Here is a 281567-nt window from a genome sequence, read left to right as displayed (position 1 = left end):
AACTCATTTACCTACAGGAGCCCCTCCCTGTCCTCCTTGTTTCCTCTGTATTCTCACCTGCCCTCTCCTGGCCTGCAAAGGATAATTTCAAAATGCAAGTACAACTCCAGCCCCCACTCCTCTTCCTGCTTTGGACGCATGCAGAGCTCCAAATGTCAAAGCCCAGATCCTTGACAAAGGGTCCCTCTCCCAGCACTCAAGGAGTGCCAGGCTCCTTTAACACGGCATTTGCATAGGCTGGGCCATGAAGCGCCACCTCCTCTCCCCTGGGTCTTACTGCTAACCTCATCCGCTGGAGGCCATGTGCCAGCCCAGGCGACAAGCTTTCTGAGCCCCATGGACCTTGCCTTAAGCACTGGGTGAGGTGGCTGTGGCCAAGACTGTGCCAAGGCAGGGACCAGGTCGACTTCTGTGCAGGTGTGTTTGTACTGTATCACTAGAGACTCAAGCGTGTCAGCACACAGTGGACACACAGAACATTTGTTATGAATGAACAGGGGACTGACCATCTAAGGACAGGGCTACCAGCTAGAGGAGGCGAGGCTTCAGGGCAGGGCTGCCAAACTCACTGTGCCAGGGATGCCCTTAGTATCTGCAGAAGACGAAGGACTCAGAACCATGTTTTGAAATGCATTGCTTTACCAAAAAAATTTTAACTGAAACGCAAATGTCAAAATACAAAAATATGTTTGTGATATATAAATATCTGTGATTCTTTATTAACATAAAATTATAAGATCTAAAGGGAGAACTAATAAGTACCAGAAATACAAAGTGACTACTGTGGATATAACCACTGTTTTGAAGTGTCTGCAACAGCTGTAGAGCAATACATGACAGTCGCTGTGATGTGTCACCGCAGTCACTGGGACTTGTTAATTCTGCGGGACTTTGCTGTTCCACTCACAGAAGTTTCAGCTAGACTGGTGAAAATAAGGATGGGTTGTTCTCACCTCAGCTCCTGGACTGCCCCAATTCCGGGTCCCTGGACCACAGGTTAAGGAAGATAGAAGGAGTGGCCCCTCCACAGCTATCTCAGGAAATCTCCAGGAAGACAAAGTGGGCAGGGAGCTGGCAGGCAATCCCAACACCAAAGGGCATTTCTCTGTGTGGGAAGCAGAAAGGGCAAAGAAGGAAAGGCCCACAGGCTGGAGTTTCCAGAGAAAGCCTGTGTGCCTGTTTGGCTGCAGGCAGGAGTCGGTGTCCTGAGGCATAGGCTTGCCCCCACTCCTAGCACAGGTGACAGGCATTGCTTACCTGGAAGTGCAGGGATTTTAGGTTGCAGGCAGGCCCAGATGGATTAATTACTGCAGAAGAAAACAACTGCTATCTCACTTTCAAAGGGAGATGGTTGGGAATGAATGGGCTAGAGTGAGGGTCAGGGTAAATGACCCGCCACACTGGGACATCAGTCTCCCCCCACCACTCATCCTGGCTCCCCCTGCCCCAAAGCCACTGAGTGTGGGGGGAGGGGACTCAGAAGAGCTTCCCGAACTCCATCACTGACAGAACATCTCCTTCATTTTTACTGGTTTAATAATTTTAATATTTTTCCTTAAATAAACTCACTTCTAAAGTTAAATACTTATTGCAAACAATTTTCAAGACCCTTTATATCACAATCCAAATGAAAACCATTATCCTTGCCAGGCGCAGTGGCTCACGCCTGTAATCCTAGCACTCTGGGATGCGGAGCAGGAGGATCACTTGAGCACAGGAGTTCGAAACCAGCCTGAGCAAGAGCAAGACCCCTCTCTACTAAAAATAGAAATTAGCTGGACAACTAAAAAGATATAGAAAAAATCAGCCGGGCATGGTGGCGCATGCCTGTAGTCCCAAGCTACACAGGAGACTAAGGCAGGAGGATCACTTGAGCCCAGGAGTTTGAGGTTGCTGTGAGCTAGGCTGACGCCACGGCACTCACTCTAGCCTGGGCAACAGAGCGAGACTCTGTCTCAAAAAAAATAAAATAATAATAGAAAAAAGAAAACCATTATCGTTTGCCACAAATAGAAGACATCTGTGAAAACACAGGAACACAAAACACTACAGTTTCCTCCAGAAGGCTCCAACAAGCCGGGGCTCCAGCTCAGAAAGCCGCTCCGCAGGCTCGCAGGCGGCACGCAGCACCGAGGGCGCGGCGTCTCCGCGGGCGGGCGGCGGCGAGGCCCGAGGCGGAGCCGGGCCGGTCCCTCGGTCCCTCGCAGGTCCCCGGGGGCCGGGCCGCTCCGCACGACGCGCCGGCCCTCCCTCCCCGCCGCGGAGCGGGCCCGAGCCAGGGGAGCGCCGGCCCGGGCCACGCCAGCGCCTGCCCGCTCTGCCCTCCCGCCTGCCGGGCGCCCGCGGGCTGGGGAAGCGCACGCGGTCCCCAGGAGCCGTTGCCGGCTCTGCGTGGTCACGGGAGGGCGCCGCGGAGCAGGGCGCGGGCGCCCGCGGGCTGGGGAAGGGCACGCGGTCCCCAGGAGCCGTTGCCGGCTCTGCGTGGTCTCGGGAGGGCGCCGCGGAGCAGGGCGCGGGCGCCCGCGGGCTGGGGAAGCGCACGCGGTCCCCAGGAGCCGTTGCCGGCTCTGCGTGGTCTCGGGAGGGCGCCGCGGAGCAGGGCGCGGGCGCCCGCGGGCTGGGGAAGGGCACGCGGTCCCCAGGAGCCGTTGCCGGCTCTGCGTGGTCTCGGGAGGGCGCCGCGGAGCAGGGCGCGGGCGCCCGCGGGCTGGGGAAGGGCACGCGGTCCCCAGGAGCCGTTGCCGGCTCTGCGTGGTCTCGGGAGGGCGCCGCGGAGCAGGGCGCGGGCGCCCGCACTCGCGATGGGCCCAGCCTCGACCTGCCGGAGGCCGGCCCCGGGGCGGCCGCAGCCGGGGGCGCACGAGCCCACGCGGGGGCCGCCGTCCGGGGTCGCGGGCGGCCCCCTGCCCCGCCCCGCCCCTCGTGGAGACGGCGGCGGCGGGTGCTGCGGCCCCTTTAAATGCGGGCCGCCCCGCCCTGCGCCGTCGACTCGGCGGCGGCCCCGGATCCAGGCCCGGCCACGGCTCCCGCCGCCCCGCCCAGCTCCCCCGGCCCGGCCGCCAGCGCCCCGCGCCCCGGAGGAGCAGCCTGCGCGGCCCCGCCGCGGTCCCCCGCCCGGCCCGGCCGCATCCCCGCCCGGCCCCGGGACCCCAGCCCCTCCAAGCCCCGGGGCCGGGGCCCCCGTCGCCTCCTGGCCCCCGCGCCCGGGCCCCGGTCCCCCGGGCCATGCGGCCTCGGCCCCGCCGGCGCCCGCCGCGCACCGGAGGAGATGAGGCTCCGCAATGGCACCTTCCTGACGCTGCTGCTCTTCTGCCTGTGCGCCTTCCTCTCGCTCTCCTGGTACGCAGCTCTCAGCGGCCCGAAAGGTGAGCCCCATCGCCCGCCGCCGGCCCGCGCCCGCACCTGGGCGCACCTGGGCGGCGGCCGCGGGAGGCGGCCGGAAGCCGACGCTGCGCCCCCTCCCCGCCCGGGCGGCAGGGAGGACGCCCCTCCCACCCTCGCCCCCACTTGTTTGCTGCCGGAACAGCGAAAGTCTCCTCCGGCCCGGCTGGGCCAACCGGCCAAGCGGCGGCCGGCCCCCGTGGGGTGCTTGGGACCAGCCTCCGTGGGCACCGTTATCCCGAGGCTGGGGTGGTGGCTGCCACTGGCGAGCTGAGGACTCACGGAGTTTTCCGAGAGGGGCAAGACACAAGGTCACAGAGGTAGCTGTGACCAGGTAGTCCCAGGGCGCCAGCTCCAGTTACCTGGGCAGGAGCAGGTACAGTGTTACAGTTACACAGGTGTGAGCGGACAGCCAGACGTTCAGGCACTACCCTCCATACAGGCACTCCTCTTGTCCACCCCAGCCCGAGTCCACTGTGGTGCTCTTCCTGCCTGTGGTGCTCCTGGGAGCGCCCTGCAGCCCCCTCCATGACTCCTCGGCAGGTGCCTATGGCTTTTGGCCTGTGGGAATGAGTGAAGGCCTCGTGAGCAGCCAGCCCAGCCCCTGCCCCCATAAATTACTTTTGTGGGCTCACTGGGCCACCCCCAACCCCTACCATCCCCACCCCTGAAGCTTGCTCAGGCCCGCCAGGCCCTCTGGGGCTGGCTGGCATGCTTTCGGGTGGCGGGGGCCAGCAGACCCAGCACTGGCTGGAGTCCCTTGTTGGTGGTAGGGGTGGTTTGGGCGGAGTGGGGCCTGAGGCTCTTGTCCAGCCTGAGGCACAGGAGGTGCAGGGAAGAGCTTCCTTCCTGCCTCTCTGCCTTCCTGCTTGAGGCCTAAACAGGATCAGGCTGCGCCAGCTGCCCCTCTGCCCCTCTCCTGCCACTGCTTCCCTGTTCCCCGACAGCACACTCAGTGTGGCTGTGGGAGGACCTGGAGTTTTCCTGGCCCCCCAAGCCCTGCTATACCCCCACTGGGCTCCTGTTAGACCAGCCCAATCTGCTGCACTTGTCCTTGGGGTAGAATCCTGGGCTGGCCTTGGGCCTCCAGGACCAGAATCACAACCCAGGGACTCAGGGAAACTGCTAGGGCCTGGTACAGGGAAGGGCATGGCTGGGGCAGAGTTCTTTGCAGGTAGGGCGTGTCGCCTGCGGGAGGGCATTCCAGCACTTGGGAGAGTGGCCATGGAAGCAGACTGGCACGAAGCCCCAGCGGGCAAGTCCCTTCGTGTGGGTGGGTGGTGAGCCCTTGCACGCGGTTCCACAGCTCCTGTGCCTCCTGCAACAGCCGCGCGCCCTCAGGCTGGCATCAGGGTCCCCACAGTATGCCCCTGGAAGCCCAGATGGCCATAGGGAGCCAGTCTCGGGGAGCAGCAGAGTGAGGGTTTACATGTGGCCCCCATCTAGGGCCTACTGTGCCTGGGGGAGGCATCAGGAGGCTGGCATCTGAGGGCCTGGGGAGCAGGAGGGCACCCCCCCGCCAGAGAAGGGTAGGGGTTTAGGTGCAAGGGTCCTTCCCCTAGGGGACGGAAGCCCACAGGCCAGAGGGGCATGGAGAAGGGGTGATCTGGGCCTCCTTTTTGAAAGACTGTCGCTCTTCCTGTGGGGACCAGTAGGGGCACGTCTTTGGAGGCCTCGAGAGAAGTCTTAAGCTTGGGCTATTATGTGAACCTGTCTCATTCTTACATGTACATAACTGTATCAAGTCCCGGCAGAGCCAGACTAAGCCAGTCTGAAGCTAGATGGGGGGGTCCTGGCCTCTAGATTGCCTAGGGTAGAGGTCTCAGGGTAGGCCCAGTACTTATTAGAAAGGCAAAGAAACCAGAATTTTCAGCAAAGGGAGGAGGTGGGCAGGAGGCAGAGAGGAAGGTTCAGCAGGAGCAGGTGACATCCTGGAAGCCTATTGTCAAGCCCAGGAAGGATTCTTAGACCTTGGCAAGATGGGCCTTGGAGGAAGGTTTTGGGCCCAATTTCATACCCTGCCTTGCTTGGCTAAGTTTGTGAAGCAGCTCTGCCAGTGTAGGCCTGGTCCAAGCACCGGCCAGCGACCACTCCCAGGGAGGCAGACTCTTAGGTGGTGACCCTGGGCCTCAGCCACACAGCCCTCCCCAGTATCCAGGCTGTCCCCCTCCCTGGGCCCGCACCTCAGCAATGATAGACAGCCCCTTGTGACCCCCAGGAGCGTGCAAGGCGAGGAGAAGAGGGAAACACCTGCCACCCACCTGCAGGTGAAGGGCAGGCTGTTGGCTGGGCCAGGCACCTGCCTGTGCTCCTTGGAGTCTGTTCCCTTTCCCTCAGAACGGGGTGCAAGGGTTGTGTCCCCACTTGGTCTTTGATCTCTCCCCCACGAAGAGGGAACCAGTGGGGAACATTGTGGTTTTGGGGCCGGGGGTATCACGATTACCCTGCCCTGGGCAGGAGGGTGAGAAAGGCCCCAGTCCTCACTGGTGCGGGGTGTCTCTCAGTAGCTGGCCACAGCTGCAGCCCTTCCCAGGGCCAGCCCGCCACTCCTCCCTGGCGTAGGGAGGTGTGGATGGAAGGAGAAGCCAAAGTCCCTTCAGCCCCAGCTTCCAGGAACTGCTGCCACAGCCTGCCTGCCCAGAGGGCCAGGGGCTCCCCAGCTGCCCCTCTCAATATTTATGCTCCTCGCCTGTAATCCTAGCACTCTGGGAGGCTAAGGCGGGCAGATTGCTTGAGGTCAGGAGTTCGAAACCAGCCTGAGCAAGAGCGAGACCCCTGTCTCTACTATAAATAGAAAGAAATTAATTGGCCAACTAATATATATAGAAAAAATTAGCCAGGCATGGAGCGCATGCCTGTAGTCCCAGCTACTTGGGAGGCTGAGGCAGGAGGATCGCTTGAGCCAAGGAGTTTGAGGTTGCTGTGAGCTAGGCTGACGCCATGGCACTCACTCTAGACTGGGCAACAGAGTGAGACTCTGTCTCAAAAAAAAAAATACTTGCACTCCTTCCAGGCCCATGAAGGGTATGGGGTATCGGCGTGGCCTGGTAGAGTCTGGCATGAGGCCCAGCCCATGGGGAAGCAGTCACAGAGCTTGAGTTTCTGGCTTTGACAGGCAAGGTCAGAGTGGACCCACAATCAGAGAAGCCGGGATCAAGGTCAAGCTGGGGGCCTTGCAGGGACAGGGCCTTCAATATTCAGGGAAATGACAGAAGGGCTGGTGTGGACGGGAGCCCATGGGGCTGGTCCCCTCCTGATAAACAAAAGACCTAGACAGGAAGGGAGGCGCCCAGGGGGAGGGAAGCCATAGTGGGGAGCAGTCTGCCCGGGCCTAGGTGCCCACTGGCCTGTCCACCTGGATGAGCTGGTGTTGAGCAGGCTCGTCCTGCGTAAGGCACAGGGAAGGCCAGGGTCAGGGAGCCCTCTGCCCTCCCCGTCATTTCACAGAGTGGCCCCACCACAGGGGCTGCTCTGGACAAGCCCGTGGCATAATCCACAAACCACAGTCCTTAGGGGACTCAGTGGCTCCACTGTGTGGGGGTGGGTGGCAAAGCCATAGGTGGGTGGGTGGGTGGGGACTCGCTGTCCAGGCAAGTCCTGAGCTCTGAGCTCCCTCCTGAGGGCTTCAGGGCCTGACACCTCCAGGACTGCTGGTTGTGTCAGCAGTGTCCATGTGGGCTATTGCTGAAAGGAGGACTGGTGAGGGTTGGGGTCAGGTTTCCAGGGTAACTCAGCCTGGAGCCCGGCTTCAGCCTCACAGAGCACAGCTCTGGCAACCCAACTCTCCTTCTGTCCCCCAGGGGCTGCCTGAAGCTCTGCCTTGGCCTTTAGGGTGTGGCTAGGGATGATCTGCCTGGCTCCCCTCCCCCCAATCCCTCCCGCCTCTGGGCTGCCCCTTCTTCTTCCCCTGGGACTCAGCACTTAGACCTCTGCCCCAGCTGCTGAAGGGGGTGTGTCCTGAAGTGACCAAACTTTGCCTTGATTGTGACTTTTGGTGCACAGAGCTTGGGGCCCAACACCACCTGGGGGCACATGGGGCTGCGAACCCAGGGAGGTTAAGGACCTGAAGAGCTGCCTGGGGGTAGGGTGGTTCTGGAAGGCTTCCTAGACTTCACAACTTGGAAACAGGCCTTAGACCCTGCACAGTTTTCATTAGGTCCTGAAGACAAAAGGGGATTCTGGCCGAAGCCACAGCGCCTTTGCAGGACATTAGACATGGGAAAGGAGGCGGATGTCATGGCAGAGGAGGGCAAAGGCTAGCCCAGAAGGCCCAGTGCACAGCCACAGTGGCTGCTGGCTCCCAGCCACAGGGAGGTTGTTTGCCTCACCCTCCTCACGGGGCCCTGCCAGACAGTGCGGCCAATCGCTTGGCACCAGGGATTCCTCCTCACAGCTGGCAGCACCAGGCGGGGCCTGGCGGGACATGGGTTGGCACCTTTTCTGAGGTGGCCCAGACTTGTCACAGGTCTCCAGAGACGCAGGCGCCAGGGCATTCAGAGCTTGTCCCTTCTCTGCTGTTGGCTTTCCTTGAGCAACCTCTGGGCTAGTTCTCAACTTGGTCTGCTCCTCAGAGCAAAGGGGTGGGGGGCTCCGCAGCTGCAGCCGCCACCCCGGAGCTAGTGAGGCTGAGAACCCATGCAGAGTGAGAACCAGCGATGGCCATGAGGACAGTGACCCTGTGCCCAGGCTCAGTCTATTTGGAGGGTGGGAGGAGGAGTCTAGGGAGGGTGGCTGTCCCCAGAAAGCCATAGGATGGTGCGGCCTTAAGGTGGGGAGGCACCCGGAGCCCAAGGTGTGGGCTGGAGATAGAATTCTCACACCAGGAGCAGAATAGTTTTAGGAAAGAAAGTTTGTTTTACTTCTCAAAGGCAGGAAGGGCACAACAGGAAAGTGGGGAGGGTAGGAGGTTTCAGGTTATTTGGGAACAAAGAAAAAGAAGAAAGTAATTGTAGCCAACTGATAGCAAAAACAGCTGAGAAACTGTGTTTTTTAATTTTTTTCCCTTCTCTGTGAGGCTGTTTATCAAAGTCCTTGAAATGTAGTCCTGACGGGAACTGAGGCTGGAGGGGCTCACAGCCCTGCTGGCTTCTTGGGGCTCTTCCGGACACTAGGGAAACTCTTGGAGACAACGGCTGAGGTCTCAAGTGTTTAGTCAAACAAAATAAAGGGGTGTTTGTGCAGTGAGTTTGTCTTTAGAGGGGCAATGATATGCTGAGAGTTATTTCTCTTTCTGTTTGATGGTTTATTTTCCTCTGTTAGCTACTTAATTAACAAGGCCACCTTTCACTGTGACATCATCCTGGGAGGTAGGGGCTGAAGGGAGGGCGGGGCAGGGGGTCTTGAGGAAGGGGCATCCTCATGCCTTGGGTGGGGCCTTGGGCATCCCTCCCCCACTCTGCGAAGGAGCATGTGCTGTGAAAAGCAAGAGGGGTTACAAGCCGTGGGCAGAGGGCTCAGTCTGGGCTGTTCCGGCCCCTGCTAGGCTGTCCTGCCTAGGGCTGGAGAGGGCACCTAGAGAGCGCTAATCCCCTGCTGGGCGCTTTTCCCCGCAGCATGTGTTAGGGTGACTTTAGAGTGGCCATATGTGACTCCAGATGTTCTGTGTAGATGGGACAGATGTACCCACACACACTCAAGGGGCGGGAGGTCAGCTCTAGGCCGCCCCCTGGTGATGGCGTGCGTGCCGCCTGCAGGCGACGTGGTGGACATTTATCAGCGGGAGTTCCTGGCACTGCGGGACCGCTTGCACGCGGCTGAGCAGGAGAGCCTCAAGCGCTCCAAGGAGCTCAATCTGGTGCTGGACGAGATCAAGAGGGCCGTGTCAGAGAGGCAGGCTCTGCGAGACGGAGACGGAGACAGCAATCGCACCTGGGGCCGCCTAACAGGTGAGCTCCGGGGCAGGACCAGGTGGCGGGGCCAGGCTGGCTGCGTTGTCTTCATCGGTGCTGTCCCTTTTTGATCACCCAGAGGACCCCCGACTGAAGCCGTGGAACGTCTCGCACAGGCACGTGCTGCACCTGCCCACTGTCTTCCACCACCTGCCGCACCTGCTGGCCAAGGAGAGCAGTCTGCAGCCCGCGGTGCGCGTGGGCCAGGGCCGCACTGGAGGTAGGGGCGTGGCCAGGGAGGGGTGCCAGGGAGGTGCTGGGCGGTCCCCTGCGCTGCCCTGCGTCACGCCTCCGTGCCCCGCAGTGTCGGTGGTGATGGGCATCCCGAGCGTGCGGCGCGAGGTGCACTCGTACCTGACGGACACGCTGCACTCGCTCATCTCCGAGCTGAGCCCGCAGGAGAAGGAGGACTCGGTCATCGTGGTGCTGATCGCCGAGGCGAGTGCGCGGGGTCTAGGGGCCATTCAGAGAAACTCCCATGGCGCAAAGTAACCAGAAGGAGAAATTAAAACAGGACATCATTCCAGAGGAAAAAGCTTTCAGAAGTCCAATTGTCAGTTTCATCACAATTTATCAAGACAAAGTTAAAAAGAAAGGAACGTTTTAGCGCCCCCTGGTGGGGACGCCGGTTACCCGCTGCCCCGCCCACGGGCCTGCCGCCCTTAAAGGGCTTTCTCTGAGGCCAGCCCTACTGGGTCCTGGGCACCAGGGCTCGCTCCCTCCGCAGGCCGGGGCGGCTGGAGCCTGTGCCCCTCCCCGTCCCCCTGGCCATGTGGGGCGGCCGCCGAGCTAAAGGAGGGTGTTTGGTCTCCCCACAGACTGACCCACAGTACACTTCAGCAGTGACGGAGAACATCAAGGCCTTGTGAGTACTGGCCGCCCAGAGAGCTGGTGCCGGCAGGGTCTTTGTGGGGGTTGGGCAGGCAGGTGTTGCTTCCCCTACAGCTAGTGCCTTCCCTCTGTGGGGCAGGGGGCTTGTGTCTGCCTGGTGAGCCTCGAGAAGGGGACAGGGTTTGGTGGGCTCGAGACCCTCAGCCCCTGGAGGCGCACACCCACTGGGCCTTGCCGTCCCTCAGGTTTGCCACAGAGATCCATTCTGGACTCCTAGAGGTCATCTCCCCTTCCCCCCACTTCTACCCTGATTTCTCCCGCCTCCGCGAGTCCTTTGGGGACCCCAAGGAGAGAGTCAGGTATTAGCATTCCCCCAGGCCCTGGCAGCCTGCCGCCTGTGCTGAGAGCCATGTGTTGGCGCTTGCCCACAGCGCTCCCGAGTCTCTGGGAGGACCCTTGCATGAGGGCGGGAGGACAGGCCTGCCCACTCGGTGGCCTCTCTGGTGGCCACCCTGGAGGTGTAGGGTCTGAGCTCCTGAGGCCCTGGCCCTGGCCCGCAGGTGGAGGACCAAACAGAACCTGGATTACTGCTTCCTCATGATGTACGCGCAGTCCAAGGGCGCTTACTACGTGCAGGTCAGCCCTGGCCCCACCCGCCCGATCGGCCCTGGCGCTAAGCCCTGTCCCGGAGCGCAACTGGCCAGCTCTGGTCAGATCTGGGGGATGGCCTGTCCCTGCCCCCACGCCCATCCTGAGTCCTGGCCCCTGCCTGCCCGTGCAGCTGGAGGATGACATCGTGGCCAAACCTCACTACCTGAGCACCATGAAGAACTTCGCACTCCAGCAGCCCTCGGAGGACTGGATGATCCTGGAGTTCTCCCAGCTGGGCTTTATTGGTGTGCCCCCCTCACGCCCTCGGTGCGGCCTCTGCGCCGTCCTCCGGTCCTGCTGCTGTGCTGCGTCATGCTGTGCTAGCCTTCGCCCAGACTGGGCCCGGCCTGTCCTGTTCCCATTTGCACTCTGCATGGAGGGTGTCTCCCTTCATGGTCCCTGCCTGCCCCCTTGTGCCCACGCCCACCTGAAGCCCACCCACGGAGTTTGCTGTGGGAGTGGGACCCTCCCAATGGCTCCACAGGGATTAAGAGGAAGTGGGCAGTGCAGCGCTGCTCACCCAGCACCCTTGTCCCCATCCCACCCCCAGGGAAGATGTTCAAGTCTCTGGACCTGAGCCTGATCGTGGAGTTCATCCTCATGTTCTACCGGGACAAGCCCATCGACTGGCTCCTGGACCACATTCTGTGGGTGAAAGTCTGCAACCCCGAGAAGGACGCGGTAAGCGGGATCTGCACGCAGGGCAGCGGCTTAGCGGCCGGCGGGGACTGGTTCCCGGCTCTGACAAGGAGGGACCGCAGGCTACAGGAGGGCCCTGGTGGCCTGTGGGCAAGCACAAGTTGTGGGAGGCCAGGCTGAACTGAGCCCCTAGGGTGTCACCTCCCTCCGCAGAAGCACTGTGACCGGCAGAAGGCCAACCTGCGGATCCGCTTCAAGCCATCCCTCTTCCAGCACGTGGGCACGCACTCCTCGCTGGCAGGCAAGATCCAGAAACTGAAGGTGGGCCCACCCCCATGCTCACCCTGGGCAGAGCTGGCTGGGCTGGGGTGGGGTGGGGTGGGGCCTGAGCCATCCCTGCCATCCCTTTGTGGCTGCAGGACAAGGATTTTGGGAAGCAGGCCTTGCGGAAGGAGCACGTGAACCCGCCAGCGGAGGTGAGCACGAGCCTCAAGACATACCAGCACTTCACCCTGGAGAAAGCCTACCTGCGGGAGGACTTCTTCTGGGCCTTCACCCCCGCTGCAGGGGACTTCATCCGCTTCCGCTTCTTCCAGCCGCTGCGCCTGGAGCGGTCAGTGCCGGCACCCAGAGGCCTGCTTTGGGGTCGGGGCTGGGTGGCCACCAGGTATAGGCCTCACAACAAATTCCTGGGTCTTTAGGTGACTCCCAGCAAATATTTATCCTCATCATGCTTCAGTTTACTTACCTGAAATCTGGGGCTCCTAAGGGTAGCTACCTTGTAAATAACAAGTCAGACAATGCCATTGCCTGTCACCATGGTCCCAGAGAAAGGCTCTGGTTGCCTTGCACAGCCTGATGGCTGCCCTGGCATGCTTCTGGCCTGGGCCTGGCCTTGCTGCGCTGAGGCCTGGGCGGTGTGCAGTGCCACCCCTGCAGCAGCTCACAGGCCTGCCTGGCCGTAGGTTCTTCTTCCGCAGTGGGAACATTGAGCACCCAGAGGACAAGCTCTTCAACACTTCTGTGGAGGTGCTGCCCTTTGATGTGAGTGTGGAAGGGTGTGGGTGTGCACCGAGGTCTGGCCCTCCCATGGCCATCTGCATGGCCCATGGCCTCCCATGGCCCCTTTTGTCCCCAGAACCCCCAGTCGGACAAGGAAGCCCTGCAGGAGGGCCGCTCAGCCACTCTCCGGTACCCTCGGAGCCCTGACGGCTACCTCCAGATCGGTGAGTGGGAACGGGGAGAGCAGATGCTGGGCTGAGCAGGCAGGCCCTGTTTGGGCTGGGGTTTGGGGACACCCTCTCAGCACTGCCCTCCCCCAGGCTCCTTCTACAAGGGTGTGGCAGAGGGTGAGGTGGACCCTGCCTTTGGTCCCCTGGAAGCCCTGCGCCTCTCCATCCAGACTGACTCGCCGGTGTGGGTCATTTTGAGCGAGGTGAGGCGGGGCTGGGCTGGGGACACATGAGACAAGCCCCAGAGCCCTGGCAGAGCTCTCGGGCCCACTGACCCTTAGTCTGGCTCTTCTAGATTTTCCTGAAAAAGGCTGACTAAGGGAGGTCTTCTGAGGGTGCACTGAGGATCGATCAGCCTGGAGCCCACATTTCCAGGGATGCCGTCGCCGCTGCCCCCGAGGGCCAGGCACACCGCCCAGGCCGCAGGACTGTGCCTGGAGTGGGCTTGGGCCAGCCTGGGGTCCTGCTGGCCCGGAGGCCCCAGGAGCTGGTGCTGCCCAGCCCGCCAGGCCGAGGGAGGAGGCAGGCAGCCCCCACACTGTGCCTGAGGCCGGCCCATGCCACCCGGAGCCATTCACACCTGGCTGGCTCCCGTCAGGCCGTTTTAGAAGAGCTTTTTCTTGGGCGCCCACTGTCTCCGCGGAAACACTGGAATGCATATACTACTTTATGTGCTGTGTTTTTTATTCTTGGATACATTTGATTTTTTCACGTAAGTCCACATATACTTCTTAAGAGCGTGACTTGTAATAAAGGGTTAATGAAGTGTGTGCCTCGAACACGAGTGCTCTGGACAACTCCACCTCTGCCTTTGTGCCTTGCTTTGCTTCACTTCAAGTGTCTGGCCTGTGCCTGGTAGTCTTGCTGGGCCACCTCACCCGTAGCAGCTGCAACTTCTGGTGGCATGTCGCAGCGCTCCCAGCAAGCATCTCTATTGATCTCACCCCTGTTTCACAGGAGGGTCTGAGCCAGCTGGTCAGTGACTCATAGGTAGAGCCCACCCAGAATCCAGGTCCAGGCACCCAAAGCCACCCCTGCCCTGTCAGGAACCCTTACTATTCTCTCCCATGTCATCATTGGTGCTCTGAGTATCTGGCTCCAGCTGGTTCCAGCTGCTTGAGACAAGGCCTTCCCTTTGCTCCTCAAGCCAAAGGCATTTCTGAATCTCCTTGTTACCCTGCTTCGTGGGTTTCAGCTCTGTCCTCATCCTGGGTCCCCAAGACTCTACTCCTCTTTGGTCCCTCGTCTTTGACACCTTTAGGGTCTCCTGCCCACCCCAGGCCTTTGCACACACTGTTGCCCTTGCTTGGAAAGCTGTTCCTCTGCAGCCTTGCTGAAAGTCACTTCTTTACATTGATTGAGACAGTCTCACTCTGTCACCTGGGCTAGAGAGCAGTGGCATCATCATAGCTCACAGCAACCTCAAACTCCTGGGCTCAAGCAATCCTCCTGCCTCAGTATCCCAAGTAGCTGGGACTACAGGCATGCGCCACTACCATGCCTGGCTAATTTTTTCTATTTTTTGTATAATAGATACAGGGTCTCACTCTTGCTCAGGCTGGTCTCAAACTCCTGACCTGAAGCAATCCTCCAGTCTTGGCCTCCCAAAGTGCTAGGATTACAGGTGTAAGTCACTGCACCTGGCCTGAAAGTCACTTCTTTAGAGATGCTTTGGCCAGGTCTTCACAGTGTCTGGTCCCCCAACGCACCTGGCCATTCTCTTGAGGACACCTGTCACTGACTACATTCCTATCATGCTGTCTGCTCGGTGGTCTTGGAGCGCTGTCCTGGACTCCTATACCGTTCTAGATGCTGGGAACCAGTGCTGACAAAAAAGGTCCCTGCTCTCACCTGGGGAGAGACCTACAGGCTCCTGTGTCCACGGTTCAGTGGAGGGGAAGGCCAGAGAGAGGGTGAGGAGACAAGGAGAGGAGAGAGCCCGGGCGAGCGTGGGGAGGAGGAGCCGTGGGGTGAACCCCGAAGGAGACAGGCGCCCTGGGCAGAAGCACCCCGGGAGTGTTGCGGAGGAGGCTGAGTGTAGGGCAGGAGAGGACTGGACGGAGCCCGGTCCCCTGGGAGGCCCTTTCCTTCGCGACCCCACCCATGTCCCCTCCGGCATGCCACGGACTGCCATGGCCCGGCGCTGGCCCTCCAGGCTCCGCAGCCCTCAGCGCGACCCCGACCCAGAGAACGCAGCTGGGGCCAGTCACGACAACTTTAATTAGAGGGCAGGCGGGGGCGAGCAGCCCTCCTCGGGCTCCGGCTTTTCTTCCCGGGCTCCGGCTTTTCTTCCCGGTCCGCCGACTGGGCGGCCTGCTTCTTAGGCCCCGGGCAGCAGCGTCCGAAGCCGTCGGAGGAGCGCGGCGCCGGCGGGGAGGAAGTGCGCGAGCAGGCCGAGCGCCGCCAGCGCCACCAGCAGCCAGAGCGCGCGCGCGCTCGCGTACAGCGGGCCCAGCCTGCGGGCGGCGGTCAGCGGGCTCGGCCCGGGACCCCACGGCCGCGCGGACCCCACGGCCGCGCGGACCCCACGGCCGCGCGGACCCCACGGCCGCCCGGGACCCCACGGCCGCCCGGACCCCACGGCCGCCCGGACCCCACGGCCGCCCGGGACCCCACGGCCGCCCGGGACCCCACGGCCGCCCGGGACCCCACGGCCGCCCGGGACCCCACGGCCGCCCGGACCCCACGGCCGCCCGGGACCCCACGGCCGCCCGGGACCCCACGGCCGCCCGGACCCCACGGCCGCCCGGGACCCCACGGCCGCCCGGGACCCCACGGCCGCCCGGGACCCCACGGCCGCCCGGACCCCACGGCCGCCCGGGACCCCACGGCCGCCCGGGACCCCACGGCCGCCCGGGACCCCACGGCCGCCCGGACCCCACGGCCGCCCGGGACCCCACGGCCGCGCGGACCCCACGGCCGCCCGGGACCCCACGGCCGCCCGGACCCCACGGCCGCCCGGGACCCCACGGCCGCGCGGACCCCACGGCCGCCCGGGACCCCACGGCCGCCCGGGACCCCACGGCCGCCCGGACCCCACGGCCGCCCGGGACCCCACGGCCGCCCGGGACCCCACGGCCGCCCGGGACCCCACGGCCGCCCGGACCCCACGGCCGCCCGGACCCCACGGCCGCCCGGGACCCCACGGCCGCCCGGACCCCACGGCCGCCGCCAGGGCCCGCCCACCTGCTCCCGGCGGGGCCCCGCCCGCCCCGGTTCTCACCTGAGCTGCGCCGAGCGCGCGTAGCCCTGGAAGTAGCGGAGGCGCGCGAACAGGTAGGCCAGGCCGCACAGGGCCGCCGCCCCTGCGAGAGCAGCGCGTGAGCACGGCCTGGGGGCCTGGGGGCCTGGGGGGCCTGGGGGCTCCGGCGAGCGCGCCCTGCCCGCGCGCAGACCTTCGTGGAAGAAGACGCCGGCGACCCAGAGCGCGGCGAGGAACAACGGGAAGTACTCGCTGCAGTTCACCCTGCGGGGCGGGGCGGGGCGGGTGAGGACGCTGGTCCTGGGCCCTGACCGCCCGGGCTCGCTCGCTTCCCGCCGCGCCTTGCCGCCGCGTCTCACTGGGCTCGGTAGATGCGCTCGAACTCGGGTGGGCCGGTCGTGAGTGGCGGCGACACGCGGAAGGCCCTGCGCGCCGAGATCACCTGCAGGGAGAAGTAGGCTACGAGGAGGGAGTCAGGTCTGAACGCCTGGGGGCCGGAGGGCTTTTCGTCCTGGCCCTGCACTCTCCCTCCTCCTTGCTTGGCCCTCCAGCTCCCTGCGGAGGAGGTGCAGACCCCGTCGGCAGGCTGCGGGGGAGGGCAGGGCTGAGGCTTGGGTGCGCAGAGGCCCTGTCCCACCCTGTGAGTGTGTGGGGAGGGTTATACGGGCACAGGGACACCTGCCGCAGGAAGGGCCCCTTGAGCGCTTGACCCTGAATCATTTGACTTGAAAAACATAGGCAAATACCCGGCTCTTGCTATCTGGACACCAGGGCCTGAGGACAGACCTGGCTGCATGGCTCAAAGTGCAAGGAAACACACACTGCGTGGTCCCTGGTCACCCACCAGAAGGGACCCAGGCCAAAGTCACTCAGGCTTGGGTCTCTGTGCCTCCAAACTGTGACGTGGGGTCCTGCCTCAGTTTCTCTGTTTAGGCATTCTGGACCCAGGCCTAAATCTGACAGCCCCCCTCTCTCCTGCTCCCAGGTGGTTGCAGCTGGGACTCCCCAGCTTAACTCCAGGACCCCAGGGCTCTGCCACCTCCATTCCAACACGGGGAGGTGCAGGGACAGGCTGGGCCTCAAGGTTCTCTGTCAGCAAGGGCCCTTCTCTTGGCCCTGGGCCACACACACAGCCCAGTGCTAAGAGCCTGCCTATGTCCCAGTAAGTCCTGTGTCCCTGGTGCCTTTGGTGCCAGGCCCTCTACAGACATATCCTACTGCAAGTGCCAAGGGGTGGCCAGGTCAGCACAGTGCTGGTCGTCCCGTTGGCCTGTCTGTTCTGCCACTGCAGGGCCCCCACCTGGGGCTGTGCCTTATCCTAGCCCACACCTGGGGGGGCAGTGGTGTCCCTAAGCCACAGAGATATCTAGTCCAGGAATATGGCTTCTAGCCCAGTATGGGAAAGGCATAGAGCTGGCACCTTTTGTGGGGCTGGGAGAGTGGGTTCCAACCCTGTCCAGCTCCACATGGTCCCAGCATGGAGGGTGCCTTTGAAGGCAGGGCTGAGGGGTGGAGGCTGCTCGCTGGGACAGCCAGAGAGAGGACAGCTGGAAAGGGTAGGGATCAGCTGCCCCAAGCCCACAGCTGTCTGACCATTCTTCCTGGCACCCTCCTGCTCCCCACGTCCTGTAGCTCACACAGCTGCGTGCCCCACCTGGATCCCCGAAGGCCGCCGCCCTCCTCCAGGCTTCTTTGTGCTGGCCCAGCTCCGAGGGGCTTGGGCCTTGGCACTGGAGCCTGGGCTGGAGGCCCCTCCTCTGCCCGGACGGGGGCTGGCTAGCACCTCCCCAAGGACTGGTGGGCAGAAGGCAGGCGACGGGGTCTGAGACCCACCACCTCCCAGAGAAGAGCTAGCCCACCTTGCAACAGGACTCCCAGGAGGGTGACGGTGGCCAGGAGGGCCACATCGTCCTTCATGGTGCCGGTGGCTTTGACGGCCCAAGCTGGCGTGTGGAAGGGCCAGCTGGAGAGCTCTTATCTCCTGCTGCTCAGAGGTTGGCCCAAGAGAGGAAGAATGGCCTCAGCACTCTGCCCGCCCCCGTGGCTGTCTCTGTGGAGTGGTGGGGGCGGGGACCATGCCCACACGGAGCTGGGGAGCGGGCTAGGCCAGCAGGGCGGAAGCCAGGCCTGGGAGTGGGCCAGCAGCCAGCTGGGGTCAGCCTGGCCACTTCCTCCAGTTGTTCTTGTCCCCTCCATGCCTAGCCCTGTGCCGACAGAGCCCAGCCTATCCGCCCCTGGGTGTGACCAGCTGCAGCATCGCCCAGTGAGTCACAGGCTCTGCACCTTTGGCAGGTCTCAGATGGCTCTTCAGACCTCCCCTTCATCCTGGGGCCAGTCCCCAGCCTCAGGCTCACCAGCTCCCAGCCCTGCCTCACCACCCACCCCTGCACACAGACTTATCTGCATCCCCGCCCCCAACCAGGGCTGTTCTGTCACATGCAGCTCTGACTGCACCCTCCCCTGCCCAAAGCCTCCCTGTAGCCTCAGAATGGAGTCTAAGCCCGCCCCCTTCCCCTTGCCCCCCAGCCACAGTGGGCCCACCAAGTTCTCCCTCCTTCAGGGAAACCTGATACCTGCCAGTCTCACATTCACAGGGCTCCAGGGACAAGGGCCATCCTGCCATGGCAACAGCACCTGTCCCAAGGCCTCCCAGCTGGCAGAGTGGGTCAGCCCACTTGGGATGGCCAAACCCATCACTGTAATGGGCCTCTGACCCCAGAATCGTCACCTGCCATTTGTGCCTGCCTAGCATCCCTCAGGGTAAGCTCGACCCTCCCCCTGCCTACACCGAGGCCTGCGGGCTGGACGGAGCTGGCTCCTGCCTCTCCCGGGCCTGCGGGCTGGACGGAGCTGGCTCCTGCCTACACCGAGGCCTGCGGGCTGGACGGAGCTGGCTCCTGCCTACACCGAGGCCTGCGGGCTGGACGGAGCTGGCTCCTGCCTACACCGAGGCCTGCGGGCTGGACGGAGCTGGCTCCTGCCTCTCCCGGGCCTGCAGGCTGGACGGAGCTGGCTCCTGCCTCTCCCGGGCCTGCGGGCTGGACGGAGCTGGCTCCTGCCTACACCGAGGCCTGCGGGCTGGACGGAGCTGGCTCCTGCCTACACCGAGGCCTGCGGGCTGGACGGAGCTGGCTCCTGCCTCTCCCGGGCCTGCAGGCTGGACGGAGCTGGCTCCTGCCTCTCCCGGGCCTGCGGGCTGGACGGAGCTGGCTCCTGCCTACACCGAGGCCTGCGGGCTGGACGGAGCTGGCTCCTGCCTCTCCCGGGCCTGCGGGCTGGACGGAGCTGGCTCCTGCCTCTCCCGGGCCTGCGGGCTGGACGGAGCTGGCTCCTGCCTACACCGAGGCCTGCGGGCTGGACGGAGCTGGCTCCTGCCTACACCGAGGCCTGCGGGCTGGACGGAGCTGGCTCCTGCCTACACCGAGGCCTGCGGGCTGGACGGAGCTGGCTCCTGCCTCTCCCGGGCCTGCAGGCTGGACGGAGCTGGCTCCTGCCTCTCCCGGGCCTGCGGGCTGGACGGAGCTGGCTCCTGCCTACACCGAGGCCTGCGGGCTGGACGGAGCTGGCTCCTGCCTACACCGAGGCCTGCGGGCTGGACGGAGCTGGCTCCTGCCTACACCGAGGCCTGCGGGCTGGACGGAGCTGGCTCCTGCCTCTCCCGGGCCTGCGGGCTGGACGGAGCTGGCTCCTGCCTCTCCCGGGCCTGCAGGCTGGACGGAGCTGGCTCCTGCCTCTCCCGGGCCTGCGGGCTGGACGGAGCTGACTCCTGCCTCTTCCGGGCCTGCAGGATGGACACTTGAGCCAAGACTCCAGACAGTGAGGGGCAGTTCTGGAAACTCTGGGACAAGAAGCTCCAGGTGGGGAGGGAGATGACTGAGGGCTGCTGGCCACTGGCCACCCTGGGAGGATGGAGCCACACAGGGCTGGGCTGCGAGGAGAGGAGAGAGGCGGCCGAGGACTCGCATCATGGCCTCTGGGCGGCTCGGCCTTTACAGTTCCGTGAGGTGCCTGCTTCTGCTTTTGGCTTGAGTGGGCTTGAGGTGGGTTTTGGTCAGTGGTGGCAGAGTCCAGCCTGACAGAGCTGCGTGGGCAATAGCCGGGCGAGGCCAGGTGCTGGGTGCAGGGACGGGTCCTGGCCTCAGGGGCCTTGGGAGCTCTGCCCTTGCCACCCAGACTGAGGGTGGTGCCTGCTGGGCTCCCCCAACCCTCCCCCGCCATCACCTGGCCACTGCCCCCAGAAAGCCACATGCTCCCTGCTGGGGACCTTCCAAGCTCCTCGAGGGCAGGGGTTGTGCCCATGCCTGGCCCAACTTTAGACCAAGAGCTGAAGTAGCAAATGCCTCCTAGGAGCAGGGATGCAAAGACACAGTGCCAGGGAGCAGAGTGGTCCCCATCCTCCCGCCCTGCCTTTGCCCATGGAGTCACCTTCCTCACTGAACCTGCCCTGTTTGTGGCCCTGTGGCCCGGCCAGGCCTGCCTGAAGGCGGGGACACAGGCTGCCCCGGCATGGCGTCAGCATCAGGGCCCAGCGCACTGTGCGTGTCCATGTGCCCCTGTACCCACCAGCCCTGTCACACACCACGTGTGTCTCTCTGTGCTCCAGTGCCAGAGCTGGTCCACGGGCTGTGTGTCCGTGTGTCTTTGCTCGAGCCCAGGCTCTCCTCTCTGCCAAGCTCTCATTTTCTCTGAGGCCTGGACATCCTCCAGACCGAGCTCGTCCCCTCAGCCCTGGCAACAGGAAGCTGAGGGCTGACAGCAGCAGCTTCTGAGGAAGTCCCTGGGCAGATGTCCAGGACAGGGGAGTGGGTCCCGGACCCACAGCCTCCTCAGGCCCCCGGGTCCCCACCTCCCTCGCTCTGAGCTTGCTCAGCCTCTCAGGGCTTGGGCTTGAGCCAGCTCCTGCGGACAGAGGGCCAGGCAAGGCCCTCCAGGCTCTGGACACCCAGCCTCCATCCTCCTGGCCAGCTCTGGAGGCACCACCAATCGGGAAGGAAGTGAAAGCTTCTCCCAGCCCCTGCTGGTGCCCTTCACGACTGCAGCCCCCACAAGGCCCTGAGGAGCCGCCAGACACCCACTCACCAAGGACGCTGAAAGGTAGAAAGGTCAGCAGAGCTGTCACATAGAAAAGAGGTCGGAGCTTCTGAGCACTAGACCATCATAAGCAGTGCACACGGCTCAGAGCCTGAGCTTGAAAAAAAATTTTATTTTGAAATTATTTTAGACTTACAAAAACATTGCAAAACCAGTACATGCTCCCCATGTATAACCCTTCACCCACTTCCTTCAACGTCAAAATCTTATATAATGGCAACTCCACTATGTAAACCAAGAGAGGAACGTCCATACAATACCACCAAGCCTCTCTCCAGATCTTATTCGAGTCACCAGCTGACCCACCGAAACGGTACAGTCTCTAAGAACGTTATGCTGTGCCTGACACAAAAGTCCACATGTGGTATGATTCCATTTACTTGAAATGGCTAAAAAGGCAAATCTGTATATAGAGAAGACAGATCAGTGGCCACCTGGGGCTGGGAGCATAAGGCATCTTATTGGGGTTATGGAAATACCCTAAAACTGGCTTGTGGTGATGTTTGTTCAACTTAGTACATTTACTAAAAATTTTTTTTTTCTTTTTTTTAGCTAGCATAGATGCCATTACTAAAAATTTTGAATGTATGCTTGAAATGGGCAAATTTATCACATATAAATTAATTATACCTCAATAAAGGTGTTTTTAAAAATAGCACAAAGGATCCAGGTGCGGTGGCTCATACCTGTAATCCCAGCACTCTGGGAGGCCAAGGTGGGAGGATTGCTTGAGGCCAGAAGTTTGAGACTAGCCTGAGCAAGAGCGACCCTTCTCTACTAAAAATAGAAAAATTGGTGGTGGCACATGCCTGTAGTCCCAGCTACTCGGGAGACTGAGGCAGGAGGGTCCCTTGAGCCCAGGAGTTGAGGTTGCTGTGAGCTGTGATGATGCCACTGCTCTCTAGCTGGGGCGACAGAGTAAGACTCTCAAAAAATAAATAAAATAATTAATAAAATGTAATAGCTCAAAGAATGCTCGTATACCTTTCACCCAACTGCCTCAAATGTTCACATCTTATATAATGACAGTGCAATTTATCAAAATGAGGAAATCAACATGTATTATCTACAGACCTGTTCACATCTCAGTGATCCCGCCGTAGGGCCCTTTTCCTGGGCTAGGGCCTCACGTCGCATGCAGTGCCATTAGTTTCTCCAATCTGGGACACGCACACGCCCTCAGTTTGCGCCTCTGTGGTCTCCACGCCTGAAGAGCACCGTCGGTTCCTTCGTAGAGCAGCCTCAACCTGGCTGGTGTTTTGTGTTTTTCTTTCTGAGACAGAGTCTCGCTCTGTTGCCCGGGCTGGAGTGCCTTGGCGTCAGCCTCGCTCACAGCAACCTCCAACTCCTGGGCAAACACGATCCTCCTGCCTCGGCCTCCCAGAGTGCTACGGTTACAGGCATGCGCCACTGTGCCCAGCCTTCAATCTGGTTTTGTCTGATGTTTTCACATGACTAAACTGAGGTGATTTGTTTTTTGGCAGGAAGATCACAGAAGTGATGTGCCCTTCTCAGTGCTTCACGTCAGAAGGGACATTGAGGGCCGGGCGTGGTGGCTCACGCCTGTAATCCTACCACTCTGGGAGGCCAAGGCGGGAGGATCACTCAAGGTCAGGAGTTCAAAACCAGCCTGAGCAAGAGCGAGACCCCGTCTCTACTAAAATAGAAAGAAATTAATTGGCCAACTAAAAATGTATAGAGGCCGGGAGTGGTGGCTCACGCCTGTAATCCTAGCACTGGGAGGCTGAGGCGGGCAGATCACTCAAGGTCAGGAGTTCGAAACCAGCCTGAGAGAGACCCCGTCTCTACTAAAAATAGAAAGAAATTAATCGACCAACTAAAAATATATATACAGGCCGGGTGCGGTGGCTCACGCTTGTAATCCTAGCACTCTGGGAGGCCAAGGCGGGCGGATTGCTCAAGGTCAGGAGTTCAAAACCAGCCTGAGCGAGACCCCGTCTCTACTATAAAAATAGAAAGAAATTAATTGGCCAACTAATATATATATATATAAAAAATTAGCCGAGCATGGTGGCTCGTGCCTGTAGTCCCAGCTACTCGGGAGGCTGAGGCAGGAGGATCGCTTGAGCCCAGGAGTTTGAGGTTGCTGTGAGCTAGACTGACACCATGGCACTCACTCTAGCCTGGGCAACAAAGTGAGACTCTGTCCCAAAAAAAAAAAAAATGTACAGAAAAAAATTAGCCAGGCATGGTGACGCATGCCTGTAGTCCCAGCTACTCAGGAGGCTGAGGCAGGAGGATTGCTTGAGCCCAGGAATCTGAGGTTGCTGTGAGCTAGGCTGACGCCATGGCACTCTAGCCTGGACAACAGAGTGAGACTGTCTCAAAAAAAAAAGAAGGGACATTGATGTCCACTTGTTAACAGTTAATGTTTGTGTATGGTGTGAGGTGGGGCACAAGTTCTTTAGTTTGCATGTGAGTATCCATCTGCTGTGACAGCATTTGTTGAAAACAGTGTTTCCCCCAGTGAGTGGTCTTGATACCCTCGTCAGAAAGCAAGTCACCATCAATGGCAGGGTCCACTTGTGAACTTTAAATTCTATTCCATTGATCTATGTGTCTGTCCTGATGTTATAGCACACTGTCTTGGTTAGTGTAGCTTTTGTTGTCGTTCTTTGTTTTACAAACTTGATAATGTTTTTGTTATTTGTTTTATTTTTAAATAGACTTTGTTTTTAGAGCAGTTTTAGATTCACAGCAAAAGTGAACCGGTAGTACGGAGAGCTCCCGTGTGTTCTCCGTCCTCGCCCGGCCACGGCCTGCCCCACTCCCCGTGCCCCACAGCGGAGTGCTGCATTTGTTCGCATTAGGGGCTCATCCTTGGCGTTGTACATTCTATGAGCTTGGGCAAATTTATAGTGCCGGGCTCCTACAATTATAGTATCACATGGAGTAGTCTCGCTGCCCTGCGGCTCCTCTGCGCACGCCCGTTCTCTTTCCTTTCCGCTCCCCTAGCAACCCTTGGGTTCTGTGCTGTCTCCATAGTTTCATCTTTTCCAGAATGTCATCTAATTGGAATCATGCAATACGTAGCTTTTCAGACTGGTTTCTTTAACTTAGCAGTGTGCATTTTTGTTTCCTCTGTCTTTTCATAGCTTAATTGCTTATTTTTTTTTTAGTGCTGAATAATATTCCATTGTCTGGATACATCACAATTTATCCACTCACCTACTGACGGACATTTTGGCTGCTTGCAAGTTTTGGCAATTATGAATAAAACTGTCATAAACATCTGTGTGTAGGTTTTTGTGAGGATGCATGTTTTCAAACCATTTGAGTAAAAAAGAGCAGGAGTCCTGGATCTTATGGTAAACGTATAATTAATTTTGTAAGAAACTGCCAAACTCTCTTCCAAAGCAGCCGTACCATTTTGCATTCCCACCAGCAGTGACGGCGGCTCTTCTGCGCCACTTTCCCAGCGTTTGGTGTGGTCAGTTCCTGCGCTTTGGCCATTCCCATGTGTGTGCCGTGGCCTCTCCTCGCTGTTTTCATTTGCACCTTCTGGACCACGTGGGATGTGGAACGTCTCTTCAGGGGTGCGTTTGCTGTCTCAATGTCTTCTTTAGTGAAATGTGTTTCAGGTTTATTGCCCGTTTTTTAATCAGATTGTCTGTTTTCTCATTGTTGACTTCTAAAAGTCATTTGTATATTTTAGATAACAGTCCTTTATTGGATATGTCTTTTGCAATATTTTCTCCCAGTCTGTGACTTGTCTTCTCTTGGTAGTGTCTTTCATAGAGCAGAAGTTTTTAATGAAATTCAGCTTACCAATTTTTTCTTTCATGGATTGTACCTTTGGTGGTGTATCTAAAAGGTCATGGCCATATCTAAGGTCTCCTAGATTTTCTCCTGTGTTATGTTTTGGGAGTTTTATAGTTTGGATTTTTAAATTTAGGTCTGTGGTTTATTTTGAGTTAATTTGTGTGATGAGTGTAAGGTTTGTGTCTAGATTCTTTTTTGCATGTGGATATCTTGTGGTTCCAACACCATTTGTTGACAAGACTATCTTTTCTCCATCATATTGCCTTTGAAACTTTGTCAAAAATCAGTTAAATATAATTATGTGGATTGATTTCTGGGCTGTCTGTTGTGTTCCATTCATAGACAAATAGTCTATTCTTTCACCAATATCACAATGTCTTCATTACTGTAGCTTTGTAGTAGGTCTTGAAGTTGTAATGTCAACCCTCCAACTTTGTTCTTCTGCTTTAATACCAAGTTGGCTATTCTGGGTCTTTTGCTTCTCCATATATACTTTGTTTACTTATTTTTTATTTTTTAATTTTTTTTAAAGACAGAGTCCTGCTGTATCACCCAGGCTGGAGTGCAGTGGTGCAATCATAGCTCACTGCAGCCTGGAACTTCTGGGCTCAAGCGATTCTCCTGCTTTAGCCTTCCAAGTAGTTGGTACCACAGGCTTGCACCACCACACCTGGCTAATTTTTTTGTTTTTTTATTTTTTATAGAGGCGAGGTGTCACTATGTTGCCCAGGCTGGTCTTGAACTCCTGGCTTCAAGCAATCCTCCTGCCTAACCCTCCCAAGTGGCTGTGATTACAGGTGTCGATATCCACAAAATAACTTGCAGGGATTTTAATTGGGATTGCATTGATTCTAGAGATCAAAGTGGGAAGAACAAACATCTTGACAATACTTGGTCTTCCTTTCCAGTAACATAGACTAATTCTCCATTTATTTACTTCTTCCTTGATTTCTTTCATCAGAGTTTTGATTGTAGCTTTTTAGTAAGTTTTGAAATCAGGATGTATGGGTCCTCCAAGTTTGTTTTTCTTTCTGAAGATTGTTTTTGCTCTGTATTCCTTGAATTTGCAGATCACATTATCCATTTCTCTAAAGAAGCCAGCTTGGATTTTGATAGGGATTGTGTTAAATCTGTATGTTAATTTTGGGAGTATTGCCATCTTAACAATATTACGTCTGTGATTTGTGCACATGGGATGTCTTTCCACTTATTTAGATCATCTTTAATTTTTTTCAACAGTGTTTTGTAGTTTCAGAGTATAAGTTTTGTTACATTTCTTTCTTTCTTTTTTTTTTGGAGACAAGGTCTCACTCTGTCACCTGGACTAGAGTGCAGTGGCCTCATCACAGCTCACTGCAGCTTCGAACTCCTGGGGGCTCAAAGCGATCTTCCTGCCTAGGCCTCCTGAGTAGCTGGGACTGCAGGCCTGCGCTGCCACACCTGGCTAATTTTTTAGTAGAGACGGGGTCTCACTCTTGCTCAGACTGGCCTCTAACTTCTGACCTCAAGCCATCTTCCTGCCTCGGCCTCCCAGAGTGCTAGGATTACAGGCGTGGGCTACTGTGCCTGGCCTGTTATGTTTATTTTATTTTTTTGAGACAGAGTCTCGCCTTGTTGCCCAGGCTAGAGTGAGTGCCATGGCATCAGCCTAGCTCACAGCAACCTCAAACTCCTGGGCTCAAGCAATCCTCCTGCCTCAGCCTCCTGAGTAGCTGGGACTACAGGCATGCGCCACCATGCCCTGCTAATTTTTTCTATATATATTAGTTGGCCAATTAATTTCTTTCTATTTATAGTAGAGACAGGGTCTCACTCTTGCTCAGGCTGGTTTCGAACTCCTGACCTTGAGCGATCCTCTGGCCTCTGCCTCCCAGAGTGCTAGGATTACAGGCAGGAGCCACCGTGCCCGGCCCTATTATGTTTATTTTAAAATAATTCTATTCTTGTTGATGCTGTTGTAAATGGAATGCTTTTCTTAATTTAATTCTCAGATTATTCATTGAAAATGTGTAAAAATTTAACTGATTTTTGTGAGTTCATTTCGTATCCTTTAACTGACCTTGTTTATTAGTTCTAATAGTTTTTCAGTAGATTTCTTTTTATTTTCCATACACAAGACTGTGCCGTTTACCAATAGTTTTACCTCTTCCTTTCACATCTGTTCATTTTCCTGCCTGAGCGCCCTACCCCGAAGTGGCAGAAGTGATAGGCTTGTCTTGTTCCTCATTTGGGGGGAAAGCATTCAGTTTCTCACTGTTAAGTATGATGTTTGCTGTAGGTTTTTGTAGTTTTTGTAGATGTCCTTTATCTACAAAATGTTCTTTTGTAGAGCAAGTTCTTTCTAATCCTAGTTCATTGACTGTTTTTTTTTTTTTATCATAAAAGGGTGTTGGATTTTTTTTTAATTTTTATTTTTTTTTTTTTAATTTTTTTTTTTTTGAGACAGAGTCTCCCTTTGTTGTCCAGGCTAGAGTGAGTGCCGTGGCGTCAGGCTAGCTCACAGCAACCTCAAACTGCTGGGCTCGAGCGATCCTTCTGCCTCAGCCTCCCGAGTAGCTGGGACTACAGGCATGCGCCACCATGCCCGGCTAATTTTTTGTATATATATTTTTAGTTGGTCAATTAATTTCTTTCTATTTTTGGTAGAGACGGGGTCTCGCTCAGGCTGGTTTCGAACTCCTGACCTTGAGCAATCCGCCCGCCTCGGCCTCCCAGAGAGCTAGGATTACAGGCGTGAGCCACCGCGCCCGGCCTTTTTTTAATTTTTAGAAATAGGGTCCCACTCTGTCTCCCAGGCTGGGTGCACTGGTGTAATCATAGCTCACTGAAGCCTTGAACTCCTGAGCTCCAGTGATCCTCCCATCTCAGCCTTCCAAGACATGTGCCACCATGTGCTCTGGTGTTGGATATTTTGTTAAATGCTTTTGTTCAGATGATCATGTGGTTTTTATTCCTTTATTCTACTACTATGGTTTATTACATCGTTGATTTTTGAATGTTAAACCAACTTTGCATTCCTGGTGTCATTCCCAGCTGGGTTCAGTTTGCTAGTCTTTGTTGAGGACTATGAACATTTTTCTTTCAACCTTTAGAAGAAAGTCTATATCACCACCATTAAAATAAAATCAATATTATTTGTGATAAATAGAAAACAAAACAATGTAATTGAATTCTGGCTAGATATTCTTATTTGCCCTGGGCTTAAAGCCTATGGTTTTGTTGTTGTTGCTGTTAAAAATAGAGAATAGAAGGGATATTGTTTAGTGTGTCAATAAATAATAATGACTGTGATTTTTTTTTGAGACAGAGTCTCACTCTGTAACCTGGGCTAGAGTGCCGTGGCGTCAGCCTAGCTCACAGCAACCTCCAACTCCTGGGCTCAAGCAATCCTCCTGCCTCAGCCTCCCGAGTAGCTGGGACTACAGGCATGTGCCACCATGACCAGCTAATTTTTTTCTGTATATTTTTAGTTGGTAAATTAATTTCTTTCTATTTTTTGTAGAGATGGGGTCTTGCTCTTGCTCAGGCTGGTTTTGAACTCCTGACCTTGAGCATTCTGCCTGCCTCGGCCTCCCAGAGTGCAAGGATTACAGGCGTGAGCCACCACGCCCGGCCTAGTGACTGTGATTTATTGAAACATATTAAATATATAGACATTAATCAATTCATAATGGAACTTAAAAACCTCAATGAGCACCTTTGGAGGTTGCTAAAGGACTAACTCATCCTTCTGAAAGTTAACAAGTAAAGGGAAAGACAACTTTATCCTGCTATGTTCATTGGAACTGTATATCAGGTTAAATAAATAATAGATAAGGGAAAATGTTTTCTTCGTAGAATTCTAGATGATACATGAAGAAGGAATGAAGAATTAAAAAAACCCATTTCACAACCTGTGGTGACATCACAGGGCTAAACATTAATCATTAATAGCTTTAAAACTGGCAGGTGCAGGGTGAAAGGGCACTTTCTGAGGGAGGGGACAGGCTGTCACCACCTGATCCCTCATGAACCGGGAGTTTCTTGCCCCTGAAGGGATGCACAGAAAGTTATCGTCCTCGCCCTGAGGTCTTTTGGATGGAATGTTCTGTTTGCTGGAAGTTGGGTGGGACAGAGAACACCGTGAGAAAGCACAGCAAACCCGAATGTGCGTGGCTCCGTCACAGAGGAGGTCTGGAGACGATGATAACAAAGTCACCGTGCCCAGTGCTGCTGTGCCAACGGTGCTCCAGACACCGCCGCTTTCTGGCGCCTTGCTGAGCGCTCGCTGGGAACTCTGTTTTGCAGATGTAGCAGCTGAGGCTCAGAGGTGGGAACTTTGTGCCCAAGACCACAAGGACGGGGACCCAGGGCTAAGGGACTCCCACAAGCCTGGCAGCGCCGTAAGAGCTGGGCTCCATCTGTCGTGCTCGGCAGTGTGTTCTTGGAGCTCACCCCATGCCTGGTGGGTAAGTGCTGAACCAGCTGCGGTCCTCTCCCTCTGTCCTTCCCCTCCCGAGTCTCGAGTCTCCGCTGCGCCCTCTGCAGAGCAGGGCTCTCCTGCGGATCCAGCAGCCCAGCCGAATATGACATGGCATGTGACGCTCCCTCAGCACAGCGCCACTTAGCACAGGACTTAGTTACAGCTAAGGGAATCAAAACAGCATGGTATTGACAGAAAATTAGACAAACAGGGCCGGGCGCGGTGGCTCACACCTGTAATCCTAGCACTCTGGGAGGCCAAGGCGGGAGGATCGCTTGAGCTCAGGAGTTCGAGACCAGCCTGGGCAAGAGCGAGACCCTGTCTCTACTAAAAATAGAAAAATTAGCCAGGTGTGGTGGCACTGCCTGCAGTCCCAGCTACTGGATGGGGGGGGGGTGAGGCAGGAGGATCGCTTGAGCCCAGCAGTTTGAGGTTGCTGTGAGCTAGGCTGAAGCCATTGCACTCTAGCCAGGGCAACACAGTGAGATTCCATTTCAAAAAAAAAAAAAATAACTTTTAAAACTTGCTAGTAAGAAGGTGGGTCAGGCCAGTAGTCCCAACACTGTGGGAGGCCAAGGCAGGAGGATCATTTGAGGCCAGGAGTTTGAGACCAGCCTGGGCAACATAGGGAGACTCTGTCTCTACAAAAAATGTTTGAAAAGTTGGTTGGGCATGATGGCACACACCTGTAGTTCCAGCTACTCAGGAGGCTGAGGCAGAAGGATCACTTGAGAGTCCAGGAGTTGGAGGCTGCCGTGAGCTGTGACGAAGCCACTGCACTCTAGTCAGGGTGACAGAGCAACATCTTGTCTCAAAAAAAAAGTTGACGGTGAGAAAACAGTTAACTGAGTAAATGGGAGTAGATCCCTATAGTGCAGAATCAGGGGAAACACCTGCCATAGTCGGTCTGGAAACTGGGCAAGTCATCACGTGTTTCCCCTGGGGCAGATCACTGGGCCTCCTTGTCCATTCTTGCCTGGTCTCTAGGAATGGCAGTGCACCCTGGCAGCTGAGTCTTTCTGGTCCCAAGGAATACCACACACTCTGCAGGTCATCCCTGTAGAGCCTCCCATTCTGACCTTGCCAACCATCAGGGTCCTCATTGACACCTGGCCTCTGATAGTTCCGTGCTTGCCCCCAGCCTGTTATTTCTGGTTCTTGTCACCCCCCATTGTTTCAAGGGAGCCCAGTTCTGTGCTGTGTCTCCCACTGTGGATCCCCGACCACAGAGATGGCCACTGCGGGCTCTACCCATGCTCACCCATCTCCCCGGAGCATCCGTCATCATCTCTGTAAGTGGTGTGCACTAGGGAAAGCAGAATGCCCAGATATTTGATGAGTGTCACATACGGAGACCAAGTTGACGCTGACACTTAGGGACCCAAACCGCCATCACAGGCCCCTGCTGGTGCAGGGAGACTCAGGCGTCAGGGAACAAATCCAGTGCGTTCCAGCCTCCCAGACACAGTTCCAGCCCAGGCCTATCCCACAAGGAATCCATGGCTCCAAGACCCCTGGTGTCATTTTCCTGGTTCCTGGATGTGTCATTAAAATGGTCACACTTGGCAGGCAGGATGCAAAACGTAGCTGACACGTTGGGCTGAGACAGCTATCCTTGGAAAGGCCTGCCTGCCAGGATGGCCGCTGGCTGGCTCCAGGGGCTCAGGGTTCAGGACGGTCCCCACCACTAACCGGGGAGAATGCTTGCTGAGCCTGGACTGCTCAGGCCAACAGCGCGATTCGTGTTGAACATGTGCTTCCTTTCGGAGTCTGGAGTTTTCCTACATCCCAGGCAGAGGCGTCCACAGGAGCAGTAACACTCCTGGTTGGTGACATCCACACATGTTGTCCAGCGCATTGCTGGGGAATTAAGGGCGTCCTGTGTGACTCCACAGGGAAGGGCCTCTTGGAGACTCGAGTCTGGCTCCCTGGACTGTCCCCCTTTGCTGACTTTGCTCTGTCTCCTGCTGTATCACAAGTCGCCGCCAGGAGCGCGACGCTGCTGAGCCGGGCAAGCCCTCTGGCGGCCTGGCGCCTGCAGTGCTCCAGGGACCGGCTCGGTGGAGGCTCACCTGGGCTCCTTGACCTGCGCGTCAAGGGGTACCAGAGCAGGAACCGCCCAGCGGAAGCTCCTGAGACCATCACCCCTCACCGAGAGAGCATTCAAAAGCAGTATCGCAGCATCTGGGAGGAAAGACGGAGATGATCAGCGCCTTCCTGAAAGAGCGCAGCGTGGTGGTTCCCGTCACATCCCCATCCATTCGAAAGAGCGGCGGGTCCCAGCAGCGCCCGCGCCCAGCTGCTGTGCAGACCACGCGGGCGGGCGCGCAGGGTGTGCGGCCGCCAGACGCCCCTTCCGTCCTCATCTGAAAAGGGGATTAGAAGCAGCTCATGTTCACATGCGTGGATAGCCTTACAGTTTCACATTCTTGCCCCAGGGGGATCTAAATTCATCCCACTCCAGAGGGAACGGGACTCCCTGGAGATCCTATGACATCACACTGGGCTACTAGCTCAACCATGTCATGTTAACTTTAGTGCCAGGTACGCTGGGGGCGTTGGTCAGACCCGTGTGCTGCAGAGGGTGGGGCTCCACAGACACTCAGCGTCAGGGGCCTTGAGCCTCAGTGAGCTCCGCCAGCCAGCAGCAGCTCGGACACCCATCGGAAGGAAACTCGGGTGATGGCACTGTTGACCTCTTGTCACGGAAAAAGGAACATAAGACTTGGTAGGCTTCGTGGGGTTTTGGATGCAGCATAGCACACATTTGGGAATCCTGCTATGACCATGTCCCATTTATCAGGCGACAGGGAAGACTGTCAGCTGTGAGTGGGGCCCAGAGCAAGAAAGGGCTTTTCAGCAGGGCCAGGCTGCAAGGCTAGCAGCCCTCCTGTGTGGTTCCCAAGATCCAGCAGATCTCCTGGTGCTAGAAAGGGCCATGTAGTCTTAGTATTTCCAGGAAAAGCCCCAGTAAGAGAGTCATAGGATCCTGGAGCAAAGCTGTGCATTCCCCAGTGTACATCATTCCAAAACAAAACACAACAAACAAAACTCGACCTTGGGATATTGGGGCACCAAGTGATTATACGGCCAGAGCAGACTGCCACGCGAGCTGTTTCTGTTGGATCCGAGCAGTCACGGAGTGGGGTCTGCCTGGCAGCCGCCCGCCACACAGCAGAAGCGGTGCTCTGGCTGCAGCTGGGTGGCACACACGCTCCTGGGTTGTTAGTCCGAGGCTGTAACTCCAGTGCATTGACATTGGCCCTGACATTGAGCAAAACTGGACCCCAGGAGAGGGGCTCCCTTTGACCAATGGCTTGTGTTTCCAGATTCCTTATGGTGTCTTTTGATGCACAGAAGCCCTTAAGTTGACTGTAACAAGTTAATCAATGTTTTACTTTATGTTTAGCTCTTTCGTGTCTTTTCTAAGAGATATTGTCCTACACTCTTTTATAAAGCTTGGTAACTTTGCCTTTCACATTCAGATCTTTAATCTACTTGGAATTAATTTGCTTATGACATCAAATTGGGGTTGCATTTTTTTTGAAAAGTTTTTGAAACAATTTCATACTTAAAGAAAATTTTCAAGGACTTGGTGAGGGGGTAAAAAAAAAAGAAAATTTGCAAAAAAGAATTGCAATATACACTTCACCAAGGTTCCTATTGAAAAGTGGCCTTACTAACAACCTGACAGAGGAAAACTAACAGAAATTAAAAGAAACTCACAGCACATAATTACCCCCTTTTTTTTTTTTTTTTGAGACAGAGTCTCGCTTTGTTATCCAGGCTAGAGTGAGTGCCGTGGCGTCAGCCTGGCTCACAGCAACCTCAAACTCCTGGGCTCAAGCAATCCTCCTGCCTCAGCCTCCCACGTAGCTGGGACTACAGGCATGTGCCACCATGCCCGGCTAATTTTTTATATACATATCAGTTGGCCAATTAATTTCTTTCTATTTATAGTAGAGACGGGGTCTCGCTCTTGCTCAGGCTGGTTTTGAACTCCTGACCTTGAGCAATCCGCCCGCCTCGGCCTCCCAGAGAGCTAGGATTACAGGCGTGAGCCACCGCGCCCGGCCATACTCTTTGCTTAACCACTTCGGTACCAGCCTTCACTGTAGTCAACAGCTACAGATGAACGTGCACAGCCTAGGGTCGACTTTAGCCAACAGCCGTGATATGAGTTTTCTAATTTTTCATTTATCAAAATAAATTTTTCATTTATCAAAATAAACTTGTGAACATTTGAAAATACCATAATGAAAACATATATGTGTATGTTCCCTATTCTGACTGACATGACAAGTAAAGCTGCCTGTAAAGTGAAACAAGCGTTCAGTGCTCTCAAGCTTCCCTCAGCACACGAGAGCAGAACGGACCGCCCTGCGGACTGTGGTGCCGCTGCGGTGTCGTGGGCAAGTGGTTAAAAGCTTACAATTGCAAAGCCTTTGAGATGTATATGGATCCCCTATACCCAGGAGTGTCTTTCCAAGGACAAGCCCACTCCTTTGACTGTAACCCTTGAGAAAAGACAGGGCCTTTGTCTTTCAGTCTCCCTGGGAGGCAGGCACCTGGTCAGCCTGAGTAGGAGCCTGCCTGCGTCTTCCCATGCCCTCACTCTCCCTTGAAGGCCTCTGCAAACAGAATAGAGCTCAGCTCCTGCCCCTACTGCAGCCCTTACTGAGAACTCTGTTTCTACTGCCTTTAGCTGAGGTCAAGCTCCATCTTTGACAGTGTTATTTACTTATGCATATGGTAAGGTTCAGAACTGCTAACTCGCCTACAGCATTCGGTACAGTCACATGCTGTGCAGGTGTGTGCCCTAGGAGCAGCAGACTCACCACACAGCCTAGGTGCGTAGTAGGCTGTGCCATCTAGGTTTGTGTAAGCACACTCTGATGTTTGCACAAAGATGAAATTGCCTAATGATCGATTTCTCATAACATATCCCCATTGTTAAGCAGTGCATGACTGTATAATGTTCCAGAAAACCACAACTTAAAGAAAATGTTATCAAAGTCAAAAATATGTTTATCAATTGCTCATTCTTAACCACCTGGGCGCGGCGCCCCCGGCCGCGACGCCTGGCCCGCAGCCGCACCACGGTCGCACAGCGCGCGCTGCCATGGACGGCGCGGCCGTCTGCGCGTGTGCGTGGAAACCTCCAAGCCCTGAACGCTTGTCCTGCTTCACAGGCAGCTCTACCTGTCATGTAAATCAGAATAGGTAACGTGTACATATATGTTTTCATTATGTTATTTTTAAATGTTCACAATTTTATTTTGATAAATGAAAATTTAGAAAAGTCACATCACGGCTGCCAGCTGCAGCCGACGCAGGTCTGTGCGTGTTCATCTGTGGCTGTGGCTACAGCCAATGCTTGGCTGTGCACGCTCATCTGTGGCTATTGACTGTAGTCGACGCTGGTACCGGAGTGGTTAAAAGCAGATGGATTCTCGTGTGAAAGATGTCCCCCTTACACCCAAAGGAAAGTCACTCTTACCATCAACGAGAAGCTGGCACCAGGGAAATCTGCACAAACACACCCTGTTGAGCCAACCCTTTTCCTGGCCACTTCTCCACCAGCCACTTGCCCAATCCCAGCCCCATGGCCTCAGCACGTTCCACTACTGAGCTGTTCTTGCCAGTGCAGGACCTGAGTGGAGACTCGAACTGCTTCTTGGGGTCTTCATTTCCTTGCGAGGGCTCTTATGCCACATACAACTTAAATAAATTTATGTGCTTTTCTCCTGTTGATCTGTCTTATGTCACTTTAACTCCTGGGCCCAGCAGGCTCCCAGGAGGGTGGAGGTGGGGCTGTGCCTTCCCTGCACATTCTTCCTGCCACGCTCAGGGCCAGGCACGCTCGCCTTACTCTTGGTATGAGGAGCTCAGATGGACCAGGCAGCAGCTGTCCCTTAAAGTTTAGTGGGAGACTTACTTTGTCCCCTGGGGACACCTTCTCCACGAGACCCAGGACCTCTGCACCCACAGAGCCTGGAGTTGCAGGGTGAGAAGCTCGAGCTGCCCATGGGTCCAGGTGATGGCCAGCCCAGCCTGTTCTGCCTCCAGCCCCATGTTTCGTGCTCTTGCCTGCACCACCTAGACATGTGGGGCCGTGTGTGGCAGTGGATGTGGGCGTACACCACTTCCTGGAGGACGACACCTCATCCTCGCAGGGTCTCTTCACTAGACAGCCCCTGAGCTGTACTTTTTTTTTTTTTTTTTAGTCAGAGTCTCACTGTGTTTCCCGGGCTAGGGTGCCATGGCATCAGCCTCGCTCACAGCAACCTCACACTCCTGGGCTCAAGCGATCTTCCTGCCTCAGCCTCCCAAGTAGCTAGAACTACAGGCATGTGCCACCATGCCCGGCTAATTTTTTGTGTATATATATTTTTTTTAGTTGGTCAATTAATTTCTTTCTCTTTTTAGTATTGACGGGGTCTCACTCTCTCTCAGGCTGGTTTTTAACTCCTGATCTCTAGTGATCCGCCCCCTTCGGCCTCCCACAGTGCTAGGATTACAGGTGTGAGCCATCACGCCCAGCCAGAAAACTAAAAATTTAAGAAGGCTTAGATTCTAAGATTGTCTCAAGGAGTTATTCTAAAAGCAAAATAAATAGAAATAGAAGAGAAAAGATGAGAAAATTAGTAGAAGGTTAATCCTAGAAGCCCAATATAGGATGAATAGGAATCCCAGAAAGAGAACAGAAAACTGAAATGAGGAAATGAACAGGGAATGCAGGACAGATTTTTGGCATTGTCGATAATCTCAAGGTTGAAAGGGGCCCAGAATGCCTGGAACAATGATTGAGAAAGACCCCACAGCAAAGCTTATGGCTGTCAGACACCAGAGCCCGGCATGAGGAGGGCTCCTGGAACTCTCCCGGTCACTGTGATGTACGCAGGCACAAAGGGCAAGCATGGGACGCTAGCAGATAGTGGAACAACTGGTCACTTCAAAAGTCAGTCAAAAAGGTTTTTCTTTTTTCTTTTCTTTTTTTTTTTTTAAGACAGAGTCTCACTTTGTTGCCCAGGCTAGAGTGAGTGCCGTGGCGTCAGCCTAGCTCACAGCAACCTCAATCTCCTGGGCTAAAGCAATCCTCCTGCCTCAGCCTCTCAAGTAGCTGGGACTACAGGCATGCGCCACCATGCCCGGCTCATTTTTTCTATATACACTAGTTGGCCAATTAATTTCTTTCTATTTATAGTAGAGACGGGGTCTCGCTCTTGCTCAGGCTGGTTTCGAACTCCTGACCTCAAGCAATCCACCTGACTCAGCCTCCCAGAGTGCTAGGATTATAGGCGTGAGCCACCGTGCCCGGCTGTACTATACTTTTAAATGAATTCACTGAAGTATAATTTATATACCATAAAATAGTCCACATTAAGCATACAATTCAATGATTTTTAGTAAATGTACTGAGTTGTATAAACTTCACCGCAAGCCAACTTGAGGACACTTCCATCACCCCAATAACATGCCTTATGCTCCCAGCCCCAGGTGACCACTGATTTGTGTTCTCTCTCTATAGATTTTCCTTTTATGGACATTTCACATAAATGGAATTAGACAGTACATGTATTTTGTGTCTGGCATAACACAATGTTTTTGAGGTCATAGTACTAGTTTCACAACTTTTTTTGAAACCTGAAAATGAAATTATTTCAAAATGAAAAGCCACCAAAAAAAAACAACAAAAAAAAAAAAACGCCGAGTTGTTGCCCTTCCAGCATGGCAGGGGTTCAATTTGGACCAGGCGGCTGGTTGAGTCAGGGGTGGCTGACTCAGAGGCTCAGAGATGGCCTTCGTCACTGGCATGCTGGACATTCGGGTGACCGAGCTGGATTAGTCTTGGCAAGCCTGAGCCGCACTCTGGGAGCCTGGCGGCTCCACCCCTGCTGCTGCAGCTGACTGCACCCGGGCTGAGTACACGGGCCGGCTGACACCCACTGCAGCTGAACACGGGCCGAGCACCCGGGCCGGCTGACACCCACTGTGGCTGAACACGGGCCGAGCACCCGGGCCGGCTGACACCCACTGCGGCTGAACACGGGCCTTGCCCTGCTGAGTTTGCAGCAGTCAGCATGAGAAAGCCACATGCCGGGAAGAGGAGTACCTAGATTGTTTTCAGGGTTCTTGGACACAAGATGTGTGTTGACAGTGATACCTGGAGATGTCAAGGGCCACCAAGCATCCCTAAGTGGGACGGGGGAGGGAGGAGGGACGTATTTGCTTTCTGTTGGCACCAGACTGCTGGATTAAGTGGGCATGATGGGGCAGACCACCACCCCTGCCTCCTACCCACTGGGAGGCAACACGCCTTGTCACCTCCTCTCTTGGCTGGGTGGAGCAGTTTCTGCCTTCCCCACTGCGACAGCTGCCGTCTCCCAGGCCTCCGCCCCACGTGAGGGCTCTGCCAGCTGCCAAGTCTCCATTCTGCATTTACATCAGGGCTGCGGAAATGACCAGGCTGGGCTGTGCACCCAGTGGTCCTGCCATGAGGCGAGCCTAGGCCAGGATCCCATGTACCTCACGTCCCTCCTCCCTCCCCCGTCCCAACTAGGGATGGCTGGTGGCCCTTGACATCTCCAGGTATCACTGTCAACACACTCCTTGTGTCTAAGAACCCTGAAAACAATCTAGGCACTCCTCTTCCCCGGAGTGCGGCTGTCTCATGAAATGGCTGCAGGTCCCGGGGGCCCTGGGAAGGGCCCGCTGCCACATCCTGCGCCATGTGCACTCACATCGATGCGGGAGGCTCCCCGGGGCCCAGTCTCCCCGTAGCCGCAGGTCTGGGTCTGAGAGCCGCCTCAAGTCCAGAAACTGGGCAAGGTTTTGTACTTTCTCCTGAGGCATCTTCCTCGAGCCCCCGGAGGGCCAGTCAGCCCCTAGGCGGCTCACCCTGTGCACCCAGAGCTCTCCACTGACATCTCCCCAACTCTGTGCCCAGGACCAGCCAGCCACACCTCCCACCTGGCCCTCATATTGTAATTGCTCCCACCTGGCTTCTGGAAGGCCCTGCTGCCACCTGGCTCTGCTCCCGCTGGGCCTGGCGCCCTGGCATCAGGGAGCATGGTCCTGGGCGGCGCCTCCTGTCAGTCTGGGCCTGGGAGGAGCAGCCACAGCTTCCCCACAATGCCAGTGGCCCGCTCCAGTGTACGCTTTGTCTTTTGGGTGACTGAAATGTTCTCGGATCCTCCTGTGAACGTATTTGGCTGGTGGGCTTGAAGGTCCACCACAGAGTACCGCTGAACCTTGAACAACTTGGCGGTTAGGGGCACTGACTCCTGCACAGTTGAAAATCTTTAACTTTTGACTCCACCAAACTTACTCCTAACAGCCTACCGCAGATGGGAAGCCTTACGCTAAACAGCTGATTCACACATATTTAGCATGTTACGTGTGTCACAGACTATATTCTGCAGTAAGGCAAGCTAGAGAAAAGAAAATGTTACTAAGAAAATAAGGAAGAAAAAACACATTCACCATACTTTACTGCATTTATCAATACCATACATTTATGCCATCTGTTTACAAGATGAATGGTCTAAAGGAGCAGACAGCCTAGCTGCAGAACTCGATCGACGGCACATACCAACCCATTCAGCTTCTTGCAGCGTCATGACTTTTCTCTGCTGCCCGGGAGAGCATCCAGCATCGCCAGTGGCACTTCTTGTGGGTCCCACGTTGTTATTCAGGGTTTACAGTGTCGCACTAAATATGAAAAACAATCTTGACATTGGCATGGGGAAAACATTTTTTTAAAAAATTAGAAAAACACAAGAACCTTGACAGATCACTTTTTACTCTGAGATGCAATTTACTGCAGACAAACTGCTCCATAGAGGTGACCGTTACAAAGGGTGGTAAGCAGGGACTTTACTTGAGCTCGCTTCAGCAGCAATGCAAGCACACACACTAGGGACTACAGTTTATTTTATTTAGAGACTGGGTCTCTTTCTGTCACCCTCAACTGGAGTGCAGTGGTGTCATCATAGCTCACTGCAACCTCAAACTCCTGGGCTCAAGTGATCCTCCTGCCTCAGCCTCCTGAATAGCTGGGACTGCATGTGTGTGCACCACCATGCCTAGATAATTCAATTTTTTGTGGTGATGGAGTCTCAGTATGTTGCTCAGGCCAATGCAGTTATAATTTAATACAGCATTTTTATGTTTGTTTTTATATTCCTCTCAATCATGAATGGCACCATGTATGGTCTTCAAGTATATGAGTAAGTTTTGATAAATTTTAACTTTTTATAACTTTGTGTATATTTTATGGTAATAAATGATAAAATAGAAGAGTATCTATCAATATTTGATGTATTCGTGACATTTTTTTCAGTATTTCTTTCTTTCTTTCTTTTTTTTTTTTTTTGAGACAGGTTTTCTCTGTGTTGTCCAGGCTGGAGTACAGTGGTGTGTGGCATGATTGCAACTCACTGAAACCTCCAGCTCCTGGGCTCAAGGGATCCTCCTGGTTCAGCTTTCTGAGTATCTGGGACAATAGGTGTGTGCCACCACGCCCAGCTAATGTTTTAAATTTTTTATAGAGACAGTGTCTCAGTATGTTGCCCAGGCTGGTCTTGAACTCCTAGACTCAAGTGATCCTTCCACCTCAGCTTCCCAAAGTGCTGGGATTACAGGTGTGATCACCTGGCCACTATGCCTGGCCAATTTTTTCCATATTTCTAGGCAATGCGTTCATCTGCAAGTTTTTTCAAATTGTCACAAATCTCCAAAAAATTGGCTGGCCGCACATCCATCCACCGCAGCACTCCCACCTCTTGCAGCACTTGGGCTCACTCCTCCACTGCCGGCCCCGCTCACCCCTATGTCGCTGCCCCCCTCTGCGTGCGCCATGGCTCCCTGGGAGCTTCCAAGAGCCAAGCCAGCAGTGTGCCAGCACTGCTTCCTGGGCTCGACCAGGGCGGCACGTCCTGGTCACAGCAGAGTGTGCCTACCCGGCAAAGCCCTGGCTCCTGCCTCTTCTCCTGGCAGGCCCAGCACCCCCAGCCAGCCTATGTTCTTGGTCCAGGGGTTCCAGGGAGGGGAGGGGTGGGGCAGGTCCTAAGGGGACGGGGCAAAAGCCTGTGCACAATTTCCAAGCAAGAGTGAAGCACCAGCCACTAACAGGGAGGACCAGGGTCAGAGGTTTCAGGGGACCCTGGGGTGTCTAGGTTTTCTAGAGCATCTATCCAGATGTCCCACTCAGGATCAGGGTCCCACCTTCCTAACCTTGGTGTGGCAGACTTGGCAGGGTTTGAAGTTCAACCTTCTTGGAGCTTTGGGGCTCTTGGTAACAAGCCCGACTGACCCTTCAGCTTTGTCTGCCCTCCTGACTGGCTGTGAAGGAGGCTTCTGGTCTCACACTGGCCTTTAATCGGTGATTGATCCTGGTCATTGATTCATTGTCTTTTTCCAAAGCATCACCAGTAGCCCCAACAACAGCTCTCAAGGGCACCGTTCTTATAGCTACTCCTTCCCTAAACTTCCTGGAAGCCTAGGATTATTGCATTCTCTTCCCCAGTGTCCTATCCTAGTATCTCCATCGTGAAAGTTTTTTTTTTTTTTTTTCAGTTTCCAAAGGCTTTAATATGCTTTAGAAAAGAATGATCATCACCACTAGATATTATCACAAAAAAAAAAAAAAAAAAAAAAAAAAAAAAAAAAGAAAAGAATGATCAATCCTATTGTTTCCAAGTCAGTGGAATGAGGAGCTGAGTCCAGGGACACACTAAGTGGTGCTGAAAGGGACTGCAACTTTGTCCACCTCTTATTCATAGACCAGTCATGAGCACAAGACTTGTAGTCAACCAATTCTTCAGGCTTAAACCATAGGCTGGTTTCTTTTTCGGCACTTTTCACTGAGTCGCTGCCGTGAATGATGTTCCTGCCAACTTGAATGCAGAAGTCCCCACGAGTGGTGCCTGGCTAGAATCTGCTGGAGTGCTCTCCCCGAGCATCGCTCGGCCTGTCTTCACCCATTCAGCCCCTACCAGACCATGGCCACAACCCGGTCTGAGCTCATGTTCTTCACCAGCCCAGGGAAGAATGGGCGGTCTTTCAGGTCAACGTGGTGCTGCTTCAGATGTTCCTCAGAGGCCCGAAGGAACTTCATGGCCACGAGGCGGAACCCCTTCTGCTCGAAGTACTTGATGATCTCGCCCACCAGGCCTCGCTGCACGCCGTCCGGCTTGATGGCGACCAAGGTGCGCTCGAGGTTGGCCACGGTGCGGGAGGCTGGTGGGGCGGGCGGCGGTTGCGCTGAGCTGAGCTGCGGAGGCCCACCGTGGTGAAAGTTTCAGCACACACCCCTCACCTTGCACCAGCTCATCTGGCACCAAGGGTGGGGTCATCATGGCCAGCGGCCAGCAGTAAGCCAGCTCCCAACCCCCACTTTGGAGTCAGCTTTCTGAGCCCACTCCTGACACTGTCTTGGGTCAGTCTCCCCTGAAGCAGATTTTGATGGGCAAAAGCACCCCCATAAGGGAGCAGGGGTAGCTGGACTGGGCAGGGGAGACTGAACTGAGATGCAGCCATAACAGAAGCCTCAGCCAATCCTACAGGTGCAGTAGACCTGGGTGACCCTTTGTTGATGTCCCAAATTGAGGCAAAGGGGTCTGGGCCTTTGTACCACAAATTTTTTTAAGAGATAGGGTCTTGGCCAGGTACAGTGGCTCACGCCTGTAATCTTAGCACTCTGAGAAGCCAAGGTGGGAGGATCACTTCAGGTCAGGCGTTTAAGACCAGCCTGAGCAAAAGTGAGACCCTGTCTCTACCAGGAAAAAAATTTAGCTGGGTATGGTGCCATACGCCTGTAGTCCCAGCTACTCAGGAGGCTGAGGCAGGAGGATCGCTTGAGCTCAAGAGTTTGAGGTTGCAGTGAGCTACTGCACTCTACCCGGGGCAATAGAGCGAGACTCTATCTCAAAAAAAAAAAAAGGTCTTGTTCTGTTGTCTAGGCTGGAGTGTAGCGACATGTCATAGCTTGCTGTAGCCTGAAACTCCTAGGCTCAAGAGAATCTCCTGCCTCAGCCTCCAGAGTAGCTGGGACTACAGGTGTGCACCACACCTGGCAAGATTTAAATCTTTTACTATTTGAGGGCTAGGACCTCCTTAGGCCTCCAGCTGTAAGCACAACACAATGTAGTAGGTAGGATGCAAATATCTAGAGCTCTCAAACTTGAAGATTCTGCATGTGGTTGGGCTCTGTCTTATGTTAAATAAAAGAATCTGGATAGAGTCATCCTAGAACCTTAAAATTTATAAGGAATGGAGATGGTATCAGTAGTAGTATGTCCAAGCCATCATTTGTCTCTGCCACATAAAATGCTGTTAGATCTTCTCATAACTTCGTAAGAATATAAAATTCATTTTTCTTTCCTTGACCTGAAAAAGTTCTGATTTCCGGGTACAAAAAAACACAGATCCCTCTGCACTGATGCCACGTAGCACCCTGGCAGCCCTCTATGCCCTGCACTGGCCTGTCCTGCTTCTCGGGCAGCCTGTGTGACCAGGACTTGGCCCTGTTGCCTGCGGTGCTGAAATGCTTGGATGTGGTCGCCTGCTGCAACCCTGTCCCCCGATGGCAGCTGCTGAATTTATGGCTTTTGTTTTTGCAGCAGACAGCATCTTGTTTTCCCTAACGTAGGCTCCCCTTCCCAGAAGACGGCACTCCAGGAAATTGATATAATGGTGGATCTACGAATTCTGTCCTTGCAATGCTGGTTTCTGCTTTGGGCAGGAGTCTGAAGTCATCTTTCTCAACTTTCATGAAATGGTCTTCACACACTGAATAGACTGCAACTCAGCTTACTGCAGCCATTCAGGGACCAAATTACCCCTGAAGCATAACCACAGCCACACTGAAGAGTGGCTGGCACACTACCAGCTTCAAGACAGAAGGGGAAAGCCAGTCAGGCAAACTTACCCCACCCACCATTTCTGGTGCTGGCCAGGGGAGTGCCTGGACACTTCACTTCAGCTACTTCAGCCTTGGACGAAGCTTGCAGGCAGCCACCGTTTTGCCTTCCAGCAACTTTGCAGCCATACTGCCAGTTCCAGGCCTCATCAGCTGGGTGGCCTTAAGGCAGCCTTATTAACAACACTGCTAACATGGCATGGCAGTCTGACCCCAGGATGAACAAGAGACCCCTGAGCTTGCCCTCAACTTACCTTGGGCATCTCCTAGGGCTGGGCAGGCTGGTAGCCTTGTGTGGCCTGGCAGAGGTCCCACGACAGCACGGCGTGCACTGCGGCTCAAAAGTACCTGGAGGACAGGTGAAGGCCACTCCTCTACTAGATGCAATGGTACATCTTTTGCTTCTTAACACGTGGCAGGCATCTGTTAACTTTGCCTTTTCAGCCCCCCTTTCTTTGGAGGAGCTTCCTCTCCCATCCCATGTGGCTTCGGGGCCTTTGCCATGGCCAATTCCTCTTCCCCAAGGGCTTGGTTGGCTGGGTCCTTTCGAGCTCTTGGGCCTCAGTTAAATGTCACTTTCTTAGAGGCCAGCCCTGGCCTTCGTGTCTACAGCAGCCTGCAGTCCGCCCTCCATCTCATCACCCCACGCTGGCTTCTTCTCAACACTTACCTCTGGCGTTATGTCACTGACCTGCGCAGTGTGCACGTGGCAAGCTCAGGGAGCACAGCCCTGGCCTTCCCACGGTGACGCACTCCTGCCACGCCTGCCCCCCGGGGCTCTGGCCGCGCAGCAGGAGCCCAGACGGGCGAGGGTGGTGGTAGAGCTGCAGAGACATGGGACGGCCTGGCCCTTGGCAATCCTGAGGCCGGCTGTTCAATGCCCCCTTTGCTTCTGAAAGTTACCTGGGAACCTTAAGTGGGCTGTGGGGAGGGAATTTTTAGGGTTATATCAGCCAGACTTTTCTATTGGCTTGCAATGTAAGAGCCCCAACAAAACCATTATTCCAAATTACTTTGTTCAAAACCTTCATAAATATTTAAAATAATTACATCCTATCTCAAGTAGAAGCATCACAATTTATTTAACCAATCCCCTATGGCAGCTTAGTTTAGATTATCTTTTTTTCTGTAGTATGAACAGTACTACTATGAACATCACTGTGTTCTAACCTTTTTCTGTATCCAGAATTATTTTCAAGGACGGCTTCTCAGAATCCAAATTGTAGGGTCAGCCATGGCGTTAACACTTTTTTTTTTTTTTGAGACAGAGTCTCACTCTGTTGCCCAGGCTAGAGTGAGTGCTGTGGCGTCAGCCTAGCTCACAGCAACCTCAAACTCCTGGGCTCAAGCGATCCTCCTGCCTTAGTCTCCTGTGTAGCTGGGACTACAGGCATGCGCCACCATGCCCAGCTAATTTTTTCTCTATATATTAGTTGGCCAATTAATTTCTTTCTATTTGTAGTAGAGACGGGTCTCGCTCTTGCTCAGGCTGGTTTCGAACTCCCGACCTCGAGCAATCCGCCCGCCTCGGCTGCCCAGAGTGCTATATGGCGTTAACACTTTAAGGGGCTTGATGATAACTTTTGCAAACTTTCTTCCCTCAGAAATTGTCTAGCAGCCTGCTTACCACACTGCTGCCCACCCCAGCAGGACTCATCACTCATCGCTGGCCCTGACACGCAGAACACGCCACATTCCCCCACAACCGCAGATGCCATGTCAAGACTTCACAGGGAGTTTTTCCTTTACTGCACCTTGCATGGCAAGGCTGTGCACATTATTTCATATTTGTCACAGATTCTCCCCTTTTATTAGCTTATTATTTTAATTCTATCATGGGACGTGTTTCCTCACTCCTCCCCCCTTTTAAGGTGCTCTGGCTTCCCTGGGCCGACCTGCTTCCAGCTCGCAGGGCACCAGAGCAGGGAGCTTGGTGAGAGGGGCCCTCACCCCTGAAGTCCAGGCTCTACCACCTGGTTCCTCTTCAAAGGGAGACACTGACAGGAAGGAGGATGGACATGCCATTCTTACAACAGAAAAGGGAAAAACAAAACCCCACTCTGAAGAGAAACGAAATAGGACCTGGAGAAAAAAATGCTTTGAGGGTAAACCTAAGGGCTTTAAATAAAACATCAGAACCACTAAGGACCTAAGATACCACTGAGTTATCTAGTTCAACTTTTCTCAAATTAGACACAAAGACATGGGTGAGCCCCAAACACAGGAGGGAGACCGATTTCTCTGGTGACATTAGCTGTATTTAATATCTACCATCATATAACAGAAGTTAACCTGAGGTGCCAATCAAACCAACCCCTGTCCCCCCCAACAATGCACAATAAGCAGCTAAGGCACAAAAGAAAATTAACCCCCCAACTCTCCCTGCCAGCAGACCCCAGGTGAAGCCAAATACACAGGCAATTTCCATACTAGCAAAATACTTTTATTATTTTTATGATAAAACAAAGAAAAAAAATTTTTTTTGGTGTATACAGAGTTAAGGGTAGTAAAAGAATAAGGGAATTAATAGGATTTCTATGTACTTTTGATGACAATAAAAAGTTAACAATACCGTTTGCCATAAAACTTATCATAGCTCCCCCAAAACACATATATAAGATCATAGTTTAAAAATCTATAAAAGTAAAAAATATACAGTTGGAAGCTCTAACGCTTATTCTGTCTTTAATATAAAATTGTAAACATTTATTTACACAAAGCAAATGTGTGTAATAAAAGCCCGAGCGCCCTTTCTTCTGAGTCGTGGCTCCTGGAAGACGGGGCTGTGCACAGAAGCAGGGTCATCTCCTCCCAACTCCCCAAACCAGATTTATAAATAAAGCCATGGGCAGCTCCTGGGGGGACCCCAAGAATCACATTTTATTGCTATGACATTGCAGCAAGTGAGGAGCCCCAGGCTGTGTGGCCGGCCCAGGACTAAGGCAGAGTGCAGGGCCGCGAACACCCTGGGGACAGAGGCAGGAGCAGGCAGCAGCCGGAGGGAGAAAGGAGAGGAAAAGGATCCATAACCAGCTGTCAGCCCTATTTTTGGCAGAAAACCCGCTGAAGTTACCCCCTTCCCCTTCAGATTGGGGAACTCACTCAGAGGGTGGAATCTTCACTGGCTTTATGATTTGTTTCCTTCTTTCAGAGCTAAACTAAGCATTTGGGGAAGGCAGGGAGGGTGTTTTAAGGGGAAATGGCCCATACGCCACCAAGGGTGGCAAATGGCTATTAGAGAAGATCTGAGGGTCTAAGTAACCTCAGGGAGAAAGGCACTGCTGGTGCAAAATAATTACCAATGCATGTACAACCCTCACAGCCCCTCAAAGCGACTTAGGCTGGTCACGTGAGTGCTTTCCTTGGCTCAATTCTTTATGTGTGGTGCTCCTTGAATGATCCATTTTGAGACTGCATGAAATTGAAAACAAGGCTGTGGTTTCTCAGTGCCACTCTGCAAAGAAGCCACTCTTCGGCGTACTCCTTCTCTCCACCATTCTGTGGGAAGCGCTCGCCCTGCGCTCACCACTGTGCTTCCGTTGTGGGGAAGGGCCCTCTGCATCTTCCCTTCTCACCAACAGCCCACATACCACATGGTATCTTGTGGACTCTGTTCAGCCGAGTCCGCCTGAACCTTTAGGAAGGATGTGTTAGTGTTATAAAGCAATCTCTTTAAAAAGTGCAAGTCATCCAACATGGGAGTGGCGAGGTCTGTAAGAAAAGTGGAGCTCCTTCCTGTGGGCCAGCCTGCAGTCTCCTTCCCCAAAACCTGGCAATGCTAAGTTCCCCCAGAGATTCTAGTGACTCTTTCTTTCCCCCCCAATGAGTAAGTCATTGCTTTCCACTTTGGCTGGAAGAGAGGAAGAGGAGGCAGAGAGAAAGACCATGGGAACTGAGGACAGGTAAAGGAAAGACACCTGTGACACCCACATAGTCGCCATGCTCTCACCACATTCAACTGCGTGTTCAGAGGAACCTCAGAAGGTGGGGTGGTATGACAGAGGACACAGGAACCCCAACTCTCTACCTGCAGCGTTTACCTGGGCTCCTTCTGCCAGGACACGGCAGGAAGGGATTCCTGGGGGCCTGGGAAGGAAGAGGAGGTGCTAGGAAGACCCTATCTGTGTCACCAGGTCTGCCATCCCACGGCATCCTGTTCCTTCTTGGCATATGCAGTCACAGCCTGCACTTATGGAAATGATTTTCCAATGGCCTCCTTCTCCCTTGAGAGCTGACAAAGAGCAGAAACAAAAAAGGCTCTTAATTAAAAGGAAACCCTAGGTCTCCAATGCTACTTGATTGACTTACACCACCACCTATCCTAATCTGTTTAAAAACCTTCTAAAATTTTTTTAAAAATCTTTTCTATGCTACAAATTGCAAAAAATTCTGCTATATAAAGTTTCAACAAAAACTTGTCCCCAACACTGGGGAAAGTGGAGAAATCTTGGATAAAGTCAACATGACAGCACAAGTTTTTATAAGCCCGACACTGTGTTTTACTGTTGTTACTGTCGTTTTTTTGGTCATTTGGATACAAAACCACCTTTAGAATTCTATCCTGCTGTCCCGATACCAGATAATGATGCCAGCAGCTGGGCTGGGGCCAGCCCAGCAGACCACAACTGCTGGCTGGAGAGCCACACGCCCATGGACCCTGACCAGGCCAGGCCTCAGCCAGGGCTTGGGCTCTACCTGTCCAGTCCCCGGGCCATAGGCTTTTGGTCCAAAGTAGTTGCTCTTTCTTGAATCTGAGAACAAAAATATAGGATGTATGAATACTAAAACCACCACAAATCCCTCCACTACTGAGACCCTAAAAGGTCATCCAAATCATTCATCCACTCCTCTGAAGTCCTGTTCTTCAGCAGGGAGTCAATCAGGTCGCTGTGCCCAGCCGCACTGGACAGCCCGCTGCTGCCTGGCTGCCCGCTGTAGGCGAAGGGCAGTTCCTGGCCCGAGGTCCGCACGGGGTAGGCCTGGGCACAATGGAGCCCCACCCGGCCACCCATCTGTGAGGCTGGGCCCTGGCCGAAGGCCCCCAACTCAGGCCCCGCTGGGCTCAGGCCAGGCAAGCCCTGCTGTGTGGCCACCTGGGGAGGTGCCGGGGCAGGGCCACGGGTCCTCTGCTGCGCGCTCACCGGGGGCAGCAAGGGCCCGGCCGCAGCTGCTGAGCTCATGGGGGCTGTGGGCCTGCCGGGCATCGCCTGGGAGAACTGGGGGCTGGGCATTTTCAGGTGGGCCTGCTGTATGTGGAAACCGGAGGCTGCAGTGAAGGGGCTCACGCTGCTGCTCCCCGGGGGCTGGCCACTCAGGGCCGGCATTCCCTGATGCTGCCATGCAGAGTTCTGGCCTCCAATGGCTGCTGAAACCCTTGGGACCTGTGGCTTAGTTAAACCAGAGTTGAGGGTCCCCTTATTGTGCTGCTGGGAGAGGCCAGAGCTTCCTAGAGAGTTCTGCCCATAGGGAGCTGACACTGAGGTGTTCTGGCCCACGCTGGTCTGCCGTGGAACGTGGGCATGTCCGTTGGTAGCCTGTGGGGGGGGCTGGGCAGCGATCTGGGTCATGCCAGAGGACATGCCGTAGAGGCTGCTCTGAGGCACGCTCTGGGCGCCGGCAAACTGAGCCACAGCCCGCTCCTGCTGGCCAGAGTTTGAGGGGAGAGAGGGAACCGATGTGTGTCCAGGGCCCATTGGCATCAAGTTCCCAGCCTGAGGGAACACTCGAGGACAGCTGGGGTTGGGCGGACCCGAGTTGTTCATGCCAGGCAGAGCAGCAGAGGACCCTAGAAGACAGAGAAGATTTTGTCAGTCAAGCTGGCATTTCTTTTTTTGTTGTTGTTATTATATTTATATATTTTTCTCTTTTAGAGACAGGGTCTTGCTCTGTTGCCCACGCTGAAGTGTACTGGACCGATCATATTCACAGTAACCTCAAACTCCTGGGCTTGAGTAATCCTCCTGCCTCAGCTTCCAGAGTAGCTGGGACTACAGGTGTATGCCACCATGTCCGGCTAATATTAAGATTTTATTTGTAGAGATGAGATCTTGCTATGTTGCTCAGGCTGGCCTCAAATTCTAGGCCTCAAGTGATCCTCCCATCTTGGCCTCCCAAAGTGCTAGAATTACAGGGATAAGCCACCACACCCCGCCAAGCTGGTATTTCTTGACCTCCACTGTGGAGATACCTCTGAGACCCTAGTTACAGCCTATCCTACATGCAAAATTGTAACCCTAGACATCTCGTAGTCCACTAGTGGCACACTGTCAGGAAGAGAGCTCTAGGGGATAGAGGGATAGAAAATCTCCCCCAGGGTGGAATGGAGGCCAGGTCTAGAACAATGACAGGGTTCAGAAAGGCACAGTGGAGGGAAAGCCAGTGGACTGGTTCATTCAATTTTCAAACACACATAAAATTTCTGCCCTATGGGGGCCCTAAGCTAGGCCCTGGGGACTTCAAGATGTATCTAACCCAAGATCTGCCCTGAAGAGGCAAAGTCACACATGGTACAGTCATAGCCTGGACAGCAGGGTGTGGGAACACAGGGGCCTGAAGCCTCAGTGTCTGGGAAAGATGTGGTGAGGACTTCAGAGAGATGGTAACAGATATACTGGGTTTAAAAAGCACAGAATTTTAGCAATTTAACAGTTTAGATAAAAAGTATATTCTAGGCAGACAAAGAATGTGCAAAGGCAGAATCACGAAAGGCTGTCCGCGTAGAGAACTTTAAGAGGCTGGCCATGGCTGTGGTGTGGAGACAGGGGCCAGCTGTTCAGAGATAAAATGGAAAGGCTACACCAGGTGCGGTGGCTCACGTCTGTAATCCTAGCACTCTGGGAGGCCTAGGCAGGTGGATCGCTCGTGGTCAGGAGTTCGAAAACAGCCTGAGCAAGAGTAAGACTCCGTCTCTACTAAAAATAGAAAGAAATTAATTGGCTAACTAAAAATATATAGAAAAAATTAGCCAGGCATGGTGGCGCATGCCTGTAGTCCCAGCTACTCGGGAGGCTGAGCCAGGAGGATCGCTTGAGCCCAGGAGTTTGAGGTTGCTGTGAGCTAGGCTGAGGCTGCCTACTCTAGCCCACACAACAGAGCGAGACTCTGTCGAAAAGCTAGTCTGGGCCAGACAGGGAAGAGCTGTGTACAGCATGTGAGGAGCAGGGTTGTGAAGCCCACACTGACGGACTGGGACTGTAGCTCAGACCCTGCTAGGAGAGGCAGTTCTGATCTGACTGGATGAGGGGGTGGCACAGTGTGGCAAGGCGGGATGGAGGACCCAGACGTGTGGGGACATTTCTGAGAGTTATCCCAAAATGGCAAGATGGTCAAGAGAGGAAGGAGGCTGGCATGAGATCGCCACATCATTTCTGAGCACCTGCTGGGGAAACAGCAGGGAACAGAGAGAGGGCCTGTGCTCAGAGAACCTGCTACCCAGGGTTTCTGGTATAAACAATGGACACATGGCAAAACCTGTTAACTGAGACAGGTTTTTGTGGGTAGGAGTCTCCCTGGGCCATACAGAAGTGGCCTCTATAACTCTTAAGAAAGTTCTTTGCTTCTGCCTTTATGTGTCTTCAATAAATGACCTTGTCCTATTTTCCAGATAAAGAGGGATTATTCAGGGATTGGTCCTAACTTAGTACTTTGTTTTTCCTCTTTCTCTGTCCACTAGCACCTAAATAAAAATTGGGTTGAAGAAAAGAGTCTATCTCCCTCCCATTGACAGCCCACACATTAGAGGGGACTGAAGGCAGGAGAATGGCCAAGACCAGGCTTCTGAGATGCTTGAAGACTTCAACTCCACGTTCCCAGTTAGCACACACATGTAGCCCCCTCTACCCTCCTCCAGGACACATGGCTGTGGCCAGTCTCTCTGGGACACTTTATGGCGAATACGAAGTGAAGAAGAGAGGTTTCTGAGACACTCCAACAGGGGCAGGAAGGCAGGTGCAGGCCAGATCTTACTGTATCTACCCTGTGAAACTTCTACACATTTCTAGAGGGCCAGTCTAAGCAAGTTCCTCTGGCACATCTCAGAAGTGACAGCTGAGACCACAGTGTACTTCCTGCCCTTTTCTGGCCAACTGTCCACTGCTGACGCTGCCATCTGTGACACCAAAGTGAGTTGGCAGGAGGAGACAAAAGAAGCAAAAGGCCACAGAACCGCATAAAGTCTTTCTTTATCTGGAAAATAGGAGAGGGTCATTTTTTGAAAACACATAAAGGCAAAAGCAAAGAACTTTCTTAAGAATTACAGAAGCCACTTCCTGTATGGCTAGAGATCCAGCAGAAGCATTTTCAGTGGTCTACCTCTATGCCCTCTTCTCCTTAGGCAGGATAACTAGAAAGCCAGGCTCCGTAGGCAGACTGAAGTTGAGATGATAAAGTAAAGGCATCACCCCTCGGGTAAAGCCAGGCCGAGAGCAGGGCTCAACCAGCACTGCACAGTGACCAATACAAGCTGCGATGCTCCATGGGCAGCCCGCCATCTCCTCAGACACCCCTTACCTGGGAACTGTCCAACCTGCTGCGGAAAGGTGCTCTGTGTTGGGTCTTGGTACTGGGGTGGTGGGCGGGTCAAATGGCGCTGAAACTGCTGCTTCTCCTAGAAAACGCCAAGAACAACAAAATAGCGAAGCCCACATAAAACAAAACCAAACAGAGTTAGGCCAGAGAAAAGTAAATTGTCCCAGTGTGTCACTCTCAAATGGGCTCCTGTGGAAATAGTGCTAATGATTTTACTTTGGGGGTTTTAATAAATAGTATGAAACAGATCTAAGGAACAATGAATAAGAAAAAAGGTAGGCCTATCAGTTTGAAATAATGGAGGGCAGATAAGGCAAATGAAAACAAAGCCATGATGAGATCCCACTTCACACCTACCAGGATGGCTAGAATCAAAACTCAGCTGTTAACAAGCACTGGTGAGAATGTGGAGAGACCAGCACCCTCATACACTGCTGGTGGGAATGTAAAATGGTACAGCCACTACAGAGAACACTCTGGCAGTCCCTCCAAAGGTTAAACGTAAGAATTACCACATCATGGCCGGGCGCGGTGGCTCACGCCTGTAATCCTAGCACTCTGGGAGGCCGAGGTGGGAGGATCGCTCAAGGTCAGGAGTTCGAAACCAGCCTGAGCAAGAACGAGATCCTGTCTCTACTAAAAAAAAAAAAAAAAAAAAAATAGAAAGAAATTAATTGGCCAGCTAAAAATATATAGAAAAAAATTAGCCGGGCATGGTGGCACATGCCTGTAGTCCCAGCTACTCAGGAGGCTGAAGCAGTAGGATCTCGTGAGCCTAGGAGTTTGAGGTTGCTGTGAGCTAGGCTGATGCCACGGCACTCTAGCCTGGGAAACAGAGTGAAACTCTGTTTCAAAAAACAAAAAAATAAAAAAAAGAATTACCACGTGACCCAGCAACTGCACCCCTAGGTATATATCCAAGATAAATGAAAACATGTTCACATGAAAACTTGTATGTGAATTCTCACAGCAGCATTATTCATAACAACCAAAAAGTAGAAACAACCCAAATGTTCCTCAATAGATGAATGAATAAAATATAGCATATCCATACAATGGAATCCTATTCAGCTACAAAGACGAATGAAGTACTGATATGCAGCACATGGCTGTATCTTGAAAACAGTCATACGAAATGTCCCGAACAGGCAAGTCTGTAGAGACAGAAGGTAGGCTAGCTGTTGCCTAGGGCTGGGGAGGCTAGAGGGTGGGAGAATGGCTGCTCACAGGTATGGGGTTTGTTTGTGGGTGATGTAAAGATTAGACAATGGACTCTGGTGATGGCTGTACAACTCTGCAAACACACTAAAAACCACTGAATTGTTTGCTTAAAATGTTATGTGAATTATATCCCAATAAAGCTGTTATTTTTCTAAATGGCAAAACTAAGGCAGTGATCATCCTGAATCAACTTTACTCTCTGGAGCTAGTTCTTGTGTCTTAAGGTGCAATTTAAAATCCTGTGAACTCACACTTGTTACCCTTTGTGCCTGCACACTACACTTGGTGACTGAGTGAACTATGTGTCCTGATCCTAGAACCTCAAGGACATCTTCACTCTTCATGCTCTGGCTTATGACAAACTGTACTCACAGCAAAGCTGGGACCCACAGCAGATGGATGGACAAGTGAGCTCAGTGGTTTGGAAGCTGCCAACTAGCAACATGGGAAAATGCCCCTTATGTGAACACATTCTACCTTCATAAAACCCCACTAAGTAACACACAGCAGCTAATGACATAGGCCACCTCTGTCTGAGACATGCACACTCCTGGAAAGGAGTTTTTAAAGAGCAAAGTACTCTAACACCAGGCCTACAAAATCAGTGCAAATCTATATGCACGAGTGGAGCTTGTGACTAAAACAGTGACGCAGGAAGCAGGTGAAGGTAGGGAGTGGGACGGTTTTCTTTTTACCTGTTCTGCCAGAAGGTGCTGTTGCCTTTGAAGGAACTGCTGTTGCTGCAAATGCTTTTGCTGCTGCTCCCTCTGTTTCTGCTGGTCCAAAAGCATCTGATGCTGCTTCATCACAGCCGCCTGCTGCTGGCTGCTGAGATAGGGGGGGCTGTTGTGAGAGCTGGCCACGGACACAGCAGGCGGCTGGGTCCCAACACTGGCGGCCGGGGCTGGTACAGGGACACTGGAAGGGTTCTGCTCCTGTCAACACAGGGGAGCCAGTGAAGTCTCTACGCTCTGATCAGACCAGATATGCCCCACCCAGTGAAAGCCTCATTCAAGGCTCACTCTCTTGAAGCCAAGCCTCTGCTGACCCCAACCACCACCATCTCACAGGGTTAGGGCGCAGCCAGAGCAGTAACACCTGAGCACGCAGGCATTTAGCAATGAACAACCACTCCACACGTTAGCCTTGCTCAACTATGATTCATCAGCGGCAAAAATGTGATTTTACATTAAAAATATTTAAGCTCTCATACTTGCACAAGACAGTTCCAGTAAGCAACTGAGGCTTATCAGAATGTCTGAATGAGGAGGGGACCCACAGAAGAACACTCTGAAGAGGGCTTTAGTTGACAGAGACACACCATTCCATGTGTGTGAACTTTGGGTTTGGGGCTGTTCATGAACTGCCTGAAAATGGACGTCTGTCCGCTTGTGTACAAGCATTTCACCGGGAAGAGACTGCTTAGCTTTTGTCAGATACCCAAGCTCAAAAAATACAGAGTATCAATGAGAACTGAAGTGAAGAGTCATAGCCAAGGCTACCACAATATTATTCAACATCATAACTTACATTTAAAAGAAAACGGAGGCCGGGCGCTGTGGCTCACGCCTGTAATCCTAGCTCTTGGGAGGCCGAGGCGGGCGGATTGCTCAAGGTCAGGAGTTCAAAACCAGCCTGAGCAAGAGCGAGACCCCGTCTCTACTATAAACAGAAAGAAATTAATTGGCCAACTGATATATATATAAAAAAAAATTAGCCGGGCATAGTGGCGCATGCCTGTAGTCCCAGCTACTCGGGAGGCTGAGACAGCAGGATTGCTTGAACCCAGGAGTTTGAGGTTGCTGTGAGCTAGGCTGACGCCACGGCACTCTAGCCTGGACAACAAAGTGAGACTCTGTCTCAAAAAAAAAAAATAAATAAATAAAAGAAAACAGGAAAACCAAGCACAGGAAGAAGGCAAAAAGCAATTATTATTTAAACAAGTTCAAATTTTTCAGTTTCTTTCCAGTTCATATTCGTTTGTATATTTAATCTTCTCAAGATTCTAATCTTAGATTCTGTGGTGTGATTTTATTCCAGTCACCAGAAGCTTAAGGACTACTGAGAGTACAGCGCAAAGCACTACTCAAACAACATTTATCACTGCGGTGCTTTGCCTTTGCTAAGGTTGTGTTTCATGGCTGTGTAACATTTTAATGGCTGAAATAAGTGGAAGTATCAATATTTATACATGGATTCTCCTATTGGGAGATGCTTAAACTGCTTCCAGGTTTTGGCTATTAGAAATAATCATGCAATGAATATCTCATATATAACTTTTTTGCTCTGGATTATTTCTTTAGACCAACTTGCAGGGGGTAGAATATGTCAATATTTATGGACATTTTTGTGGCTTATGAAGAACACATAATGCCAATTACTTCCCAAAAGCAGTGTGCCCAGTTCTATATGCTCACCAATATAGGAGTGTGTCGATTTCCTCAAGATACTACCATCATTGGACTGTAAAATTTTTGATTTTTAAAATTTTAGAGTTTACTACAAATACAAAAGATACATACACAAAGGTATCCACTGCAGGCCTACATACAGTAGTGAGAAATGGGAGGCAGCCCACAGGGCTATTTCTCCCCTGCAGAGCCATGTGATTCTGCTCAGCTTGAGCATCATGACTAAATAACTACAGGGTTTAGATGTGCTGGGAAGCAGCACAAACCTAAAATGTAATAAGCATACAAAAAACTAAGGGATTTTGAACATAGAGATCTGAAAGGTGGCAAAAAACCAAAACCTCTAAGAAGCACACTGAATGTGATCTTTACCTGTAAAAGTACAGCTACAAATGACTTAATTTAAATCCTATGGAATGAAAGAGACACTGGAACTAAATGCAGGTGATTTTTCAGATGTTTATGCATTTAAAATCCAATTACACTAGGGAATTTTACTCTATTTTTGTTTCTTAAGAATCAACCCGGGTTTATTTTATAAATTTTCACTCCCAGAGGAGTCACAGGACAGCAGCTGCTCCTCCTCTCTCTGTTCCCATGACTACTTTGGACAATTTACATCCAACTTAGCGAGTAACCTCACTAAAGTATCTGCAGCAGTGACAGAAAAGGAAGCCACATACTTACCTGGCCAGGCGGAACTAGTGATCGGAAGGGCATACTTCCTGGCTTTGGTTTCATCAGAAACAAGGGGCTTTGCTCACTGCTCAGATGGGACAGCTGCTGGGGAAGATAAGCCGCCAGGGCTGGCTTGCTCGGGCCAGACCCGGGGCTGCCTTGCCCACAGTCTGCTTTGTAATGAGAAAGGGGTTTTGTATTGCCATAGTCCAGCACTGACCCTGGGTTATTCACAGAGTTCTGATTCAAGCTACTTGGTGGCTGGTGACTCAGCAGGTTCACATGGCTGGGCTGGAGGTAGGGTCCTCCAGGCCGAGGGGAACTCTTGTTCACACTAGACATCATGAGCAATTTGGAGTTAGTGAAGTCTTGCTTATAGCCAGGAGGGCTGGCAGGGTTCTCCATGGGGTAAGGGACATCTAAGGGACTATGGGAGGGCCCCGTCTGCTGCCATGTGGACATCTGGCTGGGGGCTGGTGCTGGGGCAGCCTGCTGTGGGTTCTGGAGCATTTGCTCACGCTTCTGCTTGGCAGCGATCTGCTGGAGCTGGTGGGCGGAAGACAGCTCCGAGGCCCCTCCTGGACTCTGGGTAGGCAACACTACACTCGCGAGGGCTCTTTGTGTATTCTGGGCTTGGGCTGATGCCGGCATCAGGTTTGGACTGGTATTGTCTGCCCCAGGCTGACCAGAGGTGTGGAACAGGGTCTGAGAGCCTCCCAGGCTGGGAGAATCTGTGTTCACAGGGGCAGATGGAGGCCCCATAAAGGTCTGTCCTGCAGACCCAGCCCTCACTTGTGGAGAGCCTAACTGTTCTTGCTCAAAGGCTGCTGGAGAGAATTCCGTCTTAATATTAATGTCCTGTGCCAAGGGGGTTTGTGTGGCAGAACCAGAAGACTCTGGGTCCTTCTTCTCCTCAAAGTCCTCATTAAATAGGTCCTTCATGTCTTCATCAGGCACTGACCTGTTCAGCTCCTCGATGAGCTCCTTCCACTCCTGCTCGTTCAGGTTGAGGTCAGGCATGAGGTTGCTTTGCGATATGGAGCCTCCAGCCCCAGCAATCATGCAAGGCAGGTCATCGACAGGTTCCTGCTTCAGTTCTTTACTCAGGCTCAGAGCAAATGACTCACTTGGGTTATTCCCACCATTCGAGTGGAGGTTTGAGTCAGCCAGACATGTTTTGTTGACAGAGTCCAGCCCCAGAGAGTGCTTCCCGCTGGACTGCAAGGCCTCTCCTCCAGGAGGCTTGCCAGGCTGCCCACACGGGGAGGCTGGAGGCAGTCCATTGGAAGTGATGGCTCCTGCCAGAGGGGCCTCCCGGCGGGTCTTCTTATGCCCAGGGAAGAGTTCTCCATAGCCATTCTGTTGATCGCCATTCTGAGGGGAGGCAGCGCTGTCAAGATTCCTCTTCACCGTATCAGGAAGATGCTGAAGAACAATGAAAAAGAGACATGTAGGTACACCCCACGCGTGAGGCCTCCCTGCCTGTAGCAGTGACGAAAGCCGGGGGCCTGTGCCCTGCAGTGCTCCTGGGGGCTGCCAGCTCAAGGCTCACCCCCTCTTCTGGGAAGACACCTCTGTACCCGACAACGCTGCCTCTCACCAGCTCTGCACTGGGCAGAACTGATGTCTAGGTCAGCCCTGGGGAACTGAGGTGTCAGTCCCTGGACCTCTGCAGTCCTCTCTTTCTGCAGGATATAAGCCTGATGCTGCCCACAGTCACCTCGTCTGAGGGTTTGCCTGGGGATGGAACCAATGAAAAAGGGCCAAAGGATACACATACATTTTTGAGTATGTCATTGAGCCCTGGATCTAGGTGTACCTGAGACCGGCTACCCCCTAGACTTTCTACTTATGTCAATTAATAAATTCCTTCCTGTGTTAAGCCAGTTTAACTTGAATTTCTGTTGCTGTCAACTGAAGGAGCCCTGACGAGTAAGGTTTCTCCCTCAGGTCTTGGTGGGGGCTGACCATAGCACCATGCATCCATATAGCCACACAGGCTGGTGTTCACGCCCTTCTCGGGCCCAGCTCTTCTCTCCAGGCTGGGCTGCTCCCTCACATGTCATGCAGGCGACTGCCCCTCAGCTCTTGTCCCACTTTCCTCCCCATCAATCCACTCCCCTGCTCCCAACCACCACCCTTGTAGACCTGGCCACTTCTTACCAAAACCGTGCATGTGAACACAATGTTTAGTCTGGCACCATGATTCTCTGCTTTCCATTTTCTCCCCAACTAGATGCCTTCGGCTAACCTTATTAAGAGTCCACCTTGTGCCAGAGACAAGTGCTGTGGGGCACGTAAAGAGGAATAAGGTGGTTCCTGCTCTCATGGGCTCCCAGTCTTCTAGGACAAGGGGCGTGACTACAGAACAAGAACAGTATATTAATGAGTACCCTCAGAGTTCTGGGGCAGATATTTCATGATGAGAACACGACAGAGGTAGGAGGGGGAGGAGAGAGATGGTATCTTTCTGCTATTTCCCCAGCCTCGTGTTCAGTTGTCAGGATTTGACTCCTCCACTGCCCAAAAGAGGTGCCTTTGCTCGGCCCTATAAACATGTACTGTTCCTTTCCTATGTTTTACCTGTATTACATTCTTGCATTTCATTCCCCATCCCCAATATCATCCTCCCTCCTAACACTAAACATCTCTAGTGTGTTATTTAAAAATGTCCCAAATAACAGCTTTAATTATTATCTTTAAGAGATTTCTGAGGAGTCAGCACTCTGTGCTGTTACTCCTGTTGCAGAGAAGGGCCATCCCGACCACCACGCCCAACCTAGCAGCAGAGTGCAGAGGTGCTCTAGCCTGGGCGTCCTGCCCAAGGCGACTCCGTGGGCACCAGCTCTCAGCAGCAAACTACCCACTGGACACCAAAGAGGACCATTTTCTCAACCTCAAAGTCCCAATTCCAATGCTCCCATTTGTTTTTCCCCCTTAACTGTTAAAGCTGACTGACCAGTGCTCCACAAATCCTAGCTGAGTCAGTATTTCTTTAAATCCATATATGGGTGTCTAAGTTGGTTTGAAAAAAACCTTAGGAATGCCTGACAAATGTAACTGTAGGGCAGAGGTAGGTATCTCAATCCTAGGCCCCAATTCAAAACAGGACTTTACTTTCATGTAGATTATTTTGCTTCCTACTGCCACCTAGAGGGAAAGGGGACTTGAACAATACTCCTAAAATGAACCCTTTATAAAAGCCATTGTTTGAAAAGTTTTCCTTTGGGGAAGGTAAAATCATACCTATTTAAGGTCAGAAAAAATAAAAATAAGCTAACATTTCTTGGATTTTTGTTTTTTCTATTATTTCCTTTTGCTCCACAGTGCCAGGTCTGGGCTGTCTGCAAACCTGGGAGCTCAGTTTTCCATTTTCCTAAGGGGAAAGATGGAACCTAAGGGGTCAAGGTACTTGATGAGTCAGCTGGTCATCCCAGATTAGAAACAGAATCCTCTGCCCTAACAATTATAAAAGCTACCACTCACTCTTTCATTATCCACATGCAAACAGCTGCAGACAAGTTCCAGAGTAAGAACTCAATTTTGCAATACCAATTGCTTTTAGCCAAAGGAAACACTGAGCCGTTTTCTCAACTCCTCACAAAATTTAACTAGAATGACATAGGCAGGAATGGGGGTTGTGGAATATGGTGGTCCTGGAAAGATTGTTTAGCCTTGAGCATTTGCAGAGTGCCTGATATGTGCAGGGCACTGCAGAGGAAGGCAAAACTGAGTAAGCCTTTGAGCCTAAGCTCCAATAGAGGTGGGAAAACAGTCTGAATAGATTAAAAGTTATGTAAAAACAAACACACAAGATGCTATAAAGCAATATAAGACTGGCTGCCATAAATAAATACATGAAAAAATAAAAATAATAAACACACGAGCCTGTTCTCATCCTATCTGGTACTTCTGGGCACTAAGCCCAGAGGCTCCTGCTGCAGATACAGAATGCTCTCCGTGCACGGGGCTCCAGGAGACCTAGTCCTGGGAGAGAGTGCAATCAGATGTTCGCGGTCTGCTGGAGAACGGTGTGTGCTCACTGAGTTCGCCTTCCACCAAGGACACTGTAGCCTGACTCCCACTGGCCAGTGCCTGCTCCCTCCTGGGAGGCCTCCGCCTCCAGGTGCCACCCCCATCTTCTGCTCTGGGAAAGGCTCCAGGATGTTGACACTGCTCTGAATCAAACTGGAGCTAGTCACACCTTGTGGAACGCACTAGCCTGACAGGAGGGTCCTTCGCCCAGTCTCCACTTCCTCTTTCTTCAACCACCCACCACTGCAATCCCAGGGTGCTCTGTGGTCAAACTCACCTAAGAATGACAGCACCTACACTCTTCCACTCTGAGTTAGCAGATGTGGCTGTCGGAGACAGGTGTGACTCTCTCATCAGTGCTTCTTATGCACAGGTAGTAAACTGGGGCAGCTACCGCTGCTTCCTGCCCTTCCTCACTGGGAAACTTGCTTCTCCTTCCCATTCTTCTTTGCTTCTTCTGTCACCCTCCTTATTAGCCAGGTACCACATCTCACCACCCCTGCAAGCCAGCGCCTTGGTCTACTGCAATGTGGGTCACCTCGCTCACCAATCTGGGAAGGAGAGAGATGCTGAGGAGGGCTACATTCTCTGAAGGTCAGCAATGTTCTTCATGCTATCACATGCAGGTCACGTGTTCAGTCCTTCCTTTCCCACTCTCCCTCTCCCTCCACCATCTGGCACTTAATTAATTTCTTCCATCTTTAACGCTCTCTTTCCTCACATTTCTCTAAAACATTCTCTTGCTTTCTCTTTTACTTTTCTGGTTGTTTCTTCTCAGTTTCCTTTGAGAAGTCTCCTGTACTCTTGCCCTTCGATTAAATATCGAAGTCTTCTCCCCTTTTCACTCTATGCTCTCTCCCTGAGATTTTCCACCCATTCCCATGTCTTCAAACTCCTACGAGTGAACAGCTCAGAATAAACCCAGCTGCCCCCGGGACCAAATATTGATTCCCACCCAGTCCAAGCTCCTTTCACCACTCTCCACACTGTATTCCATGCTGGCCACACGGCCCCTTAGAGCACCTGCTCATTCCTGTGCTCCTTTGCCCAGAAAGCTGCTTTCCCCTCTGACCCTTCCTGGATGGCGACGCATCGCACAACTCAGGTGGCTGATCCCCTCAGTCACTCACCATCACCTACTCGTGCCCACAGACTTCCTTGTTGGTTTCCCCATAGAAGAGACTAAGTTGAATGAGCCCAGCTCCCCAATTAGGATGAAGAGCAGAGAACCCAGCACTTCGGACAGTGCCTGGCACTCAGCGAGTGTTTCTGTATCTAACCCACCCACCTCTGCAGAGCTCCTGACTCATGCCTGTCCAAAGACTTACCTAGCACGCCTCTGCTTGAGTAGATACAGATATTTCAGATGAAATCTGTCCAAAGTTCATGCCAGCTTCTCCCTAGTCCTATCTTCTTTTCCCCTGTTCCTATCTCAGAGAATGACTCTACTAGCCACCCAGCCACATAAAGCAGAAACCAGACAGCTACCCCTCCTTCACTCCCCACATCCAATCAGTATCCAAGTCCTACAGAGTCCAGCATTTCTTGAACCCACCCACTTCTCTCCATCCACCAACACCAATTTCTGTCACTTGAATCATTTAATTTAATTTAATTTTTTAGAGACGAGTCTCACTCTGTCACCTAGGCTGCAGTGCAGTGGTGTGATCAGAGCTTACTGCAGCCTAGGACTCCTGGGCTCAGGCTCAAGTGATCCTCCCACCTCAGCCTCCTGAGTAGCTGTGACTAAAGTTGTGTACCACTGCTCGAGGTCAGGAGTTCGAAACCAGCCTGAGCAAGAGCGAGACCCCGTCTCCACTATAAATAGAAAGAAATTAATTGGCCAACTAATATATATATAGAAAAAATTAGCTGGACCTGGCAGCACATGCCTGTAGTCCCAGCTACTCGGGAGGCTGAGGCAGGAGGATTGCTTGAGCTCAGGAGTTTGAGGTTGCTGTGAGCTAGCCTGATGCCACGGCACTCACTCTAGCTGGGGCAACAGAGTGAGACACTGTCTCAAAAAAAAAAGAAACAGTCCCAGCTAATTTTTCTTGTTTTTCTTTTCTTTCAGAAATGAGGTCTTACTATGTTGCCCAAGATGGTCTTCAATTCTTGGCCTCAAATGATCCTCCCACCTGAGCCTCCCAAAACACTGGGATTACAGGCATGAGCCACCATGCCTGACCTCACTTGAATTAACACATTGACTACCATACCAGAAAAAAAAATTTTTTTCCTTGAGGCCACGTGTTTGATTATAACAACAGAATAAAAACTTCAAAAACAAAATGATCCTTTCTAATTTAATGAAAATTTGATTTTTTATTGTTGTGTGTGCATGAGTTACATGCAACTAAACTGTCAATATTAATTGTAACAATAAGAACACCAAGTAAGATTTTCACAAACCAACTGTAGTTACATATGCTTCACAAGGCCCTGGGCTCAAAACTAGTGTAAGTTAAACACAACTCACCCGGCAGCTATGTGTTAACAAAGTATTATAGGAAGCCTCCTGTCGAGATTCCATGCCATGGTCACAAGGATGGTGCTGAAGGACAAATCTGATTGGGTCATTCTTTTCCTTAAAGCCCTTCAATGGCTGCTGGTTGCCCTCAGGTCTTCACAACCCTGAGCTTGGCTCCTTCCTCTCTCAGGCTTTGGCATGGGATTAACTGCCCACCATCTCCCCAACCATGCCCAGGCTGCACTCCATGGTGCTGTTTACTGGTACTTAGCAGAAGTTCAAACCTATAACACTGGAAGTTTCTAAGGTAACAATTACTAAATACTGGCAAATTTCAACTTAATACCATGCTGTTTGGCCAGGCAGTGGCTCATGCCTGTAATCCTAGCACTCTGGGAGGCCAAGGTGGGTGGACTGCTCGAGGTCAGGAGTTCGAAACCAGCCTGAGCAAGAGCGAGACCCCGTCTCTACTATAAATAGAAAGAAATTAATTGGCCAACTAATATATATATAGAAAAAATTAGCCGGACCTGGTGGCATATGCCTGTAGTCCCAGCTACTCGGGAGGCTGAGGCAGGAGGATTGCTTGAGCCCAGGAGTTTGAGGTTGCTGTGAGCTAGGCTGACGCCACGACACTCACTCTAGCTGGGGCAACAGAGTGAGACTCTGTCTCAAAAAAAAGAAAAAAAAAAAAAATACCATGCTGTTTTCTTTTTCCCATGAACTTTTCCAGTACCCTGCATATATACTCAGAGGACCCTCAGAAACCCTGACTTTTGTTGGAAAAGACCCTCTCTTCAGGTAAAGTAGATCCATTTTCATGCAATGTTCAAGGTTTTAATAATTTGAGGACAGGAAAGCCATGTCAAGTAGCAACCTGTTACTTTGAAAAGGCACAAATTTGAAGTACTATAGGGATAAGTCATTAGTTACCTAGTGTGCCTCACCAAACACTCATTTCCAGTAATTTCTTCTTATTTTTATTCATTTATTTATTTATTTTGAGATAGGGTCTCACTCTGTCACCTGGGCTATGCTGCAGTGGCGTCATCACAGCTCACTGTAACTTCAAACTCCTGGGCTCAAGCAATCCTCCTGCCTCAGCCTCCTGAGTAGCTGGGACTACAAGCACCACCACCACACCCAGCTTACTTCTTATGATTTCTTCCCATTATTATTATTAACTTATAATTCTCAGTTAATTCAAGATTTCACTTAACTTTCAAAACTTAACGTTCGGAACAACCCTGGAGGATACGTATCACTGTTCTTGTTTACAGCCAACGAAATTCAGAAAATTACGAGAGGTTTCCTGAGATTTGAACATTCAGATGTCTTGGGAAGGATCTCTTGTGAATGTTGGGTCTGCTGCCAATACCCATAGCCCAGTCACCCGCATCAGAATGAGAACTGGGCCCAAATTAGTCCCATTTCCAGGAGTGATGCTGAAGGAGCAGCGTGTGTATGAATCACCAGCAGCCGAAGGGAGTGAGTCAGAGTTTCAAAGTGTGAAACAAAGAGCACCCTCCCTAGGCAAAGCATGAAGAGCCCTAGCCAGGTGTCATTACCAGAAAAACAGGCTACGCTACGATGAAATCCCACACACCATGCCCACAGACAATTCTTTGTGAAATACTTAAAAAAAAAAAAATCAACAGAACCATCTACCTGCTACTAAAAACTACCATGTTGAAGACATTATTTGTCTTAATAGTTTGGAATAGTCATTGATTTAGAATGCAAACGACCCAGCATGGTCAGTACTACAGATCTCTGTAAGCTCCACTCTTGTCACTGAATCTACTTGTCAAGGACATACAGAAGATGGTAAGTTCCAGAACAATTTCTTTTCCACAAAACTTTATAGTTTGGTGCCTAAACATTTATACCATCACCTTACTAAAAAATCCTTTTATTCTGAAATAATTATAGATTCGCAGGAAAGTGCAAGGTAGTGCAGAGAGGTTGTGTGTACCCTTCACCCAGCTTCCCCCAGTGGTTGTATGTTACAAAATAATAGCATGATACCAAAACCAGGCATTTGAGACAGGTATAATGTGAGAATATAATTTGAAGGAGCTCACAAAATTTCACTCCAAAATATGACTCCTTGATATAAAGAGTGTTTTAAACTAAAGGCCCTTAAAGATCAACAAACAGGGCCCAGTGTGGTGGCTCACACCTGTAATCCTAGCCCTCTGGGAGGCCAAGGTGAGAGGATCGTTTGAGCTAAGGAGTTCAAGATCAACCTGAGCAAGAGTGAGACCCCATCTCTATTAAAAATAGAAAGAAATTAATTGGCCAACTAAAAATATATAGAAAAAATTAGCCAGGCATGGTGGTGCATGCCTATAGTGCCAGCTACTTAGGAGGCTGAGGCAGGAGGATTGCTTGAGCCTAGGAGCTTGAGGTTGCTGTGAGCTAGGCTGACACCACGGCACTCTAGCCAGAGCAACAAGTGTGAGACTCTGTCTCAAAAAAAAAAAAAAAAAAATCAACAGATATGGGAAGGGGGCTTCCCTCTTTCTTCACAAAAAAAAAAATCAGACCCATCAAAAAGAACTGACTTCCCTTCCCCTCCTTTTTATCTCAATATGTTGCAGAAAAGATCAAGAATGCAACCAGACCTGGTCCAAATCATTTGTAATATAATACCTATCTCTCAGGTTAATTTAACTTCCAAAGAGAATCATTTATAAGTCAATCTATTCCCCCTACCCCATTCATTTATTCTCCCAAGTTATCTTTTCACCCTTGCTAGTAACCACTTACTGCCACTCAACAGAATTACTTATATTCCTCATCTCCCCTCTCCTCTAAAATGAGGGTACTTCAACTTCTGGCTCCCACTGGGATATTGGGTAATCACTCTGTGATTCTCCCCAAGCACACAGCAAGTTAATCTCTTCCTCTTACCAATCTGCCTTGTTGTGAGTTTAACGTATTGTAAGTTTCCTCACACTCCTATCCTACATGTTCTATGTCATCTTAGCACAGGACCACCACCTCTTTTTTGACAGAAAGCTTTTAAATAGGCCAGACATGTTGGCTAATGTTCATAATCCCAACACTTTGGAAGACTGAGGTGGGAGGATTGCTTGAGCCCAGGAGTTTGAGATTGTAGTGAGCTATGATAACGCTACTAAACCATAGCCTGAGTGACAGACTGAGACTTTGTCTCAAAAAACAAAACAAAACAAAAAACAAAACAAAGCTTTTTTTAAAAAGCTATTTAAGAAAGCAAGGCTATGTAAGTATTTAACACAATATAATCTCTTTCTGCAGGATTATATAATAAAACGGAAAATTAGAATTCATTGAGAAACAAAATTGTTAAATAGATTGATTCTTGTGCTTGGCAGGCAGGCAGGCAGTGTGTTCTCACTATAGAAAAACTAATTTGGGAACCAAATGAGGCTCAGAAGGTTTCTTGGTGAACATGAAGTACAAAGCAGGCCACTGCCAACTGGCTGTGTGACTTTAAGACATAATCCATTTAGAATCTGCTTTCTTGGCCTATAAAATGAAGTTGCCTGGGTCTATAATGCTATACTTTTTTTTTTTTTGAGACAGAGTCTCACTTTGTTGCCCAGGCTAGAGTGAGTGCCATGGTGTCAGCCTAGCTCACAGCAACCTCAAACTCCTGGGCTCAAGCAATCCTCCTGCCTAAGCCTCCCAAATTGCTGGGACTACAGATATGTGCCACCATGCCCAGCTAATTTTTTCTATATATATATTAGTTGGCCAATTAATATATTTCTATTTATAGTAGAGACGGGGTCTCGCTCTTGCTCAGGCTGGTCTTGAACTCCTGACTTCGAGCAATCCGCCTGCCTCGGCCTCCCAGAGTGCTAGGATTACAGGCGTGAGCCACCGCGCCCGGCCTATAATGCTATACTTCTAATATTAATTATGACCCTGTACAGGGAGACACTTGGGGGTTCATGCAGGACTCATTCACCAAGGCCTACTATGTACCAGACATTGCTCAATACAGGCTGTGCATAGAATAATGATACAGTACAACTCATCATTGAAAATTCACTAGGTTTTTTTCTTTTTTTTTCTTTACTATATTCTAGGCAGAGCAATAGGCACAAGGGGATAAAAAGATTAATAAGACATAAAGATCTATCCCTCCCCTGGATGTGATGGGGAAGCTATGGAGATGGAGGCAGGCCAGAGTATTATGTGGGAAGGAGAAGGGAGGGTGGGACAGCGTGAGGAAGGCAGGGAAGACTTTCTGGAAAAGGGGGCACCAGAGTTAGGGATTAAAGGAGCGGAGAAGTGATCCAGCAGAGGGAGAGCATTCCAGGCTTAGAGGCAAAGGCAAGCACACAAACGAGCAGAGAATGGGAGTGGACAGAAGTGGCACACAGAAAAGAATCAGGAGTAGTTTAACGCTGCTGATGAGTAAAGGGCACAACAGGGAGTTTTAAAAGAGAGATGCTGGGAATGGATCAGGATGGCCCCAAAATATCACTTATGGGAAAATTTCAAAATACACAAAATTAGAGAGAACAGTATGATGAACCCCCCCATATAACCATCACCCAACTTGGACAATATCAGTATTTAGCCAATTTTGTTTCATTTCTACCTCCCTCCCTCTGCCAACTGGATTATTTAAAAAACAAATCCTTAGGCATTGTATCATTAATCCACAAATACTTCTCAGTGTATATCTCCAAAAAGTAAGAACTCTTAAAAATATGTGTGTATATATCATCATAATAGCATCATTATACCTAAAACATTAATAATTCTTTATTAACTACCTCATTCTCATTAGGGTTGGCTATGATAAAAAACAAACAAACAAAAATCCAAACCAGAAAATAAGCACTATCAAGGATGTTGAGAAACTGGAACTTTGGTGCACTATTAGCAAGAATGTAAAGTGATGTAGCTGCTGTGGAAAACAGTGTGGCCGTTCCTCACAAAACAAAAAACAGAATTACCATATATGATCCAGTAATTCTACTTCTGAGTACATAGTCAAAAGAATTGATAGGAAGGACTCAGAGATATTTGTACACCTGTGTTCACAGCATTATTCACAATAGTCAAAAAGTGGAAGAAATCCACGTACCCATTTAGAGCTGAACAGATAAACAAAATGTGGCATATACATACAATAGAATGTTATTCAGCCTTTAAAAGAAAGGAAATTCTGACACATCTGTATAACATGGATGAACCTTTAGGACATTGACATCAAGTAAAATAAGCTGGTGATAAAAGGACAAAGAGTATACTGAGTCCACTTAAATGCGGTACCTAGAGTAATCAAATTGATAGAAAGTAGATGGTGATTGCCAGGGGATGGGGGAATGGACAGTTATTGTTTAATGGATATAGTTTTATTTATTTATTTATTTATTTTGAGACAGAGTCTCACTTTGTAGCCCAGGCTAGAGTGAGTGCTTGGCATCAGCCTAGCTCACAGCAACCTCAGACTCCTGGGCTCAAGCAATCCTGCTGCCGCAGCCTCCCAAGTAGCTGGGACTACAGGCACGCGCCACCATGCCCAGCTAATTTTTTCTATATATATTAGTTGGCCAATTAATTTCTTTCTACTTATAGTAGAGACGGGGTCTTGCTCTTGCTCAGGTTGGTTTCGAACTCCTGAGGATATAGTTTTAGTTTTGCAAGATGAAAAGAGTTCTGGAGATGGATGGTGGTGGTGGTGGTTGCAAAACAATGTGAATGCACTTAATGTCATTGTACTGTACATTTAAATATAGTTAAGATGGTAAATTTTACATTATGTAAATTTTACCACAATAAAACGTTTGTGTTTTTTTTGTTTGTTTGTTTGTTTGTTTTTTGAGACAGAGTCTCACTTTGTTGCCCAGTCTAGAGTGAGTGCCATGGCGTCAGCCTAGCTCACAGCAACCTGAAACTCCTGGGCTCAAGCGATCCTCCTGCCTCAGCCTCCCTAGTAGCTGGGACTACAGGCATGCGCCACCATGCCCGGCTAATTTTTTCTATATATGTTACTTGGCCAATTAATTTCTTTCTATTTATAGTAGAGACGAGGTCTCGCTCTTGCTCAGGCTGGTTTCGAACTCCTGACCTCGAGCGATCTGCCCGCCTCGGCCTCCCAGAGAGCTAGGATTACAGGCGTGAGCCACCGCGCCCGGCCAATAAAACGTTTTTAAAATAATTACTTTTAAATTTTTTATAGAAACGGTCTTGCTATGTTGCCCAGGCTGGTATCAAACTCCTGGCCTCAAGTGATCCTTCTGTCTCAGTCTCTCAAAGTGCTAATTACAGGTATGAGCCATTATGACCAGCCTAAAAATAATTCTGTATCATCCCATATCCCATCAGTGTTCAAAATTTCCCTGTCTCATCAATATCTTTTTATTATTATATTTTTTTTTATTTTTGAGGTGGGGTCTTGCTCTGTTGCCCAGGCTGGAGAGCACTGGCATGATCATAGCTCACTGCAGCCTCCAACTCCTAGGCTCAAGCAATCCTCCTGTCTTAGTCTCCTGTGTAGCTGGGACTACAGATGTGCAACACCACACACAGCTGATTTTTTTTTTTTTTTTTTGAGACAGAGTCTTGCTTTGTTGCCCAGGCTAGAGTGAGTGCCGTGGCGTCAGCCTAGCTCACAGCAACCTCAAACTCCTGGGCTCAAGCAATCCTGCTGCCTCAGCCTCCTGAGTAGCTGGGACTACAGGCATGCAACACCATGCCCGGCTAATTTTTTCTATATATTTTTAGTTGGCCAATTACTTTCTTTCTATTTTTAGTAGAGATGGGGTCTCACTCTTGCTCAGGCTGGTTTGGAACTCCTGACCTCAAGCAATCCGCCCGCCTCAGCCTTCCAGAGTACTAGGATTACAGGTGTGAGCCACCATGCCCGGCCTGATTTTTAATTTTGATTGTAGAGACAGGGTATCACTATGTTGTCCAAATTAGTCTCAAACTCCTGGTCTCAAGTGATCCTCCTGCCTTGGCCCCTCAAGCACTGAGATTACAAGTATGAGCTATTGTGCCTAGCCTCAATAATATCTTTTAAAGAAAAACAAAATAACCCCTTTATTATATGGAAGATTTCAAACATACACCAAAAGTAGAATGGTATAATGGACCACAGCCCAACTGAAACACATGGCCAACCTTTTTTTTTTTTTGAGACAGAGTCTTGCATTGTTGCCCAGGCTAGAGTGAGTGCCATGGCTTCAGCCTAGCTCACAGCAACCTCAAACTCCTGGGCTCAAGCAATCCTGCTGCCGCAGCCTCCCAAGTAACTGGGACTACAGGCATGCACCACCATGCCCGGCTAATTTTTTCTATATATATTAGTTGACCAATTAATTTCTTTCTATTTATAGTAGAGACGGGGTCTCGCTCTTGCTCAGGATGGTTTTGAACTGCGGACCTCGAGTAATCCGCCGCCTCAGCCTCCCAGAGTGCTAGGATTACAGGTGTGAGCCACCATGCCCGGCCCACATGGCCAATCTTGTCTCATTTATACAAAACCCACACCCTGGGTTAACCTGGGAATTGTATCATTTCTCCTTAAATACATATCTCTAAAATATAAACGCTCTTTAAAAAATAACCCCATCATTATTGACTGTCCAAAAAAATCAAATTGTTTTTACAGTTGGTTTATTCAAATCAGGATCAAATACACTATATTTGGTTGGCATGCCCTTAAGACTCTTTCAATATGTAACAGTGCTCTCTCCCTTTTTTCCCCTTTCCTATTTACTTGTTTAAGAACCTTAGTCACCTGTGCTATAGAATTTCCCACTTCCATAGCCGGCTGATGAATACCCAAAGTGTTCTTCACAAGTTCTTCTATCCCCTGTACTTCCTGTAAACTAGCAGTCAGAGGCTTGATAGGATTCAGACTTGGGCGCAGGCATAAATACTTGCAGGCAGTGTAGTCATTTTAACAGGACCTTAGCAGGTGAGGTCAGATTTGCATATTTATAGGCTATCTATAATTACTGTGCAGTGAATGAATTTCAGGGAGGCTACAGCCAGAGTGACTAAGTAGGAAACTGTTGAAATAGTCCATGAAAGAGGAGGAGGACCTGACTGTGGGTATGAGCAAGGAGAAGCAAGATATTTAAAATAAGGGTGGAAGAAAATTCAGCAGGTATGGGAATTTGAAGGAGAAAGGTGTTTCTATCCAATTTGGGTGCATGGTAAGAAAGAGAACAAAGGAAAAACAAGGTTTTCCTTAGCAGGAAGAATTGAGTTCTGTTTTAGCCATGAAGAAATGACATCCAGGTAATATCCAAGGGGCAGTGAATGACACTAACTATGAGTTCTGTGGAAAGACAGTCATCCTCAGGGCATGCAGCTGAAACTGTAAGTGAATCCAATTCCTCAGAAAGAGTGAGAAGCCAGCCAAGGGGCAGTTACAGAGCCCACAGGGAGACAGAGCACAAAGGAGAGAGACAGGTTAAATACATCAGAAAGGAACGGAAAGGTCAATGCTGAACGTGTCCTTTTGGTCTGACAGTAAAGGGGTGACTGATGCTGCTGTCCTGAGCAGTTTCAGAAAGGTGACAGAGTAAAAATCCTTAACTTGAGAAATAACTGGGAGGTAAATATGAATAGAAACAGTATGTACAGTTCTTTCCCAAGTTGTTTTAAAAGGAAGATAAAGAGACAAAAGTACATTAGTGGTTGTCTAGCACTGGAGGGCAGTGGGGAGGACTGATTGGGTGATACAAATATTCTAAGACTGTTGCATTCACTTTAGCCTGGGTAACAAAGCGAGACTCTGTCTCAAAAATAAAATAAAATAAAATAAAACGGTTGCACAACTCTTGTAAACACACTAAAGATCACTGAAGTGTACACTTTAAATGAGTGAACTGTATGCCAAGTGAATTATATATCTCAATAAAGTTGTTATTTTTTAAAAAGTGGGAGCCTGGGCATGGTGGCTCAGGCCTGTAATCCCAGCACTTTGGGAGGTTGAGGTAGGAGGATGGTTTGAACCCAGGAGTTTGAGGCTACAGTGAACTATGGTCACACCACTGCACATCAGCCTGACCAAAAGAGACAGACCCTGTCTCTCAAAAAAAAAAAAAAAAGTGTGGGGGAGGGGAGAGACTGATTGGTGGACAGAGAGGATCAAAGGAGGGTTATTTTGGAGTAATAGACTTGGGCTCACTTAAAGAACAGCACATAATTACTTGTTTTGTTTTTTCTTTGAGACAGAGTCTTGCTTTGTTGCCCAGGCTAGAGTGAGTGCCGTGGCGTCAGCCCAGCTCACAGCAACCTCAATCTCCTGGGCTCAAGCAATCCTACTGCCTCAGCCTCCCGAGTAACTGGGACTACAGGCATGTGCCACCATGCCCAGCTAATTTTTTCTATATATATTAGTTGGCCAATTAATTTCTTTCTATTTATAGTAGAGACGGGGTCTCGCTCTTGCTCAGGCTGGTTTCGAACTCCTGACCTCAAGCAATCCGCCTGCCTTGGCCTGCCAGAGTGCTAGGATTACAGGTGTGAGCCACCGCCCCCGGCCATAATTACTTGTTGATTAAAGCAGATCTCTCTAAAATCCTCAGGAACTCTGTTATTCTATGAATGTAATCAGGCTCTTCCATATGAAAAATATGTATCATGACAACTCCTAAAAGCATAAACATCAAGATCTTCCCATTTATGGGGAAATTATGACTTAAGTGAGGGGTTCTGTGCATGCAAGAGTGATGTCCTTCCTTTCCAAAGCCAAGCTCTCCACTGGGCTCTCCTGCCATCCTCAGCCAAGCTCTTCCAGGCCTTCCTTCATTCACTCCATGCTTTTCTCTGTTTTCCATTCTTCCTCTTTGCTGGTTCTTTTCTCCCCTAACAATGACCAATGCTCACAGTACCTCCCATCTTTTAACGAGGTCCTATTCCATGAACCATTTAGCTGTGTTTAGCTACTTTAACACTATGTTAAGAGCACAGCAAGACTTGCTTTGAATCCCCTTAGGATGCTTGGCTGCAGTGTGCTCCCTTCACTGGGTTCCTTATCATAAAAAGATAGGGGAGAAGGGTGTCTTAGGCACTTCCTGGGGCAGCTGTGAGACATTTCACTACTACTTACTGAGCACCTAGTAATGCTTTTCCTGTCCAGCTAATCCTCCTCCTTTCCTTCATAGCTTCTTCAAAGTCTGGTCTCTACTTTGAAGGTGACCTCCAGATTCTTAAATCCAAGAACCCTTTTCAGTGTATATCTCCTTGACTTCTCTGAGGCACCAGGCACTGATGACTACTACTCTCTTCTCTAAACGTCTTCCTCCCTTGATGCACACGCTCCTGCCTCCAAAGCTACTCGTTGCAGTCTGCTCCTTCTCACACCTGCAAGGCCTGCATCTCTTTTCACTAATGTCCTCTCCCCAAGCAACTCCATCCACACTCAGGGTTTCAACTACGGCCTGACAACCTGGCCCAGAGCAAGCACTGGCATTTCCCAATCTTCATCTTTCCCTCTATCCTGTAAGCTAAAATAAAATCTTAAGCCCCCCAGCTGACTGCATGGGGCCCTTTTGGCTAAGCAGACCCCAGAAGTACCCCACAGATGAATTCCTAGCTGAGAAGGAAAGTATGACAGGCCTCGTCATGCCCCCTTCCCTTTTTGGAGATATCCTTTGTAACTCATTAACTGGACTAAGACTATATAAGACAAGGCTTCAACCATACCTGCAGGTAATCAATTTATTTAGGTTACTAAGCATGAAATATCCGATTTCCTTAAGTACTAAGTTTAATAGTTGATATCTCTGACATTTCCTGTTTTATTTTTATTGTGAAGGTACATCCTTAGTCTTGCAAACACACATTTTGGCTTGTAATTATCTGTCAAATTTTTTAGAGCAATTTTTGTGAAACCATGGACAAATTAAAAAATCTGGGCCGGGCGCGGTGGCTCACGCCTGTAATCCTAGCACTCTGGGAGGCCGAGGCGGGCGGATTGCTCAAGGTCAGGAGTTCAAAACCAGCCTGAGCGAGACCCCGTCTCTACCATAAAAATAGAAAGAATTTAATTGGCCAACTAATATATATAATATAAAAATCAGCCGGGCATGGTGGCTCGTGCCTGTAGTCCCAGCTACTCGGGAGGCTGAGGCAGGAGGATCGCTTGAGCCCAGGAGTTTGGGGTTGCTGTGAGCTAGGCTGACGCCACGGCACTCACTCTAGCCTAGGCAAGAAAGCGAGACTCTGTCTCAAAAAAAAAAAAAATAAAAAAAAAAATAAATAAATAAAAAATCTGTGTTATTTTCAAACATGAGTTACATTGTGGAACCAATGCAGCACAGACAGTTGGAGATATCAGCAAAGTGTTTGGGAAGGATGTGGCTAATGAATGGCAGTACATTGATGGTTTGAGAAGTTCCATTCTGGTGATTTTAATCTTGAATGTGAGCCACATGGGCGACCTGAGACCAAGGTGAACAATGACAAGCTAAAAGCTGTAGTGGAAGTGAATCCCTCTCAATCTACGCTTGAATTAGCAGCAAGGTCTGACAGTAGTATTCCAACATTGGACCATTTGAAACAAATCGGCAAGGTAAAGAAGCTGGATAGATGGGTTCTGCACGAATTAAACGAGCGTCCAAAGAGAAATCTTCTCGAAGACTGCCTTTCTTTGCTGTCGCGACATAAAGGCGAACATTTCTACACTGTATTGTTACATGTGATGAAAAATGGGTTCTTTTTGACAATCACAAGTGTTCAGCACAATGGCTAGATAAAGATAAGCACTGAAATACCGTCCAAAACCAAATATTCATCAAAGAAAGCTAACGGTGTCTGTTTGGTGGTCCAGGACTGGTGTTATCCACTGCAGCTTCATGACACCTGGTTAATCGGATTACAGGGGATGTCCACTGCAATCAACTGGATGCAATGATGACGATGTCTGCGATTAAGTAGCTGAAATTGGTTAACAGAGACAGGCCAGTCCTCTTGCAATGCAATGTTCCACCACATGTCGCACAAACAATGCTGGTCAAATTACAGAAGCTGGACCTGGAAACTCTCTGTCATCCACTGTATTCACTAGACCTTGCACAACTGACTACCACCGTGGCCCACGGGAAAAAAATTTCTTTTCTAGTTGTGGCAGTCATTGTGTCTACCTGGCATATAGGGTTTGTCTGACCTGATCCCAATTAACTTCTCTGTTTAATCCCCTGCCAGCCTCTTGAGGCCCAAATTTAAAATGAACCTCTTTCAGGACTTAAAATATACCTCCAGCCTGGTGACTTCCAACTAATCTTTTAAGATTTACCTCAAACATCAACTCTGTAGTATTTTTTCCCTGATCACTTACCCCACAGCTGGTCAAGTTCCTTATTCTATCCCTAGTGCTCTAACAATACTCTGTACATAATATTTATGTTCCACTTTCATGGAAAGCATTTCTGTCATACTGTAAATGTTCACTGTTTCTCTGCATCTCCCTGCATCCCTGGAGGGCAAGAACCTTGACCATTTCCTCCCCAGCACCTGGTCCAATGCTCAGCAAGTTAGGAGTCCCACCGCTCCCTTCACAGTCACTTAGTTCTTTGTCATTGTGTCTCACAGGCTCACTCTCTCTGCCCAATAAACAGGAGGCAGTACTAGCTCACTTAATCTTCAGAACAACCTGCAGGGCCAGTTTTGTACTAGTATTCCTAAGTTCAAGATAAAAGCACTAAGTTAGAACTCAGGAAAATCAGCAAGAAAAAAAAATCAAACAACCCTATCAAAAAATGGGCAAAGGACATGAATAGAACTTTTCAAAAGAAGACAGAATAATGGCCAACAAATATATGAAAAAATGTTCAACATCTCTAATCATCAGGGAAATGCAAATCAAAACTGCAATGAGATATCACTTATCTCCAGTGAGAATGGCCTTTATCAAAAAGTCCCCAAACAATAAATATGCGGAGAGACAGGAACACTCCTACACTGCTGGTGGGACTGCAAACTAGTGCAACCTCTGTGGAAAGTAATATGGAGATACCTTAAAGAGATGCAAGTAGATCTACCATTTGATCCAGCAATCCCATTACTGGGCATCTACCCAAAAGAACAAAAGACATTCTATAGGCCGGGCAAGGTGGCTCACGCCTGTAATCCTAGCACTCTGGGAGGCAGAGGAGGGGGGAGGACTGCTCAAGGTTGGGAGTTGGAAACCAGCCTGAGCAAGACCCCGTCTCTACTAAAAATAGAAAGAAATTAATTGACCAACTAAAAATAGATATATAGGCGGGGAGTGGTGGCTCATGCCTATAATCCTAGCTCTCTGGGAGGCCAAGGCGGGGCGGATTGCTCAAGGTCAGGAGTTCAAAACCAGCCTGAGCCAGACCCCGTCTCTACTATAAAAAAATAGAAAGAAATTAATTGGCCAACTAATATATATAGAAAAAATTAGCCGGGCATGGTGGCACATGCCTGTAGTGCCAGCTACTCGGGAGGGTGAGGCAGAAGGGTTGCTTGAGCTCAGGAGTTTGAGGTTGCTGTGAGCTAGGCTGACACCACAGCACTCACTCTAGCCTGGGCAACAAAGCGAGACTCTGTCTCAAAAAAAAAAAAAAAAAATATATATATATAATAAATTAGCCGGGCATGGTGGTGCATGCCTGTAGTCCCAGCTACTCGGGAGGCTGAGGCAGGAGGATTGCTTGAGCCCAGGAGTCTGAGGTTGCTGTGAGCTAGGCTGATGCACAGCACTCACGCTAGCCTGGGCAACAAAGTGAGACTCTGTCTCAAAAAAAAAAAAAAAAAAGAAAGACATTCTATAAAAAAGACACCTGCACTCAAATGTTTATAGCAGCACAATTCACAATCGCAAAGGTGTGGAAACAACCCAAGTGCCCATCGATACATGAGTGGATTAATAAAATGCGGTATATGTATACCATGGAGTACTATTCAGCTATAAGAAACAATGGTGATCTAGCACCTCTTGTATATTCCTGGATACAGCTGGAACCCAATCTACTAAGTGAAGTATCCCAATAATGGAAAAATAAGCACCATATGTACTCACCAGCAAATTGATTTCACTGATTAACATCTAAGTGGACACATAGGAATAACATTTATCAGGTGTCGGGCAGAGGGGAGAGAGGAGGAGGGGATGGTATATACATACATAATGAGTACGATGTGCACCATCTGGGGGATGGACAGGCTTGAAACTCTGACTCGGGGGAGTGGGAAGGCAACACATGTAACCTAAACATTTGTACCCTAACCTAAACATTGTACATATTAAGCATAATATGCTTAAATTAAAAAAAAAAAGATAAAGGCACTAAGGCTTAGAGAAGTTAAACAACTTGGAATGTGAGAGCTGAACCAGGATATGAACACAGATCTACATGATTTAACACTGCTTCCCAAAGTCCAAGTTATGTGATTCCTTTTATTCAGGATTCTATCTCAAATATATATTACTCCTTTAAATGTGCCCTTGGCACCTCAAAACTTTCCAGTATCTTAACTCTTTTCTTTCCCTCTTCTTTGAGATAAAAACTTCACTCCTTGCAAAGATTAACTCCTTTCAGCTACACCTCCTTATGGCCTCTGGACCATGCCTCATCTGAGACTTTTCCCCTTCAAATTCTTCCCCTCTCATCTCTAGAGCTGTGGTTATCAATGTGTCCCAGACCAGTGGCATCAGAATCTATTAGAAACGCAAATTCTCAGGCTCTGCCAAGACCCACCAAGTCAAAAATTCTGGAGGTGAGGCTCAGAAAGCAGGTTTAAAAAGCCCTCCAGGGCCTGCACAGTGGCTCATGCCTGGAATCCTAGCATTCTGGGAGGCCCAAGGTGGGAGTATAGCTAGAGGTCAGAAGTTTGAGGTTGCTGTGGGCTAGGCTGACAGCACTGCACTGTAGTCCAGGCAACAGAGGGAGAAGGTCTCAAAAACAAAAAAACCCTCCAGGTGATTTTGATGAATGCTAAATTAGACAACCACTGCTGCAGTGGCTTCTTTGAAACTTAAATTCCACTTCACATTTTAAAACCACCCAAAAATGCTTCCCTATCCTGCCATCTCACCCCTTGCCACTAGCTTTCTTAAGAGCATCAATCACTAAGTACTTTTAAGTCCAGAACATTCACTTACTCCTCAAACCCCTCTCTGATCAGCTGGGCACCCTTATGCCCCTTACAAATATGAAAACTGAAACTCTTGAGAGTTTTAATTACTTATCCAAATAAATCTGGAAATACAGCAATTCTTCTCTTCATAAGTAGACAAATTTCAAATATCAAATGTAGAACAGAGCATAAAAAAATAAAGATGTCAAGATAGACTGGTTTTATAGAGTAGTCAATATAGAAAGCAGACTGCCAGAGACCAGAGAGAGAGTGAAGTCAGGACCCCTCACCCCAACACAGGCACAGACACTCTCCCTGGAATTAAAAACTCAGGATTTAGGTGAGCAAAGTACAATTATTTTTTTTTTTTTTTTTTTTTTTTTGACAGAGTCTCGCTTTGTTGCCCAGGCTAGATTGAGTGCCGTGGCGTCAGCCTAGCTCACAGCAACCTCAAACTCCTGGGCTCGAGTGATCCTTCTGCCTCAGCCTCCCGGGTAGCTGGGACTACAGGCATGCGCCACCATGCCCGGCTAATTTTTTATATATATATCAGTTGGCCAATTAATTTCTTTCTATTTATAGTAGAGACGGGGTCTCACTCTTGCTCAGGCTAGTTTTGAACTCCTGACCTTGAGCAATCCGCCCGCCTCGGCCTCCCAAGAGCTAGGATTACAGGCGTGAGCCACAGCGCCCGGCCTACAATTATTATTTGTCTTTTCTGTTCTTGTGATTGTGAAGCAACAGTGAGATAAGAGATCCATGGATGAAATAGGGCATTAAAGAGTATCTTATAACGTGTTAACTCAATACAGTAAAAACCTGCTTGTTACTGAACAGCACTTATAGAAATGTCAGCCACAAATATGAGCAAAATATGCAGCTTTAAATGTCTAGTCCTCACATTAAAAAGAAACAGAAAGAGGGCCGGGCGCGGTGGCTCATGCCTATAATCCTAGCACTCTGGGAGGTTGGGGGGGGGGGATTGCTTGAGGTCAGGAGTTCGAAACCAGCCTGAGCAAGAGCGAGACCCCATCTCTACTATAAATAGAAAGAAATTAATTGACCAACTAGTATATATAAAAAAAAATTAGCCGGGCATGGTAGCACATGCCTGTATTCCCAGCTACTCGGGAGGCTGAGGCCGAAGGATTGCTTGAGCCAGGAGTTTGAGGTTGCTGTGAGCTAGGCTAACGCCATGACACTCACTCTAGCCTGGGCAACAAAGCAAGACTCAGTCTCAAAAACAAAAAAAAGAAAGAAACAGAAAGTGAATTTTTATATTATATTTTATTTAACTCAATATGTTATTTTAACACGTAGTATTTTTTAAGTTGAGATTTTTTTTGGCACTAAGTTTTCAAAATCCAGTATGTATTTTAAACTTTTAGCACAACTAAATTTGGAGTAGGCAAATTTCAAGCGCTTAAGAGCCCTACCTGGCTGGTGGCCACCTTAATGGACAGTGTAGCCCTAGAGATAAGCCTTGGGTGTAAATTTTCAGGACAGCAATGAAGACAAAAGTGTGTGCTTGGGAACTTGCTGCCTGGTTTTGGCAGCAGGCTCCTTACTGCACATGGGGCTCAACATACCAGGCACCTTTGTGCCAGCTGCTTCCTCACCTGAAATACTCAACTTTGCCCTTCTTTTCTTTTTCTAGCAAACTCCTCCTCATTATCCCATTCAACTTATACAATAAGAATCTACTGAGAACTGAGTGAGCCAGCCACTGTCTGGGCCCTGAGGATACAGTGGACAAAACAACAGACAAAACCCCTTGCTCTCTGGCAGCCTACATTTTAGTGGGGAACACTCACCAGAAAATAAAGCATAGAAAGAGAGGGAGTCTGTGGGGCTCATGATCCTAAATACGGTGCTCAGGAAAGGGCTCATAGTACAGCATGTGAAGTCTGAGCGAGAGCCTGCAAGAGATGAGAGAGTGAACCACGCCAACACCTATGAAAAAAGATCCAGGCCAAGGGATGAACAGTGCAAAGGCTGAGGTGGGAACATGCCTGATGTTTGCATATCAGTAAGGAGGCCAGTGTGGCTGACATGGAGTGTACAGCACAGGGTGGGGGGACGGGAAGGATAGGTGCACCAGACTGCACAGTGCCATGTAACCCTGGCTAAGGGTTGGCTTTTCCCTCAGGTGATGGAAGACCTGTGGAGAGGTCTGAGCACAGGAATAAGATCATTTTGAGGGGAAAGCAGACTGCAGAAGGGCAACAGCAAACAGGGAGATCAACTAGGAGGCAATAATGCAGGTAAAAGAAATGATGGCTCAGACTAGAGTGGTAGTGGCAGAGGTGGGGAGCAGCGGCCATATTCTGGATGTGTGTTGAAGGTGGAGCTGATGTATGGGCCATGGGGCTGGCCTAAGGGTCTCTGGAGAAGAGTGTCCCTGGCAGGTTCAAGTGTGGCTAGAATACAGGGAGAGGTGGCAGAAGAGAAGTCGGGCTGATCTGCGTTGTCTTGACAAGTCTGTGGAGCTATGGGTGGAAGTGGGCAGAGAAGTGGCTTTGCCAGGAGCACAGGGGGTTCTGGGGATACCCTTCAGCACTTGCTGGGAAAGAGCAAGCAGTGCCCACCTTGAAGTCTTCCTCAATTTCCCAGGTGACTGCAGAGCTTGCCACTGGCTCTCCCAAGTAGCCAAAGCTTTTTGGACCACCCTCTAATGTGGTACATAAAATCTGGAACATGAATGGCCAGCCTCTCCATCTGTCTCCACTAGCTCCAAGCACTGGGGTTCTTCCTCATTCACCTCGATCTTTTTTTTTTTTTTTTTTTTTTTTTTTTTAACAAAGGCTTGGATGCAGATTCACCTCGATCTTTCCAGCACTCATCATGGCACTTAATTCATCATTTTGTTCAATAAACAGACCCAAAATACTGTCTTTTGGTTGGGACTGGCCAGTTTACCAAACCAGAAAGAACTCCATGGTTGTCTAGGTCTTGTGGAAAAAGCCATACTTGATTAACAGAGGTAATCAGGACATTAAAAACAAAATAAAGGCCGGGCACGGTGGCTCACGCCTGTCATCCTAGCACTCTGGGAGGGCGAGGTGGGAGAATTGCTCAAGGTCAGGAGTTCAAAACCAGCCTGAGCAAGAGTGAGACCCCATCTCTACTATAAATAGAAAGAAATTATCTGGACAACTAAAAATATATAGAAAAAATTAGCCAGGCATGGTGGCGCATGCCTGTAGTCCCAGCTACTTGGGAGGCTGAGGCAGGATGATCGCTTGAGCCCAGGAGTTTGAGGTTGCTGTGAGCTAGGCTGACACCATGGTACTCTAGCCCCAGCAACAGAGTGAGACTCTGTCTCCAAAAAAAAAAAAAATTTTAAAAAGAAATCCCTGGCCAGTCTTGGTGGCTCATGCCTGTAAACCCAACACTTTGGGAGGCTGAGGTGGGAGGATCACTTGAGGCCAGGAGTTTGAGGTTGCAGTGAGCTATAACTGGGCCACTGCACTCTATCCCAGGCAGCAGAGCAACACCCTGTCTCAAAGCCCCTGCATTCTCTCTCTTCACCTTTCTCAAAGACAACCACTATTCTGATTTTGTGTTAATTGCTTTTCTTCATAGTTCTACCACCCTCATGTTATCCCCAAACAATATACAGGTGACTCTTGAGCAATAGGAGTTTGAACTGTGAGGTCCACTTATATGTGGATTATCTTCTGCCTTTGCCACCCCTGAGACAATAAGACCAACTCTTCCCCCCCCTCAGCCTACACAACATGAAGATGATGAGGATGAAAATCTTTATGATGATCCACTTCCACTTAATGAATAGTAAACATATTTTCTCTTCCTATTATTTTCTTAACATTTTCTTTTCTCTAGCTTACTTTATTGTAAGAATACAGTATATAACACATATAACATATAAAAGATTTGTTTATCAACTGTTTATGTTATCAGTAAGGCTTTCAGTCAACAGGAGTCTATTAGGAGTTAAGTGTCTGGGAGTCAAAAGTTATATGTGGATTTTTGACTGTGTGGGGGTTGTGGAGGAATTGGCGCCACTAACCCACAAGTTAGTTCAAGGGTCAATTGTACTGCCTACTTTTGAAAGCAGAGGGCAAGCACGCACTAGCCATAAGGAGAGGGCGGCACTGCCCCTGCTGGGTCGAGGCTCCAGGAGGAGGTTAATGTATCAGCTTCCAGCTCATGATCTAACTTCTGCTTCTCTGGGCATTGATAAGGCCCCTTCTGGGCAAGTCATGAGCAGTCATAAGGAAGTCTTGGGAAACACAGGGCTCAGCACCTGTGTTTGGGCACCTGGCAGGGCTGAGGTGTGGGCCACATACTGGACATGCAGCAGAAATATGGTCAGGGCAAGAGCTGTCCTGTACCTTCTGCTCCTAAGTTTGCCATGGCCTCCCTCCAGCTCTCAGGAGAAAGCTGGAAACTTCTTTGAGTGATGTGCGTGTCCTCAGCAGAGCAGGAAGAGAGAGACCCTCATCAGCACGTGGTCAGGAGGAGCCACGTTCTGCTGAGAACCTGGGCCAAGCCCTCCTGGGCATTCTGTCCTCAGGTTAAAAAGATGGCCTGTCCTCAACCAGCCTGAGCAACATAGCAAGACCTTGTCTCTACAAAAAACAGGAAAATTAGCTAGGAGTGGTGGCACATGCCTGTAATTCCAGCTACTCAAGAAGCTAAGACAGAAGTATCTCTTAAACCCAGGAGTTTGAGGTGGCAGTGAGGTATTATCATGCCACGAGCAACACAGTGAGACCCTGTCTCAACAGCAATGACAAAAAGAGGGCCTGATGGAAGTAGGGGTCTTGGTGATGACAGTCTACCTCCTGGGTCACACTGCTGCAGTAGAGCTCAGTTGCCATCCACATCTGGTGCAGAACTGTCATCCCGGGATTACTTTTCACCTTTTTTTGAGACAAAGTCTCACTCTGTTGCCCCAGTTAGAGTGCCTTGGCGTCAGCCTAACTCACAGCAACCTCAGATTCCTGGGCTCAAGCAATCCTTCTGCCTCAACCTCTTGAGTAGCTGGGACTACAGGCATGTGCCATCATGCCTGGCTAATTTTTTCTATTTTGGTAGAGATAGGGTCTCGTTCTTGCTCAGGCTGATCTTGAACTCCTGAGCTCAAATGATCCGCCCGCCTCAGCCTCCCAGAGTGCTAGATTACAGGCGTGAGTCACTGTACCCGACCCTCCCTTGCCATGTTTTCTGAGTTGGGTCTCCTGTTTCCTGAATCTTGTGTCTTACTCTTTTTTTATTTAGTATTTCAGTTTGGTGGAGTACATCTTCCAATAGCTTCTTAAGAAGGGGTATATGGGCCGGGCGTGGTGGCTCACGCCTGTAATCCTAGCACTCTGGGAGGCCGAGGTGGGCGGATTGCTCGAGGTCAGAAGTTCGAAACCAGCCTGAGCAAGAGCGAGACCCCATCTCTACTATAAATAGAAAGAAATTCATTGGCAAAGTAATATATATATATATATATATATATATATACAAAAAAAAAAAAATTAGCCGGGCATGGTGGCGCATGCCTGCAGTCCCAGCTACTTGGGAGGCTGAGGCAGCAGGATCGCTTGAGCCCAGGAGTTTGAGGTTGCTGTGAGCTAGGCTGACGCCACGGCACTCACTCTAGCCAGGGCAACAAAGCGAGTCTCTGTCTCCAAAAAAAAAAAAAAAAAAAAAAAGAAGGGGTATATGATAGTTAAACTTTTTAAACCTTTTATCTCTTAAAATGATGTTATTCTACACTCAATCTTGTTGTATAGTTTGGCCAGGTATAGAATTCTAGGTTTGGTAGTCACTTTCCTTCAGAATTTTGAAGGCATTGTTCCAACTGTCTTCTTGCTTCCTATGTTGCTGCCATAAAGCCCAAAGACATTCTGATTCTTAGTATGTGTCCTAGTACATTGCCATCCAGAAGCTTGTAAATCTTTTCTTTAAACCCAATGTTCAGAAATTTCATGACTGGTGTGGGTCTCTTTTCTTCCCTAGTGCTGGGCACAAGCATACCCTTTTAATCTGGCAATCATGCCTTCAGTCCTTGAATTTTCTGTTTTCTGTTTGTTTTGTCTTTTTTCCTTTTGGGGGAATTGCTAATTTTTTATATGCATGTTGCCCACATATAGTTCATATTTTTAAAAATTTTCTGAGATTTTGTTTCCTGAATTTTAAAAATTCTTGTTCTATAGATACAATATATTCTCCTATCTCGCTCATTACCATCTCATTGGCCAAGCAAGTCATATGGCAAGGTCCAAATTCAAAAGATGGGAATTATACTCTGCCTACTATGAAGCCATGGCAAGGGTGTGGATATATAAAATGACCTAGAATGAAGAATTGAGACCATTTAATCTATCCTCACACAACCAAGGGCTATGCCATTCCCATGAATAATAGCAACTCATTTGAACAGCAATAGGGATAAAAGTCAGGGGAGAATTGGAGGAGGGAAGACATCAGCAGGCAAGTAGATGTACAGTTAAAAAGTGTTCGAGGTAATTCTGACATATATGCCACAGAGAATGTTTTTGGGCTGAGTGTGGTGGCTCACGCCTATAATCCTAGCACTCTGGGAGGCCAAGGCGGGCGGATCGTTTGAGCTCAGGAGTTTAAGACCAGCCTGAGCAAGCGAGAGACCCCATCTCTACCAAAACCAGAAAATATTAGCCGGGCATGGTGGCGCATGCCTGTAGTCCCAGCTACTGGGGAGGCTGAGGCAGGAGGATTGCTTGAGCCCAGGAGTTGATGTAAGCTGGGCTGATGCCACGGCACTCACTCTAGCCTGGGCAACAAAGCGAGACTCTGTCTCAAAACAAACAAACAAAAAAATCCTGACATCATTAGCCCATCAGCAACACTTAGAGACTTTGCCTTCCCAATAAGGAAAGAGATGGCTCATGGTCTTCTGGCCTTTAAAAGACTCACCCTATTTTTCCTCCCCTGAGCCACATCCCTCAGAGGCTAGACTATGTTGGAATGGTTTCCTTGCTTGAAGGTAACATTTTTCTACTTAGCTTTTTGAATCTTTGCTCTCTTAGAAATTTTTTTTTCCTTTAACATCTTTTAAAAATGAGAAAATTGGGGCAGAGAGATCCTTTTCCATGCCTAAAGTCATACAATTACTTTAGGCCAAAACTGTCACTGCATTCAGGTTTTTTGACTCCTGCCCTATAATTTACTTCATCCTGTTTGTACACAAATGTATTATCTTCCTTCTGCTCATTAGCTGCACCACCCTTCCCTGAGACACAGGGCCTACTATCTTGCTTTGTTTCTATTAACAGACTTTGTTCTTTTTTTTTTTTTTTTTTTTTGAGACAGAGTCTCGCTTTGTTGTCCAGGCTAGAGTGAGTGCCGTGGCATCAACCTAGCTCACAGCAACCTCAATCTCCTGGGCTCAAGCAATCCTCATGCCTCAGCCTCCCAAATTGCTGGGACTACAGGCATGTGCCACCATGCCTGGCTAATTTTTTCTACCTATATTAGTTGGCCAATTATTAATTTCTTTCTACTTATAGTAGAGACGGGGGTCTCGCTCTTGCTCAGGCTGGTTTCGAACTCTGGACCTCGAGCAATCCTCCCGCCTTGGCCTACCAGAGTGCTAGAACAGACTTTGTTCTTAACTGAATAGCAATAAAGAACTATACAGCAACAGAGATACATGCATATAAAAATTTTTCCCCTATTTCATATTTTAGGCAGAGAATCATAGACTCTATCCCATCTTTCTTTGACTGACTTTCAAATCACTCTAGTCTCTTTAATTTCCTTGATGTGTTTTTATTAAGAAGCCCTTATAATACTGTTAGACAATTTTCAGGACATACGGTTTATAAAAACATAGTTTCTGTCTTTTAATTTTTTAAAAACTGTGTCAAAAACACATAGAATTTACCATCTTAACCTTTTAAAATGTACAGCACAGTAACTATATGCAGATTGTTGCACAACAAATCACCAGAACTTTTTCATCTTGCAAAACTGAAATTGCTATATCCATTGAACAACCCCACTTTTCCCCTTCTCCAGCCCCTGACAACCACCATTCTACTTTCTGTTTCTGAGTAGATATCTCATATAATTAGAATCATACAGTTTTTGTCTTTTTATGAGTGGCTTATTTCTGTTAGCATGTCCTCAAGTTTCATACATGTTGTAGCACATAACATATCCTTTTTAAGGCTAGATAATATTCCATTGTATATACATACCACATTTTCTTTATCCATTCATCTGGTGATGGACATTTAGGTTGCTCCCACTTAGTGTCAACAATGCTGCAATAAACACGGGTGGGTAAATCAGGGCCTACTGTCTTTCCTCTACCAATCCACTTCTGAAATGGTCCCAACCTACAGCCATACAGCTTATGACACGGAACTGAGAGTTCCTTCCATAACACCATTAACATTCACTCAAGAGATGTCTGCTGCCTGCTGAATATGCGGCAGGTATAGTGCTACACTCTTGGTCTTACTCTCAAGTTGTCCACAGTCCAATAGAGAGCAGCAAAACACACATATTAAAGCTCATGTTGTAACTGTTCTCACAAAGGCCTGGTCAACTTGAAGAGCTGACTTATGAGGTATCCTGAAGGAGATGGATTATGAGCAGAGTTCTGAATGGTGAAATGTCCAACATTATGAGACTGGGGGAAGGACATATATAGGAAGGTACCAAGAGAAATTAGGCCATTTTCAAAGAATCACATTGAAAGTATTTCTGGGATCTTGAAGTAAGGCTTCATTCCCGTGGCAACAGATGTCGCCCCATGACATGATCTTATAGCAGGCCTGGTAGCACTGGCACTGCTCCAAGTATTCAGATATGTGCTGCAGTCTCTCCTGCTGCTCTGCTCTGCCAGGCACAACAGTTCCACACTGACCTAAAAGGTCTGGACCCACCTGGCAGGGGTGGGGAACCTGCTGCTTTCTGCTTTCAAGATTATTTTTTCTAAAGCACCAAAGGAGACAAGAAAAGCTTTATTTTTCTCTGCTACAACCCTTTTTAATGAAAGGATTTGTTCTGTAAGATTTGGATTCAGTCATAAGGCCGCACTTAAGGACCTAGAAAGCCACACAGGTTCCCCACCCTTGCCGGCAGTTGCCAGTGATTGGCCTGTGGGTTGGGATGCTTTGAATTCAGATATAGCATAGAGTGGGCAGAAGTTGTGCTATTTCTCATTTAAAGACATCATTCTTTCATCCTCAACTAATCAAACAATGTATGGCTGTTCAAAGGAGTGTTCTATGAGAGAGCAAAGAAAATATGGGTAAGAAATATGTAGGTAAGACAAGACACCTTATTTGATGCGGGCAACAAAACTCATGACAAGGATCCATGCTCTTTAACCATCTCTCTTGGAATTCAGAAGTGAGATGGTAGTCATGGGAATGCACATTATTATGTTTATTTGAAAAATGAAGTCAAACTTCCTTTTCTCTCTCTTTTTTTTTTGAGACAGAGTCTTGCTCTATTGCCTGGGCTAGAGTGCCGTGGCATCAAGCTAGCTCACAGCAACCTCAAACTCCTGAGCGCAGGCGATCCTGCTGCCTCAGCCTACCCAGTAGCTGGAACTATAGGCATGCACCACCATGCCCGGCTAATTTTTTCTATATATTTTTAGTTGTCAAGCTAATTTCTTTCTGTTTTTAGTAGAGATGGGGGTCTCGCTCTTGCTCAGGCTGGAAGTCAAACTTTCTGATAGAAAGTTGAGTCTGATGTGACTATTTGACAATGAGGACTGGTTTTGTACATTAGGTTATACAGCAGGTATCTTCCATATATTAAACAAGCTATAATAGTCACAGCTCTAAGGTTTTGATGAAAATATACCTAAAGCAGATAAAAGTATTTAATAAAAAAATAGCATATTGGCAAAAGTGTATTGAAATGAATAGTACTTTTGTTTTCCCAACAAATTTTATGTATATTAGGTTAAACAAGGTAGGTACCTCTAGGTGAAAGAATAACAAGTACAATCAATAATCAATTGATAAGACTTGGTAAAGACTTTTTGTTATATTTCTCAGTAACTGAGAAAGTAAATGACTAATCAGATGGTTTCTAATTCTTTGTTTTCAATAAAATTGAAAAACTACCTAACCAAGTTATCAGCTAATTAGTAAACTAATTTTTAATGACATGACACTGATTTTTTGGCACACAACTGAGGTTTCAAAATATTGAATAACATTGCTATAACTAAACTTCTCCCTTTCCTTTGTAGTTATTAATATTTATGCAAACAAGGATTTCTGGGGCTTAAATTTACAAAAACATAACATAAGAACTGAATTGAGAACTCTCATTTTGGCAAGAAGTAATATTCAGGGATGGGCACGGTAGCTCACGCCTGTAATCCTAGCACTCTGGGAGGCTGAGGCAGGCGGATTGCTTGAGGTCAGGAGTTTGAAACCAGCCTGAGCAAGAGCGAGACCCCCATCTCTACTATAAATAGAAAGAAATTAATTGGCCAACTTCCAATATATAGAAAAAACTAGCCGGGCATGGTGGCACATGCCTGTAGTCCCAGCTACTTGGGAGGCTGAGGCAGCAGGATTGCTTGAGCCCAGGAGATTGAGGTTGCTGTGAGCTAGGCTGACGCCACAGCACTCACTCTAGCCTGGGCAACAAAGCAAGACTCTGTTTCAAAAAAAAAAAAAAAAGAAGTAGTAATATTCATCCATGGTTATATGAATAAATCAAGGGGAGAAGGAAGCCTCATCTACTTATTAAGGGAGGCATTTCTAATAAAAGTATTTTTTTGCTTAATAATTATTTATAAAACTTTATAATGCATGTTATCTGTTGTGTACTAAATTGGTATAAATCAACTTTAAAAAGAGCAAAAAATGCACAGCTTTATGATCAAAATAAATTTAAAAGTTTTAATTTCAATTTTTTTTTTTTTGAGACAGAGTCTTGCTTGTTGACCAGGCTAGAGTGAGTGCCGTGGCGTCAGCCTAGCTCACAGCAACCTCAAACTCCTGGGCTCAAGCAATCCTACTGCCTTAGCCTCCCGAGTAGCTGGGACTACAGGCATGTGCCACCATGCCCGGCTAATTTTATATATATATTAGTTGGCCAATTAATTTCTTTCTATTTATAGTAGAGACGGGGTCTTGCTCTTGCTCAGGCTGGTTTCGAACTCCTGACCTCGAGCAATCCGCCCGCCTCAGCCTCCCAGAGTACTAGGATTACAGGCGTGAGCCACCGCGCCCGGCTTTAATTTCAACTTTTATACCTATTTTTGATGCAGAGAAATATGCTAGAGTAATCAATAAAAAGACTTTCAAATATGTATTAAATTAAAATAAAAAATATTATACAGAGTAAGTGCAGAAAGAAAGCAAGTTCAAGGAGAAAAAAAGAATCATTTAAAACTTGTTAGGCCAGGCCCGGTGGCTCACGCCTGTAATCCTAACACTTTGGAAGGTCGAGGCGGGAGGATCGTTTGAGTTCAGGAGTTCAAGACCAGCCTGAGCAAGAGCGAGATCCTATCTCTACCAAAAATAGAAAAAATTAGCCACGCATGGTGGCACATGCCTGTAGTCCCAGCTACTCGGGAGGCTGAGGCAGCAGGACTGCTTGAGCCCAGGAGATTGAGGTTGCTGTGAGCTAGGCTGACACCACAGTACTTGAGCCAGGGCAACAGAGTAAGATTCTGTCTCAAAAAAGAAAAAAAAAAAACTTCTGTTAAAGAAAATCATTCTTTAAATGGTTGATGAAAGACAGCGTATACAGCATATTGCTAAGATATTCAGATTCTGCTGGCTACATTTTAAGAAGTGATATAACCTTTTTAAAAAAATATTTATAATTCTCGTGTTGGTGGTATAGTGGTGAGCATAAAAAAAAAGAAAAAATATATATTTATAATTCTCTGTAAGTTACAATTCCTGCTATATATTTATAACTATTTATAGGTATAAATAGCATTTTTTGCCCTTTTCTTTGTTTAAAATAGTTAATTCATCTTAAATATATGTAGCATTTATAAGGCTGTGTTACATAAATTTCTTATTTTGTATTTTTCACTTACTAAACTGAATTATAGTAATTTAGTATACAAATGATTAGGTATAATTTTTGATAACCCTACAGACTTAGGATGAAAAGTTTTAGATGCCAACTTAAAAATATGTGAGAGGGTTCACAGTGTTTCAAAAGTATTTAGTCCAAACACCCAGTCTCTAATATTAATATAAGGCTCTTCCTGACCTGATTCCTACCTTTCCTGCTTCATCTTCCAGCCTCTGGCACTTTAAGTCTCAAATTCAAAGAACTACTATCATAATTTTGTATTTTTGCTTAGTTTCCCAAAAGGATCAAAGTCCTATTAGATGCCCCTTGATAAGAGCTCAAGTTAGCATGCATATCAGTATAATAAAGGTTTGGAAATCTCCTAAAGGAAACTGTTACATTTGTTTAGCCTACATGTGCAAATGCTCAGAAGCAAAAAAATCTGTTTAGCCCAGTGAGTCCCAAATTTGTCCCACTCTAGAACTCTTTGAACAGCCCATGAAATTAGTGTTCCATGGAATACCCATTAGGGCGGGCATCTGACTAAAACTTAAGATCTATCTTAAAAGTCAATTCTTTTTTTTGAGACACAGTCTCACTCTGTTGCCCCATTAGAGTGCCATGACGTCAGCCTAGCTCACAACAACCTCAAACTCCTACGCTCAAGTGATCCTCCTGCCTCAGCCTCCCGAGTAACTGGGACTGCAGGCATGCGCCACCATGCCCGGCTAATTTTTTCTATATAATTTTAGTTGTCCAGCTAATTTATTTCTATTTTTTTTAGTAGAGGACAGGGTCTCACTCTTGCTCAGGCTGGTTTCGAACTCCTGACCTTGAGCGATCCGCCAGCCCCGGCCTCCCAGAGTGCTAGGATTACAGGCGTGAGCCACAGCGCCCGGCCTTAAAAGTCAATTCTTAAAAGCCTTCCAAACTTCACCAAAAAGGCATCCCCCCCCCAATATTCCCACAGGCTTTATAGTCGTTAACATGGCTTTGCAATGACCCATCTACTGTCTGCTCCCATTAGGCTCTGTAATACAGGTCCAGCATCTACCACAATTCCTGGTTGGTTGAAAGAACAATCAACTGGAAGCTGGAAGCAAAGGGAAAGAAATGGTTAATTCCTAGGTTTCTATTTTGGATCACTGGGCTAGGGAAAATACTCACAGGGTACATAAGATTTGTTAGGAAAAAGGCAGAGTCCATTTTGGAAATACAGGAAATCAAAATGGAAATGTCCAAGAGACAGTTGAAAAGACTGATTTGAACCTTGGAAGACAGATCTGGATTGCAGATTTGGAGAAGCCTTTTCTTACAGGTGACAGATGAAGCCATGAAAGAATCAATGACATTACCAAGGGAAAAAAAGAATAAAAAAGTAGAGGATGTAGTTGCCCAGGGAACATTTTTTGTAGAGGGTCTCACTATGTCCCCAGACTAGAGTGCAGTGGCACAATCATAGCTCACTGCAACCTTAAACTCCTAGGCCCAAGTGATCCTCCTACCTCAGCCTCCCAAGTAGCTAGGAATGCAGGTCTGGGGCTCCAGGTTTGTGACACCATGCCTGGCTAATTTTTTAATTAAAAAAAATTTTTTTTATAGAGATTGGGTCTCACTGTTGCCCAGGATGGTCTCTAGTCCTGGCCTCATTTGATCCTCCCACCTTGGCTCCCAAAGTGCTGAGATTACCACACCTGGCAAGGAACAATAATAATTAAAAACTGTGCAAAGAGGCCGGACGCAGTGGCTCACACCTGTAATCCCAGCACTCTGAGAGGCCGAGGCAGGCAGATTGCTCAAGGTCAGGTGTTCAAAACCAGCCTGAGCAAGTACAAGATGCCGTCTCTACTATAAATAGAAAGAAATTAATTGGCCAACTAATATATATAGAAAAAATTAGCCGGGCATGGTGGCACATGCCTGCAGTCCCAGCTACTCGGGAGGCTGAGGCAGGAGGATCGCTTGAGCCCAGGAGTCTGAGGTTGATGTGAGCTAAGCTGACACAACAGCACTCACTCTAGCCTGGGCAACAAAGTGAGACTCTTGTCTAAAAAAACTGTGCAAAGAAAGTTTCTCAAGCCAAAAAACTAAGAATTCCCTTGACTAGTCCCCTCTCTCCTGCCCCCACAACTAAACAATCTAGTCCAGCAACCCAGTCTTATCACCTCTGCTGTCCAAAATCCATCTCTTCCTCTCCATCTCCACTACCACCACTAGTCCCAGTCCTGGCATCTCCAACCAGCCTAGACAACTAGAAAAGCCTCACCTGTATCCACTCTTGCCACACCAACCCCAGGCATCCTCTGCTTGGCACAAGAATGATATTTATTTATTTATTTATTTAGAGACAGAGTCTCACTCTGTTGCCTGGGCTAGAGTGCCATGGTATCAGCCTAGTTCACAGCAACCTCAAACTCCTGGGCTCATGTGATCCTCCTGCCTCAGCCTCCCGAGCAACAGAGACTACAAGCATGCGCCACCATGCCTGGCTAATTTTTTCTATATAATTTTAGTTGTCCAGCTAATTTATTTCTATTTTTTTTTAGTAGAGGACAGGGTCTCACTCTTGCTCAGGCTGGTTTCGAACTCCTGACCTTGAGCGATCCTCCTGCCTTGGCCTCCCAGAGTGCTCGGATTATAGGCGTGAGACACCATGCCCGGCCTGACAGCAGACTTTTAATTTGTCCTGTACACTGTTGTATCCCTAGCGCCCTGAATACAGTCATCCCTTGGTATCCATGGCGGATTGGTTACCAAAATCTGTGGATACTCAAGTCCCTTATGTAAAACGGCCTAGTATTAACATTTCCATATAACCTACTACACACATCCACATCCTCCCATATACTTTAAATCATCTCTCGATTACTTATAACACCTAATATGATGTAAATGCTATGTAAATAGTTGTAATACTTTTTAAAATTAGGTATTATTTTTATTGTTGTATTGGTACTTTAAAAATTTTTTCCCTAACATTTTTTATCCACAGTTGGTTGAATCCACTCAAATATTTTTTTTTTTTTTTTTTTTTTGAGACAGAGTCTCGCCTTATTGCCCAGGCTAGAGTGAGTGCCATGGCATCAGCCTAGCTCACAGCAACCTCAAACTCCTGGGCTCAAGCAATCCTACTGCCTCAGCCTCCTGAGTAGCTAGGACTACAGGCATGCGCCACCATGCCCGGCTAATTTTTTTTCTATATATATTAGTTGGCCAATTAATTTCTTTCTATTTTATAGTAGAGATGGGGTCTCATTCTTGCTCAGGCTGGTTTCGAACTCCTGACCTTGAGCAATCTGCCCACCTCGGCCTCCCAGAGTGCTAGGATTACAGGTGTGAGCCACCGTTCCTGGCCTCCACTCAAATATCTGCTGCAAGAATTGAAAAGGGAAAGTAGGAAGGAGACTGAGAAAAAAAAGTCAGAAAGCTGGAAAGACAATCATAAGAGAGCAGAAGCTAAGAGAAGAGACTTATGAATGAAGACGTCAAGAAGAATGATGACAAAGAAGACAATGAATTTGGCAATTCCATCCTTGGTGTCCTTTCCAAGAGGTGGAAGGCATATTACAATGGGCTAATGAGTAAGTGGGAAGTTCAAGTGGAAAGGGAAAAGGGAAGGAAGAATAGAAGTACTATTTTGAGAGTGAGAAAACACAAAAGAAAGGACTCTACTTGTTCATGTTTTCAAGCTGAAGGGAAGGACCCAGTGGGAAAGGAGATACTGAAGATAAAAAAGGAAAAAGGGTGCTAGACAAACTCACAGATACATGAGTTTAATCTACAAAATTACTAATACCTTTCTTAACTCTGCACACCTTTTAAAAAGGCACACACTGGGGTGTTTGTGGGTAGAGAGCCATGAGGTGTGCAACATATCCTCAAGAGGTTCAGAGAACAAGAGCTTGAGAGAAAAGAAGGGGGGGGAGGGAAGGAGAGAAGTGGGGGTGGAATGTGCAAATCAATGATAAAGTAAATGGGGCACAATAGTGACAATGGGTAACTCTAGGTAAAGAGTATGCAGATGTTCTTTGTACTATTTGTGTAGCTTCCTCTATGGTCCGAAGTTATTTACAAATAAAAGGTTAAAAAAGGGAGAGACAGAAATTTTACAAACCTAAAACCAAGCTAGGAAAGAAACTTCCAGGGTGAATGGCTGGCATTCTTTGTCAACTATCACAATCATTGACAGTTCTTGCTCAGCAGCAAAACTGTAGCAACAGTTGATAAAGGGACTGGGAATAAACTTTTATAACATTTTATTACAGAAAGAAAATGTGCATGCTTTTGTAAAGAGTATTTTCACTTACAGAATGAATGTTTGTGTAAAGTAGGTGGGTAGGTCTCCCTAACCCAGAATTCCTAATATAAATAAGTCAATTCTGTCATTAGAATACTACTATTTGTTTTTGAAGAACACAAAGAATATAAAGAAAATCTAATAGGCTCATTCCTTGAAAACTAGAATATAAAAAAAAAAAAAAAAAAAAAGACTGAAGCACTGTTCCTGATTCCTCTCTAACAGACTAAGTGGCAAACACTTTGCTGTGGTGGGACAGCCTAAGAAGAAAAAAATAATAAGCTGAACTTAAGGTAAACCCTATTAGTAAATCTGATCCCTTTCCAATTGTGCAAATGGCTTGCTGATTAAGTAACTTTGGCAACGAAATGACTGTCTAACAGTACTATAGCACACTTGGAAAAAAAATAAGACTATAATATTCTTTATATAAGGAATATATAAGGAATATTAATGAGATCAAATACATATACAAAGTTGTCAAAAATAACGACTAAGAGGTACGTTCTTGCCATCTTGCTGTGCAAAGCTATGTTTTCCAAGCCAAAATCATACAGTCAAGGACTCTCCCCATCTGAACTGAAGGACCCACTAAAACGGAAAACGCCACTGTTTTCATAGTGATACTTATCTTTTGTTCCTATGACCCCATTCCAAGGCCAAAGAGCTCAGCCAGAATCACTTGGAACCTGACATGAAAAGGGTCCCTCTTCCTACATACATACACAGGAGAGCACTTCTACTGTAAAATTTAAAATCAGGAAATCCAGGGGTCAAGGTTTAAATGTAATGTCTATCAACATAACATGGCACATCTGATCAGGCTCTGACACCAAAGGAATGACTGACAAGCTAGATTCAAGTTCTAACACACTCAGAATTAATTTCTCTTTATATAGCGCACTGACTTTCTCCAGTGATTCAGGTCTGAAAAAATCATATAAGGTCTAAACTCTTAAAAGAACTTTAACTGGAAATGGAATCACTACTAACATACTTTCTAAGGGGTATTCAAGGCAACTACTTGTGTGTAAAAACATGATTTTTATGAGCCTTTTTTACTTCAATTGGAATGACAACCTACTACTACTCTTAAGAGTCTTTCCTGAAAACAAGAGTTGTTAGTAAAGGCAGCTTACGAAGTTAAGCTGTTTATTTAGCTTTTTGAGGTTAGCACACAGGAGGACAGATTACTGAGTAAAGAAAGCACTGACGAGTTTTTATCACTCACTCAACAAACATGCTCTGAGGGCCTCAGACATGTATGTGCAGAACTCTGAGCCCAAGCACTCCCTGCTTCCAAGAGCTTAGTCTAGTTGTAAATATGTGACCTAAAGTAATATGTGAGCACATGCTAAAAATAAATAGCAAAAACAATGTTTCCTAAATGTTCTGACAAAAGTGATTCTGATTGCTGTGGGCTAGACTGGTCAGAAACTGCTTTAAAGAAGAGGGAAGAGATGAGCTGGGACTGGTGGCATGGTAGGATTCTTAAAGATGTTGAGGAGGATCCTGCAGGCAGCCTTTCAGTTTACAGAATACTGTAGTTTTACATCCACACTCATTTCTTTCAATCCTAAAGAACTCTGGGGATAAGAAGGCCAACAAACCACCAGTTTACAAATGAGAAAAGTGAGGATGAGATGACTTGACCAGACAATACAATAAGCAATGAAACCTGGGTTTGAACCCAAGTATTTTGTCTTCTAGTCCAACAGCCCAGGCTAATGTAGTAGAAAATGAGGAAAATAATTCAACCAGAGCAGAGGATCTGCAGGGGACATGAAAAGATGGGTTAGGTCAGATGTTACGTCTTCAAAGCAATAGAAGGGTTTCTATCAATTGGAGAGGCAGAAAGAGAATAAATGCCTAAAGTTAGTTACAACAGCCCAGGTAAGAGAAAATAAAGGCATGAATTACAAATATACTGAACCGATTAGACTGCAGCATTTGTTTTAAACTAAAACTACCAAGAAAACCACACACAAAAAAAATCTTGTCTCCCTTTTACACACCAGTTTCAGAGAGAAAAACCTAACCAACAAATTTCACAAGTATCTACTGAGAACCCAATGGGCATAATAACTTACTAACAATCTAATATTAGAGACTTTAAACAGGTCTCATAAATTAAAACTAGAACTGTCAACAATATTGCAGGAATCTCAAGTTCACAAATTTCAGGCTGCCTAAAGAAGGAATACTGTTACGCAACTCACTGAGCAGCAATGTGCACTTTATAAGTCCAAAGACTTTTTTTTATTTTTCATTCAGAACAGTTAGGTCAACTGAAAGCCAACTTATTTTCATATTAAAGATCTGACCCTGCTTACAGCACAAAGACCCAATAAACATATGAAGAATAAATGAAACCAGGCCTATGTGCAAGAACTCCCTACATCACAGGCAACTCGAGTATCAGTGTGTTCCAAAACAACGTTCTCAAATTTTAGAATTAAGTCTGGGAGAAAAACCTTTCGGCTAGCGTTCGCCAGCCGTCCCACGCCGAGCCTCAGGCAAGGACTCCTCGGTTATCTTTTCGCAAAGTGATGCCACAGTGCCATTTCCCAAAGATGACAACCGCTCAGCTCCCTGCCATGTTACCCTCCCTCGAGCCAGACCCGGGAGCTGCAGGCGCTCGAGGGAGTTTCCTGGGGGCCCGAGCGGCGTCAGGGGACGCATTTTCGGGCGAAGAGGCTGCCCTGCGCCCTACTCACCGCGACCGGGCGGCCGAGCTCCGAGCCGTCGGCTGCGTCGAGGCGCGCGGCCGGGGCGGGCGCGGCGGACGCCGGGGCCGGAGCCGCGGCGGGCGGCTGCCGGTGCTTCGCGCCGGTGCGCTTGGCCTTGGCCTGGATGCAGCGCTGGTGCAGCGCGAAGGTGTGCTGGCGCTCGAGTTCCAGGCGCTCGGGCGACACGGCCTCGTAGCGGGCCTCGCAGGTGCTGTGGTGGCGCCGGCACAGCTCGATGCGCCGGCGGAGGCGCTCCATGACCGCGCTGTGCCGCGGCAGCGCGAACTCCGCCATGGGGCAGGAGGGCAGCACCATGGGCCGCGGGCTGCACGGGCCGGGCCTCTCGGGGCCGGCTGGCACTGCGGGCTCCGCGCCCCGCGGCAGCCCCGGGCCGCCTCACGGCCGCCCCATGCTCCCGCAGGCTGTGGAGCGGGCTCACGCGCGGCGGTGGGTCTTTCTCCTGCCCCGCTCGGCCCGACCCCCAGCCGGAGCTCGCTGCCCAGTTCAGGCCTCGGCCTGTCCCCGCCACCTCGGTCCCATTGTTTTCCGTGCCGCCGACGCCGCCATCTTAAAATTGTTTTCAGGGCTCTCGGAAGAGGGCGGGGCCTCAGCAGGCAACCTCGCGCGTCATGACTGATGGACAGGGGCTCCGGCCAATCAAAAAAGGAAGAACTGGCCGCCCGAGGGCGTGAGGCCGAACACGTAAGAGGTGCGCTCGGACTCCGGAGCGGTATTTAAAAGGAACTCTCCAGCGAAGGGCGGAGGGAAGCCCCTGGGCGGGCGTCACCCTTGGCCCGGGGAGCTAAGCGTGACTGACAGGAGCCCTTCCTGGAGGTGACTAGAGGCTTCCCAAACGCTGCCTCTTGAAGGCAGGCCCCTCCGGACCCCTGAGGAAAGGGAGTGAATCCAACTCGGTGTCCAGACCCAGCCGTCCGCCTCACAGCATGGCGATTCATTTTCTCCCAACCTTTTGATTTTAGCTTTGATAAGCTGAAAGTAGCTACGCTATTTCAACGTCAGCCGTTTTTCTTTCACCTTATCCAGCCCCATAATTGGGCTAGAAGGGTCTGCGAGGGAGCTGGTAGAAGTTTCCTCTAGCACCGTTCTGAATCATTGGGGCTGTCAACTTCCACTTATTTGTGAATGTCTGAACAAATGCAGAATTCAGAAGTGCAGAATTACTACTTAAAAGCTTAGCAGATGTGAGTGCAGCTCCATTAGAGGGGACTAGAAAAGCAAAGGATAATGCTTCAATTAAAAACAGGAAGCCTGGACTGCAAGTTTTACATTTAAAAGGTAGTCCTTAAAGCCAACCAAAGACAATTCTGCTCCAGTATTATTAGTAGGTAGAGGGCGTGGGTGGGACTGTATAGGAAAAAGCGGGACAAAAGTGTCAATACTAAAACTAGACAGGGGAGGCGCCAGGGGATATTAGGAACAGGTATTGTCACCCTAATTGCTAACAGGTTAAAAAAGGAGGTGCCAGGAGGCTCTAAGTTGAAAGACACCATCAGCAGGTCAAACATTCGTTGCTTTTTACTAGGGCTCACGAAAACGTTTTATTTTAAAAGCCAGAGAAAAAAATGGACCTTAGTCAAATATTGTTCTTATACAAATGCAGTAGAAAAATACAAATTCTAATTTTTAGTGTAGGAAGTGGGCTACCAAGGTGAAAATGCCCTAATGTAGCCCTGCTTACTTCAGACATATAAATTTTATACCAGAATTAAACTATTCTTTTTAATGGAAAAAATAGGCTGGGTGCTGTGGCTCACGCCTGTAATCCTAGCACTCTGGGACGCTGAGGCGGGCGGATTGCTCCAGGTCAGGAGTTCGAAACCAGCCTGAGCAAGAGCGAGACCCTGTCTCTACTATAAAGAAATTAATTGGCCAACTAATATATATAGAAAAAATTGGCCAGGTATGGTGGTGCATGCCTGTAGTCCCAGCTACTTGGGAGGCTGAGACAGCAGGATTGCTTGAGCCCAGGAGTTTGAGGTTGCTGTGAGCTAGGCTGATGCCACGGCACTCACTCTAGCCTGGGCAACAGAGTGAGACTGTCTAAAAAAAAAAAATAGTAACTAGGAGTACTAAATTTTGTGTATATCTTTTCAGCAAGGCATCTAAAAGCATAAATCATGCATAAAAACTTTTGGCCTAATTTTCAAAAACATCCCTGAAATATTCAAGTATATGTAAAATACGGAGTCTGATTCTAAATAAAGATTATTTTCTAATAGAAATTTAAAAGTTCAATGGTTCCTCTAAGTCTTAAAGAATATTATCTATAAATTACCAGTAGCAAAGAAGATGAATATGATCACAACTCACTGTAGCCTCCATCTTCTGGGCTCCAGCAGTCCTCCTGCCTTGGCCTTTTGCCAAGTAGTTGGGACTACAGGCCCAAGTCACTGTACCTGGCTAATTTTTTAATTTTTTATAAAGATGGGGGTCTCGATACATTGCCCAGGCTGGTCTTGAACTCCTAGCCTCAAGTGATACTCCTGCCTCAGCCTCCCAAGTCACTAGAATTATAGGTGTGAGCCACCTCTTGGGGCTGGCATCTCTTCCTTTTCTGAACTGCTGTCCTTGCATACAATAGAAACTACTGAACCACAATCAGCAACAGGAGGAGGCAAGAACTAAATATAAAAGACTGAATCAAACTCAGGTGGTGAGATAAGGTAATTATTTCACCATCTATAATAGTTTCTGCACATTAGCAAACTTTCATATAGGGGCCAATTAAAAGAAGATTAACCCACTATTGAAACAGTAAAAAACACACTGAAGGTTACTATGAAGAAGTTCAGTCAAAAGCAAACACTTAACACAGGGCTTTAATGTAACACCATTTAGTAATGTGACAGTTTGAAAATATGTTGACGAATACTTTGTGGATAAGAAAAATTGAGGAACACAGCTGATGGAGACTGGGTATTTTACAACAATGGGACAGGTAACCAGCATGTGAAATCATAATATAAGTGCCTTTTAAGAGCTGAAAACTGCTAGTCATTCATTAATGTGCTGGACATTTAATCAGGATGCTGTAACTTCAGCAAAAACTGAAAAAAAGAACCAAGAAAAGGCATTGTTTTTGCTTTATTTTGGATAAACTACAAAATAATCCTGGAACAGCAATGAACACTCTAATGGTTTAAAGTTCAGCTGGAAGAAGTGAGGCATGAAATATAACATGAGTGGAGAATGAAGGCAGCAGATTTCTAGAAATGCAAGGATCCCCCATATTTGCTTCAAGGAGCAATCTGCAGACATGTTTTCAGGTCTTGCTAAGTAACAACTGTTTATTTGCACTCAATACATTTGGGAATGTCCGCTACCCAGCTAATGTCACTGTGACCACAAACAACAGATGAAAAGGAAAAAGCACTGAACAGCAAGAAAAATGCATACAACCCTCAAAAGAATTTAAGTGAACCAGTTTAAAAAAAAAAGAAGATAAAATAAATGGATATAGCCTTCATGTTTTACAAATATACGTCCTCTCCAACATCTCCCCAATATAAACACTGTGGAGTGTTTATATATTCAGTGCAAGGAATAGTATCATCAGTATATTTGAAACGCCTATGAAGAAAGAATAAAGCTATAATAACATCTAATTCTGAATATGTTTCAGTGTAGTGTGATAATATTACACTATAGTGGTATAGGAGAGGCTCTGATAGCACCCATCTGCATTCCACATGAAAAACAAACCTAAGATCATTTTTTTAAAAAATTTTACAAGCCACATAAAAAAAAAATTTGAACAGGACTGCTTTATTGTGTAATTTAAGACACAAATGAATTACATGAATTGCAAATGAAGGCTTAAAATATTTAGCAGCTACAAAAATCAGATAGCTCATGCTATGTGTCACTCCTCCCATAAATACTTTTAGCCTATGTTCAATTACAGTCAATTCTAAATTGGCTCACCTCTGAATTAGACTCCTAAAGTCTTTACACAGAGTAAAAGAAATGGATAAAAATGAAAGATTGTATTCTATCCTGTACTTTGACCCTGGAAAGGTGTGGGTCTGCTTAAAAGAAAGAAATACACATAATCACAATAAAGCTTAACACTATGCAGAGTTTATAATCATTTTCAGCAACGGACTGCAAGCTGCACTGTGAAGAAAATGCATAGCAGAGGAGAAAGCTGGGAATTTTGGGGAAATCGGTAAGGAAAACAGTGTCAACACAGTGGAAGAAGTGATGAAAACACCAACTCCAAAGCTCACATGGCATACCTTGCTAATGGGTTCCTTAACAAGCCACTGCTCCAGAAGCTCAATGCTCCTTGTATATGGGGTATGAATACCCAAGTGCCCATATGAAGCCACCTCCTCCACTAATTGTGAAGCTATCTGGAAACTAAGCAGTTCCAAGGGCAACAGAACACACACGTTTTATGATCTAACCAACACCAAAGTGAAAAGTTTTTTTTTTCCTTTTTGTATGTCTATTTTTAATACAACTTAAACAGAACCTCTACATAAATTTGGGCTTCCATCCAATTCTCTCCTAGATTTCTTTAGGAGAAAAGAGTAATGGAAAGCAAGCAAAACAAGTTTAAAGCCATAAATGACTACTTTAAACATGATTATCAATTTTGAGGGACAGAGACATTTGAATGTTTTATAATACCAAACTTAAAAAAAAAGTCTGTTATAAAAACTGCAACTCATCTCCTAGCATTTTTAAGTATTGGTGTTATTTCTGCATGGACAGATTAATATATTAAATTAAGCCAAGATTTTAAAGATTGGCAAAGTTCTATCATTCTATTTTAAAAAAACAAAGATGTTTACAAACAAAAACAAAAATACAAGTTAGTTGCTTTATGTTAAATTTCACAACCATTATGTTAAATGTTTTCTTTTCTACAGAAACAGGGTCCTTTATGTCACAATTGCAATTATTTACTGCTAGATGTTTAAAATTACAGACTAGTGTTCAACTGGAACCTGTTGATGGTGACGTCTTGAGGTTTTCTGAGTTTCAACCTAAAGTGTGCCGGGTACTCTCTTAGGACCACGCTTGCAGGAAGGGGAGGGAGAGGAAATCACAGATCAAGTTCTTAAGATTGTTTCATTCTCTTCGAGGCTTTCTGTTTCTTGGTGATCTGTTCAAAATTTCATCCTCCTATTGGATAAAAAGAAAAGAAATTCACTATAATTAGCACATTTTTGAAAAACAAAAGGTCGCCATATTTTCAAGATCTGCCAGGCTAACAGTAACCCATTTGAGGAAAAATCAAGAAACATAATTAGAAGAAAATGCACCAAAAACAATGGCTGTCTCAGAGGTAGCAGACTAATTCAGTTTAGTCTTTTTTGTTCCATAAACATATGCTTTTCTTAATCTAACCCATAAGCCTTTCCTTCCTCCCTTCTCCACTCCCTCCCTCCCTGCCTTCCTTCCTTCCTTTTTTTTTTTTTGAGACAGAGTCTTGCTTTGTTGCCCAGGCTAGAGTTAATGTCGTGGCATCAGCCCAGCTCACAGCAACCTCAAACTCCTGGGCTCAAGCAATCCTGCTGCCTCAGCCTCCCGAGTAGCTGGGACTGCAGGCATACCCCACCATGCCCGGCTAATTTTTTCTATATATAATAGTTGGCCAATTAATTTCTTTCTATTTATAGTAGAGACAGGGTCTCGTTCTTGCTCAGGCTGGTTTCGAACTCCTGACCTCGAGCAATACGCCCGCCTCAGCCTCTCAGAGTGCTAGGATTACAGGCGTGAGCCACTGTGCCCGGCCCATAAATCTTTTCTTAGAAAAGGATCAGGCACTGGATTTTCACATTATCTTGCTTAATCCTAATCTATTGGTCCATGGGTACATTAGCCCCATTTTGAGGATGAGAAACCTAGGATTCATAAAGACTAAGTAGACTACAAGCCCAGTGCTCTTTCTACCCTATTTTAAGTTCTTAACATTCTAAATACTCCCTTTACTTAAATGTACCAGCAACTTAACACATGAGGCTGTTCGGGCGATATAAAAAGTATGTAAGACATGATCCCTACCTTCAAGAACTGCATTCTTGTTGAGAATGAACACATCCATTAAAAACATAATCAAGATATAAATAGCACTGTTTATCAATAGAAAGGCAGAGTTGTGGTAGCTGGAAATGGATAGAGCTTTGAAGGAGGGACTAGACTTAAACACAGAGGTGCTAAAAAAGAGTTCCTGGTAAGCAAAGTTATAGACAGTGACTATTCTCTCTCTCTCATACCCCATATATCCAATCACCACAAAACCTAGATCCAGAACCTCAACTACTTCTCATACCCTCCTCTCCTCCAAGCGCCCTGAGTAGGGCCACTATATCTTGCCTGGATTATTACAAGTGCCTCCTAACTGGTCTCCCTTACTCTCCCTGGTCTATAGAAAACACAACAGCCTCAGTAATCATATCCTGTCACATCTGTGCCCCAAAGCATGCAACGCCTGCCCATTTCACTAGGAAGAAAAGCCAAGTCCATACAATGACCTATGAGTTCCACCTAATTAAGAGCCTTCTCCATCCTCTTTTTCTCCACTCTCACTCTATGGGTCATACTGGCCTTGTGGACAACCACTTTAGGCCTTAGTACTGGCTGTGCTCTCTGCCTGGAATACTCTTGCCACTGACATCCTCATGGAAAAGTCCTTTTTCTCTTTCAAGTCGTTGCTCAAATGTTATCTTTCCAATGAGGTCTTTAACACTGTGACCCACCCCACCTCCAGCACTTCAATACCTTTTCCTGTCCCAATTTTTCATAGCTTATCAGTTCCTAATATATAGTGTCATTTACTTCCTTATAATGTCTACTGTTTATTTCCTGTTTCCCCCCACTAGAATTTAAGCTCCCCAAAGGCAAGGTATCTTTGTATTATTTGCTAACAATGCCTGGCACAAAACAGGCACTCAATATTTGTTAAATGAAGGCATGAGTCCATGGAAACCAGGGACAAAATATATGGAATGCAGTGATTCATGCAAGAAAAACTTTTTAGGAAACAGTGAGAAGAGGTAGATGAGACAGAACTATAATAATAACTTTAAAAGTTCCCATCTTAGAAACCATTTTATTATTTGCCTTCTACAACCTTCTGCTTAATCCAGAAAGCCATTTTCAGCACAAAAAAAATACTTTTGAGATTGAGATATAGCTTAAAATTATCAAATGAAATTTTGACTTATATATTTATATAGCTAAAAATCCCACTTCAACAAAACCAACACTAAGAGAATTTTTACTGCTACAAGCCATTGTAAACTACCCTATAAAAATATTCCCTTTACTTAAATGTACCTTCAATTTGAAAATACAAAATGCATAACTCTTTTCTTTTTACCTCTGCTTTAGGTTTTCTATCTTCTTCCTCTTGACTGACAGTGCCACCATCTTCTTCAGCATCACTTTTTTGTTTCTCTTCTAAGACAGAAGTTAAACAACTAAGCAAAACCTTATACTTGTTTTGGTGATTAGGGAATTAGCATTAGAATACATCTCTAGATCTAAAAAAATCTTTACTGTAACTTGATTGTAAGTGTTTGAAAACAACATCTTAGGGTCTTGGCTTAAAGCAGGGTTTTGGGGGTCAGCTTCTTACCAAGTTTCTCTTCTGCTTCCTCCTCCTCATCTCCCTTGTCCTTTTCCTCCTCCTTCTCTTCTTCCTCTTCCTTCACATCTGGTTGCGGAGCATCAGTCTTCTTGTATTCCATAGCACTGGGTTGTCTCTGAAATATTACCCAAAGTGCAACAATTTTGTTTATATTGTCATATATTATGTTATCATATAATTATAAAATGCCTACAGGCACTGGCAAAGTTCTGTTCTAGGCTGTATACAGGGTAGTATCAATTCCTACTCTGAATAGCTTTCTCTTCATTGAATATGCATGTGTGGTTCAAGGTAGAAAGAATAGTAAGAATAAAAGAGTCAGGCAGGAAAGTACAGGTCTAAATAGTCAAGTTGACTGAGACACAGATACACAGAAGAGTGGTGGAGAGTAAAGCTGGAAAAAGAACTTTGGATCCAGTTACAAAGCGTTTTGAATGCAAAGTGAAGTATAATTCTCACTTAGAAGTAGAGAGCCTAAGTAAGATATTCTTTTTTTATGATTACATGCAACAAGGGGTAAACAAGAAAAACTAACAATAAGGCTATAGCACCTCCAAATGAATTGTTTTGGGAGGGGGGGTGTGGTGGGGGAAGAATGGATAATGAGAAATCAAAGATTGAATTATAAAGTATAATAACAGAAATACCTATGGCAGGAGAAAAGGCTGGTTTGTTCCCAGATAACTGGTTTTATATCTAAGTTTATTTTTTTTAAGCAAGTTGCTGCCAAATATTACAGAGAGAAATAGAGTAGGATAAATAATACTAGCAACCGAGGGGCTATAAATTCTACTCCCATCTTGGCACAATAAACAGCCATTGAGGAGTAGTGAATAAAGTTTCAGAAGTCAACACCAAATGTGGCCCCGTCATTACTGAGAAAACTTCAGGCAACATATCTTCGTTATTTTTAACATCATGAGTTCTTTCTAAAAGTGATGCCAAAAAATAATAACAATAATAATTCATACCTTTCCAGAACAGCAGAAGAGGATAACAAGGAATACAGGCAGAGCCACAGTCAAAATGTAGACCACCCAGAGCCACGGGCGCTCTTCAGCTGCCTCAATCATCTGCCCCACTACACCTGGCTGAAAAACAAGACAGGACTGAAAGTTCTGGCTTTTTTTTTTTTTTTTTTTTTTCTTGAGACAGAGTCTTGCTTTGTTGCCTAGGCTAGAGTGAGTGCCGTGGCGTCAGCCTAGCTCACAGCAACCTCAAACTCCTGGGCTCAAGCGATCCTTCTGTCTCAGCCTCCCAAGTAGCTGGGACTACAGGCATGTGCCACCATGCCCGGCTAATTTTTTCTATATATATTAGTTGGCCAATTAGTTTCTTTCTATTTATAGTAGAGACGGGGTCTCGCTCTTGCTCAGGCTGGTTTCGAACTCCTGACCTCGAGCAATCCGCCCGCCTCGGCCTCCCAGAGAGCTAGGATTACAGGCGTGAGCCACCGCGCCCGGCCGAAAGTTCTGGCTTTTGAAACCAAATATAGGCTGCACCATTTGTTCTACTGTTCAATTATGGCACAGCACTACTCAAGCTCCTCCTTTTTCAAAGAGTCCAAGCCAAGATGTCCATACGACATAAAAATGAAATTAGAGAAATGCTTCCATCTTCTTGCTCTCCTTATCATCAAGGTAATTTCACTTTCATAGTTACCAACGCTGGCATCTTATTCCCCTGCAAAAAGCTCCCTTAACTTCAAAAACCAGTGAATCAAGAATTTTCCAATCTGTTATCTCTGGCTCTCCAATTTGCAGCTTGGACATATGACCAGTTCTCTGAAAATTCTGCATGTTGGATAAATCAAGATTCAAGTTTGCATTACAATATACCCCAAATGGCAGAGTTTAAGATATATATACACACAGACACACATTATTTAAAAAAATAATTTTTTTTAAAAAAGCTGCAGAGTCAAGTCGTTTCCTTGAACGGGCACAGATGGGCTGCTCGTTGTGCCCTCTCTTTGCGTTCTTGTCCCTGCGGCGCGCCAGCAGGATGGCCCACAAGCAGATCTACTACTTGGACAAGTACTTCGACAAGCACTACGAGTACCGGCATGTCATGTTACTCCAAGAACTTTCCAAACAAGTACCCAAAACCCATCTGATGTCTGAAGAAGAGTGGAGGAGACTCGGTGTCCAACAAAGTCTAGGCTGGGTTCTTTACATGATTCATGAGCCAGAAACGCATATTCTCTTCCAAAAGATCAACAAAAATGAAGTATACCTGGGATCAATTAAATCTTTTCCAAATTTAATGTATATGTGTATATAAATGAATTCAGTGAATACTTGAAAAATGTACAAATCATTCATCCATACCTGTGCATGAGCTGTATTCTTCACAGCAACAGAGCTCAGTTAAGTTCAACTTCAAGTAGGTTACTATAGGGTATTTAAGATAAAATTTCTTCTAGTCAGTTTTTCTCTTAATATAAGTAAGTGCCTGTTTGACTTTACCTGTTACTTTTTTTTTTTTTTTTTTTTTTTGAGACAGAGTCTCACTTTGTTGCCCAGGCTAGAGTGAGTGCCGTGGCATCAGCCTAGCTCACAGCAACCTCAAACTCCTGGGCTCAAGCAATCCTACTGCCTCAGCCTCCCAAGTAGCTGGGACTACAGGCATGTGCCACCATGCCCGGCTAATTTTTTACATATATAAATCAGTTGGCCAATTAATTTCTTTCTATTTTATAGTAGAGACGGGGTCTTGCTCAGGCTGGTTTTGAACTCCTGACCTTGAGCAATCCGCCCGCCTCAGCCTCCCAGAGAGCTAGGATTACAGGCGTGAGCCACCGCGCCCGGCTTACCTGTTACTTTTGTTATATATAAAGTTGGTATGTTGCATTTACAAAAAAAAAAAAAAAAAAAAAGCTGCAAATCACAAATAGAGAATCTAAAGCCACCATATTAGATTAATGAAATCATGGCCAAAAACCCAACATCTTGTCTTTAGCAGGCCTGTGGTCACACTTTTTATGCCAAGATTCTCAAATAAGGGAAAAGATAAACCCTCAAACATACCTTTTCATAAAAGTTACCCACAGTAATAGATATAAATGCACAAGAAACAAGCAAACACAAACCTCAGCAGCCCCATCAGCAGCTTTCTTCAGGCCCCATCCATCATTGGCCCAATCATCAACTACTCTTCGATCAGCACAGATTATAAAGTTGTCAAAAAAAATGTCAGAGGTCATAGACCACAGCTCCAAACCAACAGCACTAAAAGGAGTCATTTTGAAAGGTTCAAGATCTTCAAAGAAATCCGGATTTGGTATTTTCCTGGGTTTCCAGATTCCCTAGAAAACAATGTTTTAAAAAACTATTTCAGATAATGATCAACAAAAACTTACGGGGAACCTACTATGAGATGAATTCTACATAATCAGTGGAGATAAATGCGGACTTTGTGAGATTTAAATGAGCAAGAGGAAGACAGTAAATGCTACTGATCTTTTACACACACTGCCTCTAAGATTTCTAAACTCTGACTACTTTTTCAGTGGTGATTTAAAATAAAATGTACATAGTCTTCAACCAGCAATTCACTTCTAGATAACTACCTAGATCTCTCCCCTGAGATCCACTTACTACATACATTCAGGCATGTATAAGGATGATTACGGCAGCACTGATTCTAAAAGGAAAACTGACAATCCACCTAAATAGAGAATAGCTAAAGGGCAAGTTTTTAAAGTGAAATTTTTATTTTATCTCATTGCTTGCACAGTTAAAAATATACTAAAAAACACGGCCGGGCGCGGTGGCTCACGCCTGTAATCCTAGCTCTCTGGGAGGCCGAGGCGGGCGGATCGCTCGAGGTCGGGAGTTCGAAACCAGCCTGAGCAAGAGTGAGACCCCGTCTCTACTATAAATAGAAAGAAACTAATTGGCCAACTAATATATATAGAAAAAATTAGCCGGGCATGGTGGCTCATGCCTGTAGTCCCAGCTACTTGGGAGGCTGAGGCAGTAGGATTGCTTGAGCCCAGGAGTTTGAGGTTGCTGTGAGCTAGGCTGACGCCACGGCACTCACTCTAGCCTAGGCAACAAAGCAAGACTCTGTCTCAAAAAAAAAAAAAAAAAAAAAAAAAAAAAAAATATACTAAAAAACAGAAAAACACACATCTAGTATATGCATATAGACTTATACCTTAAAGTTTGACAAAGTGAAAATTAATGATTATAAATAATTTTACTAGGATAAAGAAAGGGGCCTAGGCGGTACATTACATAGACCTGAAACTTCATAACCTCACTACTTATATCCTTACCATCTCACTTGAGCCTCAGACTTTTTACAGTTGAAGACATTAAGGCTAAGCAGTGAGCTGCTCTGACGTGGTTGGGGTACTAGCTCCCCTCACAGTCCTCTTATCCACCATGTCACACAGATTGCCAAGCCTAGGAATTGGATCTTGTGACTAAAGCACCCCTGCCGCCTGAAAACAGGGTGCCCAAATCACAAGTTTTCCATTTCTCTTTTCTGTTTCTAAACATAGTTATGAAGCAATTGTAAGAGCTATTCCCTCCAGTTTCTAGGTTTATCTTTGCAGCACCTAACCAATTAATAAGCTCTCTCTCGACTTATAAAGTTTACTTTCTGCTTTTAATTCAACAGCTTGAATATAATAACCATCCTAGCAGCCTCACTTTAGACAAAACTATCTGAATGCAAACAGATCAATGAAAGCAACTCAACCATCAAGAGGCACAAACCTGGTAGTTAGGATTGTCCATCATAGGAGGCTTCCATTTGCCCTTATAATTGGGGTTGTCAATCATAGGTCGCTGCCAGACACCACACCCGGGGGCTGACTCACACTTCGGGTTGGCAATCTGAGGAGCCTCCCATTCTCCGTCCATGTCTTCATCCCTTTAGAGATACAAAAACAACAAATTACAAATGGGTTCTGTGATATAGGACCATGAATAAATAGCTCGCTGGCCAGTACTCCCCTGAGATCCTACTGAAATGTTTTCAGTGTCATACTATGGAAGACCATCTTCTCTTGTTTTTGTATTTCCAGTAACAACAGTTTTTCATGACAGATTAAAAAAAAAAAAAAGTGAAAATGTAAATTTGTTAAGCTCTACCCTAAAATTTGGGCACTTAGCTGTATTTAAGTATTAAATTTCACTTCAATTTAAAAAAAGATAATTTATTCTCTTCTTCTGATAGCTATGAAAAAATAAATAAATAAATAAATAAAAGAAAAAGAAGATAATTTAAAAAGTTATCGGAAGCTCTTACCAATCCTCTGGCTTCTCTGCATCTGGATCAGGTATATATTCAGGCTCATCATCTAACCAACCTTCAGGTTTTGTGGCTTCTTCATCTGGAATCTTAGCAGGGGCATCTTCATCCCTTAAGCACAAAAGAAAAACCCAGTTATGACAACACTGGCCGGTGAATCAGAGTACTCCCCCTTTGTGAATCTGAAACACAGCACTCTAGAAATATTTAGAGCCCTGTAATCCCAGCATTCTGGAAAGAGACAGTGAGAAGATCACCCAAAGCCTGGAGTTTGAGACCAGCCTGAGCAACATAGCATAGCAAGACCCTGTCTCTACAAAAAAAAAAAAAAAAAAAAAAAAAAGTCCTCCATGGTGGCATCGTGGTACACACCTGTAGTCCTCACTATTTTTGAGAGACTAAGGCAGGAGGATCACTTGAGACCCAGATTACCCACAGCAATGAGCTATGGTCATGCCACTGTACTCCAGCCTGGGAGACACAGCAACATCTCAGGGAAAAAAAAAAGATTTAGATCATAATCTGAAAATTAAAAATAATTGCTCCTAGAAAAGAGTTGTAAATCATATATCTGATAGGGGCCTCGTAAAAGAACTCTTGCTTGCAACTCAGTAATAAAAAAAGACCCATCTAAAAAATGAATAGACATTTCTCCAAAGAACATATACAAATTACCAATGAGCACATGAAAAGATGCTTAACATCAATAGTCATCAGAGAAATGCAAATCAAAACCATAATAGCACATCACACCCATGAAGTGGCTATAATAAAAAAGACTGATAAAAATAAGTGCTAGCTGGGTGTGGTGGCTCATGCCTATAATACTAGCACTCTGGGAGGCCAAGGCAGGAGGACTGCTCAAGGTCAGGAGTTTGAAACCAGCCTGAGCAAGAGCGAGACTCTGTCTCTACTAAAAATAGAAAAAAATTAATTGGCCAATCAAAAATATATAGAAAAACTTAGGTGGGCATGGTGGCACATGCCTGTAGTCCCAGTTACTCAGGAGGCTGAAGCAGAAGGATCACTTGAGCCCAAGAGTTTGAGGTTATTGTGAGCTAGGCTAATGCCACGGCACCCTAGCTGGGACAAGAGAGTGTCTCAAAAAAAAAAAAAAAAAAAAAAAAAAAAGTGTTGATGAGGATGTAGAACCCTCATACATTGCTTGTGGGAAAGTAAAATGGTGCAGCCACTTTGGAAAATAGTTTGGCAGCTCCGGCAGCTCCTCAAAAAGTTAAACAGAGTTACCACATGACCCAGCAATTACACTTTTAGGTGGAAATGAACATATGTATCTACACAAAAACTGGTATTTGAATGTTCACAGCAGCATTCTACATAACCACAGCCAAAAAGGAGAAACAACCTAAATGTCCATCAACTAAAGGGTGGATAAATAAAATGTGGAATCATCGACACAATGGAATATTATTCAGTCATAAAAAGAAATAATGAAGTACTAATATGTGCTTCAATATGGATGAACCTTGACAACATTATGCTAAATAAAAGAAGCTAGTCACAAAAGGTCACATATTGCATGATTCCATTTATATGAAATGTACAGATGGACAAATCCAGAGCAGAGTAGTGGTTGCCAGAGGCTGGGGAAAGGGAGAAATGGGGAGTGACTGTTTAATGAGTATAGGTTTCTTTTTGTGTGATAAAGCTAGTTAAGGAATATAACACTGAACAAGGCTGACTCCAAATCTAACGTTCACCAAATATACAAATAAATTTAGCATATGTATTAGTGCAGCATAAAATTTCAAATACATATATCTTACCTTTCAGAGAAGAAAAAGATTATTTAGAATTTAATTGCTAAGCATAGGAAGATACTTTTACAAAAAGTAAGAATGATTTATTTCTTTGTCGAAATTCTAACATTTTTGGAAGTCACTGTACTGGATTTCAAATATAGCCAAATATGACAGTCTGACCACACCTATCTTCATTTCTCATCACTCTCCAATATGAACCCTACGTAAAAGGCCATATAATACTCATAACTGTCCAGATGAGGTAGTTTAGGCCTGTAATCACAGCACTCTGGGAGGCCAATGTGGGATTACTGTTTTGAGCTCAGGAGTCTGAGACCAGCCTGAGCAACACAGCAAGACCCCATCTCTACAAAAAATAAAAACTAAAAAAAAATTAGCCAGGAATGGTGGCATGTGTCTATAGGCCCAGCTACTCAGGAGGCTGAGGCACGAGGATAGCTTGAGCCCAGAAGTCTGAGGCTGCAGTGAGTTATGATGACACCACTGTCATCTAGCCTGGGTGACAAAGTGAGACCCTGTTTAAAAAAAATAAAAAAACAAACTTCTCTCATGCATGTCTAGATCATTCCCACTCCTATATTTTTGCACATAATGTTCTTCGATCAGGAACATCCTCCTCTTCCATCCTCACCACTTAGTTAACTATCATTTTGTTTTTAAGTCCCAGTTTAATTTGCCCTGCTCCCAGAAACCATGCCTGGGTTAGGCACACCTTGTACTCTGGTCCCCTAGCTAGCTGCATCTTCTTGTGGGCCCTTACCATAACTGCACACCAATTTTATTTACTTGCCTTACAACTGGACTTGGAGCTCTGGGTAGGCAAATGGTAGTGTCCTGTGCCCTTGTATTCCACTGCTCAACACAGAGCAGAGATCTCTAAGCATTGTTTTTAATAGGAAATAGGAAAAAGGTTACTTTTCAATTTAAAATTGAAAATTTCAATTTAAAATTGAAAATTTCAGAACTTTAAATTTAAATGTGAATTGAAAGCAGCACTAGAATGGCCAGGCCACAAGACCTGAGGTTCTGCCACAAACTGACCACAGGCAATCTGTATAACTAATTTCAGCATTTTGTGATTTATAAAATGGTACAATCTAGATCAAGGGTCCCCAACCTATGGTGAGTTGTATGATTATTTTATTACATATTACAATGTAATAATGATAGAAATAAAATGCACAATAAATACACTTGAAACCATACTGAAACCATCTCCCCCGTCCCCAGTCCATGGAATAATTGTCTTCCATGAAAACGGTACCTGCTGCCAAAAAGGGTTGGGGACCACTGATCTAGATGATGACACTATGGCTTCTTTCCAGCTAAAGCAGTCTACATTTTTTCCTACAGTTCATATTGCATCATAGGCCAGGTGCAGTGTGGTTCATACCTGTAATGCTAGCACTCTGGGAGGCCAAGGCGGGAGGATGGCTCAAGGTCAGGAGTTTGACACCAGCCTGAGCAAGAGCAAGAGCAAGACCCTGTCTCTACTATAAATAGAAAGAAATTAATTGGCCAACTAAAAATATATAGAAAAAATAGCCAGGAATGGTGGTGTTTGCCTGTAGTCCCAGCTACTTGGGAGGCTGAGGCAGGAGGATCGCTTAAGCCCAGGAGTTTGAGGTTGCTGTGAGCTAGGCTGATGCCATGGCACTCTAGCCCAGGTAACACAGTGAGACTCTGTCTCAAAAAAAAAAAACAAAAAAAAACAGATTGCATCATAGATTGCTGAAATTATCAGATCTTACTCAACCAATATTTGGCTGCTCAAGCCATGAGGAATATACAAAATGCTCCCTTATACTCAAAGACAGGCCCCCAAGACTTACCAGTCATCTGGTTTAACAGCATCTGGATCTGGTATTTTTGGTCTTTCATCCCAGTCCTCGGGTTTCCGGTCTTCTGGGTCCTCAATTTCACGTGAAGGATTTACAGCAGGAGTCATGTCATTTAGCAGATTTCCACTATTCACAACAGATTGGTCAACTAATATTTCAAAACTATTATCTGGATTCAAGACTGAAAAAAAACGTTAAATGCAATTAAAAACAGTTAATTAACCACTCACTCCCAAACTCTCTTTACCATAAACCAAGAGATGGTGATGTCTCATTGGAAGCAACAACATGGAAAATCATAGAGGAAAGACCACAGGCACTAGGGTCATAACAGGATCACCAATGCCTGGCTCTTGAGGCCTTGGGCAACTTAACCCCCTTTTCCTTTCCTATTTTTTTGGTGGGGAACTGCCTTTGAACCCCTTTTCCTTATCTGCAAAATTAGGTGCTAGATCAGGTGTCCTCAAACTACAGCCACGTGAGGGTGTTTTTGCCTATTTGTTTTTTTACTTCAAAATAAGATATGAGGAGTGTGCATAGGAATTTGTTCATAGTTTTTTTTTTAAACTATAGTCCGGCCCTCCAACAGTCTGAGGGACAGTGAACTGGCCCCCTGTTAAAAAAGTTTGAGGACCCCTGTGCTAGAGTCTCAGTTTTCCAGGAATTATAACAAATAATAGCTAAAATTTATAACACCAAAAGACTGTACTTACAGACAATAAGAACATCAAAAAACCTATACAATTAACTTAATTATTGGTCTGACACAAATTGTTGTACACTAGTCAGCAGACAAGTATATTTCTCATAACCACCTCTCAGTAGAAAAGGCCCATTTCTTCATTTTTTAATGGAGCTGGTATTATCATATACATTACCAAATATTTGAATTACAGAAGTCTTTTATTTATTAAAACACGTTTACTAATGGTTGCACTTTTGAAGTCCAAGAGAAAATGGAAATACACAAAATAAAAAAAAATAAAAAAAAAAAACAAAGAAAAAAAAAAAAAGAAAATGGAAATACAATTTTAAATCCATAAAATCATCCTAAGTGTGATTTATACTTAAACCTGGATCCCACACTAAAATGCCTAATAGGCAGCTGACCAAGTTAAAGCACATCCAGATAACAGGACATTATGCTGCTGTTAACAATGACAATGAAGATAGTCTTTCGTGGGAAGATTTTCATACTTTTGTATAGTTAAGTGAGATATGTAGCATATTTAACTTTGTAGAAGTTATACACATACGTTTATATACATATGGACAAATACACATCACAATGTTGATCTTTCAGATAATTTTTTTGTGTGTGTATTTTTTCATTGGTATATCGTAGTTGTACATATTTTAGGACTACATGTGATGGTCTGATATATGTATACAATGTGTAATGGTCAAATAGGGTAACTGGCATATCCATCACCTCAAATATTTATCTTTTCTTTGTGCTGGAAACAAATCATCTATTCTAGCTATTTTTAAATATATAATAAATTACTGTTAACTATAATTTCCCTACTGTACTACTAAATACTAGAACTTACTCTTTTTATCTAACTGAACTGTTTCTGTACCCATTAACCAACTTCTCTTCATTCCCCCACCTCAAGTGTCTATTTATGTATTCTTTTGTTTGAAACAGAGTTTCACTCTGTTGCCCGGGCTAGAGTGCCGTGGTATCAGCCTAGCTCACAGCAACCTCAAACTCCTGGGCTCAAGCAATCCTTCTGCCTCAGCCTCCAAGTAGCTCAGACTACAGGCATGTGCCACCATGCCCGGCTAATTTTTTCTATATATTTTTAGTTGGCCAATTAATTTCTATTTATAGTAGAGACAGGGTCTCACTCTTGCACAGGCTGGTTTCGCACTCCTGACCTTGAGCGATCCTCTCCTGCCTTGGCCTCCCAGAGTGCTAGGATTACAGGCGTGAGCCACTGCGCCTGGACAATTTATTTATTCTTTATTGACTGATTTAGAGACAGAGTCTTGCTCTGTTGCCCCAGCTAGAATGTAGTGGGGTCATCATAGCTCACTGTAACCTCAAACTCCTCCTGCCTCAGCCTCCCAAGTTGCTATAGGCACATATCACCACACCTGGCTAATTTTTTCTATCTTCAGTAGAAATGGGGTCTCACTCTTGCTCAGGCTGGTCTTGAACTCCTGAGCTCAAGAGATCCTCCCCTCCCATCTTGGCCACCCAGAGTGCTAGGATTATAGGCATGAGCCACCAGCTCAGCCCCTTAAGCATCCTTTTTTTTGCTTATTCACATCTTCTGAATTCCTGTACCCTAAATATATATGTTAGTTTTGAAATTCTAAAAAAAATAGGTTATTACATTCTTTACAAAAAGAGGCAGTCTATAAATTATCTCAAACAAGCAGGAAAAGCTTCATTTAAAAAACAAAGCAGGGCCCAGCATGGTGGCTCACACCCATAATCCTAGCACTCTGGGAGACCAAGGCAGGAAGATTGCTAGAGGTCAGAAGTTCCAGACCAAACTGAGCAACAGGGAGACACCATCTCTACTAAAAAATAGAAAGAAATTATCTGGACAACTAAAAATATGTAGAAAAAATTAGCCAGGCATGGTGGCACATGCCTGTAGTCCCAGCTGCTTGGGAGGCTGAAACTGGAGGATCGCTTGAGTCCAGGAGTTTGAGGTTGCTGTCAGCTAGGCTGATGCCAGGGTCCTCTTCCCTGGGGCAACAGAGTGAGACTCTGTCTCAAAAAAAAGAAAAAAAAAAAACTTATTCTAATATCCAAATGACTAAACTCAATTGTCCAGGTGGTACTAGAACATCCAAAGAAAGTTCAACTAAAAGATAATTTTGAAACCTTGTATATATTTCTATTATATATCCTATTATTCAACATTTTATCAACAAGAAAATATACACAAGGAAGAAAAGAGAGAAATCAGCAGAGAAGCTCTGCATGGGACATAAAAGCCTATTCTTGATATTGTCTAAAACCTCAGTCCTCAGTTCAACTAGTGAAAGAGACGTTTATTTTAATGTTGACAAATTAAGATCATTTCCCTGCTAAGATATTAAGTCAAGACAGTCTTATCTGCAGGCGTGGGTATTTGCAGGATGAGCAATCTTTAAATAGATGATACATTTGTAATGCCGTTAAACCCCCAAATTAATAGTTTTTCTTACTTAATGTGTAAAGATGTGTTTTCTTATCAGTAAAATAGGTCTTCAGATCTGCATCTGGCCTCTTAGAATGCTTTTCTTCATAAATACCCGTCTTAGGGTTTTTGTGGCGGAAGATGAAGTGCAATTTATAATCTTCTCCACATTTATCTGGACCAAACATAATTGTATAAGGGGTCTTGTCGTGGAACTGATCCTTCAGAAACAAAAATGAATTATTTTAAGTAACTCTAGTCAAAGTGTTCAAAAACAATCTTTCAAAAGTATATATTTCCTCTTATAAAATTCCAAATAAATTAGTCACTATTAAAGTTGAAAAGCTGATTATAAGGTTTTTATAGTGAAAAGGAGTAACCAGCAATCATCAGGAAATTTAAAATAAGAACATAGTTAAGTGGTTTTAAAAAAACATGTATGTCTAGTTTCCTTCATAAAACAAAAAAATAAGCCTGCTAAAACAAAAAACTACACAGAACAGAAACCAGAGATAAGACACAAACAATAATAGCTTTAAAATTCACATTTCAAATAAAAAGCACATTAGTGTCAAAGTCAATATTCCTAACCTTCTCAAAGATTTAAACAGCAGAGGAAGAAGCCTTTATTTTCACAGGTCTTACAAAAGTTTCTTTTCCTTTTCTCCAAGCTTATAATTGTGGGTGGCCAGCCACATAAATAGGAATTACCTACCAGGTTGAGTTCTGGTGTTTTAGAAAGTAGTTTCACATAGGCACCGCCACATTCTATTCCATTTTGGAAATTAACTTCATACCTAATTTCAAAAAGGAAAGCAGAAACTAGTGTGGCATTTTGAAAGATTGAATCTCTTTATTTATTTTCCCCTTTCTCCATGTTGGTCATATGTTTAACCACAGGTCATATGTTTATCCTTAAGAAAGATTCCACCTTCCATTGTTTTTTATGGCTACCCAATACACAAAAATAAATAAATATTAATTATAAGATGCTTAAATTCACCACAAAATCTCTATTGCAACATATACTCTCATAATTTTTTCTGGAGTAAAAGTTTTATAATAAGATGTCTTCTGAGATTATTCTTTCTAGAAAGCTTTTATCATATAAGTATTTCACTTACTGAACAATCAGAGGCTTGGTATCAAACACAAACGGCTTGTTCAGTTTAGCAGAGATGGCATGATGCTTGGCCCGAGACATCAATACAAGTCCTTTATCACCTGGAAGCTTTGATTCTTTCATCTCATCTACCTCCCACTTTCCTACAAGACAACACAAAAAAGCTCCACACCTCTGAAGGTCCTTTAAATGGTAACAAACTAAACTCTCAAGTTGTATAAGTCTATAATACTGACAAATTTCTAACATATTCCATTTATCTATGAGTTAGCCTATTAATACTAAACACATATATGCATATATTTGAAAAAAAATTAGGATATGAGTTTTTTCATTGTAACTTATTAATTATACCACTGCCTAGAAAAACCTTCTATTAATATTTCCAACATTCAGCTGCATAGGTGATTACAGAGGTATAATACTATTAAATATGAGGCAACACACAAAGATGGCAAAACTTCCAAAGGAAAATCTTGAGGCTTATATCTCCTTTTAAACTAGTCTTAAGAGATGCCATGGAGACAACATGTCAAATTTCTATCTGCTATTACATCTAACAAAATGTAATTCTCACCATCATATTTGGCAATTTCATCATCAGTATCATCTTTCTTGGCTTTGGATAAAATCCACCTGTAATTAATACAAACCCCCAAATTAAGATTCAAATGACAGTTCACCTGTGAAGAAAAACAATGTAAATGCTCATGCTCATAAAAGGACTTTATCCTGCTCTTCTTAGCCTACTTAAACACTCTGCTTTCAACTTTTAAATGCCATACAAGTAGTATTGATAACATTATATTCAACTCACAAATCTTATAAGAAAAAGTACCAACCTATGAAATAATTCTCTTTTTCTAAGACTCAAGAGAAAAAAATTTTTCTCAAATAAAATATAGGGTGGAGTAGGGGAAAGAAAGGAATGGAAGAACCACAAATTCCAGAAGACTATTCTCCTAAATGGATGGGAACACTGGAGATACAAAAGGTAGACATTTCACTACGTAAGATGCTATCCAGAAAGGAATCCACTTTTCCCCACCTTATTTACATGTTGTTTGCCTCTAAGAATTTTTCTCCCTAGGAAACACTTACCCAGATAAAGTCCCTCTGTCAAAGGAATCAGCAAAATATACTTCCCCTGTTGGAACTGGAGCTTTATAGGTGACCTGTGTTAAATATATAAATGAATTAAAAAAGCAACATGCCTTTTTTTTTTTTTTTTTTACTAGATTTTATTCTCTTGGTTTGCTTCCTATTGTCATAAAACTTTCAATGCCAGCATTCAAATTTGATCTATATACCTGGCCTTTGGCAAGACAGAACAAAGGCTGTCAGGGAGATCAATAGGTATTTCAGCAAACTTTGCTTTCTCTTTGAGAAGGATTCAAATTTACCTGCATAACTTCTTTTTTAGAGATGGGGTCTTGCTATGTTGCCCAGGCTAGACTTGAACTCAAGTGATATTCCCAACTCAGCCTCTCAAGTAACTAGAACTACAGGTACACCCCACTGCCTTCAAAATTTTATCATCTCAAGAGGTAAAACGAATAGATTCAAACACTTCAAACCTTTGGAGATGGAGGAGGAGTGCTGGTATCTGACTTCAAGTCTTCTACCTCTTCAATGACATCGTCAAGGTCATCCTCAATATCAATCACATCATCATCATGTCCATCATGAGCCTGAAGGACAGCAGTTCCGAGGGCCAGTAACATACACAGTAACCACTTCCCTTCCATGATCTACATATAAAAAGAGTAAAATAACTTAAACATATTGCCTCCTATCTTAAACATCATAATGACCACTAAACTCTCTCATTTAAAACTAAAGCTTTCAAATCAGAGCTAAAAGGAACTTTACTATGAGTATTTAATTTATAGACAAGGAAAGTGAGCCCAAAGAGATTAAGAGGTTTTCCTAAAATCAGTTAAGATTCAATTTCAAGAATATTGCAAATAAAACTCAAACATACACAACTGTCCCCATAAAGCAAGCGTATCATATTGGCTACATAGATCTAGGATATTCAAATACAATTCTCAACTAACCTCTTGCATTTGTAAAGTGCGTTACAATGGATAAAAGCCCTTTAACGTACTGATTTATAATGCATACTGATGAAAATATTATAATGAAATGATAACAGGAGATAACTAGCCTCACATTAATGACTTAATATGGATACTGCTATTGTCCAAAGATCAAGTGTATTCATGTTTTCAAACTAGTGTTTTTAGACTCAACAACAAAAATATTAAAGCAAGAACCAGCTACTTTTATCTCATATTTTCTAACCACTTTAAGTGTTCTGTGTATGATACTAGACTGTCCAGGTGGTAGTAGGCTCTCTTTCCATGCACCATAGATCAAAACCAATAAAAACTTAGCCACATAGATACACAAAATGATTTGGTAGTAGGTGGATTTTCGTTTTGGAGCCTGAGAAAGTAGAGCCAAGAGGTTTGGGAAAAAAACAAGTAGAAGGTATAAAAATACGTGTATAAACACACAGGGCATGCTTTTTCCTTACTTCCTGTGCCCACACAGTCCCCCAATTAACCCTAGTCTTTCATTCTTCTGCATTACCAATATCAAGAGACTTACTGGTACATTGTATTACTATGGCATCCAGTTTCTTCTTCCTCTTTCAAACCATCCTACGCCAAGCCAGATGACAAGCTTACCCAAGTTCTCTTTCATGAGAGTCCATTTTTGCAAATGGACTTCTACTTTAGCAGTCAGAACCCTCTCCCCCTATAGCTGCACTCCATGGTATTCTCCTAAGAATCCTCTACTCCCTCTGGTGTAGACATTTCCCATATGCACACCAAGGTTTGTTATTAATTTTCCCCTCTGCTCCCTTAACATGCCATTAAAAAACTAAAATGCAGGCCAGGCGCAGTGGCTCACGCCTGTAATGCTAGCACTCTGGGAGGACGAGGTGGGTGGACTGCTCAAGGTCAAGAGTTCAAAACCAGCCTGAGCAAGAGCAAGATCCTGTCTCTACTATAAATAGAAAGAAATTAATTGGCCAACTAATATATTGAAAAAATTACCCGGGCATAGTGGCGCATGCCTGTAGTCCCAGCTTCTTGGGAGGCTGAGGCAGCAGGATGGCTTGAGCCCAGGAGTTTGAGGTTGCTGTGAGCTAGGCTGACGCCACCGCACTCACTCTAGCCTGGGCAACAAAATGAGACTGTCTCAAAAAAAAAAACAAAAAACTAAAATGCACACCAGAAGTACTGTTTTCCTCTTAATTTTCTCTTTATGACAAACTCTATGGATTCTTCTCATCTTTCTCCCCAACTGCCACAACCTACTTTTGCCCACTAGTTTGCTTTCTTCCCAGGGTTATGTCCCTTTCCATATTCTGAAATAAGAACATGAGCCAAAGGTTTTAGCTAAAAATCACTATGTAAAGATATCGTAACAGGGCCGGGCGCGGTGGCTCACGCCTGTAATCCTAGCTCTCTGGGAGGCCGAGGCGGGCGGATTGCTCGAGGTCAGGAGTTCGAAACCAGCCTGAGCAAGAGCGAGACCCCGTCTCTACTATAAATAGAAAGAAATTAATTGGCCAACTAATATATATATATATAAAAAAAAATATTAGCCGGGCATGGTGGTGCATGCCTGTAGTCCCAGCTACTCGGGAGGCTGAGGCAGAAGGATTGCTTGAGCCCAGGAGTTTGAGGTTGCTGTGAGCTAGGCTGAGGCCACGGCACTCACTCTAGCCTGGGCAACAAAGCGAGACTCTGTCTCAAAAAAAAAAAAAAAAAAAAAAAAGATATCGTAACAGGAACATTCAAGCCTGAAAACTCAAAAAAAAAGTTTTTATGAAGCTTCTATTAAAAGTGTAATCAAGTTCTATCATACAATATTCAACAAGTATTGACAGGCATGTAGAGAAGTCAGAACTCTCGTGCACTGTTGAAGGGACTGTAAAATGATGCAGCTGCTATGGAAAACAACTACTGTATGATCCAGTAATCCCAATTCTAGGTGTATATCCAAAATAATTAAGAGCAGAGTCTCCAAGAGATATCCATACACTCATGTTCATAGCAGCACTACTCACAACAGCCAAGAGGTGGAAGAAATTTTAAATCTCCATTAACAGATGAAAGGAGAAACAAAATACTACTTACACAAACAATAGAATACAATTCAACCTTAAAAAATAAGGAAATCAGCCAGGTACCGTGCTCATGCCTGTAATCCCAGCACTTTGGGAGGCAGGAGAATCTCTTGAAGCCAGGAGTTTGAGACCAGCCAGGGCAACACAGTGAGACTGTATATCTCCAAAAATAAAAAAGATTAAAAAAAGAGAAGGAAATTCTTTCACATGCTATAATATGGATGAACCTACAAGATGTTATACCAAGCAAAATAAGCCAGTCACAAAAGAACAATTACTGTATGATTCCACGTATATAAGAAATATAAAGTAGTCAAGTTCACTGATAAGGAAAAGGAGAATGGTGTCTACCAGAGGATATGGGGAGGGAGCAAAGGAGAGTTGTTAATGGATGTAGAGTTTCGATTCTGCAAAATGAAAAAGTTTGGCCAGGTGCGGTGGCTCACGCCTATAATCCTAGCACTCTGGGAGGCTGAGGTGGGAGGATCACTCAAGGTCAGCAGTTCAAAACCAGCCAGAGCAAGAGCGAGACCCCGTCTCTACTATAAATAGAAAGAAATTAATTGGCCAACTAATATATATAGAAAAAATTAGCTGGGCATGGTGGCGCATGCCTGTAGTCCCAGCTACTCGGGAGGCGAGGCAGAAGGATTGCTTGAGCCCAGGAGTTTGAGGTTGCTGTGAGCTAGGCTGATGGCCAAGGCACCCATTCTAGCCTGGGCAACAAAGCGAGACTTTGTCTCAATAAATAAATAAACAAACAAACAAACAAATAAAAAACATTGTCTTTTTTTTTTTTTTGAGACAGAGTCTTACTCTGTTGCCCAGGCTACAGTGAGTGCCGTGGCGTCAGCCTAGCTCACAGCAACCTCAAACTCATGGGCTCAAGCAATCCTGCTGCCTCAGCCTCCCGAGTAGCTGGGACTACAGGCATGTGCCACCATGCCTGGCTAATTTTTTCTATATATATTAGTTGGCCAATTAATTTCTTTCTATTTATAGTAGAGACGGGGTCTCGCTCTTGCTCAGGGTGGTTTCGAACAGGCATGCGCCACTACGCCCAGCTAATTTTTCTATTTTTTTTTTTTTTTTTTTTTTTTTTTTTGTAGACACAGGGTCTCACTCTTGCTCAGGCTGGTCTAAAACTCCTGGCCTCCCAAAGTGCTATGAACCACAGTGGCTGGCCAGGAAACAAAATTTCTAAAAATAGACTGAGGGTGACCTTGATATCACATATATCTGCCCATGTTTTCTGAGTTTATGAATAAACTGTGGTATTAATTCTACTAATCAAGTTTTTTGTTTTTGTTTTTTTTTGAGACAGAGTCTCACTTTATTGTCCAGGCTAGAGTGAGTGCCGTGGCATCAGCCTAGCTCACAGCAACCTCAAACTCCTGGGCTCAAGCGATCCTCCTGCCTCAGCCTCCCGAGTAGCTGGGACTACAGGCATGTGCCACCATGCCCAGCTAATTTTTTTATATATATATCAGTTGGCCAATTAATTTCTTTCTATTTATAGTAGAGACAGGGTCTTGCTTTTGCTCAGGCAGGTTTTGAACTCCTGACCTCGAGCAATCCGCCTGCCTCGGCCTCCCAGAGAGCTAGGATTACAGGCGTGAGCCACTGCGCCCAGCCTACTAATCAAGTTTTTGAGTTTAATTTAGTATCAAGATAAACTTACAATATTATAACCTATCTCTTATCTAACTTACAAAAAAAATACAAATTTGTTAGTACTACTTAAGACTCATGCTAGACTTTTCCTTCTATTAAAAGATATCAAAGGGCCGGGCGCTGTGGCTCACGCCTGTAATCCTAGCTCTTGGGAGGCCGAGGCGGGCGGATTGCTCAAGGTCAGGAGTTCAAAACCAGCCTGAGCAAGAGCGAGACCCCGTCTCTACTATAAATAGAAATTAATTGGCCAACTGATATATATATAAAAAAAAAAAATTAGCCGGGCATGGTGGCGCATGCCTGTAGTCCCAGCTACCCGGGAGGCTGAGGCAGAAGGATCACTCGAGCCCAGGAGTTTGAGGTTGCTGTGAGCTAGGCTGACGCCACGGCACTCACTCTAGCCTGGGCAACAAAAGCGAGACTCTGTCTCAAAAAAAAAAAAAAAAAAAAAAAAAAAGATATCAAAAAAGTTAAATTTCCAAAACCAATTATTGACATCAAATTGCACAGAACTATACACACACCACATAAATACACATAGAAACTGGTGAAATCTAAATAAGATCTATAAATTGTACCAATATTAACTCCCTGGTTTTGACATTATACTACAGTTTGCTACCATTGGGGGAAGGTGGGTGATGGGTACCCTTGTAATGACCTCTCTGTAATATTTTTACAACTTCCTGTGGGACTTCAAAATTAAAAGTTTTTTAAAAAAATGTATTACTGGATCAGTGAAATGGTTCCTCAGAGTTGATCAAAGTTGTCTATAAACAAACTTAAAACAGACCTGGTCTTCTAAAGCTGTGGGCTGAGGACTAGTATTGGTCCCTGGCCTATTAAGAACCAGGCACACACCAGGAGTGGCAGGTAAGCAAGCGAAGCTTCACCTGTATTTACAGCTGCTCCCTATGGCTCACATCACAGCATAAGCTCTGCCTCCTGTCAGATCAGCAGGAACATTAGTTTCTCATAGGAGCCAGAACCCTACTATAAACTACAAACTGCACAGGTAAAGGTCTAGGTTGACAATCTAATGCCTGATTATCTGAAGTAGAGCTGAGACAGTGATGCTAGCGCTGGGGAGCAGCTGCAAATTCAGATTATCATTAGCAGAGAGGTAAACCATCTACGCTCCCCTCCATGGTAAAATTATCTTCCATGAAACTGGTCCCTGGTGCCAAAAAGGTTGACGACCACTGCTCTAAAGCACAAAACTGGCCGAGTGTGGTGGCTCACGCCTGTAATCCCAGCACTCTGGGAGGCTGAGGCAGGTGAATCGTTTGAGCTCAGGAGTTCAAGACCAGCCTGAGTAAGAGCGAGATCTTGTCTCTACCAAAAAAAAAAAATAGAAAGAAATTAGCTGGACAACTAAAATTATACATATATAGAAAAATTAGCTGGTGGTGCATGCCTATGGTCCCAGCTACTCGGGAGGCTGAGACAGTAGGATTGCTTGACCCCAAGAGTTTGAAGTTGCTGCGAGCTAGGCTGACGCCATGGCACTCTAGCCTGGGCAACAGAGACTCTGTCTCAAAAAAAAAGAAAGGGTTTTCATTTTGGTAATCAAATATAATTATCTATCTATACCCAGGTAAAAGATTCTCTATCTTCTAGGATCACAGATACAAATGTGAACAAATATATACAAAGCCAAGAAGAAATAGGCCAAACATGTACACATTTATAACATACAGCTTTACGGTTTGATTCTCAAAGATAGAGCAAAAAAGCCCAGGGCTCAAATCCTCAGATCAGAAGTAATTTTCAAGATTACCTAAGCTACTCACATTTGATATTTCAATCCACTTTTCTGAAAGAGTGAGTTAAATTCTAGAGATGGAAGCTTCTTATTTTAAAGCTGATGATTCATGGCCAGGAGCGGTGGCTCACGCCTGTAATCCTAGCACTCTGGGAGGTCGAGGCGAGCGGATTGCTCGAGGTCAGGAGTTCAAAATCAGCCTGAGCGAGACCCTGTCTCTACTAAAAAATAGAAAGAAATTAATTGACCAACTAAAATATATATATACAAAAAAAATTAGCCGGGCATGGTGGCGCATGCCTGTAGTCCCAGCTACTCAGGAGGCTGAGGCAGTAGGATCGCTTGAGCCCAGGAGACTGAGGTTGCTGTGAGCTAGGCTGATGCCGCGGCACTCACTCTAGCCTGGGCAACAAAGTGAGACTTTGTCTAAAAAAAAAAAATAAAAATAAAAAAATATAGCTGATGATTCAGAGAATTTATTCCTCATACACAGGGCAGCATGGTGCATGTGGTGGACCTGGGTCCCAGTGTCTCTAGGTCCTCTGGGTGGCCTTGGTCAACTTATTTAACTCCAAAAGTCCTCTTTCCCTATTTTATAGATGTGGATAATGGTGCTACTGCCTCAAAGGCTTGCTATGAAAATACAAAACGGTAATATAAAGTCTACCAGAGTCTAGCACTTCATAGGCATATTCAAATGTTTTGTTCTTTGAAACATAATTCATACAATCATAGTGAAAATTTTTAAATTCTCGTACCTGACCAAAAGGTCTAATATGCCTGGATGATTTTACATAACAAGAAAAACTTGCTTTCTTCCAATAATGTTATATGATTTCTCCTTAACTCTTCTTTGCAACGGTGTATATGTAATTTTAGCATTTGGATACAGAAATTTCTGTTTATTTATTCCTGCTTTATCAAATAATTATTTTTCTTTGTGAATTTTCCTAAATTAACATTTTTTTATTACAATTGTGTTCTCAGCACACTTTTTTTCTTTTTTCAAAGTCACACTCTGTCACCCTGGGTAGAGTGCAGTGGTGTCATCATTGCTCATTGCAACCTCAAACTATTGGGCTCAAGTGATCTTCCTGCCTCAGCCTCCTGAGTAGCTAGGACTACAGGCTCACACCACCATGACTGGCTAATTTTTTCTATTTTTGGTAGAGAAATGGATCTCACTCTTGCTCAGGCTGGTCTCAAACTCCTGAGCTCAGTTTTCCTTCCATCTCTGCCTCCCAAAGTGCTAGGATTACAGACGTGAGCCACCTCACCTGGCCTCAGCACACATCCTTAAAAAAAGACAGTCCATATTATTTTACTACATTTAATAACATACATGAGACTTCAAATGAACACAAATATTCTATTTTTTAACAGAGGTAGGCATGCTCTGCATCTATTTCAGCAAATCCAAACAACTATTTAGATGAACTTTAGGAATGGGCAAATACTAAAGAAATAGTAAATTTCTCACTTCTCAAAGGCAGAAACTTTATCCTCAGTAAAGGTCCTCTCAGAAAAAAAGATCATTAAAACAATTGTGGGCTCAAAGTATTTTCAGGTTTCTTTCTATATTTTATTTTCAAGTGAAGAGATAATTTCTTTGTCTCTGAATCAGGCTAAGGAAGTCCCGTTCTACTGATAGTTTTTGTTGAATGTTTATCATGAAAGAGTGTTTTTCTCCAACTATTGAAATGATCATGTGGTTTCTGTTCTTTATTGATGTGGCATACAAGACACACATTCATTGCTATACGTCGAACCAACCTTGCATTCCTGGGATAAACACCAGTTGGTCATGGTGTATCACCCTTTTTATATGTTGCTGGATTTTCTTTCCTAGCATTTTAGTGAAGAATTTTGCACCTGTTTTCAGAAAAGATACTGGTCTATGCACAGTGGCATACCTCTATAATCCCATCTACTAAGGAGGCAGGTGGGAGGATCATTTGAGCCCAAGTGTCAGAAGCCATCCTGGGCAACATGAGGCCTTGTCTTAAAAAAAAAAAAATGGGGGAGACACTGGTTTATGAAATATCATAAACAAAGACAAAGAAGTCTTTGTCTTATTTTGGTATTATCAGGGTAATATTGACCTCACAGAGTGAGTAGGGAAGTTTCCCCATCCTTCATTCTTCAAGAGTTTGTGAAAGACGGTGTTAATTCTTCCCTAAGTATTCAGCAGAATTCACCAGTGAAACAGACCAATTGGAACTCTGCTTTTATTTGTGAGACTGTCTTTCAAAAGAAGAAATTTGAGCCCTAATTCCTTTAATCCATGAGAAATTAGAAAGAGGAATAGAAAAAAATGACCTAATGTTCTTGGTTGTTTTTAAAAAACATTAGCAAACTTTTAAAATAGGCGGTATATAAGGAAAAAGAGGCAATCTTTCATGTAAGCTATCTATTCATCTAATAAGCACTTTTAAAATTTTGATTTGTGGTTTATAGACATTTTATGTAATCTAATAACTCTTACAAGGACCCCTGAAGACTATCATCCCCATTCTACACACAAGGAGACTAAAACTAAGAGAAATTACATTATCCATCCAAAGTCAAAGATAGAGATATAACAGTGTTCATGAACTGGAACTCAAGTCAGCTCCAGGAATCCTGGCTGACTACTTAAACTTGTCATCTTGGTAAATTACTAACCTCTGGGCCTGTTTCCTCAACTCTAAAATGACAATTAACAATACCTACCTCCAGGCCGGGCGCTGTGGCTCACGCCTGTAATCCTAGCTCTTGGGAGGCCGAGGCGGGCGGATTGCTCAAGGTCAGGAGTTCGAAACCAGCCTGAGCAAGAGCGAGACCCTGTCTCTACTATAAATAGAAAGAAATTAATTGGCCAACTGATATATATATAAAAAATTAGCCGGGCATGGTGGCGCATGCCTGTAGTCCCAGCTACCCGGGAGGCTGAGGCAGAAGGATCACTCGAGCCCAGGAGTTTGAGGTTGCTGTGAGCTAGGCTGACGCCACGGCACTCACTCTAGCCTGGACAACAAAGAGAGACTCTGTCTCAAAAAAAAAAAAAAAAAAAAAAAAAAAAACAATACCTACCTTTTAGAACTGTTGTATAAACAAAATGCAGGCCGGGTACAGCAGCTCATGCCTGTAATCCTAGCACTCTGGGAGGCCAGAGGTGGGAGGACCACTCAAGGTCAGGCATTCAAGACCAGCCTGAGCAAGAGCGAGACCCCATCTCTACTAAAAATAGGAAGAAATTAGCTAGATAAATAAAAATATATAGAAAAAATTAGCCAGGCATAGTGGCGCATGCCTGTAGTCCCAGCTACTCAGGAGGCTGAGGCAAGAGGATTGCTTGAGCCCAGGAGTTTGAGGTTGCTGTGAGCTAGGCTGATGCCACGGCACTCTAGGCGGGGCAACAGAGTGAGACCCTGTCTCAAAAAAAAAAAAAAAAAAAAAAAAAAAAAGCATATCAAGTGCTTATGACAGTGCCTGGTTTACAGCACATGCTCAACATTAACAGTGATTATTATTATTACTAGATGTTGCTCAGTAACATAACATTTTTTTATTTGGGATACTCAACTGATAAATATAATGCAAATCTCCCAAAATCCAAAACAATTCTGACCCAAGCATGTTAGATAAGGGATACTCAACCTGTACTACTTTTGGTACCTTCTGATCTTATTACCACATGCATCTAGTCAAAAACTAAAAACACTTATCCAGGTCTCATCCCCTTTTAGGAAAAAAAAAAAGTAAATAAAAGCATTTAAATTCCTGATTATTGTCTTAGAGAAAAAATAAAAATTAAAAAAAGCATTTAAAGAGGACAAATACACAAAATTCAAAGTAGTCTTTATCGTAAATGCTAATCCATTTTAAAATAAATCTATACTGCCTTACTTACATGTTGGATTTTGTTTTTAGCCGACAGAAACATTAAAATTGATTTTTCCATAGCACTTTTCCCCTTTAACCTTAAAGTAGGTTTAAGATGTAAATACTCAAAATATAATTTAGATTTCTAAATTCTTTAAAAAACAAAATTCTCAAATAATTTTTACAGCTCACAGTTAAGCTTAATTTACAAGTACATCTGTTGCAGTAACAAAGCATTCAACTAGTACTTTCCTGACAAGTTTTACTGCAAGCTATATAGGTTACAACTATGTTTGGGCACTTTTTATTATTTCCTAGGAAGTATTATTAGCTGCCAATTCTCCTATTTGCAGTTCATTACACTTCTCAAAGTAATTTTTTTTTTTGAGACAGAGTCTCGCTCTGTTGCCCAGTCTAGAGTACCTCAGTCTCCTGGGTTTAAGCAATCCTACCTACCTCAACCTCCCAAGTAGCTGGGAATACAGGAATGCGCCACCATGCCCAGCTAATTTTTTCTATGTATTTTTAGTTGTCCAGCTAATTTCCAATTTTAGTAGAGACAGGGTCCCGCTCTTGCTCAGGCGAGTCTCGAATTCCTGACCTTGAGTGATACTCCTGCCTCAGCCTCCCAGAGTGCTAGGATTATAGGCATCAGCCACTGTGCCTGGCTTCCAAGTAATTTTCTGTTCAACATTTTATTTACACCTCTTGTTGCCCTGTAAAGGTGAAGCATCCAGGAGACTTCTCATTCTCATTTTATGTTATGGAAACCAAAGTGGCACATAAGCTAGTTATCATGCTGGACCCAGAATTCAAGTCTCATGAGTCTGCATTCATGCTTACCAACTGCCACTTTATCCCTTTAAGCTGTATCACAGGGCAAAGTGAACTCTGTAACTAAAAGGATGCAATTGTAAGATTGCCAAAACTGCAGCAACTGACTTCTGTCATAACATTTACCTTTTGTGGCCCCTGGAAGATAATGTGCTAAATGAACTGTAGAGTTAAGATAATGAAGGGGGGTGGGGCAGAGAATGCTGGCACCCATTTTCAGATAGGTTAGAAAATTACTCTAATACATAGTTCACTGGAGCTTTCTCATGATCCAGTTACCTGGGCTTATTTGTGTACTCTGGCTAATAGAACTCCCATACAAATTCTTTACCTCTTCTCTAGATATAATTAGAGGAAATCTACATTTGATCAATATGATGGTTGATTCTATTCATGTCTATTCATGACTCTCAAACCCTGCTGGGAAAAGACTGATTAAACAATTTTAGAGGTCAACACAATTCTTTCCCTTAAAAAGGAAAACAAGGCTGGGTGTGGTGGCTCACACTTTTAATCCTAGCACTATGGGAGGCCAAAGTGGGAGGATCCTTTGCATTCAAGAGTTTGAGACCAGCCTGAGCAAGACCCCATCTCTACTAAAAATAGAAATTAGCCAGACAACTAAAACTATATATAGAAAAAATTAGCTGGGCATGGTGGAGCATGCCTGTAGTCCCAGCTACTCGAGGCTGAGGCAGGTGGATTGCTTGAGCCCAGGAGTTTGAGGTTGCTGTGAGCTAGGCTGACACCAGGGCACTCACTCTAGCCCAGGCAATAAAGTAAGACTCTGTCTCAAAAAAAAAAAAAAAAAACTTATTAAAAAATTGAGCAAAATCTTCCATTACCTAAATTAGAGATAAGGAAACTTAACTGTGGTTCATCTTTGTCCTCTCAAGCTTTTAATATTCAGCTCAGTTTAACTTCCCTAAACTAGCAATCACTTGTGTTATGCCCAGCAGTCAATCCACAATATCAGTTTCTTCCTCCGTTGCCATAAATGTGACTTCAGGACCTGGGAAACAGTACTTACCCAACTCAAAGACGAGGATATCAGTGTAGTGTACCAAAAGCATTCAGATTATAATAATTTATTGCAATAATTATTCAGCAGTTACTATGTATCAGACTTCCCTGTCTTATTTTATACAAATCTTAACTTAATCCTCACAAGTCCATCAAGTAACCATCACTTGGCAAGAAATGGGCACAAAGGGTAAGAACTGCCTAAGCTGATTCACGTAGTAACAAATGACCGATTAAGGACCTCAACCAGGGCCTTCACCTTAACCACTACACCAGAACTGCCTAGACCTCAACTATAATGCCAGTGATCATTAAACTAATCACATGACCTTGGGCCAGTCATTTCAGACCTCTAGACCTCCACTGTAATAAAACAAGGTGTACTTAGCTTTCGGGTTCTTTGCTGCTTTTAATGTCCTGTGACTCTCTGACTGGATTACTCCCCATACCCAAATAGGTGCTTTAACTGTTAAGACTAAAGTTTTTCAACCCCTGTGCGTTCTCGCTGTAGTACATTCCCCTTATCCTTTAGGGTGCTAGGATCAAGTCTTCGCTTTACGATTTTATTTTCGAATACTGAACAGTAACACTAACCCTAAATATCCTCTCGATCTAATATCACCTTTCCCCACCCACCAATAGGGGTACCTACTAGGCCCAATCCCATTCCAGACCTTTGCCTGGTTACTTCAGCCCACCATTCGGCTGCCCAGGCAGCCAACAAGAGGCCTAAGAAAGTCCTAGAAGCAAAGCTACAGGAATAAGTTAGCTTTCCCAGAGGTCAAGAAAGGCTCTAGGGCACCTGCCACGCCTCCCGAATCCAGCGGCACGGCCTGGGCCTGGCTCCTCAACCGAAGGCGCCGGCGTTTGGGGCTCGTCCCTCAGCGCAGACATGTCTGCCAAGGCCAGGCCGTCTAAAGCCAGCCCGTCCCCGCGGCCCGCGGCCCCCGGCCACGCCCGACCCCTCGGCCGCGAAGGCGCGCTCCTAGTCCCCCTGGGTGCTCACAGGCCCCAAGACGCGCGCAGGCCTTCGGTCTCACCTCCAGCCTCCCTGGGTCCGCCGGCAGTACCCAAGCCTTCTCCCGCCCGCACACCTGGCCCCGCGCTGCAGTGGCGACGGCAGCGGACGGGGTCCGACCGTCACGTGCCGCAAAACCAGGAGCCCTCGGCCACCACAGCCGCGCGAGCGAGCCCCACTGCACGAAGTCCGGCCCCGCGTCCGCCCCTCGCTCCTGAGTAGCTACAGCCAACGCTAAGTCCCGCCCCCCGTGCAAGCTCCAGCGTCCGGTTGGTCGGCGCCGACATCGCTCCATGCACCTTCCCATACGCCCCCTAGGGCTATTCTTCGTGGAGTGTGAGGATTGGCCGAGAGTGAGGCAGGAAGTGGCTGTCGGTTGGGCGAGAGGTGAGGGGGCGGACCACTGTAGATCGGCCCCCGGGCGCGCGCGTCTGGAGGCGGGGCGGCCGGGCCAGGCGGGCGTTACCGCGCGGTTGCCCTGCTACCTTAGCTGGCAGGTCGGCGGCTCTTCTGTCCGCTCCTGTGGTCGCCAGCCCTCGGATGCCTAGACCCGGACCCGGACCCGGGACCGGCTTCCGACGGCCTTCCCTGAAGGGGCAAATGGCAGCTGGCAGAAAGGGTGGGAGGTCCGGTCGGCCATCAGGAAGGGTCATTTGCAGCGAGTGCGGCCCCGACAGGGCGCCTGCGGAACCGGTCCTGGCTGCCTCGCCCGGCCTGGAGGTGGCCGCACCGAGCCGAGTAGGCAGGCGCCACCGTTCCTGCAGAGTCATCGCTCTGGGCCCTGAAGCCTGTGGCCGCCTCACTGCCTAACGTAACACACAGTGCAGATCAACAGTTGAGGTTCTTTCGCTTTCACTTTGTGATGTTTCTTGAAGAAAGATTAGAAGTAAGGGCACGGAGACAGACGGACGACAGGATTGAGAGAGAAGGATGGTGCAATGGAAAGATTTAACACATACCCCCGTGTTAGTAACCCACTCTTAGCACAGCTTCTAGACCTTTAGAGGGCCTGATCTCTGACCTCCATTTGTTTGGAGACCCAAAGGCTTTCAAGGGTGGACAAAACTAGTATCAACGCTCTGAGAACCCAGCTTTATTCTCTCCCACCACCTGGAAGAAGAAAGGAGGCAGGGTTTGGTGTCTGCACAAGTTTAGCATCCTCCAACTCTCAGCCCCCAAGTTTGTGTAGGAGAATTTTGCTTTCCTATTTACCTGGGGAGGTGGATATTCAAAGAAAAATGAAATACTGGGTGCCACATATTCCAAATAATGAGCTTAAAATGGAATCTTATATGTGAGCAAAAGTTACTCCAGCAAAGGTAAGTGCTAAAAGTGTGATACTGAAGAGAAGTTAATGGGATTCTGAGGGAATTACTTCTATTATATAGAATGGATGGGAAAAGAGGTAAGACTTGAGCTAGATCTGGTAGGATATGCAGGGTTTCTATAGGTGAAGAGTTGGAAAAAGGCTCCTTTAGATGAGGAAACAGCATGTGCAAAGGAAGGAAAACAGGCATCGTGTTTGGGAATTGGGGACACCACTACAAGAGTGTTTTGGCTGAAGAAGAGTGTTAGAAAAGTGAGTAATGTGAAGTCAGCTCTAGATTTGGGTTGGGATGAGGCCTTGAAGGTGTAGCCAGGGAGTTTACAGGGAGATATTTCAGATTTGGGTCATAATTTATTAATAGATATATATTATAATTTAAGGAAGAATTATTTTAAAACTATTCCAGGGAAATCTGATAGAGTGTAGCAGCTATGAGGCCAGTTAGGAAGCCACCTCTTGCTGTTGATAAAAAGGCCAGAATTTAGTGAATGGCAGGGTATATAGAAATAAAACCATTAAATGTTGATGTTAGACTCAGGAGAATAAGGAAAAAGAGGAAGCAAAGCCAACACTGAGGTTTTGAGACTGGGTGATTGGAGGTAAAGTGTACAGATCCAAAAGACAGGAAAACCAAGCTTGGCTGATCCTGAGTCTGGGTCCAAGACAAAGGACTGGAGATGGGGATTTTTCAACTCAAGTATGTTATTCAAAGGAGGAAGCTGAGAACAAAACCCTGAAGAATGACATCTTTTCCTGATAATCCAAAAAGTAATTTGAGGCACTGAAGTATTTTATTAAGTGAAATAATCATTTTATAGTTCTTAGATGTAGAAGGTACAGAAAATTTTAATGTATTCTGACATAATGATATAATCTACAAGATGGTTTTCAAAATAAATTATTTATATGCATTATAAAATTCACATATCCTTTGACCCAGCAATTCCCTGGTTGCTGACTGATCAGGGTGGTGGTTGCTCAAGGTTGGGATGCTGTAGCAATTTCCTAAAATAAGACAACAATAAAGCTTGCTGCATTTATTGACTTTTCCTTTCTCAAAAGATTTCTCTGTAGCATGTACTACTGTTTGAAAGCATTTTACCCACAGTAGAGCTTCTTTCAAAATTAGAATCAATCCTCTCAAACCCTGCTGCTGCTACAATAACTAAGTTAATGGTAATATTCTAAATTATTTGTTGTCATTTCAACAAATGTTCACAGCATCTTCGCCAGGAGTAGATTCCATCTCAAGAAACCACTTATTTTGCTTATCCATTAGAAGCAACTTCTCATCTGTTAAAGTTTTATCATGAGATTGCAAAACTCCGTCATATCTTCAGGCTCCATCCCTAGGCTGGAGTGTAGTGGCGCGATCATAGCTCACAGCAGTGTTGAACTCCTGGCTCAAGCGTTCCTCCTGCCTCAGCCCCCCAGCAGCAGAGATTATAGGCATGGGCCACCATGCCCAGCTCATTTTTTTTTCATAGATACAGGGTCTTGCTATGTTGCCCAGGCTGGTCTCAAAACTCCTGGCCTGTAATCCTAGCACTCTGGGAGGCCAAGAAGGTGAGAGGATTGCTTAAGTTCAAGAGTTCAAGACCAGCCTGAGCAAGAGTGAGACCCCATCTCTACTAAAAAAAAAAAAAATAGAAAAAATTAACTGAGCATGGTGCCATGCACCTGTAGTCCCAGCTATAGGTGGCTTTGTAAGAAAAGGAAGAGAGACCCAATTGGCATGTTCTTGCCCTCTTGCCATGTGATACGCTTCACCATCTCATCATGCAGTAAGAAGGCCCTCACCAGATGTGGCCCCTCAACATTCGACTGTGAGAAATAAACATCTGCCTAAATAGCTTTTTAAAAAAAGAAATAAACTTTTTTTTATAAAGTACCCAGTCTGTAGCATTCTGTTACAGCAATAGAAAACAGGCTAAGACACATCATTTTTGTCAACTCAGTTCAATTCTGACACTCCACAGATTTAGGGGTTCAGCCCTACAGACTGTCCTCACTTTATTTATTTATTTATTTTTGAGACAGAGTCTCACTTTGTTGCCCAGGCTAGAGTGAGTGCCGTGGCGTCAGCCTAGCTCACAGAAACCTCCAACTCCTGGGCTCAAGCAATCCTGCTGCCTCAGCCTCCCGAGTAGCTGGGACTACAGGCATGCGCCACTATGCCCAGCTAATTTTTTCTATATATATTAGTTGGCCAAATTAATTTCTATTTATAGTAGAGACAGGGTCTCGTTCTTGCTCAGGTTGGTTTCGAACTTCTGAGCTCAAACGATCCACCCACTTTGGCCTCCCAGGGAGCTTGGATTACAGGTGTGAGCCACTGCACCTGGCTGTGCCCTCACTTTAGATGCCTGCTGCAAATGAGGTCTCCAGGCCATATTTCTGCCCATCCATATTTCTGCCCAGCCAACTACAAATTTGAGCATTCCACAAGTCTCCCTCAGGTTTCCTAATTTGCTAAATAGAACCACTCACAGATGTCAAAGTTGATTATACAAATTAGGTCATTCTTTTTTACCCAACTAAAACAGAGTTGAGAGCCCATGGGGAAAAAGCACTCAAGACACAAAGTATTGCTCCAAGAATGTAAGTCTCTGCAAGCCTGGCTGCTGAAACTGCCTGCTGTAATCTGGAATCAGTTTATCTAATAACTGCTGACACAACCTGCTGCAATTCAAACTAGTGTGACCAAGCACTGTCACTCACCAATCAGAGCCTGCCAGCTCCCCAAATTGTTACTAGTGCCAGTGGACTTTCTTTTGAAAAATGTTATCTTTTTTATAAAACCTCTAACCTCCTCTTTGTTCTACGGACAAACCAAAGGCCACCCAGTCTCCATGTATACCCCGAATTGCAATTCTTGACTCTCAAACAAAATGTTTTAAACTTAAAGATTCAGGGCCAGGTGCGGTGGCTCACACCTGTAATCCTAGCACTCTGGGAGGCCGAAGCGGGAGGATCGCTCAAGGTCGGGAGTTGGAAACCAACCTGAGCAAGAGTGTGACCCTGTCTCTACTAAAAATAGAAATAAATTAATTGGCCAACTAAAATTATACAGAAAAATTAGCCGGGCATGGTGGCGCATGCCTGTAGTCCAAGCTACTCGGGAGGCTGAGGCAGAAGGGTTGCTTGAGTCCAGGAGTCTGAGGTTGCTGTGAGCTAGACTGACGCCACGGCACTCTAGCCTGGGCAACAGAGTGAGACTCTGTCTCAAAAAAAAGAAAAAAGCAAAAAACTTAGAGATTCATCTCTATGTTCGACTTCAATATAGAACTCAGGAAAGTGTTTTATTTACATTTACTGGTTTCTTATAAAGGATATGTCAGGAATAGCCAAACAGAAGAGATGCATAGAGTAAGGGATTGGGGGAGAGGGTATGAGAAGCTTCCATGCCCTCTCTGAGTATGCCACCCTCCAGGCACCTCAGTTGTTGATCAGCCTGGAAGCTATCCAAACCCCATTAGTTAGGGTTTTCTATGGAGGTTCCCTTACATAGTAAGCATGATTGCCTAAATCATAGGTGATTGAATTCAATCTCTAGCCTCTCTCCAGTTTCTGGAGGTAGGGGTGGGGATTGAAAGTTCCAACCCTCTAATCACACGGTTGGTTCTCTAGCCTCTCGAGTTCTGTCGACTCCTGGTTATGAGATAGTTATCCAGAGTAGAGAGAACATGCATCAGCATTTTTTTTCCGAAAACAGAATCAGTTGGTTTTGTTTTTTGTTTGTTTTTGGTTTTTTTTGAGACAAGGTCTTGCTCTGTAGCCCAGGCTTGAGTGCAGTGGCATCACCATAGCTCACTGCAATCTCCAACTTCTGGGCTCAAGCAACCCTGCCTCAGCCTCCTGAGCAGCTGGGACGACAGGTGCACGCCACCACACCCAGCTAATTTTGTCTATTTTTAGTAGAGACAGGTCTCCCTCTTGCCGTGGCTGGTCTCGAACTCCTGGCCTCAAGCATGGGGTGTGGTGGCTCATGCCTGTAATCCTAGCACTCTAAAAGGCCTAGGTGAGAGGATCGCTTAAACTCAGGAGTTCACTAGTTGCTGTGAGCTAGGCTGACGCCACCACTCTAGCCCTGGGCAACAGAGTGAAACTCTGTCTAAAAAAAAAAAAAAAAACCCAGAAAATTCCAATGAACATCCATGGAATTAATTTTAAGGAACACTGGGTTGGGATTAGCATAGGGGCAGGAGCAACAGCAGCCCTAGACCACCACTACTGCCACACTTCTTTTTGCATCCCACCATCTCCTGTCACCATTGAGCCTAGAGAAATAGCAAAGACAGGAAAAAGGCCAAGTGAAGGAAGAACTATAGAGGAGATTCTAAATATGCTCTTCCTAAAAAGGTACTTTGCAAAAAAGTGAGAAAACGTGGAAGTGCTGAAAGAAGCCCATGTTTTGTTTTGTTTTGTTTTGTTTTAATAACTGTGTAATTCTTGTGGTTTTTGTTTTTTGTTTTGAGGCAGAGTCTCATTCTGATGCCTGGGCTAGAGTGTCGTGGCATCAGCCTAGCTCAAACCTCAAACTCCTGGGCTCAAGCGATCCTCCTGCCTCAGCCTCCTGAGTAGCTGGGACTACAGGCATGCACCACCATGCCTGGCTAATTTTTTCTAAATATTTTTAGTTGGGCAATTAATCTCTTTCTATTTTTAGTAGAAACGGGGTCTCACTCTTGCTCAGGCTGGTTTCGAACTCCTGACCTTGAGCAATCCTCCCACCTCAGCCTCCCAGAGTGCTAGGATGACAAGCGTAAGCTACCATACCCGGCCAGTTCTGTATTTTTTAATGATATTTTTTCTTTAATTTTTTTCCCTTGGCTTCAACTGAGAACCCAGACCCCTTGAGTGATATTTTCATCAAATTTTACTCAAATGCAGAATTTTTACTTTTTTAAAAGCCATATTAGGCTGGGCGTGGTGGCTCATGCCTATAATGCTAGCACTCTGGCAAATATCACTAACAGAGCATCACAGAAGCCAGATTGAAATTGCAATGGGTAAAAATTTAACTTCCTTGATTTGAGGAGTATTTCTCTTGATTGCCAGGAAGGATCCACTGATGTTCATACCCCTAGCCAGTGTAGCACAAATGCCTGTGGTGTGGGGAAATTTCTAAAATCACTTTTAGGTCCTCTTCTCCTTCCCTCTCTGCCATCAGAATGAACTTTGTATCTTTAAACTCAGACCTGTTGGGACCTGGCACTCCCTCCCTCACAGGCTCCAAATCCAGACTTTTCATTGACCATATTGAGATGGATTCCCTCAGAGGAGCCGGAAACCACTGTTTTTTTATTGTGAATCTTTAAATTCTGCAGTCTTAATTAAACATCCTCAAAATCAAGGTCTTCTTGGGAAAGGAGTTAATATGTTAAATGGGAATTATTCCTCATCTCTCTTAGCTTTCCCTATTCAAATCATCAAATAAAGACTTCCTTGGGCTTTGTAACTTTCCCTTTTTGCAGTACATGGAAATAAGGGAATTGAAAGTTATTGTATACCATTACTGGAGGTTGCTTATGACCTGCCTGAAATATGATTTTTAATGAAAATTAATCTTAAAAGCATAGACACAATTAGGAGAGAGAGATAGGAAGGTAGGGTGGGAGGGGAAGGAAGGAAGGAGAGAGAGGGAGAGAGAGAGAGAGAGAGAGAGAGAGAGAGAGAGAGAGAGAGAGAGAGAGAAAGGAAGAGCAAGCAAATGAATCACTGGCTCGATTAAAATATTCCTGGGCTCTGATTCCATGCCCATCTGACAACCTTCTGAGGGTTGCTCTGAGTTCTCCACGTGTCCTGATGACAAGATGAGAGAGCTTTAAACAGTGAGCGTGAGGATTTATTTGTGGAAACTGACATTCTAATTCTAAAATTTATATGGAAATACAAAAGACCTAGAAAGCCAAAGCAATCTTAATGAATATTACTGCAAAATTTACACTACCAGATATCAAAACTTTCAGTAAGCTGCAACAATTAAGAAAATATGGGCTGGGCGAGGTGGCTCACACCTATAATCCTAGCACTCTGGGAGGCCGAGGCAGGAGGATCGCTCAAGGTCAGGAGTTCGAAACAGCCTGAGCAGGAATAAGACCCCGTCTCTACTAAAAATAGGAAGAAATTAGTTGGCCAACTAAAAACATATATAGAAAAAATTAGCCAGGCATGGTGGTGCATGTCTGTAGTCCCAGCTACTCGGGAGGCTGAGGCAGGAGGACTGCTTGAGTCCAGGAGTTTGAGGTTGCAGTAAGTCTTCCTAGTCTTGCTAGAGGTTGCTAGTCTTTTCTATAAATGGTGCTGAGTCAATTTAACATCTATATGAAAAAAAATCACAAACAAAAATTAACTCAAAATGGAGCACAGACCTAAATGTAAAGTCAAAACTATAAAACTGCCGGGCGCGGTGGCTCACGCCTATAATCCTAGCACTCTGGGAGGCCGAGGCGGGCGGATTGCTCGAGGCCAGGAGTTCAAAACCAGCCTGAGCAAGAGCGAGACCCCGTCTCTACTATAAATAGGAAGAAATTAATTGGCCAAGTAATACATACAGAAAAAACTAGCCGGGCATGGTGGCGCATGCCTGTAGTCCCAGCTACTCGGGAGGCTGAGGCAGCAGGATTGCTTGAGCCCAGGAGATTGAGGTTGCTGTGAGCCAGGCTGATGCCACGGCACTCACTCTAGCCTGGGCAACAGAGTGAGACTCTGTCTAAAAAAAAAAACAACTATAAAACTTCTGGAAGAAAACAGAGGAGAGAATTGTAGTAATCTTATGTTTGGTGAAGAGTTCTTAAACATGACACAAAAAGCATAAAAAAGAAAATTGATAAATTGGACTTCATCAAAACTAAAAACTTTTGCCTGATAAGGCAAGCCACAGACCAGGAGGAAATATCTGCAAAACATATTAACAAAGGACTTTTTTGTATCATTAAGAAACTACAGTTCAGGGTGGTCACAGTGGCTCACACCTATAATCCTAGCACTCTGGGCAGCAGAGTCTGGAGGATTGCTTGAGGCTAAGCGTTCAAGACCAGCCTAAGCAAGAATGAGACTCTGTCTCCACAAAAAAAAAAAAAAAAAAAAATTAGCTGGGAGTGGTGGCTTGTATCTGTAGTCCCAGCAATTCAGGAGGCTGAGACAGGGGGATCACTTGAGCCCTGGAGTTTGAGGTTGCAGTAAGTTATGATGCCACTGCACTCAAGCCTGGTTAACAGAGCAAGATTCTGTCTTAAAGAGAAAAAAGAGGGAGGGGGGCATGGGCAATATATGTAACCTTAACACTTGTACCCCCATAATACACTAAAATAAAAAAGAAAAAAAGAAAAAAAAGAGAGACCTACAATTATTCAGAATGACAATTCAATTTTTAAAAAATGGGTGAAAGATTTAAACAACCATCAAAGTGGTAACAAACACGAAAAGACACTCAACATCGTTAGCCTTAGTCTTTTGAGAAATATAAATTAAAACCACAATTTATACATACAACTACGATGGCTAAAATTAAAAAGATTTACTATACCAAGTGGTGGCCAGGATATAGAGGGACAGAAAATTTCAATCACTGTTGGTGGGGATGTGGTACAACCATTTCAGAAAAAAAGTTTGGCAGCTTCATAAAAAGGTAAACAAACATCTGCCATATGACCCAGCCATTCCACTCCTAGGTATCATTCAAGAGAAATGAAAGCGTATGTCTAGGCCAGGCGCAGTGGCTCATGCCCGTAATCCTAGCACTCTACAAGGCTGAGGAGGAAGGATCGTTTGAGCTCAGGAGTTCAAGACCAGCCTAAGCAAGAGTGAGACCCCGTGGCTACTAAAAATAGAAAGAAATTATCTGGACAACTAAAAATATATATAAAAAATTAGCCGGGCATGCCTGTAGTTCCAGCTACTCGGGAGGCTGAGGCAGGAGGATCACTTGAGCCCAGGAGTTTGAGGTTGCTGTGAGCTAGGCTGACGCCATGGCACTCTATCTAGCCAGGGCAAGAGAGTGAAACTCTGTCTCACAAAACAAACAAACAAAAAAAGCATATGTCTACACAAAGACTTGTACAGACATGTGCATAATAGCTTTCTTTGTAATAGCCAAAATGGAAACAACCTCAATTAGCACCAACAAGCGAGTGGAAAAACAAATTGTGTAGTATTTCCATGCAACAGAATACTACTCACCAATAAAAAGTAATGAATTGTTGATAAATGCAACAACATGGATAAATCTTAAAATAATTATGCTATAAGAAGGCAGTACCAAAGTAAGTATATACTAAATAATTCTCTGTGTGTGTGTATATATATATATTTTTTTTTATTTTTTTTTTTTGAGACAGCCTCCCAAGTAGCTGGAACTACAGGCATGCACCACCATGCCCGGCTAATTTTTTCTATTTTTAGTTGTTTGGCTAATTTATTTCTATTTATAGTAGAGACGCAGTTTCGCTCTTGCTCAGGCTGGTCTCGAACTCCTGACCTCAAGCAATCCTCCCACCTCAGCCTCCCAATGTGCTAGGATTACACACGTGAGCCTCGGCGCCCGGCCTCTGTTAATATATTATAAAATTCTAGAAACTAGAAACTAATATTTAGTGATGGAAGCAGAAGAAATTTCTGGAAACAATGGATACCTTCATCATCTTGATTTGGGGACTGATTTTACTTGACAAATTATCAAAACATATCAAATTGTGCACCGTAAATATGTGTAGTTGATTCTACCTCCATTGAGGTATGCCAATTATACCTCAATAAAAACTGTTAAAGAAAAAAGTTTCCTAGGAGGTGATGCTGCTGCCTGGCTTTGCCCCAGCTGTGAGCTCCCCTAGAGGTGGGTCTGCCGCCTTCCAGGGCCATGCAAAAGGGAGGATTAACTGGGAGGCCCTGGAAGAGACCCCTGGGGTCAGGAATGCCAAGTAGACAGATAGGAAGGTTCCGCGTGGCTGGTAGGGCTGAGCTTATTTCCTTCCACTGTTCCAACACATGGCATTCGTACTTCCAATGTGCCCAGCTCCTCTCTGCCTCTAGCCCCCAGATCTTCAAGGGGCTAGGGTCTCCTCATCATGCAGGTATTAGCATGGACGTCACAAGTGCCTTCACTGAGCATCATGTCTAAATTAGGTCCCACCCCTCACCTTATCCGAAAGTTACTTTCTGTAATTCCCTGGGTTTTTTTCACTGCATGTATCACAATCAGAAATTCTTATTCATTTAGTAATTTCCCTTCATTTTTATCATCTATTCACCTCCCCCTCCTCTATGCTGTGGGCACCCCACTCAGATCCCTATCACTGGTGATGCTGATGAGTGCTGGCTGGCAAATCACAGTAGCCTCTGCCAATAACTGAGGGAAATATGGGGGAGGGTACAAAACACTGGCTTTCTTGCCTCAAGAACACCTAACTCTGGGGCCACTGGTGCTCAGTGTTCCTGATGGGATCAGGCTGAAGCTAGACCCCACTCAAGACCACACTCTAGCTCAACTTCAGCCTTCTACCCTGCCCTGCTTCCCTCCCTCCCTTCTCCTGAGAGCACTTCCTCAATAAACCACTCCAACAGGAATGCTCATCGTAGACTCTGCTTCTAGGGAACCTGACCCATGACATCCTACGTTAGCTTCATGAGGGACTAAATTGTTAATTCCCCTAGAACAAATTCTGGTCTCAGACTCTGATGACCCCCACCCCACAGGAATGCTAGCTTAATGAAGGAATATCTTCCTTAATTCCTTAAAACAGTGCCTGCAGTATAGTAAGTGCTCAATAATCACACTGAATGCAGGCAGGCGAGAGCCCAAGGTCTGTTTCACAGCTCAGCAACTGACACCCCTTCTGTTCTGGGTTGGCCTGGCTTGGAGGCATTGTGAGTCACAGCAGGTAAACAGGAGTTGAGGCTGAGATGGGGCCAGGTCTGGACAGCAGCTTGGCACCTCCACATCTTCCAGGTGAGGCACAGCATGCAGCCAGCATTATTGGGGAAGGGGCCTCTGGGAAGATGCATACTAGGATGGGCCTGGATGTGGGCTTCTGGAGAAGGCCTCCCTGAACCAGATCTAGGGGATGATACCATCCACCCTCTGCCCAGTTATATGTGAGGAATAAGTGTGTGTTGAACTAACAAAGGCATGACAGAGGGAATCCTGCCCAGCTTTCTCTTTTCACCCTCTGTGGGCGGAAGAGGAATTAAAAACATGTAGCTCCCTTTCTCACACAATGGAATGAGCACATACTAGAAGGAAAGAGGTGGATAGAATGGGATTTGTCTGTTATCTGGACCGTAGATTCCTGGAGGGTGTAGTCTGCTTGGAACAAAAGTCATGTGCACAATCCCTGTTACCTGGAGCCTTAAAGCACATGGCACATGCCCCAGGATGGCACTGAAAACATTGGACTGTGACACACACACACACATCTGTTTTCCCAGCTGGACCAGGAGCATCTTGAGGGCAGGCACAGACTGGGTTGGGACCAGACTGGCGCCCTAGTACAGAGCAGGTGCTAGTGCAAGATTGTCAAATAACAATGACAAGGGCAGTAAAGGTGTTGGCTATGCTAGCATGCCACCAGATTCTTCTCAGAATCCAAATCTAACCCTGGCTTTGTAATCCTTCAGCCGTTCCCTTACCTGCAGAATGTTCTGAGCCTGCCTGTCCACCTTCCTCTTCTGCTACTCCCAACATCAATCCCACCCAAGCTCTTCCTCACATCTGGAACATGAAAGCCTTGCTGGCTCTTCACTCTGCCTAGCAGCCCTCCACTTCCCATCCCCCACCCACCGGCACAGCCCTGCTCCTCCTTCAAGTACCATTCCCTTCTCCCCACGCATAACCCCTTCCAGGTGCAGCTCAGAGCACAGGGATGGCATATCTACCCGCGGGGCCTGACACCGAGTGCTCTTTGGGGAAGGTGGTTTCGGTGAGAATGCTGCTGGGCGCGTGTGGAGGGATGGGGGTCCTCAGCAACCAGCAGCTGGAGAGCCCCCAGTGCAGGCCGCAGGGCTGCAGCCATGTCCACTGGGCCTCGCGGTGTGAGGGGCGGCCTGTGCGGCGCAGGCTGGTCACCCGGACTCTTGCTCCCCAGCAGCGCCCCTGGCTCGCCTTCATCATTCAGGACACCGGGGCTCGAGACAAGGGTGCAGCCCGGGTCGCCGGCGTCCCCGCGGCTCCCCTCCCGGCACCTGCGCGCCCCGCGAGGCCCACCCGGCCCTCACCCTGGCAGCCTTCGAGTGCCTGGCTGCGAGCCAGGCCGGCGGCCTGTGGGAGCAGCTGCGGCGGTTCTGGGCCGACCACTGCTCCCGGCGCTTCTCGCCGCGGCGGCCGCCGCTGCGCCGCATCTCCTCCATGTCCACCTTCTACATGCTGGACCACCGGACGCGCCAGGCCGAGCTCGGCCTCAGCTACGGCGCGCCGCGCACGCGCCTCGCCGACGAGGCCTTCGTGTTCCACGGCGGCCGCTGGGTCCCGGAGGGCGAGCTGGCGCGGGCGCGGCCGCCGCTGCGCTCGCCGACCATGGCGGGCTGGAAGGCGCAGGTGCAGCGGGTCAAGAGCCAGGTGCTGCTGGAGGAAAACAACTACCTGAAGCTGCAGCAGGAACTGCTCATGGACATGCTGACCGAGACCACGGCGCGCATGCACCTGCTGGAGAAGAAGCTCAACCCCGAGCTCAGCCCGGCCGCCGCGGCGCGCGCCTGGCAGCGGAAGATGCGCAAGCGCGAAGGCGCCGGCGGCGTGCTCATGATCGAGCCGCGCGCCCTGGAGTCGCGGTGACGCAATAAAGCCCCGTCCGGGCTCGCGCGCCTCGCGCCTCCCGCGCTGGGACCCTGCCTCGCCGTGCCTGGGGCGGGCTGCGCGCGGCGGGGGGGCTGCGTGCTCTCAGCACTGTCCCTCGGCGCAGGCTGGGGCCGCACACCCGAGCAGCCTGTCTCGGGAGTGCGCGGTGGGGCCGAGGGGCAGGGTCTGTGTTCCGCCCCCCGCAGTGCGGAGGGGAGCCCGGCTTGCAACAGGCAGTGCGGGGCGAGGGGCAGATAGTGCACCCCTGCGACCTGCGGGGAACTAGGGCGAGGTCCAGACGGGGAGGAACCCGCAGCGCTCAGGGAATGGAGGGTGTGGCCCAGAGGGCGGTGAGGAAGCTGGGGTGGGAGGAAAGGGGACTTTGTCCTTGGTCCTTTAGGCCCTAGGCGAAGGAGGGTTGAGACATTGGGCCCTAGGTGAAGGAGGGTTGAGACATTGGACCCTAGGTGAAGGAGGGTTGAGACATTGGGCCCTAGGTGAAGGAGGGTTAGAGACTTGGGCCCTAGGTGAAGGAGGGTTGAGACATTGGGCCCTAGGTGAAGGAGGGTTGAGACATTGGGCCCTAGGTGAAGGAGGGTTAGAGACTTGGGCCCTAGGGGAAGGAGGGTTGAGACATTGGGCCCTAGGTGAAGGAGGATTAGAGACTTGGGCCCTAGGTGAAGGAGGGTTGAGACATTGGACCCTAGGTGAAGGAGGGTTGAGACATTGGGCCCTAGGTGAAGGAGGGTTAGAGACTTGGGCCCTAGGTGAAGGAGGGTTAGAGACCTGGTCCCTAGGGGATGGAGGGTTAGAGACTTGGGCCCTAGGGGAAGAAGGGTTGAGACATTGGGCCCTAGGTGAAGGAGGGTTAGAGACCTGGTCCCTAGGTGAAGGAGGGTTAGAGACTTGGGCCCTAGGGGAAGAAGGGTTGAGACATTGGGCCCTAGGTGAAGGAGGGTTAGAGACCTGGTCCCTAGGTGAAGGAGGGTTAGAGACTTGGGCCCTAGGGGAAGAAGGGTTGAGACATTGGGCCCTAGGTGAAGGAGGGTTAGAGACTTGGATCCTAGGTGAAGGAGGGTTAGAGACTTGGGCCCTAGGCGAAGGAGGGTTGAGACATTGGGCCCTAGGTGAAGGAGGGTTAGAGACTTGGGCCCTAGGTGAAGGAGGGTTGAGACATTGGGCCCTAGGTGAAGGAGGGTTGAGACATTGGGCCCTAGGTGAAGGAGGGTTAGAGACTTGGGCCCTAGGGGAAGGAGGGTTGAGACATTGGGCCCTAGGTGAAGGAGGATTAGAGACTTGGGCCCTAGGTGAAGGAGGGTTGAGACATTGGACCCTAGGTGAAGGAGGGTTGAGACATTGGGCCCTAGGTGAAGGAGGGTTAGAGACTTGGGCCCTAGGTGAAGGAGGGTTAGAGACCTGGTCCCTAGGGGATGGAGGGTTAGAGACTTGGGCCCTAGGGGAAGAAGGGTTGAGACATTGGGCCCTAGGTGAAGGAGGGTTAGAGACCTGGTCCCTAGGTGAAGGAGGGTTAGAGACTTGGGCCCTAGGGGAAGAAGGGTTGAGACATTGGGCCCTAGGTGAAGGAGGGTTAGAGACTTGGATCCTAGGTGAAGGAGGGTTAGAGACTTGGGCCCTAGGGGAAGGAGGGTTAGAGACCTTGGGCCCTAGGTGAAGGAGGGTTAGAGGCTTGTGCCCTAGGGGAAGGAGGGTTAGAGACGTTGGGCCCTAGGGGATGGAGGGTTAAACACGTTGAGCCCTAGGAGAAATAGGGTTAGAGACCTTGGGCCTAAGGGGAAGGAGGGTTAGAGACTTGGGCCCTAGGGGAAGGAGGGTTAGAGACTTTGGGCCCTAGGGGAAGGAGGGTTAGAGACTTGTGCCCTAAGGGAAGGAGGGTTAGAGACTTGGGCCCTAAGGAAAGGAGGGTTGGAGACTTGGGTCCTAGGGGAAGGAGGGTTGGAGACTTGGGCCCTAGGGGAAGGAGGGTTAGAGACGTTGGGCCCTAGGGGAAGGAGGGTTAGAGACTTTGGGCCCTAGGGGAAGGAGGGTTAGAGACTTGTGCCCTAAGGGAAGGAGGGTTAGAGACTTGGGCCCTAAGGAAAGGAGGGTTGGAGACTTGGGTCCTAGGGGAAGGAGGGTTGGAGACTTGGGTCCTAGGGGAAGGAGGGTTAGAGACTTTGTGCCCTAGGGGAAGGAGGGTTAGAGACGTTGGGCCCTAGGGGAAGGAGGGTTAGAGACTTTGGGCCCTAGGGGAAGGAGGGTTAGAGACTTTGTGCCCTAGGGGAAGGAGGGTTAGAGACGTTGGGCCCTAGGGGAAGGAGGGTTAGAGACTTTGGGCCCTAGGGGAAGGAGGGTTAGAGACTTGTGCCCTAAGGGAAGGAGGGTTAGAGACTTGGGCCCTAAGGAAAGGAGGGTTGGAGACTTGGGTCCTAGGGGAAGGAGGGTTGGAGACTTGGGTCCTAGGGGAAGGAGGGTTAAAGACTTGGGCCCTAGAGGAAGGAGGGTTAGAGACCTTGTGCCCTAGGGGAAGGAGGGTTAGAGACGTTGGGCCCTAGGGGATGGAGGGTTAAACACGTTGAGCCCTAGGAGAAATAGGGTTAGAGACCTTGGGCCTAAGGGGAAGGAGGGTTAGAGACTTGGGCCCTAGGGGAAATAGGGTTAGAGACCTTGTGCCCTAGGGGAAGGAGGGCTAGACACTTGGGCCCTAGCGGAATGATGGTTAGAGACGTTGGGCCCTAGGTGAAGGAGGGTTAGAGACTTGGGCCCTAGGGGAAGGAGGGTTAGAGACTTTGGGCCCTAGGGGAAGGAGGGTTAGAGACTTGGGCCCTAGGGGAAGGAGGGTTAGAGACTTTGTGCCCTAGGGGAAGGAGGGTTAGAGACGTTGGGCCCTAGGGGAAGGAGGGTTAGAGACTTTGGGCCCTAGGGGAAGGAGGGTTAGAGACTTGTGCCCTAGGGGAAGGAGGGTTAGAGACTTGGGCCCTAGGGGAAGGAGGGTTAGAGACTTTGTGCCCTAGGGGAAGGAGGGTTAGAGACGTTGGGCCCTAGGGGAAGGAGGGTTAGAGACTTTGGGTCCTAGGGGAAGGAGGGTTAGAGACTTGTGCCCTAAGGGAAGGAGGGTTAGAGTCTTGGGCCCTAAGGAAAGGAGGGTTGGAGACTTGGGTCCTAGGGGAAGGAGGGTTGGAGACTTGGGTCCTAGGGGAAGGAGGGTTAGAGACTTGGGTCCTAGGGGAAGGAGGGTTAAAGACTTGGGTCCTAGGGGAAGGAGGGTTAGAGACTTGGGTCCTAGGGGAAGGAGGGTTAGAGACTTGGGCCCTAAGGAAAGGAGGGTTGGAGACTTGGGTCCTAGGGGAAGGAGGGTTGGAGACTTGGGCCCTAGGGGAAGGAGGGTTAGAGACTTGGGCCCTAGGGGAAGGAGGGTTAGAGACTTGGGCCCTAGGGGAAGGAAGGTTAAAGAGTTGGACCCTAGGGGAAGGAAGGTTAGAGAGTTGGACCCTAGGGGAAGGAAGGTTAGAGACTTGGGCCCTAGGGGAAGGAGGGTTAGAGACTTGGGCCCTAGGGGAAGGAGGGTTAGAGACTTGGGCCCTAGGGGAAGGAAGGTTAAAGAGTTGGACCCTAGGGGAAGGAAGGTTAGAGAGTTGGACCCTAGGGGAAGGAAGGTTAGAGACTTGGGCCCTAGGGGAAGGAGGGTTAGAGACTTGGGCCCTAGGGGAAAGAGGGTAGAGACTTGGGCCCTAGGGGAAAGAGGGTAGAGACTTGGGCCCTAGGGGAAGGAGGGTTAGAGACTTGGGTCCTAGGGGAAGGAGGGTTAGAGACTTTGGGTCCTAGGGGAAGGAGGGTTAGAGACTTGTGCCCTAAGGGAAGGAGGGTTAGAGACTTGGGCCCTAAGGAAAGGAGGGTTGGAGACTTGGGTCCTAGGGGAAGGAGGGTTGGAGACTTGGGTCCTAGGTGAAGGAGGGTTGGAGACTTGGGTCCTAGGGGAAGGAGGGTTGGAGACTTGGGTCCTAGGTGAAGGAGGGTTGGAGACTAGGGCCCTAGGGGAAGGAGGGTTAAAGACTTGGGCCCTAGAGGAAGGAGGGTTAGAGACCTTGTGCCCTAGGGGAAGGAGGGTTAGAGACTTGGGCCCTAGGGGAAGGAGGGTTAGAGACTTGGGCCCTAGAGGAAGGAGGGTTGGAGACTTGGGTCCTAGGGGAAGGAGGGTTAAAGACTTGGGTCCTAGGGGAAGGAGGGTTAGAGACTTGGGCCCTAGGGGAAGGAGGGTTAGAGACTTGGGTCCTAGGGGAAGGAGGGTTAGAGACTTGGGCCCTAAGGAAAGGAGGGTTGGAGACTTGGGTCCTAGGGGAAGGAGGGTTGGAGACTTGGGCCCTAGGGGAAGGAGGGTTAGAGACTTGGGCCCTAGGGGAAGGAGGGTTAGAGACTTGGGCCCTAAGGAAAGGAGGGTTGGAGACTTGGGCCCTAGGGGAAGGAGGGTTGGAGACTTGGGCCCTAGGGGAAGGAGGGTTAGAGACTTGGGCCCTAGGGGAAGGAGGGTTAGAGACTTGGGCCCTAGGGGAAGGAAGGTTAAAGAGTTGGACCCTAGGGGAAGGAGGGTTAGAGACTTGGGCCCTAGGGGAAGGAAGGTTAAAGAGTTGGACCCTAGGGGAAGGAAGGTTAGAGAGTTGGACCCTAGGGGAAGGAAGGTTAGAGACTTGGGCCCTAGGGGAAGGAGGGTTAGAGACTTGGGCCCTAGGGGAAGGAGGGTTAGAGACTTGGGCCCTAGGGGAAGGAAGGTTAAAGAGTTGGACCCTAGGGGAAGGAAGGTTAGAGAGTTGGACCCTAGGGGAAGGAAGGTTAGAGACTTGGGCCCTAGGGGAAGGAGGGTTAGAGACTTGGGCCCTAGGGGAAAGAGGGTAGAGACTTGGGCCCTAGGGGAAGGAGGGTTAGAGACTTGGGTCCTAGGGGAAGGAGGGTTAGAGACTTTGGGTCCTAGGGGAAGGAGGGTTAGAGACTTGTGCCCTAAGGGAAGGAGGGTTAGAGACTTGGGCCCTAAGGAAAGGAGGGTTGGAGACTTGGGTCCTAGGGGAAGGAGGGTTGGAGACTTGGGTCCTAGGTGAAGGAGGGTTGGAGACTTGGGTCCTAGGGGAAGGAGGGTTGGAGACTTGGGTCCTAGGTGAAGGAGGGTTGGAGACTTGGGCCCTAGGGGAAGGAGGGTTAAAGACTTGGGCCCTAGAGGAAGGAGGGTTAGAGACCTTGTGCCCTAGGGGAAGGAGGGTTAGAGACTTTGGGCCCTAGGGGAAGGAGGGTTAGAGACTTGGGCCCTAGAGGAAGGAGGGTTGGAGACTTGGGTCCTAGGGGAAGGAGGGTTAAAGACTTGGGTCCTAGGGGAAGGAGGGTTAGAGACTTGGGCCCTAGGTGAAGGAGGGTTAGAGACTTGGGTCCTAGGGGAAGGAGGGTTAGAGACTTGGGCCCTAAGGAAAGGAGGGTTGGAGACTTGGGTCCTAGGGGAAGGAGGGTTGGAGACTTGGGCCCTAGGGGAAGGAGGGTTAGAGACTTGGGCCCTAGGGGAAGGAGGGTTAGAGACTTGGGCCCTAAGGAAAGGAGGGTTGGAGACTTGGGCCCTAGGGGAAGGAGGGTTGGAGACTTGGGCCCTAGGGGAAGGAGGGTTAGAGACTTGGGCCCTAGGGGAAGGAGGGTTAGAGACTTGGGCCCTAGGGGAAGGAAGGTTAAAGAGTTGGACCCTAGGGGAAGGAAGGTTAGAGAGTTGGACCCTAGGGGAAGGAGGGTTAGAGACTTGGGCCCTAGGGGAAGGAAGGTTAAAGAGTTGGACCCTAGGGGAAGGAAGGTTAGAGAGTTGGACCCTAGGGGAAGGAAGGTTAGAGACTTGGGCCCTAGGGGAAGGAGGGTTAGAGACTTGGGCCCTAGGGGAAGGAGGGTTAGAGACTTGGGCCCTAGGGGAAGGAGGGTTAGAGACTTGGGTCCTAGGGGAAGGAGGGTTAGAGACTTGGGCCCTAGGGGAAGGAGGGTTAGAGACTTGGGCCCTAGGGGAAGGAAGGTTAGAGACTTGGGCCCTAGGGGAAGGAGGGTTAGAGACTTGGGCCCTAGGGGAAGGAGGGTTAGAGACTTGGGCCCTAGGGGAAGGAGGGTTGGAGACTTGGGCCCTAGGGGAAAGAGGGTAGAGACTTGGGCCCTAGGGGAAGGAAGGAGGGTTAGAGACTTTGTGCCCTACGTGAAGGAGGGTTCGAGACTTGGGCCCTAGGGGAAGGAGGGTAGAGACTTGGGCCCTAGGGGAAAGAGGGTAGAGACTTGGGTCCTAGGGGAAGGAGGGTTAAAGACTTGGGCCCTAGAGGAAGGAGGGTTAGAGACTTGGGCCCTAGGGGAAGGAAGGAGGGTTAGAGACTTTGTGCCCTACGTGAAGGAGGGTTCGAGACTTGGGCCCTAGGGGAAGGAGGGTTAGAGACTTGGGCCCTAGAGGTAGGAGGGTTAGAGACTTGGGACCTAGGCGAATGAGGGTGTAGACTCAGAGACTAACAATCCCAGGGTAAGTGTATTTTTGTCCCAGACAAAAAGCTTTTAAAAAATTTGGGACGGCCGCCCTCACCAGACTGTTTGTCTTTTTGGAGAGTCATGTCTCTGTTACAGGCCTCCTTTTTCTCCTCCGAAGAATGAGGGGTCTCTTTGACCCACTGTAAAAATAATTTTGTTTTGCATTAGTTATCAATGTTTTATAATTTGGAGATATCCCATTAAAAAACCAGATTTCTTGTGGTCCCCTGAAAAACCAGGAAGACTTGGCCACCCTGGACCTTCATTCTGTCTGGCGGTGGTTGCCTTTAGCTGAACCGTTGCTATAACCTCTTGGCCAGCTTCACATCCACCAGGGGCCCATGGCAGATCTGTGGGGTGCACCCACCCACGCCCGCACATGCACATGAAGTATTACATGAGTTGTTGAGAAAGGGAGTGTATTGTACCTGTGAAAGATACTTAAGGATACAGAACGAAGATGGGGCCACTGGTCCCTGCAATCTGCAACCTTCCACCCGAATGTAGACAAACCATTTGGACCATTTGGTATTCAAGACAACGTTGTAAGACCTGGCACGGTGGCTCATACCTATAATCCTAGCACTCTGGGAGGCTGAGGTGGGAGGATTGCTCAAGGTCAGGAGTTCGAAACCAGCCTGAGCAAGAGCAAGACCCTGTCTCTACTAAAAATAGAAAGAAATTAATTGGACAACTAAATATATATAGAAAAAATTAGCCAGGCATGGTGGTGCATGCCTGTAGTCCCAGCTTCTCGGGAGGCTGAGGTAGGATTGCTTGAGCCCAGGAGTTTGAGGTTGCTGTGAGCTAGGCTGATGCCACGGCACTCTAGGCGGGGCAACATAGTGAGACTCTGTCTCAAAGGAAAAAAAAAAAGACAATGTTGTAAATTCTGCAGGATTGGGACCCTACCACCACAAGAAAATGTGGGTGTCTTTCCTCAGCCTGGCTTGGTTTCAGGAGTAGATTAGGGATTACAAAACCACCATTTCCTGTAAGAATGTGGTCTTATTTATTAATTCAGCAAAACACAAGACATGTCATTAGGCACTAAGCTTAAAAATGACTTGAGAGATATTCTTTTGTATTTTAATCCTGTATTTAATAGGGATTAAGTAAATAACCTAATTATAATGGTTGTGAAATAAGATTTCCTTAAAAAATAGGTAATAGCTGGGCATGGTGGATCATGCCTGTAATCTTAGCACTTTGTGGTGGGGGGATGGCTTGGGGCCATGAGACCAGCCTGAGCAAGAGTGACCCCATCTCTACTAAAAGTAGAAAAATTAGCTGGGCATAGTTGTGCATGTCTGTAGTCCCAGCTACACGGGAGGCTGAGACAGGAGGATCGCTTGAGCCCAGGACTTTGAGGTTGCAGTGAGGCTATGATGATATGATGTCTCCACGGCACTCTAGCCCAGGTGACAGAGTAAGACTTTGTCTCCCCCCCCAAAAAAGCAACACATGAGAAAAAAAATCAAGCACAAAATGTGCCAGTAATGGAGAAGCCAAACACAAAGGACCACATATTGTATGATTCCATTTATAGAATATATCCAGAATTCCCAGGGGCAGTGGCTCACACCTGTAGTTGGGAGGCTCAAGTGGGAGGATCCCTCGACTCCAGGAGTTCTAGGCCAGCCTGGGCAACATAGCAGGAACCTGACTCTTGAAAATAAAAAAGGATATCCATAATAGAGCCACAGGAACAGAAAGGTTAGGTTACCAGGAGATGGGAGGAAGGAGTTGCTTAATGGAATTTCCTTTTGGGACGATGAAAAATGTTTCAGAGGCCAGGCGCCGTGGCTCACGCCTATAATCCTAGCACTTTGGGAGGCTGACACAGGTGGATTGCTCCAGGTCAGGAGTTCGAAACCAGCCTGAGCAAGAGCGAGACCCTGTCTCTATTATAAATAGAAAGAAATTAATTGGCCAACTAATATATATAGAAAAAAAAAGAAAAATGTTTCAGAACTACAGTGGTAATTGATGCACAATATTGTAATGTTACTAAAAGACACTGATTTATACCCTTTAAAACAGTAAATATTTTTATGTGAATTTTACCCTAATAATAGAAAAGTAAAGCAGGTGCTTATATCATCAAAACATAAAGGCCGGGCATGGTGACTCACGCCTGTAATCCTAGCACTCTGGGAGGCCGAGGCAGGCAGATCAGTTGAGCTCAGGAGTTCGAGACCAGCCTGAGCAAGAGTGAGACCCCATCTCTACCAAAAATAGAAAAAATTAGCTGGGTATGGTGGTGCATGCCTATAGTCCCAGGTACTTGGGAGGCTGAGGCAGAATGATTGCTTGAGCCCAGGAGTTTGAGGCTGCTGTGAGCTAGGCTGACACTACAGCACTGTAGCTGGGCAACAGAGTGAGACTCTGTCTCAAAACAAGGCTGGCATGGTGGCTCACGCCTGTAATCCTAGCACTCTGGGAGGCTGAGGCGGGCGGATCGCTCAAGGTCAGGAGTTTGAAACCAGCCTGAAGAAGAGCAAGACCCTGTCTCTACTATAAATAGAGAGAAATTAATTGGCCAACTAATATATAGAGAAAAAATTAGCCGGGCATGGTGGCGCATGCCTGTAGTCCCAGCTACTCGGGAGGCTGAGGCAGCAGGATTGCCTGAGCCCAGGAGATTGAGGTTGCTGTGAGCTAGGCTGATGCCACAGCACTCACTCTAGCCTGGGCAACAAAGCGAGACTCTGTCTCAACAAAACAAAACAAAAAAACATAAAGTAAAAAGTCAATGTGGTATGCCCACATAGCAAAATCATAAAGGTTCCCAAGAATGCCTGAAGCTTAGGGAATATTGCTTTGGCCAGAATACCTGAAAACAAATAGTCTAGAGTAGAGAAAGGGATGTGCCCTGCCAAGGTGGCATCAGCCAGCAGGGAGCCCCACAGCATGTGCCCTGTTTGGAGAGGCGCATCTGTGGATAAAGGCCTGGATCAGATGGAGTAAGATGATATTTTGAGATTTCTGACTTTGTTCTTTCTGCTCTGGAATTTAATTCCCTGCTTGAGGCAGCCAAATCCATGCCCCAGAAGGAAGTGACAGAGCTGAAAGCAGAACTGAAGACTGGTTTTCTCCTCCTGCAGCTCAGAATCTTCTGTACACCTGAGCTATGCAAAGATATTTTGGGGTTTGAGGAGGTAGTCAAAAGGCTGTAGGTTTGTCCATAGCAAGAGGGGAGCTCCATTAGCTCTCCGAACTTGGAAAAAAATCAGTTCTTGATCCCACATGGTTCCAGCTACTAACTCAGTTCTCTGCTCCCCTTCACAACTAAATTCCAAAAAGTTGTTTATATTCCAGTCTCCAAAGCCTCCCCTCCTGTTTGCTCATGACCCCGTTCAGACTTCTCAGCTCCCACCCTCTCCGACCTGCTCTTGTCAGAGTGCCAGCGGCCTCTCTGTGGTCAAGCCCTGTTGCCAGTTCTCTGCCGTCTCTGCAGGCTGGCAGCGTTGCCTGCATCGGCCCTTCTCCTCCGTGAGCCAGGGCCTCGCGTGGCTTCTGGGGCACCGTGCTCTTCCGCTTTCCCTCCCGCCTCACAGCTGCGCCTCCAGTCCTGCTGGCTTCACTCGTTCGCACTCCTTTCAGGGATGCCCGTGAGTGTCACTTCTGTGAGGTGTTCCCCAGTGACTCTATTTCTAAGAGCACACCTTCTCCCCAGCCCACAACCAAACCTTCCTCCTCTATGTTTTCTAGCATCTATTACTATTTAACATGCTACATATTCTATTTTTTATTTATATTTTTTGATTAAAATAATTTTTTTAAGACAGGGTCTTGCAGCTGGGCGTGGTGGCTCACGCCTGTAATCCTAGCACTCTGGGAGGCCGAGGCGGGCGGATTGCTTGAGCTGAGGAGTTCGAGACCAGCCTGAGCAAGAGCAAGACCCCGTTTCTACTATAAAATAGAAAGAAATTAATTGGCCAACTAATATATATATATATAGAAAAAATTAGCCGGGCATGGTGGCGCATGCCTGTAGTCCCAGCTACTTGGGAGGCTGAGGCAGCAGGATCGCTTGAGCCCAGGAGATTGAGGTTGCTGTGAGCTAGGCTGACACCATGGTACTCACTCTGGTCTGGGCGACAAACTGAGACTGTGTCTCAAAAAAAAAAAAAAGACAGGGTCTTGCTCTGTCAGCCAGGCTGCAATGCAGTGGTGCCCATAGCTCACTGTAGCCTCGGACTCCTGGACTCAAGTGATCCTTCTGCCTCAGCCTCCGAAGTAGCTGGGACTACAGGCATACGTCACCAGACCCAGCTAATTTTTTTTTTTTTTTTGTAGGGATAGAGTCTCACTATGTTGCTGAGGCTGGTTTCTAATTATGGCCTCAAGCGATCCTTCCACCTTGGCCTCCAAAAGTGCTGGGATTACACATGTAAGCCACCATGCCCAGCCTAGATATTATTTTATTTTAAGACAGAGTCTGGCTCTCTTGCCCAGGTTAGAGTGCTGCAGCATCAGCCTAGCTCACAGCAACCTCAAGCTCATTGCTTGCTCCTGGGCTCAAGCAATCCTTCTGCCTCAGCCTTCTGAGTAGCTGGGACTACAGGCATGCGCCACCATGCCTGGCTAATTTTTTATATATATTTTTAGTTGTCCAGATAATTTCTATTTTTAGTAGAGACAGGGTCTCACTCTTGCTCAGGCTGGTCTTGAACTCTTGACCTTGAGCAATCCTCCCGCCTCGGCCTCCCAGAGAGCTAGGATTACAGGCGTGAGCCAACATGCCCCGCTCAGCCCTCAACTCTTAAGATGAAAAACAGATGAGAATCTGTCTAGAAAACAGAACTTTCAAATACCAGGACATGAGCCACCACGCCCTGCCTACATATTTTATTAATTGTCATCCTACCCCAACTTAAATGTAAGCTCCACGGGGCTTTTTGTTCTGTTGTCTCCTATATCTCAGCATAGAGAAGTACTTAATACTCATTAGGTCCTCTACAAATATCTCTGGAATGAACAAAGGCCCACAAGAGATAGGCACTTAAATCTCAGGGAAATATTATCACAGATTTCTGAACCCCTAGAAGGCAGGAAAAGTGTAGCAGATGCTCTTGGACTTTCTCTTCATACCCAATCAGCCCTACTCTGACTTCAGCTGCAGCTGTGGTGGATGACTTTGTGTATACTGTCAGCACTTCACCTCCAGTGTCTACTGGGGCTTTCTCCTCAGCTTCAGGGGCTCTCTCAACCCACAGGCACAGCCTGGTAGTGAGGACAATTAATGCCTCTGAGGCAACCTCCAACCAGTAGGGGACAGAAGCCAAAACACTTCATTAAATTCCTTCCAACCCTGTGTCATTCTTCCTACTCTCTGTTACCTGTTTCCTGGAATCTACCAAATAAACTCCATCCATGTTCTAGACTCAAGCTCTGCTTTTGGGGGGATTTAAGCTACAGCAGTTTGTACTGGAAACAGCATTAGAAGGCAGACCCTCGGGATTGGAATCTCTTATAGAACTGGATGACTTACCACTCATAAGGCAACAAAGACAACCCCAATACACACTGTTGGTAAGTGATAACCTCCTGGTGTCCTCAAAGATTCATACCTGGCCGGGCGCGGTGACTCACACCTGTAATCCTAGCACTCTGGGAGACCGAGGTGGGTGGATCGTTTAAATTCAGGAGTTCGAGACCAGCCTGAGCAAGAGTGAGACTCCATCTCTACTAAAACAGTAAATTTTGTTATGTGAATTTTACCCTAATAATAGAAAAGTAAATTAGCTGGACAACTAAAAATATATAGAGAAAAAATTAGCCAGGCATGGTGGCGCATGCCTGTGGTCCCAGCTACTCTGGATGCTGAGGCAGGAGGATCGCTTGAGCCCAGGAGTTTGAGGTTGCTGTGAGCTAGGCTGACGCCACGGCACTCTAGCCAAGGCAACACAGTGAGACTCTGTCTCAAAATAAATAAATAAATATAGAAAAAATTAGCCGGGCATGGTGGCACATGCCTGTAGTCCTAGCTACTCCAGAGGCTGAGGCAGGAGGATCACTTGAGCCCAGGAGATTGAGGTTGCTGTGAGCTAGGCTGATGACACGGCACTCTAGCCCAGGCAACAGAGTGAGACTCTGTCTCAAAAAAAGAAAAAAGAAAAGACTCATACCTGTGGTAGATGGGAATGAAATAGAAGTTGAAGGGAAAGCATGGCTTATGCAGCAGCTTTAGCTTGGAAGCTGTGTAATTGTGAGGATTACGGAGGTAGCCAGCTTTTGTAAACTGTCTGCGAAGCTTTGGAGCAAGAAAGTGAAAGGCTCAGGTTAGCTATCAACTCAGAGCATGATGTGAAAGCCAGAAACTCTCCCCAGTCAACATGTAAAGAAGTCCTCAGGAAGGCACAGTGGCTCACACTTGTAATGCTAGTACTTTGGGAGGCCGAGGAAGGAGGATCCATTGAGGTCAGGAGTTCAAAACCAGCCTGAGCAACATAGGGAGACCCCACCTCTACAAAAAGCAGAAATATTAGCTGGGCATGGTGGCATGCACCTGTAGTAGTAGCTACTCGAGAGGCTGAGGTGGGAGGATCCCTTCAGCCTGGGAATTTGAGGTTGCTGTGTGATGATGTCAGTGCACTCCAGCCCAGGTGATAGAGAGTCTGTCTCAAAAAAAGAAAGAAACCCTCACTTCCATGGCTAGGAGGCAAAGCATGCTGAAAATGAGGCCCAGGATATAATCATAAGGGCAGCAGAGCTGCAAAAGACACCCAATCCATCCTTAACAGTTTTCCTACATTAAAGTTGGGGCTTTAAAGGGAAGGAATGGAACCCTGACGCCTGGTGTGGGATGTCTGGGTGGATGTGCCAAAGACCTTTAAGTTCCCAGAAACCCCTGAACCCTCCTGGCCAGCAAAATATGCCTCCTTCTCATTGAAAGAGAACAGCTTCATCTAGCCTGGAGGCAATGCAAAGATCTCCATTGTGGTGAGTACCTTCTAAGATGACCTCCTCCTCCAGACCCACCTCAGTTTATTGCCTCCAGACCCATAATCAGGATCAGGTCTCAACATAGCCTAAGCAGTGAAGTATTCCCTACTCCAGGAGGAAAGAGGTCAGTCACCCAAGAAGTTGCAGGACCTGGGAGAACACCTGTGGGAGTGGATCTTGAGGGTACCAGACCTGGGGGGAGGGTGATATATTAGACTGGGTAGGGAGTTGATTGACAGGAGAGCATCCTCCATGACTCAGGATTTAAAGTTCTGCCAAGGGCCAGGCAAAGTGGCTCACGCCTGTAATCCTAGCACTCTGGGAGGCCAAGGCAGGAGGACCTCTTGAGGTCAGGAGTTCCAGACCAGCCTGAGCAAGAGTGAGACTCCATCTCTACTAAAAATAGAAACATTAGCTGGGGATGGTGACATGCGCCCATAGTCCCAACTACTCGGGAGGCTGAGGCAGGCGGATCACTTGAGCCCAGGAGTTTGAGACCAGCCTGAGCAACATAGTGAGACTCCAACTCTACAAAAACTAAGAAAAATTAGCTCAGCATGGTGGTGTGCACCTGTAGTTCCAGCTACTTGGAGGCTGAGGCAAGAGGATCACTTGAGCCCAGGAGTTTAAGGTTGCAGCGAGCTATGATGATGCCACACACTCTAGCTGGGGTGACAGAGTGAGACACTGTCTCAAAAAATAAAGTCCTGGCAAAGACATCTGGATCTGGTCCTCATGTGCTACCAGAGGGCTCCCAGAAGCTTGGACAGGCCTGCAGTTAATGAGGCAGAGATGCAAGCACCACCTTTGCAGAGTTTTAAAGGAGCCTGAAGGCTCAGGGAAGCGGAAATGTTGGAGACGAGAAGATGTTTCCTGGAGTTGCCCAGAGGAGGCTCTGTTCACTAAGGCAATACAGAATGTGCAAGTAAGGGGTACCAGTGTCATAGAAAGTGGTTGGTGGCTATCCTCTGTGGGCCAGGGTTGACAGCAGGAGATGCTGCCATGCGATTCTTAACCATTCTTAACAATTCTGGAATGGCAACATTTAACCACCAGAAGCCAGGAGGGCATTCTTCCCATTCTGTGCAGCAAGACTGGAATGGTAACAGGGTGGTGGTTGGGGGCTGATTCTCAGGGATCTGTGGCAATGACAATAATAGGTCACAGAGTTCATAGAGGCAAAACAGATGGGCAGCCAACCAAAGAAAGGGAGGCATAGAGTGACTAGTGGAAGGGGTTGGGGACAAGGAAGGTGGTGCCATGGAGATCTGACAGTCCTGGCACAGTGTTTCAGTATTGGCTCGGTATTTAGACACACCCCTGGGAAGACAGTAGGGAAATCTCCAAACTGTCTGAAGTTCACTTTCTACCTGTACAGTAGAGTGGCAGGTTTGACCTACAAATCGTGTTATAGAAAAACATTTTAAAACCACATTTCCTGCACATTTGAGAATTGGAGTGAGAGCCACCTCAGCTACAGCACTAAAGTGGAGCTGCGGCAGGAGGCGTGGCCGGCAGGAGGCGACTGGGATGCACAGGGAGGCGCTTCTCCCAAGACCAGACCCCCAGCCCTTGCGGGCAAATCCCAATGTCGGAAGCAGGCTCAGCAAGCAGCAGTGACAAGACCAGGACCTTGACTTGCAGCCAGCACTGTGTGCCTCTCAGCCCAGCCGCCAGCACAGGCAACGGGGACTACAATGAAAGCCAGTAAATATGGTCAGTGGTGACCATGGAGAGATGGGTATACCAGACTGGAATATTAGCAAAAAGAGCACAAGAAGCACAACTTTTTTTTTTTTTTTGAGACAAGTTCTCACTTTGTCACCCAGACTAGAATACAGTGGTATGATCACAGCTCACTGCAGCCTTGAACTCCTGGGCTCAAGTGATGCTCCTGCCTCACCCTTCCAAGTAGCTGGGACTACAGGCACATGCCACCACAGCTGGCTAATTATTTTTTATTTTTATTTTTTGTAGAGATGAGGTCTTGCTCTGTTGCCCAGGGTGGTCTCAAACTTCTGGCCTCTAGAAATCCTTCTGCCTCAGCCTCCTGAATTGCTAGGATTATAGGTGTGAATTATTGCGTCCAGCCCTCGACTTTTTTTTTGAGACAGAGTCTTCTTGTTGCCCAGGCTAGAGTAAGTGCCGTGGCGTCAGCCTAGCTCACAGCAACCTCAAACTCCTGGCTCAAGCGATCCTTCTGCCTCAGCCTCCCGAGTAGCTGGGACTACAGGCATGCGCCACCATGCCCGGTTGATTTTTTTTTTTAAGTTGGCCAATTAATTTCCTTCTATTTTTAGTAGAGACAGAGTCGGAGTCTCACTCTTGCTCAGGCTGGTTTCAAACTCCTGAGCTTGAACAATCCGCTCGCCTCCCAGAGTGCTAGGATTACAGGCGTGAGCCACCACACCCAGCCTAACCCTCAACTCTTAAGATGAAAAAGAGATGAGAATCTGTCTAGTAAACAGAACTTGCAAATACCAGGACAGAGTGCTTAAGAGAGCATGTGCAGGATAAAAGGGGAGAGGAACAGATGTGACTGCGAGTGGGCATGTGCCATGGTCACGGGTCCCATGGAGGACCCATGCATTGGCCCTGTGCTGGCTGGGTGGGGTTGGGCCCTCCTTCTCTTCTTAGGGGTCCTGGGCTGTCTGAGTACAGCTGGCCTGGGGTATTTTTCGGAAAGCCACTTGCTTGCCCTATGTCTGGGCAGGAGCAAAGTGTTCACAGTCTTGGCCCTCATTTTTCTTTCTTTTTCCGGGACAGTTGCCTGGGCTAGAGTGCCTTAGCATCTGCCTAGCTCACAGCAACCTCAAACTCCTGGGCTCAAGCAATCCTCCTGCCTCAGGCTCCCGAGGAGCTAATTTTTTAACAGGCGCATGCCTCCATGCCCAGCTAAATTTTTTTATTTTTAGTAGAGACAGGGTCTCATTCTTACTCAGGCTGGTCTCAAACTCTGGACCTCTAGCCATCCTCCTGCCTTGGCCTCCCAAAGTGCTGGAATTACAGGTATGAGCAACCAAGCCCAGCCATTGGCCCCCATTTTTCTACTTTTCCTAACCCCATCTTGCTCAGCTCTGAATGGCTTCCCATTGTCACTTTAGTCTTGCTTCTGCCTCACCCATCAGTTCCAACACTCAAATGTTGGCCCCAAATCTGGCATGATGCTCTTGAGACCATTCCTACTATGATGACCCCCCAGCCTGGTCAGTGTGCAAGGCCCTTTCCCTGCACTGCCTTGCCTGTCTGTGCTCATGCACGCTCCGAAGAGGGACTAGATAACTCAGAAACTATGTGCAGTACTTTCCCATGTGCATCTGCACACGTGTGAGGCAGGATGAGCAGAGAAGTCTGGTGGCCATCACGGTGGACTGTGGCAGGGACCCAAGGCCCACAGAAACCTGCTTAGTCCCCAAGAACACTTCAAGGAAGCCTAGGCTGAGGCAGGATGGGGCCTTGTTTGGGGCCCTGGGAGCAGGAGTGACCTAAGGCTGGGCCCAGCATGGTCTGTCCTTGGAGCCACAAAGGAGGGGCTTTGGCCTCTGCTCCCTTGGGAGTCATCACCAAAGAGTCTGCTGCTCTTCCCCCTCCTATATTGCACATATACAAATTTCACAGTAGTGTAACACCCAATACCTAGGCCGTTGTTTTTTTTTTTTTTTCAGAGACAGAGTCTTCCTCTGTTGCCCCAGTTACAGTGCAGTGGCATCATCACAACTCATTGCAACCTCAACTCCTGCATTCCAGCGATTCTCCCCCGCCTCGGCCTCCCAAAGTGTTAGGATTACAAGTGTGAGCCACCTCGCCCAGCCTCCTTTGCCCATTTTTAACCAGTCCCGTGTATGTCTTTTTCTTTTCTTTTTTTTTTTTTTGAGACAGAGTCTTGCTTTGTTGCCCAGGCTAGAGTGAGTACCATGGCGTCAGCCTAGCTCACAGCAACCTCAAACTCCTGGGCTCAAGCAATCCTGCTGCCTCAGCCTCCCGAGTAGCTGGGACTACAGGCATGCGCCACCATGCCCGGCCAATTTTTTCTATATATATTAGTTGGCCAACTAATTTCTTTCTATTTATAGTAGAGACAGGGTCTCGCTCTTGCTCAGGCTGGTTTTGAACTCCTAACCTCGAGCAATCCGCCCACCTTGGCCTCCAGAGTGCTAGGATTACAGGCGTGAGCCACCGCGCCCGGCCCCGTGTATGTCTTGAGAACGAAAGGCAGATGGGAGAGGGAGCAGGGATGGGACTCGCAGATCTTGAGCAGACCCGTGAGGAGACTGAGGAAGGAGGACTTTATTTGGCTCTTGATTCAAACAAACTAAAAAATGTAAATAAAATTAACAAAAAATAACACCAGCAACAAAAACAAGACATAAGACAATTGGAGAAAGATGAAAACAGACTGAATATTTGATATTGCAGTCTTTTTTTTTTTTTTTTTTTTTTTTTAGGGATTCAGTGAGTTTTGATAAACTAAGTTTTTTTTTTTTTTTTTTTGAGACAGAGTCCCGCTTTGTTGCCCAGGCTAGAGTGAGTGCTGTGGCATCAGCCTAGCTCACAGCAACCTCAAACTCCTGGCTCAAGCAATCCTCCTGCCTCAGCCTCCCAAGTAGCTGGGACTACAGGCATTCGCCACCATGCCCGGCTAATTTTTTGTATATATTAGTTGGCCAATTACTTTCTTTCTATTTATAGTAGAGACGAGGTCTCGCTCTTGCTCAGGCTGGTTTCGAACTCCTGACCTCGAGCAATCCGCCCGCCTCGGCCTCCCAGAGAGCTAGGATTACAGGCGTGAGCCACCGCGCCCGGCCTGATATTGCAGTCTTGCTAAATTTTTGTGAGTGCAATATATTAGGGTTTTTTAAAAATAATCCTTATCTTTTAGAGATGCTACTGGAATAGTTACAGATAAAGTGATAATGATGTTTGCAATTAGTTTCCAAATGGTCTAGGATGTGGGTAGGGGAAGTAGGTGGGTGTATAGATGAAAAGGTTTGTTCATCAATTGTTAATTATAGAATCTGGGTAATGAGCACATTCTCTCCTATTTTGTATATGGTTTATATTTTCCATAATAAATTTTTTTCAAAAGAAGAAAAAAGGTCCGGCACAGTGGCTCAAAAGAAGAAAAAAGTCCCAGCTACTCGGGAGGCTGAGGCAGCAGGATCGCTTGAGCCCAGGAGTTTGAGGTTGCTGTGAGCTAGGCCAACTCCACGGCACTCACTCTAGCCTGGGCAACAAAAAGCAAGACTCTGTCTCAAAAAAAAATAAATAAAATAAAAATAAGAGGGAAAAAAAAGAAGCTTGAGAGGACAGGAATTTGAGACCAGCCTAGGCAACATAGCAAAAATTAAACATATAAAAATTAAAAATAAAAATAAATTAGCCAGGCATGGTGGCACATGCCTGTAATCCCAGCTACTTGTGAAGTTGGGGCAGGAGGATTGCTTGAGCCCAGGAATTTGAGGTTGCAGTGAGCTATGGTCATGCCACTGCACTCCAGTCTAGGTGACAGAGCAAGACCCTGTCTCAAAAGAAAAAAAATATTATAAAAAGGAGCTTGAGGGTTTTTTTGGTAATCATTAAAAAGATTGAGCTATTAACTAAAAATCTCCCCACAAAGAAAATATGAAACCCAAATGGCTTTTTTTTTTTTGAGACAGAGTCTCGCTTTGTTGCCCGGGCTAGAGTGCCATAGCATCAGCCTAGCTTACAGCAACCTCAAACTCCTGGACTCCAAGTGATCCTCCTGCCTCAGCCTCAAGAGTAGCAGGGGCTACAGGCACGAGCCACCACACCTGGATAATTTTTTGTTTCTATTTCTAGTTGACTGGCTAATATTTTCTATTTTTAGTAGAAATGGGGTCTCGCTGTTGCTTAGGCTGGTCTGGAACTCCTGAACTCAAGCAATCCTCCTGCTTCAGCCTCTCAGAGTGGTAGGATTACAGCACTGCGCCAGGCCCCAAATGGCTTTATAGGCAAGTTCCATCAACTGTCAAGGACAGATCATTTCAACTATAAAAGAACAAACTCTTTCGAAGAACAGAAAAAGAGAGAACATTTCTCAGCTCAGGTCCAATGTAACCCTGATAACAGTGACAGGCAAGGGCTGCATGACAAAAAAAAAAAAAAAAGGCCAGGCAATCACAGGCCAAGCTCATCAGGAGGATAGAAGCAATTAAATTAGAAGTCAGTAACGATAACTGCAAAAATCCCAAAAAATTATTAGCAAACCAAATTCAACAGTATTAAAATGGCAATTGGTCTTAACTAAGTTGAGTTTATTCCAGAAACATAAAAGTGATTAATGTTAGAAAACTCTATAAACATACCATATAAGCAGATAAAAAGAGAAAAACCATATAATAATCTCAATAGATGCAGAAAAACCATTTTATAAAATTCAACAGACATCTCTGAGAAAAATCTTAGTAAACAAACAAACAAAAAAAAGGAATCTCTACATACAAGGTAACCTCCAAAAACATACAGCATTCTTTTTAAAAGAATTTATAAGTATTGCGTATTTTATTATCTCATCTTTTTTTGTGAAAAATTAACTGAACATTTTATTCACTTTCTGCTATCGTCTGAAAGTTGGTGTATCCCCAAAATTCATATGTTGAAACTTAATCCCCAATGTGACAGTATCAGGTAGTGGGCCTTTGGGGCTCTGCCCTCATGAATGGGATAGAGCCCTTGCTAAAGAGGCTGGAATGAACATGTTGGCCTCTTTCGCTCTGTGAGGATGCAGTTGCAAGGCGTCATCTCTGGAGCAGAGCAAGAGCAAGTCTCCACCAGACACCAAACCCACTGGCACCGTGATCTTTCCAGCTTCTGGAACTGTGAGAAATAAATTTCTATTGCAGTTTGGTGTCACTGGATATGTTTTGAGAAATGTGTCATTACGAGATTTCATCATTGCACGAACATCATAGAGTGTACTTACGCAAACCTAGATGGTACTTACACACCTACCACAAACCTACCGTGCTTCCCCGAAAATAAGACAGGGTCTTATATTTATTTCTTATTTTCAGGGGATGTGTTATTTTCCCCTCAAAGCCTCAGCTTGCAGCATGCACAGGATGGCCAGGACCTGACAGGGGAAGCCGACCTTGGTGGGGCTGCCCACACCTTTCCGGTCACCTCTGGGACAGGAGCTGTCACGATGGGGCAGATGAGAAGGGCTGCTCATCTTCTTTACTGTTCCCCACCGAAATGCATGGGTTGTGCAGATACTCTGCATAGCCACGTCCATCACTAGGTCTTACTTTCAGGGTGGGGCTTATATTGTACACATGCTTAGAAATCCTGCTAGGGCTTATTTTATGGGTAAGTCTTATCTTCGGGGAAACACGGTAGGTACCTCATATAAGGGAAATCATATAGTATTTGTCTTTTTGCAACTGGCTTATTTTGTGATTGACTTAGTATAATGTCCTCGTTTTATCCATGTTGTAGCATGTGTCCGAATTTCCTTGCTTTTCAAGGCTGAATAATATCCCATTGTAGGTACATACCACGTGTTTATTCATTCATCTGTCAGTGGACATTTGGGTTGCTTCCACCTTTTGGCTATTGCGAATAGTGCTGCTATGAATATGGGTGTCTAAGTATCTCTTCAAAACCCTGCTTCTAGTTCTTTACAGTATATTCCTAGAAGTGGAATTGTTGGATCATACAGCAATTCTATGTTAAATGTTTTGAGGAACCTCCATACTATCTTCCACAGCAGCGGAATTATTTTACATTCCTACCAACGGCGCACAGCTCCAATTTCTCCACATCCTCACAACACTTGTTTTGTTTTTTAAATAGTTGTCATCCTAATGGGTGTGAGATAGTATCTCATTGTGGTTTTATTTTTCCTGTCTTTTGCTAATGCAATTAATACTGCAATGAAAAGTCTTGTGCACAGGTATGATGCTCAATCTTGTTCCTAATATCAGAAATGCAAAATAAAAATGCACTAAGGTGCTATTCCTCACCTGTCAGATTAGCCAAGAGTCTGCAGTGTACTCTGTCAGTAAGGCTGTGAGAGGACAAAGGCAGGTACTCACATAGATTGCAGGGGGAAATGCAAATTGGTGCACCATCTATATCAGGAGATTAGACAACAGGCAGCAAAATTACGTGTGCCTTTACCCTTGAACAAAAAACTCCACTTCCCAGAATATAACCCAAACACACACAAATCTCCCCCTATTATAAATGGCTCCGAGATGAGGAGCTTGGTGGTAATTGTGGGTGGCTTCCTCAGGGTCCCCTCCCACAGGTGAGCTGTGAAACCAGACCGCTGCTGCGCTCCTCTCCAGACCTCGGCCCCACCTTTCCCGCCAGGCTGCAGCGAGACCAGTCCGGCGGCTCCAGCCAGCGTTGCACACGAGCAACCGGACAGAAGCCCTTCAGAAGGCAGTGGGGCAATCCTCTCCACCCGGGATGGTTCTGAGACAATTTTTTTTTTTTTTTTGAGACAGTCTCGCTCTGTTGCCCGGGCTAGAGTGAGTGCTGTGGCGTCAGCCTAGCTCACAGCAACCTCAGACTCCTGGGCTCAAGCGATCCTCCTGCCTCAGCCTCCCGAGTAGCTGGGACTACAGGCATGCGCCACCATGCCTGGCTAATTTTTCTATATATATTAGTTGGCCAATTAATTTCTTTCTATTTATAGTAGAGACGGGGTCTCGCTCTTGCTCAGGCTGGTTTCGAACTCCTGATCTCAAGCGATCCGCCCGCCTCGGCCTCCCAGAGTGCTAGGATCACAGGCGTGAGCCCGCCCGGCCTGAGCACATTTCTTACAGTGCCCCCAAACGTCCCTGGCCTGAGCGCCAGCGCGGCGGCGTGCTGTGTTGGCTCTCTGCTCCCCCGTCGCTCCCAGCGTCCCTCGCTCTGCCCGGCACCTCCCAAACCCGCGCCCAAAGGCGCTGCTTTCAGGAATTCCAAGCCCGGCCAAGTCGGACGCGGGGCCGGCACTTACTCGGGGTGACGCAAGCGCGGGAACGCGCCGGAAGTCCCCTCAGCTTTCAAAGCGCGGGCGGAGCCGCCCCAGGAGTGGGGGGAGTCAGGGCGGGCGCCCTCTGCTGGTCGCCAGGCTCTGCGCTCCGGAAGGGGTGACGCCTGCCTGGCCGGGCAGAGCGGGGACTGGGCGGCCGCCCCGCTGCTGAGGCTGCTCCGAGGTTCGGGGCGGCCCCGCTCCCCAGGCGCCTCTCCTCCATCCCCAGCGCTAGGACGGGGCTCCCGCCTTCTGTCCTGGTTTCCGGCTGCCTTAGTGTTCCTTTCAGCTAGACGCGCTTGGCTCTTAGACGGGCTGGAGTGGCGGAAGGGGCAGTGGATTTGGACGTGGCCTGGGGTCCACTTCTGCCCTCCCCACTGGCTGGACCTGTGACTGTGCACGTCTCTGAGCCTGTTTCTTGGAGATTTGGGATTGCTGGGAGGCCCCATGAAACAGATGGGGAGCACCCTGCGATGGGGTCTGGCCCGGAAATAGCCGTTGACCGCAACTTGCACGACGGAACTCCTCCCTAGCCCCTGCTGCCACCTGCTGTGGCTGTGGGGAGGTGCCCCAGCCTGCTGCCTCCCACCCCACTCTGTGTGGCTGTGTCCAGCCCTTTACTTTTATACTTGTCCAGGGTCAAAGAGAAGTCTTACATTACTCAAACGCACTCGACTCAGTAAAACTCCACACTAAAACAATTATTTGTCAAATTCCAGGACAAAAAGACTAGGTCTTGTCAGTTGACAGACTCCACCCTGAATGGGGAAAACCCTGGGGATAAGGGTGTGGAAGGTGAGAAACGCAAGGGCTTTCCAGTAGTTTGGGCGTCAGTGACAAGGCCCCGCTCTCACAGGGGACACTGTCATCATATCCTGACTGATTGATCCGGTAAATATTGACTAAGGCAAACAGTGCAAAGGCTAAATGAAATTTAATTGTGCTACCAATTGTGCTACCAAAAAATAGGTTTATTTTTACAGCAAGAGGCATTTTCAATGTGTATATTGCAGAAACACAGACCTAGGGTGGTCGTTCCTACTGTGCACTGATATTTCCTGGTTTTCCTCTAGGTCCATGGGAAGGTTTCATTTCCTGATCTCTTAAGGAATAGTTTGGCTATGTGACTTATTTGATTAACAAAGTTTTGGCAGAAGTAATGTGTGCCACTTATGGGCAAAAGCCTTTAAGAGCCATATAGGACCAGTGAGAAATAAACATTGTCATATTAAGCCACTGAAATTTTGGTTTGTTATTGCAGCAAACTTAGCCCATCCTGACTAATGCATCCTAAATCCTTTCTGGAACAATCAAACAAGCAGGCAAGCAGACAGGTTATTTTCCTTGAGACTGTGAGCCCTGAGAATCCAGAGTTCATTTCTTAGATCATGGATGGCAGGTGAAAGCATCCTCAACTCAAGAATGGCACGCCTCATGTTCATAATGAGCTGAAGATTTTGCAAGTTCAGTCCCCCGGGCCGGGAGGGTGGTGGTCACAGCACTTCAGTTAGGGCTGGCCTGATGCTGTTTACCATGCTCATCTATGTGACAGCCCTGTGAGGCCACAGGATGGAATGAACTCTCTTTAGGGCCTTCGGCCATTCCACACTGTTCTAATAAGAGTCTCTTCATGCCTCCTGGAGGGCTCCTTGGCTATAGCCCTGTAAGTCCAGCCTCTTTCCTATCCATTTTGTTTTTTGTGTTATATATTCATGAGTGGATTGTCATGATTGATTACAGCCTTTAGTGAATATTATAATGCCATGTTAAATTAAATAAGCAGGCGGCCATTAGCCTGAGGCTGTCTATGTACTTTGAGCTCCTACCCAACAAATTGCAACCTACCTTAGTACTTAAATAAATGGAAACCTAATATAGGCGTATATTTTTCAAATTTCAGCCAATGACAAACAGCCAACTCATCAAACCGTGCCCAAGTAAGGCCAATCTCTAGCTATAGCCAGTCAGGTGATTTTTCTACTTTGCTTGTGTTCACCCTACAAAAGCTCACTGCCCATACTTCTGGGTGGAACTCCCTGAACCTCTTCTGGTTCTGAGTGTTGCCCAATTCGTGAATCACTCTTTGCTCATATATACCCTGTTAAATCTAATTGTTCAAATAAACTCTGTTAAATCTAATTTGTCTAAAGTTTTTCCTTTAAAACCACTATGTGTGTAAGGGAAAGAGGTGGGCTGGAGTAGGGTACATACTACGGCTCAAACGGGAAAGAAGTAACTTTATTTTCTATTTGTGAGCATGTCCTGTACTGAACCCTCATTCTTGATGAAGGTGGAAAAAGAGCAAACTGACAATTGTTTGTTTGCTCCAACTTTTATTAAAAAGTTTGTCTGTCTCTTAACATATACATTTTACTCTATTACTCAAATAGTTTATTTCAACTTTTATTAAAAACAAACCAAATCAAGTAACTTTTCCAATGCCTTACTAGAGGGTTACCTCACAACTGAACCATCATTTCTGGAGGGAGAAACTGACTTTATTTTTTTTTTTGAGACAGAGTCTCACTTTGTTGCCCAGGCTAGAGTGAGTGCCATGGCATCAGCCTAGTTCACAGCAACCTCAAACTCCTGGGCTCAAGCAATCCTCCTGCCTCAGCCTCCCGAGTAGCTGGGATTACAGGCATGTGCCACCATGTCCGGCTAATGTTTTCTATGTATATTGGTTGGCCAATTAATTTCTATTTATAGTAGAGACAGGGTCTCGCTCTTGCTCAGGCTGGTTTTGAACTCCTGACCTTGAGCTATCCGCCCACCTCAGCCTCCCAGAGTGCTAGGATTACAGGCGTGAGCCACCGTGCCTGGCCGAAACTGATTTTTTAATGGTGACAATCCTTCTAGATTTTTTTTTTTTTTTTTGAGACAGAGTCTCACTTTGTTGCCTAGGCTAGAGTGAGTGCCATGGCATCAGCCTAGCTCACAGCAACCTCAAACTCCTGGGCTCAAACAATCCTCCTGCCTCAGCCTCCCCAGTAGCTGGGACTACAGGCATGCGCCACCATGCCCGGCTAATTTTTTCTATATATATATTAGTTGGCCAATTAATTTTTCTATTTATAGTAGAGACGGGGTCTCGCTCTTGCTCAGGTTGGTTTCGAACTCCTGAACTCAAACGATCCGCCCGGCTCGGCCTCCCAGAGAGCTAGGATTACAGGCGTGAGCCACCGCGCCCGGCCCCTTCTAGATTTAATTTAGTCTCTTTTGGGTAATTCCTCAGTCTTCCGGATTTTTTTTCTTTCCTCCCCCTTTCTCGTGCAATAGCAGACACTGGTTTGCCAACATAATCCCTGTTACTCCCTTCTTTGCCAACAGAACTCTCACTTTGTTTGGGTTCCACTCTTGGTTAAGTTGCCCCTTGTCCTTGTCCAAGGATAAACCCTGACTTGTCTAAACCAATCATTTAAAGCCATTTTTCTCACCTTGGTTGGCTAGAGGTGAACATGAGACCAAGTTCTGACCATGAACACACAGGGATATATAATTTGGGGCTTGTTGTTAAAAAGAAATTGATTTGGGCCGGGTGTGATGGCTCACGCCTGTAATTCTAGCACTCTGGGAGGCTGAGGCCAGAGGATCACTCAAGGTCAGGAGTTCGAAACCAGCCTGAGCAAGAGTGAGACCCCCGTCTCTACTAAAAATAGAAAGAAATTAATTGGCCAACTAATATATATATAGAAAACTAATATATATATAGAAACTAATATATATATAGAAAAAAGTAGCTGGGCATGATGGCACATGCCTGTAGTCCCAGCTACTTGGAAGGCTGAGGCAGGAGGATTGCTTGAGTCCATGAGTTTGAGGTTGCTGTGAGCTAGGCCAATGCCACATCTCTCTAGTCTGGGCTCTCTAGCCTGTCTCAAGAAAAAAAAAAAAAAAAGAAACTGGATTTGTTATCCAAACCTTCACAAGAAGAAAAATTCAGACCCAGCTGGTTTCATTGGTTAATTTTTTAATTTAATTTTATTATTATTATTATTATTATTTTGAGACAGGGTCTCACTTTGTTGCCTAGGCTAGAGTGAGTGCCGTGGCATCAGCCTAGCTCACAACAACTTCAAACTCCTGGACTCAAGCGATCCTCCTGCCTCAGCCTCCCAAGTAGCTGGGACTATAGGCATGCGCCACCATGCCCGGCTAATTTTTTCTATATATATTAGTTGGCCAATTAATTTCTTTCTATTTATAGTAGAGACGGGGGTCTCGCTCTTGCTCAGGCTGGTTTCGAACTCTTGACCTCGAGCAATCCACCCGCCTCGGGCTCCCAGAGTGCTAGGATTACAGGCATGAGCCACCGGCACCCGGCCTCACTGGTTAATTTTTTAATCAAATATTCAATGAAAAATAAACACCAATCTTATACAAACCCTTTCAGAGAACAAAGGAAGAGCTCAGTTCCTTTTATGAGGCCAGCTTCACCTAAGACAAAGACATTACGAAAAGAAAATTACAGACCAATAGGTTTCATGAATATAGACTTAAATATCCTTAATAAAATGTTAGCAAATCAAGTCCAAGATTACATAAAAAGAAAACACATCATGACCAAGTGGGATTTATCCTAAGAGTCCAAAGTTATTTTAATATTTCAAACTCAGCCACTGCTTCCTTTACTCTGCATCTTTGCCAGCCTTGCAGATTACAGATCTGTAAGTTCTTATTCAAAATCCTTGCATATGTTTTAGAATTCAGAATTTTCTAAATTTTAGGAAGTTATATGACATCTCCAGTGGGCTCTGGGGGAGCACCTCCTATTCAAACACATTAATTAATGGCTCTGCAGCAAAACATAGGTATATTCTCATCCAGCAAGATGAACTGAGTTTGCAAATAGCTTCGTATTAGTTCAGGTTAAGTCTTGCTGCTAAATGAATTGGCCCCTAACCTACCAAACTAAAACATCTTTCCAGTTTTCAGAACTTCATGAATTTTGAATTAGAGATAAGGGATTGTGAACACGAATCATTCTTTAATCTTTGCTGTCTTATTGTTGCTTTAATTTGCATTTCTCTGACTTCTTGTGAGATTAAATCACTATTCATAAGCTTTAGGTCACTTACACATCTGTGTATTTTCTTTTTTGTTATTATTGTTTTTTTATTTCAGCATATTATGGGGGTACAAATGTTTAGGTTATGTGTGTTGCCTTTCTCACTCCTTCCCCCCTAGAGTCAGAGCTTCAAGTGTGTCCAGCAGCCTCCAGATGGTGCGCATCTCATTCATTGTGTTTGTACGTACCCATCCCCTCCTCTCCCTTCCCATCTGCCCGACGCCCGATAGATGTTATTCCTATACGTCCACTTAGGTGTTCATCAGTTAATACCAATTTGCTGGTGAGTACATGTGGTGCTTATTTTTCCACTCTTGGGATACTTCACTTAATAGAATGGGTTCCAGCTCTATCCAAATGCAAGAGGTGCTGTTTCACCGTTGTTTCTTATAGCTGAATAGTACTCCATGGTATATATATACCACATTTTATTAATCCACTCATGTATTGATGGGCACTTGGGTTGTTTCCACGTTTGCAGTTGTGAATTATGCTGCTTGCTTATTTTCTTATTGGCCCATTGGTCTTTTTCTTTTTTTTTTTTTTAATTAAAAAATGTTTTTTCTCCAACCCTGGCCGATGGAGGTCTTTTTTCTTGAAAATATATAGGTAGTCTTGCATATTAGGGCTTTTGACTCTTTGTCTCCCACATATTTTATAAATATTTTCTCAGCCTATCATTTGCTTATTTTTTATTGTATCTTTTTCTAGGAAAATTTAATTTTCTGTGTAGTCAAATATAGCTTTTTCTCCTTGACATTTAGGCTTCCAAACTTGCTTAAGAAGTTTTTTCTACTCCAAAGTTATATGAATATTCTTCCATTTTTCTTCTAATATCTCCATTTAAAATGATTGTTTTATTTTTTAATATTTATTATGAAATCCTTAAAATAGCAGAAAGGTATTTCAGTGTTTTAGGTTCGTTTACAGCAGGATTTCTCAGATAGGACTATTGACACTTGGGGCCAGATAATTCTTTGTGGCAAGGGCTGTCCTGTGCATTGTAAGACATTTACCAGTATCCTTCATCTCTGTGTGCTAGATACCAATAACACCCTCAGTTGTGATAACCAAAGATGTCCCCAGACCTTGTCTGATGTCCCCCACCAGTTGAGAATCACTAGGTTAGAGTCCAGCTTTTGTTTTTTTCCCTAAGGTTGGCCAATAATGCCAGGACCACCCATCAAATAAATCATCTCAACAAAAATGCCATTTTGGCCATATATTAGTTTCCCATATACATCTGCAGCTCTTTCTGAATTCTACTTTTTTTAGAAAAAATTCTACCTATTTTTTGGCCAGCTACTCCCCACCCCCTACTCTTCTATTCATAATATTTTGGGATCTATATCTGTTGTTCTAATTAAACATTTTTGGAGTCTCTGTCGCCCAGGCTGGAGTGCAGTGGGCTATGAGAAATGAGTCCTCATAGCTCATTTCTCAGAGGGGAGGGTATCTTGAATGTTGCCCAGGGTGGTCTTAAATTTCTGGCCTCAGCCTCCCAACTCACTGGGATTACAGGTGTGAGCCATTGCACTCATCCCAATTGAACTTTAAAATCATTGAAACCAATTCTAATTGCACTGTCTAGCTAGATTCTCAAATACAATGTTTTTGTTTGTTTATTTGTTTTTTGGTTTTTTTGAGACAGGGTCTTGCTCTGTCATCCAGACTGGAGTGCAATGGCATCCTGACAGCTCACTGTAACTTCAAACTCCTAGTCTCAAGCGATCCTCCTGCCTCTACTTCCCAAGTAGCTGGGAATACAGGCACATGCCACCATACCCAGCAGATTTTTCTATTTCTTGTGGAGATGGGGTCTCACTCTTGCTCAGGCTAGTCCTAAACTCCTGACCTCAAGCAGTCCTCCCACCTTGGCCTCCCATAGTGCTAGGATTACAGGTTTTGTGCCCCAACAGCCAATATAATGTTGAACAGTAGTGCACATCCCTGTCTTGTTCTGGATTTTAGTGGAAACAACTTTGATCTTTCCTCTTAGTTTGCTTTATATTTTTGGATTTTAGTAAATACTCATTATCACATTTAAAGTATTTTCCTTTAATTTTGATTTAACTTACAATTTTTTTTTTTTTTTTTTTTTTTTTTTTTTTTTTTTTTTGAGACAGAGTCTCGCTTTGTTGCCCAGGCTAGAGTGAGTGCCATGGCATCAGCCTAGCTCACAGCAACCTCAAACTCCCGGGCTCGAGTGATCCTTCTGCCTCAGCCTCCCGAGTAGCTGGGACTACAGGCATGCGCCACCATGCCCGGCTAATTTATATATATATATATCAGTTGGCCAATTAATTTCTTTCTATTTATAGTAGAGACGGGGTCTCGCTCTTGCTCAGGCTGGTTTTGAACTCCTGACCTTGAGCAATCCGCCCGCCTCGGCCTCCCAAGAGCTAGGATTACAGGCGTGAGCCACAGCGCCCGGCCTAACTTACAATTTTATTAGGAATAGATAAGGAATTCTACCAACTGCCTTTTTGAGTACACATGGATATAGTCAGATGATTTTTCTTCTTAATTTGTGAGAAAATGAACTTTCCTTTTTTTGTGATTTTTTTTTATTTCAGCATATTATGGGGGTACAGATTTTAAGGTTTCAATAAATGCCCATTCCCCCCTCCCCCCCCAAGTTTGAGTCTCCAGCATGACCATCCCCCAGATGGTGCACATCTCACTCATTATGTATGTATTTCCCCCCTCCCCCCTGCCCAATACCCTATTACTGTAGTACCTATGTGTCCACTTAGGTGCTGCTCAGTTAATACCAGTTTGCTGGTGAGTATATGTGGTGCTTGTTTTTCCATTCTTGGGATACTTCACTTAGTAGTATGGGTTCCAGCTCTAACCAGGAAAATATAAGATGTGCTATATCACCATTGTTTCTTAGAGCTGAATAGTACTCCATGGTATACATATACCACATTTTATTAATCCATTCTTGGATTGATGGGCACTTGGGCTGTTTCCACAGCCTTGCAATTATGAATTGTGCTGCTATAAACATTCGAGTGCAAGTGTCTTTTTTGGAGAGTGTCATTGGATCTTTTGGGTATCACTTGTATCGCTTTAAGGTATCTCCATATTGCTTTCCACAGAGGTTGAACTAGTTTGCAGTCCCACCAGCAGTGTAGGAGTGTTCCTCTCTCTCCACATCCATGCCAGCATTTATTGTTTGGAGACTTTTTGATAAAGGCCATTCTTAGAACTTTCCTTTTTATTTCATGGAATAAATGCATTAGATTCCTATTGCTATAACAAATTACCAAAACAAATTTGTTACAGCACATTCTAGGAACAGTGTGACAGTATAGCATTTCCCCTACCTTAATCTTCTCAGCGCTTCGATCGGGTGGCCTCCACTCCTGCCAGTCCACCTAACCTGCTCTAACTAAAGGCATCAGAGACCTCCACATTGCCAAATTCCAGAGCCATGGTGCCTCTTTATCTTCTGAGTCCTCCCACAGGAATTTGATTCTGTTGGCCACAATCTTTGGCCTGAAACTCCGTTTCATCTCCTGGTCACCCTAGTGCATCTCTGGCTTTCCCCATCCCTCTGTCCACCCCTTCCCAGCCACCTTTGCTGTTTTCTTCTTTTTCTTCCATTCATTTATTCATCCTTTCACTGATGCAAGCTCCCAGTCTGTAATGTGTGTGATGCCTGATGCTGGGATCCCCAAGGGCCTCTTCTCATAGGTGAGCCCCTTTGTTCATCCCCATTCATCTATATCCAGTGACATCGCATGGGGTTTACACAGCCAGGCTAGTCTACTGTTTCCAGCTTTAAACTCATAAAACTCCAGCTGCTCATATGCTATCACCATTTGAGTATCTTGGAGGCATCTCAAATTTAATGTGTCTAGATGGGTCTACTGACACTGCCTCCCATTTGCCTGCCTCAAGTTCTCCCCATCCTAGTGAATGGTGCCTTCGCCCAGCCCAGGGTGATGACCTTTACATGCCTTTCTCCCTTTGTCTGCTAATCCTTCTGTCATTCAACACTTGATTGCTGGTGTCTGCCATGTGGCAGGTGCTCCATCTGCCACTATTGATAAAGCCTACACTCCAGTGTGGGGCATAGGTAATAAACAAGTAATTGAATAAGTAAACAAGATAATTACAGAGTGTAGAAACCCTCAGAAGGAGTGAAGAGGGAAGTGTAATAGAGAGAGACCTGCAGAAAGAGCTGGTGGTGAGGACATTGGGGGCAGAGAGCACCAGGAAGAGGAAACACAAAGTGCAAGGGCTGTGGGTAGAAAAGAGCAGGAAGCGGGGTCAGTGTGGCTGGGGCTAGTGAGGGGCAGGAGTAACAAGGGGAGGACAGGCAAGTGCATGGGAGCCACTCACACAGGATCTTAGGAACCATGGCAAAGAAACTGGACTTAAATTGAGGTGCAATGAGAGCCACTGAAGGATTTAAAGCAAGCAAGTTACATGATTTGATTTGCAGTTTTGAAAGATCACTATGGATTGCTCTCTTAGTACATGTGTGCTACTATGATGAAATACCCGAGACTGGGTAATTTATAAAGAAAAGAAATTGATTTATTTTAGTTCTGGAGGCTGGGGGTTCCAAGATCAAGGCATCTGAACTCGTGTCTGGTGAGGGCCATTCTGCTTCCAGATGGTGCCTTGTGGCTGTGTCCTCACTGGGTGGAAGGAGGAAGGACAAGAAGAGTGAACTCTTTCTGAAGGTTCTTTCATAAGTGCATCAATTCATTCATGTGGGCAGAGCCTTGATGACTTAATCACCTCCCAAAAGGCTCTACCTCTTAGTACCACAACAATGGGGATTAAGTGTCTGCATAAATTTTGCAGGAAACACCATGTTCAAACCATAGCAACTGCTAATGGGTAAGGGGTTTCTTTTTATTTTTTATTTTTTATTTTTTTTTTCTTTTTATGGAAGGGGTTTCTTTTTAGAGTAATGAAAGTGTTCTAAACTTAGATTGTGGCCGGGTATGGTAGCTCACGCCTGTAATCCTAGCACTCTGGGAGGCTGAGGCGGGCAGATTGCTTGAGGTCAGGAGTTCGAAACCAGCCTGAGCAAGAGCGAGACCCCGTCTCTACTATAAATAGAAAGAAATTAATTGGCTAACTAATATATATATATATATAGAAAAAATTAGCCGGGCATGGTGGCACATGCCTGCAGTCCCAGCTACTTGGGAGGCTGAGGCAGGAGGATCGCTTGAGCCCAGGAGTTTGAGGTTGCTGTGAGCTAGGTTGATGCCACAGCACTCACTCTAGCCTGGGCAACAAAGTGAGACTCTGTGTCAAAAAATAAAAATAAACTTAGATTGTGGTGATGGTTACACAACTCTGTGAGTATACTAGAAACCACAGAATTGTATACTATGTGAATTATATCTCAGGAAAGCTATTAGCAAACAAAGAAACAAAAACAATCACTCTGGCTGCAGCAAGGGTAACCAGGCTAAGGATAAGCGTACAGCCAGATAGATCAGCTGCATTCATCAGATGACCGAGGCCCAGTTCAGAATGGGGCCTGAGGTGGGATGTGGGGAATATCGGATGGGGCAGGGGCAAGGAAGGACTCCTTGTTAAATCATGCTTGGCACAGGAGCCAGAATAAGCTTTTAAGGGTCACTGTGCTGCTTGAGTTTTCAGTGTTGTCCCTCCAGCTGGAAACAACTGCTGCTGCCTGTCCAGCCTGGGTCTTCCACTCCTGACCCCTGGCCTCTCAGCCTCAAACCCTGGTTCCCTCTGCCCAGCCAGGCCTTATCACCTGCCAAATCCCAGTTTAAGTGCTATTTTCTTAGCAACTTTCCTAAACTCCCAAATTATGATAGAGGCGGCTCTCACTATACTGCACTACACTTGCGAAAATCTGTAGTGATGGACTGAATTGCATAATTATTCATTTTTGTTCACTTCCTCTGCTAGAATGTAAGCTATTCCAGGGCAGGGGTCTTTTCTCCTGTGGTCATCCCAGGGCATGGCACATAACACATCTACATTGGGTAGATGAATACATGAGCTAGTAAGCAGTGGGTCAAGCATTCTTCCAAAAGGAGAATGAAATTACAAAGACTCAAAAACTTTCCTAAAGGAAAAGTCCCGGACCAGATGGTTTCACACGGGAATTTTACCAGACCCACAAAGAAGAACTGGTGCCTATCCTGCAGAAATAATTCCATAATATTGAGAAGGAAGGAATCCTCCCCAACACATTTTATGAAGCCAAAATCATCTTGATACCAAAACCAGCAAAGGACGCAACAAAAAAAGAAAACTACAGGCCAATATCCATTATGAATATAAATGCAAAAATTCTCAATAAAATCCTAGCAAACTGAATTCAGGTACTTATCAAAAAAATAATCCGTGACGATCAAGTTGGCTTCATTCCAGAAATGCAGGGATGGTTCAACATACACAAATCTATAAATGTAATTCACCACATAAATAGAAATAAAAACAAAGACCATATGATCCCCTCCATACATGCAGAAAAAGCATTCGACAAAATTCAACACCCTTTTATGATAAGAACACTTAACAAAATAGGCATAGACGGGACTTACCTAAAAATGATACAAGCCATATATGACAAACCCACAGCCAACATTATACTGAATGGGGAAAAATTGAAAGCATTCTTACTTAGAACCCAGACAAGGTTGCCCACTATCTCCACTTCTATTCAACATAGTGTTGGAAGTCCTAACTGCAATCAGACAATACAAGGAAACCATGGGGGCAGAAGAGGTCAAACTATCACTCTTTGCAGATGATATGATCTTATATCTAGAAAACCCCAAAGATTCTGCCACAAGACTACTGAAATTGATAAAGAAATTCAGCAAAGTCTTAGGTTACAAAACCAAGGTATCAGTAGCATTCCTATACTTCAACAACAAACTAAGAACCAATTTAAAGACTCAATACCATTCACAATAGCAACAAAGAAAATAAAATACCTAGGAATATATTTAACTAAGGAGGTAAAAGACTTCTACAGGGAGAACTACGAATCACTGAGGAAGGCAATAGCAGAGGATGTAAACAGGTGGAAAACCATACCATGCTCATGGGTTGGAAGAATCAACATTGTTAAAATGTCTATACTACCCAAAGTGATCTAAAGATTCAATGCAATCCCTATTAAAATACCATCATCATTTTTTTTTTTTTTTTTTTTTTTTGGTTTTTGAGACAGAGTCTCGCTTGTTGCCCAGGCTAGAGTGAGTGCCGTGGCGTCAGTCTAGCTCACAGCAACCTCAAACTCCTGGGCTCAAGCAATCCTACTGCCTCAGCCTCCCGAGTAGCTGGGACTACAGGCATGCGCCACCATGCCCGGCTAATTATATATATATATATATTAGTTGGCCAATTAATTTCTTTCTATTTTTTTATAGTAGAGACAGGGTCTCGCTCAGGCTGGTTTTGAACTCCTGACCTTGAGCAATCCGCCTGCCTCGGCCTCCCAGAGAGCTAGGATTACAAGCTTGAGCCACCACGCCCGGCCCCCATCATCATTTTTTGCAGATCTAGAAAAAATTAATTCTACACTCACATGGAACCAGAGAAGACTCTGTATAGCAAAAGCAATGTTAAGGAAAACGAACAAATTGGGAGGCATCAATTTACCAGACTTCAAGCTATATATAAGCTATAGTAACTAAAATAGCATGGCACTGGCCCAAGAACAGAGACATAGACCAATGAAACAGAACTGTTAAAACCATCCACATATAGCCACCTAATCTTTGACAAAACAGACAAAAACATACACTGGGGAAAAGAATCCTTATTCAATAAATGGTGCTGGGAAAACTGGATTGTCATATGTAGAAGACTGAAATAGGATCTTCACCTCTCACAAAAATCAACTAGAAGAAAATGTTGGAAAAACTCTTATGACATTGAGCAAAGAATTTATGAAGACCCCAAAGGCAATCACAACAACAATGAAAATAAATAAATGGAACCTGATCAAATTAAAAAGCTTCTGCAGAGCCAAGGAAACTATCACAAGAGCAAACAGACAACATACAGAATGGAAGAAAATATTTGCATGCTACACATTTGATAAAGGGCTGTTACTAGAATCTACATAGAACTCAGAAAAATCAGCAAGAAAAAAATCAAAGTGGGCAAAGGACATGAACAGAAACTTTTCCAAAGAAGATAGACTAATGGCCAACAAACATATGAAAAAATGCTCAACATCTCTAATCATCAGCGAAATGCAAATCAAAACCACAATGGGATATCATCACTTAACTCCAATAAAAATGGCCTTTATCAAAAAGTCCCAAAACAATAGATGTTGGCATGGATCTGGAGAGATAGGAACACTCCTACACTGTTGGTGGGACTGCAAACTAGTGCAACCTCTGTGGAAAGCAACATGGACATACCTTAAAGAGCTACAAGTAGAACTATCATTTGATCCAGCAATCCCATTACTGGGCATTTACCCAAAGGAAAAAAGACATTTTATAAAAAAGACATCTGCACTAGAATGTTTATAGCAGAACAATGATGTGGAAACAACCCAAGTGCCCATTAATACATGAGTGGATTAATAAAATGTGGTATATGTATACCAGGGAGTACTATTCAGCCACAAAAAAACAATGGTGATCTAGCGCCTCTTGTATTATCCTGGATAGAGCTGGAGCCCATTCTGCTAAGTGAAGTATCTCAAGAATGTAAAAACAAGCACCACATGTACTCACTATAAAATTGGTATTAACTGATCAACACTTAAGTGCACATATAGTAGTAATATTCATCGGGTGTTGGGGCAGGTGGGAGCAAGGAAGAAGGGATGGGTATATATACACCCAATGGGTGTGGTGCACACCATCTGGGGGACGTACATGCTTAAAGCTCTGACTCAGGTGGGACAAAGGCAACATATGTAACCTAAAAATTTTTACCCCTGTAATATACTGAAAAAAATGCAAGGAACAACCCACAGAATGAGAGAAAACATTGCCAATCATGTATCTGATAAGGGATTAATATCTAGAATATATAAATAACTCCTACAACTCGACAACAACAACAAAAGCAAACAACTCAATTTGAAAATGCACAAAGAACTTTCACAAACATTTCTGCAAAGGAGGTATACAAATGGCTAATAATAAGCACATGCAAAGAAGCTCAACATTCACTAATCATTAGGGAGATGCAAATTCAAATCACAGTGAGATACTACTTCATATTCAGGATAGCTACTATAAAAAAACCACAGTAGCCAAGCACGGCGGCTCACCCCTGTAATCCTAGCACTTTGGGAAGCCAAGGCAGGAGGACCCCTTGAGGTCAGGAGTTCGAGACTAGCCTCAGCAAAGTGAGACCCTATCTCTACTAAAAATAGTAGAGAAAGAAATTAGCCAGGCAACTAAAATAGAAAAAAAAAAAAAAAATAGCTGGGCTTGGTGGCATGTACCTGTAGTCCCAGCTTCTCAGGAGGCTGAGGCAGAAGGATCACCTAAGCCCAGGAGTTTGAGGTTGCTGTGAGCAAGGCTGATGCCACGGCACTCTAGCCCAGGCAACAGATTGAGACTCTGTCTCAAACAAAACAAAAACAAAACCACAACAGAAAATAACAAGTATTGTCCAGGATGTGGAGAAATTGGAACCCTTGTGCTTTTCTGATGGAAATATAAAATAGTGGAGCAACTATGGAAAAGAGTTTGTTCCTCAAAAAGTTAAACATAGCTATTGGTGGGGCATAGTGGCTCATGCTCGTAATCCCAACACTTTGGTAGGCTGAGGTGAGAGGATTGCTTGAGGCTAGAGTTTGAAACCAGCCTGGGCAATATATTGAGACCTCTTCTCTATAAAAAAAAAAAAAATAAGTAACTGGACATTGTGGCATACACCTGTAGTCCCAACTACTTGGGAGGCTGAGGCAGGAGGATCATTTGAGCCCAGGAGTTCCATTTTGCACTGAGGTATGGCCACTGGGTTGCAGTGTGGGTGACCGAGTAAGACCATGTATCTACTGCCGGGCACAGTGGCTCATGCCTGTCATTCTAGCACTCTGGGAGGCCAAGGCGGGCGGATTGCTCGAGGTCAGGAGTTCGAAATCAGCCTGAGCAGGAGCGAGACTCTGTCTCTACTATAAATAGAAAGAAATTAATTGGCCAACTAATATATATAGAAAAAATTATCTGGGCATGGTGGCACATGCCTGTAGTCCCAGCTACTCGGGAGGCTGAGGCAGAGGATTGCTTGAGCCCAGGAGTTTGTGGTTGCTGTGAGCTAGGCTGATGCCATGGCACTCAAGAGACCATGTATCTAAAAAAAAAAAATAATAATAAATAAATCATTTTTTAAAATAAGACATTTTTATTTGTTCAGAATGGTTGTTTTTAAAGTTAACTGAGGTTAAAAATGGTTTTCCAATGAATTTGTTAATATCCAAAAGTGTTAAATTCAATATCAAGAGCTTATAGCAAAAATGAACCTGTAAACAGTCTTATTTGATATCTGAATATATATACTACACAATGACATCTTGTCTTTTTATCATAGGATAGTCTCCCAACCAGACACAGAAAAACAGAAGCAACAAGTGTTATTTTCGTATTTCCAATAGTCTAAATTTTAGTTTCTAGAATTCATAAACTCAAGATTGTTCACACAAACTTGGAATATTTTTTGTTCATGTCTGATGAAGAGCTGTTCTCTAAGACATTTTAATTTTATAATCATTCCTTTGAAATATGAGAAAGATATGTAATCTCCTGAGTTATATATGCAGCTTATACATTCTTTAAAAGTTATTATTATTTTTTTTGGTACCTCCAGCTGGTCTTATTGTACAGTTGTAAATAGCATATATGGCCTTCCCCTGCCTCCTTCCTCATAAGCATTATGCATGTTAGTCAAGACAGTAACATTTCCCTATATATAGTGCACAGATATGTTAAAAACATTTAAGAATTATATGAAATCGTACATTACATGAAGTAGAACCATTAAGATTATCCTAAATATAAATACAGAGAAAATGCATGCAGAGCGAGCCCCATAAAGTAATAGCCTGTGGGATATATAATTTTATTTGTTTATACTTCCTGCAGGATAGTAGCATACATCGTTTCCTACCCAGAGGCAAAATATATTTTCCAAAAGTCTGGACACTGTCCACTGCATTAAGTTTAAATTAGAGTATGCAAACAAAGTTACAACACATTCCATTTTTTTAATATATCAAATGTTTCCAGACTGGAGACCATCCTACTTGTATGGCAAGAATGGAAAAACAAACACCACATGTACTCACTATTATTTTGGAACTAAATGATCAACACTCATTTGTGCATATGGTAGTAAAATTCAATGGAGATCAAGCAGGTGGTGGCGGGGAGAGGAGGGATGGGGTAAATTCACACCTAATGGGTACAACGTACACTATCTGGGTGACAGACACACATAACTTTGACTCAAACTGTACAAAAGTAATTTGTGTAACCAAATCGTTTGTACCCCTGTAATATTCTGAAATTAAAAAAAGTTTCCAAGGCAACATTATTAAAATGATTATACTACAGTCCCTAATGTAACATCAAGCTTTAACTGGAAGACACAGAAAGGGCAGAAAGGTTTCGTCCAGTCAGTGATTTCGGTGCTCCTCTTCACCCAGTAAGTTCACGGTGGCTTTCTTGGCTTCTTTAGTGATGGCATCTGCAGTCTCTTTGGCTTTGTCTTTCAGGTCCTTCACCACACTGTCCAGCTGGGACTCATGCTTCAGGAGAAGGGACGGAGGATGCGCCTGTGGAGCAGTTCTGCCCCGTTAGAAGGGCTCGGGCTGTGCACACCGCAGGAAGCCACACTTCGGCATGTAGTAGAAAGGGAACCGTGACAGGAAGAGGTCAGAGAAGAACTCAGCAATGCTGAACACACCATACACTACCCAGTAGGTCAGCCACTGGGTATCATCTTCTTTGTTGGGGCTCTCTATGGCTTTAATTGAGACGTAGGCTGGGTAGCCAAATCCTATCAGACTGCAGAGGAGAGAGGCTCCATAACCGAAGACCAGGTACAGGGCCACCTGTCCGATGACACCAAGCGCGATGAAGCTCCGGTTCACGCCGGTTTTGGCCTCGAGCTTGGCCAGGAAGTCAGTCATGCAGTTCTTCTCGTGCAGGAACCGGGCGAACCTCTCCCTCACGGCCGCAGACTTGGCAGGGACCGTGGCGCGCCAGGGGCTGCTCCTTCTGCCGGTGGACGCCAGCCGGGTGACTGGGGCGGGGGCGTCTGCGGCTCCGGGCGGGGACAGCCGCGCCCTAAACTTTATTTTTAAAAATACCTCAAATGATGTATCCATATGTCCACGCTAGTCACATAATTCAAGCAATATTCAAGTATATCTGTGCTTTGTATGTTTACATTACTTTTTTTTTTGTTTCGACAGGATTTTGCATGCCGATGTTTACATTACTTTAGAACCTATTTTTTGCTTTCAATGAAAGTACCTACTGGCCGGGTGTGGTGGCTCCCGCCTGTAATCCTAGCACTCTGGGAGGCCGAGGCGGGCAGATTGCTCGAGGTCAGGAGTTCAAAACCAGCCTGAGTGAGACCCCCCGTCTTACCAAAAATAGAAAGAAATCAGTTGACCAACTAAAAATATACATACAAAAAATTGGCCAGGCATGGTGGTGCATGCCTGAAGTCCCAGCTACTTGGAAGGCTGAGGCAGGAGGATCACTCGAGCCCAGGAGTTTGAGGTTGCTGTGAGCTAGGCTGACGCCACGGCACTCACTCTAGCCTGGGCAACAAAGCGAGACTCTGTCTCAAAAAAAAAAAAAAAGTATCTCCAAAGATCTTGCAAATATTTATCAAATGAGGCAAAACAATCATTATGAAAATATAAACAACTACTATAGATTTTTCATCTTTCATTTTATGCATTTCCTATTAACCATGTAATTTCCTGTTCTTTAGAGATATTGATACATTTTTATCGTTGTAGTCTCAGCACTGCTGCTTTCCCAGGCCGGTGTAGCAGCCAATAAATACATCGCTGGGTTTCTGAACGGACAGTACTCTGGGGTGCCAACTGCAGCAGTGAAATCTGATAGCGCTGGTGTTCACCATTTCCAGCCATTCCAGCTGCAGGACCACCTTATTAGCTGCTTCCAAGGAATTTATCAGCTTCTGCAGCTCTTCCTTATTCATTTCAACAGAATACAGTTTTACTTCACCATTTTCTTTTAGATGAAGATGTAAAAGTGGCATTTGTAATACAGCAATCTTGTCACCAGAAAATGCAAGCTTTATTGCCAATCAAAATTCTGTAGCTGTGCAGAGGAAATATCAACAATTTCTCCTAACAGAGCCTGTTTGATCTCATCTTTTCTAGTTTTTAAGCATTTCACAATCGCTTTTTTTTTTTTGAAACAGAGTCTCAGTCTTAACCGGACTAGAGTGCTGTGGCATCAGCCTAGCTCACAGCAACCTCAAACTCCTGGGCTCAAGCAATCCTCCTGCCTCAGCCTCCCGAGTAGCTGGGACTACAGGCATGCGCCACCATGCCTGGCTAATTTTTTTCTCTATATATTATTTGGCCAATTAATTTCTTTCTATTTATAGTAGAGACGGTCTCGCTCTTGCTCAGGCTGGTTTCGAACTCCTGACCTCGAGCAATCCGCCCGCCTCGGCCTCCCAGAGTGCTAGGGTTGCAGGCCTGAGCCGTCGCGCCAGCCTCATGATCGCTTCTTGATGAAATGAGTTCAACTGATTCAACTGCTGAAATATCTCTTCATCAGATAAATTTTTACCAACTACCGCTTTGAAAAGTTTCGTAATATCTTCTAGAACACTCATCCATTCTTTGATCCCCAAACACCGTTATCGTCCTGGCTGAGAGGATAAGCTCGGTCACGAACGCCGTCAATTATCTCGCGAAGCTGCGCCCCACTCCGCGGCCCGTCCCCGCGCGCCCACGACGCGCATGTGGCGGAAGCCGGCGGCGCCGCGGTCCGGCTACCAGGCGGCGAGGCCAAGGCCATCGAAACCCACGGGCTCAGAAGCCCAGGCTCTTAAAACAAAGCTGACGACGGAATCCCCGCACGACCTAGCAATTCTGGCTCTGTGCGCCGCAAGGCCTGGAGAGCAGGGGTCGAGCGCACCCCCGCGCCCGGCGCAGCGCCCTCCGCCGCGGCGGAAAGGCGGCGGCAGTGGACGCCCGCCCGCGCACGGACGCACGGCGCACGGACGCACGGACGCACGGCGCACGGACGCACGGCGCACGGACGCACGGACGCACGGACGCACGGCGCACGGACGCACGGCGCACGGACGCACGGCGCACGGACGCACGGACGCACGGACGCACGGCGCACGGACGCACGGCGCACGGACGCACGGCGCACGGACGCACGGCGCACGGACGCACGGACGCACGGCGCACGGACGCACGGCGCGCGCGCGCACGCACGGCGGCGCCGGCAGCCTTAGCAGGCAGGGCGCGGGGAGCTGCCGGCGGAAGCACTGGCGCTGCGCCCGGCAGGGGCCCACAGGGCGGAACGCGGCGGAGGCCGAGGAGCTGCTGTTTCCTGCCGCCGCGTTTCAGCACGAGCGGCGGAAGGAGCCCTGGAGGCGGACGGCGGCCCTGCTCGCGCGACATTGGGGTGCGCCTACCACCCCGCGACTGCGCCCTCGACACGCTAAAGCGCAGCCTCGACGCTAGACATGCTTACAGCCAAGGGGCCACGTGCGGACGCACGGTCGCCACGAACGCTTTGTGGACGGGCTGGAAACCCGGGCCCGGGAGCGCCCTGGCTGAGCCTGGCAGCCGGCCGCCCGGCGCGCCCGCAGAGGCCGCGCTGCCTCCGCCCGGCCCGAACTCGCGTCGCCACGGCTGGGGAGAGCTGGCGGGCGACCGGGTTTAACGCAGTGGGGCACGTGGGTGGCAGCGAGGCGCGGGGACCGCCCGCCGCGCCCCGTGCTGCTGGCCCGGTGGTCCCCGCTCCCGGTCTCTGCGGCGCTCCGGGCACTCCGAGGCAGCTGGTGCCGCGGGCCACGGGCGCAGGAAAGGAAGCTGTGGAGCCCTGACGTTCCGATCACCTTTATCACCCAGAATTTTAAAGTTTTGTATTTACGAGTAATGAATCAATATTCAGCATTGAAGCAATTTTAAATACTGAGAAGCAAAAAGGTACACCCATGCTCCCACCACCTAAAGTTTCTCTAAACATGTTGGACTGCATCTTTTCCGATATGTATTTTTTTCTATGTACGTGTGTACTAATACATATTTCAGAAAACCGAGAATGTGTGGTATGGATGTACCACAATTTATTCCATACATAATTAGACATTAAGTTTTTTTCTTAAATTTCCGTATTTCATGCTGCGATGAACATTCTTTAATTAAATCTGTGCATAAGTGGAGGTATGGGTCCAAGAGGATGTGTATTTTTAAGATTTTCAATGTATCTTGCAAGTAGCCCCCAGAGAATGTACCAATTTACATTGTAACCACAATATGTGTGCATGACACCTCCTTGTATCCTTTTCAGCTCTATTAGTTGCTCTTTTTTTTTTTTTTTTTTTTTTTGAGACAGAGTCTCGCTTTCTTGCCTAGGCTATAGTGAGTGCCGTGCAGTCAGCCTAGCTCACAGCAACCTGAAACTCCTGGGCTCAAGCAATCCTACTGCCTCAGCCTCCCGAGTAGCTGGGACTACAGGCACGAGCCACTATGCCCGGCTAATTTTTATATATATATATATATATATTAGTTGGCCAATTGATTTCTTTCTATTTTTATAGTAGAGACGGGGTCTCGCTCAGGCTGGTTTTGAACTCCTGACCTTGAGCAATCCGCCCGCCTCGGCCTCCCAGAGTGCTAGGATTACAAGCGTGAGCCACTGCACCCGGCCTATTAGTTGCTCTTTTTTTTCATTTTATTTTTTTTTGAGACAGAGTCTCACTTTGTTGTCCAGGCTATAGTGAGTACCATGGCGTCAGCCTAGCTCACAGCAACCTCAGACTCCTGGGCTCCAGCGATCCTTCTGCCTCAGCCTCCCGAGTATCTGGGACTACAGGCATGCGCCACCATGCCTGGCTAATTTTTTTTATATATATATATCAGTTGGCCAATTAATTTCTTTCTATTTATAGTAGAGACGGGGTCTCGCTCTTGCTCAGGCTGGTTTTGAACTCCTGACCTTGAGCAATCCGCCTGCCTCGGCCTCCCAGAGAGCTAGGATTACAGACGTGAGCCACCGCGCCCGGCCTAGTTGCTCTTTTAAATGGTCATGAATTTCGTGCTCGCTTGGGCAGCACATATACTAGAATTGGAACCATACAGAGAAGATTAGCATGGCCCCTGCTCGAGGATGACACGCAAATTCATGAAGCGTTCCATATTTTTAAGCTAATCTGTGTGTATTAAACTTTAACTGTTGAAGTCTTAAAAAAATAAATAAGTGGTCATTAATTTGAAAATTAGTGGCTAAAAGCATTGCATTATTTTATTTAATTTACATTTGTTTGGTTACCACTCAAGGGGACACCTTTCCTGTATATTAATCATTTGCATATTTTGCAAATGGCAGGTTTCTGTTCCTTGGAGTCTGTACTGCCAGCAGCAATCTAGGGATCCTAGCAGATTGGGAGGGCAATCTCCACGCCCTGTTTACCAGCTGTATGCCTGGAGCAAATTAACTACCCCTACCCTCTCTTGAAGCTACAGTTTGCCATTTGTAATTGGGGGCAGCCATAGTAAATATCTCCCATTGGGTTGTTTTGGGAATTAGCCAATATATTGTTTGTATATATTTCACACACCGTACTTGAACACACACACACAACCCTTGTGTTTCACATATGTTGCAAAGCTTTTTTCTCTCAGTTTATTGTTTGCCTTTCAATTCTCTCACTTTATTCCATACAGAGTTTTAAAAATTATTTTTATGTAATTCAAATTTATCAATCTTTTCCTTCGTGGTCATGTCTTTAATTTCATGCTAGAATTGCCTTTCTTTCAATTAATGGGGTCTAACTTAAGAAAAAAGAATATTAAAATTTATATAAAAAGAATTGCATTCCTTACCTCACAACTTTATAAATACATGTTTTGAGCACCGTTAGCTTTTGATACTTTTAAATTTAAAAATTTCTATTCTACTTATAGTTTACTTTGATACGTGGTGTGAGATAGAGCCCTAATGCCATTTTTCCCCCAAATTGCTAGTCATTAGTTTTAATACCTTTTATTGAAAATCCTTTCCAGGCCAGATGTGGTGGCTCACGCATTTTGGGAGGCCTAGGCAGGCGGATTGCTCAAGGTCAGTAGTTGGAAACCAGCCTGAGCAAGAGTGAGATCCCATCTCTACTATAAATAGAAAGAAATTAATTGGCCAACTTCCAATATATAGAAAAAATTAGCTGGGCATGGTGGCGCATGCCTGTAGTCCCAGCTACTGGGAAGGCTGAGGCAGGAGGATTGCTTGAGCCCAGGAGTTTGAGGTTGCTGTGAGCTAGGCTGACGCCACAGCACTCACTCTAGCCTGGGCAACAAAGTGAGACTCTGTCTCAAAAAAAAAAAAAAAAGAAAAAGAAGGCCGGGCCCGGTGGCTCACGCCTGTAATCCTAGCACTCTGGGAGGCCGAGGCGGGCGGATTGCTCATGGTCAGGAGTTCGAAACCAGCCTGAGCAAGAGTGAGACCCCGTCTCTACTATAAATAGAAAGAAAATTAATTGGCCAACTAATACATATAGAAAAAAAATTAGCTGGGCATAGTGGCGCATTCCTGTAGTCCCAGCTACTTGGGAGGCTGAGGCAGCAGGATTGCTTGAACCCAGGAGTTTGAGGTTGCTATGAGCCAGGCTGATGCCACGGCACTCACTCTAGCCTGGGCAACAAAGTGAGACTCTGTCTCAAAAGAAAAAGAAAATCCTTTCCATTCTGGAGTTTTTTAGTTTTTTTTTTTTTTTTTTTTTTTTTTGAGACTGAGTCTCACTCTGTTGCCGGGCTAGAGTCAGCCTAGCTCACAGCAACTGCAAACTCCTGGGCTCAAGCAATCCTTCTGCCTCAGCCTCCCCAGTAGCTGGTACTACAAGTATAAGCCACCATGCCTGGCTAATTTTCTCTCTCTCTCTCTCTCTCCATATATATATAATTTTTTTTTTTTTTTGAGACAGAGTCTTACTCTGTTGCCCTGGCTAGAGTGCTGTGGCATCAGCCTAGCTCACAGCAACCTCAAACTCCTGGGCTCAAGTGATCTTTCTACCTCAGCCTCCCGAGTAGCTGGGACTACAGGCATGCACTGCCATGCCTGGCTAATTTTTTTTGTATATTTTTAGTTGTCCAATTAATTTCTTTCTATTTTTAGTAGAGATGGGGTTTCGCTCTTGCTCAGACTGGTTTCGAACTCCTGACCTTGAGAGATCTGCCCACCTCAGCCTCCCAGAGTGCTAGGATTACAGGCATGAGCCACTGTGCCCAGTATCCTTTCTATTCTGATATGAAATGTCACCTTAATGAATACTGAATTGTCAATGCACCTGTTTCTAGATTTTGTTCCACTGAGCAGTCTCTTTCTGTGCTATGTTTGATAATGCTACTTGTTAATATTGTATTCTGCTTTTTCCGCACATATCATTACATTTGTCTTTTTTTTTTTGAGAGAGTCTCACTTCTGTTGCCACAACTAGAGTGCCAAGGTGTCAGCTTAGCTCACAGCAACCTCAAATTCCTGGGCTCAAACGATCCTCCTGCCTCAGCCTCCCGAGTAGCTGGAATTACAGGCATGCGCCACCATGCCCAGCTAACATTTTCTATATATTTTCAGTTGTCCAGCTAATTTCTTTGTATTTTTAGTAGAGACGGGGTCTTGCTCTTTCTCAGGCTGGTCTCAAACTCCTGACCTTGAGCGATCCTCCTGCCTCCACCTCCCAGAGTGCTAGGATTACAGATGTGAGCCACCATGCCTGGCCCATTACATGTGTCTTTAAGCATAATCCTCAACCCTGCCTGTTCCGTCTGTGTTCACCTCAGACGCATGGAGATATAGCTCAAAGAAATATATTGGATTTGACATGAGCAAAATTAAAAACTCCTGTATGGTTAAACCTTAAAAAGAAAAAAAAAAAAAAAAAGAAAAAAAAAAAAGAATAGCAACAATTAAAAGGTAAGCAATCTGAGAAAAATGTCTGGGGGACCTATACCGAGGGTCAATAGCCTTAATAAAGAGTTTTGTATAATAAGTACACCAAAACTGAAAGATCATCGGGGAAAGAAGTTGAACTTTTTCTATAAGAAACTTTAAAAAATATAAGTTGGACAATTTATGTATGAGGGCATTGGCTATAAAGGTATGTAATTTGTCCTACCTCACTGGTAATCAAACAGATGCAAATGAATTGGCTAGAAAAGTATAAAATTTATTCTACTTCATAAGTAATTAAATAGATGCAAATGAGAAATAGTTTTTCTCAGTAGTAAACCAAAAGCAAAGGAGCTGGGCGTGGTGGCTCATGCCTGTAATAGCATTCTGGGAGGCCGAGGCGGGCGGAGTGCTCGAGGTAGGGAGTTCGAAACCAGCCTGAGCAAGACCCCTCGTCTCTACTAAAAATAGAAAGAAATTAATTGACCAAGTAAAAATATATATACAAAAAATTAGCCGGGCATGGTGGCGCATGCCTGTATTCCCAGCTACTTGGGAGGCTGACGCAGGAGGATCGCTTGAGCCCAGAAGTTTGAGGTTGCTGTGAGCAAGGCTGACGCCAGGGCACTCACTCTAGCTGGGCAACAAGTGAGACTCTGTCTCAAAACAACCCAAAACAAACAAACAAACAAAAAAAACCAGGCCGGGCGCGGTGGCTCACGCCTGTAATCCTAGCTCTTGGGAGGCCGAGGCGGGCGGATTGCTCAAGGTCAGGAGTTCAAAACCAGCCTGAGCAAGAGCGAGACCCCGTCTCTACTATAAATAGAAAGAAATTAATTGGCCAACTGATATATACATAAAAAATTAGCCGGGCATGGTGGCGCATGCCTGTAGTCCCAGCTACTCGGAAGGCTGAGGCAGAAGGATCGCTCGAGCCCAGGAGTTTGAGGTTGCTGTGAGCTAGGCTGACGCCACGGCACTCACTCTAGCCTGGACAACAAAGCCAGACTCTGTCTCAAAAAAAAAAAAAAAAAAAAAAAAAAAACCAAAAAAAGCAAAGGAGAGGAGATTCTCAGTGCTAGCAAATGGAGGTTATGGAACTCTTGCACACCACAGAGGATTACCAAGGTTATTACTATAACCTTTTAGTATTAGTAGTCCTAAAAATACTCAGATCCCTTCATATAATAATTTTGCTTCCAGAAATCTATCCTAATGAAATGATCTAATCTTTCTATGATGATTACATAGTATATTTACTCTCTTTTTTTTCAGCTTAATAGACATTTATTCCTTTTGTTAAACAACGTCTACACAAAATCCAAATTAATTTTTTTTTAGAAAGTAATTTAGGTCTTAGGTCTCAAATTTTATGAGCCTATTAATATTTTCTGGACATCGATTAACTGAACCTTTTGAAACCCCTAGAGAAAAATTGGTTCAGGAAAACCATCAATTGAATTTTGAAATCAAATTACTCTTAAGTCAGAAAACTCAGAATTTGGAAAAAATGGAGCAACTCCTCTTCTGTATTTCCTTCACACTCCAATTTACCCTGGGAAACATTAGCCTAGTCCACTGAACACAGGAAACATAAATGTGGCAGGGTGCTTAAAGTGAAGGTGAGCCATAACTGACGGCCCAACTTTGTGAAAGGCTAAGGATTTTCAGGGTGTTTTGATCAGAAACAAACTGCAGATATGTAAGGTTATATTGGAAACCATGAATTTACATTGACACCAACTATGTATGACTCTTCCCTGTAACCTTATGGATTGGGTTGACCCAAGATGATTTGTTAAGAATGGACTGAGAATGACGTATTTTTAAGCAGCCAACTATACTTTTACCCCTCATGTGGCTAGAGGATTTATAATGGTCGCAAGTTAGTGTTACAGATAAGTATTTAAAAATCTTGAATAAAGGTGACTTTGATTTTCTCACCTGACATTTGAAATGTATTTACCTAATGGCCTCTGGCTTGCCAGCTAACAAACATAAGGTTAATGATTCTTATTTGCCTAACATTCAATTTCCATCAGTTTCAAAATACAGTGTAAATATCACTACTGTCTATATGTATAGAATCCACGACTCTAGATTTCATGGAGCCATGGGATTGAATCAGGAGCAGCTTTTATCTCTTATGTCAATTTAAAATGGTACAATGAAGACTGAGGCAAGTTTTAGGTTAACCCAGAGGTTTCATTCGTAAGATAAGCCTATTGCAACAAGTATATCCAGTTCCAAAAATGGTGGCATTTTAAACTTTTCTTTCAGAAACAAATGGAACACTGGACTAAATCTGAAGACGTGGGCTCTACACGAGCTCATATTTTTCTACGTGACCACGACATAGGGTTAGGATATCCTCCTCCTACCCTAAAGATTTCTAAACAAAACCCAGCAGAGCATTGCCATCATCCCAGTAAAGCTGTAGGTTTCACCACATGCACCAAACAAATCTACAGGGTAGTTGTAGCACTCCTCTTTTAAAGAATTTATTTTACACCTATTATACCACACAGCATGTTTTAAACACCGACATAAAACTCCCTAATAAGATAAAGCAAAGACAAAAAAAGCTTATCTTATTAGAAACAAGACACACCATCACTTACAGTCTTCAAACATTATTGCACTTTTAACTTCATATTTGACAAAGCATTCATGAAACAATCTGCAGACTAGCTTAACAGACAAATAACACCTTTAAGCAGACATGACCGTCCTAAATTGTTTATTAGGTATGAATTTTACAAACATTACTTATTAGCGGTAACGGCGGAGCTGGAGAGTATTGCGCCTTCTCCAAGCTGCACGGCAAGAACCACCAATAGTGCGGTGGAACTTACGGCCCTTTCCAAGGCCACGGCTCTTGCGGCCTGCAGATGTCAGCCCAGCATCTCCCTGTGCTTGTGGACCGGTTTCGTGATCCACTGGGTATCAGGATTTCTTCCGATAGCTTTATGGAATGGATCAATGAGGATAACCTCAAAAAATTTGTATGTGGAATCTTCACCAACCCAGTAAGAATTCAGGACTCTCAGAGCCCCGCGGTGGCGTCCAGCTCGCTCCTCGGCAACAGACTGAAGGCTTCGAGCAAACTTTAGCTGGTTAACACCATGATGGACAGGCTTGCCATAAGTTGCACCCTTAGGAACTGGGCGTTTGCGGCCACCACGGCGCACACGAATCCTATATATGACGTAACCTTGCTTGGCCTTGTATACCAGTGTGCGTGCTTTATCCGGTCGGGTGGGGCGGGGAGCCCTGTGGAGCGCAGAGAGCTGCCGGCATTGCCAGCAGCGACCCTCAGAAGAAAGCGCATTGCATCAGACTGCTGCTTCCTCCACAGCTCCTGGATATACTTGTATGCACCCATCTTGGCTTACCTGACGGCTGCCGCCAGACGGAAAGGCTCTTTTTTTTTTTTTTTGAGACAGAGTCTCAGTTTGTCACCCAGGCTAGAGTGAGTGCCGTGGCATCAGCCTAGCTCACAGCAACCTCAATCTCCTGGGGGCTCAAGCGATTCTCCTGCCTCAGCCTCCCCAGTAGCTGGGACTACAAGCACGTGCCACCATGCCTCTCTATATATTAGCTGGCCAATTAATTTCTTTCTATTTATAGTAGGGACGGGTCTTGCTCTTGCTCAGGCTGGTTTCCAACTCCTGACCTTGAGCGATCCGCCCTCCTCGGCCTCCCAGAGTGCTAGGAAAACAGGCATGAGCCACCGCGCCCGGCCCTACACTTACTCTTATTGTGGAAGAAAATCCCAGAAAGCTTTAGAAAAGAATTAGGAAAAATAAACATCTTAGGTTTGTGGCCATGTTGTTAAAAGGTAAAAGGAGGCGGGGCGCAGTGGCTCACACCTGTAATCCTAGCACTCTGGGATGCTGGAGGCGGGAGGATGGCTTAAGTTAAGGTCAGAAGTTCAAAACCAGCCTGAGCCAGAGCCAGACCCCATCTCTACTATAAATAGAAAGAAATTCACTGGACAACTAAAAATATATAGAAAAAATTAGCCGGGCATGGTGGCGCATGCCTGTAGTCCCAGCTACTCAGGATGCTGAGGCAGAAGGATCACTTGAGCCCAGAAGCTTGAGGTTGCTGTGAGCGAGGCTGATGCCATATAGCACTCTAGCCTGGGCAGCAGAGTGAGACTCTGTCTCAAAAAAAAATAAATAAATAAAAGGAGACATATATATATATAAAATATATAAACACACACACTATATATATTTTAAGGGAGTTTCACTCTGTCACCCAGTGTTTTTAGGTGGTCTAGTAAGACCAGAGCTCCCAAATGCTGTAACTTAGTAAGGGGAGGTGGAAGGTGTCTGTGTGATGTCCTGGAAAGAGGGCATTCAAGAGCACAAAATGTTGTTTTGCTTTTGAATTACACAGATAATAGACCTCCTGGCTAGAGGACCTGAGAGTCCCATCTCTTGATGACCTCAGCCAAAACCTTCCATTTCCTGTAGCTGTGTTTGCAGTTGAATGCATGCATAATCCTTAACCCTGCCCGTTCACTTGCAGCAAGAGTTTTCCTGTACAGCAGCCCCTATTCCTCCCCTGTGAAGAGCTGTTATTAATAATTCCTTCTTCTCTACCTGGAGTTAAAACCCTTGCTAAGGCCTAAATGCTCTTTCAAATCCTACCCTGCCTATACCTGGGCTCCTGTCTTTGTTTTGATCTCCTCTGCAGTATTCTCAAACCTATCAAGACTGGATTCAGTTCTCCATTGTCCTTGGCCCGCATCTTCCCATGGTGGCACTTAGAGAGGACTTCCCTTCGGTAGCCCTGTGGCACTGTCCAACACTGCCTTTTGTTTGTTTATGGGCTGTGTGTACCAAAGCTTGGGAGGTGGGAGCGAGAGCAGCCAGATCAGACGCGGGAGGCCACATACATCGTCCCGGTTTTCGGGCATGTTGCTAGAAATCACGAACGTTACTCTTCTCACGCCACATGTGCTCACGGGAGGACCCTGGGCCTCCTCGAACTGCGTCTGGAGACACTGGCACCTACTCAGCCTCCGGAGGATTAAGCGGGAACCCAGTCCCGAGCAGGGCCCGGCACGCACCGCGGCTCGTCGCAGGCTCACGGAGGCGCCCCAGCGGAGGCCCAGGCGTTCAGCGCCGGCGGACCCCGGGGCGGGCAGCGCGGAGGCGGGATGCGAGTTCGTTAGGCAAAAGCGGGGTAGGGGACGGGAACCCCAGCGCGGAGAGCCGCTGGTCCGCAGCCCCAGGCCCGAGGCGGCAGGTGAGAAGAGTAGGCACGCACGCTTCGGGCGCCCCAGGCGCCGTGGGGGTGGTTTCGGGCACCGGAGCTCAGCACCCAGGGAGGCTCGCTGGTCTGGGGCGGACCGCTCCGGCAGGCTCTAGGGACAGACAGGAGGCAGCCGGCGAGGGACAGGGAGCGCCTGAAGGCCTCGCCTGTCCTTTCCGGTCGCCAGGACAGAGCTGAGAAAAGAGTCAGGGGTAGGGGTAGGAAAACGTCTACCTCACCACAACCCAGAGCTCGGGACTACTACACGGTCCCCACAGGGTGCAGACTACCGCCATTCCCCTCCCCCACTCCGGCGGGTAGGGCTAGAGAGCCGTTTGAAGGAAGACGCATGCGCATGAAACTAAATTGTAAACCGCTGAGGCTCGTAGTTCACTATTCGCGGGAAGAGTCAGGCGCAAAAAGGCCAGGCGGGTTTATAGCTGCGGGGAATTAAGCCCAGGACGCATGCGCGTGATAACCTGTCTGCGGGCGGGCGGCCAGCTCGTGAAATTACGCATGCGCTCGAGCTATTTGTGACGCAAGGGGGCGGTACGGCCTCTGGCCGCGCGTGCGCAGAGCTTGCTCAAAGGGCCTTATTTAGGTTGCGCAGGCGCCCGCTGGCCATTTCTTCTTAGCCACGCCGGAGCTGTGTCTCTAGGTGAGTCGTCGGCCACCCGAGTTTGCAGCCTAGAGGACCCCCCACGTAGATGCCATTTTTGCGAGGATTGCTGCCCCCAGACCTCTCGTACAGCTTGCGGCGCCTTGGCAAGCGGAGGGCTGCCACTAACAGCCGCGAACGGTCCCCCGAATCCTCGCAGCGCCGCCGAGGCCTGCAGGCCGCGCCGACTCTATTGTGTGAGATGTCGGAGGAGGCGGAGCGGAAGCGGCCGCCGCCATTTCCTTGCTCCACGCTCGCTCCGGGCCCGGCCCCTCGGTGCGGGCACCGACACCTGGGGAGTCCAGCGCGGCTTCGCGTGCGGTCGCTGGCCAAGGCGGCGTTGGCTGTTGGCGTCGCCGGGCTTGAGGCGTCCGCGTGGGTTCTGCTCCTGTCGGTGCGCCCAGGGCCGAGGAGCGCCCCGGGGCGGAGGGCAGTTCAGTTAGCATTTCTCAGGTCTGACCCTCGTCCCCGCTTTGCAGTCCGTTTCGCCGACAGTACCCTTTAAGAGACGATGATGTTGGGCACCGAAGGCGGCGAGGGATTCGTGGTGAAGGTCCGGGGCTTGCCCTGGTCTTGCTCGGCGGATGAAGTGCAGCGTTTTTTTTCTGGTGAGTTAGAAGGAGGCGGTGGGAGTTCGAGACCCGGGCCGCGGGGCGGGCGGGCAGGCGGCCGGCCGGCCGGCCTGGGCGGGGCGGGCCGGATCCCGGGCGCCCCCTGGCGGGGCTCGGGCGGCACCGGTTCCCGCTGTGTTGCTCGCGCCCGGCCGGACACTATTACGCAATGGAAATTGCGAAAGCCCCGCCCTCCCCCCTTGCCTCCTTGGGAGAGTGCGGCTGATTTGCAGGACTTTTTTTCCTGCTTCTTTACCCACGTTTAAACACCAGCCCTTTCATGGATGTCTTTTCCAAAGGATAAATTGGGGAAGATGAGATAGCCCTCTTAATTTTGAGCAAATTGCCTAGTAGGTAGGCAAATAATAGTATTTTTCAGTATTTTACGGTATAGGTAGTATTTCCAATTTTGCTATTTGCTTGAAAAGGGACATTTCTGCTTCGGAAGGTAAAATGCCACTTCTTAGTTTCAGACAATTTAATCAAGATTTGGTAATTGAAGAGTTCTTGCTTATCTACTTCTTGACCTGGCTCACATTACAGTTGAGTACACGGAAGCCCAGGGAAGTTTTCTTGCCTATGTAGCTCCTCCCCCGCCCCCCCCCCCCAGTATGTAGGTTTCCAGAATAACGTTATCAGAATGTTCTTGTTCCCATTATTGGCTTAAGGCTAGACTGATAAAACTATATTAAGAAATTGAGAGGTTTTGTAAAGACATTTGTAGTATTGACTTACTATCTGAATTTAGCATTGGTAACGGAAAACGACCTGTAAAACAAGAACCAAGTACACTGGAAGCCACCTTGCAGGGGGCAACACTGGGTTTGGCTTCAGCTGTGCAACTTGGAGCATTTTAGCTTGGTATCACTGACCCCTTTCACAGGTGAGTATTGGGCCAGCAGTTTGGAATTGAGTAAGAAATCTTAAAATGTGGCTACTGGTCATGTAAAACCAACAAATGCCCCAGACCAAAACTCTTAAGATTGTTCAGAAAATGCCATAAAATCACAAGGTCCAGACTTGGTAACTCTTTTGGTAACTCTTTTGTCCTTTAGGATGTCTACTGGAAACACGATTAGCAAGGACTTAGAAGTAACTTCATTAAGAAACTGCTTTGATTATTGGATTTTCTTGGTGGATTGGGAATATATCACTTTGGGACTGAGATAGTTTTTGAGAGGATGACTGCTTATTAAATATTGGAGATACTCTAGGAGTTGGCAATAAACAGTGAGGTTATTTTAGGCTTCAGAAGTGATGTACATTACTGTGGGGACATGAATAGGCATTCCTTTATCACCCAGAGGTGGTTGTAGGTTTTAAATTCTATATTAACGGTTGTTTTCTTTCCAGACTGCAAAATTCAAAATGGGGCTCAAGGTATTCGTTTCATCTACACAAGAGAAGGCAGACCGAGTGGCGAGGCTTTTGTTGAACTCGAATCAGAAGATGAAGTCAAATTGGCCCTGAAAAAAGACAGAGAAACTATGGGACACAGATATGTTGAAGGTTTGATATACATTGCCCTAGTAACAGTAAATAAAACATTAAACACGGAGAGGTCTTACCCCTTCTGAATTTTAGGTATTTGACCGCATGGAAATGGTCATCTAAGGGAGTTTGTGGCAGCTCTTCCTAGCTTATCTAAAGACCCAGTTCTCTAACTTTCCAAAATTGACTAATTCTAAGCACCTCTTTCAGTATTCAAGTCAAACAACGTTGAAATGGATTGGGTGTTGAAGCATACTGGTCCAAATAGTCCTGACACGGCCAATGATGGCTTTGTACGGCTTAGAGGACTCCCCTTTGGATGTAGCAAGGAAGAAATTGTTCAGTTCTTCTCAGGTATGTAGTCCTGTTGATGAATAGTGAGTTTTGGCTAGCTTACCTTACAGTTGAATAGCTTAGGTACTTAAATAGGTTGTAAGTATATGCCAATGAGTTTATGTTTTCTTCCTAGAGACCTTCAAATAATTTAAGCCCATCTTAAAGGTGGAAATTAAGTACTTGCAAAATGTTAACTTTGCCTATATTTAGTATAGTTCACAGTAGATCTTTGAGGATTGTTTTCAACAACATTGCTGTTCAGCAAAGTACTTGAACTTAAAGGTAAGGATCCCCTAACATTAGATTAGTATGAGTCAGGTTGTTGTAATTTTTGGGCAAGTGTCTGTTGTAAGAGACAATTATTTTGGGTAATGGGACCAGAAACATCTCTAATGGTCTCTTTGTGCAAAAAACTGCTGTAGAAGCAACTTGGCTTAGCCAGCCTTATTATAAAAACTATTAGTGAAAGTCAAAGATAGTTTGCTTATAGTCTCAGTATCTGAAGTAGAAAAGCATTTTGAAATTGTTCTGGGCCTAAAGTATTTGAATGTTTTTATGCTGAAGAGCGGATAAGATTGCATGTTTAGCAGAATGTTAGATTGTATATTTTAAATGCCATTAATAGTTGTGATAAACTGGAATTAAGAGCAAGAAATCCTTTCATAGTTTAGTATGTATTAAAATTTTTGACTATTAGATATATATCAAGTCCTAATATTTTGTCAGAAATTTAGAAATCAAGTCTGTTTTGTTTTTAATCTAAATTGGTGAGAATTGAATGCTGTCTGTCAACGTTAAATATGAACATAATTTCATATCTTCTAGGAAGGTGCTTTAAGTCCTTTTTGTAAGCTTGGGAATGTATCCACGGAAAGAATTTTTCATAGACGGAATTTCCAGAAGTGAATGATACTACTGTTAGAGCATAAGAGTGCATGATTTGTGCTGTGTAGATCAGTTTTGTTGAAAGTTTAGATTGTATGTTTGTCAATTATATGATTTAACTAATGTTTGAATTTTATTTAAATGTTTAAATGTGTACATTATAAAACTTGAAGTTCCAATAACTTTAAAGCATTGAAATATAAAATGAGGTAAAAGGTGTGTCTTGAATTTAGTAAAACTGTTGCTGTTTAATGCTTGAAACTTGTTGTATAATTCTCAACATAATTAAGTTGAATAGATAAGAATGTTCTTAAGTTGTTGAATTCTTAATGCATCCTGTGTTCAGCAAGTTTTTAAAAATGTACTGTACCATGGGGTGTGTTAAGAATTGTTATAATTTGTAATAATGGAACTTCATTTTATTGCAATGCATATTTAAAGAGTACTTGTTGAAAGCATACCATTCACCTAAAGTTAAAATTCTGGTTTATTTAAAGCTATAAGAAGAATCATTTCTGGGCTTGTGATGTTAATATTGCCCCCCTACTGGGGTTATTTGTCCTTGGGTTGAAGGGTTGGAAATCGTGCCAAATGGGATAACATTGCCGGTGGACTTCCAGGGGAGGAGTACGGGGGAGGCCTTCGTGCAGTTTGCTTCACAGGAAATAGCTGAAAAGGCTCTAAAGAAACACAAGGAAAGAATAGGGCACAGGTGGGGATGGATGGTTGGTTGGATATGTCACTTTTCTTATGGTAAATAATTAAATCCATATTCTCTCTGCTTAAAAGGATGAAACTAATCTATTTCCTAGTCCTAGTTAATTGACTTTTGCCACAATTTTCAGAATTTTCCTATGTCAGTCCCATGTTGCAATCAAACTAAATTTTAGGTGTTAAAATTGTCCCCAGTTAATTTGGTCTCCTTTACAATTTTGTAAGATTCTTAACTTATTAACCCCAGTCAATGGAGTTGAGAGACTATGGCTTTAAAAAATTAATGCAAACCTGGCTTTAGCTGTAATAACACCCACCTAGTAAATTAATGTTACCATAAGAAAATGTGATACTTTCTGATCTTGTTTTTAAAGTTGAAATGCAACAAACTTTTTCTTGCTGTATAAATATTCTGCATATGTATTAATAAGCATAGCTTTCAAGAAATTGTCACAAAAGGTTTTATTCTCTTTGCTTGTGACTATTTTTCATTGAAGCATGCGCTTACCTATGCTGATTCCTACTAAAAGCATAGGCTGGGGTATTTATTGGCAAAAGGAAATGTGTAGTGTGGGCTAGACTGTTGGTGGAGGCTGGCTTTTTAGCCCACTTGCTATACATGCTGCCAATGGATTTACGACTTGAAATGTTGAAAGTTGAGTGGAATTCTTTCCCTCCTAAAACATTCACAGTACTCCTCTCTTTACCCCTAAGGTTGGGCTCTGCCTCAGAGGAGTACGTTTTTTCTGTAAAGTTTACGTTAAATCTTACTATTGAGTGAATTTCTGGTCATTGCCTATGCAAATATAAGAAATCTGGCTTTTAAATATTAGTCAGTTTCATGGCTATGACTAGATTGTTTTCTTGTATAACTAAATGCCTGTATAAAATGAACTAATGTTTTCTCTCCCCTCCCTATCCCCTCCCTTGTGAACAATGCTTTAGGTATATCGAAATCTTTAAGAGCAGTCGGGCCGAAGTTAGAACTCATTATGATCCACCACGAAAGCTTATGGCCATGCAGCGGCCAGGTCCCTATGACAGACCTGGGGCTGGCAGAGGGTATAACAGCATTGGCAGAGGAGCTGGCTTTGAGAGGATGAGGCGTGGTGCTTATGGTGGAGGTATGTGAGAGTTGAGAAGGGTTGGCAAGTCTATTCCTTCGTTGTTTGAATATCTGCATTTGATTGGCTGTATTTTTTTATCTTCTAGGCTATGGAGGCTATGATGATTATAATGGCTATAATGACGGCTATGGATTTGGGTCAGATAGATTTGGAAGAGGTAAGGTAAGAATTGAATTTCTCAGCTGCAGGATACTTAACACTCTTGTCCATCTAGACCTCAATTATTGTTTTTCAGGAATGTCTGATCACAGATACGGGGATGGTGGCTCTACTTTCCAGAGCACAACGGGGCACTGTGTACACATGCGTGGATTGCCTTACAGAGCTACTGAGAATGACATTTATAATGTAAGTGTAAGGTACATTCACAAATCATTTTCAGTTGTGGCTGTAAAAACTTGAGCCTTGGTCTGTTTAAGTGGACACCATGTTATAAATTTCCATTTTTCCTAATGATAGAAAGTTGATTTGATTCTTTGGAATGCCTTGTGTTTTAGTTTTTTTCACCACTCAACCCTGTGCGAGTACACATTGAAATTGGCCCTGATGGCAGAGTAACTGGTGAAGCAGATGTTGAGTTTGCAACTCATGAAGACGCTGTGGCAGCTATGTCAAAAGACAAAGCAAATATGCGTAAGTGTGATTTAAGTATTTAAGGGCTCTTAACAGGTATTTGTATGACATTTATGATTGAGTAGAATATTAAAGGATGTATGAGAAATTGACACTCTGATAACTTGTTAGATGTGTTAAAAAGTTTGGGTTTTTAAATTAGCATGCCTGAAAGGGATTTGTGATATATACCTAACTTGGGAAGCATATCCTTAATTGACAGTTGAGATGAATGTTTAAAGGCTAGTCTAAAATTAGTTCAAGTAAATCACCTTAGAGAAGCTGCTAGAATTTTTTTTTGCCTTAAGTATTTGAAGTTCATAGATCTACTTGTTTAAATGCTTACCTTTTCTTGTGCCAACAAACATTTTCAAACTTTTTTTTTTCTCATTTCAGAACACAGATATGTAGAACTCTTCTTGAATTCTACAGCAGGAGCAAGCGGTGGTGCTTACGGTAGCCAAATGCTAGGAGGCATGGGTTTGTGTAAATATCACTTTAGTGTCTTTTTTTAAGCTAACCTTGTATGCCTTTTCTCTCATTTCAGAACACAGATATGTAGAACTCTTCTTGAATTCTACAGCAGGAGCAAGCGGTGGTGCTTATGGTAGCCAAATGATGGGAGGCATGGGCTTGTGTAAATATCGTTAGTTTTTTTAAAAACCAAAACATTTTTATCTGTATAAGTCAATTGTAAGTTAAGTTAATCTATTTAGTGAGTTTAGGATATGACAATTTAAGTTAGGCAAAGACAGCAGTGTCTTGATATGAATGAATTTTGTGTCTGGCTTTTTCTTTAAACCTTTGTGTGAGTTGTATAAAAGTTAAGATAATTTGTTATATTTAAGTGCTTTTGGGGGGAGGGGACTACAGAATGAAACTAGTTAAATTTTCTGAATATAAAGTTTAAAATTGCTTAGCAAAAACACAGGATTAAAATTTAAATTTGGGCATAATTAGTTAGGTATAAAACCCCCACTAAATCCAGTCCAAGCAGTTTTATAAGATCTTCAAAATGCCTCTACTTACGGAGTTGTGGATTTAGTCCTGCTGATGTGTATACTGTTAGCTATTTGGTTTTACATATTTACTAGCTCAAATGATGGTTAGAAGGGGAGTTTGTTTCTAGACAATAGGCAGAAGGAGACAGGGGGTTATAGTAATATAAGATGAAGTCTGGAAAATCATAGATGTAGAATTACAAGCCCGGTACCACCAGGTACCACATTACATGTGGAGCAAGGTTCTAATGTTCTCTTAACTTAACAGCAAACCAGTCCAGTTATGGTGGCCCAGCCAGCCAGCAGCTGAGTGGTGGTTATGGAGGCGGCTATGGTGGCCAGAGCAGCATGAGTGGATATGGTAAGTATTTTTTTTTATATACTTAAAATAATTTGTTTTAGGCAGGTTTCTTTAGTTGGGAATATGCAGGCTCTTTGGGTGAAATTGGGTTATTAAATATACTTTCAATCCAAATATAAGTGTTCTTAATAGCTTAATTTTCAGAAACAATCATTGGGAGGGGGAAGTGTTCTATGAATTAAAACCTAGTCATTGCAGTAAAGCTGCGAGCCAGAAAACATCTGCCTCCACTTAAATAAAATAGTTCACTTTTGTCTTTTGGTTTGTATTAAATCAATTTTAGATGGAGGGAGAATTTTAAATAGTGGAATGGTGGTTGGGTTCAGGACCGTATTTACTAGTCAGTTAACCTAGGATTGGTTTTATTTTATTAACTTTCAGTTGGTCTAAAGAATGGTGATTTTGGTATTATAGTCTTACCCTACAAAATCCTTTTGCAGACCAAGTTTTACAGGAAAACTCCAGTGATTTTCAATCAAACATTGCATAGGTAAATATTTTCTCGAAAAATATAATTTAAATTCCCAATAGCAAATACTGATATGTTGTAATAACACTTTCTATAGCAGTCAATGGCTCTGACTTAACTCCATGGAGGCTGCCATTTTGGGCACAGTGAGTTGCCTTTAGTCCAGCTTTGTCTCACTTCCTGCCCATCATGAATAGGAAAAGCAAGACTTCCCTGTGTTCCCTATTCCTATATGCCATTTGAGGGACACATTGTAAATGTTTACATTACATTTTTAAAAATGCCTTGTTTAGCTTAAAACACATGAAGTAATTTTGCAATTTTTGAAAAACACTAGTTTTCCTTTAAACTTAATTTTCCATGTTGATCCTGAAGAATCCATTTAAATGGTAGCGCAAGAATCTGGCAAGTTGGTACTGCAGAGAAAAGGGGTTAATTGAGACTTGTTTGGAGTCGGGATTCCCCTTTCCCAAACATGCTTCTCGCCACTTTGGACAGCAGCCATTTGTACTCGTATACTTTTTAAACTTTTTCTTGGAATGCTATGTTTTATTTGACTGATGATCTGATGCTACTCCTAACATGTCAAATTGATCTCTTTGCAGGTAGCCAAGGAGCAATGAACAGCAGCTACTACAGTAGTGGAAGCCGAGCATCTATGGGCGTGAATGGAATGGGAGGGATGTCTAGCATGTCCAGTATGAGTGGTGGATGGGGAATGTAATTGATCCTGATCACTGACTCTTGGTCAACTTTTTTTAAGAAAAACAAAACCAGTTTAACAGTTTTTTGCAATACGAGCTTGTGATTTATGCTTACTCTATAAGTGGAAATCAGGATTGTTTTAAAGATTTAAGGTTGGGTATTTTTGAACACTCATCTAGGATGTAACAGCAAAGTTGAGTAAAGTATAACTGTTAAACAAGTTCCAGCTTTTCTCAAGTTAGTTATATATTGTAGGATGTACTTAAGCAGTAAGTGTATTTAGGTTAAAGCAGTTGAATTACGTTAAATGTTGCTATGATACCACATGATATTGAACATTGTTTGGATGCATGTTGAAAGACATGCTTTTTTGTAAAACTCAATATAGGAGCTGTGTCTACAATTAAAGTGAAACATTTTGGCATGTTTGTTAATTCTAGTTTCATTTAATAACCTGTAAGGCACGTAAGTTGAAGCTTTTTTTTTAAGTTAATGGGGAAATTTGAGACGCAATACCAATACTTTAGGATGTTGGTCTTGGTGTTTGTACGAAATTCTGAGGCCTTGATTTAAATCTTTCATTGTATTGTGATTTCCTTTTAGGTATATTGCGCTAAGTGAAACTTGTCAAATAAATCTTCCTTTTAAAAACTGCACTTTGTCTTGTCTGTGCTTCAGTGTCATGTGGACTGTTTCTTGGTGCTCTATTCCTGCCTGAGGCATAGGTCAACATCTCTGGCTGTGGCAGAAAGGCTCCGCAGTTGAGGCTGTTGTGTAGATGTCTTCAGACTTCTCTTCCGTCCAGTGCAACTGAAGGTAAAACTTGGCTTTGAGGCCCTCGTGGAAGGGCTGTGTGTTGTTTGGCTGCACGGAACCTGGTCTGAACTGCTTGTAACTTGGGAAGCATTGCACAAAGCACCGAGAGGCGCACCAGTGCATGTACTGCATGTTCACAAGGCCTTCAGGCATGGCTGTGAAGTGCCAGAGGCAGGGGGTGACTGGAAGCTTTTTGAATTGTGTATATCTAGGGTGTGTTCTAGAAGGAGCTTGCTCATAGATGGTTTTCAGGCTTTATATTTTTGCCTCATTCTTAAAAATCCCACTTGGGATCAATTCCATTCTCTGTGAACCACCTGAGGCAGAATACCAAGTAATAGTTGGGAGCAGACATGATTAGTTTAAATCTATTCTTCAAATAGTATTATTCCTGTTTTGGTAGATTGGAACTCCAGTGACATGGTAAGAAATACTCTGTGTACCCAAACTGATTTATTTGAGACAGTCTCACTCTGTTGTCCAGGCTAGAGTGCAGGGGCGTCCGCCTAGCTCACAGCAACCTCAGATTCTTGGGCTCAAGCAATCCTGCCTCAGCCTACCGAGTAGCTGGGACTACAGTGATGTGCCACCATGCCTGGCAAAATTTTTTTCTATATATTTTTAGTTGGCCAATCAATTTCTTTTTTTTTTTTTTTTTTTTTTTTTTTTTTTTTTTGAGACAGAGTCTTGCTTTGTTGCCCAGGCTAGAGTGAGTGCCATGGCGTCAGCCTAGCTCACAGCAACCTCATACTGCAGTGCTTAAGCAATCCTACTGCCTCAGCCTCCCGAGTAGCTGGGACTACAGGAATGCACCACCATACCATGCTCGGCTGATTTTTTCTATATGTATTAGTTGTCCAATTAATTTTTCTATTTATAGTAGAGACGGGGTCTCGCTCTTGCTCAGGCCGGTTTCGAACTCCTGACCTCGAGCAATCCGCCTGCCTCGGCCTCCCAGAGTGCTAGGGTTACAGGTGTGAGCCACCACGCCTGGCCCCCAAACTGCTTTAAAGGTGTAGTCCCAGAATGCCTTCTGGTGGATGCTTATGTTATGGGCACTGCAGTTTGCAAACTGCCAGTGCTCATTAACCCTTTTAGACTCAGTGGTAATGAAAGAACATAGAATTTGAGCTAGGATGTAACAGGTTTGGGTCCTTTAAAGCCAAGTGTGTGTAAGTTCTTGCCAAATGTGTGTAAGTTCTTATACTTTCTGTGATGTGCTGAAGGTTTTCCCAGGTTCTTGGCAGGTCTAGTGATAACTTCTGGGTAACCTCACCCATTAGAGGAAGAGAAAGGATTAGAACTAGCAATCTGGAGAATGGTTAAACTAACCCGGAACTACTTGGTTTTTTAAATAATGGAGTCTAAAGCCATTACGGTTCTTGGAACCTTGTGCTCTGTGGACCAACATCACCCAGGAGTAATGAGTCAATCTCTAGACCCTATTAAATCAGAATCTGCAGTTTAGCCACTTTGGTACGAGTGTCGACTATAGTCGACAGCCACAGATGCAGCGCGCACAGTCAAGCGTGGACTTTAGCCAACAGCCGTGATATGACTTCTTATTTTTCATTTATCAAAATAAAATTGTGGGCTGGGCGCGGTGTCTCATGCCTGTAATCCTAGCACTCTGGGAGGCTGAGGCGGGTGGATTGCTTGAGGTCAGGAGTTCGAAACCAGCCTGAGCAAGAGCAAGACCCTGTGTCTACTATAAATAGAAAGAAATTGACCAACTAATATATATATAGAAAAAATTAGGGCATGGTGGCGCATACCTGTAGTCACAGCTACTTGGGAGGCTGAGGCAGTTAGGAGCGCTTGAGCCCAGGAGTTTGGGATTGCTGGAGCTAGGCTGATGCCACAGCACTCACTCTAGCCTGGACAACAGAGTGAGACTGTCTCAAAAAAAAAAAGAATAAAATTGTGAACATTTAAAAATAACATAGTGAAAACATATGTATATGTTACCTATTCTGATTTACATGACAAGTAAAGCTGCCTGTAAAGTAAAACAAGCTTTCCTCATCACACAAGAGCAAAATGGATTCGTCGTCAATGCACAGCAGACTCTGCCGCGTTGACTGTGAGTGCCCACTGTGGGCCGTACTAAAGTGTTTAACCAAGACCCTGAACCCTCACTCCCAGGCTTATTGGCCTGCACATGGAGAAGCATGTCCTTAGACCATCTATCCCTTATTTCTCAGGCTGGGGAAAGACGGTGTGGTGCAGACCTGAGGGCTCAAAGTTTAGATGTATGTTTGGATTCTCAGTAGAAGTTAGTGACTACTAAGGCAGCTTTTGGTAGCTTTGGTGTTGGGATCTGCTGTGAATAATGCTTACTTGAACATTTGTTCCTTGGCCATGGAGGTGTGAGATTGGGAAAAGAAATGGGTGTGAGGCCGGGCGTGGTGGCTCACGCCTGTAATGCTAGCACTCTGGGAGGCCAAGGCGGGTGGATTGCTCGAGGTCAGGAGTTCGAAACCAGCCTGAGCAAGAGCGAGACCCCGTCTCTACTAAAAATAGAAATTAATTGACCAACTAAAAATAAATATACAAAAACATAGCCGGGCATGGTGGTGCAAGCCTGTAGTCCCAGCACTTGGGAGGCTGAGGCAGGAGGATCGCTTGAGCCCAGGAGTTTGAGGTTGCTGTGAGCTAGGCTGGCGCCACGGCACTCACTCTAGCCTGGGCAATAAAGTGAGACTCTGTCTCAAAAAAAAAAAAAAAAAATGGGTGTGAAACTTTTATTTGAATAGATAAGTGTCAGGCACAGTGGTGGGAACGTACATGTTTTAACTACTGGAAAAGCAGTCTTGAAGTAGGGAGGTAGTATCCACTTTATTGTGTGTGCCCATGAGAGCTAAGGCTCAAGTGAAGCTAGTCCAAATAGGAAACAAGGTACAGATAACTAATACTAGAAATGTGGGGGTAGTGGGTGGCATGTAGACATCTTTTTGAAAAAATTTGGCTCTTTATTTCAGAATATTACCAGGTAAAAATGTTTAGGTTACCTATATTGGCTTTGCGTTCCCGCCTCCCAGTCTAAGCTACGAGCGTGTCCATCCCCCAGACAGTGCGGACCGCACCCATTAGGTGTGAAGATACCCACTCTTCCCCCCCTCCCCAACGCCTGATGAATGTTACTACCATATGTGCACATCAGTGTTGATCAATACCAATTTGATGGTGGGTACATGTGCTTATTTTAACATTCTTTTGATACTTCATTTAGAATGGGCTCCAGCTCTATCCAGGATAATAAGAGGTGCTAGATCACCATTGTTTTTTGTGGCTGAGTAGAACTCCATGGTATGTATATACCACATTTTATGAATCCATGCATGTATTGATGGGCACTTGAGTTGTTTCCACATCTTTGTAATTGTGAATTGCGCTGCTATAACATTAGAGTGCAGACCCTGCTTGAGATTAACTCAGGTTAAGTGAACCTCTTGCTGCCATGCTTCCCTAACAGGCTTTGAAAACTTGCTAGAATATGGTGGATCTGGGGCTGGGCAGACTTAGTCTTGAAGTCTGGCTGCAGTTTTTAAGCTGTAGGACACTCTGGGTAAATTCTGGGAACTGCTGAGCTTTCCATACTTCCCATCCATAAAACGTGTTTAGAGGAGAAACGTGGAATCCATGGTTTAAGTTGTGGGCACAATAGCAGTGTGAAGAACCAGTGCTGACCCAGGAGGCAGGAGAGCCAGGATTCAATCGGGCAGAGGCTCTGAGCGGGGTGTCAGTCTGGAGGGGTGGGTAGGGGTAGCGTGGAAGGATGAGGCCTGGAGACTTCCATGGGGATATTAACCCAGTGCTGCTTGTTTCTCATTGACTTCTATGGGGCTGCAAAGGAGGAAGACTTGGAGCCAGTCTCAGCACTGCCTTTTCTTTTTTTGAGACAGAGTCTCTGTTGCCTGGGTTCAAGTGAATCTTCCTGCCTCAGCCTCCTGAGTAGCTGGGACTACAGGCAATGTGCCACCATGCCTGGCTGATTTTTTTCTGTATATTTTTAGTTAACCAATTTCTTTTCTATTTTTAGTAGAGATGGGGTCTTGCTCTTGCTCAGGCTGGTCTTGAACTCCCGACCTTGAGCAATCCTCCTGCCTTGGCCTCCCAGAGTGCTAGGATCACAGGCATGAGCCACCATGCCCGGCCGTCAGCACTGCTTGTGAAATTAAAAATAGCTGCCTGGCACATAAGTGAACTTTTGAGCTTTGGTGACAGGCTTGAGGTTACATTCTCTGTGTCCACTAATAGTAGGCTGACCCTTGGCACACGTGGGTGGGGGTACAGTTCAGCAATGCCAACAGCTTCACAGCAAACCTTCCCTGTGGGCCTTCAGTCTAGAGACTCCATGAGGGGCTCTCTGAGGCCCCTAAGGGCAGGCTAGGGGTGAGAGCTTGACAGGTTCCTGTGTAGTTGGCAAAAGCTCATTTTCTGTAAAAAATAAATGATTTTTATTGCAGGGCCAACAATAGGTATTCACAAGGGCATGAAATGGCAAATCTCTGGACTGACGCAGAGGAGGCACCGACAGACCCTGCATGGTATGAAGTATTGGGCACAAATCAAAGTTTCTGTGAGTTGGGGGGGTGGGCATGAGAAACATTACTAACAAGTATAGTTGCTGTAAAATAGGTTATTTCTTTGAAGAGGAAAAGATCAGTAGCAAAATCATGAAGTTGCATCTGAACCAAAGCCAGTGATGTGGAAGAGTTTTGATCCATAGGAGTTGATCCCACGTGAGGAATGGAAAGGCGCTCAGCTTCCAGTTCCTGAATGCTGTCTTCCAGGGCCAGCAGCTCTGATGAGGGATAGATTCCTTTTTGATTCTCTTGAGAATCAACTTCCCAAGCTCCTGGTGGTCCCTGGAGACCCAAAGAGTTTGGCACTGTTCCCAAGGCTGCCTGCTGCCCTGAGGACAAGGTCAACAGGCTGATGCCCCTGTAGGCAGCTTCTGGGCCTAGGAGGCCATGGAGGAGCAGCGCTGCAGGAGCAGAGTGTGGCAGCTGTCACACACACGCACTGGCTTGGGGTAGGAGGGCAGGGCCAGCTCGTTGCTGGAGCAGGTGTTGCAGAAGATGTGGCCACAGTTGCGGCAGTGGTGCTAGAAGAAAGAAGGCAGGCAGTCAGCCGACGCCGGGAGGAGGGATCTGCACACCCACCCTACCTGTTCCCCTGACATTTAAAAACTCAGTAAATGCTTTAACAACCCTCCCCCAAAGCACAGTAGTCATTTACCTGAAGTGCTTTAATTTTTTTGAGACAGTCTGGCTCTGTGGCTTCAGCTGGAGTGCAGTGGCGTAATAGCTCACTGCAACCTCAGACTCCTGGGCTCAAGTGACCCTCCTGCCTTAGCCTCCCCAAGTAGCTAGGACAGCAGGCACGTGCCAACATGTCCCTTTAATTTTTACATTTCTTTTAGAGACTGGGTCTCATAATGTTGCCCAGTCTGGTCTCAAACTCCAAACTCAGCCTCCCAAAGTGCTAGGATTACAGGTGAACTGGCAACAAACCATGTTTTATTGTATTTCCTGACTCAATGAGTGTATAATTTGAGTCACATAAAGAGCCTGGTCCATCCCATGGGGGAAGGGAGACTTTCACTTTATAAGCAGGGCTGCCTTGGGCCTCGTGCAGTGGGTTCCTGGGTGTCTGACCAGACACCAAGACGAGCACAGGCACGGCCTCTGCTGGCCCTGCAGCCCACTGCCAGCCAGCCCTGCCTCAGGCCAGAGCACAGGCTGCCCATGTGTGGGTGCAGCCAAGCCTTCCAGACAGATGTGCTCACAAAGGCAGCTTCAGGAGGGTTTTTTCCTAACTCTGAACATATTTATTGCAAGGCACTGACTATAATTTTGGCTTCCTCTTTCCCAGAGAAAGGCTGTTCATGGAGCAGATGAGATCGTGGATCACAGGGTAGCAGTTCAGGTGGCCTTGGCAGTGTGACAAGCATCCCCCTTCCCGTCAGTAATTCCTTTAGCTCCTGGTTTTGCTTGTGATCTACACCCGACTCCTCCCTTGCCCAGCTGGTTGTCTTGGTGAGATGCAAGGGGCAAGCACAGGACCTGAAAGGCAGGCTACACAGCCAAAGGCAGTTCACCAGGGGCAAGTGCCCTGCCCAGATCACCAGGGAGTTTATGGTGACCTGCTGTCTTCTATAGGTTCCCATAAATTCTGTTTTTGCCTCAGTTGGCCAGTTTTTGGTCCTGTTGACACACAGAACTTCTAGTGATACGTTCACCTAGAGCAATCCTGAAAGGGGGCCAGCCTCGACAGCCAACTGCATGGCCGGCAGGGGCGCCGCCTGCCTGCACCCTGCACACACGCCAGAGCGCCACAGCGCAGTGAGCGAGGGCTCTGCAGCCAGAGGAGGGATCCCGCAGCGCGGCAGCTCCAGGCACTGTGCAGGTGGGGCAGGGCCACTCTACTTACCTTCCTCCGGGAAATGGAGAACTCCTTTTCACACTGCTTACAGTGTGTTGCTTCATCATCTTTCAGCCAAGTATGGCCCTGAAAAGGAAAGAACACTCGAGAAACACATTTTATGTCTCAGGCCCTGATGAGAGATTAGCAGTGTTCTGGCTATAGCCATTGTCACCATAGCACCTGGTTTCCTAATGACTTCCTTCTCATTAGCTGTGGCCTTGAGGGACAGTAATGAAGGGGCCCTTCCTCCTGGTTTAACCAGAGCTGGAATCCATGTGTCATAGCTCCACCCTGTTGACTTCCTGGCCTCTGCACGTAGCCACTGGGCTGAGGCAGGTTCTCCAGCATTCTGTTAGCCTGAGACTCACACCTACACTTTCAATAAATTCCCTACAGTTGAGGTAACTAGAGTCAGGTTCTGGTGCCTGCCACTTCAAGCCCTGGCTGCGACACTATCCAAAGAGACTAGCTGTACTGGCAGCAGGGAGAAGAGCCAAATCTGAGCAAAACTAGAACAGTTGGTGATAACAGATCCCTGCAGAGAGACAGTGTGCAGCAGGGCCCAAGGAAGCCCTTCACGTGGGCCAAACTCCGAGCCTCACACAGCCACAGGAAGCAGATGACTTCCAATTCCATGGAAGAGGCAACTGAGGTTTTGAAAGGTGCCTTTTGGGAGGTGTCTTCTTAGGGAAAACTAAGACATGGGATTGTTTCAGCCTTAGGGACTGAGGTGTCAAAGGCATGATGTACCTGACCGGCTCCTTAGTATCTGCTGGACATGATTCTCTTGATAACACAGACCCTCACGACTGAGCTGGAGTGACACACGTTGGGCTCCCAGCATGTGCCCAGGGTGTTCATCCTCACATCGAAGAGCTCCAGTGGCTCCAAAGTCCTCTTTTATGATTCTTATCCTCCCTCTGGTGTCGTTAGCTGTGATTTTGTGCAAACAATTCTGTGCAGTGCCAGGGACGTGTGATAGGCAGCTCACAGCAGTTACATCCAAGGAGGTTTTTGTCTACAAGGGAGGATCAGTCAATGTTGCCTAGGAGTCCAGGCTGCTGTCAGTTGCTGTGACAAATTTGCGGCTTCTACCCACTGTGTCCAGGAGAGGGCGCCCAGAGATGCCGGGTGTCTGCTCTGGAGTGCGTGGAACATGATGTGTGGAGGACTGTCCTTGCACTGCTGCCACAGCATGGCAAGGGACAAAGTGGGAGAAGCTCCTGCCAGCAGAGAGCCCTGGGGGCAGTGGCCCGGAACACCCACCTCCTTGCCCACCCTCCCAGGGCTCTTGGTCTTAAAGTGAATGCATCATTCTTCCCTCCCCTAAACAGTCCAGAAACTTGGCCCAGGACAGGGTTTGGCTGTGCCAGAAATGGCACAGGACACTAGAGTGGGGCTGGCTGTTTTAAGCCCATGTTCACACCACAGCTGATAGCAGAGGAACTGGAGGTGTAAGATTCAGGTTCCAGCCCTAGCCCTGCCACTTGTCAGCATTGCCATCCCAGCCCAGGAACATGTTTCTGACTAGCATTTTGCTTATCTGTGAACATGGCATCACCACTGCCTCAACCACATGCTCCCACCCCGCTGTTGGGGGAAAATTAAGGGCATGCATGCAAGGTATCAGCACAAGCTGACGGTGATGACAGCAATTCTTATGCTTGTGGTACCCTCCAGTACCTTCAGTGCCTTGTTCACTTCTTTTATGTCTTCCATCTTCAGCTTGGACCTGAAAAAAGAAAAAAACAAGACCACTTTGTAGCAGTGAGAGAGGCTCTAAAACTCGAACAGCTAGTTCCAGTGACCGTTTGGCTTTGTGAGAATAGGATTTGGGAAGACAGCCATACATGAGTTATTCTGAAATGCTGCCCTCTTTTTACATCCCAGAGTCACCCATCACTGGCTCGTGTGTCTGTGAGCTCCGAGGCTGAGCCTGGGGACTGCATCTGGCCGGAGAACAGACTGTTTAGCCTGCAAAGGTTTATAAAAAGATTTTGAAATGGTTGCATTCATTTAAAAATTGAGAATGATCTCAAGAGAAGCCCAGGTCTCTGGCTTCTCTGAGCCGCCACTCCTGCACACAGCAGGCACTGGCAGCGGCCGGCAGGCACTGGCAGCGGCCGGCAGGCACTGGCAGCGGCCGGGCCCTCCCAGCCGGAACCTGGGCCTGCAGCACCTCCGGCCTTCGCCTCTGCCGCCTGCGCCATCTCAAGGGCCAGACTCAGCGCACTCGGCCACCTGTTCCTCCTCCTCCTTGCCAGTGTGAGAACAGTTCCTCAGCTGTCCACGTAAGACAGGACTGAACATGGTCTCAACTGGCAAAACTAAATCAAATAGATGATGAATTACAGATACATAGTATTTCATAGATGAAATACTATGTATCTGTAATTTGGGGGAACAGTCTGAACCTTTCTTTCTTTTTTTTTTTTTTTTGAGACAGAGTCTCACTTTGTTGCCCAGGCTAGAGTGAGTGCCCTGGCGTCAGCCTGGCTCACAGCAACCTCAATCTCCGGGGCTCAGTGATCCTCCTGCCTCAGCCTCCCGAGTAGCTGGGACTACAGGCATGCACCACCATGCCCGGCTAATTTTTTGTATATATATTTTTAGTTGGTCAATTAATTTATTTCTATTTTTGGTAGAGACGGGGTCTCGCTCAGGCTGGTTTCGAACTCCTGACCTTGAGCAATCTGCCTGCCTCGGCCTCCCAAAGTGCTAGGATTACAGGCGTGAGCCACCGCGCCTGGCTGAACCTTTCTTAAAAGCTGAGATTATCTCCAGGTCATATATTGTCAAAAAAATAAAGAATAAAAAAATAGTAAAAAAACAAAACTAACCTGTCATCAGATTAGAGTAAGTATCAAAATGGCATGCCTCTGGGAGACACAGAATAGACTTCTAAGGGAGGGATTAGAAAGCCAAGTGTCAGGGCGTTTAGGCAAAACCCTGCAGTGCATACTGAAGATTGCAGGCAGCTCCCTCGCTCCTTGCCGGCTGTAGAACTAGGCCAGCAGACTGCTAGGATCAGAGGCTGCCAGGCAGACAGGCCCTGGGCAAGCAGATCAAAATGGCAGCCTGAACATCTAAGAACTTCTTGGGGAAGCACAACTTGGGAAGAATTCAGATGTTCTTAGGATAAAGAAACTGGAAAACTACTTCTGTGGATACTGGCAGGGTCTGAGAATAGGCATTTGCCTTCTCTGTCATCACAGCGTGGGCTTGCAAGAGGAGGGGGAAGGGGGAGGAAGCACAGCTCCACGGGTGATCCTATCTGGGGGCATGTGCCAGACTCTGCAACACCCACGCTCGACTGTGAGGGAACCAGTCCCTGGCCAGCAGCTCAAGCCGGGATTCTGAAGCCAGACCGGGCAGTAGCACTGGGAGGCCATGAAGTGCAATTGTGCATTTTAAACATCCGAGACTATCAACATTTTTGAGGTCTGTCATCCAGTATGAGGGTGACCTCTGACTCCGCCTTACTGTCTGTCCACTGTGAAGAGGACAGGTAAGAGAAAAATGGTGCTGAACACAACTGTTGTAAACCCAGGAGGCCAGCCCATGCTGGCCTGTGGCTCCATGTCTCCCTGTGCTGATTGTGGGGACAGATAGCTGGCCTTGCCCTGCTGAAGGAGCTCCCCCAAGAATGGTGGCAGGGCCAGAGGACGGCCCAGGGCACTCAGCCGAGAGAGGGTGGCAGGCAGGGCTCAGGGTGGGAGGGACTGAGCACAGTGGGACTGAGCTGGTCTAGAAAGATCTGGGCAGTGGGAGAGGATGGCGAGTGGGCAGCACCTGCAACTGGCAACAGGAAGACCCTGGGCTCTGTCTTGTTCCTGTGGGACCAGACCCACCCAGCAGGTAGACATTGACAGGAGAGCAGAGGTGGAGGTACAGGCTGATTCCTGATCGCTTCTTTCACTTAATGCCAGTCTGAACCGCATTTCCATCACATGCAACCCAGAGCCCTGACTCGGGAGGAGAAAAGCTGTCCACCCCCATGTTTGAAAATGCGGCAAGCACCACAGTGCAGTGCGACCTACTTCTAGGGCCAGCTATGCAGAGCCACCTGTCTGCACTGGGACCCTGGGGAGGGAGCTGTCGCATCAAAGGGGAATAGAACTCCCGGGCTCTATACTCCAGCCACACAGGCTACCGAGGGCGCCTCGGTGTGGGACACAGGTGTGCTGCCTGAGAAGGGCAGTGGCTGTGTGGCAGCAGGGCTGGGGGGCAGCTCCCCCTGGCGGCTGTGGGCTGACCGAGCCACCTGTTCACCGCCCGTCCCCTTAGGGCCCGGACAGCCAGTGAGCATGAGTGTTCTGGTCACTGGAAATGAATATGCTCAGTGAATTAACCAGCAGCTGACTGACATCCCCATTTGGTGGGCAGGAGTCAGTGGTGGCCTGGCTTCCTGGGAGGCTGCCTCAGTGTACGGCCTCCCGAATGGCTTGCCCTCCTCCTGCCTGCAGGGGACAGGTTTGGGGCCTGAGCCATGGGGTGTGCAGCTGGCAGGACGTGCGCCATGGGGAGCGGCCAGAGCTGCGTGTGGGTGCAGATGACGGTGGCGGGTCCTTACTGGCTGAGGTGCAGTCCCATTTCCTGGAGGGCTTGTTCCTGCTCGTCACAAACCTTCCGTAACTCTGCCTTCTCATCCTGGAGCGCCCGCAGCTCCTGAAACGAACGAGCCAGACACTTGACACAGAACACAAGTCCTTGCAGACAGAACCACAAGTCCTTTTGTTTTTCTTTAAGGCTTAGTGACCAGAGCGAGGAGCAGATCCAAATGTTTTTCAAGAGCAGAAGGCGCTCGAGGCAGGTCTTTCCCGGGTTGCTTGTCCCTCGTTTGTGTCTCAAGAGCGGGCCACTGGAGGCGAGCACCGCGGGAGCAGTTCTGCATCTGGGGGCAGCGCCGTGGGACGGGACAGCTGCATTCATCAGCCACATTAAAACAGCTGCCCTCACAGGGCAAATGAGGTTCTGCCTATTTGAGCTCCTAATAAAAGATGGATTTTAAAAAAATAGATAGCTATCTCAAAAATCTATAGGTGAACCTCACACAAAATTATAGAAAGTTTGCATCAGCAAAGGCTAGTTTGAAAGGTGGCTTTTTTGTACAATGAAAAAGCCATTTTTTTTGGAAAGGGCTGGTCAAGGGTGAGGAACGCCAAGACCCGGGACCTTATTCATGGCCTGAGAGTGGCGAGAGCCTGTGGGCTCGCAAGGCCACGCGAGGAGCCGTGCAGAGGGAAGCTCGCCAGCGCGAGACAGCACTGGCCACTGTGCCGGTGCACGAGAAACAAGCCTGCAAGGCCAGGACCGAGACCCAGAAAATGTCCCGGGGTTTCTGGGCTGAGGGGGAGCAACGGTGGGGTTAGGCCCAAGTGGTGGGCGGCTCCCCCAGCCGCCCCAGTGCACCTCTGACCAGCGCCGGCCAACACCAGGCACAGAGACACGCGTGCCTTACTGAGGGTGTGAGACACTGTTTTGTTTCTTTTATCTCGGGGCGGGTGTGTGCGTGTTTGTGTGTGGTTCAAATCTTAGACCCACGTATTCTGGAGCAGAATAAAGGGGTATATTCCGTGATTGGTATGTTCCAGAATAGTCCTCTGCCCTCTTCCCGCCTTCCCCAGCAACGCCAGGCACTTTCCATACAAATCAAGAGCCTTTCTTCAGGAAGGTCCCCAGAGCCCAAAGGTTCAAGGCTGCAGTGAGCTGTGACTACACCGCTGCACTCCAGCCTGGGCGACAGAGCAAGATCTTATCTCTTAAGAAAAGAAAGCCTGAGGGAAACCTCTTGTGGACTAGTCAGCTGGAGTCAGTGCTGGGAGCCTGGGCAGAGGCTGCACTGCCCCCCAGGCAGGAGCCAAGGAGGTCAAGGACACTCCCACCAGACCAGGCTGCAGGTAGCACCTGTTGGGATTCTTGGAACCCTCCTGCCTTCTGGGAAGACAGCTGATGATTTTACATTACAGAAGTTTAAGGCTGTGGCTGAGTTTCCCGGGAGGCCCAGCTCTAAAATCACACAATGCCATGCTTGCATCCACTTCTCTTGCCCCGAGCCCACAGCGTTAAGGCCGAACCTTCAAGTGAGATGGGGCCTTCAGAAGACCGAGGAGACGCCAGGGATAAGCAGATGGCTCGGGCTCAGTCTGCTGCCCAGGGATGGCCTGACCTTGGGCAGAGTGCGACCCACCTCCAGGGTGAAGGGGGACTGGCATTTGGTCAAAAATGTTGACTGGTTATCCCTGGTTTCCTCTCCTGCAAGCCTACCACCCAGGCTCCACACAGTGCCAGCGACCACCTGAAAACGAAAGGATCCTGTCCCCCCACAACTTCCTGTGGTGCTCAGAATAAATCCACATCCCTTCCCGAGCTTACAGGGCCCCGGAGGCTCCCTGCCCCAAGCCTCCTTCCTCTGCTCATCACATTCCTGTCCTTCAGCAAGACAGCCCTCGTGCCCGCTGTCCCTGGCTCCCTTGCCGCTGTCTTCCCAGGCCCCTGCCCACACTGTGAGGACATGTTCCCGTCTTAGTCTCTTGTTGGCACTCACCCTGAGTTTATCTTTTGGCTTATGGTTTATGGTATGTCTTTGCTTCTCCTTCCAGAACAGACGCTCCCAGGGGGTAGGGACAGCATCCCAGGCCCTGGACTGGGCTTGGTGCTCGAAGGACACAGGGACAGGGCCTGCGTGGGCGCATCTGCACGGCTTTATGGAAACTGCTTAGATGCTCTTTTTCTCCCAAGGACAGGCCACTTACCTTTTTTAATCCTTCTACTTGTTGTAGCTCTGTTCGGAGTAGAGAGGAAGTGTCCTTCTCATGCTGTAATTCTCGCTGAAGAGCTTGTCTTTGCTCTTTTTCTGATTTCAACTCTTTCTCTAGACTTGAGCTGTTTTCCCAAAATGAACTTGTTAGTCTCAAAGGACGATTTTCATAAAAGATCCACAATCCACAACCCAATCCACTGCGCAGGAAATGGGGAACTATCTCAGTCACCACTCATCTCCCAAGGCTCCACTCTGCAGGCCCGCCACACCTGCGCCAGCCACGGCAGGCGGAGGGGAGCGGCCGGACACGCACTGGCTGTGGTGCCTGTGCCCAGGAAGGCCGGAGGACCACTCAAGGACTCCTCTAAGGTGCAGACTGCAGGGGAAAGAAAGTTCAAAATTTATTCTGCTTTTCGCAGCCCTTGGCCAGCTGACAACGGAGGATACCGGAGGAAAATCGCAGGAGCTCGGCTAGAACCAGCTGCGGAGCCCGCTCTCTCACAGTGAGACGGGGAGTTAGACAGGATCTCACTCTGTCGCCTGGGCTGCAGTGGCGTCATCGTAGCTCACTGAAGCCTTGAGCAATCCTGCCTCAGCCTCCTGAGTTGCTGGGACAGGCGCATGCCACTGCGCCCAGCTAAAGGTAGCTTTTTTTGTTCAAGGCTGAAAAGGTTCCCAGCTACTTGGAGGCTGAGGCAGGAGGATGGCTTGAGCCCAGGAGTTTGAGGTTGCTGTGAGCAAGGCTGATGCCATGGCACTCTAGCCCGGGCAACAGAGTGAGATTGTGTCTAAAAAAAAAACCACCAAAAACCCAAAACACAAACAAACAAAAAAACACTGGGATAAAAGCTATTTTTTTGGAAAGGGCTGGTCGAGGATGAGGAAGGTCACGACCTGGGACTTCATTCATGGCCCCAGAGTGGCAAGAGCCTGTGGGCTCGCTGGACTGAGGAGCTGTGCTGGAGGAACTCGCTAGGGGACGACATACTAGCCTTGCAGGGTAAACTACCTGCCCCAGTTCTTTCTGGAGATGAGAGAAAAACTCCTTCCGAGCCCCTCCCAGGCCATGCCCCCTGCCAAGGCTCTGGCCACGGCCTACCATTGCTCGTGCAGCTGGGTGAGCCGCAGCTGCAGGGCGCCGGCCTTCCTGCCCAGCTCCTGCTGCAGCTGGTGGCTCCTCTCTTCCGCCCCCTTCCTGGCGCGCTCCGAGTGCTGTGACCTGCACGGCAACACCAAGGAGCATGCGAGTGAGCCTTTGTAGGGAAAGGGTCACTTCTCACAAGGTACGGTGTAACTTTTGCAAACCTTTGCTGGCTCAAATTTTTTATCTGAAAATTAACACACAGTGAAACGGACTCTTCTGCGTGTACAGTTGCATGAGCTTGAGCACATGTGGAGATTCGGACACACCATAATCAGGACGGAGAACAGGCCCATCGCCACAGAGCTCTGCGGCACTGCCCTCTGTAGTCACACATTCTCCCCGCTCCCACCCCTGGCAGTCACTCGTCTGTTCTGTGACACTATGGCTTTGGCTTTTTGAGAATGGCATATAAATGAAATTATATTTTATATAACTTTTTGAGACTGGCTTCTTTATTATGAGAATAAAGTCTTGGAGAACAATCTCAGTTTTTGTATCAATGGTTCATTCCTTTTGTGGCTGAGCTGTATTTTATTGTATAGATGTGCCAGTTTGTTTATCCACTCGCCCAGTGGTTGGGGTTGCTTCTAGCTTTGGGCAGTTATGAACAAAGCTGCAATAAACATTTCTGTACTAGTTTTTGTGTGGCCATAAGTTTAATTTCTCTTTGGGTCATATGGTAAGAGGATGTTTAGCTTTTTAACAAGGAGTTTTCCAAAGTGGTTGCACCATTTTGCATTCGCACCAGCAATATCTGAGAGTTCCCATTGTTCTGTATTCTTACCAGCACTTGATATTTTCATTTAAAAAAAACTTAGCTGTTCTAACAGACGTGCAGTGCAATTGCTTGGTGATTTTTTTTTTTTTTTTTTTTTTTTTTGAGACAGAGTCTCACTTTGTTGCCCAGGCTAGAGTGAGTGCCGTGGCATCAGCCTAGCTCACAGCAACCTCAATCTCCTGGGCTCAAGCAATCCTCCTCCCGAGTAGCTGGGACTACAGGCATGCACCACCATGCCTGGCTAATTTTTTCTACATATATTTTTAGTTGTTTGGCTAATTTCTTTCTATTTTTAGTAGAGACAGGGGTCTTGCTTTTGCTCAGGCTGGTCTTGAATTTCTGAGCTCAAGCAATCCTCCCACCTTGGCCTCCTAGAGTGCTAGGATTATAGGTGTGAGCCACCTCGCCCGGCCGAGAATTCTTTATATTTTCAGGATACAAGTTCTTTGTCAGACATACGATTTGCAAACTTTCTATGAATTTATAACTTGCCTTTTTATGTTCTTAACTGTGTCTTTCACAGAACAAAAGTTTAAAATGTTGATAAAACCCAATTTATAAAGTTTGTGTTTTATGGATCATGTTTTTATATTAAATTTAAGATTTCTTTGCCTAACCCAAAGTCATGAAGATTTTTTCCTATGTTTTCTTCTAAAAGTTTTATAGATTTAAGTTTTATATTTAAATTTATGATTTTTTTTTTTTTGGAACAGGGTCTTGCTCTGTCACCCAGGCTGGGCTGCAATGGTATCATCACAGCTCACTGTAAACTCAAACTCCTGGGCTCAAGGGATTCTCCTGCCTCAGCCTCCTGAGTAGCTGGGACTACAGGAGCACACCACCACGTCCAGCTAATTTTTAAACATTTTTTGGGGCAGGGCGTGGTGACTCACACCTGTAATCCTAGCACTCTGGGAGGCCGAGGTGGGTGGATCACTCAAGGTCAGGAGTTCAAAACCAGCCTGAGCAAGAGCGAGAACCCGTCTCTACTAAAAATAGAAAGAAATTAATTGGACAACTAAAAATACATAGAAAAAATTAGCCAGGCGTGCTGGTGCATGCCTGTAGTCCCAGCTACTCAGGAGGCTGAGGCAGAAGGATCGCTTGAGCCCAGGAGTTTAAGGTTGCTGTGAGCTAGGCTGATGCCATGGCACTTTAGCCTGGGCAACAGAGTGAAACTCTGTCTCAAAAAAAAAAAAAAAAAATTATTTTGTAGAGACAGGGTCTTGCTATATTGCCCAGGCTGGTCTCAAACTCCTGACCTCATGCAATCTCCTCTCCCAAAGTGCTGGGATTATAGGCATAAACCACAGTGCCTGGTCTATGATCCATTTTGAGTTAATTTTTGTATAAAGTGTGAGGTGTAGATTGAGGTTCTTTTTTTTGAATATGGATGTCCAATTGTTGTAATATCATTTATTGAAAAGACCATCCTTTTTCCACTGAATTGCCTTGGCACCTTTGTAAAAGCAGTTGATCATATTTGAGCGGGTCTATTTTGGGGCTCTATTCCGATCCACTGCTGACCTGATATTTAAAGGTGACAGTGACAAGGATCTCACCGTATAGTTCCAACCCCAGAGAGGACAACCTGATGCAGTAGTCAAAAGCCTGACTGCATGCTTAGGCAAGGCTGCTGATCCTCATGCTCACCGGGCAGACTGTGGACCTGTAGGGCAGTCACACCTCATCCGCACTTCCGAGAGGGAGCCTCCAGGCACGGAGAGTGCCCAGCACCATCTGGGGAATATCTGCGGGGAAATGATTACCTTTCTTCCATTTGTTTCATGCTGGACATAACTTGGTTCATTTTTCCTTCAAAGGATGTGATGGCTTCATCCTTCTGCTGTAAGCTGCTCTCCGCACTCTACAAAAGCAAGGGAAAAGGTTCACACACGACCTGTCCCTTACTCCAATGCCTGTTGGATTACAAATGTAGTTTAACTCTTACCTTTGTACTTTTCTTACTCTTTTTCAAGAGTATTTCATTAATTGCTGCTCTTCACTAGAGCCCTGGAAGACAAGCTGGGTCAAGGCTCCTAGCTTTGTCTATAGAAAGGCGAAGAGGGAGGTAGTGGGGTGTCCCCGCTCCTTTCTGACGAGGAATTCCAGAGTCGGGTCAGGGTCAGACTTGGCATTCCTGAGCTGTCCCCGTTTGCCAGGCACATTCCCTAGTTCACCCGAACTGAAGGGCTGGTTCAAGGGAGATGTCAGCCCCACTTCTCCCATTAAGAGTGGGAGGCTCAGAAAGAAAAAGCAGCTGTTTGAAGGTGAGAGAACAAATGAGGGCTGGGGCTGGGTTTACACCCACATCTGCGTGGCTTCATGCGTCCAGGCTTTTAACCTTGACAGTCATGGAGGGGGCACTGTGTGCTCCTGTGTGTTTATAACAGACTCCCTTAAACTAAAAGGGTACAGAAAGGCTGATGAAAGAAGTCCTAATAAATGCCTAAGAAATAACAGACAGCATTTCCTGATCTTTTTTTTTTTTGAGACAGAGTCTCGCTTTGTTGCACAGGCTAGAGTGAGTGCCGTGGCGTCAGCCTAGCTCACAGCAACCTCAAACTCCTGGGCTCAAGCGATCCTCCTGCCTCAGCCTCCTGAGTAGCTGGGACTACAGGCATGCGCCACCACGCCCGGCTAATTTTTTTATATATATATATTAGTTGGCCAATTAATTTCTTTCTATTTATAGTAGAGACGGGGTCTCGCTCTTGCTCAGGCTGGTTTCGAACTCCTGACCTCGAGCAATCCGCCCGCCTCGGCCTCCCAGAGTGCTAGGATTACAGGCTTGAACCACCGCGCCCGGCCTCCCTGATCTTAGTGTAACAAAATTAGAAACTAACAAAAAAAGAATAGCTCAAAATACCCCATATCTGAAAACTACATAGCATATTACCAAGAACTACTAAGCTAAAAAACAAATTGGAAGGGAAATTATGAAATACTCAGAGGAAAAAGACAATACAAATACTATGTGCTATTTCACTGCATAGAAAATGCCACGAGAGTCAGGCATTATACTGCGATGGAGGAACTTTTTAGATGCATTTCTTTTAAAATAAGAACTATAAATTTGCTCATAATTTCTACTAGTGTTTAATGTAGTCCTTGAGTCCCCTGTCAATGCTACAAGAAATGAAAAAAGAAATTAAGTACAGAAATTTAGAATGAAGAGATTAAACTTTATTTTTCAATGATATGATTGATTACATTAAAAACCAACAGGGGCCGGGCGTGGTGGCACATGCCTGTAATCCTAGCACTTTGGGAGGCCGAGGTGGGCGGATTGCTCAAGGTCAGGAGTTCGAAACCAGCCTGAGCGAGACCCCATCTCTACCAAAAATAGAAATAAATTAATTGACCAACTAAAAATATATATACAAAAAATTAGCCGGGCATGGTGGTGCATGCCTGTAGTCCCAGCTACTCGGGAGGCTGAGGCAGGAGGATCGCTGAGCCCCGGAGATTGAGGTTGCTGTGAGCCAGGCTGACGCCAGGGCACTCACTCTAGCCTGGGCAACAAAGTGAGACTCTGTCTCAAAAAAAAAAAAAAAAAAAAAAAAAAAAAAAACCAACAGGACCAGCAGACAAGCTACCGGAATGGGGTGCTGAGCAAGGCTGTCAGATACACGATGAACTTGCAAGAACAGCAGCGCTGCTCCATACCAGCAAGGCCCAAGAGAAGGAAGCAAAAGTCAAGCACCAGCCACACTAACAACGAGAACTACAAAGAATTTAGGAATTCACCTAGAGAAAATGCAAGACCATTACGGGGTAAAAAGGACCAAAAACAAAAAACAAAAAAAAGGAGTATCAGAATAAACAGAGAGCTATCCCATGCACTTGTATGGAATGACTTTGTAGAATAGAGAGCACAATTTTTTTTCCCCAAATTAATCTATAAATTCAACATAATCCTCATTTAAGAAATTCAGTTGGGGGCCAGGTGTGGTAGCCCAGGCCTGTAATCCTAGCACTCTGGGAGGCTGAGGCGGGAGGATCGTTCGAGGTCAGGAGTTCGAGACCAGCCTGAGCAAGAGCAAGACCCTATCTCTACTAAAAAATAGACAGAAATTAGCCGGATAACTAAAAATATATACAGAAAAAAATTAGCCGGGCATGGTGGCACATGTTTGTAGTCCCAGCTACTCGGGAGGCTGAGGTAGGAGGATTGCTTGAGCCTGGGAGTTTGTACTCTAGCTGGGCAACAGAGTGAGACTCTGTCTCGGAAAAAAAAAAAAAAAATTCAGTTGGGTTTTAAAAAGAAAATTTATTAACTTATTCTAAAATTTTTATCAAAAATAAGGGTGTAGCCAGGTGTGGTGGCTCACACCTGTAACCACAGCTACTCAGGAGGCTGAGGTGGGAGGATCACTTGAGGCCAAAAGTTTGAGACTAGCCTGGACTACACAGTGAGACCTTGATTCCTTAAAAAAAAAAAAAAAATTAGCCAGGTGCGTGCTGTGCCACTGTAGTCCCAGCTACTCAGGAGGCTGAGGCAGGAGGATGGCTTGAGCCCAGGAGTTTGAGGCTGCTGTGAGCTATGATAACAGCACTGCACTCTAGCCTGGGCAACAGAGAACTTGCCTCAAAAAAAGTCTACAAACAGATAAGTCAAGAAAGGGGGGAAAAATGAAGAGCAAAGAGGGCAAGCCTGACCTCTGTTATGGGTTGAGCTGTGACCCCTCAAATTCATATGCTGAAGTTCTGACCCCCAGCACCTTACAATGTGACCGTTTGGAAATAGGGTTGTTTTAACATAACTAGTTAAGGTGAGGTCATACTGGGATAGGGTAGGCCCTTAATGCAATATGAGGGGAAATTTGGACACATACATGCACACAGGCAGAATGCTGTGTGAATATGATGGCAGAGATGGGGATGATGTTTCTCCAAGCCAAAGAATGCCAAAGATTGCCAGAACCACCAAAAGCTAAGAGAGAGGGATGGGAGAGATTCTTTCTCACAGCTTTCAGAAGAAACCAACTCTGCTGACACCTTAATTTCAGACTTTTGGCCTCCAGAACCAAGAGACAGTACATTTCTGTTAAGCCACCTAGTTTATAGTACTTTGTCACAACAGCCCTAGCAAACTAATACAACCTACTATCCATTAAAACATACTGTGAAGCTACAGTAATTAAAACATTAGACTAATGAATAGAATAGAGACCTCAGAGACAGTTTCATTTTATATAGGACCATAATATACAATGGAGGTGGCAATATACAAAGGCAAATGCCAGATACATTCAAAACCTAAATGTGAGGCCGGGTGCAGTGGCTCATGCCTGTAATCCTAGCACTCTGGGAGGCCGAGGCGGGCGGATTGCTCAAGGTCAGGAGTTTGAAACCAGCCTGAGCAAGAGTGAGACCCCGTCTCTACTAAAAATAGAAAGAAATTAGTCAGACAACTAAAAAAATATATAGAAAATATTAGCCAGGCACGGTGGTGCATGCATGTGGTTCCAGCTACTTGGGAGGCTGAGGCAGGAGGATTGCTTGAGTCCAGGAGTTTGAAGTTGCTGTGAGCTAGGCTGACACCACAGCACTCCAGGCAGGGCAGCAGAGTGAGACTCTGTCTCAAAAAAACAAAAACAAAAACAAAAAACAAACCTAAATGTGAAAGGTAAAACTAGGGTAGGATATCTTTGACACCCAGGCATGAGAAAGGGCTTTTTAAACAACCCCCCAACTACAAACCCACAAGGTACATATGACTACACCAAAAATAAAGACTATGGTTACTAGATTAACAGACTAGGAGAGGATATTTACAATATGTAAACCAATAAGGGACTAATATTTGGACTATACAGTCCACAGAATTACTGCTAATCAGCAAGGAAAGACAGGAAATGCAAAAGAAAAGAGGACAAGAAATATGAACAGGCAAGTCACAAAGAGGGAGACATGAATGGCTAACACACGTATGAAAGGGTGTTCAGCCTCCTAGATTGAGAGGAAAATACTGGAACAGGTGGAAACTCCCACACGTGCGTCGCCACCCGCAGCCCGAGCGCCTGCGGGCGCAGCCCTTCAGGAACGCGGCATGGCTGTGCGCTCGGGCGCAGAGGCTGACCAGCAGTTGCAGTCCAGGTTAGCAGGCTGGGGAAGGACGCCCAGGTTCCCAAATGGTGTGCGCAAACCAGTCCCCAGGGCCGTGCGTGCTGGGGGGTCTGGAGGGAACCGGCCTGTTGCTGGGGGCGCACCCTGGGGTGCCGAGCCGTGGAGCAGCGCTCAGAGGGCAAGGGAAAGGCTGAGACCTCCACGTCGGTGGTGTGCCACCCACGGTACCACTCGGCAAATTAAAACCCATGTGCTCGGAAGGACACGACATGTCTTAGAAGGATAAATATGAACAAAAACAAAACACTTTAGAATGCTGGCCCGTGGGAAAGAGGACAGGAGGAGGGAAGGAGGGGAAAAGGAAATATGAAAACAAGAGAAGTGTTTTTAGGACAGTGTGCCTCAAAATGAGGAATAAGACTGACCCAACCTTTAACATCTGAAGCCCAAAGGGGAAAAAAGGGTTTGGAGAGAAAACCAAGATGATACAGTCAATCCCAGCAGTGTCAGAGGCTCACCTGGAGGGTGGCACTGCTGCAGAGAGACACGGCCATGTGGGCGTGGCCTGGCAGCTGGGTAGGTGTTGCGCGAGCAGACCTACACGCCGGGCTGCTGACCCTGTCTGCTATGGCAGGGCGTCTGGGACAGCTGGCACGTGGCCCAGCTTGGAGAAGAGCACATGCCACCTGTGCCAGCGCTCCGGGGGAGGTGCGTGTGCAGTGAGGGAGGACGGGCAGTGAGGTTGGCTGGTCTGCACAGACATGAACAGGTACAGGGAGAGTCCAAAGGTAGGGAGCTTGCAGGACTAGGAAAGCCAACTACTTCTGGACCCTAAAGTAGTGGAGATAAGACTAAGAACTGAGTGATGAAGGCCCTGTCAGACGTCCCTGCCATAAAAAAAGCAGGTCAAGGGTGCTTGCCTCCCACATCAATCTGTTCTTTCAGATGAGCAGCCATGCAAACAGACAGAGAAACAGAGACAGGGACAGGGACGGACACACAGACACATAGACAGGAGCGAAGGATAAAAGCAATGAGGCAGGTGCAAGAACTGTGTCCAGTGAGGAACCCTGGTCACTGACACAGAGGCCAGTGGAATAAACACAGAGCTATGACTGAGGCAACTGTGCTGTCAAAGCAACCATGAGTCTAGTCTGAAAAATGCCTGTGAGCATCTTATCCCTCCCACAAGTGCCAGGTTGGCACAGGGATACCAGCAAGAAACTGGCCGTAAAAGCTGTGTGGTCTCCTTCATCCTTCAAATGTGGCCACAGACAATGGTGACCCTTTCAAGGCCCATGGAGGTCAGCTGATAAAGCTCCTTCACAAGGCAGGAGCACAGTGGCTCACTGTGTAAGAAGCAGAGCCCGGCCAGGCGTGGTGGCTCACGCCTGTAATGCTAGCACTCTGGGAGGCCGAGGTGGGCAGATTGCTCGAGGTCGGGAGTTCAAAACCAGCCTAAGTGAGACCCCGTCTCTACTAAAAATAGAAAGTAATTAATTGACCAACTAAAAATATATATACAAAAAAAAAATTAGCTGGGCATGGTGGTGCATGCCTGTAGTCCCAGCTACTTGGGAGGCTGAGGTAGGAGGATTGCTTGAGCCCAGGAGTTTGAGGTTGCTGTGAGCTAGGCTGATGCCACGGCACTCACTCTAGCCTGGGCAACAAAGTGAGACTCTGTCTAAAAAAAAAAAAAAAAAAAAAGGCAGCAGAGCCCACTGGCAGGTGCAGCAGGTTTGACAGTTCCTGCCCTGAGCTGTGTGACCAGTGACTGCAGTGTGTTTCCCTTTTCCAAAGGGTCACTTCCACCGTGTCTTGTTTCTGCTCTACCATCTGACGCTAGTGTGACTGGCTAGGGTGAGAGATGGCGAGTCTCCCAGTTTGCAGGTCAAGTGGGCTGCAGCAGCTGCGCGTCAGCCAGGACACCAACTTGGGAGAAGATGCAGGGTCTGGACAGGACCTCTGGGCAGCTACCATGGGGTTGGCTGTGAGAGGGACCATTTCCCGTCTATCTCTTCTGCCCTCATCTTGCTACTTGTAGCCCAGGAAAAATGCTATTCCCAGGCCCCCTGACGCCAAGAATGGCTGAAAAACTAAAGTAGCTCGTGCGACTTCTGTTTCGCTGTCTCAGGAAGTCCCTGACTCTGAACAATTTTCCTCCCCTTCAGTGGCAGGAATGGTGACGAGCAAAGTGGCTAGGAAAGCTGGAGCCGTACCAGCCAGGCCCCGAATGACTGCGGGGAGCAGAGCTGTCCGTCTGAAATACTCACCTTGGAACAGTTATATGACAGAGATGCAGATGCCCAGATCTCTCAGCTACACTATTTTAGGTCCTGCTAAATTATTACAGCAGTTTAGTTCCCAAAACTAACACACGTTATACATATATAATACTGATCAAAACCAGAAGAAAATGTAAAAATATTTAAAATAGACAATTTGTCAGGAGGATAAAACTATTTCCCTCCTTTCCTCTTTTGTTTTACTTTAATTTTCATTGTTGCTGTTATATTGATTATATAATAATTTAAAAAGAGAGAGGAAAAAATAACATAGTTTATTAGTAGTTTATTAGTAGTTAGTTTATTAGTAGTCTCTACTCTCACATTCACATTATCTTTGACAGAGTTGTTAGTGGAAATGAGAGTGAAACCATATCCACGGAAAATGAGGTGTGACTGTTTTGGCAATAAAATAGGAAACAGAAAGTCAAAAAAAGAAAAGTTTTAAGAAGGACACGGAATGGCGCCCTTTTGGGTAGCTTCTGGGCAAAAAAGCTTCCCAACTTTTAGATACTATTTTTCAAACTCTGGGACGATTGAGTTTTTCTGGGCTAGTTTCCCTGCACCACTCTGAAATGACGTAGGAGAGGCAAGCAGCTACAGCTGTGTGGCCCAGAAGACTCAGCAAGACTTTTTTTTTTAGAGACAAACTCTCACTCTGTCACCTGGGATACAGTGCAGTGGCCCAATCATAGCTCACTGCAACTTCAACCTCCTGGGCTCAAGCGATTCCCCCACCTCAGCCTCCCAGGTTGTTAGAACTATAGGTGTAAGATACCATGCCGGGCTGATCTGTAAATTTTTTGTGAAGATGGGGTCTCCCTATGTTGCCCAGGCTGGTCTCTAACTCTGGGCATCAAGATCCTCCTGCCCCGGCCTCACACAATGCTGGGATTACAGGTGTGAGCCACCACACCTGGCAAGATTAAGTTAATAGCAAGTTAAGATTAACTTAATGGCAAAGTTTGAAAAAATAATACTAAATGATATCCTTAATCTACTTCTCGTTTGTTGGTGGAAATAATTAGTTACTTAAATAGAAGGAAACAGTGAGCAAGAAGACAATGAAGGCGGGGCGGACAAAGTTTGGGTTTGGATTAAAGACATGGCTCAGTTTTCAGCTCTATTTAGTAGCTGTGCCACTAGGCACATGTGATTTTGCCACTTGGTTCTGCCTTGTCACTTACATTTCTCCCTATTTCTCAGGGATCCATGCTGTGAGGATCAAATAAAATAAATGCAATCACATGTGACAGGGCTGGGACCAGCTCTGGCGCACACGAGGGTGCGCTCTGTGGGAGGATGATGCAGGGCTGGCAGGCAGCAGAAACCAGGCTGTGATACAGACACAAAGGCAACTCCCACCTGAACTTTGTGAAACATCTGTAAATTAATCGCTTTGACCTCTTCCAGCTGCTGGCGGAGGGCAACGAGTGTGTCCTGCTTCTCGTGGGTGTCCTTTTCCAGTAATTTCATTGCAATTTCCATTTCAGTTTTCATTCCAATTTGTAACTCCAGTTCTTTTTCTAGTTCCTTAAAAGGATATGTACAAGGAAAATGTTATTAAAGTAGATCACAGAAATGTATTTAACTGAGGTTGTATCTTGGGCAATGCCTAAAATGCAAAATCCTAAAGGTCCAAACAGGTCAGGGAGATTGAGACGAGTCTGCAGCAGAACCAGAGGACATTTTTTCTCACTGTGCAATTAAAGCTGGCTCCACACCAAGCCAACAGAAAGCTGGTCATTGGCAAGAGGGGGCTAGATTCCCAGCACCCACGGCCCTTAAACCCACAGATCAGAACGCAGTCTCACGAGCGTCTGTCTTGTGTGTGAGCGCTGGGAGGGATCTGACCGGGTAGTGTTAGAATTTCTGGAATGGTTTGCTAGCTTATGGCAACAAAGGTGAAACCATTTTTAAATGGTTTTGTCCTAGATAAGTTAGTACACCTTTCCCTGCATCCATGCAAAGAAGCAAAGAAATAAAGCAGGTGCAAGAAAAGTGTTTAATAGAGAACTTTGGTCACTGATACGCAGATTGAACAGAAATAGGCCAGAGGCCATGACTGAGAGAACTATGTAGTCAGAGAAACTGTGAGTCTAGTCTCAAACAATCCCTGGAAAAGGTTTAGAAAATGGGAAAAAATATAAGTGACAATGTAGAACTGACTTGTAAACAAATGGACAAAACAACTTTTTTTTTTATTTTTATTTTATTTTATTATTTTTTTTTTTGAGACAGAGTCTCCCTTTGTTGCCCGGGCTAGAGTGAGTGCCGTGGCGTCAGCCTAGCTCACAGCAACCTCAAACTCCTGGGCTCAAGCAATCCTCCTGCCTCAGCCTCCCAAGTAGCTGGGACTACAGGCATGCGCCACCATGCCCGGCTAATTTTTTGTATATATTAGTTGGCCAATTAATTTCTTTCTATTTATAGTAGAGACGGGGTCTTGCTCTTGCTCAGGCTGGTTTCGAACTCCTGACCTTGAGCAATCCACCCGCCTCGGCCTCCCAGAGAGCTAGGATTACAGGCGTGAGCCACCACGCCCGGCCGACAAAACAACTTTTGACTTCCCATGAGCATGTATTTGAAAAGCACTGACGATTTAACTTAGAGAGCCATCAGGGAACTCTTCCCAAAGACATTCAGTCTCCCACACTCACCACTCGGACTTTCTTCTCCTCTTTTAGCTGCTTCCACACATCACTATACATTTCATCCAGACCTTGCCGGGTCTGCTTGTAAGTCTCCAGCTCAACTTCGGTATCCTGCTTTGTCATCTATATCAAACAAGAACACCAGAGGAATGGCTTGCTTATGGAAAGCAAGCTAATTACAAAGTATTTAAAAATATATAATTTAAAAAAATGTAGGATAATATTTCTTTTTCTTTTTTGAAACACAGTCTCACTCTGTTGCCTGGGCTAGAGTGCCGTGGCGTCAGCCTAGCTCACAGCAACCTCAAACTCCTGGGCTCAAGCGATCCTCCTGCCTCAGCCTCGAGTAGCTGGGACTACAGGCATGCGCCACCATGCCCGGCTAATTTTTTCTATTTTTAGTAGAGATGGGGTCTCGCTCTTGCTCAGGGTGGTCTAGAACTCCTGAGCTCAACCGATTCTCCCGCCTTGGCCTCCCAGAGTGCTAGATTACAGGCGTGAGCCAGCACACGTGGGTCTTTCTTCTTTTTGCTATAGAATGAAGTGTTCCTCAGTTTCTATTTTGTAAGCATGATAGAAAAAGGTCAAAGTATTAAAGGTATCAGAATTTGAAAATAAAGGACTAGAGCAAGCTAATAGATTTGTAAAAAGTTAGGTTCATAAAGCAATTTATATTTAATTTTCTTTAAAACAGACAATAGTGCTTTGCAGGGAAGGCCCCCAGTCAATCCGTTCAGTGCTTTTAGCACTCAGTAGATTTTAGGGTGAATCAGGTACGGTCTCTGTCCCTGAGACATTAGGTGAGACGCAGCCACGAGACCGCAGTTCCACAAAACAACCAATGGTTCTACGATGGATGGATGTACAGAACACTATGGAAATACGGGAGGAGGCCTAAGCCACCACCGGCCCCAGGGATGGCACTACAGAGGGTTTAGCACGTGAGTGGAAGCTCAGGAAAGAGCAGGGACTGTCGGATGCAGAGGGACAGAGGTGAGGGAGTCCGAGTGGCCCAGTGCCCTGGGAGTGATGTGGCAGTGGCAGCGGCACTGCTGGCACCAAACAAGGCGCCTCTGCAATTCTGAGGACTGGGTCATTCGACTAAGCTTGAGACAGACGATGGGGACGTCAGAGTGTGAAACGGGCCGCCCGACTGTAAGGTCGATTTCTCACCTCTGCACTCTTTTCACTTCTTTCTCGAATTAAATCATTTTGTTCTCTTAATTGTTGCCGTTCTTCTTCAAGTGAACAAATCCGGTCTGTTGCAGCTGAAAGCTGAGTAAGAAAGATTTTGATATTTCTTAATATCATAATTAATCTTACCGTTTAAATTAAAAGCTAGAACTTATTTGGCATCTTTATAATTTGCAATGTATTTTCACATGCTTGATATTTTATTTCCTTGTTTTTTTTTTTTTTGTTTGTTTGTTTTTGAGACAGAGTCTTACTTTGTTGCCCGGGCTAGAGTGCTGTGCCATCAGCCTAGCTCACAGCAACCTCAAACTCCTGAGCTCAAGTAACCCCTCTGCCTCAGCCTCCTGAGTAGCTGGGACTACAGGCATGCGCCACCATGCCCAGCTAATATTTTCTATATATTTTCAGTTGTCCAGCTAATTTCTTTGTATTTTTAGTAGAGACGGGTTCTTGCTCTTGCTCAGGCTGGTTTCGAACTCCTGACCTTGAGCCATTCTCCCACCTTGGCCTCCTAGGATTACAGGCGTGAGCCACCGTGCCCGGACCTTATTTCCTTGTTTTGATTAGGTAATACATGGTTCTAAATTTCAAAGATATAAAAATGTATGTAGTAAATCTCTCTCCCACTTTGCCCCCAGTCATCTCTGCCCTCCCTTTACAGAAAGGATTATATACTACTTAATGTGGACAAAGATTTACAGACACAAAAAATTTAAAATAGCCTGAATGTCCACTATTATAGAAGTGGTTAAATAAATTATAGTGAAAGCATCAAATAGAAATATGTAGTTATTAAAATGCTTACAAAAGTTTTTAATGACTTGAGAACATATTTAAGATATAATACCAATAGGAAAAAAAAGGAGGTTATATATGGTATGCTCTCATCTATAACTAAAAAAAAGAACCAAGTTAAAAATGCTTAAGATGAGGACAATAGACATTAAATGATAAAAATAGCTGTCACTTAGCAAAGTGATTATAGATTTTTAATATTTTTTATAATCAAAGAAAGTTTTTATTTCTAAGAGACAGGATCTTGCTCTGTCATCCAGGCTGGAGTGCAGCAGCACGATCATAGCTCACTGCAGCCACGAATTCCTCGGCTCCAGTGATCCTTCCATCTTAGCCTCCTATAGGTGGAACTATAGGTGTGTGCCACCACATGCATCTAATTTTAAAATTTTTGGAGAGAGAGGGTCTTGCTATGTTGCCCAGGCTGGTTTCAAACTCTGGACCTCAAGTGATCCTCTTGCCTCAGCCTCCCGAGAAGCTGGGACTGCAGGCGTGTAACACCACGCCTAACTCATAGGTTTTGCTCTGATTCTTCATTCTTTTAAGTGTTTCTATCAGATGAGCAGAAGTATATTTTATCACTAGAGAGAGAAATAAAGATTTTGGAGGGAGGAATCAAAAACAAATCCTTAACCACTTCGGTATGAGTGTCCATGCACAGCCCAGCGTCGACTGTAGTTGACAGCTACAGATGAACATGCACGGCTGAGTGTCAACTGCAGCCGACAGCCATGATATGACTTTTTAAATTTTTCATTTATCAAAATAAAATTGTAAACATTTAAAAATAATAAACATATATGTCTATGTTCCCTATTCTGATTTACATGACAAGTAAAGCTGCCTGTAAAGTAAAACAAGCGTTCAGTGCTTTGAAGCTTTCCTCCTCACACAAGAGCAAAACAGACCCGCCGTCAATGCGCAGCGCACACCACCGTGCGGACTGTGAGTGCCGCTGCGGGCGAGGTTTCGCAGCCCGTGAGCACTGCACCCAAGTGGTTAAAGAGGAACTTTTCCTCTCCTGGAATGAGTTAGAGTGGGGAAGTTTAGGGAAAAGCTTATGGAAGCAGGATGCTTTCATGGCCCTGCCTCAGGAGAGGCTATCCTGAGAGGCAAGGCGGGTGTGTAAATATACCCACCACCCCCTCTGTTCCAGCCTCAGAGCCCAGCCGGCGGAGTGGGCATGATGCTGGAGGAGGAGAAAGCAGCAAGACCTTTGTCCTTGGTACGTGGCTGTGCTCTCAGCACCATTCACTCACGGAGGGACCCTAAAGCCTGAAACTCCTCACCTCTTTGTCAACAGCACTGATAGTCCCTTAGACCCAGGTCTGGGGTTCCTAGACCTAACTGCTGTGCCCAAATCGGAACCTTTGAGCCTCTGATGGAGGGGTGAGTTGCTAAAGAGGAAGGAGCAGGCAAACTCTGTGAGCTCATTGCCACCCCATGCTCGGAAGATGCAGAGAGCACACCCTGAAAAGAGGTATACGTTTCTCCAAAGCACATTTCCTATTACAGTCATTTGCCTTTAAAGAAAACATAACCCAGTTTTCTGGTCTCAAAACCTTGCTGAGAGAACTAAGAGTAAATCTGCTTGTTCTAAATCAAACAATTCCTAAGGTACCTCCCCATGCCAAGTGTTTTATTAGGCGTATCTATGATATTAATCTTACTTAACCTTTACAACAATATTGTAACTTATGTATTATTACCTAATTTGTTTTTTTTTTTTTTTTTTTTTTTTTTTTTTTTTTTCTTTTTTGAACCTGTTCTACTTGGGAAATTACCTAATTTGGAGATAAGAAAGTGAGGCTCCAAGGCCGACCAACAAGGTGAATGCAAACCCTCCAATGCTAAGTTCAGTGATGTTCCTCCCATGGTGATCTACGAACACTATCTTTGAATTTCCCTCTACTAACACAAATCTGAGCTCCTCCCCTGATAGTCTTTCAGGGCCTGCCCCTCAGGAGAGAACAGTCAGTTTAAAGGGAGACTTAAATGGGGGTCCTTCGATATAGGAAATGTTCTGAGACTTTCCTTTGGCTAGAACCCGCCTCTAGGCCATGGAGGTGTTCATTCTCAAACCCCCTCTCAAAGCCCTCTCCCTTCCCAATGAGACTAGGTGGGGAGGCTTGGGCCGCCATGGACCGCTACCTGTGGAAAGCCTCAGAAAGGCTGTGCAACCCCCCTCCTGCTAACAGGAGACAAGATGTGTCCACCAAGGAGACTGCCGGGCAGCTGGCAGCAAGCTCTCTTCCTCGGCCTCAGCCCTCCTTCTTCCTGTCCTTTCATTCTCTCTTCCTAGTGAGAAAGCAGAGAAAGACCACACTGTGGGGCGACTGGTTCCGTGCTCTTGAGAGGCCGAAGGAGAAGGGTGGGCTAGGGTACTCACACTTTGTAACAGAGTCTGTGCCTTCTGGGGCAGCAGGGAGGCACATGACATCACAGGAAAGGCAGAAAAAGAGGAAGAAATGGCACTTTGACAACAAAAGTTGGGTATTTCCAATGAGGAATTTTTTTTCTATTGGACTACTTTGAGGTGATAAAACCTAAGTCACTTAGAACTGGATTATGATCATCTGCAGTATCTCACTGGGAGCCCTAGACAGGGCAGAACACAGACACTCTCCTGTCCCACGTACAGTGCAATTCCCCTTCCTACCAGCAAGAAGCTCTGGTTAGACAGACCAACTATGCCATTTCTCTTAACCTTGGGTTGTTCTGTTTTGTTTAAGAGTTTCAGTAAGTTACAAACCTCTTCTTGAAGTTTTGAATTTGTCTTTTCCAAGGCATCTATCTTGATTTGCAGATCCCCAACTGTGCAGCTGTAGAAAATAAAATTATTAGGCAAACCTGAACTTATATAAGCTGACTGTTCTCCCAACCTCTAAACAGTAAGAAAAATTCCTAGATTTCCTGTATTAAATGGAAAGGCAAAGGGTCTCCAATTAACTCAGAGGAGATGAGAATTCTAAGTGTGTATGTGTGAGTGTGTACGTGTATGTATAGACACACATACACTCATTTTTCAGTAAGTTTTATCTCTCAGATATGTTATTCATTCTTAGTTAATTGAAAAGGAAATATTTTTTCCCCAAACACAATAGATGATGGGAACAAAAATGTGTTGGCAGTCATGTATCTAAAGTAATATTCATGGCTGGGCATGGTAGCTCATGCCTATAATCCCAGCACTCTGGGAGGCCAAGGCAGGAGGATTGCTTGAGGCCAGGAATTTGAGACCAAGAATAGCGAGACCCTATCTCCATAAAAAATAAAATTAAAAAAATTAACCAGGTGTGGTGGCACATGCCTGTAGTCCTAGTTACTTGGGAGGCTGAGGCACGAAGAATTGCTTGAGCTCAGGAGTTTAAGGCTGCAGTGAACTATGATCATGACATTGAACTCCAGCCTGGGTGATAGAGTGAGACCTCATCTCAAAAAAAAAAAAAAGTTAATCATCACCACAATAATAGTAATTTATTTTTTTAGAATATGTGCCAGACCTTGTTTGTTCTAAGCACTTTAAACGCATCAACTCATTTAATCTTCCCTACAGTTCGAGGAGGTAGACCCTGTTATTAACCTACTTTACAGATGAGGTCCTAAACTTTATGAATCTGGCTCCAGAGCCTGTACTTTTAGGCAACAGGCCACACTGCCAAAAATCGGTCCCTTTTGCCAGTGAGAGGGACAAAGAAATAAACCTGCTAAGGTCAATGAAATGAAGGTTCAGGAATTGGGCAGGAGAAAAATAAAAATACAAAGATGTAAAATGAAAAAGTAAAAAAAAAAAAAAGATATGGAGGCAATGAAAAGTTCTCACAGTATACAATATTTAATTCTATACCAACTATATAATTTAAAAATACCCATAAAATTTACATTTTTCTTAGAAAATATAAATTACCAAAAATAGACGTATCCTTACCTAGATGAGCTAACAATTAAGGAAAAACTGAAAAGCTGGCAAAATATTGTCTCATAAAGGCTTTGAGTTTCCCATTTTCAAGGAGCAAATAATGCCCATGACCTGAAGCTGTTCCCAGGCACAGAAATTAGGTAAAGCTTACTAATTCATATTGTGAGGCTGCATAACCCTGATATGACACCAGAGAAAGAAAACTATAAAACAGTTAAGTCAGCTTACATGTTAAAAGGATGGCTAAATTATTAAAACTATCATCAAGTAGAGTTTACCCCTGTAATACAGGAATGGTTTGATATGAAAGATCCATTAATAAAATGCATCACATTTATTAATAAGGAGATAAGGGCTAAAAACCATGATTGCTTTAATGAATGCTAAAGTCATTCGATAAAATTCAATATCTATTCCTTATAAAAACTCTCAATAAAGTAGGAATCAATCAAGGATCACTCTCAAAAATAGCCAACACAGCCAGGTGAGGTGGCTTACACCTTTAATCCTAGCACTCTGGAAGGCCGGGGAGGGAGGATTGTTTGAGCTCAGGAGTTCGAGACCAGCCTGAGCAAGAGCGAGACCCCGTCTCTACCATAAATAGAAAGAAATTAGCCAAACAACTAAAAATAGAAAAAATTAGCCAGGTATGGTGGCACATGCCTGTAGTCCCCTACCCAGGAGGCTAAGGCAGGATTGCTTGAGCCTAGGAGTTTGAGGTTGCTGTGAGCTAGGCTGATGCCACCGTACTCTAGCCTGGGCAACAGAGTAAGACTGTCTCAAAAATAAATAAATAAATAAATAAATAAATAGCCAACATCAGTTAAGGAGAACCTCAGAGCAGTATTTCCTAAGTGTGTCTGGAGGAACACGCCAGCTTCCTTGTCTGGCTTTTGGGGCCAGTGGCTGCCCCTGTGGAGCACTGCAAATGTGCACTGTACTCTCTAGAGCAGGGGTCCTCAAACTTTTTAAACAGGGGGCCAGTTCACTGTCCCTCAGATCATTGGAGGGCCGGACTATAGTTTAAAAAAAACTATGAACAAATTCCTATGCACACTGCACATATCTTATTTTGAAGTAAAAAAACAAATGGGCAAAAACACCCACATGTGGCCCGCGGGCTGTAGTGTGAGGACGCCTGCTCCAGAGGGAGCTCAGAGAGAGAATAACCTGTCTTCCAAACACATTAGGCTGAGCGCCCCCTGGACTCGCCACCAACACCTCTAAGGACTAGTGTTTCAAGAAACACATCAGCAATTTTCCAGCTAAAATAAAAAGTCCAGATAAAGATGCCTGTACTCATGATCACATTGCTCTGGAAGCCTAGCCCAGTGGTTTTCAATCCTTTTTTCCTGCCCCAGTGCACCCCAGGGCTGCGCGCTAACTCCCAGCAGCAACAGTGTGTAGAGTGTCTGTTTAATGTATTTACCTCTCCACACCGTATACTACATGAGGCAAAGAACCAGAGACTTCCCAAGAAGAAATCTTACTTCTCCAGTCTGTGCATATGAATGTTACCTGAATGATGACCTTTTTTCTTGGTTTGGAAAAGTTAGTTATAAATACATGGCAACTCAGAAAAGTTCCATGAAACAATGTCAGGAATGACAGGATACCAAGTGTGTAACTGTAACACTGATAAAAAGGAGTGAGTCCTACCTCAAGTGCCGGTTAAGTTCTTCCACATAATTTTTTTGATCAAGGACATCAGTAATTCTTTCGTGCCTTTTAAAAAGAGCATAAAAAGGGATAAATTTTTAAATTTGTGGTTAATACTTTGTAACTGTCTCTAACCTTCCTAACAAGAAGGTTATAGAAATACCAGTGTCTTTAGGAGACCAAGAGACTGTCAGAGCTTAGTAACGTCTACATGGTGCCAGAGTAAACAGAGAGCACATCTGGTCTGGGAACAGGCTCCAGGGGAGGAGGCTCCCTGCAGACACCTTCCCCCTTCTGCAGACGGAGTCTCTGGGGTGAGGAGAGAAAGCCATGTGCAAACGGCTCCTACTGTACTGAAGGAAAGGAGGCTCACCCAGGATAGGATTCCACTGAGACTTTGTAAACACAAAGCTTATCAGTCTAAAGGCCAGGAAATTTGGGTTTAAAAAATGTCTTTGATATTTTAAAGTTAGGCTCTCCCCTTAATTTCCTTTTTCTTATGCAAAAGTTAAAAATGTAGTTTATTGAAAGATATTTATCTTCTCACAGAGCAACAGCAAACAATCCAAACTAAAAGTTTAAATAAACATAAATAACTTTAAAACTAATAGTATAGGCTGGGCGTGGCGGCTCACACTTGAAATCCTAGCACTCTGGGAGGCCAAGGCAGGCGGATTGCTCGAGGTCAGGAGTTTGAAACCAGCCTGAGCAAGAGCGAGACCCCGTCTCTACTATAAATAGAAAGAAATTAATTGGCCAACTAATATATATAGAAAAAATTAGCCGGGCATGGTGGCACATGCCTGTAGTCCCAGCTGCTCGGGAGGCTGAGGCAGGATCGCCTGAGCCCAGGAGTTTGAGGTTGCTGTGAGCTAGGCTGATGCCATGGCACTCACTCTAGCCTGGGCTACAAAGCGAGACTCCATCTCAAAAAAACCCCACTAACAGTATAAATAAGAAGCTGAAGTAACTGCCTTTATACACTGCATCCATTATTTTACATGAAACATTCATTCTTAAGGCAGAAAAACCTCAATGACACGTAATGACTGGGTTCTTACATGCATGGGTCAAGCTGAGAGTAGACTAGAGTAGGCCGATTCCTTGCTAACGAGGATTTATCTGTGGGGACAACTTGGTTCTTAGAGTATGTTATGTAAGAGACACATACTTGAGAGAACATAAAAGGATGAATTTTAAGACAAAGAAATATTTTTTTTTTTTTTTTTGAGACAGAGTCTCACTTTGTTGCCCAGGCTAGAGTGAGTGCCGTGGCATCAGTCTAGCTCACAGCAACCTCAAACTCCTGGGCTCAAGCAATCCTGCTGCCTCAGCCTCCCGAGTAGCTGGGACTACAGGCATGTGCCACCATGCCCGGCTAATTTTCTTTTTTTCTATATTAGTTGGCCAATTAATTTCTTTCTATTTATAGTAGAGACGGGGTCTCGCTCTTGCTCAGGCTGGTCTCGAACTCCTGACCTCGAGCAATCTGCCCGCCTCGGCCTCCCAGAGAGCTAGGATTACAGGCTTGAGCCACTGCGCCCGGCCAGAAATACGATTTTTTAACAAGATGTCAATAAGACTCGGCATTGTATGATGAGGGGAGACGACACCCATAACAAACGAACAGACTCAGACATACTCCTGATGTGGTACATAAAAAGTATGAAATATCAAAGAATTATCTTTTTGGGGTGTGTTACTTTAGACTTTGGTTTTCAAGGTCTAGTATAAACAGGTAGCCTGAACAGTTAAAAACAGGAGAATGGGCCGGGCGTGGTGGGTGGCTCACGCCTCTAATCCCAGCACTCTGGGAGGCCCAGGAGGAAGGATTGCTCAAGGTCAAGAGTTCAAAACCATCCTGAGCAAGAGCGAGACCCCGTCTCTACTGAAAATAGAAATTAATTGGCCAACTAAAAATACACAGAAAAAATTAGCCGGGCATGGTGGCGCATGCCTGTAGTCCCAGCTACTCGGGATGCTGAGGCAGCAGGATTGCTTGAGTTCAGGAGTTTGAGGTTGCTGTGAGCTAGGCTAACACCACAGCACTCTAGCCTGGGCAACAGAGACTCTGTCTCAAAAAAAAAAAAAAAAAAAAAAGGAGAATGGTAACTCGTACTGCTACTCAGAAGGCCTCCACTTAGGATATTCCTACACCACCAATGAAGCGCTGTGCAGGGAGGAATCAATGTGTATTATTAATAAAATAAAAATGAAGCCCTTTCCCCAAACATGTGCAAAAACACTTGGCAGTTACTAACAAGAATTTCTTTAACAAAAAACATCTTAATTGTAGAATGAGAGGCAGCAGCAAAGCCAGAAAGACATAATATACCACTCTGCCTAGAAGGACGGGTATTTGGGGTAAAATTAATTGTTTCATGGGCTCCTTGGGAGATGTGCTACTCAGAGTGGGAGGGAGCACAAAGACGAACTGGACGCGGCGTCCCCAGACACCGGGGATGTGCATCCTCCTTAACCTCGGGCCATGTGGTTCTCTGCATCCCAGCACCAACTGCATCCCAGTACCAACTGCATCCCAGCACCAACAACACTAGCAAAACAAACACAAATTTACAAGACAATTCTTTTTTTTTTTTTTTTTTTTTTTGAGACAGAGTCTCACTTGTTGCCCAGGCTAGAGTGAGTGCCGTGGCGTCAGCCTAGCTCACAGCAACCTCAAACTCCTGGGCTCAAGCAATCCTCCTGCCTCAGCCTCCCAAGTAGCTGGGACTACAGGCATGCCCCACCATGCCCAGCTAATTTTATATATATATATTAGTTGGCCAATTAATTTCTTTCTATTTATAGTAGAGACGGGGTCTTGCTCTTGCTCAGGCTGGTTTCGAACTCCTGACCTCGAGCAATCCGCCCGCCTCAGCCTCCCAGAGTGCTAGGATTACAGGCGTGAGCCACCGCGCCCGGCTTACAAGACAATTCTTAAGCAGGTAATGAAAAGTATAACCAAGTAAGACCTTTTTGTGTGCCTATTATTTATGCGTAGCTCCAGCCAGTGTACAAAGGTATCTCCCTAATTTTTGAAGACATGAAGTTTTCTTCTTTCACAGTGGCAGAAGTTCATGCAACATTTGTGAACAGCGATACAAAATATCGTAACATGACTTAGAGCTTGTATAAAAACAGAAGAAGTAAATCCAAATTTACAAGTGGGTAAAAAAAACAGAGGGCAGCTTCATACAAAGTTCTTCCTCCTGTGCCAAGTGATTTTTTTTTATTACAGATATAATCCTAAGCTAAAAAACTGAGACTTGGGGAGAGCCATCTTTACATACAAAATATCCAAAGGACACTTCCTCTGTACTTTTCTCTAGCAATGTTCAACTGCCAGAAACAGTTCTGAAAGTTGTGACTTGGGAGACATAACAGTTTGGTGTGGCCAGTCTGGAGCCTGCTGCAGCACTTGCCATGGAAGTGCACGTGGCGCACCCTTTGCTCCCTCCAGCTCGTATCCTGGAGCTCCTGGCTGACAGCAGAGCGAGGGTGCGGGAGTGAGCCCCTGCTTTGGAAGGCAGCGTGGTGGAAAGGGTTTGCAGGAGCCAGGAGCCACAGCAGGCAAGCCAGTTCGTCCAGCGAGGAATCTTTCCCACTCAGAATCTCTGATAAAGCCGAAGAAAACTGATTGCAGTTTTTACATATCAAAGATAACCTTTGTATTCTTTCCCCAGTTCTTCTATCATTGTTTCTATATCATCTTGTAGGAAGTCAGTGCTCCCTAAAACAGTAGCGTCTTTAAATTTAAATGTTACTCCTAGTTTAGTAGCATTGCCTGGGAATTTCAGATATTCCAGAAAAGGGATAAGGATGGCCAACATGAGTAAATTCTCTGCCATATACTCAACTCCTGAATGAAAAACTCCAGTTCCAACGGGTGAGGTGTATTTGTTCATCCAGTACACGCTGTACGCGTTGAGCACCACTAACTGGTTGGCCCCACACCCTCTCCATGGCCGCCGCTCACCCTCAAGCAGCTCTGTCTTCGCGGCCGGATGCCGCCTTTACCCATGTGGGTGCTTCAGCGAGCCCGCGCCAGGCACTAGGCGTACAGCCTGGCCTGCAGCAGCCAAGGTGGAAGCACAGGGCAGCCCGGCAGCTCCAGGGCACCGCCCACAGAAGCCTCTGCGCAGGCCGGGCTGGAGTGGTGGCAGGCTCCCCCTAACTCCTTTACCTATACATGTACATATGTGATTATCATAATGGGCTCACCCAGCACAGGTGCAAGTCATAGGTGCTGGATTTGTTTTCCAGGGCAGTCATCTTTTTTCCTTGTTCTGTTCTCCCAGGTAACCCACACTCACAGCCTATTGAGTATCCTGCTACATGCATATAATCATAATCTCTAATATTCATAGAGTGCATATAATCTTTTTCTTAACATGAATGTGAAGACAGAAGACGTACCTTTATGTTCATGAATTACAAATGCATTTCTGTTCATATAGCAGTCAATATAGTACATATAATTCAAATATAAAATATATATTGGAAAATTTTTTTGGTTTATAAAAATGGGATACGTATATTTCTCAACACCATACTTTTCTCATTCAATAATACTTTATGGAAATCCCTCTAAGTCTAGTATACAGTAGCTCAAATTTATTCTGTTTTTAATGTCTGCATGATATACCATAGTGTACAATGTATGAATGTTTCATAATTCATTTAATTTTTCCCATACTGGTGGATAATCCATTTATTTCCAGGGTTTCTTGGACATTAAAAGTATATTTTAAATTTCAAGTGAGTGAGCCTTTGTACTTAAATGGGGTTCTTGCTGGTCCCTTCTTTGGTAAGGTACACTGTCAGGCATTGAGACTAGGGAAGTCCTGGTCAGGAAGCTGTGTGAAAGGCAGGTAACATGTGCACACAGTGAAATATTCAAGCATGACCAAAGGTTTACAGTGACAACTTCCTCCCATGCCTACCTCCACAGGCAGGCCTTGTTACCAGGCTGATGTGCCGCGGAGACATGCTCCATGCATATCTATGGAAGTATAACATGAATATGTATGTATATCTTTTCTTGTTATAACATAAATGGTATTATGTTTCACACACTGCCTTTTCCCTCTGTTTTTCTCCCAGATTACTTATTTTAAAAGAATGCTCTTGTGGGCTGGGTGCAATGGCTCACACCTATAATCTCAGCACTTTGGAAGGCTGAAGCAGGAGGATTGCTTGAACCCAGGCATTCGAGACCAGCCTGAGCAACACAGCAAGACCCAGTCTCTACAAAAAATTTAAAAAATTAGCTGAGTGTGGTGGTGTGTCTGTGTAGGCCCAGCTACTTGGGAGGCTGAGGCAGTAGGATTGATTAAGCCCAGGAGTTTGAAATGGCATTGAGCTTTGTGCCATTACATTCCAGCCTGGGTGACAGACTCTGTCTCTCTCTCTCTCTCAAAAAAAAGAATGCTCTTGCAAACAAGGGTGAGGAGGTGAGGGAAAGGCATGAAAAGACATCCAAAACACACTATGATCAAAGAACAAGTCCAAGGTAACTTATATAGTATCGTCCCATTTATATGCAAACAAACTATACTGTAAAGCAAAATACACTACCAACAAACATACAAGTGCAAGGCATTAAACAAAGGCTTGGAAGGATATGCAAGAGTAGCTTCCTTTTGAGGGGAGGAGTGGGGCTGACTGAGGTGAGGGGCGCTCTCATCACTTGCATCACCACATAAGCTCTGCTCCTGTCAGATCAGCAGTGGCATCAGATTCTCATAGGTGCGTGAACCCTACTGTAAACTGCGCATGCATGGGATCTAGGTTGCACACTTCTTATGAGAACCTAATGCCTATGAGCAGGGAAATTCCACAGGTACTCCCTGTTCTTCTGCATAGCTTATTTCCTTAAACAATGAGAACAGTAATGTATTGACTTTGAAATTAAAAATAACTAAACAAAAACTAAAATCTCAAAGCAAAAACAAGAGAAGTGTTCTTTACCAGGATTTGGTTAAAAATGTGAAGAACAACATATAACACAGTACTTACTCCTTGCCACCATCAATATCCTGCACATCCTTAAGGTAGAGGGAAAAATCAATCACTCCAACCTGATCAAAATAAAATGTACAAGTTTAAATTAAAAAATGACATTTTTTTATATTTCACAAACCTTACAACTTTTGAAATTCAGGGTATTTACATTCTTATCTCTTTCCTATGGACATTTAGTTAGGCTAACCAGCTCTATAAAGTGGCAATAAATTGAACAAACCAAAAGAAAAATAGCCCTACAACCTTCTAGAAGAAAATATTACAAGATGTCAGATTTAAGAGAATATTCTGAAATTTCATCCCCTAGTTAAGATTAGTTTTGCGTATTTAATCAATAATAACATTGTTTATAAAGATCAACAAAGTTCTTTGGGTACAAAGTAGTTTAAGAAAAGGAGAGGGAGAGAGAGATCTCTCTCTGGATCTCTAGACTAAAGTGGTGACCTTAACTGACACTGAGCTTTCTTCCCTTAAATTTTGGTAAAATAGTCTAGTTAGTATTTCAGGAAAATTCTCTACCCCTGCTGGGAATGGGGAGGATCAAGACCCCTTACACATCTAAACATCAAAGGCATTGCTAAGGAATAAAGCAGTTGAGAGTGAGTAAGTGGAGCCATTCCTAGAGCCATGTCATCGAACTGTAGTCCCCAATCCCCAGAGACCCATCTGTGGCCTTGGCCACACAGCAGGAGATGAGCTGTGGGCAAGCTGAAGCTTCATCTGTATTTACAGCCGCTCTCATCACTTGCATCACCACATAAGCTCTGCTCCTGTCAGATCAGCAGTGGCATCAGATTCTCATAGGTGCGTGAACCCTACTGCAAACTGCGCATGCGTGGGATCTAGGTTGCACACTTCTTATGAGAACCTAATGCCTGATGATCTGAGGTGGAGCTCAGGCAGTGATGCTAGTGCTGGGGAGCGCCTGCAAATACAGATTATCATTAGCAGAGATAAATAAATATAAACAAATAAAATAATAAACAATAAATATAATGTGCTCGAATCATCCCCAAACCACCTTCCATCCCTGTCTGTGGAAAAATTATCTTCCCTGAAACCAGTCCCTGGTGCCAGAAAGGTTAGAGACCACTGTCATAGAATCTACATGACCATAACAAAGAACGCAATTGATGGATGTGTAATAATATAAAAAAGCTCCAGGATACAATTTTAAGTCAAAGAATAATATGTACTGCATTAACCCCATTATAGTAATCGCATTTGAAGCTTAATGACACTTTAGGCCTGATGATTAAAAAAAGAAAAAAGAAAAAAAAAGCCCAAAGCTATGTGTGATGGTTTTAAGACATATCTCCAACTTCTCTGATACACCTCCTACCACAGGGAATCTATATTCCTAACCCTTGAACCTGGGAGGCCTTAGTGTCTGTCTTGATGAGTAAAATGCAGTACAGATGATGCTGTGTGACTTCTACAGCTAGGTTTAAAGAGGCAATACAGCTTCCACCTGGCTCTATCTCTTGAGGCACATATCTTTAAAGTTCTGAGCTTCCATGTAAGAAGTCTTGGCTACCCTGAAGCCATGCTGGTGGGGAGCATATGAAAACCACATGTAAAAAGAGATGCCCTAAAGGTCCCTGCTGTTCCAGTCCCCAGCTCTTTCGGTCTTCTCAGACCAGAAGACAGACATGGGAGAGATGGGAGGTGATTCCAACCCCTGCCACCATCTGACTGTGATCACATGAGCTCTTGAGCAAGAACCACCTAGCTAAACCCAGTCAACGCCAACTGTGAGAGATACCATGACTGTTATAGCTTGACTGTTGTTGACTTGTTACACAATAATAGAAAACCAGAAAAGGTTTAATTTAAAACAAAACCTATGTATACATAAATGCATAGAAAAACAGAAAAGCTTCTAGAAAGATTTTCCCCCAAATTGTTACGATTACCTGTGGGGAACAGGGAGGAACTCAGGGGGGATGGGAGAAAGGGAGGTTAAATTTCTCTTTGAACATTATAGACTTCTATAACGCCCAATTTTCCCCAACCAGCATGCATTTCTTTTGTAATAAAAAAGTAAGTCATAAAAAACATATTCAACTGGAAAAAACCAACCCCTAAGAAATCAGAAAAAAAATTTTATAACAAAAAATTCTAATAAAGGGTTAATATCCTTAGTCTATAACAAAGAAGTGGAAAAAGACAGAAAACTAAGAAGGATATGAAAAGATAGTCACAAATGCTGAACCACCAATGGCAAATAAAACATGAAAAAATATTTATAAATTTGAAATGATGAGTAGTTTCATCAGACTGAAAAAGACCAAGAGTGCTCATCATATACCGAGTCAGCAAGAGGAAATGGGTTCTCTCACATGTTGCCAGTGGAGTGTGCAATGGAAGACTTTTCTGGAGGTCAATTTTACAGGATCTATCAAAATGTATAATGTGTATACTTGTACACAAATCTAAAATTTATCTTAAGGAAATAAATGGACAATGAAAAAGCTCTAAAGATGTTAATAATATTGTTGTTACAATATGGAAACAACCTAAATTAATAAGGTATTGGTTAAATTATAGTAATTAAAAAATGGAATACTGGCCAGACTCAGAGGCTCACACCTGTAATCCCAGCACTTTGGGAGGCCAAGGAAGGAGGATTGCTTGAGGCCTGGAGTTTGAGACCAGCCTGGGCAACACAGTGAGACCCCTGTCTCTACAAAAAATTAGAAAATTAGCTGAGCATGGTGGTGAACACCTGTAGTCTAGGCTACTCAGGAGGCTGAGGTAGGAGGATCACTTGAGCCCAGAAGTTCAAGGCTGCAGTGAGCTATGATTGCACCACTGCACTCCAGCCTGGGAGACTCTCAAAAAAAAAAAAAAAAAGAATACAGGCCAGCGGTGGCCTGTAATCCTAGCACTCTGGGAGGCCCACGTGGGTGTAACACTTGAGGTCAGGAATTCGGGATCAGCCTGAACAAGAGTGAGACCCCATCTCTACTATAAATAGAAAAATTAGCTGGGCGTGGTGGCGCATGCCTGTAGTCCCAGCTACTTGGGAGGCTGAGGCAGCAGGACTGCTTGAGCCCAAGTGTTTGAGGTTGCTGTGAGCTATAATGACACCACTGCACTCTAGACCAGGCAACGTAGCAAGACCCTGTTTCCAAAAAAAAAAAAAAGAGAGAGAGAATACCATTTACAATGGTTTTACATCTCTATTGTCATTGAGAGCTGTGTGGAAAATTTTGTTAAAGTTTTAAAAATTACAAAATGGAGTACTAAGAAGAATCAGTTTGGCTAAGTAAACAAAGAAAATGCCAAAACATCTCACTCAAAAATACACAAATACACACACGCACACCTTTGTTCACGTGCTGGAAGGATATATACCAAAATGTAACACTGAGTTACTGTCCTGATGTAACAGGAGTATGTGTGATGTTTAGTTTCTTTTCTTTTTTTTGAAACAGAGTCTTACTCTGTCACCCTGGGTAGAGTGAGTGCAGTGGCAGTGGTGTCATTGTAGCTCACTGTAAGCTCAAACTCCTGGGCTCAAGCGATCCTCCTGCCTCACCTCCTGAGTAGATGGGGACTACAGGTGCGTGCCATGATGTCCAGCTAGTTTTTCTATTTTTAGCAGAGCCGGGGTCTTGCTCTCGCTCAGGCTAGTCTTGAACTCTTTTTTTTTATTTTTTGAGACAGAGTCTCGTTTTGTTGTCCAGGCTAGAGTGAGTGCCGTGGCGTCAGCCTAGCTCACAGCAACCTCAAACGCCTGGGCTCAAGCAATCCTGCTGCCTCAGCCTCCCGAGTAGCTGGGACTACAGGCATGCGCCACCATGCCCGGCTAATTTTCTATATATATGTTAGTTGGCCAATTAATTTCTTTCTATTTATAGCAGAGACAGGGTCTCTCTCTTGCTCAGGATGGTTTCGAACTCCTGACCTCGAGTAATCTGCCCGCCTCGGCCTCCCAGAGAGCTAGGATTACAGGCGTGAGCCACCGCCCCTGGCTAGTCTTGAACTCTTGGGTGCAAGCAATCCTCCTCTCTCAGCCTCCCAGAGTACTAGGATTACAGGTGTGAGCCACCATACCTGGCCGATGTTCAGTTTCTTTTCAAACATACTTCTCGTAATTTTTTGGAAAAAGTTTCAACATGTGAAAAAACAAACTATTTTTTTTAAAAAGGAGAGGTTACCAAAAAAGTTACCTGGGTGTGGAGGGATGAGGCAAACTTTGACTTTTTCAGGTCCAAATGAGTGGCAGGAAGAAACCTGGGTACTAAGCCGGGCATGGTGGCACATGCCTATAGTCCCAGCTACTCGGGAGGCTGAGGCAGCAGGATTGCTTGAGCCCAGGAGTTTGAGGTTGCTGTGAGCTAGGCTGACGCCACGGCACTCACTCTAGCCTGGGCAACAAAGCGAGACTCTGTCTCAAAAAAAAAAAAAAAAAAAAAAAAACCTGGGTACTTGCCCAGCCACAGCTACAAGAGGGTGCAGGTGGAAGATGGGTCAGGGTGCCTGCTCCCCTGCAGACGTTTGCAGTCTCTGCCACTGGGAGCTCAGGCCTCAGCCCTGGCCACCAGTTCCCATGCAGGAAGAAAGCACATCCCGAGGGGCTGTGCCTCCCCCCAGAGGGAGCTCCACACCTTACCACTTACTTTCCTTTGTGCCCATTTTATGAACTTGACTTCACAAATCTCTCCTGACTCTATCTTACCACTTTCCATCCAACCTTTTGGAACTTCTAGATTAGTCTTCTCAATGTTTTTGCTGTCTCTATTCTTGGCTACTTCTAATTCATGACCTGAATGGCTACTAGATTGATCTTTCTCAAACCCAGGCCTGATCATTTCAGTGTACAGCTTAAAAACTTCCAGCAACTTTCCAAAGCTCAAGGGATACAAGCTAACCCCTTTAGCATGGCACTGATGGCCTAAAAACTGGGCCCAGCCTCCACCTTCACTGTGTCCACTGAGCATCCTAAGTCCCAGCCACAGAGAACTGCCTGCTGGTTACCAAACAAGCCGAGCTTTCTGTGTGTGCCTCTGCCATGCCACTCTTCACCCTTTCCTGAGACCTTCTCCAGCTGCTCCCTCCCCCTCAGCACAGTACCTCACCCAGTCCCCTACCAGGGGGCTCTTTGCCAGCTGCCCCTTTTTTGGTGTAGCACACGGCTGCAGATGCTATGTAACATCCCTGGCCTATTGAAGATATTCTATCTAGAGCCAAAATTCCATTTTACCTGAGAATCCAAGTCCTCTCCTTTTAAGCAGAGATTGGCATCAAGAACATTGAGTCCCACGAGCAGGCCGACAATCACCATCCCTTCTTCCTCCATCATTAATGCCTCAGGCTCATAGAACTCACTGCAAGAGATGGAGAAGACAGGGACAAGGCTGAGAAACACCTTTACTCCTCCTTCACCCCATCCCGCCCTGCCCCGCCTTTTCCACTTTGCCCCCTTCTATTTCCTACCGTCACTTCCAGTGCTGTTCCCTCTGTGTCCTCTCCCCTCTTCCTATAGTAGAACGGGCTCTTCCTTCCTCCTGTCTAAGGTTAACTCCTCCGTTTAGACCCAGGACACCAGCCCTTTTCATCTCCTCTCCGCCACTGCATTCCTGACATCACCCTGCCCCTCCTATGTCTCCAGGGGCTCCTCTTCCAAGGTGATATGAACTACTTCTACACAGTAACGGGATTCCAAAGATTCCTCATGTCCAAGAATAAAACTCTTCCCTCTTCCTGTGTCCTACAAAGCAACTTGCTGCCTTTATGTCCTTACCTGCCAGTCATCTTGGCCATTTGCTGTGAGGCTCCATCCCCATGTCTATTACTGCTTTGCTCACCAATGATTTACTAGGTTACCACATCCAATGGCACCCAGGCCACTGTGTGTGTGCATGTGTGTGTATGTGTTCATGAGAACTTACTGTCTTAAGAATCAGTTCATTAGCAAAGTGACAGATATGGCAATTACCTGGATTTGGTCATTACACAATGTATACATGCATTGAAACCACACTGTACCCCATAAATATGTATAATTATGTGTCAATTATAAATTAAAAAATTAACTGATAAAACGAACTGGTTCATTAAAACAAAATCAGCAACTCAAAGTTATTCAGTGTAACTGTACTCAGAGTACAAAGTATATGAAATATTCTAAATCAGCATTTATCATGTAAAGATATTTTTAATAATAAGCCATGACTTGAAAACACTGAAAAACTTGGGTTTTAGGCCATGCTATTAAAGTTACTTTATCTCAATTAGACAAGACATTTAACTCTAGAGAGATTTTTCCCTTCTGTTAATAAATTATCAGACTTGAAAAGGTTCTTTTATAAAGACTGTTTAGTCATATAGTTATAAATATAAAAAATGAACCAGTCATAAATTTTTCTGAACATTATATACTCTCATTTTAACTAAAAATGGTCTATGGAGCTATGTTCTAATTATTTACAAAGCAAAAGATAAAAAAAGAGGTGACATAATACCTTAAGAGATGTTTATTGTCTATGAGCACTTTCAGATAATCTGCCAGTTTCTTTTGCATGAGTGCAAGATAAAGCCAAGCTCTGCCTCTTCCTACAGCTGTCCTAGAATTCAGAGAGTCAAACTGTTGTGGTATAACAACAACAAACACAGAATAAACCCTCAATTTAGCCAGAGAGATATACATGTTCATACATATTCATGCTTATGAATGCAGAGAATACTCTAAGAATAGCCGCTTTGGGGTGCGGGAAGAAATGTACACTGTCTGGGCAGGCAGAGAGAATGGCTCGCTGCACACCTTTGGCCACTATCTGAATTTTGTGCCAGGGCATGTATTTTTTTTTTTTAATACAAAAGGAAAAAATTTTAAGCCACAAAAATCTGATTTCTGGAAAAAATACCATTAGATAATGCTTTGCATATATTTATAAAATTTCACGGAGATTCAGGAAATAACAGGTTAGATTTGTATAATGGATAAACATTCTTTCTTTTTTCAGACAGAGTCTTACCTGTTGCCCGGGCTAGAGTGAGTGCCGTGGCGTCAGCCTAGCTCACAGCAACCTCAAACTCCTGGGCTCAAGTGATCCTTCTATTGCAGCCTCCCAGGTAGCTGGGACTACAGGCATGCGCCACCACACCTGGCTAATTTTTCTATTTTTTAGTAGAGACGGGGGTCTTGCTCTTGCTCAACCTCAAACTCCTGAGCTCAAATGATCCGCCCCTCCCAGCCTCCAGAGTGCTGGGACTACAGGTGTGAGCCACCGCGTCCGGCCTGCAACCATTTGTAAGCATGTAATTCAGTAGTGTTAAGTACATTCACACTGCTGTGCAACCGATCTCAAAGGTACAACTGTGAAAAGGCCTACATTAAACACTAAGAGAAAGGAAAGAGCGGGGTTCAATGACACATGCCTGTGGTCCCAGCTGTCAGGAGGCTAAGGCAGGAGAATCACTTGAGCCCAGGTGTGCAAGGCTGTAGTGTGACTGCACCTGTGAGCAGCCACTGGCACTCCAGCCTGGGCAATATAGTGAGATCCCATCTCTAAAAAAACAAAGAAAGAAAAAGAAAAAAGGGACTCCCAATTATAGACTTAGAACTGTTGAAGGAAGAAAAAGAATCTGTTTTAAGAGAGTAGCTGCATTTGTAACATCCGAAAGTAGTAAAGGTAAGGCTGTAACCAATAACCTGCATAAAAGGAGCTCTCAGAGCCAAAGACCATGCCACAGGGTCAGAATGCAGCCTCGGTGATTTCAGAAGCCAGGCTCAGAAGGGCTACTCTAATTTCATCAATAAAAAAGCCTTTGGAGCCGGGCGTGGTGGCTCACGCCTGTAATCCTAGCTCTCTGGGAGGCTGAGGCGGGCGGATTGCTCGAGGTCAGGAGTTCGAAACCAGCCTGAACAAGAGCGAGACCCCGTCTCTACTATAAACAGAAAGAAATTAATTGGCCAACTAATATATATATATAAAAAATTAGCCGGGCATGGTGGCGCATGCCTGTAGTCCCAGCTACTTGGGAGGCTGAGGCAGCAGGATTGCTTGAGCCAGGAGATTGAGGTTGCTGTGAGCTAGGCTGACGCCATGGCACTCACTCTAGCCTAGGCAACAAAGCGAGACTCTGTCTCAAAAAAAAAAAAAAAAAAAAAAAAAGCCTTTGGGCCGGGCGTGGTGGCTCACGCCTGTAATCCTAGCACTCTGGGAGGCGAGGCGGGTGGATTGCTCAAGGTCAGGAGTTCAAAACCAGCCTGAACGAGACCCCATCTCTACCATAAAAATAGAAAGAAATTAATTGGCCAACTAATATATATAATATAAAAATCAGCCGGGCATGGTGGCTCGTGCCTGTAGTCCCAGCTACTTGGGAGGCTGAGGCAGGAGGATCGCTTGAGCCCAGGAATTTGAGGTTGCTGTGAGCTAGGCTGACACCAGAGCACTCTAGCTTGGGCAACAGAGTGAGACTCTGCCTCAAAAAAAAAGAAAAAAAGATGCTATAGATGAATATTTGATACTCTAATATTAAATGTAAAACACACTACACAACTGTATATACAGTTTAAAACTAAATTTTTTTGGAATAGCAATAATACCTATACTTAGTTTACAAACCAGAAAGTATTAAAAGGTATACAGTTGCAGTTCTCTCTGACCTATCCTCCACCTTCCCATTCCCCCTTTCCCACATGTTAATACAATGGTCTTGGTTTAGGTTCACTTCCAAAACATTTTTATGCATCTGAAAACAAGTACAAATTCTTTTCTCTACTTTACAAAAAAAGTCAACATGCTTTACATACTGTTCTCAACTGGCTTATTTCACTTAACATCATCTTGAAAATTTTCCATATCGGTACACTAAGGACTGAGTGCATTTTTTCATAGATTTAGTGTTTCATTATTGGACTACACTGTAATTTATCTAGCTGGTTTTCTTTTTTAAATCTAGGCTGGCTCTAATGTTCTGCTGTTGCAAATAATGCTGCAATAGATAATTCTGCACAGGTCACCTTCATGTGTGACGTCTGTAAGAGAGAACACCTGTAAGTGGCATTGCTGGGTCAAAGGGCAAACGCATTTGTAATTTTGGTGAATAGTGTGAAGTTGTCCTCTATGAGAATGAGTGCAATACAGTGCCATGGTGTGTGTGTGTCGGGGGTTAGGGGGGTAAAATAAAAATAGAATCTTATTTGTCTGACTATGCACTGGAAGAATCTGGAAGGATACTGACAAAGATTTTTGTCTTTTTTAAAGACAGGATCTTGCTAGATTGTCCAGGCTGCTCTTGAACTCCTGGCTTCAAGTGATACTCCTGCCGTGGCCTCCCCAAAGTGCTGAGAACCACTGTGCCTGGCAGATATCAGTAGTAGTGATTTTCTGGGTAGTCAAATAATAGAAGTTTGACAATTCCATTGTAAAAAAATTACATTTTTTGGCTTGCTTTTATTTCCTAATTATTTATTCAGAAAAGGTATGGGAAATTGTACCATATAAAGAACAGGTCTGGGCATGGGGACTCACGCCTGTAATCCAATCCTGAGAAGAATAAACAGGGCTTGGCAGCAGTGGAGTTTTGTGGGATCCAGAGTCAAAAGGACCTGTGTTCTCTTCTGGGCTCCACCACTCCCTTGCCAAGGTCCTTGGACAAATTACTTAAACACTCTAAGTCTCAATTTCCACTCTTATAAATAAGGACCAACAGCTATCCTGGAGGGCTGTTGTGGAGGATTAAATGAAATGAAAAGAAATGTCCTCAGCATATGCCTGGTATAGGGCAAGCCCCTGTACGAGACTCTGCAAGAGGGTTCTTTTATATTGGCTTAAGGATCCATAAGGCCCCTTCTAAATGCCAAATTCCATGATGCCTTATTGGTGTTCTGCAGACTTTGAGCCTATGCATAGAGGTCCCAAGAGCAAATCCAGACATGGCAAATAATTAGTCACAGCCTATTCACAAATGCCCCTTGTCATGGAGACTAAAATCTGGCCCAAAATGTATTATTCATTCAGAAAACTGCCCATATGTATCTGAAGCAGTTGATTCCAGTAGTGTAATCATAACTCCTTTTCCCTCTGTGAGTGCTCTTTGGTTGACAACACCTTTTCAATCTATTTAACCTGTGTGGCAAGCAGGAGTCACTGTTCCCATTTCAAAGAAAAGGAAACTGAGGTCTAGGGGGCAAATCTTGCTCAAGATCATGTGCATAACAAACAGCAGAGCTGGGACTAAAGTCTGAGTATGGTTTATGCTACAGTTTTTTCCAAATTAAAAAAGTTTGATCAGCAAAGAATTGAGAAATGGGTAAACGATAGAGAGTTTTCAAAAAAATCAAATAGATGTAACTACTTCTCACTCACCTTAATTCTGGCAGATTTCTGACACTAGTAGCTATATCTGATGCTTCTGGACAAAGTTTCTCCACCAGCTCCAAAGGACCAAAGAAAGATTTATTTTGGCCAATAAAACTCTTCTTAACTAAAAGAGGAAACAGAAGTGTTACTCATAAGAACAGGTTGCAAAACTTCTTCAGGGTCCCAGTCTTTCTCCCAAAAGCCAAATGAAAGCTGCAGAGCTCCAGTACTTAATTCTTTTGATTTAGCCTTGGAGACTGGGAGAGGCTAAGTAACACATTAGCTCTCCCTCCCTCTGACAATAGAGTTTCTCTGATATACCTACTATGCTCTTTCTCCAAGTAGTTACTGCCCATCCAATAAAATAGGTGCCTCATATGATCATCTGGGAAATTCTTCCCTTTCCTTTCTCCTGATGGCAAGATCAATGCTTGATTTTTTGCAAATCATCACTATCATTTGTCACCTGAACTGCTGTAATAACCCACTGATCCTAGTATTGTTACTTCCCTGCCCTTTGCAATCTGCTCTACACATAGCTAGAAGTTCTTTTAAAAATGCAAGATGGGTCACATTTCTCTTTTATTTAAAATCCTGCAAATACACTTAAAATAAAATCCAACTCCTCACCATGACCTTTAAGGGCCTACATAAGCCTACTCCCATGACCTCATCTCTTCCCATTTTCTCTCTCAGCACACCTCAGTTACCTGGTCTTCCTCAAGCCAAGGCTGGTCTCACTCAGGACCTCCGCCCTTTGCATCTGCTTGTTTTTAAGCTAAATGTTCTTGCCCCAAATTTCTGCATAGCTGGCTTCTTCTTCTCCTTTGGGTCTTGGCTCACATTTCACCTTCTCATTAAGATCTTCCCCTCCCACCCTGGCTGAAAGTTTCCTTCTTTGATTCTTTGTCATTTAACTCATTTTGCTTCCTTGAATTCGCAGTATTTTGTAATTATGTTTCTGCCTTTATTGTCCGTCTGCTTTGTCCTCTAGAACTGCATTGTCCAAGGCAGTCACTAGCCACATGTGCTATTGAGCACTTGAAATGTGGCTAGTGCAACTCAGGAACCGAATTGAGATGTGCTGTAAGTGTAAAACACACAGTGGATTCTTAAGTCTTAGATGAAAAAGAATGTAAAATATCTGATTAATAAGGCTTTTAAATATAGATTATGTATCAAATGATTATATTTTGGATACATTGGGTTCAATAAAATATATTTAAATTAATCTTTAAGTTTTAAAGTAAATTAGTGTTTTAACTAATTAGTAAATTAAAGTAAATTAGTGTTTAAATTGTTTTTTTTTTTAACGTGGCTACTAAAAATTAAAAATTGCCTATGTATCTTTCGCGACATTTCTTTAGGACTGCACTGCTCTAGAATGTCGCTTCTTGACGGCAGGGACCGGTCTGTTCTGTACACTGCTGTTACCCCAGCACCCAGAACAAATTTTGGCACTGATGAATAAATGCTGAGCCAACACCTAGCCCAAACTTCACTCTCCCGAACGTCCCCTCAGGCTCACCTTTCAGCCCATGTTTGAGGCAGTGCTCCATCACTACAAAGAACTGCTGCAAGGGGGCATGGTCTGCATCCAGGCTGCGGCCCAGGCTCAGGGCCGACTGGAGCAAGACCTTGATGCTGAGTTTCATCATGTGCATCAGGTTGGTACGCTCCTCCATCATCTGGCACTTGGAAGCTGTGGGGCAAAAGTAGGGACAGCTTCGTTAGTGGACTGAGTGTGGTCCGGGGCGGAGAGGTCGGACGTCGGGCGATGGCAGGAAGACGGGCCAGGCAGGGGACCAAACGGAGGGGTCTGTTCAGGGCGCGGACGTGCTGGCGGGCGAACAGCTGGGACTCGCAGTCCACCGGTCCTTGATGCCTGGAGGCCGCAGTCCCGCCTGGATGGCTTGGTCCTTGGGGCAGAAGAGAAGCCCTCGACTTCCTACTCAAGGCCTCTCCCAGGCCGCTCCGCGCGTTGCTACGGCGACGGCTCTACCAAGACTCACCACGATTGGCCTCTCCCACAACCCTATTCCACTTTCAACCAATGGAAGGGCGCAAATATCAGGAAGCACTGCTCCAAGCTGGAAGGCGTGCCGGGAGAGCGTTCCTCCCCCCAGGATTCCGATTGGACAAGTACAGCTCGCGGCCACGCCCACGGAGGTCGAGGTCGTGGACGCCATTTCGCGTTCTCTGCCCGAGGCAGGGCGGGAGCTCTCCTGCTGGGCCTGGGCATTTGTTTTGTCTCGCGCTGGCAGCCGAGGGCCAGCGGGAAGGCATCTGCCCCTCGGCTCCAGACTTTCATTCTTGTTGTTGCCAGCCTTTCGTCCACGGATAGTGGGCAATTCCAATTTTTACACGCTTTGTCTGTAGGTAAAACCGACAACCGAATGAGCTCAGCTACAGCTCCATTAATCTTGTTGCTATGTATTGAGAGTGAAAAAGTCTTGTCTGTAGTCCTTATTGGATATCTGTGACAAGTTCCTGGCAAGAGTTCTCTCAAACCCAGTAAGCTGGCATCCTAGAAATTTAAAAAAGAATTTATACCCCAAACTCGGTCTGGCAGGAAAACTACCGCCCCTGGGGAGCCGGGCTTTCCTGGGCTGCGCCCCCTTTCTGCCCGCCTCGGTTCGGTCTTTCAAAGATCTGCGGCCCCACTGGGGCGGAAGGCCATATTGTTTCAGTTTGCAGCTCTCTCCTACTATTTCTTCTGCGAACTGCCTGCTCCATCTTTTAACTTTTGTATTGAATTGCTTGCCTTTGTCTTACTGATCTGTATATTCTGGATATTAATCCTTTTTTTTATTTCATGGGCATCAGTATGGATATATAAGTTCAAAGAGCTTATGTATGGCCCGCTGCGGTGGCTCACGCCTGCGCCTGTAATCCTAGCACTCTGGGAGGCCGGCAGGTGGATTGCTCCAGGTTAGGAGTTCAAAACCAGCCTGAGCAAGAGCAAGACCCCGTCTACACTATAAATAGAAATTAATTGGCCAACTAATATATATAGAAAAAATTAGCCGGGCATGGTGGTGCATGCCTGTAGTCCCAGAGGGAGGCTGAGGCAGAAGGATCACTTGACCCCAGGAGTTTGAGGTTGCTGTGAGCTAGGCTGACACCAGGGCACTCACTCTAGCCTGGGCAACAAAGGGAGACTCTGTCTCAAAAAAAAAAAAAAAAAAAGGAGCTTATGTATACATATATACACAGTTTTTTAAAACTATAGTTAAGGCCAGGTGTGGTGGCTCACGCCTGTAATCCTAGCTCTCTGGGAGGCCGAGGCGGGCGGATTGCTCCAGGTCAGGAGTTCGAAGCCAGCCTGAGCAAGAGCGAGACCCCATCTCTACTATAAAATAGAAGGAAATTAATTGGCCAACTAATATATATACAAAAAATTAGCCGGGCATGGTGGCGAATGCCTGTAGTCCCAGCTACTTGGGAGGCTGAGGCAAGAGGATTGCTTGAGCCAGGAGTTTGAGGTTGCTGTGAGCTAGGCTGACGCCACGGCACTCACTCTAGCCTGGGCAACAAAGCGAGACTCTGTCTCAAAAAAAAAAACAAAAAAAAAAAACTATAGTTAAATCTGAAAGAACAATAATATTATGAATAAATTTGTAATAAAGGTCTTAAGTAAATATTGAGACATCCTGGAACTAAAAATTCTAAATTCAGCAAAATCCAAGAAAAGAAAAAACGGTCTAAGCCCAACTCTGTAAAATAATTTAAAGAGGTTTATTCTGAGCCAAATTTGACGGCCATGACCTGGAGCCACACCCAAGAAGCCTTGAACAAGTGGACTTGCTGTGGGTTGGTTACAGTTTGGTTTTATACATTTCAAGGAGGCAGAGATTACAGGTGAAGTCATAAATCAATAAATGGAAGGCATACATTGGTTTGGCCCAAAAGGTGGGCCTTCTTGAAGCCAAGGCTTACAGGTTACAGGTAGGTTTAAAGATATTTGACTTGTAATTGGTTAACCACTTCGGTACCAGTGTCGACTGTAGCCCCGCGTCAACTGTAGTCGACAGCCACAGATGAACGCACACAGTTACTAGCTGACAGCCGTGATATGAATGAAGGTGCACAGCTGAGAGTCAACTTTAGCTGACAGCCGTGATATGACTTTTCTAATTTTTCATTTATCAAAATAAAATTGTGAATATTAAAAAATAACATAATGAAAACATATATGCATATGTTTCCTATTCTGATTTACATTACAAGTAAAGCTGCCTATAAAGTAAAACAAGCTTTCAGTGCTTTAAAGCTTTCCTCATCACACAAGACCAAAACGGATCTGTCATCAATGCACAGCACAGACTATTGTGTGGACTGTGAGTGCCAGCTGGGGGCAAGGTTTTGCTGCTGGTGAGTGCTGTACTGAAGTGGTGAGGCATGTTTGACCTCTCTCCTCATGGCAGACAATTTAGTTTTAGGATATCCCTTTGGCCAGAAGGGGGTCCATTCAGTCAGCTGGTTGTGAGGAAGCCTTAAGATTTCATTTTATTTCATAGTATTTTGGTTGTGGAGAGGGAAAAGTAGGTTAAGAAAAGCATTTGGATGGGAGTGGTATAAATATCTTTAAATTTCAAGAGAATCCTATGTATTACCTTTATAAATATTAAAACTTTAATGAAATGGATGATTCACAAAGGAAATAAAAATTGTAAAACCTCACCAAGGGGGAGAAACCCTGAAGAGACAGACCAATAACCATTGAAACAATTTGTAAAGACTTATCCTTAAAGAAGTCACCATGCCCAGTTCTATAATTTAGTGGTTCTCAAATTGGAATAAATATACACTTCAGTCGTGACAAAGGCTAGGCATGTCCAGGTATTTTTTTTTTTTTTTTGAGACAGAGTCTCGCTTGTTGACCAGGCTAGAGTGAGTGCCGTGGCGTCAGCCTAGCTCACAGCAACCTCAGACTCCTGGGCTCAAGCAATCCTTCTGCCTCAGCCTCCCGAGTAGCTGGGACTACAGGCATGCGCCACCATGCCCAGCTAATTTTCTATCTATATTAGTTGGCCAATTAATTTCTTTCTATTTATAGTAGAGACGGGATCTTGCTCTTGCTCAGGCTGGTTTCGAACTCCTGACCTCGAGCAATCCGCCTGCCTCAGCCTCCCAGAGTGCTAGGATTACAGGCGTGAGCCACCGCGCCCGGCTATGTCCAGATATTTTAAGGAACTCAATTTCCAGATCTTCAAGTCTCACAGGCACTGCTTCTCCTCCTGCTCTGCAGAAGGGCAGTTCACTCCTTACGCCTCTTGCAGTGACCAGGGCTGCAGAAAGTCCCCCACAAATGGAGGCAAAGTGATTAATCAAGTAATCTAATAAAAAACAGGAAGAGTTTCCAGTTTCTCGTTCCTTTATTTTACTTAGTTAAACCTGGTCTTGGGCCGGGCGCTGTGGCTCACGCCTGTAATCCTAGCTCTTGGGAGGCCGAGGCGGGCGGATTGCTCGAGGTCAGGAGTTCAAAACCAGCCTGAGCAAGAGCGAGACCCCGTCTCTACTATAAATAGAAAGAAATTAATTGGCCAACTGATATATATATAAAAAAATTAGCCGGGCATGGTGGCGCATGCCTGTAGTCCCAGCTACTCGGGAGGCTGAGGCAGAAGGATCACTCAAGCCCAGGAGATTGAGGTTGCTGTGAGCTAGGCTGACGCCACGGCACTCACTCTAGCCTGGACAACAAAGTGAGACTCTGTCTCAAAAAAAAAAAAAAAAAAAAAAAAACAAAAAAAAAACCTGGTCTTGGGGGAGAGGGGTTGTGTCTAGCCCTTTGCTAAGTAGAAAGTTAAACATCGCCCCACAAATATAAATATATGTAATTGTTTTCAGCCAGTTCCAATTTGCATTCCTAAGATGTGCCATTAACTTGATGGACATTGTCCATGAATCAAATGAGCCAAAACTGCCAGCTTTAGGTTTATGAAAATGGATTTGAAGTGCCTGCTAAAGTTGTCAAAAAATATTGTATTGGCAAAGGTGTAATAAAATAAGCACTATTTAGATGTCCCCAACCATTTTGAGTATTCTGTGTTAAGCAAGGTGACAAAGAGGAAGAATAAGAAATATAATTATCATTTGATAAGTCTTGGTAAAACTGTTTTTTGGTAACTTCCCAGAAGTTGAGAAATTTCTTTAATATGATTAGGTTGCAAGTCAGATGATGTTCAATTATTTGCTTTGAACAAAAATAAAAGAACACAAAAATAAATTAGATACCAGGCCAGGTGTGGTGGCTCACACCTGTAATCCTAGCACTCTGGGAGGCTGAGGCAGGGGGATTGCTCAAGGTCAGAAGTTCAAAAACCAGCCTGAGCAAGAGCGAGACCCCGTCTCTACTAAAGATAGAAAGAAATTAATTCGCCAACTAAAAATATATAGAAAAAATAAGCCGGGCATGGTGGCGCATGCCTGTAGTCCCAGCTACTTGGGAGGCTGAGGCAGTAGGATCTCGAGCCCAGGAGTTTGAGGTTGCTGTGAGCTACGCTGACTCCACGGCACTCACTCTAGCCTGGGCAACAAAGTGAGACTCTGTCTCAAAAAAAAAACCACAAAAAAACAAAAAAACACATATAAATCTATTACATTAAGATAAGAATCTATACCAGCAGTGGAATGGAAATTCAAATTCAATTTTCAATATTAAATAACTAGCTATTTATTTTTAAGATGGATGGTAGTGATTATTAGTTCATTAAGGTCTTTACATACCATTTGATACACTTCAAAGAACCATGTAAAAGTTTTATTTTAAAATGTCAATATTTATACTAAACTGAATTCTTTTTGAGACAGAGTCTCTTGTATGGGCTAGAGTGCCGTGGTGTCAGCCTAGCTCACAGCAACCTCTAACTCCTGAGCTCAACTGATCCTCCTACCTCAGCTGCCCAAGTAGTTGGGACTACAGGAATGTGCCACCATGCCTGGCTAATTTTTTCTCTCTATATTTTTTAGTTGTCCAATTAATTTCTTTCTATGTATAGTAGAGACAGGGTCTCGCTCTTACTCAGGCTGGTCTTGAACTCCTGATCTCAAGTGATCCTCCCACTTCAGCCTCCCAGAGTACTAGGATTATAGGTGTGAGCCACTGAACCCAGCCTGATTGATTCTTTATAAATTTGATTTTTGGTTTTGAGTAGCCCTTTGGTATCTTGGAAGATCTTATAATACAATATGGTGTTAACCTGTATTGATAGGAAGAAAAACATCTTAAACTTTCCTAATTTTCAAGAATTTTCACTTATCTCAATGGCTAACTTAAGTAGTTTGGCAATGCAAAGGGGAAAAAGTTATCATGCTTCAGTTTGGAAGGAGCTGCACCAGTTATACCTGGAAAATAAAATCTGCCATGGAAGAGAACAGAAAGGCATAATACATACCACTGACCTAATGACAAATATATCTACATAATTTTAAAATAAAGGGATGCCTTCTATGAGCATTCATGTGTAAGACATTGTACTTGGCACATTAATTCTAATACCATGGTTTTGTTACTTAAATCTTAGCAGGCATCACTCTAAAAAGCAGCATGCAGTCCTATGTGCGCATCCTCAGAAAGACACAATAAGTAGCACTGGGGACAGTTTCTGGGAAGGAGGACTTACTAGTTGTTGAATGTTCTTTTGTACGTTTTGATTTTTTAAAAATCATATTCATTTATTACTTTAAAAAAATCCCCCAAAACCAACAGGAGAACACAATCACTGTGGTACCAGACCCACGTGGGCTAACACTGTAAAACAAGTATTGGAAGCATTCGTCAACATTCCACAGCGTTTTCCTTTAACCTGTATCAGGGAAAAAATGTTATCTGGCAAGAGTGCTGTTCACATTGCATCTCTGCTCCTAAACTGCTCCCTCTGAAAACCATCACTGTCTTTACCGCTGTGTAGGCAGATTCATGGGAAAAGAGACAGATGAGCCGGCCCTGGCCCTGGCCGTAGTGGTGGCCATTGTTTTACTCCTACCCGGTTTTTCTGAAGCCTCTGCAGAGCTGCTGCCTGTGGCCCTTTTTTTCCCCACCTCCACTTCCTACTTGATGACTTCAAATCCTGGTGACCTTAGGGCCCAGCCATATAACTCATCTAGCAGTTCCCCAAATTTCGGCCCTTTGTAACCCATTTTTTTTTTGCCAGATTGAATGGCAGTTATTTATTCAGTATTTTCTTTAAATTGACTAATAAAAAAATCTATGTGTTATATATCCTGACATCTTACAGTTATTATTATTTTTTCAGAGATGGGGTCTCCCTCTGTTGCCCAGGCTGGAGTGCAATAGTGTGATCTTAGCCCACTGTAGCCTCAAATTCCTGGATGAAAGCAATCCTCCCACCTCAGCCTCCCCACTACAGGTGTGTGCCACCATGCTCAGCTAATTTTTAAAATTGTTTGTAGAGATAGGGTCTTGCTATATTGCCCAGGCTGGTCTCAAACTGCTGGCCTCACTCAAACCTTCTGCTTTGGCCTCCCAAAATGCTGGGATTATGGGTGTGAGCCACCATGCCCAGCCCTGAAATTCTTAATAATTTTATCTTTAAATTGTTTTTTTTTTTTTTGAGACAGAGTCTCATTCTGTTGCCCAGGCTAGAGTGCTGTGGCATCAGCCTAGCTCACAGCAACCTCAAACTCCTGGGCTCAAGCAATCCTGCCTCAGCCTCCCGAGTAGCTGGGACTACAGACATGCGCCACCATGCCTGGCTAATTTTTTCTGTGTATTTTTAATCTTTTCTATGTTTTTGTAAAGACAGGGTCTCGCTCTTGCTCAGGCTGGTTTCAAACTCCTGACCTTGGGTGATCCGCCCACCTCGGCCTCCCAGAGTGCTAGAATTACCGGTGTGAGCCACCACACCTGGCCTTGAATTTGTTTTGTAAGTGAAATTCTTTGGAAGAAGTGTGTGTGTGGGGGCTCAAGTGTGGGCCCACCTTCCACTGCCTCCCTGGGACAGATCTTCAGCTGCCCTGGGGCTTCTCCCTAACCGCCCTGATCCCCACTTTGCAACTACACCTGGTCCAGAAGGGGTCAGGTGACATTCTGAGGGGTTGTATCCCCAGAATGTCAGGGCAGGGTGGGTACCACAGCACATTAAGCAAGTGGGCAGGGGCCTCTCACCCACCCCATCCCTGCAGGGAAGTTGTAATCCATTATGGCAGTAGGGAGGGAAGGATGATTTCATTTTGCTCCAAGGCCTGAATTTTGCACTGAGCCTCCCAAATTACTTAGCTGGCCCCAGGTAATAGATACATTATCCCTGTTTTATAAAAAGGAAAGCTGGATTAAAAATTTAAGTAACTTCACCAAGTTACTTAGAAGTGGTAGAGCCAGGACTTGAACCAAAATAGTCTGCTTCTTGAGCCCATGCCCTTAAAATAAAGCTAGGTGCAGTGGCTCATGCCTGTACTCCTAGTACTTTGGGAGGCCAAGGTGGGAGAATTGCTTGAGGCCAGGAGTTTGAGACCAGCTTCAGCAAGAATGAAACCCTATTTCTACAAAAAATAGAAAAATTTAGCTGAGTGAGGTGGCTAACGCCTGTAATCCTAGCACTCTTGGGAAGTCAAGCCTGGAAGATTGCTTGAGCTCAGGAGTTAGAGACCAGCCTGAGCAAGAGCTAAAAATACAAAAATTAGCCTGGTGTTGTGGTACACGCCTGTAATCCCAGCTACTTGGGAGGCTGAGGCAGGAGGATCGCGTGAGCCCCCAGGCATCTGAGGTTGCTGTGAGCTAAGCTGACACCAGGGTACTCTAGCCCAGGTGACAGAGTGAGACTCTGTCTCAGAAACAAAAAAAACCCCAAATAGAAAAATTGGCCCAGTGAAAATTTGATGAGGTGTTGAGCACCTGTAGTCCCAGCTATGCCTGCAGACTGAAGCAGAAGTATCACTTGAGCCTGTAAGTTTGAGGTTGCAGTGAGCTATGATGATGCCACTGCACTCTAGTCCAGGCAACAGAGCGAAGACTCTGACATACATACATACACACATAAATTTAAATAAGTAAATAACTCTCTCTCAAAAAAAAAGTCGAATTCAATTTTTAATGCTGATGCCATGGCACTAGACCAGGCTAGTGAGACTCTGTCTCAAAAAAACAAAAACAAAGTTGAGGAATTCAATTTTTAATTGAAGTTTAATTTTGCATTTCAACATCACACGTGGCTAGGGGCTACTGGATTGGATAGCATAGCTCTGAATGTCTGGCTTTAGAGGTCTAAGTCAAAAGTTTACTATCATAAACCATTCAATGTTTTCATTCTTTTCACTGGTATGCTGAACCTGCATTCTAGATTGCAGGGGCTCAAAAGGATTTTAAGAGATCACTGGGTGAGCAAAGAAACCCCGCCTCGGGCGGGAGCGGGAGCGCGCCGGGGAGCCCGCACTCCAACGTGCGGCCGGGCGTCGCGGGACCGGAAGGCAGGAGACCAGCACTGGTTTCGTCTTCAGTATTTCAAAAACTAGTACAGATTTCTTACACCTGAACGTGCGATTTCCTTCATCTAACGTGACTGGGTGGGCAGAGTGCCGCCATCCCGCCCGAGCCGAGGCCCTCACAGGGCAAGCGCCCCCGCGCGGCAGGCTTCCGACGCCGGCTCCCGCCGCGACCTGGGCGGGCCACACGCCTACCTGCGCGCGCCGCGCCGTCCCCGCCGCCGTCCCCGCCGCCCAGCACCGCGGCCGCGCGCAGCGCGCCCCCGCAGCTCGCCGACAGGTTCTCCGTGGCCTTTCGCGCCAGGGTCAGGATGGGTGCTGACCAGCCTTCGGCTGCCGCCCGCGGCCTCCCCACACTCCGCAGCTCGCCCGGCGTCGGCAGCTGGCTCCGGCCCACGATCTCGAACTCTTCTCCAGCCTCGGGCGCCCGCTCCGGCCCGCGCGCAGACGCCCGCCCCGCCGCGCAGCCGTCCTCAGGGGCGGCCATCTTGGCGGTCACGTGGCCGCCGCTCCCTGCGCGGGACTCCTCTCCTCTCCCTCGGCCGCCTTGCCGTCTTTCCCTTAAAAAAAGTTTCGAGGAAGTACAAGTTATGACATAAGATACACATCCCCAAGCAGCCCGGAGGACTTGTTTGCCTGAAAGTTCCTTCTGAACGTTCTTCCAGGACCCCTGTGCACCCTGCAGGGCACTTAACAGGCCCTCCCTGCGCCCCCCAACGGCCCCCAGCTCTGCCCTGTAAGGTCTCTCGGCTGCAGAGAAGAGAGAGAGAGTGGGGCCAAACCAGGTGGCTTTATTATGCACTCCTGGACAAGGTTCTGGGGTCCCAAGAGAATGGGGGCCCAGAAGTCGCCTCCGTTTGAAGGGGGTGCGGCCTTTTATACCGTTTGGGGTGGGCTAGGGACTTTTGGCGGGAAAAGCTGGGAAGACCTTTGGTGGTCACTGAGAAATAGGAGGGGCTGGAGGTATTTGTGGAATCCAGGAGCCAAAACTCTCTTATCATGGTGTGGTAGTTCTCAGCAGGGCAGTCATCCTTGGCAGATCCTTCCTGGGTCTGGTCTCATGAGCCTTTTCTTTTTTGATCTAGGGAAGGGAGGGGGGCCGGCCACCAGCCTAACACACCAGACCCCACCGGGCGCGCACCTTCTTTGTAACACTATTTCCTCTTTTTAGTTTTTATTTCATATTTTATATTTGCCACTTAGTTTTGTGCAGCACTCTTTATAACAAGCCCTAAAAGAGCAATCAAGGAAACTCTGGATAGGTGAGACAGGAAAGTAGGATTTTGTTTTTATTGACACAGTCTCACTCAGTTGCCCAGGCTAGAGTGCCATGGCGTCAGCCTAGCTCACAGCAACCTCAGACTCCTGGGTTCAAGTGATACTTCTGCCTCAGCCTCCCGAGTAGCTGGGACTACAGACATGTGCCACCATGCCCTGCTAATTTTTTCTGTATATTTTTAGTTGGCCAATTAATTTCTTTCCATTTTTAGTAGAGACGGGGTCTCGCCCTTGCTCAAGGTGGTGCTGAACTCCAATGATCCTCAACCTCCACCTCCCAGAATGCTAGGATTACAGGCATGAGCCACCATACCCAACTGGATATTTTTCTTTTTTAATGGAATGACTTATGACAGTTTGGCAGGAAAGAGTACAAAGTGGTGGCCTGGGAATCAGAAGATCTGGATTCTACTATTAATTAGTTAAGTGGAATAACAATAGAACTGACCTTATTATTAAATAAGATTTTGCAGTAAAGACCACATGGCAGATGTTAGCAATTGTGATTACTGGTATCCAACTATACAGCTTGGGTAAGTCACTATATACTTTAACAACCCAAAATAAGTGACTGAAGCAAAAGTCTCAATCAATGGAGGTTTATTAAGCCAAAGTTGAAGATGTGCTGGGAAAAACACAAACCACAGACAAATCCATGGTTGTTTTCCCAAAGGGGAATTTGGGAGCTTTGGTATTTAAAGGCTGATAGGGCATGCAGAAAGGGAAAAAAAAAATGCAGAGGTTGGGTGGGTAGTGAGACAAAATAGTTACATTTTTGTGAGACCCAGGAAAATCTACATTTTACATGAGATAAGGCCAGTGTTAGAAGAGAAAAAGGGAGTGAAAGAAGTAGCATCAATTATGTAGATGTCCCTGGGCAGGTGGAAGAATGTGTGATCCTCTCCTGTCTCTGTTCTGCACCTGGGAAGATAAACTTGTAATTCGTTATTAGCGTGGAATCTAACAGACTTTTGTTTTAGGAGGTAGACACAGCCTACAGTCCTAATACCCTTGCTTATAGGAGGCCAGCAAGGAGTTTCCTTAATGAATGGTTTGTGGGGCCAGCTCTTCACAGGTGCCTGAGGCCCTTACCTTCCCTTTTACATAAAGATTTGCCAGAGTGGTCCTGAGATGATTACTTTCTTTTACAACTTGGACAATGTTCAGTCTGTTTCTTCACTTTGAAATGCAATTTTTTTTTTTGTTTGTTTTGTTTTTTTTTCAGAGACAGGATCTTGTTCTGTCTTTTAGGCTAGAGTGCAGTGGTGTGCTGCCTTCAATTCCTGGACAAGCAGGGCAGGCAGACCTGATCAGATTAACCTCTCAGTTTCAATATGAAAATATTTCACACAAGAATGTGGATTTTAGCCTTCTCTTGAATCATTGAAAGATTTGGCAACTCAGAGTATTTTCCTTGATGGTAACAAATTGTTGGAGTGGGCAATGGCTACTCCTTTAGAAGCACAGCTGCTCCCTGGATCTCAGTTTTGGTCCAGCCTACTTCACTAGTTTTATGATCTACCTGGTCCCTGAAGGTCAGATGTTCTCAGTGGGGCAGTGCTACTTCCTAAGGGAGTGTTTCGGGAATTTGTGGGGTTGGTGTTTGAGTTGCCATAATGGTTGAGGGCATGCTACCAATCTTGCTGGGCTGGGGCAGAAAGGGATGAAGATAGGCTGGAATAACAAAGAATTGCCCCACATCCTTCATAACTTTGCAGTGGTCCTGGACATTTATGCAGGCAAAATGCTTGTTTATAATGATCAGATCCTGAAACTTAATTCCATTTTGCATAAAAACATAAACTCTATTTTGGGAACACTTAATATTGTATTTGGCAAGGTTATGCTTCTGTCACAAATAATCCCCAAATCTCAGTGGTTTAACATAAAAGTTTGTTTCTCATCATGCTACATATCAATGAAGACAGAGGGAGTACTCTGCTCAACTCATGGTCTCTCGTGACCCAGGCTATTGGAGGCTCCATCACTGGGAGCAGAGTTTTAATCAACATTAAATGCTCCAGCCCTCTGGGGACAAACTTCACTTATACACACTTCATTGGTGAAGTGTCACATGGCCATGTCTAACTTCTAGGGAGTTGGGGAGTTCAGTCCTATTAGAGTCTGGGAAAAGGAGAACTAGGAATATTGGTAAGCAGTATAACAACTACCACAAATGTACCCTGAATTTTCCCAGAATGCAGCTAAATTGATTTGTCCAGACTCTAAGCATTATTAGCCATTTCAGAAAATTACATTGCCCACAACAGTGCTGCTTTTGGTATTTGAGTTGTCAGAGCAATACCTAAATCAGTCAACATTTGTGCTATGGCAGTCATGGGGATTTTACATACAGGTGCAAATGTCTGCCTACGTCATTTCTTTCAGTGGTAAGTTGTGCCTTATTTACATATTGGAAGACAGGCATACCCTGTTTTATTGTGTTTCAGTTTATTGTGTCTTTTACCAATTGAAGGTTTGTGGCAAACCTGTATCCAGCAAGTCTCTTGGCACCAATTTTTCCAACAGAACATGCTTACTTTCTGTTTTTGTGTCACATTTTGGTAATTCTCATAATATTTCAAACTTTTTCATTATTATTATGTCTATCATAGTGATCTGTGATCAGTGATCTTTGATGTTACTAGTATAGTTGTTTTGGGGAGTCACAAACTGCACCCATATAAGGAGGTGAACTTAATAAATGTGTGCATTCTGATTGCTCCACCAACCAGCCATTCTTAACCATTTGGGTAGGTTCATCTGTGTGGATGTTCCCTGGTCCCCCGATTCCCAGTGTCAAGAATGACTACTGGTACTGAGTCAAGCTGGTGACAGAGTGATCACAGACACAGAGCAATTTCATACAAATAGTTTATTGCATAAAAGGAAGAATGAAAGTACAGAAAGAAGCTACACAAAGTGAAAATAGGTTCCAGAGAGAGTAGAATGGGTCAATCTCCAAGGGTGGAGAAAGATCCCTAAAATCTGATCACATGCTGCCTTTTATAAGCTCACTAGTTTGTCCCACCTTTCTCCTAGCAGGATTGGTTGCTGTTTTCTGCCTTTGGGGGTGATTGACAGGTTAGTATTGTACTAATATAACAGGTTGGCTATGTAACAGTTTCCCTTTCTGCGCTTGGGTATTCCCCAGAATTCTTCCCTTGGCCCCACCCATGTTATGCTAATTAGATGGTAATGAGCTCTAGGTTAGTTAAAGTTACTAGGAACTTTTTACTATGTATGTTCCCACCAGGGAACAGTTCCTAGCCGCAGTTTGGTTCCCGCTCTTGGCTTTTAGCCACCTCTTTGCCACCTGTTTACTCTCCATCAGACCTAACAATCTCTCTCCCTCTCCCTGGGGCTTTACACTCTGAGAAACAGCAATATTGAAATTAGACCAATTAATAACCCTATGATATCCTCTAAGTGTTTAAGTAAAAGGAAGACTTGGACATCTCTCACTTTAAATCAAAAGCTGGAAATGGGCCAGGCGAGGTGGCTCACACCTGTAATCCTAGCACTCTGGGAGGCCGAGGCGGATGGATTGCTCAAGGTCGGGAGTTCGAAACCAGCCTGAGTGAGACCCCGTCTCTACTAAAAATAGAAAGAAATTAATTGACCAACTAAAAATATATATAGAAAAAATTAGCCGGGCATGGTGGCACATGCCTGTAGTTCCAGCTACTCTGGAGGCTGAGACAGGAGGATCGCTTGAGCCCAGGAGTTTGAGGTTGCTGTGAGCTAGGCTGACGCCTCGGCACTCACTCTAGCCTGGGCAATAAAGCCAGACTCTGTCTCAAAAAAAAAAAAAAAAAAAAATGAAAGTCAAAGAAAGCTGGGTGCTAAGCATTAGCCAAGTTGTGAATGCAAAGGAAGGGTTTTTCAAGGAAATTAAAAGTGCTACTCCAGTGAACATAAGAATGATAAGAAAGTGAAACAAACTTATTGCTGAAATGGAGAAAGGTTTAGTGGCCTGAGTAGAAGATCAACCCAGCCACAACATTCCCTTAAGCCAAAGCTTAATCTAGAGCAAGTCCTCAACACTAAGGCTAGACCCTCCACCAACAAAGGACTAGGACTCACTAAAAAGTTCAGATGAATATTAGCATTTTTTATCAATAATGTGTTTTTAATTTAAGGTATGCATGTTTTTTAGACATAATGCTATTATTGCACACTTAATGAACCACAGTATAGTGTAAACTGAACTTTTATGTACTCTGGGAAACCAAAAAAATGTATGTGACTTGCTTTATTGCAGTGGTATGGAACCAAACTCACAATATCATTGGTGTGTGCCTGTACATATTATATGCTTATTTCTTTTCTTATATCACAGCGAGGCCATCTTATATACATATTTATTTCTTTTATTCTTACTTTTATAGAGACAGGGTCTCACCACGTGCCCAGGCTGGAGTGCAGTGGCTATTCACAGGTGTGATGATAGTGTACTACAGTCTTAAACTCCTGGGTTCAAGCGATCCTCCTGCCTTGGCCTCCAGAGTAGCGGGAGTAGCTGGGACTGTAGGTGTGAACCACTGTAGTCAGCTATGGACATTATATTGTATTAATTGTTTTGAAATTTTGAGTGCTGGTAGATTTATTATTTATGCATTTTGTTTCAAGATAGTACACCCTGCATTATAAAATGCATATTATCAAAAGGGAGTGATAGGCCTGACAGGGCAGACAATTGAGTCTGCACATAATCACCTTAATTCTCTGAGCAACAAACACAGCAATTCTAAGTTCTTTTAATTTTTATTTATAGGAGACCATTTTTGGAGAATACTTGGTAAGAGAGGTTTTGGTGAGTAGGATGTGTGTAATTATTTTAGGTGCAAATAGCAAAATTTGCACTCAAAAAGGCCATTTGCACTAAAAAGAGGCACTCAAAATGTCATGTTATTCTCTACAATTTTCCCTATACTCAAAATGTTCTATAATAATTAAAACATCCCTCCCTAGAACTATGTGTCCCTCCATATGCCCTGGCTTTGTTATCAGCACCCCTGTGTGCTTCCTCCCCAGTCCTCAGGCCTTGGGTCTCACTTGTCTGCTGCCTCACCAAGGTGTGATTCTGTCCTCTGTCCATTGCCCACTACTCTTACTTTCCTTTTTAATCTTTTGGAGAATTTCATCAAATTCCTTGGGCCCTGTCCTGCTTTTTGTTTATTTATTTAATAGTATCATAAACTTTTGGCCTACCCTTTTCTCTCTAGTTGTCCTGCTTTTTATCCTCGGTGCTGCCCCTGCAGCACTCCTCCCCTGGTCTTTGCCATTGCTGTTGGAATGTCCCTTGTGTCTTGGGGCTTTACTTCCCCTGTTGTGCATTCAGCTGGGACACTGTGGCCCAAGTCTTTTCTGAGACCCAGCTCTGCTCCTTTCACCTTCCTACTTACCTCCCATTGCTTTCCCCATTGCAGTCGGCTTTGTCTTGTCCAGGGGCTGCAGTTGCCAATTGCTCATTTTCTACTTGGCATGGGATAAAAATTTAGTTATGTGGCACCAGTTTGGGTGACTTGCCTGAGTGCAAAGGGGTATCCAAAGAGATGGAGCCTCACAGCTTCATTGGCATTGTGAGTTAGTTGGCCACCTGGGCTGAGAGTGGCCTGGGCTTTACTAATTTTATCTCACATGTACCAATTTTACACTTTTTTTTTGAGGCAGAGTCTTACTCTGTTGCCCTGGCTAGAGTGCTGTGGTGTCAGCCTAGCTCACAGCAACCTCAAATTCCTGGGCTCAAGCGATCCTCCTGCCTCAGCCTCCCGAGTAGCTGGGACTACAGGCATGTGCCACCATGCCTGGCTAATTTTTTTCTATATATTTTTAGTTGGCCAATTAATTTCTTTCTATTTTTGTAGAAACAGGGTCTCGTTCTTGCTCAGGCTGGTTTCAAACTCCTGACCTGGAGTGATCTGCCTGCCTCAGCCTCCCAGAGTGCTAGGATTATAGGTGTGAGCTACCGGCCATGGCCCAATTTTGCACTTTGGTTATAAAATCTAGGAGATTCTAACTATGTGGACATAGTCGACATCCTAGTGCCAGGAACGGGTGATTAAAATAAGATCACTTTTCTGAACAATGCTATAGAAAGAACACTTCATTGGTTATGAAGTCTTGCCAAAACTGTTTACCTAAAAACAAGCGTTTGAAGTGGTGCTGTCCAACAGACCCTTACGAGGGTGGAAGAGCTCTCGATCTGTGCGTCCCACTCAGTAGCCAGAAGCCACAAGTGCCTGCTGAGTACTCAACATGTGTGTCACATGACTGAGGAACTGAATTTTCCCTTCAGTTAAATTAACTAACTCTGTCTGTGGCTAGCGTCTACTCTATTGGGCAGCACAGCTTGAGATCTCACCTGCGACAGACAGGAAGCGTAAGGAGAAGCAGCACGTAGTGAGCCCCAAAGCTCTGAGACACTCTGATCAGCTCTAAACTACCTGCTGGAAAAGAGCTTTTTTTTTTAATTGAGGAAATTTGAATATGGACTGGATATTAGATGATATTATGAAATAATGACAATTTTGTTAAATGTGATAATGGATTGTGGTTATATAGGAAAATGCCCTTATTTTTTAGAGCTGCATTAGGGTATTAAGTGGCAACATGTCATGATGTCTGGAATTACCCTTAAATACTTCCAAAAAATAAAATAGATGGTGCCAATATGGCAAGTGGGTTGACATTTTTAAATTTAGGTAATAATGAGTATAAGAGAGTCTTGTATATTCTCTCTACTTCTTTGAATGCCTCTGGATGCCTGAATGTTCATAGTAGAAGTAAAAAGATATATAAAGAAGTGAATCCATATGAAACAGGAACCAATATTTCATAAACACTGAAAAGCCTCTACAAAAGGCTTGACTGAGACTTTATTTTGGGTGATAAAAACAAACATTATGAAAATAAGTTTTATTTTATCTTACTTTTAACAAAATTTAGAATGTGTTTGGAACCATGTGCTACTTTTTAGAATGACTCAGGAATGAATGAGTGTTGATTTTTTTGCATAATTTTTCTGGAAAATTATATGATTTGAGATATAGCATCATTCATTTTACATCTGACTCACAGTTGAGTCAGAAAGAGGGTCTAAAAATATTTAGGGTGCATCCTTTCTTCTCAAGGGCCTATTTAATCCATTGATAGTCAAATCATACTCTTTTTTTGGTGTCTATATTTTCATTTTTATGTGTATCTTTTTGGATGTAGCTGTCTTCAAGCTTATTGGCCAAAAGAGGTGAAGTAATTATCCCATTCATCATTTATTCCTCATTCTGGATATTTTTGTGAGGTGTCTCACAGAAAACAATAAGCCATTTTATGATGTTATTACTCTACATTTTGGGCAGAAGTGCACTTTTCACTTTTAATATTAATAAAAGTTGGCCTATTTTTTTTTTTTTAGATAAAGTCTCACTCTATTGCCTAGGCTAAAGTGCCATGGTGCCTGCATAGCTCACAGCAACCTCAAACTCTCAGTGTGCACCACCACGCCCAGCTAATTTTTCTATTTTTAGCAGAGATGGGGTCTTGCTCTGCTTGGGCTGGTCTGGACCTCCTGAGCTCAGGCAATCTTCCTGCCTCACCTTCCCAGAGTGTTAGGCTTATAGGCGTGAGCCACCTCACCTAGCCTCACATTTTGAATTTATTGCTGTCTCAAACCATTCTATTTTGAAGTGCCTATTGAGTCATCAGCACTGGTTTTTTTTTCTTCCATTGTGGACTGGTTCATAACTCTGTGACCTCGTGTGCCAGTGGTTTTGGGTGAGAATTGAATGGGGCATGAATATCACTTTTGTTTTTTGTGTGAAATCCTGCATTGTGTGCAAAACTCACACTTTCACTGTCCAAATAATTGGCATTGAGAGACTGGCTCTTGGAAGAAAAACTGAGCTAAAAAAAAAAGAGAGAGAGAGACTGGCCATTGGTACAGTATGTAGGAAAGGATGCTCTGGGGTTCAGCGGGAAGTAAACTTTGAGTAGGGGCCAATTTTAAAGGGTTCATTCATTAGAGAATATTTTATCATTACAAAGATTTTTACTTCTCTAAATGGCCTTGTAACCACAGGGACTTGGGGAAAATACCCTCAGATAGTGAAGACCTTCTCTCTTGAGTTTAGAATATCAGAGAGAGCTTTTTGTGGTGGTTATAATTAAATGGGAAGAAGGTGCTGTTGCTAAGATGGCTTATTGGCAGTTATTTTATGAAGATAATCTTGTATTCATTCAAAAATATTATAGATAACTCACTTGCAAAAAAGTTAAACTGAGAATTTGTATTCTGTATCCCTAATAGAAAGAGTTGTCATATGTCAGCTACGTATCTCTCCTTTCCCTACTTGGTACCTTGTGGGACTAAGGGGCAGTGGAGAGAATCTCGAGTTCAGCTGAACTCGTGCTTTTGGAGGAAATACCAGGAGACTGCAAGCCCAGGAAGGTGGGCGTAAAGCCCTGGCCAGCAGTTTTCTGATTTGGTAACATTTTCCCTTGACAGGCCATAAAAATTTATCTAGTTCTACCCTCTGCTCCACAGCATTTTATTATGAAAAATTTAAAACAAGTATAACATTTTGCCATATCCATCCATTAGCATTCCTGAATTAATCCATTAATCTATCTTATTTTTGATGTATTTCAATGGAAATTCCAGACCCTAATACTTTAAAAAACGTTTTATTTAGAAATTATTTCAGGCCAGGCGAGGTGGCTCACGCCTGTAATCCTAGCATTCTGGGAGGCTGAGGCGGGTGGATTGCTCCAGGTCAGGAGTTTGAAACCAGCCTGAGCAAGAGCGAGAACCCGTCTCTACTATAAATAGAAAGAAATTAATTGGCCAACTAATATATATAGAAAAAATTAGCCGGGCATGGTGGCGCATGCCTGTAGTCCCAGCTGCTTGGGAGGCTGAGGCAGGAGGATCGTTTGAGCCCAGGAGTTTGAGGTTGCTGTGAGCTAGGCTGACGCCATGGCACTCAATCTAACCTGGTCAACAAGCGAGACTCTGTCTCAAAAAAAAAAAAAGAAATTATTTCAATCTTACAGAAAAGTTACAAAAATAAAGATAGTAAAAAGTATGACTGTATAGCTTTACCTGGATTCACCTGTAGTTAACATTTCCCTCCGTTTGTTTTATCATCTGCAAATGCTCTCTTGGGATCCATGTTTATATATGTGCATTTTTCCCTGGACTTTTTGAGAGTGCGTTATATCTATCATGACCTTTTACCCTTAAATCCTTCAGGATATAGTTATTAAAAAATTGTATTCAGATTTTATTGTATTAAAATGATGCATAATCTCAACATGAGAATTTTTAGGAGAAAAAAAGAAAAAAATGATGCATGAAATATGTAGCCCCTCAGGACTTGTAAATTTTTGTTTACAGAGATCATTCTCTTGTTAGTTTTTTAGCTTTATAGGTTTAATAGACAAAAATTGTGTATATTTACGGTATACAATGTGAAGTTTTGATATATGTAAAATGATTAAATCAAGCTAATTAACATATCCATAACCTCACATACTTATTTTTTTATGGTGAGAACATTTACAATCTATTATCTTAGCAATGTTTAAGTATACAGTGCATTATTAAGTATAGTTACCATGCCGTACAATAGATCCCCAGAACTGATTCCTCCTGTCTCACTGATACCGTACCTTTGACCAACATCTCCCCACTTCCCCACACCTGGCCCTGGCCCCTGGTAACCATTATTCCACTCTCTGCTTCTGTGAATTCCACATATAAGAAAGATCATACAGTATTTGTCTTTTTGTGCCTGGCTTCTTCACTTAGTGTAGTGTCTTCCAGGTTCATCCATGCTCTCACAGTGACTCAACTTTCTTCATTTTAAAGACTGAATAGTATTCCATTATGTGTGTGTATATATATGCATTTTCTTTATCCATTCATCTGTTGATGGACATTTAGGTTGATTCCACATCTTGGCTATTGTGAATAGTGCTGCAGTGAACATGGCAATGTAGGTATTGCTTCAAAATACCAATTTCTTTTCCTTTGGATATATATACCCAGAAGTGGGATTGCTGAATCATATGGTAGCTCTATTTTTAATTTCTTGAGGAACCTCCATATTGTTTTCCATAATGGCTGTACTAATTTACATTCCTACCAACAGCAGGATATATTTTTTGAGAATTGGGATATTCTCTTATATAACCATGGTAAAGGTGTTGCCTTCAGTACATTTAACATTGATACACACTTTTAATCTAATCTTGCATTTGTATCTAATTCCTAACCCCCAAAAATGATTATATTATATTGCATACTATGGATCTATCTTCATTTATTTTACCAATTCCCTATTGTGAGATATGTGAGTAGTTTCCTAATTTAACAATACCTTATCTTTGTGCACTTATATCCTTAGAACAACTTTCTAGTATTGCTGGGTTAAAGTGTATTAACATTACAAAAAAATCTTGATTTGCATTATATTACCAAGTGAGGGTTGTATACTTCTACCAACAGATTAGGAAAACATTCACTTTCCTCCATCTTCCCAACACTAGATATTATCCACCTTTTAAAATCTGGGCCAGTCTGATAAGCAAGAAACACCTCTTATTTTCATTTTCATTTCTTTGACACACTGCTAATTCCGTACTCAATATCTAAACCCCTTTTTGCTAATGGAGTTCTGATTTTGTTTTGTAGGCTCAGCCTCGGGTGAGAACCCCTGCCTGGCTTTGGCTGTACCCCAGGACATAGTTCTGACCAATGAGCTGTCATATGGTTTGGACATTTGGTCCCTCCAAATCTCATGCTGAAATTGGATCCCCAATGTTGGATGTGGGGCCTGGTGGGAGACGTTTGAGTCATGGGGGTGAATCCCTCACGACTGGCTTGGCGCCCTCCCTGCAGTAATCAGTAAATTGCTTCCATTGGTTCACAGGAGAGCTGCTGTTCAGAAGAGCCTGGCACCGCCTCCTGCCTCTCTTGCTCTCGCTCCTGCTCTCACCATGGGATATGCCTGCTCATCCTTCACCTTTCTCCTTAGTTGGAAGCTCCTTAAAGCCCTCACTAGAAGCAGAGGCTGGCATGATGCTTCTTGTACAGCCTTCAGAACAATAAGCCAAATAAACCTCTTTTCTTTATAAATTACCCAGCCTCAGGTATTTGCTTTATAGCAACACAAAATGTACTAACACAAGCTGTAACCAGAATGCGTTGGGACTTCTGGGAAGTCTTTTATTTTTCCCAATAGATGGGGAAATTTTAGTTGATGATCCATGTCCTTTTTCCTTCCTGCTTTGAATGTAAATGTGATGCCTGGAGCTAGGGTAGCCTTTATGCCATCATAAATTGACAAGCATGAGGAAATGGCCAAAGTAAATAACCCAGATTATTTAAACCACAGTAAATCTTTTTTTTTTTTTTTTTTTTTTTTTGAGACAGAGTCTCACTCTGTTGCCCGGGCTAGAGTGCCGTGGTGTTAGCCTAGCTCACAGCAACCTCCAACTCCTGGGCTCAAGCGATCCTCCTGCCTTAGCCTCCTGAGTAGCTGGGACTACAGGCATGCACCACCATGCCTGGCTAATTTTTTCTATATATTTTTTGTTGGCCAATTAATTTCTTTCTATTTTTAGTAGAGACGGGGTCTTGCTCTTGCTCAGGCTGGTTTTGAACTCCTGACCTTGAGCAATCCACCTGCCTTGACCTCCCAGACTACTAGGATTACAGGCGTGAGCCGCCGCGCCCGGCCCACAGTAAATCTCTTACTTGCAGCTGAAAGTATTCTTGAGTGATGTAACCAGCGAGGCTGAACTTTGTTCTGTTTGCTAGTTGATGTGTGGCATGCGACGGCCCTTGGTTTGTCTGGCTCCTTAAGACAAGGGACCACTGAGCAATGATACTGCTTGTGCTGCAGAGTGGGCAGAGAGAGTGCTCACTGTCTTTGTTTGTTTCTGTTGCCTATAATAGAATATTTGAAATTGGATAATTTATAAAGAAAAACAATTTATTTCTTACAGTTCTTCTAGAAGTTGAAGAAGCCCATGGTTGAGGGGTGGCATCTGGTGAGGGCTTTCTTGCTGATGGGGACTCTCTGCAGAGACCGAGGCAGAGCAGGGCATCATATGGCCAGGGGGCCGAGTGTGCTCACGTGGCAGCTCAGGTCTCTCTTCATTTTCTGATAAAGCCACCAGCCCCCTCCCACAATGACCCATTGTTCATTAACCCATTAGTCCATGAATGGATAATCCATGAGTGGAGGGCTTTGCTCTTATTGGGGATTGAGTTTCAATGTAAGTTTTTTGGTCTTTTTACTCCTTTACTGGAATCAGAGATTCTCACTCTCCAAGGCCGTGCCTGCTAATCTTTTCCCCGTCATGACAGTAGCACAATGTTGAGGAGTAGCACAGCATTGCGAATGGGCGGCTGCAGAGGTAACACCTGCCAGAGGTAACACCTGCAGTCTGGCTCCCCAGATTTCACCTGCCCATCCCTGGGCCGGAGCATTAACATCTCGGCACAGCCAACAGCACAATAGCCACGCTAGTCAGGAAGCTCTGCTCTGCTCAGAGGGGAAGGCTTGTCTACTTCCCACTGAAGAATATCATGAATGGTTTTTTTTTTTTGGAGACAGAGTCTCACTTTCTTGCCTAGGCTAGAGTGAGTGCCGTGTCGTCAGCCTAGCTCACAGCAACCTCAAACTCCTGGGCTCAAGCGATCCTCCTGCCTCAGCCTCCCAAGTAGCTGGGACTACAGGCATGTGCCACCATGCCCGGCTAATTTTTTCTATATATATTAGTTGGCTAATTTCTTTCTATTTATAGTAGAGACAGGGTCTCGCTCTTGCTCAGGTTGGTTTCGAACTCCTGAGCTCAAACGATCCGCCCACCTCGGCCTCCCAGAGAGCTAGGATTACAGGCGTGAGCCACCGCGCCTGGCCATGAATGGTTTTAAAAATTTGTGCCCATGTAAAGGCACAATCAACTGTTTAACAGCTATGAGTGTTTGGCTGCCATCTAGTGGTCTAAAGGGGATTTTGGTTTCTAAACGTCCAGGATTTGGTGGGTTCCATCCTACCGTCTGCCCATTTTCTTTATTTTCTATTTTAATTTTTAAACTTTATTATCTATTTAAAATTTTAAACCTGGGAGCATTGATTCAAGAATCCCTGAATATACATTTCCATCCCACTATCCCCCATCTATCCTCCTGTCCACCCACCCACACGTCCTCCCTCCTCCCATCCTCTCTCTATCCACATATCCACTCACCTGTCCATCCATCCTCCCGTTCTTCCATCTATTTATCCGTATCTGTCCTTCCATCCATCCATATCCATTCTCCCATCTTTCCATCCATCCTGGCCTACAATGCCCTAAG

General features: G+C 46.2%; 7 protein-coding genes, 2 long non-coding RNA genes, 1 other non-coding gene and 3 pseudogenes across 33 annotated transcripts; 4 read left to right on the top strand and 9 right to left on the bottom strand.

Annotated features, from left to right (window-relative positions):
• The first annotated feature begins 3232 nt into the window (after positions 1-3232).
• MGAT4B (alpha-1,3-mannosyl-glycoprotein 4-beta-N-acetylglucosaminyltransferase B) lies at positions 3233-13401 on the top strand. Of its 3 annotated transcripts, XM_012789919.3 has the most exons (15): positions 3233-3365; positions 9075-9266; positions 9349-9489; positions 9574-9707; positions 10088-10134; positions 10346-10459; positions 10661-10736; positions 10882-10996; positions 11302-11432; positions 11604-11711; positions 11810-12003; positions 12356-12434; positions 12529-12616; positions 12713-12825; positions 12918-13401. In XM_012789919.3, the coding sequence occupies exons 1-15, from the start codon at positions 3269-3271 to the stop codon at positions 12939-12941; spliced, it is 1653 nt and encodes a 550-aa protein (XP_012645373.1). In that variant the 5' UTR covers positions 3233-3268; the 3' UTR covers positions 12942-13401. The 3 variants fall into 3 exon arrangements, with proteins under 3 accessions (XP_012645373.1, XP_012645374.1, XP_012645376.1); XM_012789920.3 differs by lacking the exon at positions 10346-10459; XM_012789922.3 differs by lacking the exon at positions 12713-12825.
• A 1422-nt stretch (positions 13402-14823) lies between these two features.
• On the bottom strand, positions 14824-17862 carry LTC4S (leukotriene C4 synthase). 2 transcript variants are annotated; one of them, XM_012789942.3, is made up of 5 exons: positions 17684-17862; positions 16184-16266; positions 16018-16088; positions 15846-15927; positions 14824-15078 (listed from the first exon to the last, which is right to left on the bottom strand). In XM_012789942.3, exons 1-5 carry the CDS (start codon positions 17729-17731, stop codon positions 14943-14945), a joined length of 420 nt encoding a protein of 139 aa, XP_012645396.1. In that variant the 5' UTR covers positions 17732-17862; the 3' UTR covers positions 14824-14942. The 2 variants fall into 2 exon arrangements, with proteins under 2 accessions (XP_012645396.1, XP_012645395.1); XM_012789941.3 differs by having other exon boundaries at positions 16184-16283; positions 17684-17861.
• A 22923-nt stretch (positions 17863-40785) lies between these two features.
• Positions 40786-43347, bottom strand: LOC142861611 (nucleoside diphosphate kinase B pseudogene; annotated as a pseudogene).
• A 2164-nt stretch (positions 43348-45511) lies between these two features.
• On the bottom strand, positions 45512-97126 carry MAML1 (mastermind like transcriptional coactivator 1). Of its 2 annotated transcripts, XR_001160534.2 has the most exons (6): positions 96524-96986; positions 55930-57345; positions 53527-53766; positions 51593-51689; positions 47125-48869; positions 45512-46718 (listed from the first exon to the last, which is right to left on the bottom strand). XR_001160534.2 is itself a non-coding variant. In XM_012789937.3 (5 exons), exons 1-5 carry the CDS (start codon positions 96848-96850, stop codon positions 47890-47892), a joined length of 3060 nt encoding a protein of 1019 aa, XP_012645391.2. In that variant the 5' UTR covers positions 96851-97126; the 3' UTR covers positions 45512-47889. The 2 variants fall into 2 exon arrangements, 1 of the variants encoding a protein (XP_012645391.2); XM_012789937.3 differs by having other exon boundaries at positions 45512-48869; positions 96524-97126.
• LOC142861596 (uncharacterized) lies at positions 76179-80798 on the bottom strand. Its single transcript, XR_012912830.1, has 2 exons — positions 80320-80798; positions 76179-80258 (listed from the first exon to the last, which is right to left on the bottom strand). It is a non-coding gene; the product is annotated as an uncharacterized LOC142861596 (long non-coding RNA).
• Positions 97127-99357: 2231 nt separating the features above from the next.
• CANX (calnexin) lies at positions 99358-131854 on the bottom strand. 4 transcript variants are annotated; one of them, XM_075993730.1, is made up of 16 exons: positions 131663-131854; positions 124930-125122; positions 118893-119066; positions 118417-118490; positions 117893-117951; positions 117317-117458; positions 116908-116989; positions 116221-116413; positions 113041-113230; positions 109422-109535; positions 108887-109043; positions 107251-107466; positions 105131-105250; positions 104148-104274; positions 103890-103969; positions 99358-101689 (listed from the first exon to the last, which is right to left on the bottom strand). In XM_075993730.1, exons 3-16 carry the CDS (start codon positions 119061-119063, stop codon positions 101636-101638), a joined length of 1779 nt encoding a protein of 592 aa, XP_075849845.1. In that variant the 5' UTR covers positions 119064-119066; positions 124930-125122; positions 131663-131854; the 3' UTR covers positions 99358-101635. The 4 variants fall into 4 exon arrangements, with proteins under 4 accessions (XP_075849845.1, XP_075849844.1, XP_075849846.1 ...); XM_075993729.1 differs by lacking the exon at positions 124930-125122; XM_075993731.1 differs by lacking the exons at positions 124930-125122; positions 131663-131854 and adding an exon at positions 121526-121598.
• Positions 131855-143977: 12123 nt separating this feature from the next.
• CBY3 (chibby family member 3) lies at positions 143978-144788 on the top strand. The gene is given in 2 exon segments (XM_020282093.2): positions 143978-144093; positions 144095-144788. Coding segments are annotated over 2 exon segments (759 nt in total). The 3' UTR covers positions 144738-144788.
• A 19112-nt stretch (positions 144789-163900) lies between these two features.
• Positions 163901-167284, bottom strand: LOC142861593 (uncharacterized). The gene is made up of 3 exons (XR_012912827.1): positions 167179-167284; positions 166193-166236; positions 163901-165044 (listed from the first exon to the last, which is right to left on the bottom strand). It is a non-coding gene; the product is annotated as an uncharacterized LOC142861593 (long non-coding RNA).
• A 15296-nt stretch (positions 167285-182580) lies between these two features.
• LOC105885192 (receptor expression-enhancing protein 5 pseudogene) lies at positions 182581-184811 on the bottom strand (annotated as a pseudogene).
• Positions 184812-188529: 3718 nt separating this feature from the next.
• On the top strand, positions 188530-188636 carry LOC142861746 (U6 spliceosomal RNA). The gene has a single exon (XR_012912901.1). It is a non-coding gene; the product is annotated as a U6 spliceosomal RNA (small nuclear RNA).
• Positions 188637-193858: 5222 nt separating this feature from the next.
• On the bottom strand, positions 193859-195529 carry LOC105885205 (large ribosomal subunit protein eL15-like; annotated as a pseudogene).
• Positions 195530-196431: 902 nt separating this feature from the next.
• HNRNPH1 (heterogeneous nuclear ribonucleoprotein H1) lies at positions 196432-205636 on the top strand. Of its 14 annotated transcripts, none has more exons than XM_075993723.1 (14): positions 197206-197299; positions 197779-197907; positions 199264-199419; positions 199612-199755; positions 201196-201334; positions 202282-202460; positions 202549-202620; positions 202699-202811; positions 202961-203096; positions 203472-203531; positions 203623-203712; positions 204345-204437; positions 204878-204927; positions 205512-205636. In XM_075993723.1, exons 2-13 carry the CDS (start codon positions 197811-197813, stop codon positions 204925-204927), a joined length of 1329 nt encoding a protein of 442 aa, XP_075849838.1. In that variant the 5' UTR covers positions 197206-197299; positions 197779-197810; the 3' UTR covers positions 205512-205636. The 14 variants fall into 14 exon arrangements, with proteins under 14 accessions (XP_012645404.1, XP_075849838.1, XP_012645410.1 ...); XM_012789956.3 differs by having other exon boundaries at positions 202678-202811; positions 203623-203682; XM_012789954.3 differs by having other exon boundaries at positions 197207-197299; positions 202678-202811.
• Positions 205637-210451: 4815 nt separating this feature from the next.
• On the bottom strand, positions 210452-267427 carry RUFY1 (RUN and FYVE domain containing 1). Of its 4 annotated transcripts, XM_012789948.3 has the most exons (18): positions 267113-267427; positions 258000-258173; positions 256478-256595; positions 252623-252724; positions 251362-251485; positions 246144-246205; positions 240123-240188; positions 237297-237366; positions 233729-233830; positions 232562-232678; positions 231267-231434; positions 223314-223411; positions 220722-220841; positions 219615-219744; positions 217433-217527; positions 214543-214591; positions 212866-212943; positions 210452-211537 (listed from the first exon to the last, which is right to left on the bottom strand). In XM_012789948.3, the coding sequence occupies exons 1-18, from the start codon at positions 267402-267404 to the stop codon at positions 211394-211396; spliced, it is 2109 nt and encodes a 702-aa protein (XP_012645402.3). In that variant the 5' UTR covers positions 267405-267427; the 3' UTR covers positions 210452-211393. The 4 variants fall into 4 exon arrangements, with proteins under 4 accessions (XP_012645402.3, XP_075849836.1, XP_075849834.1 ...); XM_075993721.1 differs by lacking the exon at positions 220722-220841; XM_075993719.1 differs by lacking the exon at positions 240123-240188.
• Between the last annotated feature and the right edge of the window lie 14140 nt (positions 267428-281567).

The sequence above is a fragment of the Microcebus murinus genome, chromosome 17, assembly GCF_040939455.1.
Source record: "Microcebus murinus isolate Inina chromosome 17, M.murinus_Inina_mat1.0, whole genome shotgun sequence".
Taxonomy (NCBI): domain Eukaryota; kingdom Metazoa; phylum Chordata; class Mammalia; order Primates; family Cheirogaleidae; genus Microcebus; species Microcebus murinus.
Note: the sequence above shows the minus strand (reverse complement) of the source record. Positions and strands in the feature narration are given on the sequence as shown.

What these genes read in the sequence shown, in the direction of transcription:
- MGAT4B (XM_012789919.3), top strand. Translation starts at nt 3,269, where the DNA reads ATGAGGCTCCGCAATGGCACCTTCCTGACGCTGCTGCTCTTCTGCCTG. An exon ending in GCAACCCCGAGAAGGACGCG is followed by an intron (nt 11,433 to 11,603) that starts GTAAGCGGGATC and finishes CTCCCTCCGCAG; the next exon opens with AAGCACTGTGACCGGCAGAA. An exon ending in GCAAGATCCAGAAACTGAAG is followed by an intron (nt 11,712 to 11,809) that starts GTGGGCCCACCC and finishes TTGTGGCTGCAG; the next exon opens with GACAAGGATTTTGGGAAGCA.
- LTC4S (XM_012789941.3), bottom strand. Translation starts at nt 17,741, where the DNA reads ATGAAGGACGATGTGGCCCTCCTGGCCACCGTCACCCTCCTGGGAGTC. An exon ending in GAGCGCATCTACCGAGCCCA is followed by an intron (nt 16,089 to 16,183) that starts GTGAGACGCGGC and finishes CCCGCCCCGCAG; the next exon opens with GGTGAACTGCAGCGAGTACT. An exon ending in GCGCGCTCGGCGCAGCTCAG is followed by an intron (nt 15,079 to 15,845) that starts GTGAGAACCGGG and finishes CGCCGCCCGCAG; the next exon opens with GCTGGGCCCGCTGTACGCGA.
- MAML1 (XM_012789937.3), bottom strand. Translation starts at nt 96,850, where the DNA reads ATGGTGCTGCCCTCCTGCCCCATGGCGGAGTTCGCGCTGCCGCGGCAC. An exon ending in CACTAGTTCCGCCTGGCCAG is followed by an intron (nt 53,767 to 55,929) that starts GTAAGTATGTGG and finishes CTGTGTTGACAG; the next exon opens with GAGCAGAACCCTTCCAGTGT. An exon ending in GCAGGTTGGACAGTTCCCAG is followed by an intron (nt 48,870 to 51,592) that starts GTAAGGGGTGTC and finishes TCTGTCTTCTAG; the next exon opens with GGTCCTCTGCTGCTCTGCCT.
- CANX (XM_075993728.1), bottom strand. An exon ending in GCTGTTAAACCAGATGACTG is followed by an intron (nt 109,536 to 113,040) that starts GTAAGTCTTGGG and finishes TTTGTGCTTAAG; the next exon opens with GGATGAAGATGCCCCTGCTA. An exon ending in ATAGAAAACCTAAAGCAGAG is followed by an intron (nt 101,690 to 103,889) that starts GTAAAAAGAAAA and finishes TTTATCCAATAG; the next exon opens with GAGGATGAAATTTTGAACAG.
- HNRNPH1 (XM_012789950.3), top strand. Translation starts at nt 197,811, where the DNA reads ATGATGTTGGGCACCGAAGGCGGCGAGGGATTCGTGGTGAAGGTCCGG. An exon ending in AAAAGACAAAGCAAATATGC is followed by an intron (nt 203,097 to 203,471) that starts GTAAGTGTGATT and finishes TTCTCATTTCAG; the next exon opens with AACACAGATATGTAGAACTC. An exon ending in AGCAAGCGGTGGTGCTTACG is followed by an intron (nt 203,532 to 203,622) that starts GTAGCCAAATGC and finishes CTCTCATTTCAG; the next exon opens with AACACAGATATGTAGAACTC.
- RUFY1 (XM_012789948.3), bottom strand. Translation starts at nt 267,404, where the DNA reads ATGGCCGCCCCTGAGGACGGCTGCGCGGCGGGGCGGGCGTCTGCGCGC. An exon ending in GAGAGGACTTGGATTCTCAG is followed by an intron (nt 246,206 to 251,361) that starts GTAAAATGGAAT and finishes TATTTTGATCAG; the next exon opens with GTTGGAGTGATTGATTTTTC. An exon ending in AGATGTTTCACAAAGTTCAG is followed by an intron (nt 223,412 to 231,266) that starts GTGGGAGTTGCC and finishes TTGCTTTTGTAG; the next exon opens with AGTGCGGAGAGCAGCTTACA.